General features: G+C 42.1%; 2 protein-coding genes and 1 long non-coding RNA gene across 6 annotated transcripts; 1 reads left to right on the top strand and 2 right to left on the bottom strand.

Moving 5' to 3' along the window:
- Positions 1–28,972: 28,972 nt before the first annotated feature.
- Positions 28,973–50,591, bottom strand: PRDM8 (PR/SET domain 8). Of its 2 annotated transcripts, XM_034772888.1 has the most exons (9): positions 50,223–50,591; positions 48,242–48,442; positions 47,537–47,689; positions 36,409–36,594; positions 35,550–35,684; positions 34,591–34,736; positions 32,244–32,464; positions 31,159–31,390; positions 28,973–30,578 (listed from the first exon to the last, which is right to left on the bottom strand). In XM_034772888.1, exons 7-9 carry the CDS (start codon positions 32,460–32,462, stop codon positions 29,275–29,277), a joined length of 1,755 nt encoding a protein of 584 aa, XP_034628779.1. In that variant the 5' UTR covers positions 32,463–32,464; positions 34,591–34,736; positions 35,550–35,684; positions 36,409–36,594; positions 47,537–47,689; positions 48,242–48,442; positions 50,223–50,591; the 3' UTR covers positions 28,973–29,274. The 2 variants fall into 2 exon arrangements, with proteins under 2 accessions (XP_034628779.1, XP_034628780.1); XM_034772889.1 differs by lacking the exon at positions 35,550–35,684.
- A 40,907-nt stretch (positions 50,592–91,498) lies between these two features.
- On the top strand, positions 91,499–268,297 carry ANTXR2 (ANTXR cell adhesion molecule 2). Of its 2 annotated transcripts, XM_034770866.1 has the most exons (17): positions 91,499–92,055; positions 95,314–95,385; positions 98,264–98,335; positions 105,449–105,530; positions 107,028–107,135; positions 107,241–107,309; positions 108,257–108,337; positions 131,638–131,698; positions 133,523–133,618; positions 138,487–138,556; positions 164,368–164,446; positions 171,664–171,759; positions 181,239–181,280; positions 186,294–186,392; positions 192,358–192,525; positions 196,599–196,679; positions 266,412–268,297. In XM_034770866.1, the coding sequence occupies exons 1-17, from the start codon at positions 91,907–91,909 to the stop codon at positions 266,448–266,450; spliced, it is 1,464 nt and encodes a 487-aa protein (XP_034626757.1). In that variant the 5' UTR covers positions 91,499–91,906; the 3' UTR covers positions 266,451–268,297. The 2 variants fall into 2 exon arrangements, with proteins under 2 accessions (XP_034626757.1, XP_034626758.1); XM_034770867.1 differs by lacking the exon at positions 171,664–171,759.
- Positions 176,926–190,804, bottom strand: LOC117877624. Of its 2 annotated transcripts, none has more exons than XR_004645775.1 (3): positions 190,518–190,804; positions 190,044–190,259; positions 176,926–177,176 (listed from the first exon to the last, which is right to left on the bottom strand). It is a non-coding gene; the product is annotated as an uncharacterized LOC117877624 (long non-coding RNA). The 2 variants fall into 2 exon arrangements; XR_004645774.1 differs by lacking the exon at positions 176,926–177,176 and adding an exon at positions 183,784–183,862.
- Positions 268,298–288,358: the final 20,061 nt, after the last annotated feature.

Here is a 288,358-nt window from a genome sequence, read left to right as displayed (position 1 = left end):
ATGCCCCGATCCCAACCCCCCGAAATACCGCTGACCCCAAAGAGCCGATTCACAAGCACGCCACGCGCTTCCGAATTCGCATGGCAATGTCTGTCTCGGCCCTGCCTGAGCTGGGAGGTCTTCTGAATCCGGTCCGCCTCTCACGGGAACCGGCCGGTCCAGCCCGACGCTTGGGATCCACCACACTGGCGGCTGCAGCAGCACACCGCCGTGGGCATGAGGGCACCCACCCAGGGGGAGGGGGAATTCTGACACAAAGAGAGGGGGAGCCGAATGCATTGGAAGGAGAGCTAAATCCAGGCTAGAGGCACCCTAGTGAATCTATTCTATTCTATCTATGAATCTAGACAGTATTTGGTCTTGCCATGAGGGCAGGGGACTGGACTCGATGACCTCTCGAGGTCCCTTCCAGTCCTAGAATCTATTAATCTATTGGGGGGGGATTCCCCGTGTGGCCCCCCCACCAGCCAGCCAGCCACGCCGGCCGGTGCCTTGCAGCTTGGGGGGCGGGTTATTTCAGGGAGCGGAGGGGATAATAGTTGGTGCTGGGCCCGTGGGAGGCGTCATGCATTCGGTACCCACGCACACCCAGCCAGAGAGCTGTCACGAAAGCAGACGGGTAACAACACCCCCTCCCATATACCATGAAGGAGCTTTCTGTACATTCACCAGACTACACTTCAAGCACTTTTTAAAGTAGCCACGGAGCCAGATTCTCCCCTGGTGTAAATTAGCTAGTTCCACTTGCTTCAATGGCCGATCTCCGCCGGCTGAGAATTTGGATCAATGTCTCTCATGGCCCAGTAGTAAATGACCATCTAGATTCTTTGGGAGAGGAAAAGGGGGTTATTTTCTGTAGGGGGCGACCTGGAATGATATACATTTTACAAGATGCTCTTGGGTCCATTCAAATAACTGGTGGCTGACAAATACTGATAATGTCTGGATTCACACCACACCCGAGACATGTCCCCATTGGTTAGAAAATGTCTCCGGACTTTTTCACTGTTTCCTTTTCCCAAATCCGTGTTTGTTATCTCTGGAGAAAGACAGTTCGACGCTGCATGTAATGAAACCAGAATATTTTCATTGCCCTCCAGCTAACTTCAAAACCTTCACTCTTAATCCCAGGTAAACTCATTAGTGAAATCCTAGTTCCAAAGTCAATGGGAAATTTGCCATCGACTTGACTGGGACCAGGATGGCAATACCGCCCTACCACACAACTGTGTTGAGCTTTTCCTAATGAGCAGATTTTAGTAAGAGAAAAAATTCTGTGAGTCCCCTCCTACGCTCAGGCACCCTCCGGATTTCTACCGCGCCTTTGAGGAGTCTAATTAAGGCCGCGGTGGTTGACGTGACACAGCTTTTCCCTCATGGGGCCCTTCAACTCCCACTGAAATCAACTGATAGGTTCCTATAGACTTCAGTGGGAACCGGATCGGGGCCACCAAGGTCCCTCGGGTGACTTAAGCCAGAGGTGGTTTGGTCCACTCACAACGATCCGGCTGCCTTTAAAGCTAAAGGCGCAGGATAGAGCCCCCCCATTAGGGTCACGCTGGTCACTGGTTTTATAAACCGTTGGCCTGACATTAGCTCTGCTAGGACCATGGGAAAGTCTTGTCGACAGTGTGATTTCTGACCCCACGCACAGAAAGCTGGGAACACGCTGTCGCTGCGTCCTGGTCGTTTTAAAAAGAAAAAAGTCTCCCGCTCCCCAAATCCCTTTGTTAGATCGGCCTTTTAAAAGGCAGCTATCCAACGATCAGGGAATCTTATCTGCTGAACGGTCCCCACCTTTCAAACCAATGTGCCACAGGATGATTTGTTGGCTATAATTTTCCTGCTTATTTTTTTCCCCTTCCCTCCGCAATATGGATTTCTACAGCCCTTAATTACAGTCATCAGCGCTAGCAAATGCGCTTTGTTTTCCACTGTGGTTCCCTCTCACTTGGCAGGATACACAGGGAAGCACCTGTTGTCTGGTTGTAGAGAGAAACACCTGTCAATGGAAGCACTAAGTAGCGACATGGGGGCTGTCAATTGGCAAATCTTGGGAGACTTCCCTATTGACAGCCGAAAGGAGCAGACACCTGTTCGGGGCTATTGAAGGCTGAATGACAGCTTATTGACTTCTGCCAGAAGATGTCAATAAATGACCCCCTCTGAGACTGGGAGCCCAGAGCTGCAACATCTGGTAATGAGCGCAGGAGTGTCACCAGATTCGAGGCATTCCTTTCGGAAAGAACAGAGCGGAACCGATTGCTGTGAATGTGTTTCGCGGATTATTACCGTTTGTTTTTAGTTCCGTGCGCAGGAGAGGGGATAACGGGGATCCGGGTTAGAAAGATGAATATTTAGTTTAATAGCAACCCTCTCCTCCCTAGGATAATAGCCTGGTTATCACAGATGGTTATTATTGCTTTTGCCATTGTAATGATCCCAGTTCACTAACACTGAGATATTAAAAGAATGATCTCATTGCTGTTCAGCAGGGCTGCATATTACTGAGTTTGTAAGTGCCTAGCACATTGGGGGCCAGCTCCTGGCCGGTCCTTAGGCACTACCGTAAGAAACATGATTAAGAAAATATCAAATAATACTATGCATCAGCCTGCCTTTCTCTCCATCTAATGTCTGTCTGCCTGTTTGTTGATCTAATTTATCTGTCTATCCTTCCTTCTGTCCATCCACCTCTCCCATCCAATCTATTTACTTGCCTCTTTATATACTCTGCCTAGCTGCCTGCTTATCTATCTATCTACCCCCATCTATCTAGATTAATGGAGATTAGAACTGGAAGGAACCTTGAAAGGTCATCAAGTCCAGCCCCCTGCCTTCACTAGCAGGACCAAGTACTGATTTTGCCCCAGATCCCTAAATGGCCCCCTCAAGGATTAAACTCACAACCCTGGGTTTAGCAGGCCAATGCTCATACCACCGAGCTATCCCTCCCCCATCTATCTATCTATCCCCATACACCACCTCTATCTATCTATCTATCCACCCACACGTCTGTTTCTGATAAAAATATAACAATAACCGACACCCCGTGGACAGTACTGCCGAGGAGACCGAGTTATTGACAGGGCTTTGGGGGCAGTTTAGAGCTGACTCCGAACGGCTCTGCCCGCTGGCCAGCCGGCTGCGAACGGTGACATTCTGCTCGCTGGAGAACACCCCTTTGGACCTTTGACTCCGCTGAAGGTCGGACGCGCAGTTATGTCTTTAAAGATGCAAGAAAGTGGATCAAGTTGCACAGCCTGGGAAGCCCACCTTCCCGCCCCCCGCTGCAGCTGCTGCTGCTTTAAGGAAGGGGAGCTGCAAATCCCTCTGTAAATCCCATCTCCGGACAGCCTGCCTTTCCCCCTACCCCTAATCCCTGCCTTGCTCTGCGTAGGACCGGGGAGCCATAACCCATCTCGGGGTGAGGACTGGGCATGGCCAGGCGTTGCCATCAGCCCCGGAGGAGGGAAATGTGCCACACAGAGTCACCCGCACGTTTATGGCAAACTAAGCAGCAATTTGCAGTGTTCGAGGCAGTTTTACAGCGGTACGTGTGTGCATGTCCCCCAATTACAGAAAAACAGAGCAGACGTGGCAAGACGGACATTTATGTCGAGTTACACTTTGTTCCTCAAACAAAACAAGAACCAGGAGCTTCCGAGCCAGAGAGTGCCGGTGAATGCAGATTTCTTTCTCCTGTCAAAATTGCCAGGTAGAGAACAAACTGGCAGCAGTTAAGGAAACCCGATTTGCAAATCATGTTAAGATTCTGGTCCGATCGCATACCTACAGGGATCTCTGGGCCTGGAAGGGGAATCCCAAATCAGATACTATTATTACCTTGAGTTAGTTGTTATCACAAAGGGGTAGGAGAACACAGAAAGAGAGAGCAAGCAAACCCATTTAATGATCAGATCTTACTGCCCTTAGGCAGGGAAAAGTCCCGTGGATTGGAACGGGTCAAGTGGAAATTTAGCCTGCCTAAAAGGAGCAGGATCGGGTCCCTAAGGGAAGACATGCTTTGAAATGCCAGACCCAGGTTTGCATTATCAACTGTTTTCTCCAACCAAGTGATTCTTGTCATTGCTGAGAGTATTTAAAGACATCAGGAGTGTCATCTTCTCTGACTCGAAAAGTCCTGCAACAGGTGCTGGGGCTTTCAGGGTGTATAAATCTGGAGAATTAACTTGTCCCATCCCTTTGAAACAAATTAGCTGTGTCTTGGCTTCAGGTTACCATTGCAAACTACCTTTTTATTGGCCTTACTGCTGCTGTCGCATTAGGAACTATTTGGTCTTAACTACAACCAGGACTCTGTAGATCCTAAACAAAACATTTAGCAGAGGAGGGAGATATTGTATTGCATATCTATAGGCTATGGGGAAGTGAGCTTCTGGAAGAGATGACAGCCAGCAGCTGCAAAAGGAGTTTGCTCCCTTTCCCGTCATAATTCACCAAGGTACACTGGGCTGGGCAAGAGGAAAATGGTTATTTCAGTGCCAGTATGGGAGGAAAAAAAGATATCCCTTTAAATATAAAATGTCTCTTTTACCTGAGAATCAAGGACCTGATCCAAATCCCAGTCAATGGAAAGATTCCCATTCATTTGAATGGGTTTTGGACTGGCCCCCAAATCTCTCTAGGGACAGCTACAGGCCCAGCCATAAATTAACAGAGGTGATTGCCTCCGCTGACACGTGGGGAAGTGACAGGTCTTGTCTGAACACAATGGCGCTGAAGTTCTGCAGGCTCTGACATAATGATCACCCTTGTCCTCCCATTACTGGAGTAATAACCCTCAGACACTCACACCATGTGCTTCACCAGTGATAGCAGCCATATTTCTCCCAGATAACAAAGGCAACTGTCATGTAATGCTACGGTGCAGAAGGAGACCTCGGAGTGACAACCCATTCATCAACCTGGTAGAGCATAAAACATATTCTTCCCCTTCTAGGGCTGTTTGCTGGTCCTTTCACAGCTGCTAAAGCCTAATGGGAAAGTTGCTCTCACACTAGGAAATCCTAAACTAGAACACCTCAGTCACAAGCAGCAGTTCCTTATAATAACTCATCTCAAACTCTCCCTGTTTCCCCAGCAGGCACCAGCCCTTATATACAGACTGTGCACAGCCTTGCTCTTGCTACCGTTGTGCTGTGGTCTGTACCTAAGGGCTGGTGTGGAATTTAAAGATGAAGAATCATGCCAGATATAATGAAGAGCCGAGCTTTGATTTAAGAGGTTTTGTGTCTTTGATGGATTGAATGTATATCTTTATTGTTTCTCTCACCCTCATCTTTTGTGGCCTGATCCAAAGCCAAGATTCTTTGTCTTTAACAAGGCCCTTTGATGAATTGCCCCCTGAGTTTTCAGAATGCTGCCTAATTTCTAGGTAAGATGTCTCAGAGGTACTGTACATTGACCATGAATTATTTCAACAGTAAGACCACAGAGTGTGTCATCTTGGACTATAATTATGGTTTAAACAGGAAGTTGAAAGCCAAACGCATGAGAAGTGGCAGCCACCTGACAAGTGACAATATCCAAGTACGGGGTTACATTCTGAAGTGTGTTGTGATTAAAATGCTCTCCATGCATATATATGTAGATGAGTCTTTTTGTATATAAGCAGATATATGTATGCATGCACACGTATATGTAAATATATACATATATATACACACATACACATAACTGTGGTCGAATGTCTTTTTAATGGTGTTTGAATATTGATCAGTGAACAAACACTAATTGAAATAGTTATGTGACATCAATGGTGTAAAATAAGTAGGAAAGAGATTAGAATCAGGCCCAGAACACTTGGTGAGAATCTTTTCTATTGAGCGAGCCTATGAAGGATATCAGCTTAAAAGGAGTCTTTGAGTGGGAATTCTTTGCTCTTTTTCCATGTTCAAGGGGGAATTGTTTAACTCAACTTCCACAAGCGCTGAGTTAAAAATTTGCAAAGCCACAATCACTTGTAGTAACACAACTGCAAGTTACAACACAACAGTCAAGATGGAACATTTGCAAGGCAAGCCGTCAACCCTGCACAAGCAACCAACCTAAGCTGGCATCCTGTTTTCAGAATATCAACACAAAGAGCCAAATTCTGCTCTAAGCTATGAATCCATAATTCCCATTGACTTCAAATGGACTTGCGTGGATGTATCTTGGGGCCAAATTCTGCACTCAAAGTCCAAAGAAATGTGGATGAATGTGTTTCCCAAAAGAGGCCCTGAAAAACTGAATTCCCACAGATTGAGGATTTTTGTAACTAATGTTTAAAGGAAGATGGTTGAAGCAGATCTGAAGCCATTCTCCTGCGCAGGAGAAGATGGTGTATCCAGCTGTTCAGTGCTCTGGAATCACTCTCAGATACACTCCAGAAGTTTTTCATACAGTGATTCCTGACGTGTGAAAACAGTGTGATGTGAAGGCTGAATGATTTTGCCAAGGACTCTATTTTACTTATTGCTGATATGTGGATCCATTCCAATTCAGGATAAAATAATTACTCATTCTTAACTGCTCACTTGATTAGCAAGTTTCCTAGAAGAGCTAGTTTTATTGTCGTGTGAGGATTTTGACAGCAAGCCCAGAGGAGCAACCATCTCTGAGACTTTTTTTAAAATAATCAAGAACTGGCAGATTGGCATAGATCTTTGCATATTCTTTGAGATAACACCATATACATTTATAAAACTTTCTGAGGTTGCTGTGTTCACAGGTTGCATTGCACACATACCTGCAGTGGTGGACTAATAATGATTTATTAAAAGACAACAATCCACTGATGAAATTATTATATAGGACATACTGGAAGCCAGCCATCTATTTTAAGGACTCATCCTCCACCCTCTCCATATTCCACAGTTACAAAGAGATTCAGGCATGCCTGTAACTGAGCTAGTTTAAGATGTCACAAGACACAACTCAAGTTATTAAAATGAGCCATCAAAAATGAGTGACTTCCCCCTCCCCCCAGCAGTTAAATGGTACCTTGTGGTCTCCATCAGAACGGGATATTTCAGAAATCAAGTGGGAGTTATGAAAAGAATTTGAATAGTTAACAAAAGCAGTAAACCATAATACAACCTGCATTCTATTGTTCTGTCCGCCATGCACATTTTTAAGGACTCTGGGCTAAGGAGATCAGTCTTGCAACCCTTATTCATGCATGAAGCTCTGACTCTTACCAGTAATTCCATTGACTCCAATGAGCACAGTACGATTTCATGGAGACTTCTTGTATGAGTTAGGGTTGCAAGAGGAGAAATCATGGATGTCCCAGATTTAGGACCTGATTCTGCAAAGATTTAAACATGTGCTTAACCTTACTGTGAATAATCCCTCTCAGATCTTTGTAGGATTGGGGCCTATAAGATCAGAATTATGACAGCAAAAATATCAAATGCTAGTTCTTCATGCTTCAGCCAAAGTAAATCAGAACAAAGGATGCCTTATTGATGTGAGAGGGTCTAATATTATTTTTAGAACAATATTATATATTGATGTATATCCCTTCTCTATGCTTTAAATTGTGCCCTCTAAATTGAGCTGCAATATCCAGTGGTTTGATGCCAAAGGCCAACAATATTCAAAGTTAAGTGTTTAAAGTGACTAGTATCAGGGGGTTGCCGTGTTAGTCTGAATCTGTAAAAAGCAACAGAGGGTCCTGTGGCACCTTTAAGACTAGCAGAAGTATTGGGAGCATAAGCTTTCCAGGGTAAGAACCTCACTTCTTGCATGCAAGACATCTGAAGAAGTGAGATTCTGACCCATGAAAGCTTATGCTCCCAATACTTCTGTTAGTCTTAAAGGTGCCACAGGATCCTCTGTTGCTGTTTAAAGTGAGACTCCTAAATCAATATTTAAAAGCGACCTGCTTTTCAAAGTCGCTGATCATCAACTTCAATAGAAGTTGTAAGCTCTCAGCATCTCTGAAAAATAGGCCACTTTTATTAGGGAACCTAAATATGGATTTAGGACCTTCATTTTAGGCACCCAGATTTGAAAATTTTGATCCAAGATTTTATTCTAAATCTTTATGAATAAATCCAACAAAAAAATGGAAATACTGAGCCTGATCCTCAGTTGGTTTAAATCAGGCTAGCCCCACTGACTTCAATCTTCATACGCTGAAAAAAAAAACCCAGCCGAGAAAACCCCCCACAGAAAAACAAAGGAAGAGATGTTAAGTGCTCCATCAAGAATTCCTTCCTGGTCCATGAAAGTTTCTGGAGCTGCTTGGATGAAATTGTAATGGAACTTTGATCCATGGTTCCTCAGCGTCTATGCATGTGCGAACTGAGATCTATCGAAGTAACTTTTTGTCAGGTCCATGAACATTGAGGAATGGAGGAAGCAGAATACAAACAGGCTCTGAAAATCTTGCATTGATCAGGAAGGTGTTACTTGGAGTTCTACCAACCAGCATTCCAGTAGAATGGCTGTTCAGTTCTGCTGAAGATATAGTTGTCACAGAGCATTATTGCAGACTTCTTCTGGATAATACAGAGGTGCTAGTTTTTCTAAAATGCAATTTGCCTGTAATTAAGAACAAGTACTGTGGGTGTAATCTGTATTATCTGCAGACTGAATGCTTTTTATTATTAGTCATAAAAATAATCACTGTCACATCACAAAATGTATTAATCCATTTGAATTTGCATGGCAAGCCGCACACTTTTGAATCAAATTGTATTCTTTACATATTAGAAGAATGTATGTTAAGCTTAGTGCATCTGTAAAGAAGATTCATATGTTTAATTATTGTTGCTATAGAAATGCTGTAAATTATTATTTTTATCAGAAATTGATTTTATACCAGTACTACAGTATATTTTAAAACAAATGTACACAACACCATTGTTTTCTCTCATTTTTCATATTCATCCTGCTCACATTTATATCAAGTACTTGACAAAACCTAGAAAGAGATTGATGCCCAGAAACGTAGTGGCCCAAGTGGTACGCTCTAGGCCAAATTTCCTGCCTTCCAACTAACTCTCAAAATGGGAAGACACAAAAGCTCAGCCCATCATCCGGGATAAATCAGCATAGCTCCATTGATGCCATTGATACCATTGCTGTCAATGGGACTACACCAATTTACACCCACTGAAGGGCTGGCCCATATTTTTTTCTTACATGCCCCAAAGGAAAGGAAAGAAGGGGAACAACCAAACAGTAAGAGGACATCTCAAAACAGAGCATGCACCATCCCACAAGGCCTTTCCTTTTCTCTGCCGATGATGGTATGAGATCAGTTAAGACCTGCCAGTGATGGAAGACTGGGCCACCAGGTCACTTCTTTAGAAAACGGAAGAATGCCACCAGATCAATAAATAAGCATGAAGGTTGTTGTCAGTCCCTCCACTAGGGCTCGATCCAGTGTCCCTATCGGAGCTAACCATCTAAAGATAGGTGAGAAGAGGCAGGATAAGGGTGGAGATGGGAACCCGTCCATCTGGGTCACAGAGCTGTCTGAGCACAGAGTGGAGAGCTCGCCGCACATTCTCCAAGGGTGGTAGAGCTAGTAATTGTCAACCCACATGCCTCCAGCAGGAATGCTGGCTGATTAAGGTTTCAACCTCAGTGGGATCCTCTTCACTCCTCCTGGGGCAGAATCTGGCCCTGAATAAATACATCATAATCATTTTCAAGGCAACAGACAGTAATGTCATGAGCACAAGCTCCTGACTTCATGACAGGATCAGCAGAAGGGAAGGTTAGGTTCTGAGGGAGACAGAACTTACATTCAAACACATATAATAGTAAAGGCAAGACAATAATACTGGGGTATATTTGATTTAGGGGATTTGTGGTGAAAATCCTCCTGTTAAGAAAAATAACATAACTGAGCTTTTCCATACAACATCTTCTATTATTTTCCATTATAAAATCTTTTAGTCTCTTCGTTTTCTTTGCACCTGAGCTTTTCAACAATATTTATTCAGAACTTTTCTTTTCTGGTTGTTCTGACCTTTGGAGAGAATGCAGGGGGACCCAATTCAGGAAAGCATCCCTATTCTGGAAGGGCACTTTAGCATGTGCTAATATGATTTTCTGAATAGGATCCTATTGAGAGAGAAATCACTGAGTTCTAAAATATAGCCACTTCTGGAGCAGATGGCAGCAACGGCATCACAAGGAGATACTATGCAATAGTTTAGGGCAATAAGTGGACAAGAATAATATATCTAGCTGAAACTGCAGAGAGAATTTAGATGGGCAGATTTTAGTTACCTCAATTAGACTTTATACAGGACACATGAGTTAACTTCCCTGTTCTTGATCAAAATGCCATGGAATCTTTCAGGGTCAAAAGTGGTTAGGGTCTTAGCTTTACATGTCATTTAGAAGATGGCCCCTTTACCACCACAGAGTAGCCCAACAACCTGCTGGGGTATTTTCTCAGTACCGTCTCAGAGGAACGAATGCCATCTACTGACTCAGGAAGACCACTTTCTATAGCACTCAAGGTTTCCCTTGAAGGTCATCCCTCTCTGTGGGGCCATGTCCCAAACCTGCTGAACTTAGACAACATGACCAAATTGTAGCCAAGGTGCACTACATGTGTTCACCTTCACAATGAAATGTTAATGAAATACATTTTTAAAGTGTCATTCGGACAATAAAACTACACTCTATATTTGTTTTCATTTGAATTCATCAGCTCCTCCAGTATTTCAACTTAACTTAAAACCTTTCAGATGCACATATGATGGAACACACTGTAGAAAAAAACAGAGCCTAAATTAGTAAATAACACTTAATGGTTAGCTTGATTAAATGGACTTACAAATTATCTTTAGAAGTAGCTCCAGCTAATGTGAGGCAACTTCTGAAACCCAAATGTTGGTTTATATTATTTAAAACTGTTAAAAACTTGGCTATGGTGGAAGCTTCTACCAAACTGGGGAGAGAAGTTCAATTTAGAGGGCTAATATTCATAAATTTAATAGATCTTAAGAACAGAAGGATCCATTATGATCATCTAGTCTGACCTCCTGCATAACACAGGGCATAGAACTTCATTCTTGCACTGGAGGGATTTATTTTCCCCTGCTCTGTAAGTAAATATTACCTGTGTTGCACCTGAGCTTTTCAACATTTATTCAGCACTTTCCTTTTCTGAATGTTCTGAACTCTAGAGCAAATGTGGCATTTTCTAATAGGTGTCTTATTACAGATGTATACAGGCAACACTACGTACTGTACACATTATCAAATAGCAGGGCTGCCCAGAAGTGGGGGCAAGTGGGACAATTTGCCCAGGCCCCGGGCCCCGCAGGGGCCCCCACGAGAATATAGTATTCTATAGTATTGCAACTTTTTTTATGGAAGGGGCCCCCGAAATTGCTTTGCCCCAGGCCCCCTGAATCCTCTGGGCGGTCCTGTCAAATAGCAACTCTCGTTAACATCACCCGACTCTATCTTAACTGTCCTTTAAAAATAGAAAATGCAAAATGTCACAAGACACAAATGATCCAGTTAATAATCAAAATAAAAAAACCACACAGCTCCATTCCAACAGTGTTAGTGAAATGTTGTAGACTTTAATTTGTATCAGCCACCATGCACTCATTGTACAATTTCTGCTTATAGCAAAAACAACTGGATCCTAGTATATGTGCTTATGATGTTATAATGGGCCTCAGTTCAAATGGAAGCCAGGATACGGTAATCTTATAACAGATGGTCTTGCAGAGAAGGTACGCTGCATTTTAAATGTTACTTATTCCTTTATTTTTTTATGTACAACTAGATTTATCTTACGATATAAACAATGCAATAGCATGCTTGTGAACATATTTATACCAGTCAAAACCACAGGGGAGAAGGAAAAATGACAAAATGTCCTTCTGTTTGAGTACATGCAAAATCCATCAGCGGTTAGTATTTAAAAGGTATCGCTTTGTAAGACAATGTTCAAAACCTCGCACTAACAGTTCACCAGGGAAATCAAACCATGAGTAATGAATTCCTGAGGCTTCACTCAACAGGTGTCGGGGTTGGTAACTGTCTAGAATTACTGGCATTTGGGACAGAGTGGAGAAAGAGTTTTGGATTAAACGTGGATTTTGAACTGACACAGCACTAACCATTGGCATTTAAAGGAATTATTACATACTGGAATATTCATTCCAGTTGCAAAACTGCCTCAGCACACTTGTACAACCCTGTAACACACTTAATATTAATAAATATAAAATCAATGTTAAATTACCTAATTCTGTAGATTAGTAATAGCATACTAAAAATCCTGTTACAAGGATAGCACTATACTGAAATGTTACAAAATCTATGTCCTGCTTTACCACCTGATATCTTGATCAGAGATACATATCTTTCATAAAAGTGAGAACACAGCAGGTCATAAAAAGAACATAAACATAAAAATCCCAAACAACTCAATCTCTATAGCACAACAAAGAACCAGGCAGCCAATGAAATCCAACAAAAATACGTGCTCTGTTCCAAAGCCCAACTACCTCATTCACTCATTCTACCACTCAGTCTTCCCCAAATGCGCAAGAATATCAACATTGTCAACCCCACATTAAAAAATCATGAGCTAAGCCCCCCCCAAAATCATAAGAATGGCTTAAAAATCATGTTTTTTTTAAAAAAAGGAGTTCATTTTATTTGTCTTCTGTTTTTTGAGCCTATGCAATTTACATTTTTTAGCTTTTCTTTGCAAACATGAGGGATAGAAACTTACTTTTTTTTAACGTGATAACCGAAGTGTTCAGGTAATCACATGACTCCAGGAGCTGGGACTTTAAGGCAAATGGAAAATATTGTGAGACTTGCAACATATTACAGGAGTTGGCAACTAGAGAAACAGATGTGCCCTGCAGCATGCCTTAAAGGTCAAATGACTGTGGCTATTTTGAACCAAGATACAAAGAGTTCCAACATTTAGAGGCCATCGTGGAGAATACCCAGCCAACCTCCCTTTTAAATCCAGGTGGCTCTAGCTTGAGCTCTTGCACTTATTGTAATGGAGACAGTGTCATACAGGGAGACAGGAGTCACAGAGGCAAAAGTCAACTTGGGCCCGATCCAATGCCAACTGAAGTTAATGGGAGTCCTTCCATTTTGTGATTTGGGGCATTATGTTCCTCTGAAGATCACAATTTTAATACTCGAGGCCATTTCACACTACAAATGTCAACTCTAGTTAATATAAAATACATGTATACGTTTTAAATATCCAGTTCCCAAATGCCATGATTTGGTAAGGAGTATAAATGCCATGTTAGCATGGGGACTGACAAACATCTAGACAAGAATTCATTAGGGTTGACCAAAGCAACTATGGTTCTAACTGAGCGTTCTGGTTGACTGTTTTTATGATTTTTATATGCACATTTTCCTCTTTCTGTTCCCCACAGCAATTGTGCCTGGTGGGACACGTGTATTGGCTGGCTGCCGTTCTGCTAAAGGAAGATCCAGAGCATATATCTATACATTAAACTCTTACATTTCTGAAAGCAAATACAAGCAGAAGGAGCCCGTCCCCTTTGAAATGGAACAGCATATGTCTTTGGGATCTACTCTATGTCTACAGATTAACAAACCACAATATTTTGTAACATCTTTGTTATTTGGCACACAAGATGATACAGGAAAGGAAGAATTGTTGAACTATTTCAATAGCTAAATAGAGCTTTTTAGTGATCTTAACATACACTTTTTATTAAGGAAAGGTACAAGAACGTTGCCATTATAAACCTCTTTGCTTTACAAAGAATAGAGATGGTTTAAGCTTTTCAGATGAGAGGAAGGCTATTGTTGTAGTTAAGGCACTAGATTGGAGTTCTAGATTCATTTCTCACCTCTGTCATAGACTTCTGGTGCGACCTTGGGAAAGTCACTTGATCTCTCTGTGCCTCAGTTATCCATCTGTAAAATGGAGACAATTTTCCTTCCCTTCCTGCAAACTGTGTCCCCATCTTGTCTAGTTAGATTGTAAGTTCTTCAAGATAGAGGCTCTCTCTTTCTAGCACAATGGGACTTCAATCTCAGTTGGACCCTCTACGGGCTACTGTGATATGAATAAATGATAATCATTTCTCCTTCAGAGGCATATGCATTATTACCATTACCATTAAAGGAAGTTACACTTTAAAATGGACAAAAATGTGCCCTTTAATGTGCAATGTGGACTTTACAAGCTGTTCAGCCACAAAGAAGTATTTTCTGCATGGAGTGGACTGTGCAGAAGTGAGCAGTGCATGGATAATGCCTGGATTGTTTGGAAACGAGTGAAATAACTGTCAGCAAAGTCTTTCTGTGTTGATGATTTCGGTTACCTCCTCTTCATCCTCTGTTGCTTTTTTTATTGCATATCCTTTTCATATTGAACAGGGGCAATGGATAGTCACAGGTTCAAGGGTGGATCATCCCAATCCGTCTTGCACAGGAAAACGGAGCTTCTGTTAGAGACGATCAGTGAGTGATATCACAGCTGTTTTATGACACTAAGACTCTGAAGTAGAATCACGAAAAAAAGTTCTAAATGGGGATCAAGATGTTGTAGTCTATCATTCCTATCACTAGACAGATTCTGGTTAATACAATGGGAAATCTGGTCAAGGACTGTTTAGTTGTATGAAAAATGTAACCCATGTATTGCTACTGATCTCAATGATGCCTAAAGCAGTCTATTGACTAAACCAGGGATCATGTTCTTTTCAGTAAGGGAAAAGCCCAGCTCCAAACTTCCAATTTTAAGGTCTTTCTCAGCTGACTGGACATCAGAGGACATCTAGAGGATTCCTAACCATGTCCCAGGTCGTTCTCAAGAGCCCAACTTGTCATCTATTAATTGCACTCAAACAGGTGAAGCCAGAGACTATGCTCCAGAGAAGGAGGCAATGTGGAATGCATAATCAGGCATTCTGCAGCCAACCAGCCATAAAACAGGGGATTTACTTAGAAGAAACACAAAACAATTAGCCTAGTGGAGCTTCCATGGGCCAGCAGCTGTTGAAGCTATTTTCTGCTGCATGGAACCCTTAATAGTTGAAGACATTGGATCTGATTATCATCTTACATTGGCATAAATAAGAAGTAACTTCATTGATGCCAGTGATGTAGACTGGTGTAAAACCAATGTAAGAAAGATCAGAATCAGGCCAACTGCCTGCAATACCTAGGAATAATGGAAAGGTATAAGAATGGAATTTGTGCTGTAACTTTAATTTTCTTGCTTGTATTTTTTGCTCTGTTTGGTTTCAGGTTAGGTCATCAACATCACTTTTTCTGCTGTAAATTCCTCTCAATAAAAAGAATAAAAAGGGGAAAGTTTAAAGAACCCTCTTGGACTATTTAAGTGCTTACTCGATAGCCCCTCAGAAGAGACTGAGGGCCCTGGATCTCAGAAACTTTCTCATTGATAACTTTGTTGAAATTGGTACATCTCCATGAAACATTTTGGCTTTGACACAACAGCATTTTTCAACAAAAATACATTTAATCAAATGTATTCTGAACAGCGCTAGTCCCCAGTAGGACACGGCGGAGGAGTTGTGGGTAGAGCTGTGCAAATAACTGATTTTTCACTTTGTTGACTGTTCTGAAAAATCATAATAAAAAAATCATTTCAAGTCAACTTAAAATTAACATTTTTTAAAATTTCAGCAAACCAAAAAGTACACACACACACACACACACGCACACACACGCAAATGTTTCAGGGTGAACAAAATGTTTCATTTGGATTTCAAGCTTTTTATACCATTTTGAAAATGAAATGGAAGGAAATTTCAAAACAAAAAGCTGGTTTGAATTGCAAAAAATCAAAATGTTTCATCTATAAACTGTTAAAATGAAATGTTTTGATTTGAGGAGAATTTTTTTTTTGGTACCCCCTTCTTGATTCCTTGATGACCTCTCAAGGTCCCTTCCAGACCTACATTTCTATGATTCTATGGTGTGGTTTCTTCAATAATGTGCTTCTGTTTTCCCTCCTTTGATGATGCTGTTCACCCTGGCTTTGTTTCTGGTCCTGCACTGCTGCCCTGGTTATATTACAGAGCTATCAGCTAGGAACCTTTGTCATAGGCCACATTGCTCATTCAATCTCCCCAGCTATCGGTCAAGTGGATTGAATTTGGAAGGCACTACATATTGTCAGTACTTTCCCCAGAGTGATCAAGGAGGAGAAGACTTCATTCCTGGGCAGAGGATTGAAAGATTCCATGTGACTTACAGGTCATCCCTGGGGGAGTGGTTCCCACACAACATATGGGGAAGCCTCCTGGCTGAGGAAATCAGCCAAGCAGTGCTACTTTGAGGTGTTCATATACCACAGTGATGAGCACAGGATGAATGGATAGATGGATCAAACTTTGATAAACTGTATGCCACTGGTGGATCAAGGTCCAGCATCAAGCTCTTAGAATATTTAGAAGTTTCTCTTTCTTTCTTTCTTTCTTTCTTTCTTTCTTTCTTTCTTATATTCCATATCAATTCCTGCAAATCACTTAGATTTTCTTGTATATATTATTAGCCTCTTTTTAAAGTTAATTTTTTGCCTGAAGAATGGCTGTATTATATGGTCCTTTGACATGATCTCTCAAAACATATCAGTCTTTAACTGTGAGCTCTTGCAGTGGTAATACATATATGCATTATGAACAAAGTTACTGTGAATGCACAATGGCTGATTTTCAAATATTAATAACATGACTGTTTAAAATATAACTAGTAATGTATTTTTTGAAAAGCATAGTCCAGAGTATGGACAACTGATATGAATGGTAAGTTTAATCACCAAGCAAATTTTTACAGTCAGAATAAAAAATCCTATGAAGATGGGGTTTTATTATGGAAATGCTCAGAGATCTTTTACTGTAGTGAGGCTAGAGGGCACTGGCACCTTGCATTTTACCCCTGATTTGTAACAACTACTCAGCATGCAAGCAAGATGCTTACCATCTTGTAGACAGAACTAAGTCAAGTTATCAGATTTTTAGAAAAAATATACATTGCTTTTAATGGATAAGTCTTTGTTTCCTCATGCATCTGGTATATTCGCATCTACAATAAGCTGTGATGACGTAAAGCAAGGATGGCATGAATGAATATGTTAGTGTGAATGGTTGACATGAATGTAGGTTAGAAATAAAGACTCCATAAAACCAAGTCTGGCAAATCTGTTTAATTCTACTATATTCACTTTAGATTCTTTACGCAGTCAGGGAGTTAGAGGTTTTTATTCAAATGGAAGTTAACTAATGAAGGTCTGAACTTGTGAAGCCAAAGGCAAAACCCCTATTGATTTCAATGGTGGTAAGACTGAGCCCAAAGACAAGCATCTGGTTCTCACTTGAACACAAATATCTGCCAGCTGTTTGACTGTTTGCTGTATGTTGTAAAAATAGAGTTTTGCCCATGCACACCATCAACGCACATTTAAAATGAACTTATTTGGGTTTGCCTTAAAATACTAACCAATAAGGGCTCAGTTCTCTGCTGCATCTAAGGTCCACTTGATTCAGTTATTTATGAATTAATTATTATAATTATTTGTATTGCAGTAGCATCTAGGAGCCCCAGGAATGGCCCGTAGGGCCAGCACTGTAGAAACACAAGACAAAACCGGCAGAAGTGGCTGGTGCCATCCAGAAGCCAGTCATGGCTCCTTTATCCTGTGCTGATCTGGTCCCTGTGCATTTAGAGCAGTCTATGGGCAGCTCTACGTTACTCCACTGGCACAAAGTCATAGAATTTATGCCAGTGGAATATCAATGTAGCTCTCCAGGGTGAGCCAGAGAGGTACAGCCAGGACAGGATTGCTGGATTTACACCAATGAAGTTCCCCTCCACAAGGAGTGTTCTCCACAGTGTATTTACAGCCAGAATTCAGAGCATAAACAAGAAACTGGCCCTAAGTCTTTTTTCTCTATATTGCATATTGCAGTGGTTCTCAGCCTTTCCAGACAACCATAGCCCTTTCAGGAGTCTGATTTGTCTTGCGTACCCCCAAGTTTCACCTCACTTAAAACCTACTTGCTTACAAAATCAGACTTAAAAATACAAAAGTGTCACAGCGCGCTATGACTGAAAAATTGCTGACTTTTTCATTTTCCCCATATAATTACAAAATAAATCACTTTGAATATAAATACTGTACTTACATTTCAGGGTATAGTAGTATATAGGGCAGTATAAACAAGTCATCGTTTGTATGAAATTTTAGTTTGCACTGACTTGCTAGTGTTTTTTACGTAGCCTGTAGTAAAACTAGGCAAGTGTCTAGATGAGTTGATATACCCCCTGGAAGACCTCTGCGAACCCCCACGTGTACACGTACCCCTGGTTGAGAACCAGTGGCATATAGTATATGTTCAAGTAACACATATATTATTAATATAATATACCTTATATGTATGTATGGGGGGAAGTTTTGTTAACTGAATGTACTATGCTCTTCCAACAATTCTGTTCATCCATGTCAAGTACCCCACAACATTTTGTAAAGTCCAAGTCAGCATTGTCATTAGAAAATAGGAAGCCTGTCAAAGCCAAGATACCTGACTCGTGTGTCCCAGCACGCGTTGGGATCTATTTCTACTCCCAGCTGGCTTGGAATGTAGTATCCAAAACAGAGATAAGAAAAGGACCAAACAAAACAACAAATTAAGGGACTGTTACAAACTGGTGAGTCAGATTTTAATGATGCGTAAAGATTCTGTAATTTGTGAAATCATATTATAAAGACTACTACCTGAAATGCTGAATTTTGAAGCACACATTCTGTGTAAAGGGAATAAGCTGCAAGATAAGAATTGCTTCCCAGAAGGAGGGTGTATGTCTCCTTTTTGTACTTGTCTTTAGATAATCCATTTGGCAAAGTTTGGTTATTTGGTCTCTTGAACATTTTTAAGAACAAACCTCCAGTGTAGTCAAACAATTGGCTACACCTTTAATCAATAGCTAGTGAGTAATTTTAAAGAACCTTTGAACAATAAGGCTTAATAGAATTTTGCAACCAGCAGCAATTTCTCTGTGTATAGGACAGTGGGTGAGATAGATAAAAATTCTTCATACACTTTCCTTATAAGTAAAGGCTTCAAAAATATTTGCATATAATAACGTTAATTAAATGTATGCTTAGGCAATGGGTATACACCCAATCAGAATCTGCACTCTGCAATAACCATGCTGTATTTAAAATCAAATCAGAGTACATCCAACCCAGGCAATAGGCAAGGAAGACCAAGCATTTCCACTCTCTTTCCAGCTTACATACCTGTCAGTTACAATTTTGTCAGCAGCAGTGGCCACTGTGCTGTGTACATGGCATGTCCAGAAGAAGAAAATGGAACTATTGGACCAAACAAGAGTCAGTGCGAGATTTGAGTTATTTTGACAATTTTGCACAGGTTAGAAAATTTTGAAGAGCATGCACAGTCCCCAAAACTCACTGCTGGTTGTGTTACTGTACTTCTCTTAGGGACTAGGAACTATTATTATTATTTGTAGTATTGTTGTATTCTAGGAGGTCCAAGTTGTGTTCTGGGTGCTGTAAAAACATGGAACAAAAAGAGAATCCCTGCCATGGGTGCTGGAACTAGGGGTGCTGGGGGTGTGGCAGCACCCCCTGGCTTGAAGTGGTTTCCATCATATACAGGGTTTACAGTTTTGTTCAATGACTTTCAGTACCGCCACTATAAAAATTGTTCCAATGCACTGATCCCTGCCCCAAAGAGCTTACAGTCTAAGTACTCTATCGTGTGTGAAGTTAAGCTCCTGTATAAGTCTTTGCAGAACCAGAGCCTAACTTAGACAAAGTGCTATCTATCGAATCACCAGTATCACTTGCTACAATGCCCTGAGTTTTCCTTGAAGGGCTCCCATTCAAAGTACTCACCTGGCCTAATTCTACTTAGTATCTTAAGTCTGACGTAATCACAGCCTGTGGTGGCAAGGTTTATGGCAACAAAGAGCATGTGTTATTTAGTAAAGAAAATGCTATTTTTAACCTTATAAAATGCTTCACTTGTCTTTTTAAAGTTTTTGATAAATGTGAATTACAACCATATTTATTGCAGAGGACTAGAAAGAAATGCTGGATGTTTTCCACTAGGTGGCACTACATAGTTTTCTTTACAAATTGAGTTATTTGTTGATTGGTCTGCTTTCCCTGTGAAACTTATTTAGACAGAATGGAGGCTATGGGAAATTGGAAAATTTCCTGGTTCTTTTCTGGTGTATTTTTGTTTGTTTTCAGTGTGTGGCATTTAAGAATGAAAAGTGTATTTTTATAATGATACAATGACATAATGATTCTGTTTATTTTTATTAGATAGCATTTAGTGCTATTATAGAGTTGAACATAATCAAAGAGCAGTACACGCATTCCCTAATTAATTCTCAGAACAGCTCTCTGTGGATAAGTATGGCCCCAATCACGCAGTTGACTCCATACAGGAGGACTTATGCAGAGCTCCTTGATTTCAAGGAATTTAGTGTTGCCAACTCTTGCGATTATATCCTACCTCTTGAAATATTTGGTATTTTTCCTCAAGCCTCTAGAGCTAAGTGATATGGCCACAGCCACGCAGAAATCAGTAGCAGAGAACAGAGGTCATAATCCTAAACAGACCAAGCTGGTATCCTTATAGATAGGGATGTATGATGGTAACCATTTATTGTATCATAGATAGATAGATAGATAGATAGATCATATATATATATCTATCATATATACATATATATGTACAATATACAATATGTATATATACAATATGTACAATATTGTATATATACAATAGGACCTGATTTTATATATATGAATGACCTGGCAGCTTCCCCAGGTGTCCCTCTTCCCAGTCACCGGCATGGAGTGTATTACAACTTGAATGGGGGAGGGGAGGCTGTGATTTCCAGGTTGATCTTTTGGGGTAGGCGGTGGGTGGCTGATCTGACTTGGAACTAAAGTCGTGCGTGGTGCCCCCAGATTCTCCTTCATCGCCCAAGCGGAATCTCTGGCACTTTTCCTATCACCCAGAATTGCTCGGGGCTCTGCAAAAGCCCTCTCGAGGCAGGCAGGTTGAGCCAAGCAGCCCATTGAGTTGCTCGTTCATTGAAAGGAAAGATCCGGGTTGAGCGTGCAGGTGAGTTCGTTACACACAAGGTGTCTATGTCGCCCCTGTTTGGAGGCAGTGTTCAAAACTCAGCCGTGGTCTCCAGCCCTGCCCTTTCCATTTGTCTCCCCCGCTCCCCTCCAGGCAGAGCGCCACAACCAGGAGGATTTCCCCATCTGGGTGATTTACACAGGTCTCTGTGCTGGGTGTCGCTGTTTGGCTATTTTTGGCTTTCCCGATCTCCTCTGTTTTCTGCTTCAAGCCAAACAAGCTCAGGGTTTCTTTCGCTTTAGGTGATGAGGGGAGGGGAGAGGAGACTAGAGTTCCACATACTGACAAGAAATTAACCAGGAAAGGTCATTCCAATTTAAGCAAATTGAGGCCAGTGCCTGTCACCACTAGATCGAGGGCCAGATCCTGCTCTCGGTTACACTGGGGTAAATCTGGAGTAACGTCCCTGACCTTAACAGAATTAATTCGGATGTACTCCCCTCCCCACTCTTTGAGGAGCAGGATCTCACCTCTGGTGACCAAGGATCATATCGAAAAACAAATGCCATATTAAAGTCTTGACGAACCCCCACACGGGTAGAAAGGCATTTAAAATTGACACTGAGATTCCAGTGTGGTATATGTTCCCTCTGCCCAGCTATTTCAGTCCATCTAGATGATGTTATATGTGGGATGCCGTCCCTTTCCGACCCCTCTGCAAATACACACAGCAAAAAGACTGGAGCGCCCTAGGTCCAGGCTGGAAACAGACAGGCTTCCATGCCTGCATGTCTCTTTGACCCAGCGAGCACCACTGAAGGGTCAGGAAGAGTTTCCATCGGGGACCCGCTGCATCCAGTGAAGTTTCTGTGATTCCCAGGCCAGAGGGGTGGATGGTCAGAGGTGGAAGCTTGCTTTAATAGTCATCCGTGGAATTGTATATGCGTATGTTTACGTCTATGTATGTCCTCCTCATCTTCTTCTTCTTATTCGCCTCTGCAACCTGTAAGTTCTTCCCATCCCCATCCCTGCTATAAAAGCATCCCTTCGATCCCCTGAGAGGCATTGGCTGATTTAGGCTCTAGAAAAAAAGTAATTTCTCAGTCAGGGCAGGTGGCTAGCTGTGGACTGTGATGCTAGATGTTTGATAGGGAACAACTAAAAGGGAATAAATATGGCCAGGCCAATGAAAAAAAGAAGTAACTGTACCTTGACAGTAACCACTGTTCAGAAGGTAAAATCGTGGTGTTTTTTGTTTTGTTTTGCTTTTTAAACTTTGAATATATTTCATGGATTGGCAGCCTGGCAAATATCATTTTGAACTAACAGGATAGATAGATAGATAGATAGATAGATAGATAGATAGATAGATAGATNACTAACAGGATAGATAGATAGATAGATAGATAGATAGATAGATAGATAGATAGATAGATAGATAGATAGATAGATAGATAGATAGATAGATACTCATGAACCTTTGCTTTCCTCTGTGGGGGGTTTATTTGATTGATTTCTTTATATTCGGGTTAATTGGTCAGATCTGATTTTTTTTAAATATTATTTCTAAATTTTCCAGTTTCATTTTAACTTTTAATAACAGTACTGGCCATGGGAAGTTTGACACGTAAGTAGTAACAGGTCCCTTTATAATAAATCGAAGGCCCTCGTTCTGCTGTAATACAGTGACTTTGCGAACTACAAGACATCGATGCTCTCAGGTCACAAAGGTTCCAGGGTACTGTACGATCCTGCTTTCACTCGGTGGGAATTTTGCCATTGATTTCAATGAACGCAAGATCAAACCCCAGAGTCCACTTGTCTTCATCAGGGGAGCAGTCCCATTCAGGCGACAGGTAAATAAGGGAGCGGGATTTGATTTCTAGGTCCCCAGGCTGTAAACAAGCAAAAAATCGTCTATGGTTTTAAAATCTTCTCCCCACTGTATGCCTTTGAACTTTCCCCCTCTGAAATCAATTCGGCGTTCTCCCTAAATATTGAGGTCACTCGAATATTTTTTTTAAATGTACTTCTGCAGAGTGAATGGATTTTACCATTCTGAAAAATGTTCGAAGGCCAGCTAGAAATGAGCGGAAAATAGTGACCAAGGAAGAAAAGAACAAAGTCTCCTTTCCATTATGAAAACGGAGCAAATAAGCCCAGTACTAAAAGTCAATGTGTGTGCGAAGTCGATGCTCACACCGTTGCCCTGCAATCCCTGGATTTTAACATCAGAAATCTACCTTAGGGAACGGTCTCAGACATATCCGGCACAAGTGACAGGCGCTACTTAACAGAGGAGGCCTCAAATGAGCATGAGCACAGTGGTACTTGAAAGAAGGATGTGAGGCTGCCTACATGCCCCCCCCCACACACACACACACACACACACTTCGGCTGAGTGTGAGAAACTGAAATCGCAGCGCTGGACAGAGTCGGTTGTACAAAAGGCTTTGCAACATGGCATCGGGAAAAGGAGAGTGGTTAACTTGCCTTCTCTCTCCTTTCATTAGCGAGGTGGGCTGTCTAAACCAACTCAGATCACGTCCGTGTACGCTTCAGAAGCTAGAAACAAAATACATGGAAAGCTATAGAGATTAGAGTGGCATCTTCCCTATTTTATTAACCTACGTGTTTTCCCTGACCCTCAACGACTTTTTCTATTTAATGCATTTTATTCTATATCCATTCAGTTTCATTCCCATTCATCCTTTATTTACATTAAACGTTTTGTTTTAAATGTTTTTCATGCTATACGGAGAGAGTTGTCATTTTCAACAGCACGAGGCCACTAAAGAATAGAAGTTTATTCATTTTTCTTTGGTGCCCTAGACCTTGAAAGCGTCAGACTATTGCCTACACATATATCTTTTCATAATGACCTGTATTTGAAGGGAGGTATCATCCCATCACTTAAAAAAATATAAGACTTTAGGTGCCCGGTAGAGACCATAGAGTTAAAACAACGCAAGGAGATCTTGAATGGGGCAATAAAGAAACATGCTAATCACAATGTGGCGCCAGGGTAAAGGGATTTTTTTTAAGATCCCTTTAAAGTCTTTTTTTAAGATAAGACTGCCCCAGTTATAACAGGTTTCAGAATAGCAGCCGTGTTAGTCTGTATCCGCAAAAAGAAGAACAGGAGTACTTGTGGCACCTTAGAGACTAACAAATTTATTAGAGCATAAGCTTTCGTGGACTACAGCCCACTTCTTCGGATGCATATGCTTCCACGAAAGCTTATGCTCTAATAAATTTGTTAGTCTCTAAGGTGCCACAAGTACTCCTGTTCTTCCAGTTATAACAGTTAAGCAGAAGCGAATGGATAAATGCAGGTGTTTGGAGATAAAGTTTGGGCTACAATTTGCTGATCTGCCTTCCTTTTTTGCGCGAAATTTTCAAAAGCCTTGCAAAGTAAACTCCCCAAGACGCAAGCTGTCTCGGGCTAGCATTTTGTTCCTGTTTAATTAACATTAATGTTGTGTTGATGCCTTCTGCTTGGCTGCTGCAGCATTCAGAGCTGGAAGTGTCTGCTTGTATTAGCGGGGGCGAAATCTTAGATTCCTCTTTAGATAGGAATGTGCAAAAGGTTGGATCACAAACCAGTGGATATTGCCGGGTTTAACCTGGGAGAAATGGGGGGTAGATTGTTAATATGAAATGAAAAACGCTGAGTGGATTTTTAGAAGGGGGGAAAGATGGCCGTTTCCAGCTCCGGGATTTTCACGTTAGACCTTTTCCTAGTGACTAGTTTCAATTCGACCCTGAATCGTTTATTTCAGGTCATTCAATCCTTCCGTACTGCTGTCTAATTACGGAGAGGAACTCTGTCCTCTGGAAGGAGGGATTCCCCTATTAGGAGTTAAAGGATGCATCAAAGCAAACATTTTACATCTAGTTTCAACAAGTAATCAGATCCCCAGACAAGGCAGGAATTGGGCTCAGTAGAAATGGCTTGTGATAAATCAGTTTCACACAATAACTGCTTTTCTCCCAACAGGGATATGGGCTCAGAGCTGTATTTCGGATTGCTCCGAGGCAAGACCATGGCAGTACAGCGTCAGAGAGTTTGGGAAGGGAGCTGTGACGAGGGGATCTCATTTTGGGGGGAGAGGTAATAACAAAGGGTAATGAAGGGGGTAGTGCTGGACGGAGAAGGAGATCCACTCCTGGGAAATTAGTCTCGGTAAAGGGACCAAGCAGGCAGATTTGTGCTGAGTGCCTGTAATTGCTGAGATAGGTTTAGGGTTAGGGTAGAAAGAAGCTAAGGCCTGGGGAGAAAAGGATCTCCATCGGAGGGTGACATCCTGGTCTCCACTGAATTCAACAGGAATTGTGCCACTGACTACAATTCAGCCAGGTTTCCACCCAAGCTTTTTTCCGGGGCTGGGAACAGGGAGGTGAGAGTTGACGCGGATTATTGCTACGGAGAGAGGCCTGAGGATACTGTTACTGGGCGGAAGAGGGCGCTAAATGCTTCTCCCCGGGAAATGGTGGAATTTAAGGCCCCGCTGTGCAAACCCTGCTCGCCAGCAGTCCAGGCAAAAACCGAGTTTGCAGGCTCGGGTCCTTGCTTTATCATTCCGGGATAAAGAGCTTCCTGACAGCTCCCTAGCGGTGTGGGGACATGCCGATGGGACTGCGATAAATTAAATTAGCAGATAAGAAAGAATGTAGCTAGCCGAAAGTTTCCATTTTGCGTTGTGTTTTCCAGTTTCTAACTGGGGTATAAACTAAAGGAATAACACACAGGGTTGTGTACCCACGGTCATGTGGTATGTCATTTATATTTAATCTGCAGTTCTGAAAAGTATGCAAACTATTGTAGAATCATTCGACTACGTCTGCTTATAAGTGCGTGTGTGTGTAAACCAAATTACACTCGATGCTGACTTTTTCTTATATCAAAGCAAAACACACACAGATTTTGTAACCATTTCACCCACTCAAGCTTTCTGCAGGGGTTTTCTTTTAGTGCTGTTATTTTACCCCTGGCATAGGTTGGAGGCATGGATGGACCCTGCTCACCCGGTTTGGATGATGTCAAGAGTCTCCCTTGCAAAGGTGTCCCTCAAACCTCTGTCTGCACCAGCCCTCGCTTGACTGGCGGACGTCAATGGTGCTTTTGCATCCCTAAATAACAGATGAGGAGCCAAATTCTACCCTCGCTTTCAAAGTGCAACCCGCTCTAACACCATTTACATGACGCCGGAGTAACGGTTGATTCACGTTCCCAAGGATTCCAGCGTGTGATCTTTAGCAGCTCTGCCCACATCTCGGACATCATCTGGTTCAGAGCCCGCTGATGTCAATGGACTAACTTCAGCAGGTTTTGGAGCCCCGGCAGCCGTATATTGACTAGAAAAAAAAATGGCCAACGCTGGGAAGGCAAATTGACATTAATTTAGTGATTTACGTCCACGAGGCTCAAAACAAACGGCAGTTTTCTTTCCACACAAAAGAAGTCAGGCCAAAGTCATAGCCACCGTTGTACACAAAGGGAAATGTCATGCACGAGGGGGGGAAAGAGTTGGTTTTATTATGAAGTAACAGTAGAAGAAAGGGGAAAAGGCACCACAAAACCCTTGGTATGTTACATAAAGTGGTTGGATTCGATCTTAATCTAGTCAATACTCGTGTCAATCAGATCTGTGATGATGATGGCTAGACGTGTCTAGTTATTTTCACTGATTAGACAAGATGTGGAAATTCCACTGAAGGTTTGAGACCTTCCCTAACCGGGGGGAAATGCGTATAGTTCGCCCTTCACCGCTCCATCAGGGATACGGTGTCTGTGTGAGTGGCCGCCGGTATTTAAAAATCAAAGCTACCAGGGATATCATTCCATGGAAGGGGTTTCGCACTGGAAACCATAACCTCCCAATTGTATTACACATCTACCACTTTTCCGGGTTCTATTCCGAACCGCAAGAAGTCCACCGGGACATCATAGGTAGACTAGGAGTGACAATTGGCCGTGTATATTTATATATTCCTAGAAGAACAACATGTTCACATTAAAGTTATTGCAGTATTCCGATTAATCCATTTGATGAATTAGCCTCGTCTTCCTACCTGGGATTTTTCTATCCTTTTTTTTTTTTAATTGTAAAGAATTAATATTGTGCTAACAAGGTTTTAAAGACACGGGTAGTTAGTCTAGTTCGTTTTAGATAGTATTGGAACGCTATCACTACAGTACATTTATGGCGATTTAATATTCTTTTTTTCCAGGAAGTATTAAAAGCACGTCTCTTATGTGACATAACAGTGCGGTGCCTGGGCTGTATTTACCAGGGTGTCATTCAGCATCAGTGGCTTTTTTCAAAATAAGGTGTTGTGCACCGAGATCCCAGCCAAACGCAACCCTAAACCCCCTATGAATTTGGTGCCTTTTAAAAGAAGGATTTCCAACTGGCCTCCTAATAGCTGACAGAGGGACATAAATGTCGCAGTCATTCCTGCACGGGCACACAGGGTGTACAACAAATTTAAACTCTCCTTATAGATCTAGTTATATAAATCTGTCTCCAGCCATTTGTGAAGATGCTAATTACACCGCTACCGAAAAGAAAGCGGACATCGAAGGATCAGCTAAATGGCCGGCATGCTTGTCTAAATGTTTTGTCCTTTGAACATGAACCCCAACACATCAGCACAATGTTTCCAAAGGATAATCAGATGTTGCTTTCTGGAGCTGTGGCTCTCCTCACACAGTGGTGCAACACTGCTGTATCTAACCACTGGTAATTATACTGTGCTCAGAAACAAGGGAGCTATACTACTCTGAATTATTTTTCTTGCCCACTATTTTTAAAGGATGCTATATGCATTTCTCCTTTATAGTATATCATATTAGCATTTTAACCCTGTTAAATAGGCCACTCTTTCTAAATAAGTACTTATCAACATCCAAGTGCTTTGAAGAAAATAAAGTCATTTATTGTCAAAGCATCCAACATACCCAGATAAACTATAAAGTTGAATAAAATCTTTTTTAAGGGAAAAAAAAGAAACACATAACTATGCAGACTTCATTTCACTGGCACAAAATTACACTTTGTATTAAAAGGAAATACATATTTACAGAATTGAGGACATTCTGCACTGAAGTCCATAATCATTTCATGATACATGCACTTCCCCCTTGGAAACTTAAATAGTGTCAAGTCCTTTTTTAATTTTTTTTTTGAAAGAACACAAACTGTCATCAAATGCAGAAAGCATTGCATCCTCCTTCCTTTTTTTTTACTTTATATCTAAAATAAAAATTTACCCTTACATATAATTATTACATCTAAACCATAAGTGCTTAATAATTTAAGTAGAAAGGTATGACAAATGCATCAATATGTTGCAATATATGACATTTTTAAAAATGTACTTTATTAGTTTTAAAGTTCTTTTTTTATTTTTATTTATTTTTTGGGGAAAGTGAAAATGCGTGCATTCAAACAGAAGAAAGAAAAAAAATCCAACCCTTCCCCCTCTTGGTCTGGTATGCTGCAAGGTAAAGGCCTACACTTTCAAAAGTGACTAATGACTTGGGGTGTTTGTTCAAACGGAGACCCCTTCAAGAGGCCTGATTATCAGAAAGTGCAAGGTACCTGCCTTCTGAAAATCAAGGGCGAGATAGATCCTCCGCTGATGTAAATTATCAGAGCTCCATCGAAGACAATGAAGGTAGGCTAATTTTGGCAAGTGGGGATCTGACCTTGGTATCTCAGATCGGTTGCTAAAAACAAAACAACCCCCTCCCCCCCAAAAAAAAAACCTGAAGAAGAGCTCGGGGTAAGCTTAGGGTGACCAGATGTCCCATTTTTTTAGGGACAGTCCCAATATTCGGGGCTTCTTCTTGTATAGGAACCTATTTCCCCCCACCCAGTCTCGATTTTTCACACTTTCTATCTGGTCACCCTAGGTAAGCTCCCCTCTCTCCCCAGCAGATCAAAGATAGCACCTCACCCACCTTGTCTCTGAAACACCCCAAATCAGCTTGGAAAAGGTAGGCCCGCGGGGATCAAATCCCCCCACCCTTGCTGTGACTGCCCTGGAAAAGGCCCCCAGCCATGGGCAGAGGCGGGCCAGGGGGGGACCGTTTGGCTGCTGGGAGGGTGTGTGTGGCCCTGTCACTATACACGGGGGAGCCCCCCACACACGTCCCCATTCAGTTGTGGGAGGTCATGTGCCGGGAGAGGTGGTGGCGCTCGCGGAAGGACTCGTTGCAGATGGGGCACTTGAGCTTCTCCTCGCGGCGGCGCTTGACCAGCGGCTCCATGGCGTACTCCTTCTTGTGGTGCGAGCGCATGTGGTACACCAGGTCGGAAGTCATGCGGAAGGAGGCGTTGCACTTGGCGCACCAGTTCTGGGCCGGCAGGCACAGCGAGGTGAAGGAGGGCGGCAGCAGGGTCAGGGCCGAGGGCAGCTGCAGCTGGAGCGGCCCGGCCGCCGCCGCCGCCACCGAGCTCTTGGGCCAGAAGGCGGTGGCGTAGAGGAAGGGGCTCTGCTTGGGCGCCCCGCCGGCGCCGGGCAGCTCGGCGCCGCCGGGCAGCTTGGCGGCCAGCGGGTCGGGCGGGTAGAGGCGGGCGGCGGCCTCCGGGCAGGGCTCGCCCAGGCTGCCCAGCTTCGGGGCCAGCCCCAGCGGCGCCACGTGCGGCGGGAAGGCGGAGCGGGCGGGCTGGGAGAAGGCGCTTTTCCGCTCCTCCGCCTTGCCGCCCAGCTGCGGCACCGTGGTGAAGGCGCTGCCCCGCGCCGGGCTGCCCCCGGAGAGCGGCCCGCCCGGCCGGGCGCCCAGCAGCGGGTCCCCGGCGCCGGCGGGCGAGGCGCGCTGCTGCTGCTGCTCCGCCGCCTCCTCCGCCGCCGCCGCCTCGGCCTCCAGCCCGCGCGAGGCTTTCTTCACCTCCACGAAGGCGCTGCGCTTGGCCTCGCCCGTCTCCGGGCTGGGCGGCCCGAAGAGGCGGCCGCTCTCCTCCAGGCCGAAGTAGCTGCCCGCGGGCCGGTACTGCTGCTGCGGGGTGCACACCAGGTCCTCCTTGGGGGAGGAGGGCAGGCGCCCCCTGCCGGCCCCCTGGCCCCGCTCCTCGCCCGGCTCCTCCGGGTATTTCCGCTTGGCTTTGCTGCCCGCGCCGGGCGCGGGGTGCGGGCTGCGGCTGGGCGAGCTGCCGCCGGCCCGGGAGTTCTCCAGCTCGCGGGCCAGGTTGTGGAAGTCCGTGGAGGGTTTGGCGTTGCTGCTGTCCTGGGCGGGGCCGGGGTAGTGCGGGTGGAGCGGCCCGCCGGGCTTGCTGTACTTGTTGGGCCCGGGCCCCAGGCTGGCCGCCGGCTCCTTGCCGCTGTCCTTGCCGCGCGGCTCCTCGGCGGGGCTGGGCTCCGAGCTGGGCAGTCTCTTGGGGCAGCGGAACCGCAGGTGGGCCGCGTAGGGGAACTCGAACTGGAAACGCTGGCTGCACTCCAGGCAAGCGTACGGGGGCGACCCTGCACCGAGACACAACACACAACAACACCGATTAGTCACCGCTCCGGGCCGGCCGGCAGCACCAATCCCCTCCGCTAACTCTGGGAAGGGCGCGCATCTTTGCCGGACTGGTAGAGGATGGAGACCGGAGCCCATTCAGTTCTCTGGGGCAGGGCCTGGCTTCTACTCTGTGTGTGGACAGGGCCTGGCAGAATAGGGCTCCGAGCCATCATTAGGGCCGCTAGGCTCTACCAGAATAGTCATATAATAATTAATGACCCTTTATCCGTGTCACTTTTTGCTTTTGAGCCCGTGGAGTCTAAACTAACAGATTGTAGCCCCTAATCTCATCTTGCATTTCCAATATGTTTATAAGTGATGCTCCGGACTACCTAATTAACATCCCTTTAGTCAAGCTAATTTGCTCAGCTCAGTCCGCACCTCGCCTCTCTCTAACGTTGTGGGCTGCATATTCCTCACCGGAATCTTTCTCACTGGCATTAAATGGTTTAGATCGCTTCTTGAAAACAAAACAAAAAGATAACCCAACCCAGCTCTTCCGGGGGAGATACAGACCCCTGGCCTGGAAGCTGCACCTACCATTCATCTTGCTGTGGGATCTGGCGGTGGTGAGCAACAGTAATTCCGTCAGTTCTTTCCCATACCAAACTAATAACTCCTCGTCTTTGGCAATCCTGCGAAGGGACCGATAAAACAATTGTCCGTTTTTGATGTAAGCTTCTAGGTTCTGTTCTTCTTTATCTCTGGCTGACTGGACCAGACGGAGCCACATTAGCCCTTCGGAGGAGCCATTTGCTGCGGAAGTGTCCACCTACATAAGGAAGGGAATGCAAGAAATCAGAGGTGGCCAAGTATTCCCACACTCCTCACCCCCACAGACTTTTCACCGGGCTCCGGAAAGGCCAGGCACTAGCGTTTGTCGGAAGTGTGCAAGTCTTGAAAAATACATGTGACTTTTCTGGGCCACTGAATCCTGCCAGCTACTATTTAAACGTTTTAATTGATTTGTGCTAGCAAAGGACAATGTGAATGCGGCCTGTTCTCTCCCAAACTTTATAAAGGCACAATTACATGACCACATCTGCATAAGGTTTATGTGAAGGAAATCATGTAAATAAACCTTCCAGGACTCCAAATGATCACTTCTCCCTCCTCTTTTGTGGGTGGGGGAAAGATGTACAGGGAGAGCAAGGTTTGCTAAAAGAGCATTAAATCCATTAAAATGTTTTAAAAATTGAAACATCTGTTCAGTCTATCTTAAATGCCACCATAAGCGGCAGCTCTGGAAAGGCATCTACAACCATAATCATCTGGGGTTTTTTTCCCCAAAGGTTTTCGATGCATATGCAAATGACAGCTGATGATGGGTCAATCCTGCTGGCTTTCGTCACAGGAGTAGTCCCTTTGAAGTCAACGGGGTTACGGGTGTGGCGAAGGCGAGCAGAATTTGGCCCGATCTGTATTAATCAATCGGCACAACCAAGCGATTAAAAGGGCAATTTGAGTTCTGTATGGAAAAACCTTGGGGGAAGTGGAAAACGTTAGTGAATTCAGCCCCCACCCTCCAAAAGTGCATCTTGGTGTCCCAGCGGCTCCTTTGCAAAAGCAAAGGACGCGGGGAGAGAATTTAGTGCGGTTATATGTTGGAACCAAACCATCCTTACCCGGAATATATAAGGGACGGTTCTCTTGTCAGTGGATTTAAGCGCTATGAAAGCGATGCTGTCATACAAAGAAGTGTGGCTCAATACACAAGGGCCGAAGATCGCATTTTCCGGGATATCGCAGGTGGTGTAAACACTGGTGAAAATATCCGTCAAACATTGCTGGACTGCCTTGGCGTCTCCATCCCATATACCCCTTTGAACGCCGGTGTCCTCCATCACTACGGGCGGAGAGAACAGGGGAAGGAGACGCGTTACATAACTTGTACTGAGGGCACGGAACACGTCTTGTTTTTTTGCTAATACCAAGTAAGAGTGTCATTGAGTTTAGGGGGAAACGAGGATTAAAAACGTCCCACTTAATCGTGACTCCTAATTAAAATGTTTGGAAAACTGACAGCACAGGCAAGCCGCTCTCATCTGTGCAATAGTTAAAAAATGAAGACGGCGTATTGAAATGAATGAAAGGAGAGGTTCGAGGAAGCTGTCGCGGTGATTCATTTATTAGGAGACCCTAATAACAGGAATACATAATAGGTGGCAGTGTGCATTAGCCATACACGCGGGGGGCGGGGGGGAGATCTGCATATTGACCCTCTAAAGCTAAAGCAACTTCGAGGAGTTTTTATCCGAGCAGGGTTCTGTAGAGCTGATGTGCTGGGTTTTTTCTTCTTCTAAAGAGAGGTCCGGTGCTCTGTTGCACGCTGTGACAGGAGAGCATAGCGAATGGATTTCAAGTGGACTGTCAATGTCACTGATTTCATGTCAGCTAACCTTTCGCTCTACTCTACAAGAGGGAACGTATGTCTGCTCATTATCATAATCCAGCACTTTCCCTCCGAGACTTTAATTAAAAGCCGCAAGCAGAGGTAATTATTTTTTACCTCGACACGCTTATTTATGGATGAGGGTGAATCCCAGTTACCTTGTCATACAAGGGGATAGATTCAGTCAAATGTGACTTGGGAATGTGCAGGTAGGATACAAGCAGCAAAGTCTCTGGCCGTGAATACAATTTGTGAAGCGAGTTGTGAATTCTGACTTTCCCATCTATGACATTCCTGCTGTAAAACGGGACTGTGATATTGGCAGGTGTCTCGCGCTGGGGCTTCCCGTTTTAAATCACCCTCGGCTTAGCTTTTTCCAAAAAGTACCGATCCTCTATACTCCGGTTTTCAAAGCCCAGAGAGAGAGAGGAATAGCGGCACAACGAGTTAGGAATTCGGCCTCCATTTACAAATATCTTAGTTTGTGGCTGCCTTTTTAAGTGGCATCGATCTATATTATTTGTTTTTTTCTTTAAAAAAAATATTCTACCGGCAGACTGTATAAACCCCTTTTAAATGGCTTTCCCCCATATTTTAAGAGAGAACTGTGCCATCAGTAACTTATTTCTTTAGAAGCCAGCGATGGAAGGGCCAGGAAATAGCGGCCCCTAATTATTTATTGAAAACGGGTGATTATAGAATAATATTGTTACTGTCGCTGATTTATCCTCCTGTGATTTATCATCCAATTAAGCACTTCAATTCTAAAACTGATTTTTTTTAAAAAACCAAAACACTAGACCATGCCTCTAAAACTGGCATTTCCAAACTACCGCTGTATTTTGCCCTAATCCGTGTCACATTTGTCTCTCATCCAGAGCGAAATTAAACCCTCAAACGTGCAACTTCATTGATTATTCTACGGTGGCGAAAGACACCCCCACCCCCTTGCCCGTTTCGGAGCAATATAAAAAGAGCATCAAATAACCCACCGCTTCTAGGATTTTTTTTTAAACGTGCCTGTTTTCTCGTCTCCTTTCATTTCCCTGCAGTTCAGTGATATAGCCTCTCCCTCCCCCCGAGCTCCCTCCCTTGTTTGTTTGTTTATTTAATGTTAAATCCCTTTCCCACAAGCTTTTCATTGTAGTGGAGGTGGCAGCGTCATTCAAACGCAATTCTGTGTAACAATACCGGGGAACACTCCTCTGGAGCAGGGGTTTAACACTAAGAATAGTCCCCCCCCCCACGGGGACCACAGAGCTCCCTGCCTCGCTTCCTCCCTGTCGCCCCCCACTCCTTAACAAAAACCAACCCCGTGGTCCTCTCTTTCTCCCTCGATCCCCTTCTCCACAGCCAGACGCGCTCGCCAAAAGCAAAGCCACCTCCAGTCATTGTTTGTTTCCCTGCACCGAGCGGAGCTCAATGTTCAACCCCCGTCTATTTCTGTTGAAAACTCCTTTCCTTTGTATCGATCTGCCCGGCGGCGTGTCTCCCCCGTGCTTTTTACTGCTAGAAAATAAACCCGGGGAGAAGAAAAGAAACCAACCCCGAGCTCCCACCCCGCACGCGTATTTACTTACCAGGAATCAGGTCAGAATATAATCCCAAACGCCAGGAAACCCGAAAGTGGCCAAGGATGGGCTGCTCTCCGTGTTCCCCCCAGTGTCTATTGTATCAGTGTATTTCCATGGCAGTGGGAAAGGGTAGGGCTGCTGTCCTGGGTGCTCTGTGCAAAGAGGTGGAAGGAGAGACAGAAAGAGAAAGAGAGAGAGAGAGGGCGAGTTGTGCAGATGGACCCGATGCAGTGACTGACTGGCACACAGACGCACACTTTTTGTTTGCTGCACATAATCTGCCCAATGACGCGTGACAGCCCACGTCCCCTCCCTTTAACTCTTTAGTAGGCTCGGCGCTTTCCCTGCCTGTCTCCCCTCCCTCTCCCCTTCCTGCTCGCTTCCTGGAGGTGCTGCCCGCCCCCCACCTTTTCCTTGGGATCCCAGAGCCCAATGCTTTGAGAGCATCCTCTCAAAGCGCTTTTTGCGGCCTAAGAATAAAAGAGGAACCTTTTATTTTAAAGGGATGACATGAAAACCTCTTCAGCATGCTTTTTATTATTACGATGATGATTGTGACTTTGGTATGTGTGGGCAGCAAGAATGTCTAGCCCAACTGCAGCCTCGATCTCAGAAGAAGGAGAAACATTCCCAGTATAAGTCTCCTCTTAGAGGCTCTCACCGTGAGACTGCGCTCCCATTACAGATGGTGATCCTGGAGGGGGGAAACTCCTAGATACTTGCTTGGATTAAGGGGAAGAATTTAACCCCTTTCCTTAGTCAGCAAGCATCACTCTGTAGCTGTTAACTAGGCTAGGACGAAGTTTAACAGTAGGTTGGGGGTGGGGGTATTTAGATGCCCCGGTGTTACAGTAGCCATTCTTATTTCATTGCTAAACCGGCTATGTATAACAAATGATCCTGGCCCAATAGCCACCCTTCTAGATACACACAATCCCTTTGCTCGCTCTGAAGATAATCTTCACCTGTTTGCAAGTATCTCGCTGCATTTACAATCCACTCCCTGGCTTTGGGCCCCGTGCAGTTGCAGAATTTGTCCTCCTCTTGTTCATTCAGCAAAGATCCCTTGCTGGGGAGGTATTCTCTGGATGTTTAAAGCCCTGTGTGGAATTGCACAAACTATTAAACTCTGGGATCTAAAACGAGCGAGACAGGACTCGGGCTGTCGGAAATGTTACTGTTCAGCCAACGGGGTTTGGTCTTACAATGCAAGGAAGAGCCTTGGCGCTGACTTTGGCTTGCAAGTGTCTGTCCAGGTCAGAGGCTATTCTGTGGTCTATTGCTGTCGTTTTTCCTTTCATTTTAGAAACCAAAAGATCCTCTTGCCCACAGTAAGATGGGCTTGGCATTCAGTTTCCTCCAGGGTGAATGTACTCAGGGTCCTTCCCCTGGGAGCCCCTCTCTTCTGCAAAGAGACTATGAAAGATACATGTATTTTTTTTCTAAAATGAAATATAATAATATAAAAATAATAAATCCCCTCCACCCATTTCGTCTGGGGTATTTTACTGCTCTCTCGCTGCTCTGAACCTTTCTTCTTTAGCCCTGGAATAAACAAGGGGCTTTCCGCTGAATAAACACGTTTTAGCAGTAAGGAATAGCAAGGAGGGAGTTAGTCCAGGCTCTGCACATCCGGGGGGGAAGATGAAAAGTTATGAGGGGAGGGTAGTGATAGCAGGGCGGAGGGCGGGGGTTTCTCTTTTGGCTGGATAGCAGTGTCGGAAGTTGACACCTTGGGTCACCTCAGGAAGGGGTTCTTGGGGCTGGCAGTGTGGCCGAGAGCGCAGCAAAAGAAGGGACCAGGAGAACTCCTAACCCACTGACCTGCGGCTCCCTGCATCCCTCGCAGATGGGAGGCAGAGCAGGATGGTTCTGATGGGACAGCGCCCTGCTTTGTCGCTGACCTCTCCGCACTGGGGCGAGGAGAATCCCTGAGCTCTCACATGGCTTTGTCCCTTCGGGAAGCCAACTCAGATCCGCTTGGTACACCGCAGCCATAGGTGAAAGCCCCTGGGGGTAGTTAGAGAGAGAGAATGAAATTAAACGGCTTAACATGGACTGCTTTCCCCTCCCCCCTTCTCTCTGCCGCCTCTGGCTTTCCAAAGGCAACGTCTTAAACCCCAGCTCCCTTCAGGTCCCCTTTAGACCATTAGCTTTGGTGATAATGTGCCTCGCCTGGAATAGACTCCCTGGGGGATTCTCGTCCACACATTCTACATCCACTATGTTATGGTTGTGTTTAGCGGCCCCTCTTCCTACTAGTGACACCTAACTCTCCTGCACTGGGTTATTCCCCCCCCCTCCCCAGTACAAAAGAGCCCCAGAGAAGGGGATCCATAAAGCCCCATCAAATAAACCACTTTACAATGAGAAGGGAAAATCCACACACACAAAAAAGGACCAGGCAGAACTAAAGCAAACTTGCAGGGGAACCGCAAGCCCCTTCTCCCTGCGCTAGGATGAGACGGAGAAGGGGGGGTGTTTGAGGCAGGGTTGGCAGCAGCAGCGAGAGGAATGGCCCCTAGGTGTGAGCGCCTCAAGGCTAGATACGGATTCCGCAGGGAACCGCGCTCCATATCAAAGGCACCAGGGGACCGCTTTCAAACTCCGCCGGCCTGTATTGACGCTTAAAGGCGAGGCTAGTACCTTCCCCAGCTGTTATGGAGGCTGGGCCGTCCGGTGCTGCAGCTCGCCCTTTCCCTGCCTAACCACCCTTTTGGTTCACATTATTGCTCTCTTTTTAGAAGCGGGTACAGCCCTTAGCCCGTTAGCGAGCCCGCCTTTCTCAAAGCTTTGGGAAAGTTCCCAATAAGTTTTGCATTTTTATTTGTACAGGAAAAGGTCCTTTTACTTGGCCACTATACGGATGGCACCTTCAGAACAAAGACTGGCTGTTTACCAGTTCCTCACCTATCTCCATCCTTCCCAACACAACGTAGATGAAAAGAAAGAAAGAAAGAAAGAAAGAAAGAAAGAAAGAAAGAAAGAAAGCATTTCACAGAGGCGAATAGAAATAGTTTGCAATCAGGGAGTTGGATAATGGTTGGCTTTCAAATTCACTTATCCTCCCCATAATTACGATTTTTCTGACATTAGGATTAAAGGCTGCATATAATATGCTTTCAACATTTATCTTATTAATTCAACAAAACCCTTCGTCTCCTGGACGAGAGATTGACATAACATTACAGACATGGGAGTAAACACAGTTTAGGCATTAATTCCTGCCTCCACGATTTTTTCCCTGTGTTTTAAATGATGCTGTTCTTGCTTTGTGATATAAATTGTCCAAATGACCCTCATTAATAGGGGAAAGAGAAAATGTACCCGTTATTTTTATTTGCGAGAATTTTAAGGTACCCCACGGTACATAAACTAGTTTGAAATTGCTTCGATAGTATCACTGACCGAAATTCCCTGACACTAAAAAGGACTGTTAAGGTATTTGTGTGCATTTATCCAGCTTCGAATGCTACTATAAAAGTGAACCCCAGTCAACAGCTTCATCTAAGCCTCACAGAATAATAGTTTTATACCCAGAACCGGTCCCTTTTAAAGTTTGTGTTTCCAATGAAAATATTAAGGGAATAGTCACGCTGAAACAAAGCCAGTCCCCTTCCCGAAAAAAAAAAATCCTGTGTCTTTAGTTTTGTACAGTCTTTGGCACATTAGTCCAGAAAGAAAAAGCAAAAAATATGAAAGCTACAATATCTGTTTTTTATTTAAGAGATGGCTGTTTTTCTAAACTAAATGGAAAGAAGCTTCAAGATAACTGATGTGGGGAAGTGCCCGTATGTGTAGTGGGCCCAATCCTGCTCCAAATGAAGTCAATAGCAAAACTCCTAATGACTTCAGGGGAAGCAGGATCGGGCCCAATTGCATAAGTGGGAGAAATTTGATCAACCAAAATCATATTAGAGAATAAATTCCCTCCGCACATCCTGTCATAGGGCATAGCTTCAGTGTTACTATGAAGCTCAGCAAGTGAATTTTCAGTCCTCTTCAGTCATACAAAAGGTGGGAGAGATCCTGCATTATTTACTGTAGCAAGTTTCTCCTACAGTCTAAATATGGACTGCAAAAATTGGGCTGGGAAATTACAGACACCTGCTGTGAAGAATCATCAACATATAAAATGAAACAGGCCTCTCAAGGAACACGCTAGAAAGCTCTCTTTTAAATCAAAGTTTGAATTCAGTATCTCAAATTAAACCGCACACAAGCAAAAACAGGGAAATGCCTCATTTACAGAAAAACTTTTTTAGCGGATATCACCTTGGTCATCAAGCCTTTGTAATTAGCATCAAGCTAGTATGTGTGGCAAAACATACGAGGTGCATAAAAGTAGAAATGCATTTTTGGTCTACAGAAGCAACTTGGTTTTCTTAAAGAAGAGCTCTAAGACGAACAATGCCACTCTGAAAGCTTCATTTAAAGGGGTGGAGTAAAAGTGAATAACATAGATGGTCCCTGCTAGGACAAATTTTCTTCACTTAGTCGAGTAATCCCTGAGAATGAAGGTAGCAGGATTTGGCCTTATGTTTAATAGGCATTAGTGAAATAAGAAGAATTTTGCTGCGACTCAGGATTTTCACAGTACACATGCTCTGCTCTGAATTGTCTTCAAATGTTCTGATTTTAGCAACATTCAAAGCAATCCCGCTCTAGTTTAGCTGCGTGTCCATCAGGTAAACCATTGCTGAGTCTATGTACGGCTCTGACACTAAAAAGGCTACATTCAAGAACCTGTGTTCTAATCTATTGCCACGGAAGAAGAGCTTTTACAGAGTCTGTTAGGGAGAGGGACGGTTCATAAGGCCCTATAGTAAAACCGGGACAGCGAGAATAGGTCAAATCAAAAGTAGTTTTAATGTAAATCTATACTCGTGACTTCAAATGCATGCAACTCGTACTGAATACATGTACGTGTGCAGAGGACATACCTAAATCTGTATGTGCATGTCTGGGTCAGAGTGACTGTTTTATATTCAGGTAATTTGGTGCATTTCAGTAACAGCTGTCAAGGAAATACTCTGAACCGTCCCGTTTATGCTGCGTACTCTACCCCAACAGTTGATTATCTTTGTTTTCGCAGTTAGGTGGTCATGAGAAAATGATCAGGGGAAGGTCATCAATTCAGAACACGGACAAGCAACCCCATTACAACTAATGGTGAGTAAGCATTACTCGTGCTAGAAATTGTTGGCGCTCCTGTGAGTAAGGCTTACTCCTGTTTATAAGGCCCGGCTTGACAAAGCCCTGGCTGGGATGATTTAGTTGGGGTTGGTCCTGCTTTGAGCAGGGGGTTGGACTAGATGACCTCCTGAAGTCTCTTCCAACCCTAGTCTTCTATGATCCTTCTATGATTCTGTAATTCAAACCAGGCCCTTCCCAAATGCCTCATTGTGAAATGGTCCGCTGTGAGGGGCAGATATCGAGGCGGGTGAGGAGAAGCACTAAAGGAGGATGAAATGTTTGAATAAGAAAACTGTAGCATCCATTTTAAATATACAGTATGCTAAGCTTTTTATACTCAGCGTATTCAGATGTAAACTACAGAAGCACTGGCTATTTAAACTGGCGGTTTAGGTTACATGATTGGGAACCCGTGCTTTTTTGTAGTGGACTGGAGCCACAACAATCATTACAAAATATTTACGTGGGGCTGATCCTGTAGTCCCTATACAGATAAAAGTCCCTCTCTTAGGCCTGGTCTATACTACCCGCCTGAATCGGCGGGTAGAAATCGACCTCTCGGGGATCGATTTATCGCGTCCCGTTGGGACGCGACAATCGATCCCCGAATCGGCGCTCTAACTCCACCAGCGGAGGTGGTAGTAAGCGCCGCCGACAAAAAGCGGCAGAAGTCGATTTTGCCGCCGTCCTCACAACGGGGTAAGTCGGCTGTAATACGTCGAATTCAGCTACGCTATTCACGTAGCTGAATTTGCGTATCTTAAATCGACTCCCCGCTGTAGTGTAGATGTACCCTTAAAGAGTAATATCTACTGCACATTTAATCGCATGATCTTGTTTCGGGGCCTTAGAAAGGTAGGTAGGTAGGTAGTATTATCGCCATTTTACAAAGGGGGGAACTGAGTCACGGAGAGACCTCACGGGACTTGAACACTTGCTCGCTCAGCAAGGCAATAACAGTGGCAGAGCAGAAAACCAACTCAAGCCTACTGACTCCCAGTCCCCTGCTTTAACCGTCAAACCACACTGCTCAGAAAAGTTTTCCTTTTCACCGTGTTTTTTCTATGCTCATGCTCACCCAGGGATCTGAGGAATGAAATAAAAGGTGATGTTGGTGTCTAGTTGTGAAAACACATGGTATGCGTTTGCAGTGGAAATTAATTTTGGTTAATTGTAAAGATGACTTTGGGTTCTTGAACGTGCTCTTCTAAGTCCAAGTAGAGATAAGGAAAGACACAGATGACATGGAATCAGTTAAAAACACGTTGGCAAGATTCGTCAAAAATACAAATGAAGAAGATCTGAAAACCACCCCCACAAATAACACAATCTTTGCGAAAGCTAAGAGGAGACAGAGAGGTACATTTGACCCCTGATATTTTAGAAAGAGTCAAGAAACTCCACATTGGCATAGTCTACATTCTAATAAATGAGCTTGGACTGCACATAAACTAGAGTCCCTAGGTATATTTGGGGGATCGGGAATGGCCAGGAGTGGGTACTGGCGAGGTAGTCATTTTGGGTTTGTCTAGACTAATTTGTGGGCCTGTTTACACTTGAATTAATTGAGTGCTAATTAACTCGAATTAACAAACGTCTTAATAATGGTGAGTCAGTTTCATGAACCTACGCTAGTCAAAGAGACCAGTCTACATCAGAATCTGTCCTCCTGCAGTGTGTGCTTTACCTTGGTGCTAACCCACCTACCAAAATATCTGAGTGCCATAAAGATGTGGACACACACACACACACACACACACACTGTGTATTATTCAGATTCGTCAATACGTGGGTTAGAATCAAGATGTGGAATATATATTACTTAATATTGAAATAAATGTATGTGTGTGTGTGTGTGTGAGTGTGTGTGTGTGTGTGTGTGTGTGTGTGTGTGTGTGTGTGTGTGTGNTGTGTGTGTGTGTGTGTGTGTGTGTGTGTGTGTGTGTGTGTGTGTGTGTGTGTGTGTGTTTATATGAACGCTCCTCCTCGGATTGATTTCAGGTTTATGTTATTTCAGTCTGAAGCTAGGGAAAAGAATGGGTGCTCAGCGGGATTAGTTGATAAGTAGCAGTGAGAACAGAGTGCTGGACCAGATACCGCGCTCTTTCACCGTCGTTCTCTGTCGCCACAAATAGGGGATGTACAGAACCAGCGAGACATTTGCACCAAGGGAGAATTTAACCAGGTCTCACTGAGCTTGTTACCCGCAGGGGAATGACTACAGTCTGTGTGTGAGGCGAGGAAGGTGAGACCCTGCTATCTGCAAACATTTGCAATTCAAACCCAGCGTGAAGAACATCCTTGACCCAATCGTATTCTTAGCTACAGTTAGGGAGAAATCAGCGGGTTGTTGCTATTATTGGAAGCCTTAAGCGTGCGTTCACGTTTGCCTTTTTCAGCTAGGTAATCAGTCATGTGACTATTTTTTCACACCACGTGAAAAATGTGCCATTCACAAGAAAGAGGAATTATTTTTTTTTTTACAGTAGCCAATGTTAAATAGCCAGCCCCCTATTCTGATTCGCTGGAATTCAGGGAATGATGGGATTTTGGTAATCTCAGTTCCTAATCAACTCGTTGGCATTAGTGCTTTAGTTCCCACTCCCACTGACTTATTGCCATTTGTCCCTATTAAGCACTAATTGATAGACCCCAGCTTTTAAGGAAACAGGGAAAAGTCCCACGCCACATATTGTCTGAGTTGTTACTGTAATGATCACACATGCCACTTTGCTGGGCAAGCAGTCTCCTGCCTTTTGTCAGATCACGTGTTGTTCCCTATACTGTATGTGCGATTCCCTACCCCTGGTATCGTGACAGCCTGAATGCAAAGCTAAATCCGAATGGAAACTCTAGTCCGCGTTTTCATGATTTGGGGAGTTCTATCTGGCACATTTACTGCGAGAAACTCCCCTCGAAGAGTCTAACAAGTGAAGGATGGTATTCAGATAACCCAGCGAGGCTTTTGATTCTGCTTGTTTGACTCATAATTGACGTTAAATCTTGGGGGAGGGAGGAAGAGAGAGATTCCTAAATCGTGGGGACACTGGGTAGGATATTTAATAATAAATTCAAACGACAACTGGGCAATAAAGTGGAACTAAATGGGACTGATTTGCTAAATAATATAGCTGGGAGCAAAAGAACAGCGACAGGGCACTGGATTGCTGAAATGAGCACGTTATTATTATTGGCTAATTGTCATATGCATTAAACTTTATTCAATATGATATCAGGCACTGGTATGGGAAATGGACAATATGTGTGTAGAGGGAGTAAATACACCCATCCACATAAATACACATAAATGCAGATACACACACATTCATATATGTATATGAGTTAATATACAATAATGAATAGAAAATGAAAACATAATAAAAGGGGGAGCTCTTACTAACAGGAAGAAAAAAGTAGTTGAAATAGGTAAAAGAGGGAATTATAAGGCGTTTCCCTAAGATTTTGCTCTGCCATAGTAAAGGCAGAGCAGAAAATGAAGTCTGTGAAAAGTGAAATGGATTATTTTCTATAATGTAGTTTGCCCACCTAAAAATTACTTACCCTTTTAAAAAGTCACACTCAATTAAAGATTTTTCTTAGATGTAAAGTTACCATGGGGATGAGTATGATAGGCAAGCTAGATAGATAGGCGGGCTAATCCATCCCTATCCATGTCAAATAATGCTTTTCCCCCCACCCACCTCCCGATTCGTTAGAATCAGATCAAATCACAGCATACAGACTTGTCGTAAAAAGATCTTTCTTTGTAGATTAATAGATTTTAAAGTCAGAAGGGACCATTATGATGACCTATTCTGACCTCCTGCGTAACATAGGCTATAGAATTTCACCTATTTATTCCTGCATTCCCAGTTGAGATAGGGCCTATCTTTCAGACCTGGTCCTGAAAGGCCTTCCCTCCTCCATCTATATTTCAGGGAGAAGGGAAACAAGATGCTTTTGATTCCCCACTTCCGAATGGTAGATGCTGCCTCAAATCTTGCTGCTTCTCTTTTCTGTGAGGTGAGAATAATGGAGGCCCAAGGAAGTATCTATCTATTTCTTTTACAAAATATGCACCCATCAATCATGTCTATGCATTTTTATAATGAACTACACTAATTAAACACAAATAACCCCTGGGAAAAGTCTAAACCTAGGGAAGAAACTCACCTCAACCACACCTTTTACTTATGCTAGGCTTGAGGGAACATATAAGCTTTTCAGGCTTTGTTAGAAGTACATAGGAAGGAAGCTCTAGATCCCCGGCCCTGACACTTGATTATGTCCTGCCTCCATCTACTATCATTCAAATCTGGGGACTTCTAGGGAGGGTATCTCAGCTGATCTCCAATACTGCAGTAGTTAAGGAAATAGGTGGTATCTAAAATAACCAGGATACAAACAATACAAGGCTTTATAAAGTAAAATTAAGTGAAGTGAATCCAGAAACAAATTGGTTGCCAGTGCAGTCTATGGAATACAGGTATAATGTGATCCATACATCACATTCCACGGGGGGGGAGGAGGGATAGATCAGTAGTTTGAGCATTGGCCTGCTAAATCCAGGGTTTTGAGTTCAATCCTTGAAGGGGTCACCTGAGGATCTGGGCAAAATCAGTACTTGGTCCTGCTAGTGAAGGCAGAGGGCTGGACTTGATGACCTTTTAAGGTCCCTTCTAGTTCTAGGAGATAGGATATCTCAATTTTTTTATTATTATCACACTCTGCTAAGTAAATGGATTGTTTCTTTCTGCTGCAGCTGAAGTTTCTGAATGCTCCTTGAGGGAATCTCCATGGAGAAGAAATTGCAGCAGCATCTAATTTGGAGGTACAATAGACATGGATAACTTTATTTGGTCACAACCTCTTGGATACATGTGGGAAACAACTCTTCAGGCTGTTGCTCTACCTGAGAAACCCAGGAGCAACCAGAAGTTCAAAAGGCCTCCTAGAGTTTAGAACCACCTACCCCTATAAGAGAGGAAACAGACCTTACATGTTCCTCTTCTTCTGGATGTTTCCCCTCACCCCATTAGCATCACATCCATCTTATTTTGAGTTTTGCCTCAGGCATCTCAGTCTCATCTAAATCCCTGTTTTAGTTAAGCACTGAGTAAGCAAACATGCTTCACTGTCCGGCTTTTATAAAAATGAGATGGAGAGAAGCAGTTCATCAAAATCCTCCTAACACTGTATCCAAACCCTTTCGGTCTGCCCAACAATAGTCTTGTATACACTTCTCTGTTTCATGGGAGTGGGAAGCATGTCTGGGAGATGTAGGTGTCCCACAGACACGAGCAGTGTCCTTAGTGGCTGCATTAATGGGGGTGGTTTAGATTATGGCTAGGACATTGACCTGGCATCCGAGATGTCTGATCAAAGGAAGAGGTCTCTTGTTTAGACTGATGTCTCGCCGTGGCGGAATAGTCTTTCACAAAGGCATGGTCATCACTTGGGGGAATGCATAAAGTTGAGGTAAGTATCTCAGGGACAGATGAGCCCATAAAATGGACGGGTGCATTTTGGAAGAAAGTGACTTGAGACAAAACACCACACACATTTCTCAATGTATTTGTTAAGTACTTATAAGCATGCATCACCTGGGCCTTAGAGAAACATTACCAGTGAGCAAGTGGCTATTTAAATATCCCCCTGTCTATTGATAAGCACTTCACCAACATGTGTGTAGAGGAATTATTTCAATGAACAAACACTTACTGACAGTTCCACGCACCATTATGGAAATGTTTTAAGTAGTCCCTCCAATGCTTTTCTTGAATTGGATGCCTTGCTGAAGGACTAGTCCCACTACACAGTCCCCTCACCCTTTTCTCAACTCACCTCCAAGACAAGTCCCACATTCTCATTCCTTTTATATTTCCCTTCCCCCTAATTGGCCCCCATTCTGCCATACATGTCAATGATATTTGGAAAGATGTCCCAAATTTTCATTTGAAAAACCATGACTCTAAAGCTTACTCTCCACAGACTCAGACTTTTACTAAAACTCACTCCCACAAAGATAAAACAATCTCTGTCCCAACAACAAAAACATGAGGCACCTTAGATCCCTCATACAGGTTTATTAAAGCCCTCTCTAATCCAATGTACAGAAAACTACAGAGTAAGATCCAAACCATGGACACCTTCTCCTTTTCTCTCTGCTATTTCTCCAGCCCCCAACTGCACTTCAACTTCACGTGAAATGCTTCCAGCATGCTTCAGACCTGAGAAAAGCTTAGCAAGTGCTCAGTAATTATTTAGCTCTACAAAAATTTATATTCACCAAAGCATTCAATAAATAATCGAGACATGACTGGAAAATGCATTTACCAAACATTTATTAATTATGACCTTAAAACGATTGGGGGAAAATGTAAGCCTGAGATTTTCAGAAGTGATTCGTTATTTTGGGTGTCCAACAGTTTGAATTTTCAGCAAATGCTGAACATCTGCCTTCTGAAAATCAAGTACCTTTAAGATGTGTCAAAAATGGCTACCAACATTTAAGGAATCCAAAATCACTAGTTTTCTTTTGAAAATCTGTTCCTACAATGTTTGCCTGGTAGAAATACTAAGGACAGTTTGAGAAATGTGAAAAAAAATCACTGGTTTGTTAACTGCTTAAAAAATGCTAACCAAGAATTTATATGTTGATATGGGGAACGTCTCCCCAATGGTGGAGAAGTATGTGAGATATTGAATGTGGGAGGAATTGAAGGGGAAGTGCCTCTAAGGCCAGAGTCTATGCTAAATCCTGCTGTGTCTAAAGGTCCATCTGCCCTAGAAATTCAATGACCTCAACTCAAGGGCCCTGGTTACATTACCTCCAATCATTGTTAAAAGCATGTAATATAGATGGGACCTTTACCATGACCAAGGACCATGTTCCTTGACTGTCTTTGGTGCAATTTGGGGACACAGGTAATGTCTTCAGTGCTTAGATACAAAGTGATGAGCATGTAGAAACAGAAAAAAACATAGATAGATAGATAGATAGATAGATAGAAATTGAGTCATGCTTTAAGGATGTAAGTGCCTAGCTGTGTGTAATCAGAACACTGACAGAGCTGTGTTGGTCAGAAGCACTGGGCCTTGGTCTAAATTTAGTCCTATTGAAGATGACAGTAAAACTCCCATTGACTCCAACGGGAGCAGAGTGAGGCCAATGCTGAGTCCTTTTGAAAATCTCACTCATAGTATAGATGTGCCCTAAAGCCAGTGAGGGGAGGCCACCAGCAGCCTGACCCAAACATCTCCTTGAGCAAAGCCTGGTGGCCACCCTGCATTGCGTGGCTTATTAGAATGCCACCATCAGAATCTCCCAGCCCGGATTTATAACCGTGTAATCTTCAGTCCTTGCACAGGTCCGCATCCCAGCCCACCTAGGGGATCACCTTGATTTCTGAACATATTTTGATCCTACATGATGACACCGCAGCCTGTGAACTAGCAATTAACTTCCCTTCCCACCACAGCCTTAAGGGCTGAGAAATCTGATGCAGCTGCTTCAGCGAGTGAGAATTCCTAAAGTTTTCAGACGTTTGCTAAACTTTGGGAGAAAAGAAGGGGGGAGGGGAAAGATGCGGGGTTTTCCAGCTCTGGCTTTGCCAGAGCAAGTTGACACAGGGGGTGAAACTTAAAGAGATTTATTTTCTCTAGTCATAAATCTCATCCCGTTGTGCCTCTGACCAACCAAGCATGATAAAGTCCTTTTCCATAAAGTATTCAGTATTAAAGCCACAAAGCTCACCCAATCAGTAGCCATCTGCTTCTACCATAACTGCTGCTCCAGAAGCAGGGAAAAGCATCCAGGAAAGAAAAGGCACCACTGTTAGGGCTCCGGGACAAATGAGGAGGCGCTGAATAGCGGTTGAAACCTTTAGTTTGCCTTGTATATCTGTATCTATAGAGACAGAGGAAGAAAGGAAGCATTATATTGATACAACAATTGTAAAACAAAAAAAGGAAGAGGCATCTAAAGGGCAATATAGCATGCATCAGAGGGCCCCACATAAAAGGGGTGCTAACAGATTTATAGAAACCTTTAATTGGTTTTCAATTGAAACATACAGAGGGTGAGGCAAAACTGTGAAGAGTGGCGAAATGTCCTGCATTAGTCTTCTGTGTACGGGAACGATTTCATGTGGCCAAATAATTTTAACTGGTTACCCCCCCACGCCCCCACCCCCAAAAAGCGTCTCTGCCTGATTGAGAGCGCTTTTCCTCCTTGATCGTCCAAAAGAACCAAACTCCAGCAGAAACGCCGCTTTCAATTTGATCACCAGCTGATTTAGAATGAAGATTTTTTTTAAGGAATTTTAATCAGGGTTCAGAGAATTGCTAAGTGGCTTCATGTATTTTGCCTCGACCAATGCACACTGCGTTACAGCGATCCAGTGGCAATTGTCAAAAAGGAGAGGGGAACAATAAGCACTTCCCTGCGCTGCACACTCACCCTGGTTGGTTTAGTAATGCGACCCCGGCACAGTATTAATCTGCTGCCAACAATTAACGGTGACAATGTTGTTTTAACCCATTTCTGCTCTTCCTAGCAAGCAAGCACATGAGACTCCCTAGTTTCTTGCAGAATTCTGGATGCTAGTTCGTTCCATCGAGTCATTCATTATTTCGACCCTTCGTTATCTTCCTTGGTACCCTAATTAATAAAATCAAAGGCAATGGTGCATATTACGATTATGAGAGAATAGAAGACGGGTTTGAATAAAGCCGTAAAAGTGTGTATGTGTGTTAATTTAACTACACAATGGAGAAATCTCAAGCAGTGCGATAACCAACCCTTCGTTGGGCAAATCCCAACTCCACGGAGTAGTTTGTTTCACCTACTGGGCAACCCAGAATTGCCCATGCAACCATCTAGCCAAACACCGTATCCAGCTCCGAATTAGGTCACTTCACTCAGAAGGCTTTGAAAATGATCAGTTAAATGAAAACAAGCATGATATCGGCACCATGTCTACTTAGGAGTAGCCTACCCCTCCCCAACACATATCCACCACTCCCAGGTAATTATAGGATGAATGATTGTGTTATTTGATTCCATAACAGAAATTTGTTTGGTTGAAATACACATCATATTACGTTAATGGTCTCTCACCGCGCTCCCCCCGCCCGCCCCGTTTGCATCTGAACATTTCTCTAACGAGGCTAAAATCAGACTGAAAAGACCCCAGTCACATAAAATGTAGTAGGTCAGAAATGGCATTTGTTCGTGTAAGGGATTAATAGAGGCATTGTATAATGCTGCTTTCCAGAATTACTCTCGGGATTAAGAGGCAGATATGGCAAGGGGACATATTTTGTATTCACTATCCATCTTGATTAATGTTTACTGGAGGATTTGGGGGTGAATACTTAGTGAACCGGCTCTGACACTTGGGTGAAAGCAGTGGAAGGGAAGAATTATTATTTTTAGCTGAGCCCTGTTAAGGAAGCACAATAAGTGGAGTGGGAATCCGGGGAATAACAGGAGAAAGAATAATCTCGCTGGTCTGATCGGCGATGCTCTCGGACTTTCCAAAAGTTGCATTCAAACACTGGGATGGAGAATGAAAGGGGGAAGCGTTCACTTTAAATATGAGAGACACACGGAAAGTCAACTTCTTCGGGAGTGCGGATTTGTGCATGTGTGTGTATGTATTGTCATCATCTCAGGTTGCCCTCCATAACAAACCCGTTATGCCCAAATCTCTTGCCCCCATGGTTTTCGCCCAGGGGCTGGCAAGCCTATTTTCAGCAGAGGATCTCCATTGCCTTTCGGAATTTGGCTCCACACCCAAAGCAATAACAGCAACAAACCTAAGCCGGGCCTAATAGAAAGCATCCCCTGTAACCTCATCCCCTCTGGTTCTCAGTACCGGTCTCGTCCTCACTTAGGTTCGGATGAAACGGACTGAGTCCAGTTGCGAAGGAGAGCGGTGTCCATGGCACACGTGCCTTCATCCTCAGCCCCATTGTGGCTGGAAGCCCAAGTCCCTCCCCGTTAGGAGGAGAGAGGAGGGGTGGGGGGAGGGTGCTCCTCCTATTAGGTCATCCGGTCCATCCCCCTGCCAAGGCAGGAGTGTTGTCTCCTCGATAATGTCTAAAGAAGGCTGGAGGAATAAAATGAAAGAGGGTGTGCGTGTGTGTGTGTGTGTGTAAGACAGCTAAAGGAAGGAAGGAAGGAAGGAAGGGGAATGCGAGTAATAAAGCAAAGAGAGGGAAAGGAAGGAGGGAGCGGAGGAGGAGGAGAGCCACCCTGGTGCTGCAGGGGGAGCCGGGGAGCCAGGGACCCCAGCCTCTCCCGGGACGCTCTGAAGGGAGGAGGGAAGCGGATCCCGCGGCCGCCTGCCGGTCCCTGGAGCGGGCAGAGGCGTCAGCCCGCAGCGCCGCGAGCACTTCAGCCACCGCCGCCCTCCCCCGCAGATGTCCCCGCTTACCTCGCGCGCCGGGCAGGGTGATCGGGGGCCGGAGCTGCGGGTGGAGCCGCCATCCGGGAGCCGCCTCGTCCGCACGGAAGGACGGGCCGGGCAGGAGCCGGGGCGAGAGGCAGCGGCGGACAAAGAGCCGGGGCTTGGGTGGGAGGAGGAGACGCGCCCAGGTCCCCTCCACGGTGTGAGCTGGGGGAGCTCAGGGAGCGGATGGCAAAAGGGGAACCGGGGGAGCTGGAGGGACAAGCCTCGGCCCGGAACACTGCCCGGCGTGGGGCCAGTTTTCTCCCCCTCGAGGAGCAGGAGAAAAGCAAAACAGAGCGAGGCTCTGCAGAGGGAAACAGAGAGGCACAAAAAGTTGGATGCTGGTGCTTTTCAGTTGCCTCTTGTCTGCCCGTTATTCCTACATCGACCCCCCCTTTCTCCTCCCCCAACAGTAACACACACCGTCCACAACAGTCAAAGCGTCTGGGAGCAAAACCAGACTCTTCGGGGCAATGCAATGTTCCCCTCGTTTAGCCCCGGCAGCATAAATGTTCCCTGTTTCCGATGGAGGGCAGAAGAGGAAAGACCAAACAGAAAAGGCTGCCAAGGGGGATGAGTTATGTAGAGCAGCACAGTTGGCTTCCAGTGTATTTTGGAAATTTCTTCTCTAGTTCCACACGCAATGATTTTGCTAATTTTCTTTTGTTTAGACTTAAAACTGAGCCCTACCTGATTAACGTGGGAACCTATACATTAAGCAGAGCCAGTGGTAGTGCTAAAGCATTTGAAGAACCAGCTGGCGTTAGTACTGGAGCTTAAAAGAAAAAATAAAGGCTTCTCCGTTGGCATAAGAGTGAAATTGACACCAAAATGATTTAGTCACAGATTTGATCTATGGGCATGGGAAGGAGAAGACACCACTTTATTACCCTCCACTGCACCATTTTTGTTTCTCCTGCAGAAATGTGAGCTAGATGGAATTTTATACTAAAGGCAACACAATGATGCCATGGTTTTCCCAAGCAGTATTGTGTCCAGCAGCGCTGTATTATGTAAAAGATCTGGCATAATACTTAGTGGCACATCTGCTAGGTGTGAATGGCATTCACTAGCCAAGGTTTTCTACTAAATGACATGCCAAAGTCCTGACAGTAATGCCCAATGCCAATCTGCTGCCAGTCCAAATGCAAGCCCAATTCAAGGATGTCTTCTTTCCACAATGGCACCAGAAATATAGGAAACAATGGCTTTAGATGTGAGAGATGAAAGTGAAGCTGCACATGTGAAGCACCAAACAGATGTATCAGAAAAGGAGATAAAGTTGCTAAGAGTCATTTAGTAACGCAGCATATGGGGGCTATAAGGACTGTCCATGGTTGGGAAAGGAAAGAGTTAACACCCTTCATAGTCCCAGTACAAATATGTTAGTAGATAGTTTTGATGTCAGACAACAGTAACAATAATCCAGATACTGGGTCTCATTCTCCATGAAGTCTGTACCCTGACAAACAGCATTAAATATAAGTGCTGAAATTGACTACTTCAGTCACATTGATATCTCCTTGTCACACCTCTGTTTCTGACATGGGTATCCAGCATGTTTCCCAGCGTTTGCTGGTTGTTGTTGTTGTTGTTGAAAGGTAAGGAATTCATTGAAGGAATACAGATGGTTACAGACTTCATTACAACATAGTTGTACACTAAGTGACATTTGCAGGGCGCAGTCCTGAGATTGTCCATGTGGCTAGATCTACTGGAATCAGATTAAATAAAATTGTTTAAAAAAATCTTTTTTGTTTGTTTGTTTGTTTGGTAACTGCAATGGCTCAGACATCTAAACGTGGATTAGTGTCCACTTTACTATCAGAGGCAGTCTATTTTCCTCTTCTTTCAGAGACTGACTTAAAACTCATTGATAGCAACATGAGTTTTCCTATTGACTTTAGTGGGCTTAGAACCAGTCCTCTTGATCACTCACATTCCTTCTAGTTGTGGCAAATGACACTGATGTGAGGGGTAAGATGAGCGGCTTCCTGTCCATATTCCTTCTTGGGTGGGGTTTGAACAAACATTAGTACTTGTTCTTGCTTACAGGATGGTTCTTCATAGTTTGGAAATAAAAGCCAAGTGGGATTAAAGGAAGATGTTTTGTCTGTGAGCCTTCCTGACCACTCTGTCCAAAAGCTACATGAGGGCCAACCCTAGTAGACCTCACAAATCCAGCATGGAAAATAAAAGTTTTGGAGAAGGACCTGGGTCAGACTACAGGTCCATAGATTCATAGATTCTAGGACTGGAAGGGACCTCGAGAGGTCATCGAGTCCAGTCCCCTGCCCACATGGCAGGACCAAATACTGTCTAGACCATCCCTGATAGACATTTATCTAACCTACTCTTAAATATCTCCAGAGATGGAGATTCCACAACCTCCCTAGGCAATTTATTCCAGTGTTTAACCACCCTGACAGTTAGGAACTTTTTCCTAATGTCCAACCTAGACCTCCCTTGCTGCAGTTTAAACCCATTGCTTCTGGTTCTATCCTTAGAGGCTAAGGTGAACAAGTTTTCTCCCTCTTCCTTATGACACCCTTTTAGATACCATCTAATCTAGCATCCTGTCTCCAACAGTGGCCAGTGCCAGCTACTTCAGAAACCCTGCCATCAGGTGCAAGAAACCCTGCAATCAGCAATTATGACATAACTTACTCATAGAGAAAGTTCCTTTCTATCCTCCATCAGTTAGTGGTTGCCTTAGGGCATGGCTACACTGGACACTTCAAAGCGCTCCCAGGGGAACGCTCCCACAGCAGCACTTTGCAGTGCGAGTGTGGTTGCTCTCCCAGTGAGCATGGAGCTCTCCCAGTGCTCCTGGTAATCCACCTCCACCAGGTTTACACTAGCGCTGTAAAGCGCTCAGGGGAGCTCTATAAAATGTAAGTGTAGACAAGCCCTAAAGCAGAAGAGGGTTATATCCCTTCCAATATCTTTTTTTAATTCCTTGCTAATTAATGTAATTCTAGATGTTCCTGATATCCATAGGTCTGTCCAATTCTTTTTGGAATCCTGCTGAACTATTGACTTCTACGATATCTTGATGTTCTCAGTGAGATCTCCAGAACCCTTGTTTGCATTCTGCAGGACTGAGTGGGCATGTAGTCTGAACTCTCATCTCACATCTAGTGACTGTCAGTTGCGTGGGATGGAGATGGGGGTAAAGTAGGCCGCTCTCGGGCAAAGGATGCTACTGACACACAGGCTTTTCCCAGGGGTGAAAGTAACTTACAGGACTTACCTGTGCCGGAGTCCTGAGGGGGCGTGGCCTTGCCGGGAAGAGGTGTGGCCTCAACCGGAAGAGGCGGGGCCTCTCAAGATTTAAAGGCCCTGGGGCACCGGCTGTGGCTGGGAGCCCCAGGGCCTTTAAATCAACCCAGGGCTCCCAGCTGCAGAGGTGGCTGGGAGCCCCTGGGGCTCAGGGGCAAATTAAAGGGCACGGGGCTCTGGACGCTGCGGAGCTCCGGGCCCTTTAAATCCCCACCGCAGCTCTGGCAGGGAGATCTGAGCCCTTTACATCCCAGCCTCAGCCCAGCTGCTGGAGCTGCGGGGGGGTGGGCATTTAAAGGGCTCTGGGCCCTTTAAATCCTCGTCATGGAAGCCGATGCGGTCCGGCACGGCGTACTGGCTCTTGCCAGTACGCTGTACCGGACTGTACCAGCTTACTTTTACCTCTGGCTTTTCCTGTTCTGTGAGTAGAGACAGTCTCCGGGGCTATCAATATGGAAACTTTCAGAAGCGCTACATCCACTAAAAAGAATTCAGATAGCCTACCGCCAACTTATTTAAACAAGACGTTGAAAACCTTCCCCAATGGCAGCCTCACAGCAGATGTGATGAGCAACATGGGACTTGATATAGTAAGGTTGGCGCCTAGGTGAAGGACACAAGGTCTCTTCCTATTGATGGTATTTGGACATTACAGTGACATCCACTTTAAGAGCCCTGTACACTGACAGAACTGCATAAAGTGGCTTTAGTGTAAGTGAGAACCTACAGAACAACGGTGGCTTGCTGTGCCAAGAGACTGTGACTTTAAGGATGGTGACTTTTCCTATCAAATGTAGGCCTTGCTACACTTATCCTTGCCTTTGTCGTCTCCCATCTGGATCACCATATGCATCTCACCGGGGGTAGTGTGCATGAGGACACACAATCCTCTCTTGTCACGGAGATGAAGTAGCATAGGTTTCATGGTGCTTTTTTGGCTTGCTTCCATGAAATGATGTTCACTAAACCAGGTCTGAACTTCGTTCTACTTCCTTTTCACTTAAACAAGAGTATGCTGTTATTTTGCTTTCTCACTATCTAACCACGATATGGCCTTGGCAGGAGTGAATCAGTTGAGACCAAACATACAATCAATAGATGTGAGGCTGTTGCATCAGAGGATGCACCAAGGGGAAAGAGAGGAATTGTGCCTGCACTTACAAATATATATTTTGTGAATTTTTTCCTCATTCTTCTACTTTTTCCTTAAAATAATAGTGTGTACAATGTGCCAGGTGTTGCCTGTATACACAAGTCTATACCGTTCTTGCCTCAAAATGTTCACAATCTAGCCTGGTTTGCAGCCTTAGGAGCTTGCTAGATCTTTCTCTGCTTCTGGATATAGCTACAGAGAACAACGGTGGCTTGCTGTGCCAAGAGACTGTGACTTTAAGGATGGTGATTTTTCCTATCAAATGTAGGCCTTGCTCCAGTTATCCTTGCCTTTGTCATCTCCCATCTGGATCACCCTATGCAACTTCCTGGGGGTAGAGGATGTGAGGACATTCAACCTGTGCCCTGCACACTTTATGGGTTAACTTCCATTCGAGGTGCAATTCAAGGTGTTAATGACTAACTCTGAAGTCCTACATGCCCTACAACACGTTTATTTAAGAAACCACTTTGTTTCCTTGTCCTATTGTTACAGTCGTGATCCTCCCCAGTGACTTCGCTGACTGTTCCTGGAACTCGGCTCTCTGAGCCCATCAGTGCAGTGTTCTCAGTTGCAGACCCCAGTCCTTGGAGTCTGCTGCTCTGACTGGCCTTTTCGGATTTCTTGTCTAACCCAGATTCGCACTGAGCACGCTTTCGTTTCTGTTTCTGTTGTTTTGGTCTTTGTTCTGGTTAGCTGGTTGTCCTAGATCAGGTAAGATTTTATAAATTGCAGGATACGTTATGAGTTAATTTTTAGCTCTTTGTGCTGTTTTCAATAATTATTGTGCTGCACTTAGGTATTTTCGTTATAGGTGATATAAAATCAGCAAATAAAAAAGTACAAAGGCAATAGGGCCTATGACAGTTTAAGGACAGGAAATAAATGAAATAATAGGCAGAGAGAGACTTAGGGTAGGTCTAAACTGGAAAAAAGATGACAGGGTCAGCTGATTTGGGCTCATGGAGCTCAGACAGTGGGGCTAAAAATTGCTGTGTAGACATTCATGCTTGGGCTGGACCCTGGGCTTTAGGACTATCCCCCCTTGGAGGGTCCAAAGCTCAGGCTCCAGCCGGCGCCTAAATGTCTATACAGCAATTTTATATCCTCACAGCCTGAGCCCTGCAAGCCCAAGTCAGCTAACCCTAGGCCAGCCGGGGGTGTTTAATTGCTGGGTAGACATACCCTTATTGTTATAACCCCAAACCTGTAATCCCTTATGTACATACTTAACGTTAATATGTGAGATGTCCCATTGGCTTCAATGGACCTACTGTTGTGCTTAAAGTTAAGCAAGTGTGCAGGGTTGGAGAAGAAAGATGGATAAATCAGAAGACTTGGGAAAGAAACTAGGGTGACGTTCTTTGGACCGGAAGTTTCATTCCTCCCTATAAGATAATCAGTGATGAAAACCAGCTTATTTCTCTCCTCTTCCTAAGGGCAACAATCTCTTCTCGGATGCTCATGGTAATATATAGCTTTGGTGTTCCGCTCTCTGTATGTGTGTGGCGCTCCCAGAGACATTCAGTGATGGAAATTATATTATAAATGGAGTTCTGTGCTTGTAATGAGAGCACCATGCCAAAGTTGAGAACTTCTTATGAGGGTCTAAGAGGTGAATTTTGCCAATAATTATCTTATTTCTCTCTGGGACTGATTCTGCAACCTGAGCCTAAAACTGCTATTGGGAATTTTGTATAAAGACAACTTTTGGGAAAAAAAATGGATGAACATTTTCAATGTCCATGCCTGAATTGAGGTACTCTGATCCTTATTTAGACTCCTAAATATAAGTGGCTTGATTTTAAAAAGTGCTGAATACTCCTTTATCATAAGCGGTAGTGAACCCATGAGCAGGGAAAGTCAGGATGATATTATTAATTACTCTTATCATCATCTTCCATTTTTAAAAGGCCACCATGACCCTTAAGCATAAACCTGTGTGTTTTGGCCAGAGATTTTAGGGACCTATATAACTATAAAGACTTTTTTTGCCATCATAGTATATTTTTCCATTATGATGAAAATGTGATCCATTGAAGTGAAAGGGAGTTTTGCCAATGACTTCAATAAGAGCAGGAGCAGGTCCTATAACAGCCTTGTAGCAATGATAATTATTCTTTTCTCGTATAGGGTCTGATGCAAAGCCCTTTGAAGTCAGTGGAAAGATTTCAATTGACTTTGATGGTTTGGACCTGGCCCTTACAGCAGAGTAATTGCTCTTGCCCATTTCTAGGTAATTTATCACTGTCTATTTTTCCATTTTTCTATTTCTTTTTTTTTTTGAACGATTAAATGAATGACTATTTTTGTAATAGTCCGGGGCAGTCTTCTTTTTAACTCACTTCTCTTAAGAATGGGCACCACTTGTGGAGATAATGAAAATAGGCTTGGGAGGGTATGATTGGGGAAAAATTGGCGGGAAAAGACAACAAAGAAATTTGAGATTCTTCAGTGAGAAGGCTTGGTTCTTTAGGGCATAGTGTGAAGGGATGCAATGTTTTTATTTGTTTTGACCCTGATTCAGCTAGGTACTTAAGCCCATGCCCAACATTAAGCAAGTGAGCACTCCCATCGAATTTAATGATTCAGAACCAAAAGAACTACTTGACTCAAGTCAATGAGGCTACTCACATGCTTAAAGTACCTTATTGAATTGGGGTGAATCTCCCTAGTGAACTCTGTGCCTACTGAATATCTGATAGAATTTCCATTATTGTTAATGGGAGTCCCATGTATCAATGAGGAAATAGATTTCTTGAGCTCTGATTCTACGGACACTTACACATGTGAGTGATGTTATGCACCTGAGTTGGCCGACTGAGCTCAGAGGCCATTCATGCACATAAAGATCCTGATGTACATAACTCTTTGCAGGATTGGGGCCTAAATTTGTGAACTATTTTGAAACATCAGCTTTCCTTTAAAACAGAGGTGGGCAAACTTTTTGGCCTGAGGACCTCATCGGGTTTCATAAATTGTATGGAGGGCCGGTTAGGGGAGGCGGTCGTGGCCCAGCCCCCACCTCCTATCTGCCCTGCCCAGGACCCCTGCCCCATCCAACCACCCCTTCTCCCTGTCCCCTGACTGCCCCTGAAACCCCTGCCCCTGACTGTCCCCTGCCGCTCCATCCAACCCCCCATCCTTCCTGACTGCCCCCCCCGGGACCCCTGCCCCCGTTCAACCCCCCTGTTCCCCGCCCTCTGACCACCACCCTGAACTCCCCTGCCCTCTATCCAACCCCCCCTGCTCCCTGCCCCCTTACCACGCTGCCTGGAGCACCGGTGGCTGGCGGCGCTACGGCCACGCTGCCCGGCTGGAGCCAGCCATGCCACCACTGTCACCACCGCGCAGCACAGAGACCAGGTCAGGCCAGGCTCTGCAGCTGCGCTGCCCCAGGAGCTCACAGCCCCACTGCCCAGAGCATTGCGCCAGCGGTGCAGTGAGCTGAGGCTGCAGGGGAGGGAGGACAGCAGGGGAGGGTCTGGGGGTAGCGTCCCGGGCCAGAGGCTCTGGGGCCGGGCAGTGTGTCTCAGTGTTATAAAATAGATCAAGTGTGATTTAAATCCATTTGGTAAATGTTGTATAGTATGTATCTTAATGCTCATTTAAACACAAACTTTCATCTGAAGATCTCAAAGCACTTTATGTACACTAATTAAATCTCATAGCATTTCTGTAAAATGAGTATTATTATCCCCATTTTTAGGGTAGGTAAACTGAGGGATTGAGAGAGTTGAGAGATATAGCAATGTTCCTAGAGTGAGGTCTCAATTCAGGACTTAAGCCCATCTTTAAGTTAAGATTAAGTGCTTTCCTGAAAGGGATGTTTTTCTCAATTGTGGCTTGAGTCCAAAGCAGAGTTGGGAATAGTACATCCATGGAGTCCTTTGTCCTAACCTCCTGCTCTAAGTGCAAGATAACATTCCCACCCAGCTCCTGGTCATCAAGAAAAACATCGTTTTGCTGTTTGATATAATAATTGGTGTGAATGCCTCCTAATTCATAAAACTAGAATTTTATTCTTTTTAATTTGCTTTCTTTGAATGCAGTTTATTACTTTGCTACATATTGCTTGCACAATGTTTTGTGTGATCTAACATTCTTTGTTCAAAACTGCAAAAAATCTAAATAAAGACTATAGTATGTTGCAGCCGTATAGGCATCAGCTAACATTTTCTATGGCATATGGTACTTCAGAAGCCATATGTATCACTGTTTAGTGATTCTGGCAAAGAGGCACAGAATGGTGAAATCCAACTGCCAGAATTTCTGAAAACAAATATGTAAATGCTTCAGTGCTTTTGTTATTCATAACATACCTCTAACACAGCACATACAATATGCTGTTCATTCTGTAACTAGTACAAGTTCTCATTTTTAAAGATTTTTCATAATCTGTGTGTTCCCTCCCCCCATTACTTTACTCTCTTCTCCATAGCAATTAATTTTAAAAAGCAGTTTTAAAAAGAAGTTATTTAAACAGATTTTGCCTATTTTGGGGGCTGTGACACTGTACCCCATATTTTTCATAGTGATATTATGGTTATAGCATAATATGATGCATTTTATGCAAGATAAGTCATGTGAGGTGTCATTGGAAAAGTTATGATTTGCTGAATATGATTACCCTATTTGTATGCATGTATCATGTTTGTATCTGAAGTTATGAATATTGGCTATGAATCTGGATTTCAAATGTAGTTACACTTGGGTAACGCCCACTAGACAATCAGTCTAGATAGCTGGTTGGGAAGGGCCTATTCAGGGCAATGGGCCATTAGGAAAAAACAATAGGCTTTAGGAGAAGCTTATCTCCCTGGTGAACCTTCCTGTGAATGCTCCAAACAGCCTGTAAGTAATGGCTGCTATGACACTACAAGGACATGTGACCAGGTCACATGATGCTGGACTCCGTCTTGGGATGTCAGTATTTTTCCACAGACTGGTCTGGGAACCAAGCTTTGGACCAAAGGGTTCCCGCCATATGCAAAAGCTATATAAGGCAGGGAGTGACATCTGTGGTTCTTCACTCCCCACACAAGAAGACTCTGAGGTACAAAGACTGAACTGGGGGAAATGCTGGATGGGGGGATTTGCAGCTTGTCACAGCAGTACAGTATGAGAGGGACCCCAGGCTGGTGGGTCAGGGGGCTCAGTGGTACCCCAGTTCCAGGTAGCACCCTGGGGGGAACCCGTCATGGGGACATCTACATTTTTTATTTGAATTGTATGTCTTCATGTTAGTCTAATTGTGGAACAAAGGAGATGGTGTTGCAATGGTGGTTAAAGGACACCCATTTTCACTAGGAATAATGGAAGGAAATCAAGAAAAGAAAATTATGTGTTTACTATGATGAAAAATTCTGCACAGTGACCTCGGTTAATCTCGAACTAGTCATTCAAGAAAAAACGTTTCATCACTTGATTCATTTAAAACTACTAGGCTTGCAAAGCCCTTGAGAATATATTCTAGGGAACAATCACTGCAGGGAACCCTAGGCCCTGAAAGGTCTTTTCAAGAAGTGGTTCAGAGGTGCAAAATTCCTATCAGAATCTGGAATCCCTCCCCCCCCAAAAAATCTGATTTTTGCATTTTGGTCATTTATAGAGAAACAATAGAGGTGCAGCCAGAGATAATGCACCTCTTTGAAAGAAGAGTTGGATTGACATCATTTTTACAAAATTAGGAGCAGTCTGTGTATGGACTTTAGATGTACTACACAGCTGCTGTAATTATTTAGCACCATGTTGTGTGCTGTTTACTTGTATGGGTATAACTTGTAGGCAGCAGCTGTACCTAAGAAAATAATTCAACCAGAGAGAGAAACTCACATCAGCCAGAATTTATCTAGTTTACTTGAGATTTTGCTCTAACTAAATATTTAAGAACTTTGCTATTTAACTCCAAACCGGAAAGGCTTCCTGCTGAACAATGTTATGTGCCTGAAAACAGATCTCCTTAAAGCATAATCAGAATCAATAGGATTAGAATTAATTCCCTGCAATTTGAGCCAATGTCTATGTTTACGTCTAAACATTCCTTCATTGGCTGTCTGTACTGAACAGGATTTTAGTATGTGTCATTTGGCTGTGATGGTACTAAGCCAAAACAGCATATCCTTAGTCCTATGCTTCTCTGCCCTTATGTGTCCAGAATGAACGATTTCTGCCATTTCCAATCTCAGTGACTGTAGAACCGCAAGTACTTCACCTTTAAAAATCAAATCATCCTCCAGAACTCTGTCTCTCGTGCTAGACAAAAATATTTTTCTTATGGCCAACCAACAATGATAGTTTCCACCAGTGTGGAAAACTGGGGGTCCTATTTTATTGCAACTGTAATGTATAGGAATTGGGTAGTACCCTTTTAAATGGTTTGGGAACTGTCACAGCTGACTGTCCCTTTTAAAGGGAGATGGGCACAGCCCCACCTGTGATGCATCAGTCGCCTCCCAGTTGATGCTGTGTGGCTAGTGGAACGGGTGATAGTCTGAAGAGCACTTGGTCCTTATCAAGACCAGGAAAAGTTCACTTATGCTGTAGAATGTCGGGGTGCAGAAAGTTCCTAGCAGAAGTTCTTGTGTTAGGGTAAGGCTCTGGAGGGGGCTGATGGAGGAAAGGGGAAAGGCTTCTGGGGATTACTGCCTGCTTTGGTCAGGGGCACTGTTCTGGGTTACTTTATGAGCTGTGTTTGAATAATAAATTGGGCCCTGAGGCAAAGGCCTGAAATACACTTGGGTGTGGCATATGTTGCTCCTTTCTGGACTGGTGAGACAGCCCAAGAACTTTCCAGTGCGCCTTCTGTCTTCCTTTGAAGAAGCTAACAGAGCAGCTGTATATATGTAACTGGCTTTGTACTTGTGTGTGTATATATTTATATTTGGAACCCACCTGTGTCTGCGTGGCTTCCTCATTCATAATGTTGTGTAGAGAGCAAAGATACACCAGCAACCCTTTTAGCTCTGTCAGGTTCTTGTCAGACACAAGTAAACTAGACATAACCAGAGGTAGCTGAAAAGTGGGGAAATATTTTGCAAAAAGCTTCTGAAAAATGTGTCCTTTCTATGACAGATTTCTGAAACTTAACGTTTAAAAAAACAGGAGGAATTTTTCACAAACTTTCACTTTGACTGACACTGTTTGAAACTCGAAGGGTTTTTTGAACATCTCCAGGCCTAATGAAATAACGTGAAACCTCAGTTCACTTGCCCTTGTTGTTAGAACTCCCAGGAAGAACTTGTTCAAGATAACAGGCCCTGCTCTACCTCTCTGTAGTTGTACTTCACCACAGTATCATATTTCTATAGGCATGAAACCATGCATTGTAGTTTCACTAGTGCTGCTGCACGGTGGCTTCCGTCCCTCCCCCCCGGATTACTTCCATATTTTTATGGTCCAACCCACTGTAACTCTTCTATATGAATTGTTGGTAGTGCTTACAGCCGAAGGTTATTGCATACAACTGCGTTCATCTGTACCTAGCTCATTACTATGAGGTGCAAGAGATCTGAATGCACAAACCACTGGCTCCTTTTTATGGCAGTGTAAATAAGGACTCTGTTTAACTACTAAAATCAATGGAATTACATCAGTATAAAACTGGAATGAGGGAAAGAGAGATCCAGTGTGAATAAAGGAAAATACTGAGTCTTAGTTACTAATATCTTTTCCAACAAGGAACCAGCCCTCAGAACGAAAAATTCCCCAATGCGCCTGGAGCTCAGCGGGGGGGAAGGGCAAGAATATTGTTTGGGACAAGTTGTGGAAGCCTCTTTCATATGAGTGAGCATTTACTCATGCAAGTAGTCCCAGTCACTTCAGAGTCATTCTGCCAGCATTAGCAAGGAAGTCATTTATTCAGGAACCGGTTGCTGTTTCTAATTTATTCTGACAGCTCCATAGTGAGGTGTTCAAGGGACCTGGGGAGTTGGGTAGGGAGTAGTAAGGAAATTGAGCATGAGGTGAAAACAAGCCAAAACTCAGCGTAAAGCAAACAAAAAATACCCACAAACAAACCAGCAGAGAAAGGCATGTTCAGTTCCCCTAGCACTACACAGAAAATAGGTTTTAAACAGTGACAAGAAACATGAAAAACAAGGGGAAAGTCCAACGCACTAGCAAAAAGTAAACCTTGCTCATAATGATGAAAGAATTAAGACTAGTAAGTAAATACTTCACCTTCCAAAAGGTGCATGGTGCCAAAGCAATATCAGAAAATGAAAGGGGGCGGGGGGAAGTAAGGTGGATGACACAGTGCAGCTACCTGATAGAACATGTTGTGCAAAGAGAAGAGAGCAATCCAAGGAGTTCATTTTAAAGGAATCACTTCTTGAATGGGGGTGAATGCTGTAAAATCAGGGCTCCATCCTTTATTATTCATTATTATTTATTATTATTCCATCACCTGAGCTGTCCTGGTGCCTTGGTGGAACAAGAACATGGGCTTATTCACAGAATAAGGGTTGCAGGCAAATGATCACTGATTTGCATAGAGTATATGTTTTACAGGTGGTGTAGAGGTAGCCAAAGTTGTTAGGGTGGCCAGATGTCCTGATTTTATAGGGACAGTCCTGATTTTTGGGTCTTTTCCTTATATAGGCTCCTATTACCCCCCACCCCCTGTCCCGATTTTTCACATTTGCTGTCTGGTCATCCTAAGTTGCCTGCTTATCAGAAAGCAAAGCTGAACTTGTCCCAACGAATTAATTGGTGTGTATTATACTGAGCAATTCTCTTTAAACAGCAGCAGATGGTGCAAGAGCAAGTTTGAAAGTAGCCACCATACTTCTTACTGGCTGGGCTGATTTCATCACAGACATGGAGGATTGTGAAAGAAGATTGTTAGAACTACGGGTGCAGCTGGGTAATAGTGGTACCATTTGCACTGTGATTACAGGATCAACAGATTAAAAACAAATACACACAGCATTTTATGGAAGTGATGGACAAACAATAATGGCTCATCTATGTTAGGGGGAAAGAGTCCCTTAAGTTTGAGATGTATCTCATTGAAATGTCTTGTTCTTCCTTGATTACAATGGGGACTTGTGCTTAAAGACTAATGGTACATCTGACCCTTTTTAACACATACACTGTAAAGAAAAAGAATCAAGGACATATTCTCTCTCAAAGTATTTTTTGGATCAGAGGCGATTACCAGACTTTTCATGTTGGGGCCTGTCTTAGCTCAGCACCTCCAGCCCTCAATCTGAACATTTCCCCTAGCTGCTTTGTACATGAATCAGTGGGATTTTTTTCTTTTTTTTTCCAGGAGCTATTTGTGATTCCTACTGCATTCAGTGCTTACTGGTTCTACAAATCCGAGATCAGACTTGAATCCCAGTCTCCTGCATTTCCATAGGAACAGGTAAGAATCCTGTGAGTCTGTATTTTATTTTTACACCTAAGGTTTTAGCACACTTCACAGTTTTCTTCTTTACTAGTTTTTGTTGCAAATGCACCCCTCTTGGTCTTGTAGTTAAGGTGCTGGGCTAAAATGCGGGCGATCTAGGTTCTGTTCTTTGCTCCATGTGTGATCCTGGGTAAATCACATCATCTCTCTGTGCCTCAGTTCCCCCTCTGTACTTCCTACCTCACAAGGATATTGTGAGGATAAACCTATCAATCTGTGTGGGGCCCTTATATACGAAGGTCCTGGGAACTTTGAAAGAACCTAGAGAGAAACCCCTAATGTTACTTTCTTGCAAAGTGAATGAATTCATTCCATAGCTGATATCAGTGCTTGACCTTGGCCAAGTTGCAGACAGTATTCTTCTTTTTTTCTGAGAAATGCTTAAGGTCTGCCTGGCCTTCAGGTCTTGCCTTCCTTCTAGTGGAGGTATTTGTCAAAAGGAATGGAGGGAATATTTCGAAACTACAGAGCATTTGCTGTGTTATGGGAGTGGAGAAGTAAGAAAAAAAATCTCTCTTGTGGATGTTCTTTATGATGAGAGTAACAGTGCTTGGTACTTCTCTTTGCCTTACCTGAGAATTCCCATGGGAGCACGCAAGGTCATCATGACAGCGAAATTTTAAACAAACATAAATTAAAAAAAAAAAAAACTTCTGATTATAATATCCGAGCCCTCCAAAGCTCAGCCACTTGTATGTATGGCTTTGGTACCTTATTTGCATAGTATTTGTATTCGTTGGTATTTGCATTTGTGGGAGAATACATATAGTAGGAAGCTGAAATTATAGCTGTTTTACAGGAGCATGTAGGAGCTCAAACTCGGATCAGAGCTGCACTGTGTGGAAGGGAGAGTCCCTGCCCTAATGAATTTGCAATCTAAATAGTCAAGACATAAACTCAGAGAGGTGATGTGACCAGCCTAAGGTCACAGAGTAGGTCAGTAGCAAAACTGAGATTAGAACCCAGGTCTTCCAAATGCTAATATACAGTCTTAGTCACTAAGCCAAACTGCCTTTATAGGCTAATCTTTAAGCACATGGAACAAGGCATGAGGACGTTAGTAAGGCTTTTGACAGTCCCATGTGACATTCTCATAAACAAACTAGGGAAATGCAATCTAGATGAAATTATTATAAGGTGGGTGCACAACTGGTTGAAAGACCGTACTCAAAGAATAATTTTCAATGGTTCTCTGTCAAACTGGGAGGACACATCTAGTGGGGGCCTGCAGGGGGTTAGTCTTGGGTCTATATTAGTCAATATTTTCATTAATGGCTTGAATGGAGAGTATGCTTATAATATTATAGATGACACAAAACTGGGCGGGGTTGCCAGCACTTTGAAGGACAAAAATTAGAATTCAAAACAACCTTGACAAATTAGAGAATTGGTCTGAAGATGAAATTCAATAAGGATAAATGCAAAGCACTACACGCACCTGCACCAGGAAATTGTCCCCTACACTCTCCAAAAACTTCCCGGATTGTCTGTGCACCGCTATATTGCTCTCCCAGCAGATTTCAGGTGATTAAAGTCTCCCATGAGAACCATGGCCTGCGAACTAGCAACTTCTGTTAGTTGCCGGAAGAAAGCCTCGTCCATCTCATCCCCCTGGTCTGGTGGGCTATAGCAGACTCCCACCACGACATCGCCCTTGTTGCTCACACTTCTAAACTTAATCCAGAGATTCTCAGGTTTTTCTGCAGTTTCATACCGGAGCTCTGAGCAGTCATGCTGCTCTCTTACATACAATGCAACTTCCCCACCTTTGAGAACCACTGGGTTAGACAAGTACCTGTCTGGGATGGTCTAGATATAATTGGTCATGCCTTATCACAGGGGTATGGACTTTATGACTGCTCCAGGTCCCTTCCAGCCCTACATTTCTATGATTCTGGGAGAGCTGAGTTCTCTTACTGCCTTGGCCACTAACCTACTGCATGACGTTGGGGGTTGTTGGGGGAGTCTTACATTTCCCAAAGTGCCACTAATTTGTGTTGCCTCACATTTCGAGTGTCCACCTAGATACTCAGCTGTCTCTAATGGGGGCACCGACAATGCGAGACAATCCAAATTAGTGGGCATTTTTGGAAATGTTGGCCTTCATCCACTTTGCCTCCATTTGTAAAATAGGAATAATAAAATGCCTCTTCACAGGGGTGTGTTGAGGCTAAGTCAGAAGCCCCAGATCTTCAATAGGAGCCTGAATAACATCAAGAATCTGGGCTTTCATGTTTGTAAAACACATTGAAAGTCTCAGAGGAGTAGTGCTCCACGAATAGAAAGTATATTTTTGGTTCTCACAGTAGGACGCTGGGATGATAACACTTCCACACAACAGGCACCAGATCATTGGTGCCCACTTTGTGCCACTCTGGCAGTGCAAAGCACCCACCTCGGGAGATTCTGGCTAGTTGTATGTCCAGTGTAGATGTATCCTCAGAGAGAGCCTGGAATCTGGGCCCATACAGTCAGTCATGGCTAAAACAATCGACTTCTTTCAGTCAGTGGCATGCTTTCTACAAGAGACCTCTCACCACTACAGAGGGGCTTCTCACACACAGACAAACAATTTCCCTTCAAATATCGAACCACTGTTTCCATGGGAGATGTTGGCTGCAGTTTACAAATATAGCGCCTGATTCTGCCACCTTCACATTGAGTAGTACCAAACTTTGAGAGCCGTTTCCCTGAAAACTGCTCATGTAGTGACCTACTATGCCACTCTTACGCGCACTGAGTTGTAGAGCCAGCCTCTCAGAGCTTGCTAAAATGACATGGGGCCTTATCATGTGTTCCTGGGAGTTTGGTATGTGCAGTGATGGCAGATTTGGACCCCTGGAGAAAAACTGATGAGTTTGATTTAACCTGCTAAGAGAAAACAGCTAGTGCATATGCCTTTCCAATGAAACCTATTGCACTACATTATTTTTGTTGTGCATATTCCCACTGTACGGTAACAAATCCAAATCCTGTTATGTTGCCTTCTATTGTTTAAAAAAGAAAAGTACCACTTTAAAATATATGCTTCTACAATTCAGAAAGCAAAAGCAGTCATTAGATGTCAGTACTGTAAAAGGAAGCTGTAGTAATTCATCGTGAGCTAACTCCTGAAATGCAGAGAGTAATAATACCAGAATTTGGCCCCTATACGATGATGCACCATTTGGGAAATGTATAAAATGAGGAAACAGCACATGTTTTCAGACTTGGATTTTAATGACTTCATTCTTACCACACAGTAACTGGTAAAGTTACAACATTTCTGATTGTCATGAGTTTTTCCTCTTAAAAATCCAGAACTTGTACTTAAATTGTGGCTAAATTTTCATCCTGTGTTGCTATAACGTGTATGGTGTATCTTCCCCATTGTAAAGTCCTCTATGGCTATCTCATCTCATTGCAGGGCCCAATTTTCTACTGTTTTCCACTGGTATATTTCCATTGAGCTACAGAAGTGTAAAACTGGTGTGAGGGAGTGGAGATTTAGGCCCAGTACATTTTGCTAGATATTACCCTGGAGTTATTTCTCTGTAATTAAGGATACAAATATTCAAAGGCACTGAAGTGACTCAGACGCTTTAGGCCTACACTATGGGCCTATAGTAGCAGAGTTATGGTGTCCTAGCTATGCTGGCATAACCCTGTAGTGTAGACACAGCCTACAGTAATGGAAAGGGTTTTTCCATCACTGTAGAAACACCACCTCTCTGAGTGACAGTAACTAGGTTGACAGAAACATTCTTCCAGTGACATAGATGCACCTACAATTGGGGATAGGTCGGCATAGCTACAGTGCTCAGGGATGTGGATTTTTCACGCCCCTGAGTGCAATAGTTATGTCAACCTAAGTTCTAAGTGTAGACCAGCCCTTAATGCAGTTTTCAAAAATTGACCTACAGTGGGGCTTAGGCGCTTTGGTCACTCAGATGGTTTGGAAAATTGTATTTGTTTATGCATATTTTTCAAAATAAATTCTTTGTGGCAGATAGCGTCCTGATTTTAAGAGAATTGCAGCCCTGTAATTCACACTCTTATCAGCCTCTATCACTATGATTGTAATCTCTAATGCTTTTTTAAATGCCATCAAGGTGCTCTGTATTGATCCGATACATTCAATAACTAAGTGTCTGATCCTGTGAGATGCTGAACACTCCCTGCGAGGGGCGGAGCAGGCTCAAATCTCAGAGGAGGAAAAATAGGAAGCATGGACACTCATTTCAAAGAAATGGTGGGATATCAGGGAGAGATTTGAGTCTGCTCAGAGTGACAGAAGTCAGGAATGGTGACTTAGATTTGAAAGCCATTATCACAGTAATGGTAACAGAGACCAAAAGAGTGGATAAGTTTACTGATGATGGGTGTAGCAAGAAAAGAGAAGGGACCAAGGAAAAACCTTTGGATAACAGCAGAGAAGTGGCCCACTGAGGTAAGAGGCAAACAAGGAGAGGACAATTACAGAAGTGCCTATTAATTTCTGTCTTGTCCTGCTTTATTTATTTCTGTCATTGTATTATGTATCTGTATAAAGGATTTTAGCATACAATTTGTATTACAGACTGTGATGGATGTTAGGTTCTAAGACCCTACATGAAGATACAGAGAGATTCTACTGACCCATGATGACAAAGAGACCAGCAGGGTCTCATCAGCTTCAGTCCAGTGTTTGCATGTCTCTCTCGAGTCCTGGGGGGAAACAGAAACTCTTGCATGGAAAAACATTAGAAACAGCAAGCTCAGCGATAAGCTCAGGCTAAGATTTGTATCTTATTTGTAAGAATAAAGGGAGAACCCAGGTAAAGGGATGAGTTTTGGACACTAACCTAGTATGTGTGTAGAGCAGGTGGGAACTCAGCCTGCTCACACAGACCCTACACAAAATAAAGTTCCATTGTATTCTGCGATCATATATTTCCTCTAATGAATGTATTGAAAGACTTAGATGTTGATTAAAGTAAATGATTAAGTACCAGACAAAGTCAGCTAGAGTGATGAGCTTCATCATGCAGTTCTTCAAATGCACATCAACCTCGGTTTGCAATTTACTCCCTGCACTGGCACCCAGAGTAAGCTTCCTTATAAGGGCATGGCTACATTTGCAGATGTAGAGCGCTGTGAGTTAAACCAGCCTTCAGAGAGCACAGTAGGGAAAGCGCTGCAGTCTGTCCACTTGGCCAGCTGACAGCGCACTGGCATGGCCACATTTGCAACACTTGCAGCGGCATTGGGAGTGGTGCATTATGGGCAGCTATCCCAGCGTGCAAGTGACTGCAACGTGCTTTTCAAATGTGGGGAGGGTGGAGTGTGACAGGGACTGTGTTGTGTGTATGTGGGGGGAGAGAGAGTGGGTTTTTGGGGGACCGAGAGCATGTCAGCATCCTGTCTTGTAAGTTCAGACAGCAGCAGACCTTCCCCTTCCCCCCGCCTCGCTCTCTCACACACAGCATTCCTGGTTGTCAGAAATGGAGCTTTCAAAGGGCATATCTGCATTCCTACAGTGATTCAAAACAATGACAAGAGTGGCCACTTGATTTAAGGGGATTATGGGATGTTTCCGGAGGCTGATCAGAGCGCAGTAATGCAACACCTCCCAATGCTCCAGCGGGGCGCAGCAAACGTTATTCCACCCGCCGAGGTGGAGTACCAGGAGCGCTCTAGCTGTGGAGTCAGAGCGCTTTACGTGCCTTGCCAGTGTGGACAGGTAGTGAGCTAGGGCACCCGGGGCTCCTGTATTGCGCTGTAACTCACAAGTGATTTCAGAGAGCTGGAGAGGAAAGTAACAGACTTGATAGTCAGGATTTTGAGTCTTCTTCTACTTTCACAGTCCATGTTTCACAGTCCATTTTCTCTTTCTCACACTGTCTCTCTGGCGACTGTATCCCTGCTAAAACGTTATCACAACACACACACACAGATTCACCCACACACGCCTGTCACACTTTCTCTGCCCAGATGGATGTAACAAAATGAAGTTGGGAGCCCTTGAACGCTCAGCACCTGTCTCAGATAAACGAGGATGAAAGAACAACATTTTTGTGAGAGGGTTCACAAAAAGCATTTCAGGTGATTGGCAACAAGGTGAAAGCTCTTAGCTGGTGACTCAGCTCTGTGTTTCACTTGCGGTCATTAAGGATGACATGGCTTAAAAGAGTAGGGTGTTACATAATCGATTTGTAGTAGGTAATTGCCACTAGGTATTCTTCACTTCCTGTAGTAAGGATGTGCAGTGTTGATGTCTGATCTCAGATAGTTGCCACATTTCACTCCAGAGGTGGCTGCATTTCAGTGGTGAATGAAGTGCTTCTTGCATCCAGGCTGCATTTCAGTTTGTCTGCACAGTTATTTAGAATCCTTCCCGATGAAATGTGCTATACAGAGTATGCATACAAGGAATTACCATTGTCACTGTGTCACTCATATAATAAGGCTACGGTAATAGAAGGTGCAGGCTGGCTTTGTGGACATCTGTATTCAATTCTTGGCTCTGTCATAGATGCCTTGTGAGACCTTGGGCAAGTAATATAATCTCTCTGTGTCTCAGTTCCCTGTCTGTAATTTGGGGACAATAATACTTCTAATCTCCCACCCTCTGTCTGCCTTGTCCCACAGAGCTTATAGGCTAAATAGACAGTGATTGTCTTTTAGTGTATTTTTGTACAGGGCCTTGTACAATGGGGCCCCAATCATGGTGCTGTAATTATAATAACAGTGACAAAGACTCCCATATGTTCCTTGCAGGTGAAGCCTTATGCCTTAGTTTAGCTGGTAAATGGGAGGCCAAGGACATTACATTTTTAAGGACACCACTGGAATATTATTGGGACAACATTGGTTACTGTCATAAACATACAGCTAAGAGTAGCATAAAATCCCTCTTTACCTGTAAAGGACTAAGAAGCTCAGATAACCTGGTTGGCACCTGACCAGAAGGACCAATGGGGGAAGAAGATAATTTCAAATCTGGGCCGGGGGGAGGGGCAGGAAAGGCTTTGTTTTGTTTTGTGCTGTGTGGGTGTTCTCTCCGGAGACAAAGGGAGAGACCAAGCAAGTAATCCAGCTCCCACTGAAATGATGCATCTAATATCACAGAAATAGTAAGTAATAGCAAGGAAATGCTTTAGAGTATCTTTTGTTTTAGCTTGTGAATTTTCCCGGTGCTAAGAGGAAGGTTTATTCCTGTCTTTTTTTTTTTTTTTTTTTTTTTTCTTTGTAACTTTAAAGTTTTGCCTAGAGGGGAAATCCTCTGTGTTTTGAATCTTTTGTTACCCTGTAAAGTTATCTTCCATCCTGATTTTACAGAGGTGATTCTTTTATCTTTAAATAAATTCTTCTTTTAAGAACCTGATTGATTTTTCATTGTTCTTAAGATCCAAGGGTTTGGGTCTGTGTTCACCTGTACCAATTGGTGAGGATATTATTCTCAAGCCTTCCCCAGGAAAGGGGGTGTAGGGCTTGGGGGAATATTTGGGGGGAATAGGAATCCAAGTGGTCCTTTCCCTGATTCTTTGTCTAAATCACTTGGTGGTGGCGGCATACTGTTCAAGGACAAGGTGAAATTTGTGCCTTGGAAAAGTTTTTAACCTAAGTTGGTAAAAATAAGCTTAGGGAGTCTTTCATGCAGGTCCCCACATCTGTACTCCAGAGTTTAGACTGGGGAAGGAACCCTGACAGTTACTCATCAATAGGTTAGTCCCAAGCTACTCTATTTTCGCTGCAGAACTTCTGTCCTTTCTCGAGGAAGGGGTATCTGCATTGCTTCAGTTGTTTACAGCAAGTACCTTTAGGTCTCAGATACGTCTCTGTCTCTGAATTCTTTATGCTGGTGACCATAGAACTGCTCCTGAAATACAGTCGCAGCTGTTTCAAAGGGTTCTTGGGTACATTTAGGAATTGGAAGATCTAACTACACAGAAAAAGAGCCAGGGCTGGGTGGCTCAGTGAAAGCAGGGAACATCTGAGAGGTGCAGGTACCAGAACCTGTCTGATCCAGCCTTGCTTACCTCTAGTTGAGTGTCGAAAAGCTCTCCAGGTGACTGCAGCTTTATTTAATCTATTTCTGATTCAGAGGGTGGAGCTGCCAATTTCTTATTTTGTTCAGTTTCAGCAGTGGTAGTGCCAAGCACACCTGCTGAGACACATGGATCTTCTGAGAAACGTGATCACCCACATTTGAAATAACTATAGATGTCAAATTTTACTGTGGTGATAGTCTTGAAAAGAACAACAACAAAAAGCTGCTTCGGCAGAGAGAGTGGCACAAACCTCTGACTGTAGTGAGTGGCCAATTGGTGGAGAGAAGCTGCAACTGAGTGCACCTTCGCCGCCATTGATTTAAATGGGGCACCGCATGGATGCAGGAATCTTCCAGCATGGATCTGAGTGCAGGATTGGCTGGGTCTGATGTCAGCAGATGAGTTTTTTCCTTCTAAGATGCAGCAGCAGAAGCACTAAAATGGCAGTACACATTCCATCCAGGATGTGTGAAACTGGGACCAAAGATTCTGATGCATGTAGGAGATGCTGAGCCCACAGCGGAGGTCTCTGGCTGGGTCTACACTACAAACGTAGGTTGACTGAAGCCGCGTTAAGTCTGTGTAATAATGTATGTGTCTACCGAGTCCCTTCCACTGACCTAAGTCGCCTGTAAAGTTGACTCTGTACTCCACCTCCGTGGGAGGCGTAGCACTTGATTCGACACCCACAGGTCGACATGGGGATAGTGTAGACACTGCGTTGTGTAATTTGAATGAATTGGCCTCCAGGAGGTGTCCCACAGTGCTCTGCTCTGACCACTCCTGAGAGCACTTTCAACTCCACTGCACAGCAGCCAGGTACACAGGAAATAGCCCCGGGAACTTAGAATTTTCATTTCCTGTTTGATTAACATGGAGAGCTCGGCAGCACAGCTGATCATGGAGACTCAAGGCCGCAAACACACTCCAGCATGGAGTACACAGGAAGTGGTGGATCTCATCGCTGTGTGGGGAGAAGAGTCTATGCAGGCAGAGCTCCGATCCAGCAGAAGAAATGCTGACATCTATGTCAAAATCGCATGGGGGAGAAGGGCTACACCAGGGATACGCAGCAGTGCAATGTGAAAATAAAGGAGCTTTGGCAAGCGTACCAGAAGACAAGGGAGGCGAACAGTCGTTCTGGTTCTGCCCCGCAGCCATGCCGCTTTTACAAGGAGCTGCATGAGAGTCTCGGCGGCGACCCCACCACTTCCCCAAAACACTCTATGGATACCTCCCAGGCGTCCTGGGCCACCTTGGGCAACAAAGAGGAGGATGTTGTTGACAAGAAAGAGGAAGTGGAGGAGGAGAATGGGAGGCAAGCGGAGGATCCTTCTCCCCAGCAGCAAAGAACTATTTTTAACCCTGGAGCCCATCCCTTCACAGGACCAGGTGGTGGCCAAGCATTTGCCCTAGTAAGAAGATTGTCATTTGGCCCAGTATTTGGTCTTGCCATGAGGGCAGGGGACATGGCCAAGCATGGTGCTGAGGAAGGCACCTTTCCAATCAGACCGTAGGGGTTACATGCTATTATTTTTTTATGTTTAATCTGAACAAAAAAGGAGGTGTAGTGAGGATCTGCTTCCCCGTGACCACTCCAGCTACGCAGAGGGTGCTCTCAGAAAAAGACTGTTTATGTGTCTGGGGATGGCCTGGGAATCTCGACCCTGGAGATCTCTACAAAGCTTTCATGGAGGTACTCTGCAATCCTTTGCAGAAGGTTTCTGGGAAGGGCTGCCTTATTTCTTCCACCACGGTAGGACACTTTCTCACGCCACTCCGATATTAACTCTGCCTGCATTATATGCTGCAACGCTGTGTGCTGCAAAGTCTGTACCCAGACGCTTGCAGCAGTTGCTCCCATGCTGTCGTTGTTACCCTCAGGAGACTGATATTGCATAGGGTCACCTAGGGGAAATGGGGGAAGTTTTCAGTGCAAGCCCTTGAACCACAAACAATAGAACAAGTAATCCGCCCCCCTTTGGTGAAATCTGGGTCACACAGCCAAGCTTTCCCTAATGTATCATAGCTGTGGTTGTAAAGGATCACTGGGTATTGCAAGCGGCATTGAAAAAAGTGGGAGCACAGCTTCCTGTGTGTCTCCCTCCTCCCCAACCCAGTGCCACTTTTGTAAAAAAACAAACCATTTGGGGAGCTGTACACTGGTGCCTGTCCTCAAGCCCCATCCAGGTTGCTAGGGGGAAGGGGGCATTTCTCAAGTTCCCAATTGTGCTCCCAATGATGTCATTACAAAAGTAGCAGCACAAGACCTGTCGCACATGCCTCATGGCCATACTTACTATGACTGGAGCAGCAAACCGACTCTTGCAAGAGCCAGCGGTTATGATTACATTGTGGCTTGCAGTGAAGTGTATTAAGGGGTGTATCTTTAATAAAAATAATCAACCCTGCATCAGAAACAATGTAGGCATTGTCAATGGATCCCTTGTGCTTTGCATTCCTTGCAGCTGAAACCTAGTCCATTGTGTATGGTCTAATGTGGGAGCAGGTGGCCATGCCCCACCACACCTGTGAGAGTTGTCCGAATTGGAGGGAGGAGTTTAAAAGGGAGAAACCCAGTTCAGCTGGGGGCAGGCCAATGAAGAGTGCAGGTCTCCAGTCCTCAGCTCCTGGAGCAAGGGCTGGCTAAAAGCAAGAACTCCTCAGATGACTGGTGAGCCCCCGCCCTCAGACGGACTGTTACAGATACCCTTGTGACAGGACGGTGCCTTTACACTAGCCGGTGAGCCTAGTTGGGCCCACAGCTTTACAGAAGCCTTCTGAGGGAAGAGAGCTTTACCATATCTCTGGGATGACTGGTTTGCATTTGCTTCTTTTGTGTTTATTGATAACCCCCTAGAAGGGATGGACTGTTCAGGGCTCAGCTGAGGGGCTGAGCCTCTTAAGACTGGGCTGGTGTGGTGGAACATCCAGACGTGGCACAGGAGAGGCCTGGGACCCAGGCGAGAGCTGAGGGGGTGCCTTGGTGTGGGAATTTGGGTGACTGTGACCCCATAGTGCTGCGCACTGTATTTGAGTAGTGCCTAGAAAGATGCCCCAATGGAGACAGCCCCATAGTGCTGGGTCCTTTACAAACAGAGCAAGAGACAGCATCTGCCACTAAGAAGTTATAGTCTATAGGCAAGACATGCAAAAGGCAGGAAGAATTACCTCCATTTCATAGATAGAGAGCTGGAGCACAGAGCGATTAAATGACTTGCTTGATATCATGCAGGAACCCAAATCTCTTCAGTCCAAATTTAGCGCCTTAACCACAAAAATGATTGTCCTCTTATAAGTAGCCATAAGGGGCATCCTGGGAGGATCATTCTTGATACCATGATTTACTTGTTTTCCTGTCCATCTGCATTAAGTGAGTTGTTTTGCTCTATTTATATGAAACCAGAGATTATCAGAGAATTTTAATAATAAAATGTCATCTTCCTGAAATGACAATGGTAATGCCCAAGGTCTTCTGCTTTGGGTATTACTGAGCAGTTAATTTTTCTGTCCCAAAGGCAAGATCTGTCAATATCTTGTATTTTATTTCCTGAAATCTTTATCCCTATATATGTGTATAAGGCCGTCCAGCATCTGCTTTTGTGATCTACTCTCTGACGTCCAAGGCACTAATGCAAAGTATAAATGGGTCATAGTGCTGCTTCAGCCGATCATCTCTGTATAAAGTCACCACCATTCCTGTCTGTGTCTTAGAATTGTATTTACTCACCGGCTTGCAGCACTAAAGAAACCAGATTGTGGAACCATGCTTAATACCATTCAGCACCCTTTTCTAGAGCCACCTGGTCATAGAAAGAACAGATTTGTATATGCCAGGACATGCCAGCATCACTTGCTTTATAACATACACTAGATTCTTTTAAACATGGGGACCATTTGAAGAAAGGGTCATGAACATTTGTAGGTTAGTCTATTGAAATGTGTAATAACTATGTGGCTAATTGTTTTTCTGGGGGCTAACACAAATACAATAATTGCACAAAATCCGGCTCCTCTCATTCAGGGTTATTGGAACTGCTCACCTGAATGTGGCATGATTTGGCCCATACTATATATATTAAATGTCTGAACTTGTTCTGTACTATGTCTGGAAAGAACCAAAGAGGTATATTAGTACATTTATGACATGGTTTACTGTTGTCATGTACTCTCTTGATAAGTGGTGGTGTAGCAAACAATGAAAAGGAAGACTGGTTGTGGTAAGAATCACTATACATTATGTAAACCTAAGTCTTCTCCTAACAAAAGCACTTTAAAGTTTGATGGGGTTTGCAGCACCAGTTGCTAAGAGACAGTTGGATCCATTTGGAACAAATGCATAACACGTTGTGAATTAGGATTGTCTACATATGCAAATTCATCTGGAATAAGGTAAAGCAGTGGTTTTCAAACTGCGGGTCACGACCCAGCACTGGGTCGCAAAATGGAAGGCACTGGGTTGCGACAGCTCTGATCAGCACTGGCGACCGGGCCATTAAAAGTCCCCTCAGGGGCGCTGCCTGGCTAAGGTAGGCTAGTCCCTACCTGTTCTGACACTGCGCTGCGCCTTGGAAGTCGCCAGCAGCAGGTCCGGCTCCTAGGCGGGGGGACCACAGGGCTCCTCATGCTGCTCCTGCCCCGAGCACTGGCTCCACACTCCCATTGGCCAGTTCCTAGCCAATGGGAGCTGGGGACGGGGGGCGGTGCCTGCAGGTGAGAGCAGCGCGGAGCCACTTGCGCGCACCTTCGCCTAGGAGCCAGACCTGCTGCTGGCCGCTTCCGGGGCGCAACACTGTCCGCGGTGCCAGGACAGGCTGGAAGCCTGCCTTAGCACCCCCACTGCGCCGCTGACCGGGAGTCACCCGAGGTAACCCTGTGCCCCAATATCCTGACCCCTCCAAACCCAGAGCCCCTTCCTGCACCCCAAACCCCTCAGCCCCACCCCAGAGCCTGCACCCCCAGCTGAGATCCCTGACCCCCTCTGGCAGTCCAACCCCCTGCCCCAGCCCAGAGCCCCCTCCCTCACCCTGAACCCCTCATTCCTGGCTCCACCCCACAGCCCTCACCCCTGTACCCCAACCCTCTGCCCCAGCCCTGAGCCCCTCCCACACCCCAAACCCTTCATCATCAGCTACATTGGGTCGTGGGCATCAACTATTTTCTTCAAGTGGGTCACCAGAAAAAAGTTTGAAAACCACTGAGGTAAGGTATATATTTTAAAAGAATTAACTATTCCTGACTAACATCCTGTGTAGATGCTCTTGGACGTGGATTAAACTAATTCAGAATAAGGCATCCATTCCAGAACAAGAGTGAATCAAGAATCGCTATTCTGGGACAAATCCCGACATAGACAAGTCCTAAATAACAGAGGGGCAGATCCAAATTCTATTGAACTCAGTACAAGTGTTTCCATTGACTTCAATGGACTTTGGATCAGGCCTTAAAATTTGAGCCACATTTGGTAAAATCATGGCCACTGAAAAAATTCTGCTGATATTATTATGTTGTAAAACGGAACCTTGGGTAATTAAATGTAAGTGAAATTCACCTCGGTGCAAAGGGCATATACACAATGTAGATCCCACTAAGCCACATTTTGAGGGTTTAAGTGGAATGTAAGGCCTGGTCTACACTAGAATCCCTTACTTCGCGTCCTTGCGGCGCGGGATCAATGGCTGCCACTCCCCTGTCGACTTTGCGTCCGCCTCTAACAGAGCTGGAGTTCAGCAGTCGATGGGAGAGCGATCGGGGATCGATTTATCGCGTCTACACTACACATGATAAATTGATCCACGATAGATGGAGCGCTATCCGGTGGGTAGTGTAGACGTACCCTAAGTGGTGTATGTGCCTTGTGCTGGCCCATTGTACAGAGTGAATTTCACACTGTAAACATAACTGTAACCTTGTTGGGATCTGTGTGGTTTATGTGTATTATTGTATTCTACACTGTCAATGAAAAGAGTGCTCACAAATTGCATCAGCAGCAGCCCTCGTTTAGTATTCTTGTTAAGCTTTAACTTCTTTGTAGTTATTTTGTAGCTGTAACTTCAGTGATTGCACACCGGAAACAGGTTGCACAGCTGACATCCAAAACAAAATTAAGAGTCATACGAAGATAGGACATTGCCACAGCTCTGGCGTAATTAGGATTCATCATAATCCAATACAGGAAATTGGCACATCTGCTTTTCAGGCTGTTGATCCAACTGTGTTGCTGAATGTACGCACTGGCAACGGGAGTTCTGATGCATCTTGCTGTGTTCTGCAAAGCTGTCTTTGCATAAATATTTACAAAATTTCCTCCAAACATTGGTGTAAGCAGTTGTTTTTAACACTTTTCCTCCCATCTGTAATGCTCGGTTTTTCTTCCCTGATCCTGAGAAAGAAGTGTTGACTTTGTTACAATGCGTCTCATTCTGAATCAGGTTAAATAAACAGTGGTAAATTTTTAACCAATATACTCACAAGTAGAGCAAAGGTTCACATCTGGCTTTTTGATAGCGATAACATGGGCCTGATCCTCCTTCTGTTGAGGTCAATGACTAAACCATCAATGAAGTCAGTGGATGCAAAATCAAGGGCTGCTTTGTATTTGAGCCCACCTCTGTTTCCTCTTTCAGATCCCTCTTCCTTGATTTCAGGAAGGCGTTGCCTTTTTTATGAAGTAGATTATTCCTCTGGCTATGGAGAGTTAATGTCTATTGTTCAAGGTTGGCATAGCCAACTGTCTGCTGGGGAAGGCAGAAATGGTCATCACAACAATATTGTTGCAATTAAAAAAATTTTTTTTTTACAACTGGATTGTCCCTTCACAATCTGCTCTGGGTCATGAGTGGTTCCAGGAGCAGCAGACCGGGGATGGAGTTGATATTCTCAGTCACAGTTCTTTCCCTGGTTCTCCCAATGGGCACAGGTCAGAAGCAAGTTACTTCCTGCTCTGTGCTAGCCAGCACCGGTGTCGGCACCTTGGCTCTTTCCTTTCCCTGCCTCTGCCCAAACATTCCCACCTCACCTGTGCAGAGTGGAGAGTAGCAGCCCCACTGAAGTGGCTTTCCCCCTGTGCTGTGAGTCATGACCTGCAGTACAGGTAGCCCGTGTAGGAAAACAAGTGGGGCCTTCTGCCTTCTGATGCTTCTATATGACATTGTAAGGACCTATCATAATGTGGCCCTTGCCGATTTTGACCATCAATGGTCCCATATATAATAAGGATAGCATAGCTGCCTAGCACAATATTAGTGTGCTCAGAATTTTCAAATCTGCAGGGTCTCTGTTTGGGTGATTTCAGAAGCTTCTCTACTTGTCCAAAAATATTGCTAATATTTGCATTCTCTTGTGCACATCTTGCTTTTAGTTAAGATCTCTTCTCCCCCCCCCCCCCGCCCCCATTTTCAAGGAGTAGTACAGACTGCAATACACAATGGCACCACTTTAATTATTCCTGAAAGGAATGATTACTGAGGAATTTTGAGTTTGCATAAGTACTCAGCTTTGTCTAGACAGATCATTTCTATCTGGATGATACATGCAATGCACACAAATAATTATTTTAAAGTTCCTGTATTGCCTAACTCTACCCTCTTTATTTTGGTTTGGTAAAGAATAACCGTAGGCAACATCTATAACTGAAAAACAAAAAGTTTCTATTACTAATCATCCTGTCAGCTATTACACTTTTATAATTCGTGCCATTTACTTAGTTTCTGTTCTCCCATTGCAGATGAGACTCTGACTTTCATCATTGTTACTCATATCCCGTGCTGGGACGAGACGGGTATTCGGTACAAGGTGCCTGGAAACAGGTTCTGTTTTGGCTGCTAAAGGGGTCCTTTATGTGGCAGAATTGGCCTCCAGTGGCTACCCCCAAGGGCAGCATAGAGCTGCTAGAACAGCTCTCCAATGCCCACCCCACACGCCCTGCAGCTTCTGTGTCTGGGGAAATGGGGGGGGGTGGCTCTGGCTATACTTGCTAGAATGGTCCCCTCAGGTACTGCTGCAGCTCAGCATGGGTTAGAGCAGCCCTAAGGCTCCTCTAACTTACATCAAGGGCTGAGCAGGCTCCAGGAAGCCCCAGTATATGGGAAGGACCAAAAGTGTTGGAAAGCCCCCTGCCTCTTGCCCTATTCCCATACCAAACAGGGCTCAGGAAGAATGGAGAATCTGGCCCATGTGTATATAGTTAGTTACAATTATGATTTCATTCAGAAGCCAAATTTCCCTCAAAAAAACCTTTTGGCTTTATTTAAGTATCCTACAGAGAGTGAGTTGTCTCACTGTTTAAAGTCCTCTTGGAAAACAAATAGCAAAAAACCAACCTTCCAACATCTTGGCTAGTTTATATGCTATAATTAAAAATTTGTTTTGCACTCGCTTGATTTTGGATGACCACGTTAAACTCCGCTCTGTTGAACCAGCCTAGTAGCTGTGACAAAAGGGTGTCTTGCCTCGTTAAATAGTGTCCTACTGAGCCGTTTAAGGAGTTGTGTTGACATGTATCTAAGGATGGGTCCTTGCTTAGGATTGGGACACATGAACGCTCTCAGGATGTTAAAATGTAAGGGGCATCTTAGGGATGAATATTTCTCTCTAATTGCTTTAGTTTTGGGGTATGTCCACTTCAGTCTCTCACAGAGTGCTGTTTGTCCAAAGGTCTGGCCAGCTATCACCACTCATCCCCTCTGGGCCAAAAGGAAGTTAGGTGTTTGATGTGGGCCAGGGAGAATCAAAATTAGGTAACAGATTGTGGTGGTGGGTGCTAGCAGGGAAACTCCGGGAGGTGTATCTCTCTGTGGTGTTAAATGTTATACAAGGAGAAAAGATGTTTCAAATGGTTCTATTTGCCACTTCCTGTGAGGTAAATTTTGATCTTGATCTTGTGATTGTTTATGCATTAATCTTACGTCTGAAAGCTTTTGCTGCTGCTGTTGGGTTATTTTTCTTAATGTCATTTTGAAAAGCCCTATTTTAAAAGAACATTGGTTTCCCTGTTCTCCTAGATCCAAACAACATCCCCTGCATGCAGTAATAAAGAGCTGTTACGAATACTTTTCTCTTAGATTATTAATTTACCATTGGCAAAATGTGATTCATTTGCACTGAAGTAAAAAGATGCCTGATCATTTCTTCCTCCATTCAGCAATTCAATTCGTGTTTAAATTCATTAAACATGTGCCTAACTTTAAGCACGTGAGCAGCCCCATTGCCTTCCATGCAACTACTCATGTGCTTAAGTGTCTGGCTGAATCAGGGCCATACTCTATAAAGTGTACAGCGGCAGTGATTATATAGAGATGTTCAAATCTGTATTGTCAAACCCCACTAGCTAACAGATACACCTCATCCTGGTCCTGGGACTGTCAGGAAAAGGACAGGAGCTGGTGCGTGTCACTGATGCTCTCCCCACTTGTTGACAAACCGCTTCATCTACATCTTGGCTGATTGTGATTATTCCATTCTCCTGGCAGTAGAATGACTATGAAACATGCAAATGCACATTGCAGGAGAGAAGTGGCTCATGAATAGAGAAAAGTGAATCAAGTCTGGATAAAACCTCAATGAACCCCAATCTCCTTTGCCCAGATTTAAAAAAAACACAATATTTTGAAGATTTGAAAAAGTTCAGTTCTCACAAGATATCCAGCCCTGTTGTGTGGACATATGGCGTGAAACCCTGCCCATATTTAGGTCAGGGAGTTTTGCCATTGATTTCAGTAGCACCAGGTTTTCACTCATAAGGCTTAGATACTTGAAAAAGGGTTAGGTAAACATCCACATTTTTGGGTCCTTATCTGAATGGAACCTCCAAACCTTTTGAGTTTCACCCCTTCACTACTCACAAGTGGAAATTAAACTGGCAGTTTGGTGGTCTCTTGCTAGTTATAAGAACATAAGAATGGCCCTGCTGGGCACTTGTATTTCCAAATAACCCACATCTCTTTGCAGTTCCACTCAAGCCTACTACTACTCTTGCTGTAGGCCAAGAGTCAAGGCTGAGAAGTAAAGGGCAGGCAGCATCGTCCCACACTATCCCCAGTTCTATTTGTCTTTCAATGTCATCCATAATTTTTTTTTTAAAAGATTAAGCTTTTCATCTTGCCTATAAGGAACCAAGGGGAAGAATGACATTTTAAGATGCTTTGTTAAATCACAGTAATTTCAGATTAAATCCCTGAGTGCTTAATAACCTGGGGCCATACTCAGAAGAGATGTGGAAGGTGGTATAAGTTGGAATCTCATATACTAATTAAGGTTCTTTTACACTCACTTAGTCTCCCTTAGATTAATTTGTAATCTCTCTGCTGATGTCTAAATGAGTTTAACTTACATGTTGAGGATCAGGAAGAAAGTGTATATTTATTATTTATTACAGTTATTTATTTGTTTATGCTTGAAGGCACAACAGACATCAGGGCTCCATTGTGATAGGCTCTCTACAAACAGTAAGAGAAAGTCCCTACCCCAAAGAGTTTACATTCTCAATAGATAAGAGGGTGGGGGAAAGGAAGTAGTATTATCCCCATTTTACAGATGTGGAACCAAGGCACAAAGAGACTGGGTGACTTGTCCAAGGTCACACATGAAGTCTGTGGCAGAACTAGGCCCTGAGTTTCAGTCAAATACCTTAACCATCCGCCTTCTTCACTTTAACATGTACCTTTTTCAAGCTCCTTGGCTTGTAAGTTGCACAACTTAAGACTCATTGAGTCTTCAGTAAACTGGGTATAGGTCCCTATAAGGAAGTATACCTTACATCATCTTTTGTACCACTCCTGAATTTGGCCCCACACATATATTTATTGTGATGACTATGTGTTAAAAGCCAGTGAGGCCAGCAACATTTACTTCAATTGCATGGAACAGTATGGTATTCCAAGAGATAGATAAATTTAACTTTGAAAGCATGAATATATTTGTGAACTTCTAGGTAATTTCTAGAAGGGGGGGGGACTTCTTAATAAATTCTGGGAACTAATAAAGAAGTTGCTGGTCATTGTGTGGGCTGTAAAAAGAACCAGAAGAATAACCCTGTGTTTTTCTTGTTTGCAAAGTAACCAGCCATATGCTTTTCTTATGTACTTAAGTGGTCATCTTTATGTCATCTAACCACTTCAACAAAACTTGTTTGACTCATCTGCCACTTCAGCAAAAGAGTAAAAAGGAATTCCCACACTTGGAAACAAGAAAACAGCATGGGTTTAATAAATATTCACTTGGCAGGCAAAGTCAGTATAAAAATATGGATAGTCAAATGCATTTGAAATAAGGTTTCCTGGCAGACTGGATTCATAGACTCATAGACTCATAGACTTTAAGGTCAGAAGGGACCATTATGATCATCTGGTCTGACCCCCTGCATGCTGCAGGCCATAAAACCGTCCCTACCCCTTCCCTGGACTCTGCTGTTGAAGTCCCCAATCCTGTTTTAGGTGACTTCAATCGGCAGAAACCCTCCTGCTAGAGATCCCTGCCCTATGCTGCGGAGGAAGGCGAAAAACCTCCAGAGGCTCAGCCAATCTGCCCTGGAGGAAAATTCCTTCCCGACCCCAAATATGGCGATCAGTAAGACCCCGAGCATATAGGCAAGAGTCTCCAGCCTGACCCCGTCAGCCATTATACAATTTACCTACCATTTCTTGGTTTTCCTTGACTACTATGTTATACCATTAAACCATTCCCGCCATAAATTTATCTAACTTAATTTTAAAACCAGACAGGTCCGTCGCCCCCACCGTTTCCCTCGGAAGGCCGTTCCAATATTTCACCCCTCTGACGGTCAGAAACCTTCGTCTAATTTCAAGCCTGAACCTCCCCACGGCCAGTTTATATCCATTCGTTCTCGTATCCACATTAGTACTAAGCTGGAATAATTCTTCTCCCTCCCTCGTATTAATCCCTCTAATATATTTAAAGATAGCAATCATATCCCCCCTCAGCCTTCGCTTTGTCAGACTAAACAACCCAAGCTCCTCTAGTCTCTTTTCATACGACAGGTTTTCCATTCCTCTGATCATCCTAGTGGCCCTTCTCTGCACCCGTTCCAGTTTGAGTTCATCTTTTTTAAACATGGGAGACCAGAACTGCACACAGTACTCCAAATGAGGTCTCACCAGCGCCTTGTACAACGGAAGCAGGACCTCCTTATCCCTACTAGATATACCTCGCCTAATGCATCCCAAGACAGCATTGGCTTTTTTCACCGCCACGTCGCATTGTCGACTCATAGTCATCCTGCGGTCTACTAGGACCCCTAGGTCCTTCTCCTCTTCCGTTACTTCTAACCAATGCGTCCCCATCTTGTAACTAAAATTTTTATTAGTCATCCCCAAATGCATCACCTTACACTTTTTACTATTAAATTTCATCCTATTCCTGATACTCCAATTCACAAGCTCGTTCAAGTCTCCCTGCAGGATATCCCTATCCTCCTCCGAATTTACAACGCCTCCCACCTTCGTATCATCCGCAAACTTTATCAGCCCACTCCTGCAGTCGGTTCCGAGGTCAGTTATAAATAGATTAAATAAAATGGGTCCCAAAACCGAACCTTGAGGCACTCCACTAGTAACCTCCCTCCAACCTGACAGTTCACCCTTTAATACGACCCGCTGCATTCTCCCCATTAACCAATTCCTTATCCACCTCTGGATTTTCATATCAATCCCCATGTTTGTCAGTTTAACCAATAATTCCTCATGGGGTACAGTATCAAACGCTTTACTGAAATCCAGGTATATTAGGTCCACCGCATTTCCCTTATCTAATAAATCCGTTACTTTCTCAAAGAAGGAGATCAGATTCGTTTGGCACGATCTGCCCTTCGTAAAACCATGTTGTAATTTATCGCAATTGCCACTAACCTCCAGGTCCTCAACTAGTTTCTCTTTCAGAATTTTCTCTAACACCTTGCACACTACAGATGTTAAACTAACAGGCCTGTAGTTACCCGGATCACTTTTTTTCCCTTTCTTGAAAATAGGAACCACATTAGCTATTCTCCAGTCTAACGGGACCACCCCCGAGTTTACAGATTCATTAAATATTATCGCTAATGGGCCTGCTATTTCCCGTGCCAATTCCTTCAATATTCTCGGATGAAGATCGTCCGGTCCTCCCGACTTAGCCCCATTAAGGCATTCAAGTTTTGTTTCTACCTCGGATACGGTAATCCCCCATCCTGAATGCCCCTCTGTAGTGGTGCTAGTATCCCTAATACCTTCATTGGCCTCATTAAACACCGATGCAAAATATTCATTGAGATATTGCGCCATGCCTCGATTGTCTTTAATCTCCTCTCCGGCAATAGTCTTCAGCGGTCCCACTTCTTCTTTCTTTGCTTTCTTCCTATTTATATGGCTGTAAAACCTCTTACTATTGCTTTTAATTCCCCTCGCTAGGTCCAACTCTACACGGCCTTTGGCCTTTCTCACTCTATCTCTACATTCTCTGGATAATATGACAGACATACTACAGGCCAGACCAAAATTCCTGGGGCTCCAGGCTGGGTTCTATAGTACTAACGACTGTTTTTTCAGCATTGACACTCGTCCTCTGGTACATCAAATGCTAGTTCATAATGCAGCTGGAAAGACAAAGGCCAGCCTTGCCTCAGCGTTTCTTAAATTGAATTGATTATAAAGCAGATAAGCATCCCTGCTTATCTAAAACTTGTCTTAGTTTTGTTGGTTATTTGATAAAGCATAGGTTAGTCATTCCTTAATCCTTTTTAATGTTCTTGTGTGTCTATGGGAAATGAGCAATAGAGTTTATTTGCTCTTTGTCTGGCTAGCTCAAAAGCCCTATAAACTTTATGCGGCGGATCCTGAGGGAGGAGACTAAAGAGGGGGAAATCACCATCAGGCTGCCTTCACGCAGTGCTGTCCCTTATTGTTTAAGAGGAGAGGGATTTACTTTCTTCTGTGCAACAGGCTGCATGTCTGGTCCTGCGATCTATGCAGACCCTGCAAGATCCACACCAATCCTGAGGGATCAGCAGTAAGCCTTGTTGCCTTCATGCCAGGTGGTCCTTCCCCACCGTGGCTCCAGCGGGTATACTGTCATTCCCGTGGAATTGAGATGGGATTGTGTGTGTTTGTGTGCATTCCACTGGCCTTCAGCGCTGCCCCGTTGGCTACACATGGAAGATCCTTTGTGGGGCCAGCAACAGCAGTGGAGACAGGTCAACTTGGGGAGGGGTCGCTCCATGCCTGGATTCAGGGGGCCATGATTGGGCCAATTAGCACTATCTTTATTTTTTAATGGGCTCTGATAAGTTGCTAGTGGCTCTTGGATCTACTTCTGAAGTCAATGGGAGTTGTGCATGTTTATGGGAAGAGGGTATTGTGATACTAAGGCTCTATTCTATAATACTTGTGCAACCCAAACCCTTTTTAAGTCAATGGCAGTTTAGGGTATATGAGTATGGCAGGACTGGGCCCAGAGTGTGTGTGTGTGTGTGTGTGTCTATATATAATATATAATACTATTTTTCATTATTCTATTTTTTAATTCTTGTCTGATACAGGCACTTCATAATGTTGGTACGTATTTTTCAGGGCTAGTTTTGATATTGACCTATGCCATATAATGACATACAAGGAATGGTGATAATAACTTGCAAAACTCGCTCTTTTAATAAGAAATAACATTTGTTAAAATGTCTGTAGTTCATAATTTCTGTTTTCCCTGATGCCATCTTATTTGTCTGATCTCACAAGAGTGGAATTGTGTTGTGATCCCCAACAAGAACACAGTTTAAAATTCCGTGTGAAGTCCCACTGTTTTGACTATCAGTTCAGTGGGGGAAACCGTTGTGTTAGAAGTGTCAAGGAAATGATGGATGTTAAAGACATCCACTTTGCCAGCTTATGGTTGGTGTGATTCTTTTTGTATTTTACCCTGTATGAACAAGAAAGATGTTAATTAAAAGACCAAAGATTCAAGGAAGATAAAAATATCCATTGATAATACAGTATATTTATCTCAAATACACCTCAGTGACATTTATCTAAAGACTCATGATGTCAGGATTCTCTTGAGTTCCATCTCCGTGTTTATGCACACAGCACACCGGAGGTCCCATTGTGAAAGTGTGCAGTAAGCAGCCCTTTTGTAAAGCCACATCTAGACTCATGAGAGAGAGGTGTAAAAGATGAGGGTTTTTTTCTTTGAACATTTTTCAGGATTACAAACAATACGCAATTGTTCTTGAACCAAAGATGTACAATGTTTTTTGCAGGCTAGGATGAAAGTCTATTTATCTTAAGGGTGGCCCCGTGGTATAGCAGCTAGGACATTGGCCTGGTTGCCGGGAAACCTGGGCGTGAGGTTGTATGCTGTGTCTATCGTAGCACAGCACACACAAGATCAGCCTAGGTGGAGGCAGCGCTTTAAGCCACATTTTTGGCTTTGGCATCTTGGGTTGATCTGGGGCTGAAACAACTTTAAATTCCAGCAACCCTGCCTGGGCTCTCTGTGGACAGCTCTGCAATCTGGAACAGCCACAGCAGGGCTTGCAAGGGGTCCAGTATAGGGCACTCTGTGTTAAGAGCATAGCCAGCTATGAGGTTTCTATAGCCCTTGTATAGCAGGGCAGTAGCAGAGGGAAGAATTCCTATCCTGGTTCTATTCCTGGCTCTGCCCCTGATCTATTGGGTCATTTAACTGCCTTGTGCTTCAGTTTCTCCATCTGTAAAATGAACATAACCATACCTCTCTCTCTTTGTAAAGTGCTTTGAGACCTACAGCTGAAAAGTGCTGTATAAGAGATAAATACAATTAAATGCAAATCATGGGTTAAAATCTGCCACCATTGAGACCTCCCTAGTCCCATTGAAGGCAATGGTGTTACATGGGTTCAAATTAAGCCAGAATTTCCTCCAGTGGTTCTTAATCAAAGAGAATCTTTTGAGTTTTAAAGGATGGAAAGTATAAAACACCACAGGGAAAAGTTACAGGTGAAGATGGATTATAATGGGGAAATTAGGTGATATTACTAATTCTGGACTAGTAATTGTAGCCTAGAGACAAATGAAAGCCTCCTGAAAACCCAAATGGAACAAATATCATAGAAATGGAAACAAAAGGGTCAGGCTTAGAAATTCAAGCATCAAATATTTTAAGTGTTAAATGTTTTAGGATCTTGGGAACAAATGGAGCTTTTAGATCACCAGTAATGTCCTATCAATATGTATACTTCCCAGTGTGTACAAATGTTTCATACAAATTCAATTTCATAATAGCCACAAGGCACGACAGAGTACGGTTCATCGAAGACAGAGGTTTATTCACAAATGACTTATTTGACAATGGATGGAAACAAAATTAGTGTGGTAAACTGCTCCCAAATAACATCTGACATTCTCCAGCAGGCCATTCATTTCACAGCAATTGTCAGGTGGTTAAAATCATTGGGCTTTGGTCTTCCATCATATATTACCATTGAGGTGTACTATATTCTTCTACAGCTGCACAGTATAGCTTATTGACTGAATATTCTTGTATATGGAATTTAAACTGAAGATGGGATTTTGGTCAGTTTATTAAGCAGTTATAGCAAATATGGTATTAAAAATCAGTATTATAGTGACCATGCTTTGTTGGGAAACCATAATTTAATATTTTAAGAGGGAATCCTAATTTTGGGTCTCATCTAAGGGCCACAGAGGTGAATGGGTTTGGGATCAGCCCCTTTTAGGTCTGGTCCACACTAACCCCCCACTTCGAACTAAGATAAGCAACTTCAGCTACGTGAATAATGTAGCTGAAGTCGAAGTACCTTAGTCTGAACTTACCGCAGGTCCAGAAGTGGCAGGCAGGCTCCCCCGTCGACTCCGCGTACTCCTCTCGCGGAGCAGGAGTACCGGCGTCGATGGGAAGCACTTGCGGGATCGATTTATCGCGTAAATAAGACAAGACGCGATAAATCGAACCCAGAAGATTGATTGCTTACCGCCAGACCCGGAGGTAAGTATAGACGTACCCTAAGTCTACAGCAGGGCTAGATTTAATGTAGTAAATCTGTATGACTTCATTGACGTCAGCAGCATTGCATCTGCATGCACCATGGTTGAATTTGGCCTCCTTCCTGCATTAAAACAAGTCTGTTAAAATGAATTTGGAGATGCATTAAGGCAGTGGTGTTCCCGAGAAAATGGAAGCTGTAATTTTTTGACCCCTTACCCTTAGTGGTCATAAGGGGCTGTGGCAGAATCTCACAAAAATGAAACAAAAATTAGTGGTTAGATTAATTTATTTTTAACTTTTGCAATAACTTTGATTTACACAATCCTACTTGTGATTTGGTATTGTCACATGCACAGAATTTTCCATCCAGTTACACTTAGTAACTCACATGTAATGTATGCATGATAGCCTTTAGATGATATTTTAGGACTATTAATCATGTTTGAACTTCTGTAAAACTCTGAAACCCCAGATGGAAAAATCTAAAAGGTAACATTCTTGTGGTACAAAATGATGCTTTTTACAATACTTCATGTTTGCTCTGAATCTTTTAGCTTATGGTCCAAACCAAATGTTTGTTCCGCATTTAGCAGTGCAAGGTCCATCTACTTTTTAAATTTTTAATTACTTTGTTATTTCAACTACACATTAGCTAGAGTAGATTGAAACTGTTTCGGATCCAAAGAAGTGGGCAGTAGCCCACGAAAGCTTATGCTCTAATAAATTTGTTAGTCTCAAAGGTGCCACAAGTACTCCTGTATCAGGGGGTAGCCGTGTTAGTCTGTATCTACAAAAACAACAAAGAGTCTGGTGGCACCAGTGAGGTTTTTACTCACGAAAGCTTATGCCCAAATAAATCTGTTAGTCTTTAAGGTGCCACCAGACTCTTTGTTGTTTTTACAAGTACTCCTGTTCTTTTTGCGGATACAGACTAACACGGCTGCTACTCTGAAACCTGTCTGTCGACAGTGGTCTATGCCAGGTGCCCCAGAGGGAGTGAACCTAACAGGTAATGATCAAGTGATCTCTCTCCTGCCATCCATCTCCACCCTCTGACAAACAGAGGTTAGAGACACCATTCCTTACCCATCCTGGTTAATAGCCATTAATGGACTTAACCTCCATGAATTTATCTAGTTCTCTTTTAAACCCTGTTATAGTCCTAGCCTTCACAACCTCCTCAAGCAAGGAGTTCCACAGGTTGACTGTCTTCTTCACACTGCGCAAGGTCAACCTGTGGAACTCCTTGCATTGTGGAATTCCAGTCTTGCACTAGTTAAATCTGATCTTGGCAAGTAGCTCTGATACGTTATTTAAAGTCATGAGTCTTTTTGCTGAATGGGCTTAGATTTTGTGCTGCCAGGACACCATCCCTTCCATGAATGTAATTTCTACCCTTCTAAAAGGCAACACTATTTTAAAATGCCTGAAAAAAACAAGGTTTTCTTTTAATTAGAGGTTTCATAATTAGCATGGGTTTAAAATATTTCCAAAATATAACTAGTATTGCCTTCTCCTGCAATTTTAGCATGGGTCTCATGGTATTCTCTCCTTTAGTCATTGCAGAACAGGATAATCTTGCCTTTCATTTTTGAAAAATAAGTTCCTTAGCCTCATGGCTGCAGAGAAGAATTTGAAAATGTGACTCCTACAGGCTCAGAAGCCAAAAAGAAAAAGAAAATCAGTTTAGAAAAACAACTCCTCCATGATTTTTGAATGCGTGGGCTTGTCAACTCCTCTAGTGTTTTGTTCAAAATGTATGTCAGGAGTGTCCAAAGCCTTGTTATTATATTAGATGCCCTTTGTTATTAGAATAGAAATAAAAATAAATAAATAAATCTCCAACTGTTGCACTCTTGATTTGAATTTTTGACAGCATGAAATTGCACCGAAAACCCCAGATCGTTTCTGTGCAGTGCCACTTACCAACTGCAGCTCCCATTACAGTTAAGCTCTGCTTTTAGGCCTGGGTCTTGGAAGGTACTGTCCATTCCAGGACCTGCCCTAGCCAGGTACTTAAGCACTCCCTTGCTTCAATTTGAACACTGGTTTAAATGCTTTGCAGGATCAGGGCCACAGTGCTCAGCACCTAGCAGGATGGAGCCCTTAAAAAAAATTGTTCTCTGAGGGGTGGAAAAAAACCGACTTTTGTCAGGCTTCTGCTTTATTTATGCCACCGCTTTCAAAAGAAAACCAAGTAAACCAACCCCTGACTCTGGGCTCTTGTGAGGTCAAGTTTCAGCCTGATGTGACTGATAAAAGCAGAGTCAAGCTTTTTTTTTTTTTTTTTTTTTTTGCAGTCCGTGGTTTTATATATTTTTGAAATCTGGCAACTGAATCAAAGCCAGGCGCCTCTGGGATGGTCCTGGAATTACTCCCTTGTAAGTACATGCGTGTGTGTGTGAGAGAGAGAGAGGCTCAGTCACCCTCTCTCCCCACCCCTTTCAAAGAGACACTCCGGGAGGAGTTGGCTGCAGTGTTTTGTTTTCTCTTCCTTTCTTCCGAGGTGATCACTGCCCTGGGGGGTGCGGAGCGAACGGGACCAGCGCTAGTGCACATGAGTCACATCCTGAGGCCACAAAAGGCGGCTGTTGCCTAAAAAAAAAAAACCACCCCCGAAAAGTTTCAGCGCGGTTTGTTGTGGGGAGGCGCTTCGCTCTGACTCCGGCGTGGGGTCGCCATTGCGGGAGCGTGTGGCCAGGAACGCTGCCGAGCCGAGCCGAGCGCAGAGGGATCCTGCCTCCGCCGGGATCCGCCAAGAGTTTTCTGCAACTCCCTTTGTCCGCGGCGCGCCCCTCGCTGCCTGCCGCGGCCGGACCCAGCTGCGCTGCGCGGGGCGATGGGGCCGAGCGGGGACAGGACGGGGCCCCGCCGGGCGGCCCCGCGGCTGCTCTGGTGGCTGCTGTTGCTGCTGGTGGCGGCGGCGGTTCGAGCCCAGGAGGAGCCTTCCTGCCACGGCGCCTTCGACTTGTACTTCGTGCTGGACAAGTGAGTGGGGCCCGCGGGGGGCGGCCGGGCGGCCCCCCCCCCGGCACTGGGTCTGGGGAGAGTGCGTGGGTGTGTGTGTGTGTGTGTGTGCGCGCACGTGGAGGTGTAGGTGTGCGTCTCTGAGTGGGGGTGTCTCTGAGTGGGGGTGTAGGGATGCATTGGTGTGTGTGTGTGTCTGCATGAGTGTGTGTGTGGGGGGGGGGGTTAGGGGTGTGTGTGTCTCTCTTTCTTGGTTGGGGTTCTGGGACAAATTGCATAGTGGGGATACTGAGAGCTACTGAACCAATCTGTAAATCCTGGATATGATGAAATCACTTCAAGCCAGGGGGTGCTGCTGCACCCTGAGTACCCCTAATTTCAGCACCTATTGGTGTAGGGGAGAGGGGTGTGTGTGTGTCTGCATGGGGGTGTAGTTGGTGTGTATGTAGGTAGGGTATGGGTGTCTGTATGGGGTGTAGTTGGAAGGCTTGTGGCTACATGGGATGTCTCTCTATGAGGATGTAGGTGGTGTGAGTCTCTGTATGGGGGTGTAATCGGGGCATGTGTCTCTTTATGGAGGTGTAGTGGGGGGGGGTCTCTCTTTGTAGGGCGTGTTGTGTGAGTTTAGGTGGGGTGATGATGTGGAGGTTGGGTTTGGGCTGTGTGTGTGGAGAATAGATGGGATGGTGGGGTTGTAGCTGTGTGGAGTATAGATGGTCAGTGGAAGTCTCTTTGCGGTTGGTGTGTGTCTGTCTGTCTGGGGTGTGGGTATCCGTATGGAGGTGTAGTTGGGGTGTGTGTGTGTGTCTGTATGGGGGGTGTAGTTGGGGTGTGCATGTAGAGGTTGGGTTTTTGCCTGCCTCTGTGTGTGGAGTATAGGTGAGATGTTGGGGTTGTATCTGTGTTTGGAGCGTAAGCGGGGTTTGTGTGTATGTATCTGCTTGGGATTGTGTTGTTAGGCATAGTTTGTGTCTGTGGGTTGTTGTAGGTGAGATGTGTGAGTGGTGTTGTGTCTCTGTGTGGGTGAACAGGTGTTTGGTGAGGTTATGTTCCATGTTGTGTGTCAGTGGGTTATAGCAAAATGTGGTGAAAGAGGGGTTCTGTGTTTAGTTCTCTTGAGATTACTACAGGGTGCATGGGGAAGTGGCTGTAGATGGTTAATTAATTCAGTTTGGCATTGTCTTTGGAGGTTTGAATTTCCCTGTGCTGGAAGGCGGTGAGGATATCTGCCTTGTGGCCTTCGGTGAAAGAGAGGAGGATTCTCTTTTGCCAAGAGCAGGCTGACCCTTACTGGAAAATGGCTATCTGTAGAGCTGATCAAAGAATGGAATGTCTGTTCCTTGGAAAATTCTGATATTCTAACATTTGTTTTCAGTCCAAACTAGAACAAAAAGCCAAAATTTCCCACAAAATAAAAATTCTGAAAAAATCTGATTCAGAGCCATTGAAATGTTCCATTTCAACAATGTCAAAATACTTCATTTTATAGAGTAAACATTTTTTGTTTCAATAATGTCAAAACATTACAATATAATACAATATTAAATACCACACACAAATATAATATTGAATTAATATTTTAATACCATATAAAAGCATCTGTGTTTGAAGATCATGGTTTGAAATTAAACACAAAACAGTCAGAAATTATTCAAGTAGAGAAAGAGGAAGAAGACCCGTCGATTGAAGTTTCGGGAGAGATATCCCTATCTCATAGAACTGGAAGGGACCTTGAAAAGTCATCGAGTCCAGTCCCCTGCCTTCACTAACAGGACCAAGTATTGATTTTGCCCCAGATGGCCCCCTCAAGGATTGAACTCACAACACTGGGTTTAGTAGGCCAGTGCTCAAACCACCTATTATTTATATTATATTAATTTGGGAGAGAAGCTGAATCATAAGAAAGAATTTGTCTACTTGGGAGAAGTACATTTGGTGCCATTAAAGAGAGATCTGGAGAACTGAAAAGAGGAATCCAATGTGCATGGGCGGCAGGAATACTGTAAAACTGACAACTGAGTAACAAACAATGGAAAAGTGCGTGCCACATGTGTTTGGTTTGGAAACAGTGGGCCTTACAGAAATGGAAGATAAGAAGATACAGGTAGTAGAAAATAATGTACTGAGGAGAATGGCAGGCACGCGGCGGGTAGATGGAGTGTGCATGGAAGAAATGAGAGGGAAGATGCATTTGGGATTCTCAGTGATCAATAGGCTGGAGAGTGCAAGGTTGAGGTGGGCTGGACATGTGATGAGAATGAGGACCAGCAGAGCGCGGGAGGATGAAGACAGCAAGAAAGGTTGTGGAAGACCAAGGATGGGATGAAAAGACTCTGTCAAGAGAAGTTTGAAGAGAAAACGACTGGAACTCCAAGACCTATCAACTTGTGCCAGGGACTGGAGGAAGTGGCAAAGAAAGAACTCCTCTGACCTACCTGGGAAAAGGAGTTGACATGTGTGAGAGAAGTGAAGTGATAACAGTATAAAAGAAACGAAACAATAAAGTCAAAATGAAACATTCTTACTGTATTGAAACATCTCAACGTTGTAAGTTCTCTGGGACAGGGAGAAGCCTTTTTGTTCTGTTTGTCCAGTGCCCAGCACAAGGGGCCTGGTCCATCACTAAGCGCTATAGTAACATAAATAATAATGATTATCAAAACAAAATGAGAAGATCGAAGTGAATCATTTCAACTTTTCCCATTGAAAATTTAATTGAAACTGACACGTTCCCACAAAATGTTTTGATTTTTAACTCCCGGTAATTGCGTTTTCTGACAGAGAACTGTGCCATAAACTATTTTTTTTTTTTTTGGACCAGCTCTAGTTAACAGCATCTCCTGCCATCCCCTTTTGGGGGCGGGGGGGGGGGGGGATAAAGTTTGTTCATAGTGTGCCGCAGGCATACCATAGTGGTAAGGTAGAAAGGCCCTCAATTTGCGAGAGTGAACGTCTCTGTTTTAATCTGTGGACCTGGGAATCACAGAGAAGCACATTATTGCAAAACTGACGTGCAGCTTCCTGTATTGTGCTGTATGCTAAATGCATCATGCTATGCAGTAGATTGACAAATTGTCACAGGAAGATGATGTGGCAAAACTACAATGAACCTGCTGGAGATCATTTGAAATAATGTAGTAATGCATTATGGCAGTACCTATTCCTGTCTCCCTCCCCCTGAAAAAATTAAATGGATGGAAGTATTTAAGTTGTAATCTTTATTGTCTGCTTTCCCTGAACTAAAACATACTCATCTGTTTTGTTTTCTTTCCTTTTCAGATCTGGGAGTGTAGCACAGAACTGGGTTGAGATCTATGATTTTGTAAAACAACTCACAGACAGATTTGTGAGGTATGTTTTCCCTTTGGTAGCTTCTGCTTTTAATTGATATTGGGGTATGTTACAAAACAAATCCTTCTGGAAGGTTATCGGCTGTAAACCTGTCATAAGCATATAAAGCATTTGAACTCTAGTATTCAGAGAAACTGGACAATAAACTCTCACTTTATGATGTCACCATGTTTGCAACTTAGTAAAATGTTAATCTGGAAGGATCTTTAAATATTAGATTCTTAATTTGATTTTATATTTGATTTGATTATTTTTTTTAACATTGCTTCTCCCAGAAAAAACATCAGTGGATTCTGATATATTATTTCTTTGCATCTATTGTTTAGCATTATCCTAATTTTAGAGGTCATGATAAAGAGATCAGGAAATTTAAAGTGAATATGTAATCCAGCCTAAAAGTAAGGGAACGCTTTTGCTTCTCAAGTGCAGGCATGTGTTTAAAGTTTGCGGCAGTTTAATATATGCATTGTATATCTGCAACCAACTTTATTTATAAACAACAATTCTTCCCCTCTGACAAATGTTGCTGTTACAATTTGGCTTGTTATATTTTTGTTTAAATTAAGAATGAGTGTAATGAAACACCTTCCTTTAAAAAAAAATAACCACCCACAGAATACAGGATGTTATGGGAGTTAATTTTTTCCTGTGGAAAATGAAATACAGTAGGCAATTGTAAGCTTGGCCAGCTAATGAAGAGGACATGAATAAGGGTTGCATAATTAAATATTGCTTCCATCCATCTTGCTAAGGTCAAATTGTATGTAAAAGAAGCCTGGGTGACAAAGTTGAAAGTTTGAGAGACTCTGAAGAGGCTTTGGCCATTCTTCCTTTCAGTTAGTGGCGAAAAAAGGGTGTATTTGTTCATTACAAAGCCACTGGTGCATCCTCTTCTGCAGCCAAGTGACACTCCCTTTTGCAACAGCTGGATTAGAGTGTTGGTCTGGCACGATCAGCTGAAGAACACAGAATGTATGAGCCTGATTTTCTAAATGACTTACACCCATATTAAGGCTCTTTTATGCTGCCTGAGTAGTGTATAGTGCCCTTATTATACATGACAATCAGACACCCCCCCCCTTTTTTTTTAATTTAAAAATATTAGTTGTGGAAAGAACAGCAGAGAATTGTTTAGTAGTTGTCTGAGGCTGTTCAGTTCAGCCTGCAGTGAAAACACTGAACAGGGTCATTCTAAAAATTAGATGATACCAGTGTATCTGTACATCTGCTTTCCATTTTGATTGGTTGGCAGGATGTAGGCCTGCAGCAGTAATATCACACATTTATTTCCTGTGCTACATGCCTATGACTGTGTATGTATGTAGGTATATTGCCCCCACACATCACTCTAGAGTCTGAATGCTCGGATAGTGAAATGAAATAAAGGATGTTTGATGAAGAGGATATTTTATGTATTTCTTAATGACCAATTCAGATAGTCAAATCCATTCATAACTCTGAGGTAACTCAAAGGACTCACATCTCAAATGAAAAGATCCCTCTTGGGATCTTCATTAGCTGCTTATGTTATCCAAAGTATTTCAGACTGAAAGCATTGTGTTGTCTCTTTGACAACTGCTTGTGACAACTAAATGGACTTTTTGTCTTTTCTCAAGTAAAACCTCAGTGGAAGGACTAGGACAGTGCCTTAAATCAAAGTAACATGCTGCAGATCTGTCACATATACACATTATAATTTCTCTGATACTTATGATCAGACAAAAAGTTTTAAAAATTAACACACATGAACTAAAATATAATAATTCAAATTATACTGATGTTTATCCTTATTAATGTTAACCTAATACATTCACATAGCCACACAAATATTATTAATCTTATAATAATTTTCAGTGTATATTTCTCTGATACATTTATAAATGTTATGATTTCAAAAAGGAGAGGTGAGATGCTGTTAGAACCCATTTTACAAATGTCACTGTCTTGGCCATCAAAAGCATCAATCAGTCTTGGGGGGGGACTAGTCTTCAACTGATGTCTGTTGTATAATTCCTCTTAACATGAGAGGAGTTAAGAATCTACATCAAGGGAAAAGATTGCTCCCTTACTAAATGTGTGTTTAGGTCATATTGCTGATTATGGCATACATTTGCCCAATAATCCTTTTGAGAGAATTGCTTTTATCTATTACAAATATCTTTGAAGAACATTGGAACCTGCTCATTGAGAAACTGCAGATAATTAAACTTTGTTTTAAATGAAATAGCCAAATTCAGACCTGGAATAAGTGGGTGCTGCTACTTTAATATTACTAGTATTGTGCCTTCTCACACCCGATATGAATTTGGTCCAAAGTCTTAAATTGTGTCAGGCCCAAACTTTTAAAATGTAAGCTCGCTTTTGCACAGGTCCCAAAATGCCCATAACAACCAGTGCATGTGCATAAATTAGAATTGCACATGTGCAAAAATGGGTGTTTGCAAATCCCCAAGTTGCATACGCACCCATAGTTGGGTGAGTACAAAAATGTACATGCATGCCTTAAAAATGTGAAGCCTCATTCTATTGCAATATGCAAACTGCAGTTCTGTGTGCATGAATTTTTGAGGTTAAATACCTCAGTTTAACTTGTGTTTATCTACCGCCTATGATAAAGCAAGAAAGAAAACAATAATTTTGCTTCTGCATTTTGCAGAACACGAGGGCAAGAGAGGTATGAGCTCAAGAAGTAAACCAGCTTATTAATTCCCTTTTTCTTCTGCACATTCTTGATTTGTAGTTTGAAAGTGTATGCTTTGGAAATAAGATGATGAGAATAACGCTAATAAAGGCAGGCAAAAAGATGATGGATGGATATACTGTACAAGGTTTTCTTTTCATTTGTCTAAAATGTATGTATTTTTCTTTTCTTTAAAAGCCCTCGGATGAGATTATCCTTCATAGTGTTTTCCACCCAAGCACAAGCCATTATGCCATTAACTGGAGACAGGTTAGTTCATTATTCCTTTTTTTTTAGGGCTTTTACTAGATCAGATGATGTTAGCAAAATGATTGATACTTTCAAGGGGCAGCCAGTATGGAAACCTCAGAATCATAAGGCAACAGTTCATGTCTGGGTTTATTTTTGTGAACATCCCAATGCATGGACCACTAAGTCAGAATGAGCGAGGGAGTTAAATGATCTAGGTTCTTTGTCTCAACTCTGTCACTATCTTGATCACAGGCAAGCCACTTCACCTCCGTATGCTTCAGTTTCTTCATTTGCAAAATGGAGATAATGATGCTTGCTCGTCTTTGTAAACTGAAATCCAGGGATGCAGAAGCTCTGTGTAAATGCTGCGTTCAAGACAAACCTTGTTACATTAAATTAATATCTCCGATAAATGTTACATTTGATATGGAAAAGGTACATAAAACCAGGATTTTTTAAAATAAAAATTCTGAAAACAATTTTATTGATTTCCAAATAGGCATTAGAAGATGTGCTGGTATCTGGGACCAGCCTGAATCAGTGGAGGTCTGATGGACCTTGTAGTTGCTGTTTATTGCCTTGAGTTGAAGAGAGGGTTGAGGAGTTGTTTGCTGCACCTCTTGTCATTTGATTTGCATATCCATGCTGGCATAAGAAGAGACTGCTTGCTTTGTTTTCAAAGGGAAGAAAAAAATGACCACCTCTGGGAAAGTCAGGGAGAGGTTGGAGGGAAAGCTAGGAAGGAAAAATAGGAAACAGAAGAGAAAAATACACCGTTAGAAGGGGAGACTGTTGCAAAGTGAACTAGTAGAAAAAGTCACATCAGAAACAACAGGAAATCTACATTACAGAACATTGCTTCCTGCAGAGAGTCATTGCAGTGTTTTCAAGGTCACCATTTTAGATTGATCTCATGTCAAACTACTGAAAACTCTGATATTTTTCCCACACGTGCCTTTTGAACCATGTCAAAACAGCAAGGAAAGCCCCAAAACAGAGCAGTTAAGTAGTTTGAGAAAATGCTGATGGGTAGCTCATTTCAAATCATATAAGGAACAATTCTTGGATTATGAACAATTTGTGAAGTAATTAAGCCACATAAACAACTTGTGAGGGACTGAAGTGAGGCGTTCCTCTCTCTCTGGCTTCTTGCAGTTGAGTAACACTAAGGCATGTTTTATTATGTTCAGTTTGTTTATTGGTTTTTATAATAAATAAGCAAGTCAAGAAAACAGTATTATTACCAGAGGTATAAGGCAAGATTTGCGGAACTGGGTGTCTCAATTATTCGTCTAAATCCATACTTTGGCAGCTGAAAAAGTGGTCTGACTTGAAAAATTGACTTGACTTGAATTTTTGGTCTACGCTATGGGCAGATGTAGAGAGGGGTGAGGTTATAGATCACAACTCTAAATTACTTCAGAGAGTGCAGGATAAGGCGTTTTAGACCTGCTGCAGCACCTGTTGAAGTCAATGGGAGTCTCTTTCTCTTGATTTCAATGGACGCTTGATTCTTTTCAATGCCATATTCCTTCCTGAACGCTGACAGTCACGATTGATACAGTAGTTCACACTATTTTGAATGCCTAGGCAGAATTTTGGCATCCCTCCACAGAAGCACAGGTGCTGTTTCAGTGAGTCGGTGTAGTATGTTCTCAGTCGTGTGAAGGAGTTAAAACATATTTTTCTATGAAAATCAATTCTAGAAAGGAGAGTTCTGGAGGAGCATATTTTGTTATAAGTGAGTTCCTCTTCCTTTCCTTTCTGTCATCCAATATTTCCTGAGGCATCGGTGCACGCAAATACTGAAAAAAAATTACCCTTTTGTGATTCATTGGGGGTTGTGAAAGAAGATGGGAAGTAATCACAGTAACTGTATGTACATGACTGAGGGTACGTCTATACTTACCTCTGGGTTCGGCGGTAAGCAATCGATCTTCTGGGATTGATTTATCGCGTCTTGTCTAGACACGATAAATCAATCCCGCAAGTGCTCGCCGTCGACACCGGTACTCCTGCTCCGCGAGAGGAGTATGCGGAGTCGACGGGGGAGCCTGCCTGCCGCGAATGGACCCGCGGTAAGTACCTTGTAGTTCGAACTACGATACTTCGACTTCAGCTACGTTATTCACTTAGCTGAAGTTGCGTATCTTAGTTCGAACTGGGGGGTTAATGTGGACCAGCCCTGAGTAGAGATATTTTTAATGCAGATACGCTTTGAAAAACTTTGATTCTAAATATTAAGGAGTCCAACAGCTGAGAACAACTCAGCATCTTTGACTCTCATTGGCTCCAGCAGGAGATGAGGGGCTCAGCACATTGCAGTATTAGGGACTTAGTACCTTTGAGTGACGCAGTATCTTTGATTTGTTATGAATTGTGTTTTGTTACTTGCTAATTCACAAATCTCAGTAAACCACAATGAATTTCCAGTCATTTGTTCAAGTCAGTGAAGTTTTATTGTATTTTAATTAATTGAATGCTAGTCCTTTACAAAGTACAGTTCATACTGATTTTTACAACATATTTCAACTATATTGACACATATGGTATGAACACACCCTAGAAGTAAAAACCTAAAGTTAAAGGGAACTTTGTGTTAGTGAGAAGTGCCATATTGACAGCCCTGGAGACTAAAATCCTCTTTAGCCACAGAACAGTATAGTTTTATCAAAAACCGGTGGCCAGGAAAAGCACATGATACAGGCATCACAATATACTTTGTATACTCCCCTGGCTGCCTGTGTGCTGGCAGATATAACTGTAGTTTCCATATCCTAGCTTCCGCCAACTATAATTAGTGTTTGACTCAGACCTTTGGCCATATGTACGGGGTGTGATCCTGCTGCCTTCACTTAGGCAGAACTCCATTTGATGTTACTGAATACTTTGCATGAGTGAGGACCACAGGATCAGGCCCACAGTCTTTATGTATGATGCTTGTATGGTATGTGGCTTCTCTCCGTATTCTGTTGCACATGCATATCATGAATACACGCAAGAACCAACCCAGCAAAGCATTTCTACAAGCTTAACTTTACACTCATTTATTTTAGCGTGGAAGGTCTGCCAGAATGTAGCCAGCCAGAGCGGTATACAGACTGTTGTGCTGCACATGTAACATTCAGAAGATGCACCTAATTTTCCAGTTACCCACCTTTTTCATACTGAGACGACAAATGAGCCCCAAATATTGTAGTAGAAGCGCATAGTATCACATCAATGAAAATTTGCCAGTTACCTCTGGAAGGGAGTTTTGTGGGAAGTTTGCATTTATTAACTGAGCTAAGATGTGTGAAAAGCACATGTAGGTAGAGAGCTTCTCATTAATTTATGTGATTCAGCTGAGGAGGGGGATGTGCAGAGGTTATTCTAGGTAGCGCGTGGAGCATATTGTGCACAGATTTGGGATGAAACTTCCCTGTTTTTGTCAAATGACATATTTTCCCCTTCAACAAGTATGTGTGTGCTTCCTAATACACCTGTTGGATTATAGCAATTTTGTGGTACAGCTGCATTTTGTTGGAGAAGACATTGACAATCCCTCATACATGTTTTTGGGGGATGTACTTACTGGGAATCAGAGTGTACTCTCAAAGGCCAGTTGATGGTGATGTACTCAAGCTATCCTGACTAATAATGCGAGATGCCAGAGTGGGATGGTAAATAAATAAGAAATTGGAACTGGCCTAAAAGAACTTAGAGCCCCAATTCGAAAAACTCGGGTTCACAAATCAGAGTAATCCTCTGTCGAATTTAACTTGTGTGACCTGAGGCTTATGTAGCAGACAATTCCAGCCAACACTGACCTCAGCAGTATTAATTTCCAAGGGCAAAGCCTTTCGCTAGCAAGAACTGGCATTCAGCAGTGTCTTCAGCATATTTTTTCAGACGTGCTCTCCATCACTATCAAGTAACATTTTGTTCCCTCTCTTTGTGCCTGTCAGAAATACATTTGTTCACACTAATGCAAAGGAAGTTGGTCTCTGCTACGAAGTCAGTCTGTTTCTTTTTATGTGACGTATCCTTGTAAGGGCTTGATCCAGTTGATGGAAGTCTGTAATATCCATTGTCTTTAATGGACATTCGATCAGGCCATGTATCTTGACAGAGAGTACCATCTATGGTCTTGTCTTCATTAGCAAGACTTTTAAAATTGCTAACATGTTAGCAGCATTCAGAGCCCTAGTGTAGACAGGCCACTGGCTGCTGACACCATTTTCAGTGCTATATCAAGGCAGGGTTACATGACACAGTGTCAAAAACAGTGTCAGTAGCTGTTGGGTTGTCTGGACTAGGGCTTCCAGTGTTGTCAGCATCTGTTCAGCTGATAAATGCCATGTAATAATTCAGTCCGCATGAAGAATTGCAGAGCTACACTAGACCAACTAAAGAGGGAAAGTCAAGGTGTGTGCTCAGCCAATGGCAGATGCTGGTATGTTGTAGTTTATTTTACGTTGGGTCTCAGTGCTTAGTACTATTGCATCCTTAGACTGTCTAGACCAAATTCTGAATTGAGTCGTGCACCACGCAGTCCAGTGACGGCAGTGCAATCAGTGCAGAGTGAACAGTATTCTTTAAGTCTTATGTCAGACCTGAGTCAGCCACCCTTACTCATATTAAATAGCACCTGACTTCATGAATAGACCCGCTGAAATAAATGGGTGTACTCCTGGGAGGGTACTATTCACTGTGAGAAAGGGAAGCAGAACTGGGACCATAGAGAGGAAAGACATGGGGTGAATGGCAGAACTCCCATTGAATTCAGTAGGGCCAGGATTTCACCGATGGTCCTTGACCTTAGGAGTTTACAATCTAGGTTAGACAAGACATGATGGAAGCCTTGTAAGAAGGGTGTTACTTGCTTTATGCTGCTTGTGGAGATATTATCTAAGTAATTACGAAGCGCAGAAGAAAGAACAGACAGGGTAGCTATTATAGATTAAATATGCCTTTTCTAAAAGACAGAGGTGTGATGCAGCACATATGTTGAATTGAGAAGAGATGTTATATTTGTAATCATTCAGCCCAAACACAGACAGGCTGCAAGTTACAGACTGTAATGAACGGATTGATTTCCCCCCCCGCCCGCTCCCTCCACCTTTTGTGTGACTTAAATCATAAGAGAGCCCTGCAGAGCTCTAGAATTCATTATTATGATGATTATTTATTTGTACTGCAGCAGGGCCTAGGGACCCCAACCAGCAATCCTAGCCCCATTATGGTAGGCACTGTACAAACACATAGAAAGACACTCCCTGCCCTGAACAATTTACAATCTGGTGGCTTCAGCAACAGGTACAGAACTGGGGAGAGCCGCAGAGTCCTGGATAGTTCTGGGAGTGGGCGGAGGTGGGGTGGGGGTGATGGTAGCATGAACCCCCTTGTTACAATGCCTGCTTTGGTACTGGAAGATAGATAGTGACCTGCTCCCTGCTGCTGCAGAAGGGACAATTTTTGTTGCCAAAGATTTCACCAGAACCAACTGCAAAAAGAGGCCTGGAGGTGCCAGTGTGTCCTGTGAGGCCTGGTCATGAGACATACTGGATAAAACGGAGCTGATTGTACAAGAGCTATTTTTGCAATGTGAAATCTGTTTCAGAAACTGGAACTTCAGTTGCTGTTTGTTTCTTGGCAAGCAGAACATTAATGCCTGTGGACATGCTGCCACTCATTTCTGGCAAGCACTAAGTATGTGGCTTATAATCTGCATTCATACATAATCAGTTTCAAGTTGTTTCTATAGCTGCTGAATGTAAAATATTTGGATCAAACAGATTGTATTGCCTTACGTAACTTGTTCTCTTCCGTCTATTTAACACAGAATCTCTTCCTTTGCAATTGCAACTGTCAATATGGATATCAGTTGCTGAATGCAAATTGAAATTTACATCTACATATTGTACTTCTGGAGTAAAGCTTCTAAACGTAGAGAAACTTAATCAGTGGAACAAATGACTTGTGCATGGCATTCGGGCTGGGTGGCGTTCCAATTCCTTCTTTCTTTGTCTGCCCTGAGGAAGGGTTTCATGCAGTCTGGAAATACTTTCCTAGCCAATCCCTCACTCTCCCTCATTGTCATCTGTATTTGTTGTGTTCTGTGCATTCTGGGCCAAATGACAATCTCCTTACTAGGGCAAATGCCCATTGACTTCATTAGAAGTTTGCCCAAGTGAAAACTGACTGAGAATCTGAGGCTGTGGCCCTCTTAATGTAATCCTTTTATTTTTGCTACTACTGACTGCATTCAAAATATTTCCTTTACTTCTACCTACTTGCTTCCACAGCCCCGTCCCCATAGTATCTGAGCACCTCACAGTCATTTGTGGATTTATTCTTTGGGTTTTCCAGTAAAACAGAGAAACAGTGTTGTCTCCTTTTTACAAACGAGGAACTGCAACCCATAAAGGTTAAATGACTTCCCTGAGGTCACACACAGGGTCTGTGGCAAAGCCAGGACCTCCTGAATTCAGCTCTCCTGAATCCCAGTTCATTGCTTTAACCACAAGAACATCCTACAAATGCTGAAAGAATGAACAGATTTTTTTTTATTTAGAAAACGGACTTTAATTATTGTAATACTGTTTTAGCACCCTCCAGCTCATGAATTACCTCCTGTCAGTACGTATGAAGGTGTATCATTCCATTATGCTGCTTGCAGAAATAAAGTTGTGGATCTTGGTAGAATTCTTCTTTAATTTGCATGTGCCTGGAAGCTAAGTAAATGCAGGCGAGCAAGCTAAGTAAACTTCAAAAAGTATGACACAATTTCCAGTGAACTGTTCTAGAGTTGGTACATGGACCTTTGTTTGCAGTATAAGCTCCATCTGAAACATTCCTCTTGAATCTGACTCTTTCTGAGTCCCCAAAGCATAGCGTCACTTAGGCATACCATATTGGTTACCAAAGCACAGCTTTCGTTGTGATTTTAAATTTGTCTCTGCACAATGTTTATGAGCGGAAATGATTTTTTTTTTTTTCATGTTTTAATTTCAGGGTCATACTGTAGCCCTTTTATACAATGGGACATACAGAACATCAAAACCTATTAGTTTTACCAATTGTCAATGTGATTTTTAGCATCATTTATTGATTGAACAACCTTTGGTCTTGTTTTCTAATTATTCGCAGAAGTGTAATCAATCAGGGCCTTCAAGATTTACGTAGTGTGAAGCCAGCTGGTGATACATACATGCACGAAGGATTAAAACTAGTAAGTTTTAATAGTCTTATAATTGAAATAAAAGTCTGTTCTCCCATGACTTGAATGCCCTGTTGAAGTAACAACAAAACAATATGCATTTAAAACATTTTGCATGCATTTTTTTGTTACTGGATCTTACATCCAATAGTCTTTAAGAGCCAAATCTCAAGGTCCTTACTCAAGCAAAGATTGTTCTGGTAGGAGGAAAAACCCATGTAGGGGCTTGGAAATCCTGTGAGGTTTGCCTTATGGAGTTTCTTTTGTATTGTTTCCTAGGCCTGGTCTACACTAGGCGGGGGGGGATCGATCTGAGATACGCAACTTCAGCTACGAGAATAGCATAGCTGAAGTCGATGTATCTTAGATCGAATTAGAATTACTTACTTCATGTCCTCGCGGCACGGGATCGACGGCCGTGGATCCTCCGTCGACTTTGCTTCTGCCTCTCGCACTGCTGGAGTTCAGCAGTCGACAGGAGAGCGATCGAGGATTGACTTATCGTGTCTACATTACACGCGATAAATCGATCCCCGATAGATCGATCACTACCCGCCGATCGGGGTAGTGTAGACATACCCCTAGAGTCAAGAGGTGGACCTTAGTTTTCCCATATGGAATAAGTAACTAACACTGTATAACAGTTAAAGAATTGGTATAGTAAATAACCACAGCTTTATAGTGTTGCTATTATTATTACAGAACATTTAATAGAGCATCTAAAATGTTCATGTTTGTTTACAAACATAGATAAAGACATGGGCCAAAATATTTCATAGGGACTAGTGATTTTAGCTCCCTTAATTTTTGGGTATCCAATTCGCAGTCTTGTTGACTCTTGTAATTTTATTGAAAGTCTCACAATATTTGATGTTTAATTTAAAGGCCCAGGTCCTGGGGACCAGGGACTCTGTGAGAATCTAACTTTTCATCACAAAGAAAAAGTAAGTTTCTAGCCATCACGGTTGTGGAGAAAAGTTTGACACTGTGACGTAAAGGGCTGAAAAATTAGAAGACAAATAAAAAGAGCCCCAAATTTGTTGTTTAAAAAAAACCTTATTCTTTTTAATCTGATTTCATTATATTTTGGGGCCTGTCTAATGATTTTTTAAGGTTTGGGGTTGGCAATATTGAAAGTGAGACCCCTTAAAGGGACATGATCATCAAAAATTGCAGAGTATGACAATTGTACCGCTTTAAATGTGTGTCAGTTTGTGGACCCAAACGCTGGGGCTCTTAAAGTCACTAGTAACTTTGGAAAATGTTGGTCATGTTCCTTAGCCTAAACAAATTACAATCCAAGGCTGTGATCCAACTATGGTTTAAATTAATGAAAGGATGATAGGTAGAGGGGAGATGGGGGATTGCTTGAAGAGGTGAATTCTAGGGATGGATTTGATCATTCAGTCTTATTTGGATTATTTCAGATGGCTGCATTCATTTAGTAGAAGTACCTTGGTTATAAGTTCGGATATGACTGCAAACTGGATAATTATTGTTCATTTTCAGGCAAATCAACAAATTGAGGGTGCAGGAGGCTCAAAGTTCTCCAGTATAATCATTGCTTTGACAGATGGTAAATTGGATGGTCAGATCCCCTTGTATGCAGAAAAAGAGGTGAGTACCGAACTGCAACTGTCTGTTACATTTTGCTGTGTTTTTGTGTGTGTATAGCCTGGTGTGTAAATAGTGTATTTCTTTCTTCTTTCTATTTTGGAACAGGCAAATAAGGCCCGAACTTTAGGGGCTAGAGTTTACTGTGTTGGGGTCCTTGATTTTAAACAAGAACAAGTAAGTGCATTGTTGTTATTATTACTAATTATGTCATAATTCAAGTTTTTATAAGGCAGCCATCACTGTGGTAGATGAATGTACTTTACTTATGTTGGAACAGTCCAATATCTTCTCCAGAGCAGGAAGTAGATACTTAGGCATTTGCTTATTAATAGACGTAAAAAGAATGAGTGGATGCCACTGTTCTATTACATAAAAGATCTCTCAGAAATGAATTACACTTATTGATAGCCGCCTGAACCAGATCATTTAGGTAAACTTTCCATTCAAATGTTAACCAGCTTAGACCACAGCTTGCATGAGTACAGTGGCTATAGATAAGCTTTGAGTTGACAGGGGACAATAGTCTTTGTTTTGGAAAACAAAAGAAGGACTATTTTTTTTTTCATCAACTGAAGATGTATCTATAGGTCCTGTGCTCATATAAGCTGATCATTTGCAGAATTAGCACTATAGAGCGGATGGAAATGGAGTAGGAAGACTTGAACTTTAAATGGAAAAGTGTACAGAAGGAACCTTAAAGAAAGGGTATGAGGAAAGACTTTGTAAAGTAAGATGAAGCAAACGGGGAAGCAGAAAATTTGCACCACCTATCTCTCTCTCAGTTTTAGTGTTGATTTTTAACTCCACTCCAAGAAGAGAAGTAAAATGATTGTCTGAAACGGTCTGTATTTAGGGATCCTCTTACTCTGGTTTTATTTGAATTTGAGTGATTACCATACAGTGGGATTAGCTGTATATCAGGTTGCAGCAAGTACTCCTGCTCAGAAAAAACATAACTGCTCTCTTTAACTGTGGGCCAGAATGTCCATGGGATCCAGGATTTCCATTCTCTTGCTAAATGGTAGAGCCTGTTGCTTTTAGACCGATGTTTAGATTTTCAGGCTGAAAAATATTGTGCAACGTGTTTGGTCTGCCAAGTTATTTGTGTTTGTTTTTCAAAGCTTGAAAGAATTGCTGATACAAAAGAACAAGTCTTCCCTGTCACTGGAGGATTCCAAGCGCTTAAAGGAATAATTAATTCTGTGAGTATTATTAAACACTCATTCTCAGAACTTTTGATGGATTTTAGAAGCAATTTCTTGATTTCGGTGGAGGCTTGGTTTTTGCCAGGAAGGCAATTGCATTATAATTAGCTAGGTTTAGTCTAAAGGCCTGCAAGGAGCTGATTGCCTTCTGAGAGGTGCTGAGAGCCCTCCATTTCCATTGATTTCATTGAGCCGAATTGGGCCCTAAATTCATAGTTCCCATCTGCAATACATTTACCCTTCTTACCTTAGTGATGCATTTCCATACATTGCTGTTGCCTGCCATCCACTGAATTGCATGTGGTCTGGCTCAGTATAGAGTTAGCAAAATGCAAGCTTAGGTGAGTTTTCCTAAATGAAGGGGACAAGGTGGAAACTTTTACAGTTAAGGGCTTAGTCTGGTGATGTGGTACAGCTATTCAAAAGAGTTTGCTAACAACTGGCTTTAAAGTATTCCATAAGCTAGTTATGGTACTAACCAGAAATTAGTAAGAATATGGAAGTATTCTGGAAGCATCACTTTGGCCTCTGCTTTTACCCGCTTTTTTTCCCTGTAAGAACACAGTCTTTTAGTTTGGTTTGTTACTCCTACATTTTATGCGTTTCACCAAAGGGTCCCATTAATGAGTGTGGGTGAATGAACTGATTTGCAGTGATTTGTTTGAAAGGGATATGAAGGGATGAAACCAAGAGACACGGTTCATGCTTTTGATGTGGTCAGTGACGAGGCTATATTTTAGTTGGTTCACTCAAGTAGGCATCTTCAGTTGTAAGGACCATAACTTATGTATTTGGTTTTAGAGGAAATTCGGTGTCGTTTGGATAATCGTCAGAGCACCAGTGCCTTAAAAGATGATGTTTGTTATTGTTGTTAATGATTTGTGTTGCGGTAGGTGCATAAGAGCTCTGGCCACAGACAAGGACCGCACTGTGCTGGATGCTGTACAAACCCAGAACAAAAAGGCTGTCCCTGCCCCAAAGAGTTTGCTATCGAAGTATAAGGCAAAAGACAACAGATGGATGCAGACAGACAGAGGAGTAGAAGGAAACAATGCAACTGTTGGTCAGCGTGATAGGCAGTGAGCTCAAGCTGGTTTAAGCTCCATATGTTGTTCAATACCGCTTTTATTCATAAAGGAAAATAGTGCAAACTGAATGTCAAATGTAAGGCTATAATATAATAATGAATGAAGCTCTCTTCCCAAGACAGACCCCACTGCTGTTCCCCCTCCATCCGCCCCTTTTTTTTTTTTTTAAACAAAGGACACTACTTATAACTAAGTCATGAAATCATGAACTTGTCACTACTTTTCCATTGAATAATGTGTTTTTTCTCTAGAAGTTACTGGTATAGATTAAACTATTTTTTCTTCTCTTTGCTGATATATTGTTTCAGAAGATTCTTCGTCCAGTCTAAAGAGATGCAATCAATCTGTTCAGGCTCTTACTTCATCTCCCTTAAGAGATAGTAAATCCATGTGGCAAATGCTGGGAATGCTTGTTTGTCAGTATTTTGAAGACTTTAAGGGCCAGTTCCTTTGCTGCTGTACATCGGCCCGGCACAGTTAATAGAGCTAAACTGATTTACACCAACTGAGTATTTGGCCTTAATTGTTTAATGTCCTTGGAAACCCCATGACCTAAACATTTATAATGTTTTTCAACTATATATGGCAAGAGTCAAACTCATAAATACAAGGAGTATCAGTTTGCACCTCCTAGTTCTAGCAAGGGCTGCTGTTTCCTTGTTAGAGGCTAAGCGGTGGTTCCATCATGCTCCTCTCTCAGGTTTTGAAGGATAGGGGAAGTATAGTTTCTCATAGGCTTTCCTTAGGAGCCCAACTTGTGGAAGGTACAATTAGGATGTGTAGAGTCATTGCATCCCCTAGCTGGTTTGGTCACCCACTTTAGCTGGTCAGTGACACCCATTTTTGAGGCTGCATTTGTTGTCTGTCAGACCCCTGGCAGAGATGGCTGAGAAGAGGGTCTGCGTACCTGCATTATTTCACCCCAAGAACTATGAGCCACCATGGGCCCTGTGCCCTGGCAGAAACTGATGTACACTGGGGTGAATTGAATCTTTAGTTTTTCAGGGTGGGATTTCAAAAGCTCTTAAAGAGTTCAGCACCAAACTCCCATTGAAATTCAATTCCCTTTGGTGCTTGTGAATGTACTCCCCATGCTGCCACCAGTGGTGTGCAGTGCAATATAGACATAACCTTTGAAAAATTCTAGCCCAAATCCTGAAGTTCTTTCTTAGTTTTTACTTGCTCCAATTCCCAATGAAGTCAGCAAGGATTTACCCATCTACGTATTGTGCCACATTTCTTTTGAATAATATCCCCATATACTGTATTTGAACAATTTATTTTATTTATGCATACTTCTGTGCGGCGATAACTCACATGAAGTTCTGTAAGCTTTTCTGGCATTGTTAATATCCAGCTTTACAAAGTATCAAATGAACAAAGTTGTCAGAGTAAATAAATCTACACAGAAAGTCTAGTAGCTTAAAAGAAAAATGCTGAAGGCAAGTTGGTTACCCTATCAGGAATGGTTTACTGATTTAGTTTGGCTGATAATTATGTGGAAGTATGGCTTCATGAGCAAACGGAAGAAATACAGTGGCAATGTGAGATTTAAGAGCTTAGGAGTGCACAGTTGCTTTCACAGTGTGATATTTTGGTACCATATGAGGAGCTCAAATGTTTTCTAATATGGACGGGATTTAAATAAGATATTTCTTCTCTATTAAAGCACCATTCAGGAATGGCTATTTGGAGTGTAATAACCACATCAGTGTTCTAGGGACCAGTGTTGTAAGCGGCTGACCATCTTGAACACCTATGGTCTTTGTTGGGAGTTAAAGGATTGTGAGCACGTTTCGAGGAGATGGCCTAGTACATTGGAGGATCCATGTCCTGATTCAGGAAGCATCTAACTTAGAACACTTCAATGGGACTTCAGCATGTGCTTGAGAAGTAGTCCAGGTCCTTAAAAAAATAACCCCAAGCTGAGATTTTCAAAGTTTCCTAGGAGATCCCGGCGCCCAGTTTCCATTAATATGAATCGGAATTGAGTATCCAAATCCCTTAGATGCAGCTTTGAAAAATCTCAACCACAAGTGGAAATGTTCTTCTTCATGAAGTCGCATAAGAATCAAGCTTGTTCTAAAAAAAGTTGTATTGGAAACATTCCTATTTATACACATCTGGAAATTTTACCGCTTTAGCTCTATTTTCTTAATGGTTTCAATTGATTCTGAAATGAACATTGTTGTGGAAGCGTTCTACTGAGAAAAAGCAGCAGCCTCTAGTGATTAAAACACAGAGCTGGGAGCCAGATGCGGCCTACATTTTAATCTCTTTCCCTCCCTTCCTCCACCCACACTCCTCCCCCCCAAATCCTAGTTTTCCTAACGAAGCTCTTATGCTGGAGCGCCACAGGGTTGGGGTTCTGCAGGCTTATGGGGTGAGCAGGGGAACGAACAGGCACTCACTGAGATGTCCTTCCTGGTTGAGCCTCTGTTGTTCTAGTAGATATCCAGTTGTAAATCAAATCGATTTGAAAACAGAATTCACTTTGCTAGGACCATCTTCCCTGCTGCTGTTGTACTGACTGGGAACTCCACTCCACTGCTGTACTGCTCTTCCAGTGGGGATAGGTGACAGGGATCTCAAAGGAAGGGGGCCAGCAAGGAGGCAGCAGTCCTTGGACATCTTGGCCCGCATGGGAGTGGGTCTCTTCCTGCTGCTTGTTCCTCAGGGTCCACATGATTAGGAGGCTGCATTCCAAATCTTAAATCAATCTGACCTGATCTAGACTTTTCTCCGGCTTGCAGAAAGGTTCACATTTTGAGTTTCGCCTGCGTTTGTGGAATGTTCAATTATGGACACTGTGTACAGTTGAACATGTGGTCTTGAGATCTAAATTGCTTGAATAAACCTGGTTCTGAAAAACAAAATAAACGAAAGGATCCTGATTCTATCTTCACATGTGCATGCAGAATTCCCACGGATTTGGGTGCAGGGAGTGGAAGTTGCATGGCTGTTTCTGAGAGCAGAACTGGAACAGAGTACACCTTTAAAAGTAACATTCGTTTTAAAATATGGATTTCTCTTTAGTAACTTCATTAAAGTATGTGACCGGCTATAATTAGACATCACTTAGCTTTCATATTACGAGTTGACAGTGCATAATGTGGGAAGTAAAATATTCTCTCATATTTAAAACAACCCCAAACACTTATCAGATAAGGCTGCAGGAACTTGATGCTTAACAGACACTAAAAGGGAAACAGCTTAAAAAAATACAACCTCCCTCTGAACATTTTTCTGCTGTAACAGGTTGTACCTAAGATTATTACAACTGATTATAATTATAATATGAGATTAGAGAGAGAAATATTTGTCTCTGTTGTTTTAATTGATTATTTTGTGTCTAGTCAATTTTACTGTTTCCCTTGTAGAGTAAGTTCAGGGCTTTCATAGAGGAAGAAGGGAGAGAAAAACACCATTTTAAAAACAGTCCAACATGATTGTCAAACCATATACATTACATCTCTACCTCGATATAACGCTGTCCTCGGGAGCCAAAAAAATCTTACCGCGTTATAGGTGAAACCGCGTTATATCGAACTTGCTTTGATCCACGAGTGCGCAGCCCCCCCTCCCCCCGGAGCACTGCTTTACCACGTTATATCCAAATTCATGTTATATCGGGTCGCGTTATATAGGGGTAGAGATGTAGTTATAAATATAAACAACTTTTAACTGAATCTTTTAAAACTGAGTGGATTCCAAATGGACTGGGTCCATTTAGCATGGGATGAAACCCACTCCCATTAAGAGAAAATTGTAGCTTTCTCAGAAAACATAAAAATTAGGTTGGACATTCAAAATTAAGATTACAAGATACATATGAAATCCAAAGTTCGTCATTTAGCATGGAGAGGCGGCATGCCATGAGGCAGAATGGTAATAGTCTGTCTATATACTGCTCTAGTGGAGCTGTGCCTTGAGTCTTGCCATCGGTTCTGCACACCTCACTACTGAAATGATATTGACAAATTGGAAGAAGTTCAGCAAAGAGCAACAAACTTGGGAATGGGAGGGCCTGGCGGGATTGATTTATGGGGTGTTACTAATAGAGTGAAATAATGTGGGCCAGATTCCCAGATTCTCATTGGGTGGTATTTTACTCTGCCAGTGGTCCCTTTGAAATTAGTGGGGCTGTTTGTTGGGTAGTAGGTAACTCTATATGTGCCACAGTATCAGCATCTGGTCCTTAAGCACTTCTTGACTAAGTGGTGACTTGGGGAAGATGGGGCATGATAACAGTTTAAGACAAAAGTTGGAGAGGAATTATTTAGGGTGATAAAAGGGGCATAACAAGGAGTCCTAGAACTAAATTAAGGGACCACATTCCCAGGTGGAGTAGTTTTATTCATCCATCAAAAAAACAAAACAAACCTTTAGTGTTGGGTTTTTGTTTTTGTTTTTGAATCAGTAACAATGGAAAAAGGCTTAAGAATAGATCTTCTGCCTGGACTGGTAAAATTTCCTTGCAATTTTGAAGGCTCATATATACAGATACACACAATACTGTATTTAAAGCATCTTTATTATGATTTCAAACGTACGAATGCTCCCTGTGGCAGAGATCTTGTTTGCCAACTTTCTTGTTGGAGCAAAATTTTATAGGCAGGTTATAATCCTTTGAAAAACTGGGTTCATAATGGACATGCTGACAGCCCTTAGCTAAAGTGGTGTTAGCCGGCACTGCTATAAAAGCTTATGGCTTAATTGTAGAAGCTCTTTCCGGTAAAACTCTCATTTATTATGGGAATAAAGCCTGATCTGACTGCAACGATCAGTCAATAAAACCCCCCTTTATAATTCACATTCACTTAAATAGCAGAAAAAGGATATCTAATTAAGGCTTTTTCTTTCAGTCAAGCTCTTCCTCATCTTATATCAATACATGATTGTGTAACAATACATTTTTACCATTAAGGTATAAGATAGATTAGTGAGAGGATCTGAAAGAAAACAGCTGTGTAAGATACTGCTTGAGCAGCCAAATTATATAACGCCTCTAAATATGTGCCTTGAACACTTCTTTCCTTACACATAACCACAGTTGTTGTTTTTATTATTACAGTAGAACATAGAAGTGCCAGTCAAGATCGGGGCCCCCATTGGCACGGTATTGAACTCACTGTGAGAGTTCCTGTCCCAAAGAGCTTACAGTCTAGATAGACAAAGGATGGGAGGAGAAACAGAGGCACAGAGAGGTATGGTTAGTGCTCAAAGATAGACATCGTCAGTGGCAGAGATGGAAATAGAACTCAGGTATCCTGACTCCCAGTTCTTAAGGTTTGTGTACCATGGAGACATTTGCCATTCCAAGAACAACTCTCCCCAGAGCACTTGTGAAACACCTCATGTTCATGTACAAAAGTGTTCCCACGAGTTCCAAGGACCATTTTGACCAGACTTGCTTTCAGCCTTACTAAGAACTGTTTCTATCTAAACCATTTCAATCTGAATTGTTTTGGTGCCAACGTAATTGTAGATTAGTGAATTTCCACTGTTGTCCCACAATCACGTTGCCAGATCTGCTCAGAATCTGCTGATGTGGGGGGGGAGGATGTGCTATGATCAATAGCAGTGTTTCCCAAACTTGGGACGCCGCTTGTGCAGGGAAAGCCCCTGGCGGGCCGGGCCGGTTTGTGTACCTGCCGTGTCTGCAGGTCTGGCCGATCGCGGCTCCCAGTGGCCGCAGTTCGCCGCTCCAGGCCAATGGGAGCTGCTGGAAGCGGTGACCAGTAAGTCCCTCAGCCCGGGCCGCTTCCAGCAGCTCCCATTGGCCTGCAGCAGCGAACCGCGGCCAGTGGGAGCCGCGATCGGCCGAACCTGCGGCCCGACAGGGGCTTTCCCTACACAAGCAGCGTCCCAAATTTGGGGAACACTGATCTATAGGATGGGTAGCCTGTGAACATTTCAGCTGAAAATGAGTGGTTTAGCATAGCCTTGGTGGAAACACAAGTAGTGTTAAACTGAATCCGTATGGCTAGTGTGAATGCATTGAACCATTTGTAGATAAATGGTTTCTAAGCCAACTGGTTCGGTTATATGCAGTTCAGTTCTGTAGTACAGCCACAGTGATTAGAGACAAGGTTGTTTCAAGGTAGTTGTCACTTGAGACCAAAGCCATCTCACCCCAATACAGGTGAAAAGCCAGTGCCCTTACTAACCTGTCCACCTAGCTCCTGACTCCAGCATTTATTTAAATAATTGCCTTGTTTTTCCTACCTGCCTTAGTTGCAGAAAAGTAGAAAGCACAAGTTTTGAAAGAGGTCAGTGAAGTGCATGCCACTAAGGATACCGTTGACGTTTCATAGGCCTGAGACATTTTTCAAGAGCAAAATCAACTTAAAGAAACAGCTGATTACCAATTACAAATCTTCCTAATTGGAACATTTCCTGTAGGAGGAAAATATGCTTGGTTTCTGTACTGGGAAGCCAGGAAGCGAGCAATTAAATGTTTAAACTTTAAGGGGGAGGGTGAAGAAAGAAAAGCAACAAGTTGTCATTAAAAAAATTATTCCGATTAGATCAGTCTCTTCCTTAATCCACATGGATGGTCTAATACTCTAGCTGCACTTGGTGCAAGCTTTAGAACTAACATTGTGCTATGTTTTTCCATGTGATTGAGACGACGAGTAGATAGTTTGGGGAATTATTGCATGTAGTTGTTAAAGAGACTCAATGGCCTGGAATAGAATGCTTTCTGCTCTACCCTTCAGGATTGTACAGCCCTTAATTTGACATTCTCTGACATATTACAAATCATATAATGTTCTCCTGTAGAACACTGAGCTTGATAAGCCAGCAACATAACTGACAAGGTTCCAGGTTTTTTTTTTTTTTTTTTGGTGTATGCTCGTTGTGTGCCTTATGATTTGGATTTGACTTGTCAGATATCCCTAAACTGTTCTCAGTTACATTACATAACGGATACCGTAAACTGTTTTAACAAAATGAAGCATTCAGAAGTCCAGCTGACGTATAGTTAGCGTTTCCTTAGTGATGAGTTGTTTTTTAAGGTTAGACGTTCCTTAACAATGTGTTTTAAGTTCCCTTCTGCTATTGAAGCTAACAATTTGTCATGGCCTTTGTAATAAGTAATGTTTCAGAAACAAGGTTGTTGTTTTAATTTGGGGGAAAAGACTGATTCTGTTTAAAATATGTATCCCTTATGACCTGCTGTTTTGTAATCTGTATCTGCTCTACTGAGTAACTGCAAAATGAGGCATTGCTTAGACAATGTATAATTAGAATAACCTCACTAATATTATGATATTACATCACTGATTGTTTTATGCAGTCCATATGTCCCATGCATTTTCATTTTTTTTCATTTAGGCGGGGGAGGGGATGGTAACTCTTCCCTCCCCCACCTTTTTAAACTTCCTCTTGGTTTACACGCTACACTCATGTAACCTCAGGAAATAGCTGTAATGGTATTGAGTATTTGGTGCCCTTTGAGAGTGCAGATGTTTGGCAGAAGATTAAAAAGTAGGTCCCACAATGATTGTGACTTCTGCTGTTGCTTTTCTACAGATTCACTTGAGTGCAATGTCAAAATGGTGTTTCACCATGAATACACTTGATAAGTTTCAAATTAATTTGGATTGAGTGTCTAACATTTAGTGTAGCGTGGCCATGTTGCCGGATTGCTTTCCACACCATATTTGCACAGTAGGTAATAAGTGGCAAAGACACATCCCTGGGCAGAAATGGGAGATGCTGGGGCTTGTTTTAGCACTATGCTGACATCTGAGCATTGACTAGCCCACAGAAGTTATACAGAATTTCATCTTGCACGGGCTGCAGTGCTTGTCTGGCTCGTGCATTTTTAAAAACGATTTTTTACTAGAGCTAAATTCAGAGTGCTAGGCTCTTGGCTTTGCAAAATGCTACACTGAAGAACCAAGTCAGATCTTTGGAGTCAGATCTTTTGTTTTCAAGTGATTAACAATTATTTGGAGTGGGGAAGAGCCCTGCCTGGCCAGAAACAAGATCTGCTGTAAAACTTAAGGCACGTACATACACTTACAGGTTCTAAGTGTGAATGTGTACGGTGGACCATGGTAAATTAGGTCACGTAATCCACTGTACTCATTTACTTTTATGATCTGCAATGAATTTTTATCTTTGAAGCCAAATTTGGCCATGGCAAGAGAGGGTATAACTCCCGTTAAAGTCGAGAAAGCAAAGAAATTTAGAATTAAATGTTTATCTTCCCTTTGGAGCTCTAGGGATAAATTTAGAGGTGCACCTGCTTATACCAGGGCTGAATTCAGCACTAGGGCCCTGATCCTGTGAAGATTAACTTTACACATCGTGAGTAATCCCACCAAAGTCAATATGTAAAAACCCATAAATCTCTGTGGATTCAGGGCCAAAGTCTCCAGAGGTGAAAGGCTAGTATATTAACCCATTGCTGTATGTTGCACCTCTTCCCCCTTATATTTAATTCTCTGTTCTTTTCACCACCTTACAATGGTGAAAATATTATTTCAACTAAGCTGAAAAAAAGTCTGCCAGTGAGACATTCTGTGACTCACGTGAAAGCCACGTGGAGACCTGGGTTAGACATAGTCCCAGTTCAACCAGTCAGTGAGAATGAGGCTGAACCATTTTAGAACCTGGATTAAGCACATTTGTAAACTTGGTTCGAACATGGTTTGGCTCAACCCAGTCTGGCTTGTCAGACGCGGCGAGGGAAAACAGTGTAGCTGGAAATGAATTTCACCCACACTAATTTTGTATAGTTGGGATGAAGCTCAGAGGATTTGAATTTAACAGCCTTACTGTTGCCTGATGTTTCAGCGTGGGACGAGATGCTGAGAGAGACTTGCAGCCGTTAAACATTACATTTTTGGATTGCAGGGCAGGTTCTTGCAACACCGTGGCGGCTTTGTGCTGCACTGCTGGAAAAAGCAGGCAGATCATTGAATCAATGTAACCTGCCATAGGAGGGTCCCCTCAAGTAGTAGGGATGCTCCAGTCTTCTAGAATCAACACAATGCCTCCTAGGCCAACCTCCTCAAGGCTGCCAGTGTAGGGGGCATGGTTGGAGGGAAGGAGGTGCGCTAAGGCTGCTCTGACTGTCATTTCACTCTGTTGGGAGCTGATGTGCTTAAAGCAGCCAGTACTTGCAGCGGAATGCCAAGGTTCACTTTTGTGCCACCTTTGCCTTGTGCTGTTGGCAGCTTGGTTGTAGCCATGGATCAGGGCCCCTTCCCTGCCTATGTTTTATTCTCTCCTTTATAGATATTTTCTCTGTAATAAGGATGTGCGATGTACCCTGAAACATGTTATCATGGAGTCAATCAATAGACACATCATTGTATGGATGAATGCTTTGTACAATGTGGGCTAAGGACGGGAAGCTAGGAAGAGGGGTCCAGTTTAAATTCTAAATGTCTTGGCTTTTGTGCAAATGCCATACTATGGACATGACCGAAGCACTTCTCATAGTTTAGTTTGGTTTGTATTTTGTCATGGTTCATGGTGCTTCTTTCAGTATGGACCCACTCATACTGTGTTTTGCTCACTGTTTGTGTGCATAGCATTCCTACAGAACATCATAAACTCTGCTTTAGTGGGTTGAAATTTTCTTATATTGGTCACTCTTGGGAATAGTGTACATTGGTAAACTGGCATTTACCGTATTCCTTGTGCTTTTTTGTTTGGGCTCAGAATTGTGCAGGGTATGTTTTGCAGTGAACGTACACAGGGGCATGGTGGGCAGCACTCTAGGCTCCCAAAACTGCAAGTGCAGTGAACAGGAGTTAATAGTACTGTAAATATGTTTTTGCACAGAGATTGCTGGGCATGACTTTAGTGAAAGTTGTTATACTGCAATGTCAACATAACTTTCACAGTCATGTTTAGGTTATTTGTAACAAGTGGTCATTTTTTTTTCTTTCGAAAATTGATTGCGAATGTACAGCAGGAATATAATTGTACTTAAGATGCATTAGTTATGTTGTTGTACACACAGTTTCGCCTATCAAGCTGTTGGCTTCCTGTGAAAACAGTAATGGCCAGTCTCCCTGGGGAACTGCTTCCATTTTCCAATGAGCAATAATAGAAACAAATGGAGGTGTATATTAGAAATAAATCTGTAGTGAATAACACCCACTCACCAGGAATCTTGAAAAGCTTGCATTGTTCAAAATATTGATGTGCTGAGTGCGACTAAAATCTCTCCGAGCTCTTCCTCCAATAATCTGTGGTATACTAATCTCTTCATTTAGGGAAACACATCTCTTGTATGCTCGTCCCATTTATTGTTTTCATAACATTAAATAGACTTGAAAATTGATATGGTTGCTCTGAAAAGACTTCAGCTGTGCTTGATGACCTGCCCAGAATCCTGAACTCAGTGTGTAGTTTTATGGGAGGAACAGATGCCAGGAGCGTTATGATTTATGGTGCTAGCTGCTGCCAAAACTTTTGAACTGCAGACTGGGGCTAAGCAAAATCCAATGATGCCGTGAAATGAATTGACACTTAACGTATTTTGTTAATTGTCAATGTACAGTTATGTTGATCACAAGTACTGTTTTCTTAAGGGCCCCTGAACATGAAATGTGTTGAGACAGTGACAGGAAAAGATATTTTTAGCAGGGTTTGTGTAATACCATGCAGTACAATAACATTATGTAGCCCCTTGCATAAGAATTGTACCTGAAATACTTCACAGTTTTACTGCGAACTATATAATTGCTCTGGTACATGTACAACAGCAGCAGAGGGAGAGAACATGAAGAGGGACTAGCAAAAGGGAAAATAGTGTGTTTAGCTAGGATTTGAAAAGAGAGAAGCCTCAGTTCTCATATCACTTATACCAATATACATTGATGTCAGTGCAATTATTCGTGATTTACACTGGACTGAGCAGAAGCGATAGTAGCAGCTTGTTGCAGACAACAGGGGATCCAGAGGAGAAGGTGCTTGCACAAGCAGTGTCAAGGCAGTAAATGAAAAAAAGGAAAAAGCATAGGTGGGTTAAAAAGAGGTGGCTGGGAGGGGAGTTCCTAAAGACTAGAGGCAATGGTGATCTCTCTTTTACTTTGTGACGTGGGCTTCCTTTTCATAATTTGTCAGTTCAGCTTCTGTTTTTATGCAACTGCTAATGTGATGATTGGCGTAGGTGTTTTTCCTCCCCCCCAGCTGAAATATTTTTAACCAAACATGATACTGTTTTTAATTTACTCAGCTTTAGGCTTCTATGGGTTCAGTGTACAGGGTCAAGAACTGACCCTGTTTCTGTAAAATGCCTCTAATTGAATTAAATCCTATATGAATAAAGTAGAATTGCTAACCCCTATGCTGCTTTATAACGTGTACAGTGAAATAAACACGAGGCTGCAGAACAGGAAGCGTTAGAGCAGAAATTGTGTAGGGCTATACACTGCAAACATCCAGTCTAACTATTGTACTTATAAACAGCTTATTCAGAAACTAGTTCAATAGAAAGGACTTGCCCCCAAATTCAGGGGCTGACATAGCCGTTGGGCTTTTTTTCCCCAGAGGCTTTAAGTAAGGTTTAGTTGTGAACTTGCACTGAGCTTCAGATATCCCTGAAGGAGCTGAACCACTCCTGCACATCCACCCTCCTATGTCTTGGCTGCAGCTGAAATTACTTGAGAACAAGATGTGCTAAACTACAGACTGTGGAACTTTCAACTTATCAACTTTCCAGAACAGAAAGAGTTGTTTAAAAAGAGAGCGAAAAAACTAAGCAGTTGGTCACAGTCCAAAAGAGCCTGATTACCAAACGCCTATGTATTAACGAGTTAGTAAACCCAGAACAGACAAGCTTGTAATAATATTAGATGGATTAGGTAGTGGCCATACAAAGGACAGTGTTTCTTAAAAGTGATGTGACAAAGTTCCTCCTCTATCTTGGTGGGTCCTGCGCTTATTGGCAGATTTTCTTGCCTCAGAGATTCACCATGTGTTGGGGAACAGCCCAGAGACCTTCCCCTCTGGAAGAACCCACAGTCCAGGTCAATTGGGAGGTTTGGAGGGAACCCAGGCCCGCCCTCTATTCCTGGGTTCCAGCCCAGGGCCCTGTGGCCTGCAGCTGTCTATAGTGCCTCCTATAACAGCTGCATGACAGCTACAACTCCCTGGGCTACTTCCCCAGGGCCTCCTCCAAGCACTTTCCTTATTTTCACCACAGGACCTTCCTCCTGGTGTCTGATAATGCTTGTGCTCCTCAGTCCTCCAGCAGCACACCCTCCCAGCTCCTTGCGCCTCTTGCTCCCAGCTCCTCACACTCACACCACAAAGTGAAGTGAGCGCCTTTTTAAAACCCAGGTGCCCTGATTAGCCTGCCTTAATTGATTCTAGCAGCTTCTTAATTGGCTCCAGGTGTCCTAATTAGCCTGCCTGCCTTAACTGGTTCTAGCAGGTTCCTGATTACTCTAGTGCAGCCCCTGCTCTGGTCACTCAGGGAACAGAAAACTGCTCATCCAGTGACCAGTATATTTGCCCTCTACCAGACTCCTGTACCCCCACTGGTCTGGGTCTGTCACAGTGAGCACATCCCAAGTCCTGCACTTCTATGACAGAATTGGGTGTGCACCTTAGTCTTGGCATATGACTTTAAAACCCTGATCCAGCAAGGCACCCGAGCATGTGCTTGACTTTAAACCAGTGTTTAAAGTGGATTTGTTTACACTCTTAAGTATGTGGTTAAGTGTTTTATTAGATCAGGGCCTAAACTCCCAACCTCCTGGCTGAGAGGCAAAATTGGACTGAACCATAATAGCACAACTGAGGCCTGGTCTACAATCCACATCCCTGAATGACGCAGCTAAACCAACCTAACCCATGGTGCAGACAGCACAAGGCCGATGGGAGAATTCCCATCATTCAGTCCTGATGTAATGTTATTAAGTCAGTGGAGTTACAGCAAAGATGAATATGTGCTCATGTGCCCATTATCTTGCATATCTTTACTCTGATAAACTGTATGGACTAAGAAGTGCTTAGCCCCTTATTACCAATAAACACTTCTGACTGTGAAAACTATTTGTAGATTATCCATTCACTTAATGGCCATATGTGACTTCATGAAAGTTCCAGTTTTGTTGCCTTGAACTGTCTCTTGAGATCTCTGCGGCATGTCTCTCTTGACACTGAACATGTGATGTGTTGATTCTGTTTGCTTTTAAGATAGCAGTTATAACACGCTATTCTTTAAAATGCATCCTCTGGCTGCTGGAAAGGACAAGGAATTTGCTGTTCACCTGCTGAGCCTACTAAATTGTGTGTGTGTTTGGGAGAAGGGCGAGAATGTTCTTACTACGGTACTCCCAGCTTCCTGGCTTCTGCCAGATGTGTCTCTGGGCAGGGTTCTTTGATACACAACCTCTCTTCCATGTTTTGGGTCCTTTTCTCCCATGAATAGTTCCTGTTGCTGGTTGTGCTGAGGCTCATTCAGCAGCAGAGGGACACTGATGTGAGTCTTTGTTCTGACTTACAACTCTGAATAGCAGTGTGAAACTGACCACATTCTGTTAATCTCACTCTGCTTCTCTTTTTGCGAGGTCGGAGCACTGTTATAGTTTGCAGATTCAGGAAGACGTCTCTGCATTGGCTGACATTGGAAGGTTATCTTCCGGCAATCGAGGTTAGAAAAGGAATTGTTTTCAACAATGAAGATACAATTCTGCAGAAGTAGATGGTGTAGGCTGCCCACTTGTCATGGCACATTTATTACTCGCTGCTAGAGCATTGGCGAGTGAATTTTTAAAGCCCTGATAATTTTCATGGAGGACCCAATTCTCATTATAACTAAGGGCATGATTTCTAAAGTGCGCTAACATGTTGCATGTTAATTGGGCCATGCAGACCCTGCTGGTGTGCACTAAAGGTTCCTTACTGCTGTTGCAAACAGCACTATGTTAAAGCACACCAGCAGGGTCTACACAGACCAGTTAATGCTCAATATGTTAGTGTGCTTTCGAAATCACACCCTTTTAGAGCATATCACACCCCCCAGCTTGTAGATAATGCCCAAGGCCGCTTAAAGTGGGTGTAAACTACATTTACCCTCAGTTTAAAACCCCTTCACATTTACAGAATGGTGCAACTCGTCTAAATGAGGATCAGGCCCTTTAAGTACAATTGTTTTGTTGCCCTGCACAATCAGATAGCTGATCAGACCTGGCGATGTATTTCCTGTCCTCAACTAGTGAATGCATGTGATGTCACCATGAGTGGTGGTGTTTATATTGAGGCAGCATCCAAAGACTCCAGTCAGTATCAAGGCCCTAGTGTGCGATAATCTGTATGGACATGCATAGGGTGGGGGGAGGTATAGCTCAGTGGTTTGAGCATTGGCCTGTTAATTCCCAGGGTTGTGAGTTCAATTCTTGAGGGGGCCATTTAGGGATCTGGGGCAACAACAACAGTCAGGGACAATACTTGGTGCTGCTAGTGAAGGCAGGGGACTGGACTCAATGACCTTTCAAGATCCCTTCCAGTTCTATGAGATACATAATAATATACAGGTGACATGATCTCTGCACTCAAGAACTTACCATTTAAAAAGAGATGGGGGCCAGAATGGTGATGGGCACAGGTCTTGTTAGCTCCATTTCTTTTTATTTTCTTAAAATTGTACATAATGCAACATTTTCTTTTCCGTTATGTGCAGGAAAAATGAAGAAGTTAGTTTGCTGAGGCATGGAAATTCCCTAATTTTCTGAAATTTTATCTTATGTATAAAGTTTGTGGCATAAGCTCCCAGGTCTGATATTTATAGCCCCTACCATCCTCTCCACTTCAATGGGAGCCTGTGGCCCTGTATTCAGGCTGGGGTACATGAGCTGCGTGTATGTCTATGGAGTACCCTGGAGGTACTCCTCCAGATCCTAGAAGATTTCCATGAGTGGGGACAGGGCTGGAGGGAATGAGGCTAAAGGGAATAGTCAGTCTCTACTTGCTTCTACACTCTGGGCTATGGGAAAATATATGTTTGTGGGGCAGCTGGCAATCAGGGAATTCCCTGGAAGCAAGGCCTTTATGTTCTGGGGAAAATAGGGCTCTGTATTTGGCATGAAACTCTGGAAATAGAAAAGATGACATCAGCTCCTTGAATCTCTCTCCTGCATGCAACTATATCAAGGAAGTTTACAGTTGTTTGAAATACTTGTATGTCAGCAGAGTACTTATTCAAACACAGTCCTATTCAAGGATGGCCTTTATATAGTAATTATTTCAGCTTTACTTGTGTGCAGTGAGTTTGTAAATAATGAATTTGCAGCACAAAATCATTCGGCTTCATCGTCCGGAGCCAGGAAAGAATGGAATTCAAAGTTACCGATCGTCTTTTGACAGTAGCATCGCAGTGTTGCTGACCTATTGCACTTTATATTGTGCCCGAGTTTTCCACAACAAGTCTGTTTAAGAATAGATTTTTCAAAAAGGGGAATGGAACTATTGATCGGTTCATTTGCACGTTACACTTTTTCAGGTAAATTGGAGCAGTGGGCAAAAATGCAAAAACACAGTTCAAGTAATTCGCTATGGGGCAAATCCTGTCCATCCTCCTTGGTCCGAGAGAATCCCAGATGGAGCAAAACCATTGTGGTTCAGCTGTGGGAGGAATTTTTAATAAGCACTCTGTGTTGGCCAAACTCCGCTCCCTGTGAAGTCTATGGTAAAACTCCCATTGACTTGAATAGGAGTAAAGTAGGCCAATGCTGAGTGCTTTGGAAAATCCTACCCTATGGGAGGTGGGAGGAAGATTATTTGGGTGGACTGCCCAAGGCCTGTCTTGGGGTTCCCTGTGTGGGGAGGTGCAGGAGTGTTTAGTTGTGGGAGAAGAGAGGGCCAGTAAAGGTGTGGGAGCTCTGTCAGTGGGTCTACTGCTGGCAGATCCTCTGTCCATTGATATTCCATATGGCTGGGGGCTACTACAGGCTCTGGCCTTCAGTGAGTGCCCTGCAGGGAGCTCCGCAGCCTGGCGTGTGTGGGAGGATGTATTTCTCAAGGGGCTGAGGCAAAGCCCATTGAAACCATTGGGAGTAATTGGGATTAGGTCCCCAGTGCATACCTAACAATGGATGGGGCACCAAGGAGGCAAATGATCAAACTTAGGCCTGGTCTACACTGAAGGGGAGGGAAGGGGATCGACTGAAGATATGCAACTGCAGCTACGAGAATAGCATAGCTGAAGTCGACGTATCTTAGGTCGACTTACCTCGTGTCCTCATGGCGCGGGGTCGATGGCCCCCCCCCCCATCGACTCTGCTTCCGCCTCTTGCCACGGTGGCGTATAGGAGTCGACGGCAGAGCAATCGGGGATCGATTTATTGTGTCTACACTAGATGCGATAAACCGATCCCCGATAGATTGATCACTACCCGCCGATCCGGCGGGTAGTGTAGATGTACCCATAGTTTGGATCAAAGAGCTTGACAGTATTTAGATTTTTTTTAAAAAAAAGAAAGGTATGAGCATTTTAGTGAAATATAGGTGCGCTTTGTTGACTTCTATGAAATAACATTGCAGAAGGAAGAAGAAGAGAGTTAACCAGAAAAAAAGAGTGGGGGCCAGAGAGAGAAGGGGAAAAGAAAGGATAAGATATTCCCGTACATCCTTTTAAGGTACAAAAATATCTCTCCCCCGAGTGTGACAGAATTAGTGTAGCTTGCCTATCTTTGAAGACATTTTCTTTTTTCCCATTATGATGGCTAGGTCCAGTTGTCTTATTCTTAGTTGAGCAGCCCAATGAAGTCAATGGCACTGCTCATGTTCATGGGTATGACTAACGGGATTTGCCCCATTACCTGGATGATACTTCTGACTTCCACTCTGTGGAAGATGGAGATCTGGCCCTGTGTGTAAGTATTGCTGTGAAGGAATGTCCAGATTTCTGGTCAAATGGGAGAATTGAAGCAGGAAGGGAAAACTTATTTTTGAGGAAAGACTATAGGGTGATGTATCTGTTTCCAGTGAGGTCCCATATGTTTCTAATATCAGATGATTACAGGATGGGTTTTTTTTTTTTTTTTAAATTTTGCTCCTGTGAAGTGATTGTTGCTCCACAGAAGGAATTTCAGGGATGATAAGATTTCTGTAATGCTGTTACTTCTTTTAGTACAGGCCATTAGGGACTGAAGATTTTTGAAGGTGAGGAGCAGCCTAGTTTGAATGTCATAGAGACAGCAAGGTTAAGGACCTTTACATTGCAAGTCAAAGCAAGCCATGCAGGTTTTATCCTTTAGGAAACCACTTGGCCTTCATATCGAGAGTTAAGAAATACAGTTGAGGAATCATGCACACTCAGACCCTGGTCTTTGCCAAGAACTTTTGAAGCTCTTGTGGAAGAATTGGGGCTTTCTCAAGTCAAGTGAAAGAAAAGAATAGTTTAAGTTATGGAAATTTTGTGTCAAGGCAACTGTTTATTTTTAATGACAGTATTTAAAAAAAAAAAAAAATCTTTTCACACTTGGAATCAGATTGTCCCAGCAGGACATCTACTGTTGGAATTGTGAAATAACTGGTGCCAAGGGGATGAATATAGCCTGAACTCCTCATTTATACTCATTTTTTGTGCCTCAGAGCTGATAAATCTCTCTAAGCCGTATCTTATCCATATCCGCTTTTGTGCTTTTCGGTTTTAAGAAAAAAGGGAAATTGGCACATGCAAATATGTTGTAATTGTTCCTGCTCAGTACTGGATCTGGAGATGCAGCAATAGAAACCACCAGCAAACAGGGTGGAGTAATAAAAACAAAACCTAAAGGGAGGAAAAGGAGATGTGAGAGAGGGAATTATTCTACCTTAAAGATGCCACACACACAAACAGAATCTTGACAAATTGCTGTAGGCTGGGATTTTCAAAAGTGCAATGTGTTTACCTGGTCTGTTCATTCCCTCTGGGGCACCTGGCATTGGCCATTGTCGGAAGACAGGATACTGGGCTTGATGGACGTTTGGTCTGACCCAGTAGGGCTGTTCTTATGTGTTGGCCTAACTCTTCTCCCACTGAAGTTTCTGGTAACAATCCCATTGACTCTTATGAGAGCAGAGGTAGGCCAATACTGAGCACTTTCGAAGATCCCACCTTTAGTAGCCAAGGCCCCAATCCTGCAAACAGTTACACATGTGTTTAACTTTAAGCGGCTGAATAGTCCAATTAACTTAAATTGGCCTACTCATGAGAGTAAGTTTCCTTATTAGAAAAAACAGTGCTTTTATTGTGAATTTTTAACTGAAGGAATACCATGCTGTATTTAATTTCCTCACATTTTTTTAAAAGAAAAAGGGGAAAATGCCCATACTTAATAATATTCCCATTTAAATGGTCTCCGCCCACACCTGGGTGAGGTGAGCAGAGTTAGTAGGAGGCAGAATGGAGTTGGAAGCGTTCACACACTTGCTGCTGCTATTGTGGGACCAAATATGTTTTTAATTTGATGGCTCTGTATTGGAACAAGAAAAAGAGACCCAGATTCTTCCCTGTGCAATAGTCAATTTACACTGCATCACCATTGCAAAGCCTGAAAGCCAGGGCAGCCAGCATAGAGGGATCACCGGTGGTGAGACTCTTCTGATGGTGTAGAGCCAGTGTTGCAGTTCCTGCGTCATTCTGTCTGGCTGCAGCCAGTTTAGTGGGTGTGGCTGGGGCTTTGGTGTGCTCTGACAATCCTTGGCTGTTGTAACAGGTCTCTTAGGACCCCTGGCAGCTGGCGTAAGCTAGATCAGTTTTTTGGCTGCTGTAATGAATATTAATCATTGAACAAAACTGGAGGTCTTCCTTGCCAAATTTACTGCTACACAACTGTGAAACCCAATTAAAATGTATATTGGATTTAAGAGGATGAGATTAACTGGCTACACACTGAGAAAATTGCTACATAGTATGGCTGAGTGAAGATGGCACCAGACTGGGATTCAGAAAGGCTGGGTTCAATTCCTAGTCAGGTAGAACTTGGGCAGGTTATTTAATCTACCCTGTGCCTCCATTGCTTCTCTGGTACGTGGGGATGATACCTCCCTACCTCACAGGGCTGTTGTGAGGATAATAAAATTGATTATTGGTTGTGAGGTGCTTAGATACTGTAGTAACGAGGGCCAAGTGTGTAGATTGATTTATTCCTTGCAACATATGAACGTGTTGGGGGCTCAGTATGTCGCTCCCCTTCCATGACTGTAATCCTGCATAGCCTGGCGGAACCAGCTTGTACTTCTGACTGACTTACTCTTGCTGTTTCCACTTAATCTACCATTGAGTGGTCAAAAAAAAATTGGGTGTTGAGAAGACTGTCTCTGAATGATGTCCACCTGACTCACGCAATGTAGTTGTGTTGGATATTAGCGAGACAAGGTGGGTGAGGTAATGTCTTTTATTGGCCCAACTTCTGTTGGTGAGAGAGACAAGCCTTCATGCTTACATAGAGCTCTTGTTCAGGTCAAGAAGAGCTCTGTATAAGCTTGTCTCTCTCACCAACAGAAGGTGGTCCAATAAAAGATATTACCAAATCCACGTGACTTGGCAGGCTTGTATGCTGTCACAAAACCTCCCCTTTAAAGTTGGACCCATGTCAGAGCTAGATTTATGATTCTGTTAACCATAGGGTCAAAGACTCAATACCTAAGATGCTTTTGTGATCTTTTGGCTGCCTATGGATAGATGGGCACGGTGCCTGCTCATGAGTTGGCTGGGGCTTTGTCTCATGGAATAAGAACTAGGGGCTGGTCTACACTGAAAAGTTACATTGGCATAGATACCTTTCTCTGGGGTGTGAGACCTAGCCCTCTGTAGAGACAGCACTAGGCAGATGGAAGAATTCACATCTCAGGGAGGTGCACTACCTTCAGCAAAGGTATTATTATTTTATTTTATTATAGTAAGTGTCTACTCCTGTTATAGTAAGTGTCTACAGTGCTGTAGCATTTTAAGTGTAGATAGACGTAGACTAGGCAACAGTGGGTTTATATGGCTGGACTGTAAAGAACTTCCAGGACCATCTCCTGCAAAAGAAATATCTGTGGCTGCGATAGATACTGGAATAGAGTCTCATGCTCCTTGACACGGGAGCACAGCGGTTGATACCACTGGGAAGTGAACTTTTCAAGCTCTCGCCATGTGGTCAAGAATGGTTGGTTGTGATGCTGCCAAAAGAGAGAGAGAAAATAGTTTGTCATTCCTGAGATAAAACCCTGTGTGTGGCAAATAGCCAGGAAGGTGGGTTAGGTGTGTCCTTTTCACAAACAGGCAAAAGGAACTGTTGATCTGTCATGATACACAGCCTTTGAATGATGATATTTGGAGCTCAGGCAGACATAAGGAGTAAAAATGTTGAAATTTGTCTCAATGTGGCTGTTATCCACTGATAACTTTTTCTCCAGTAGGGATGAATGTTCTCTTTGAACATGCTCACTTGGGTGATTTTTTGTCATCCTTTCAGGGCATGTTGGAAAACCTGTGTTTCCATATCTGTCAACCTTTAAGCCTGCCTGTTTGTGACAAAAGCAATCAAAATGTGTGACAATGACCAGCATGCATAATACCTGTGTTTTGTTTGCATGTCATGCCAGAATTGCCAGAACATCCTGGTTTTTATAAAACCTGTTTTAAGGATGCTTTTTTCATGGTATGAATTAAATAAACATTTAAAAAAAAGAAGACTGGAAAATCATTCCATCATGTACAACTAGAAGGACCTCTGTTCATGGGTCAGCAGTAGTGTTTGAACCTGTATACGTCACACGCTAGCACTGATCTCTACCACCTGAATTAAAGGAGAACAATTGCCCTGTTGTGGACCAGCTACAAACATGTTGACCGCATCTTACACAAGTATTTGCTAGACATTAGTGGAATGCTGGAGATTGGGAATCTTGGGTTCTGAGCTTGACTCTGGTAGGAGGAGTATGGTTTAATGGTTAACATGGTAGTTGCAAACAGCCTTGTAACAGGATAGCCAGACCCCCTATAGATATGTTATGTGGCTCACTTGGGTAAGACTGGGGCCTGCCATAGTAGAGACCTGGGTTCTAGTCCTTGCTCTGCTTTAATGATCTTGTTTAGCCTGGTCAGTCAACTTATTTGTAAAATGGGGAATGATCCTTATCCTAGAAGCGAGTCGCACACAAAGCATTAGTTAATAAAAAGGACTCTGAGATGCACAGAAATATGAACAGCAGTCAGTAGAGGTGAGATCAGAAACTTTGGTCTTCTGGCTGCCAGCTGAGTGCACCTTCCCCTAGGTTCAGAGCATTCTGTAGGGGAATCATTCTCTCCCTCATCTCTGGCTGAGCATTGGTTGATGTGCTGGTGTAGCAGAAAAGGCTGCCTGGTTTAGCTGAAATGCAAAATGTCCCATACAATCCAATACACTTGAGAGCTCTGGGCATTCCTGTTCTGCTCTACATGGGGACTAATGCCAAAACCTGGTATATGTGCTTTGACACTGCCCCAAAGCCCATTGAAAGACTCCCATTGACTTCACTGGGGTTTGGATCATGCACTTTTGGATTGTACATTAGGATGAGGATCCATGGGAAATAAATTTAGGAAGCTACACAGAAATTCCAAGGCCAAAACCAGACATTAATATTTGTTCTGAATAGAGTCCAAAGTTAACATATTAGTCCCTGTGGCACAACGCTTAGGAAATAGTACAGAATAAACAGGTGTGTAAGAATTTGCAAGATCAGGTCCTTATTTTTATTGCAGAAACATCCATTGTGTTCTCACAGCGCACATACACGTGAAATCTGTATATTTTTTTAAATATATGCATGTGACCGGGGACCCACTGCTCCCATCCTCAAAGGTGGGGGAAGAAAAGGCGTCTCTTCCCAGTGAACTCCCTTTTGCCTGGGCCTATCAGACTTTTTCTCTCTTCCACTTCTTCCCCCACTGCACTTTCTTCCTTTGATCCAGTCTCCTTGTTAATGGGCCAGTTAGCTCATTAGCTACCCAGTCAGGATCTGATACGGTAATCAGGAACTCCTCTCCTTAATCAGGCCCTCCCTGTGGCCTAATTGGTTTAAACAGTGACCAGAGTGCTGGTTGAGTTGCTGATTCCCAGCACTCTGTCCCCTTGCATTTGTGAAAAAACATGTGCATTGTTCATTCTTGTCTCACTGTTTGGTGTGATCTCAGTTTCTGATGTTGTATTTAGAAATCTTATTCATATTTTGATATTATCTCCTCTCCCCAATTTCTCCTCTCCCCCCCAACAGATACTGAAGCAGTCATGCACAGAGATTTTATATTTGGAACCATCAAGTGTCTGCGTGGGAGGTAAGTTATTAGAAATGGAAAATAATATACAAATAATCATGATAGTGCTGTTTTCTGCATTGTGTAAAATGTGTAGTTAAAACTCCACTAGACAGAAAAGGAATTAAGGAAAGATTGGATTCTTCCTTCTCCCTCCCCGTTAGGAGGGTTGTTCTCTAACTCCTCCTCTTGTAGCCTACGATAAATGCAGTGGAAGAATTTTGAGGGATGGACAGACAGCTCCCACTCTCAATCCTGTGTCTGGCAACTCCATGTTGTCCAGTGAATGACAAACTGAGCAATGTTGTTGTTACCATTATTAGTAGTTATTTGTATTGAGATAGCATCTAGGAGTCCAGTCATGGGCTAGACTCTGTACACAGCACTGTACAAACACACTATAGTCATAGTCCAAAAACTCATGTGGCAATACATTGCACATTCTCTAAACCGCCATGCTGGTCTCAAAGCCATGCATTTTACTACCCAATTTTCCACTTTAAAGGTATATGCAATTTTCCATATTCAATTAAATGGATCAAGTTACATTTCAAGTCACAGAAATATGTTACGGTAAACACATACTGTAACTTTCTACTGAGAGAGTTATTTTTTCAGAAGTTAAAAATAGTCACAAAACTATTTGTTTATCTGATATTCACTATGTATGGTGAATGAAGTTGAATTAGAGATGGGCTTATAAGTTCTGTGAAACCTTGCAATTAGTCAAACGAAATCAGAATTACAGTAAATAAGTTTCCTTTACTAAGGGACTAGCAGAATCTGTCATGGAAGCTATACTGTTGCTCTTGCACTCACGGTAATGATATATTCACATGTAACTTCATGTACAGCTGCTATGATCATTTTGATTTTTAAAGTCCTGATAAGTGTAATCACATACATTCATAATAATTTTTATCATGCCATGGACATGGACTTTCAACTTTTGTCCATATGATTCTGAAAACAGCGATTTGCTGATATAGAGTCATAGACTTTAGGTCAGAAGGGACCATTATGATGTATTACTAGAAGAAGTATATGTTAAAATGCTAGAGAATAATTACACAAAATTGCAGACCAGACTTGAAAGGCAGTGCAAGTGTTAATTTCCCCTGAGTTTGACCTGTTCCGAATTTTTTTCTTCGCCTCTTTCTGATTTCACAATCCACACATGCTTTGCATTCATGAAAAATAAGGTTATTGCAAAATCTTTTTATTCTGTTGTTTTGTTTAAAAAAAAAAAAAGAAAAAAAAGATTACAAAAGTTCCTGGATTATTTGATTCAGAGCAATGGTTTAAACAAATAAAGATTCTTTAATCACACAAAGAAAACTTCAGGATCACCATCCAGTTTTCGGAAGAAATTCAAGCCAGCCAATATCTGATGCTCTCAAAGGGCCTGATGCAAAGTGCACTGAAGTCAACAGGAGTCTTTCCGCTGACTCCAAAGAGTTTTGTATCAGGCCCATATACCATATATTGTAGTAGCTTAATAAGACCTTGTAGGCTTGCAAAGATCTCGTTTGTGGGGCTGAGACCCATGAAGTTGACCTTTCCATTGCAGAGCAGAAGGATATGGCCTAGCCTTAGTTGCTAGGTGGGAGTATGCATTTCAAAATCCTATAAAAAGCATCGAAACAAAACTACTCTGTCACTGCAGATGACTCTCTCTAGGTGAAATGTGAGGCACATTGGGGCAGTGTGGCAAGGTGGCATGAGTAGGTTTGCAGTGTTATTGCCTGTGCTGTCCCTGTTTTGTAGCTAGATGACTTGAGACTTGACTGGTATAAACCTGGCTCCTGCCACACCCACTAAAAGCTGATCATTTTGTGTTTTCAGAGGAGTTTCATGTTGTCCTCAGAGGAAGTGGCTTCACACTGGGCAGAAGACAAGATGGTGTTACTTGCACCTACCATATAAATGGCACAACCATTAGTAAGTATCAAAGTCTAAGGTAAACTGCAGTGAATCCAGGATAAATCACCACAAGTGTCTGCCATATACGTTTATATTTACTGTTGTCAATGTGTTCTGTCACTTCTCTATTTTATGCAAATCGAAAGGGAGGAGGGATGAAGTGAAATAGTAAAGGAGGGAACTGGGATGGCTCAGAGGACTGGTAATGGGATATAAGTGTTTTTGCCTCTTATCAGTGATTTGAATCCCGTCCAGGTTGGTATTAACCGCAGGCTGTCGTTAATGTCTGGCCGTCCAGCAGCCCAGAGGAAATACGTTGGTGGTGTCAGTCTAGCTCCTAATAGGCAGGTGTCCACATAGGAAAAACATCACCACAACTTGCACTAATTGGCAATCCTCTCAGCAGAGAGGCCAAGGAATGGGCCCACATTCTCAGCCCAAGAGATGGTTGTTCCAGGTCACCTTTGAGTTACATTGGTGGCTTGTGGTGTCATTGTCAAAGTGTCACCTGTTTGAGGTACACAGAAGCAAATACAGTTCCCTATAAAAACACTGGACATCCCTGCCTGGCAGTGGAACTGCTGTGGTTCTGCTCAAGGAGATGGCGAAGCTGCATGGATCATGCAGGAAATGCGTGCCCCTTTTGGCGTGGGGTCCAGCATAAAAGTATTAGCTTTATTAGTATAAGCACTAGTATAAAAGTACTTATTCCAGTTCAGGAAGCGGACTAAGGACTGGTCTTCACTGGGGGGGATTGATCTAAAATACGCAACTTCAGCTACGTGAGTAGCGTAGCTGAAGTCGACGTATCTTAGATCGATTTACCTCGGGTCCTCACGGCGTGGGATCGACGGCCGTGGCTCCCCCGTCAACTCCGCTACTGCCTCTCGCTCTGGTGGAGTTCCGGAGTCGACGGGAGCGCGTTCGGGGATCGATTTATCGCGGCTAGATGAGACGCGATAAATCGATCCCCGATAGATCAATCGCTACCTGCCAATTTGGCGGGTAGTGAAGACGTACCCTAAACTATACCAGAGTAAGGCACCTTTACGCTGATTGTAACAGCGTTCACACTAGGGCTTTTACTGCTATAACTATTTTGATTATAACCAAAAAAAAATAAATCACACTCAACTGAAATAATGATGCTGGTAAAATTTTTAAGTGTAGACCAGGCCTAAGAAAAGCAAAAAGAGAGAGAGAAAAAAGGGTTTTGCAAAATGTATTAGTGCATACAAGTTTTAACTGAGTGTACATCAGGATAGGCCTACATGGGTTACATAATAATTATTTCACTTTTGATGGTAAGACGTAATGTAGCATTGTAGTGCAAATATTATGCACACATGAAAGTACATAATAAGATTAACAGAATGGTATGAAAATTATTTTAACATTGCAATAATTTGTGTAAAAATAATTGACATAAGTGACCTGCTGGAGCCCTTCTGTGAAATTCCCAATAATTATAGCAAATAATTAGATCGGTGCATGAAAGTTCTGCGTAGTAATTTGAAAAATGAACTCCACACAGCCATAGGGTGTGGATAGCTGTGGCTTATTGCGCTAGTTTCACCTCTAGGATTCCTGTATAAATAGGTGATTGCAAATAAAAACACCTTTCTGTGTACCCTTTTCAGTTCCAAGGGAACAGTTTTCTACATTATATTTTTTGCTTTTATTAATATTTGTAATTGGCCAGATCCTACAGTGTTTAGTTCTTACTCAGGCAAAACTCCAGTTGACTTCAGTGGGCGTAATGCCTGAGTGAAGGACTGCAGGAGCTGATCCATGGTCAGAAAAGCTCTTAATGAGGGAGAGAGCAGATTTTATTCTACACAGCTCTTAGAAACTTCAGTTAAACAAATATTATAAGGGAAAGAGAATGTAAATTTTCAGGAAAACACTTAGGGCCTAATTCTTTGTTGCCCTTCATCGTGTGCGGTCACTTGCACCAGTGCAAAGGAAATGTAAAAGGCTTCTGTTTTGATTCAGTAATGTTTTACACCCACTTTGTACTGGTACAAATGACTACAAGTTGGACCCTCCTAGTAAACATCTGCTATTTTTGATGTTCGGGAACCAAAGTGAATAGCTAATGGATTTTGCATCTGAAGAAGTGTCTTTTTTACCCATGAAAGCTTATGCCCAAATAGATCTGTTAGTCTTTAAGGTGCCACCGGACTCCTTGTTGTTTTTGCGGATACAGACTAACACGGCTACCCCCTGATACTTGCCTTAAGAAGTAAATATCCTTAAAAATAAACCGTGATTGCAAAATGAGTGAAGAGTAGGCGTATAAAATAAAACACAAGGATTTTGAGTAGTTTCTAATTTATACAGTGCACTCACTTTTCCCCAGATTCCTATCTTACTGTACACAAATGTGGTTCCATCACATTTGTTCCACTCTTCAGGATATGAGGTCCTGATCACATGTGTTTGTTAAAGATCTCAGAACAATTTGTATGAGTAAATGTGCTAGCCCAGGTGGTCTGCCTAAAGTCAAATTGTGTAATTACATTCTGTCTATATAAATTGTCCTTCAATTTCCACTGAATGTGACATTCTGACTTCCTGTCATAAACTTGTGCTGATTTGCTCTGACTGTACAGTATAAATAAGTTGCTGTGATCTAGGTCAGAAGTGGCTACAATTCGGAGGAGGGTGGAGTAATTCTTGCACATGTGGCTACAGTATTCTGGTAAAACTCAATTATCCAGATGGCTTGGGGAACATTTGAAACATTCAGATCATTGTAGTTGCAGAGGAAGAAAATTGACTTTATTTATTCTTTATACACATTTCAGATTTGGGAGAAATATCTGAAGGTTTTGGAAATATGAGTACTTTGGATGTGAATATTGGCATCTACATGTAGACCAGCTGCCTAGTGGTTAGGACCCCGGTGTTCTATTCCTGTCTCTGTCACTGACTTGTTCTGTGACCACAGGCAATTCACCTAACCTCTCCATGTCTCTGTTTATCCATTTAAAATAGCAATAATATTGTAGACTTTCCTCCGTTTTAGCATGTATTACTAATAATGCTACTATCAACATGCAATGGCAGAAGTGCTACTGACGCATAACATCAGATGCTGTTAGTTTTTCTAGAATTATAGGCCAGTAACATTAGGCACTAGGGGCCTGATTCTGTGATGCACTGCACCTTGTTCGGTCATTTACACTAGTGCAAAGTGGATGCAAAACACTACTAAAGCAGAATGATAGTATTTTACACCAACTTTGCCTTGGTGTAAGTAACACCACCAGATACTGGAGTGGCTTGGTGGTGTGCTGCATGGTGCTGCCACGTTGCCAGGGGCAGGGTAGTTTTATATCAGAACACAAGCAGAAGAGAATGACAAAAACCTAACATGGGCTGAAGATGCTTTGAACATGAGCAGCAAGAAGAGGAGGAAGGCAGCCCTGTGAAGGGTACTGAGGCAGCCCTGTGAAGGGTACTGAGTGGGTTTCCTCCTCCCAGTAAACTCCCGCTACTCATACGCCTAATGAAAGGGGATGAGACTATACACTTGAGTGTTGATCAGGGTGAATAGTCGTGGTAGATTGAGCCCTGTTTGTGTGGCACACACACCGTCTTCCTACTTCGAGGTTGCCTGTAGGACTGCCCTTGGGGCAAACAACAATTTTGTAGGTTCGTTTGATTTTAGATGTTAGATTTGGCGGGTTTGTTTTCTAACATTTGTAGATAATTATTACCAAATGCTGAAAATAAGTGTAGTTGAAATACTACTACTACTGAACTATAAAATGTAACCTTAAGACAAAAGTGTATGGCCATGTGCTAAGCCCGCCTCCCCTTTGCAGCTAGCACCAGTTTCGGCATGAGCAGTTGGTGCAGAATGTACCACATCCAGATGTAATGTGCATCTCCCACGACCTAGCAACAACTTCCTCAACTATCTCTAAGCCATTTGCATATCTGGCTTTATTTATGTACAGGATGGAGTTGCCTCAGAGCTTACTCCCGCAGATAGGTGATTTCCTGATTGTGTGCTGAGTTGTGTCTTTAAGGCCCAGTCCCAGAACAGCCCAGCCCAGGGTGAGTTATGAGAGGGACTTTGCCTCCAGGTGTCAGACCTCCTCCCAGAGCCCTGTGGTACACATGATGGTAGAGCTCCTTTTGCCCTTTAGAGAGTAGCATAGGCCAGTGTGTACGGGGATGGGTGGGACAATGGCCTTCCTCTCTGACCCCTTCCACCTCTTTTGGGGTGTCTTGTACCCCAGGGGATGGGTGGAAGGACTGCAGTCATTTCCTGCTGCTGTGCAGGGGCTTCTTGTGTCCTCCCACCTTTCACACCTGCAGAGCGGCAGGGTAAAGCCTGACGCTATGGTAGTTAACCTTGACCTATCGATAAAAATGCATGCTTTGTAAAGCAGCCATGCTTTGGAGAGAGCTTTGGGATCCTTCAGAATGAGAAATGCTACAGAATTGTAAGTTATTGTAATAATGGTCGTTGGCTATAATGGATAGAAATTAGCAGTACAGGCCTGCTTATAAGAACCTGCCCTTCATCTTCTAATTAGTAGTGAGTCTGTCAATATTATTAAAAACACTTTTCTCACTAAACTCCAGTTCAAGAAAGTGTCCTTATCCTGGACTGCACTAAAGCTCACACTTAACTTTAAGCAGTCAGTGGCACTTAAAGTTAAGCCTGGGCGTAAGTGGTGTCCTGTGGATTTAAACATAAGTGCTTTCCTCAATTGGGGCCTTAATAACTTACAAGTCAGGGCAGCTTTGAATCAAATCAATATCCAAAATTCATTGAAGAAAACTAGATTGCATCATATTCAGACATGTCAGCTTCCCATGTGACTATAGTGCAGTATGTTGAGCTCATGTGATGCTTTCTTTTTCAGACGAAAAACCTGTAACAGTGGAATCCACTTTTATGCTCTGTCCAGCACCCGTCCTACATAAAAGTGGCCAGTAAGTATTTGGTGAAAGCTTTGTTCTGTATCTTGTATATTCACGGATGCTGAATTTAATTGTGTGGGGTTTTGGCTAAAGGCAGTTCTATTTTTCTATCTTGTGTTATTTCCCTGGTGTATTTTCCAGCTTTGGAATGGGCTTTAAATAGTCATCTGCGTCCAAACTGATTTGGACGGTGCTTTAAAAATGAATATTCAGCTAGTTTATTAAACCCTGAAAAAGTCTGGCTTGTCATAAATGTTATGCAGATTAGCTACTCTTTAATAGGATATAAGATGCTTTCTTCTGGATAATCTTTGAGCTCATTGTTAAACCTCTTACATTATCAGTGACACTTACAAGCTATTATTAAAATTATGTGTCAGGATATGTACCACTGCTCAACATGTAATGATAAAAGGAGGCACTAATTTAACAACGGCAGCAGGCTTCTAACAACATCATGGCTAAACTAGCCTTATTCTAGATGTCACTGGCTGGATGTTATTTCTTCAGCCTTGAGATCTCCACCTCCCAAATTCAGAGATGCCCTAGGCTTTTAAGATCACTTTCACTTAAACTTAATTTCCTGTACTTAGGTTTCCTGTTTAATGCTACCATGCTCATCAGGAATCAGAACTGTGGAGATTATAATTAGCTGTCAGGTCTTTACACTGTAAGAGGGGGAAGACTCTCAGACCATTAACCCTTGGAGGAGAACAACTCCTACCGTAGGAAAGAGGAGTTTGCGATGAGCTTTCTGTTACTAAGCCAGTACTCAGCACGGTAGTTTACTGCTTAGGAGGCTTCACTGGCACTGAAGCATGTGCTTAAAATGTTTCCCTGAATCAGGATGTGTAAGGTGCTGGCTTATCTGCAACCCATGAAGGATCCAGTGTCACACCCAGAGGCTCTTTCTAGGCTCGGTTTTACTTTGCAAACGCAAAAACACCCTGGGTTACAGCTCTCAGGGGATTTTCCCTTTTGCCTTTCCCAGTCTCTCCTGTTTCAGGACCTTTGTAGGATTCTTCTGTGCTCTTTTAACGGAGCACTGCCTGCCAGAGCTTTCTCCTTTTTTCCTGCATTACTCCAGCTTCCCACTGCCTCCCCTCCCACGGGACTTTGGCAGCCTCTCCCAGGGAACTTCTGCCGTTCCTGCATCTGGCAGCTCTCCCCTGCTTACTGATAGCCTGGCTCCTTTTAGCCCCAGGTACTGCCCTTCCCTACTAATAACTGACCATTGGATACACATCTGTTTTGTGTATTGAATGGTGGTTTGGAGGAGAAAAGTTGCAAATGAATAGACTAAAATACTTTCAGGGGATGAACTGCAGTGGAGGGGTGAGAGGGAGCTTGCATTATTTTATAATGATGGAGAAATGTCGAGAATTAGGTTTTGCGGAGAGGGGATGAGTTTGTAATCCAGTTATTATGAAGTCCTGATAATAAAATTTGCTTTTTCATAACTGTATGTGATGTTGATTTGTCGTAACCGAGATGTCAGTTTGTTAGAGCTGTTCTGCTTGGATATGACTCCAGTGTAATTCCCATTGATTTCAGTGGAGTTTTTTGCTGGCGTATCACTGGTGTAATGCGGCAGCCAATAAGGCCCTGAATCTGCAGCCATAGCAGATCTCATCAAATTTTGATCTCAGCTAAGATGAATTGACACCACGCAGAGCTATGAGAGAACCAATTTTATCACCAGGAAGGCATAAATTAATCGGGTTGAAAAATTTATCCCCTCCTCACCAGGCATGCGTTAACTAGCTTAAAACTGGAGTAATGCACTGGTAACTCAGGCCCACAATGTGGCCTAAACACAGGAAATTCTGAACTTGTACCTAATCACCACCGTATCTAGTACTAGCCTGACACTATGCCAGTTGAACATGAAATGCACAGTGTAAAGTATTTGAACATGCTGTAATTTTGTTGTTCAGGGAAGGGCTTGTTGGGCTGTGAAGTGTCACATGCCATATTGTAATTGCAAGGCAAACAAAGTACCTAACTGCAGGGCAGTTCTTTCCAGCAGCGTTCAGAGGAAATACAAGCTGTAGATTAAAATATGTACAGATTCTATGTAGCACCACTTTGGAAAAGTTATCCAGCTATAACATGTACATCCAAAACACTGCATGGAAGAAAAAGTCACAGGTTTTGGCCTAAAGATAAGCAGTACACGGCAAGTCAGAAGACTGACAGCTATGAAAGAAATGTACATATTTGAACTCTTGACTTTCCATTGGCACAGCTCAGACTGTTGCTGGATACCTCCCAGTAATTCCTTATGTAGTGGATCTAATATTACTTCCTAATGTAGCAGCAGTCTGCGTGCTCTCTTCTGGAGTTCTTTTTAATGGAATTAGAAACGTTATATAGATTAAGTACAACAAAATATCAGACTAAGTTCATTTTGCAATTTAACTTGCCTTGAGTTGTTTCCTATGTGGATGGGGGGAATACAGTCATTTCCCCTTCATTTTTGCTATTTGGTACTTACACAATTCTTAATTTTTGTAGGCCGATGAATTAAAAACTTTTATAAGTATGGGAACATCTATATGGAGCTTGAGAGCCGCAAAGAATTCTTAAAATAAATCCATTTGGTTGGCAAACCACTGGTTTTATTGGATTAATGCCAGAACATATTTTAGTTCTCTCTATATCTGGCTGCTGGGTGTAGTTTGTTAGATACCCACAAAATACTGCCTGTAGATTTATAGTGTGGCGTTTCTTACAAAGTGGTATGTTTTTAGATAGCAGCATGAAGCAGGCCGATGTGGCAGTGTGAGCTGATGTGGCAGTGTAGTGATACAACTTACTGCATACAGAATACCTGTTCGTCACAGTATTGATGGTATGCAAAATGATGTTTGTACCCAGACTAACTTTTTTTGGTGGGCTAAAAGGAGCTGTGACTTGGGATTTTTATATCTGTAAATACGAAGCACTGTGTTATGCGTAACTAAGAGCTCAGGATGAAATTCACATCTGTGCAGAAGGCATGAGGCCTCCGCACCACTTAAGCCACCATGAAAACAGCTACATTGGGACTTCAATTCAGTGGGGGTGAAATTCATCGCTGAGCAGAGGAGGTCAGCAGACTAGCGATGAGTTTTACCTGAGTGTTTCTATTTGATGATTCTTGTTTCTTTTTAATTTAAAGGTGAGTTGAGTTGAAACCAAAAACTGATCAATAACTCAGAGCAGTTACAGACTCTGCATTTAGGGCCAAGCTCATCCCTGGTGTAAACTAGTGGCGTTGAACCATTCATTCCAGATTCACCAAATGGGCACAAGGAGGTGTAAATTGCCATTTGCCCTACATTTTCTTCTGCCCATAAGGGACAGTTTTAATTCCTGTTGAGGGATCCATAGGAGCCCATCTGGTGGCGTGCACTGAACCCCATCTGTCCTGACCATGCTTCCTTCCCAGCCACTGTTATCCATGTTTTGCACTGTGCTGGTCCCTAGTGAGCCTCCTGGTGGGGATGGAGGTTGCATTGTGACACAGATAAATGTAATGTGGATAAATGTAAAGTAATGCACATTGGAAAAAATAACCCCAACTATACATACACTATGATGGGGGCTAATTTAGCTACAACAAGTCAGGAAAAAGATCTTGGAGTCATCGTGGATAGTTCTCTGAAGATGTCCGCGCAGTGTGCCAAGGCGGTCAAAAAAGCAAACAGGATGTTAGGGATCATTAAAAAGGGGATAGAGAACAAGACTGAGAATATATTGTTGCCCTTATATAAATCGATGGTACGCCCACATCTCGAATACTGCGTACAGATGTGGTCTCCTTATCTAAACAAAGATATACTGGCACTAGAAAAGGTTCAGAAAAGGTGGTTAAGTCCATTAATGGCTATTAGCCAGGATGGGTAAGGAATGGTGTCCCTAGCCTCTGTTTGTCAGAGGATGGAGATGGATGGCAGGAGAGAGATCACTTGATCATTGCCTGTTGGTCCACTCCCTCTGGGGCACCTGGCATTGGCCACTATCGGTAGACAGGATACTGGGCTAGATGGACCTTTGGTCTTACCCGGTATGGCTGTTCTTATGTACTTATGTTCTAACCTTCCCTTTCCCCCAGCAGATTTGGGGCTCGCAGGGACCTGTGCCTGGTTTTATATCAGCTGATGCTAATATAAACCCTGGCTGCTTCTGCCCAAATGTCTGACCCTTAGAGTTTTTAAAAAAATGATACCCAATTACATTTTTAAATAAAATATTTGAAAACCATCTCCTCTTCTTTTTACCTGCCACAGCCTGCACTTAATTTTCCATGATTCTCCTTCTGTAGCTGCAGGATATCATAAGCAGCTAAAGCAGAGCAGAGATTTCCCCTTCCTTCCTTCCTTCCTTGCTGCAGATATTTCTGATGTCATCAATCCTTGCAGAGAAAACCCAGAGCCTTTGACTCAGCTTTTCGTAGCTTGTACAGGAGGAACAGATGTCTGTATTAAAATAAATGATTGTTATTAATATCTCTTTTTATTTCTACTCCTTTAATAGGCAGTTTTTCAAATGCAGGCTTTGAAATGATATTTGTAGTTGTATCCAGCACAAACAAAGGGTTCCCATCCTTTTAAGTCAGTGGCACAATTCCCTTTGACTTCAATGGGACCAGAATCAAGACCATATTTTTCTACCTTTTTAGCATCTTAAACCGATTTGGAATTCATCTCAACTCAGTTTCCGCATTTCAGCTGATGTGTAGGCAGAGTAGATGGCAATAATAAGATCAAATAACTTTGAAATTGAAGCAGTGCTCTCACTCAGTACAGTATTTGATTGAAATTAAACAATCTGAGTAAATATCTACTGACATAAAAGTTCCATTTCCTGGTTTACATGAGTTATGTCTACTCTAGTTTCTCACTGAACGATTACAGTAATAGATTTTGGATGTGCAAGCTCTTCAGGCTAAAATCCTGCTTGGTTTACTCATGCAAGTATTGCTGTAAATAGGACAAACAGGATTTGGCCTGTGCAGCGAATCCCAGACTTTTGTTTAAATGGAAGTAATTGAGAGGTTGTGGAGTAAGCTTTGCAATCAAAATAGACTGGCAGAGAAGTACAGGGCTTCCCATAATGTAGCTGCAGCACCATTGGCGTGCTTCCAAAACGGATACTGTGCTTTACATATTCTGCATTTAAACTGACACAGCGTGTTTGTACTTAGCTCATTCCATAATGTGAAATAAGAATTTAGGTCTCAGTTCAGCAAGGTATTTAAGCGTATGCCTAACTTTAAACACATTGAATAGTTCTGTTGAAGGCATGGTGTTGCTCACATATTTAAAATTGGTTATGTGTTTAAGTACCTTGCTGAATAGCTAGTAAGCGTGTGTGTGTGTGTGTGTGTGGGTAATAGTGACAAAAATAAAAGAAGGGATCTCTGAAAGGCCTGATCTTATTTAATAATTTTATTAATGATCTTGAAGTGAGGCTTATTAATGTAATTTTCAAATAACTCTAAACAGGAAGGTTTTGTATATGAAGACAGAAAAATGTTACAGTGGCATTTAAAGACTTTAGAAACAGTAGCAAAAATAAGAAAATCAAATTCAATTTGGGAAAATGCAAGCTAATGTGTCTGGGATGAGAGCAAGCAAAATACAGATGTTCAGATGGTGGGAGAAACCTAAAAAAGCAGCAATATTGAAGAGACTTAGAGTGATGGAAGATGGCAAATTATATCTGAAATTACCTGGCAGCCCAAAAGGTCAATGCCATTTTGAGTTGCAGGCCCAGAGGCGCATCAGATTATGGAGAGGTGAAATGATAATTCCTTTTTATACAGTCTACATCTGGAGATGTTGCATTCAGTTGTGGGAACTTCATTATGAGAAAGCTACTGACAAACTAGACCGATTTCAGGGACGAGGAAAGGGATTGACCTGTGAAGAAAGGGGATGTACCTAGGAGTAATGGGCCAAAATTAAGAAAGGAGAGGTTTATGATGAATATCAGGATAATCTTGCTGGCAGCCAGAGTTATCAGACTGGCATTGGCTAAGGGAACTGGTGGAAGCTGCATTACTTGGGACAAACCACTGGTAAATGTACAGAAGGGAACAAACTTGAGTTTTCAGGGAGATACGTTGGCAGAGGTACTAGGTGTTTTCCATCTTTAAATTATTTGGGCCAGATTCTGCCACACCCTTCCATTGCGTTTCCTTTACTTGGCATATTCCCATTGATTTCAGTGGGATTTCTTGTGCGGCGTTAAGTACTGTTCAGCATAAGTAAAAGTAGCAGAATCTGTTTGCTTTTATGAACAAAGCAGAGCACCCAAATGAATAGATAAATTCAGACGTAGACCGGTTTGTCCGAGTGCAGGGGCAGCCTTAGTACTCTTGCTCCCTGGAGCTTACGGAGACCTAGTTGCAGTAACATGCTCTGACTGTGCTGTAGGCTGTGGTTATAATGACCTGACTTGTTCCATCTTCAAGTGGTGTTGGCTTCATTTTTAGGGTCTATCGCTTACTATGTCCTGAACAAAATGAATTGCTATAGTGGTCTAAGACAAAGGGAAAGGAAAATCCAAGTAAAGTGGTGTTGTTTTGGTGGGCTAGGAAGATAAAAGTTCTACTGTATGGATCCCCCAGATTCTACTTCAGTTCCAGTTTTGGAACATCTTTCTTACATTTCAGGCTTTAGTTTGCAAAACATTTACACACAGAGGCATGTAGGAGAGGGAGGCTTTAAATTGTTACAGCTGATCAGTTTGTTTTTAACATATAGTGAACAGTTTGAAGATCCTGGGAAGGAGCACAAGATAGTATAGTTTTTTGGTAAATAATTTTAAAGGTATGTTGTACACACGTTACCCCAGTAATTAGCTAGGGAAAATGAAACAAATTAGCAAGTACGTCATGTAGAACACAGGAGGTCATTGAAATATTGCTTGGGCTCTTTTAAAAAACTTTTATAAGAGTGAATTGTCCCCAAAGGGTAACAAACGTAGTGGAAAATGATCTTGCATGCTGCTAAGATTGCATGAACCCACTAGTGCTGAGCACTTGGCTTGATATTTTTGAACTGCAAGTACCAATGCTGAACATGCTTTTAGTTGGATATTAACCAGACTCCCCAACAAGAGGAGCTTGTGTCATTGAAATCTTTGTTCTTCCTGTTGACAACAGCTGCTTCATTTGTTTTTCACTCACTTGTGAATGCTCGGGAAGCTCAGAAGGACCTATAAAACAAAAACAGCATTGTGCGGCCATAGGCTACCATTCCTCAGGTCCTTAATTTTAATGTTTCTCTCTTTTGGGCTGTCTCTCTTCTTTCCCTTGACCATTTCTTTGTAATTCAGTTATGTCTCAACCCTTTCATATAGAAAAATCACAGAAAAGAGTAAGGAAAAAAATCTGAGTTAAATAATACAGACAAAAATCCTGTATGTTAGTTATAGAGGATTTCATAACATAGCCTATTTAGGGCTTCGAAGTCTAATTTTTTTCCTATTCCCAGTGTACAATATCTTACAAATTTCTAAAACTGTTTTCTAGGATGAAAAACAAATATTCTACTGTCATTTTCCCTTGAGAAATCCAATTATTTCTCCTAATTTCTGTTGAATTTAGTAGAAAATAAGTCCTACATAGTTTTATTAGGTCCTTGCTGGTTAAGGACCATCTTGCTTTTCCTTTTTGCAGGTTCGTCCCTTTCTCTTGATCCTTGTTATTCTCCTTTATTTAAACAGTTTATCCTCAAACCTGGACCGACTCACTTATTTTCTTTTCTGTTTTTTGGTGGCATGTGACAACACAGACAGGCATATATATTTTCTCACCCTGTGGTCTGTAGTGAAAGTTTGTGGGAACGTGCTACTTGCATCCCTGAAACACAGATTTAAGAAAGAATTAACTGCTCTCAGCAAAAGGTTTACTGGCTTTTTGCTCTGAGTCACATATGTATAAAGCCTTTCATTTCTTGCTTTTATTTTGTTTAAAATTTCTCTGAAATTTATTAGTGTTTATTACAAAAATTAAAAAATAACTTCACAGTTTGGGGACAGGAGACCAGAACAAAAACCAACAAATAGAGAAAAATTAAAAATATTGAAAGTAAAAGCAGTTTGAGCCTTTATTTTATATTTTCTTTTAAAATTAGTTTACTGTTACGCTTGATATAAGGGGCTTCAGTATAAATTCCAAAAGATAATAAAGTATCTGACTTTGCTGCACCCAACAAGAAAGTGAGAACTGTGTTTTTCTCCGACAGTACTGTAGACTCACAGCAGTTTTTTTCAAATTGTCTCTTCTAAGGCTGGGTCTACACTACCCGCCTGAATCGGTGGGTAGAAATCGACCTCTCGGGGATCGATTTATGGGAGGCAACAATCGATCCCCGAATCGACGCTCTTACTCCACCAGCGGAGGTGGGAGTAAGCGCCGTCGACGGGAAGCTGCAGAGGTCGATTTTGCCGCCGTCCCTACAGCGGGGTAAGTGGGCTGCGATACTTCGAATTCAGCTACGCTATTTGTGTAGCTGAATTTGCGTATCTTAAATCGACCCCCCCTGTAGTGTAGATGTAGCCTAAGGCTCTCTCTCCTGCAGTCCTAAAAAATAGTCTCTCCACATCAGCCAGGCGGGACACTGAAGATGCAGGAAGCAGCACAGTTCATAAACACATCTACCTAATGTGCTTTCGTGGTCCAAAACTTGGGTGAAAACTGGGTTAAAAACAATTAAGGATAGCTTTTGTAAAACATGGGAATGTTCTCGTAAAAATCGGTAAAAACTGAAAACGAAGGGCCTTGCCTATCTAGCACTTTAAAAAAATGCAAATTTAGTAATTATGGAAGGAGCCAAATTAATAAACCAAGTTATTCATGTTGTTATTTTGTATTGACTGAACGTCTAGAGACCTCAACTTAGTTGATTATCACTACAAAAGTTTTTTTTTTTTTTCTCCAGCTGATAATAGCTCATCTTAATGAATTAGTCTCTTGCAGTGGGTATGGTAACTTCCACCTTTTCATGTTCTCTGTATGTATATATATATTTTCTTACTATATGTTCCATTCTATTCATCTGATGAAGTGGGCTGTAGCCCACGAAAGCTTATGCTCAAATAAATTTGTTAGTCTCTAAGGTGCCACAAGTACTCCTATTTAAAATGAATTTATTTATTGCCATCTACAATACCTGTCTGCTACACTGAGCACCTTTGGCATTTATTTAAAGAAACAATGCAAGAAAAGCAAAACCAGCAGAAAAACTCCAGCAAGATTCCACCCCAAACCCACTCCAGTAACTGGGGCTGTCTCCACCAAACCTCTGTGCCCAGTAAATGAGCATTACGTAAGTGGAAGCATACAACTCTCACCCCACCATTGCTTTACACTTCCCTTTCTTTGTATAGTTCCTTGAAGCCTATCAGTGAAAAGTGTCAGGTAAAAAGCTGAGTGTTGGTATTTTGAGCCCTGCTTTCTGATTTTGAAATCTAGTTTCTGGGGTTGGCATGCAGCACCAGATTTAAGAGAAAGAGTAGGTTAACGTGTGCTGCAAAGCCAGACACGGCTGAGATGTATGCATTGAGGTACTTGATACTGTGATGGCTCCAATCTGGTTTACAGACAACTGTCCTCATTGTCCGGCTATGCTGGAAGAAGGACAGGAGACTGGATGTGGTTTAATTACGCTGCACTTTGTTCCTAAATGTCTGGGCAGATAAAACTGTACAGTGGAGATAATTCCATAATCATTTGCCTATACCCGGGGGGCTGCTGGCAGCCCTTGCCTTATTCATCCTGGTCCCCAGCGTACCCACTGCTGGGACCTCGCCAATCCTCCCTTTGAATGAGAGTTAAGGGGGGACTATAAAAAGAGGGGGAGATTGCTCATAGGGGGACACCCTCCCACCCATGCCGTTTTTGGTCCTTTAAAGAATCCTGCCTTTAAATCCTTTCCCAGTCCATTCTGTCTGATCACCGTATCCATTCCCGATGGAGTACCTGCACTGGATAGCTACCCCAAGCTTACCTAATGAGTTGCGATATCATAACCTAACTCCCCATTATACCCCCAACCCACTGCGGGGAAGGTGAAAAACCCCCACCTCACATTGGCCCATCTGGTGGTGAGGGGAAAAACTTCTTTCTCAGCCTCCTGAGGAAGGAGCAACTAGTATAATGGCCACAACTGTTCATGATGAAACCTGGTATTTCAATTATTTCCGTGGTGGGGAGGGGTGGGTACTGTTCAGCTTGGTCCAGGTGAACAAAAGCAGGTTTTTGCTGCACTGATGTGGGCATAAATAGCCCCTTTCTCTCCCTGTCACTTGGGAGGGACACCTAGGTCAGTGTCCCCATGCTGACCTGGTATGGAGCTGCTTCCATGTAGCAGGTAGCTCTCTGGTTTCCTCCTCCTTAAAGGGGACCACACCTTTTCTGACAACCCAGACAAAAGGGTGCCGCCTGCTTAATGTGCGGTGAGGTCATTCGCTGTCAGCTGAAAGGTGTTCCATCAGATAGCTGGCAGGGATAGTTGCTGCTGAAGGATACTGGCTTCCCTTTTCCATCCCCTTGGACTCTTCTTGGAAATGAAGCATGTCATATCTGTGCCCCATTCCTGCTTTCAGTGACACTAGTCTGGGAGCCAGAATTTTAAAATTGCTTCTGAATTTAATCTCCTGCATAACAACAGCATGTTACATTGGCCAGTCACATTTGTGGTAAGTTCATTACGCAGGCAGACTGCCATAGCAGTGCTTGTATCTTCTGGGATATGTATAATATATGCTGAACCAGAGCAATCATCCTTTCTAAAGTTTCTGACTTGGCTCTGCTAAGTAAAACTTTACCTCCCAATTACTTCAGATTACTCGAGTAGTAGACACTTTTTAACAGTTACCTGTAGATGTAAACCTTCCCTTTCTTCCTCCACATATTAGTGTATTATTTAAAGTGTAGTTGTAGCCATGTTGGTCCCAGGATATTATAGAGCCGAGGTGCGTGAGGTAATACCTTTTACTGGACCAACATCTCTTGGTGAAGGAGAGAAGGTTTGAAGCTCACACAGAGTTCTTTCTCAGGTCTGGGACAGGTACTTGTCTCTGTATTATTTAAAGCATTCGAGAGACAGCTTCTTTTGTGTCCTTAAAAAATCACCTGGTGTATTGCTGTTTTCATGGGATGTTAACATATGGCAACCATTTTATATGTGTAAGTATTCAGTATATCACTGTCACTTCATTGTCTGGTGGTTTTGCTTTGTTTTCCTTTTTTTTTTTTCCACCCGTGTGGGTGTTAAGACCTCCTATGAAAACTGATTAAAGTTTAAAAAAAAAAAAAGTCCTGCCGCGTAAGGTGACTGATGTTTAATATGTTTGCCTAATTAACTTTTGGCTAAGGATTCTAACCCATTAAATAGCTAGTTAGTATATGTTTCAAATAAACACATCTGGTCCTGCAATGAGTGAAGGTTCTGCCTGTGTGTGGGTGACAGATGTGGCGGTCGTTTCCCCAGTTCTCTCTTTTAAATAATTAACACCACACTGGTGAAGTAGCCCTAGACAGACAGCCTCGAAGCCAGCTGTTTAGTCTCAGAGCTGTATCTATGGACATGTGCCTCATCTCATTAGTCTGCTCTGTCTGTTGCGTTCCCTCTTCGTTGGCATTTCAACAAACATGTTTAGTCCTAAGAAACATTTTAAAAAAAACAACAACTTTGGATGCTTGGATTTTGGTCTGAAAGGCAGCAGGGAAGGAGGGAATATATATCAGGCCACCCATGGGGCAGATAGGCCTGGACACTCAAGCTTTGGAGATTGTTTGGCATCTCCAAACAAAGGGCATTTGAACTAGTCCCGCCCAGATGTTTCATTATTTGAAGTTGCTGAGATGGGTTTGGAAACAACCTTCTTTGAAAGACACAATGTCTTGTGTTAGTGTATTTCTTTGTTTGATATATGACTTCACAGCCTGGAACAGCTGGAAATTCTTATCAATTGCAGCAAAGAGAAAAACTAACATTATCTGTATACATACGGGATTGGACTTCCCGGTCAAATGTTCTTTGATTTTTCATATGTTCATGTTGGTTGTTTTAAAGTTCTTTTTCAGTAAAGGGTGGGAGGAAAAAGGGTCACTTGCTGGTTTGAATTTATGTATATATTTTGGAACAGGCTAATTTGCACAAAAATAACTTCTTAAAATGAGATTTAAATTCATGTTATCCAAAGGGCATGGTAAGATTTATTCTTACTTTCAGAGGTCCATGAACCCTGATCATTGCATGGCCATACCATAATGGTTAACATGCAGCTGTCATTTGTTCTAGTGATATGGGCTCAGTCTGTGACCTCTGTTTTGTAAGACATCAACAATAGCACAGCTGCCCCTGCATAGTTGAGATCTCAAACCTGCAATTTGGCAAGAAGAACAGAACAAATTGGATAAATATATATAAACCCATTGAGAAAGAAGGAAAAACAGAACAGAATGAACCAGTGCATTATTCTACAACTTGTTTGATAGGGATCATTTATGTAGGCATATGGTATAGTTAAATGTGCTTTCAAAAACATTGGCCCGATTCTTCACGCAAATATGTAATAAATATCTAAATAAAAAGAGAGCTGATACAGTATCAGTAGTTCTCTTGAAGGAAGTAATAAGTTAAGGCAACGATCACACCCAACTTGATACCCATTTCCAAGCTTTAGTAGCCAATTGTTATTGCAATGCTAGACCACAACCACCTTAAAACAATCGTTAACCTACACACTTTTTCAATTCAACCATACTGTCACTTTAACGCATACATTAAAGAACTGAAAATCACACAGCAATGCACATCCTCAATTTTAACCTTCTAACACTACATTATTTAGTAACTTAATGACAATTGTAAGTTAAAATTAGTCTTCAGATTTCAGCATTCCAGATGGAGAGCGAATTCAAAGCAGATTACATACTCAACCTTTTTTAGCTTATTAAAAAAGCACTAATATATATTTAAATTGTGATACTTAAGATATCAAATCAGCTAATCATTGCACAGTGCCTCACAAAACTATACAAGAATACTATTCAAATTTTATATATATATATATATATATATAAAAATAACATTTCTATATGCATTTGCTAAACACATTAGATAATTATGCATCAAATTCTAGCGCTGCACCAGTTAACACTCGCAGAGCATTTGACCCTGTGCATTTAAGAGGCTGGAGTTAAATGTTGTGTGTGTGGTTTTTTTTTTTTTTATTACATGTAACATATAAACAAGAAGTCTGAGGATGTGAGGCTGGAGATAATTAGTGTTCTTTAGTGGGCTTATTTCTGGAGTGACCATTTTAAATGACAATATTCTGAATACCCCCCAATTTTTTGCCTTGTTGCAAAAATTAGAATTATGAAGAGCACACGTCAAATATGAAAGATGAACCTCAAGGAAGTTGGATGGAATGTGTTGTTTTGGTTCAAGGACCTTTTTGAGTCCTATAGGAACAAATAACTGAGTGCTTCCTGGGAAGTGCTGAGCATGAACTCCTACTTTCTGCTTTGCTGGATTAGTAGTGGTCATGTACCCTCAGTGCTTTTTACTTTCTGAGTCCACTTTTGCCCACAGAACAAAACCCCCCTCCCCGAGCCACATAGTTCATGCAGGTATGAACAATCATCTCCAAAAGGGAACATGAAAATTTCTCATATTAAGAAAAAACTCTTCTCTGTCATTGACAGTCCAGCAGCTGGAGAAATTCCTCCTCCTACTAGAGGGGGGAGGGATAGCTCAGTGGTTTGAGCATTGGCCTGCTAAACCCAGTATTGTAAGTTCAATCCTTGAGGGGGCCACTTAAGGATCTGGGGCAAAATCAGTACTTGGTCCTGCTAGTGAAGGCAGGGGGCTGGATTCAATGACCTTTCAAGGTCCCTTCCAGTTCTAGGAGATAGGATTTCTTTATTTATTTAAGCTATGGTGCAGGTGCCGAATGCCTTGAGCACACCTGCAGCATATAACTTCAAAAACCCTTTTATTCTGGAATCGGTCATACTTGGCACATGACTTCGGTCACTAGGGCTTTAGCTGCTTTTTCTTTCAAAGGCTTGTACCATGAATGTTGAGGACAAAAATCTGGAAGAGGATGTTTGTGTCAGCAGGCACTCAAGTTGTGCAAACCTCCCCAAAAGCAATTTGGGAGATGAATTTGAGCTGGAAGCCAATGGGGAGTTTTTTCTGAGAGCTGCAGGATAGGACCTAATATCTATTATAAATATTAACTTCTGAAATATTTTTAAAAGGACATTTAGTTTGACAAGATTAGATTATAATGGGAAATATTCACAGATGGAAACATCTTCAGTGAATTGTATAGGCATGCTGGCTGTTAAGACACGTGGATCTTATGTTAAGATCACTAGTAATTTCTAATGCAGTCCTTCACTGTCCTCACTAGGGCACACAGTGTTCCCAATGCATTAGGAAAGACTGCATGAGCAGAACTAAGTGCTTAATATTATGCAGTGGCCATAGAATCCTGAGCTGAATTAATAGACTGATTTAACATAATAATGACCCTTTATAGCATGGCACTGCAATTTCCCATGATTCCATGAGATCAGAGCTATTGCATTGCTGTCCTCCAATTCCCTGTCTTAAACTCACAAGTGCTGCCAAGCGGCGAAGTGTTTAAGGACCTTTGAACTTCTACCAGTTCCACCAGTATATCAAACAGTCTGTAGTGGAAGCTTGCTATTGTTGGGGTTCCAATGGGGACTGGTAAGACAAGTTAGGTTTTGGTAGTGTCTTATGCTCAGCTCAACTAAGGGTGTGTGTGAAAAGACTGCATTTTGTTTTTAATTCTTTAAACGTTCCAAAATTAAAATAACTGGCTTTGCATATGGGGTAGGTCCTGTTGTTTTGGGAAAAATACAATATTAATTTTTACACCCTCAGCAAGTGTCAAGAATCTGAGCAAAAATATCACAATTGTAGAATATTAACCATCTGCAGCACTGTCTGTGCTCACTATTGAGTAAAGTCTGTCCCATGCTTCTCAGACACAGGTGCTGCTGGACACATTAGAAACATATCAAGGTTTGAAGCATAGCTCTGTGGGGGGAGGGATAGCTCAGTGGTTTGAGCATTGGCTTGCTAAACCCAGCGTTGTGAGTTCACTCTTGAGGGGGCCATTTGGGGATTTAGTTGGGGATTGGTCCTTCTTTGAGCAGGGGGCTGGACTAGCTGACCTCCTGAGGTCTCTTCCAACCCTGATATTCTATGATACTAGCTCACTGTGCCCCACTGCACCTGCAACTTGGGGAGCTGCACCAATCACTCCTCCTCCTTGTGGCAGGGAGGTGAGACAGCAGAAGCTTCTGCATCGAGAAGGAGCAGATCTGCAGCCATTAGAGAGCTTGCAGAACAGAGGAGTATGCTGTTACCTCACAAGCCTGTAGATCTCCTAATTGTGCAACCTGCCACCCAGATACACTGTTTTTCAAGTATTGCTTTAACTTTTGTGTCCGCTGGAAACATTGCTGTTTATTTCCTGCATCGTGTGTTTATGCAATACCTCCTTGCACTGGGACCATGATTTGTCCCTAGCTTCATAAATAGTTCTCTGAACCACTGTAGATTATGGTCAGATTTTCAAACGGACACCCAAATCCATACTAGTATTTATGACACAAACATTGAGCAAGTAGCAACTCTTAGTTGTACTGCTCCAGGGCAGACAAGGGACCACAGTATGACTCAAGGAATCAGAATGTGGCCCCTGATTCCTTACTTGTTCCAGGAAGTAATCTGCTCCATCCTATAGCTGACACTGATTTCCTTTCTCTAGGTGTCAGGCACCCACATATTGCAAAGACTTCAGTAGAAGGTATGGGTGGTCAGCTCTTCTGAAAAGCAAGCCACTAATTCAAGTGCCTAAGCATAGGTTTAGATACCTAATTAAGCTACTCAGATTTGAAAATTATGGTCTATAACAGATTCGTGGAGCTGGTTTTACGCACAGATATATGACACCATATTTTCTCTGTAAGAAAGTGGCCTTTAACCAGTTGGAGTGTGTCAGACTGAAACAAACAGGGTAGTACTGGTGAGAAGTGAAATCTTCCAAACTCTGATCCATAAAATATATGTTCATTTAGAAACAGTTGTGGGGTTTTTTGTGGGGGTGTGAGATTTTTGTGTGTGTGAGAAGGACAGATGTATTCATAGATTTAAATGTCAATGGAAGGAAGTGAACTGAAGGAGACAACTACCACGCAACTGATGTTTTCCTTTATAATGGGACCATTTTGTGTGTGTGCGTGTGCACATTAAACAAAAACATTTGACATAAGTCCTCATCCTGTGATTGGATCCACCCATGTGGCCTCTTGCACTATCAGGAATCTGATTGTGGGACTGGGGCCATAGTACTGAACAAGATTATTTGTCAGTCCTAGCTATGTGATGTCTGTATACAGATAGAAGTATGCAGGCTTATTCTCTTCACATTAAGTCCATTTACACCCCTCTGGGAACGTGCACAGGCCTTAAAGTGAGGTTGACATTGCCAGAATGATGTAAACGAGAACCAGGCCTTGTGCATTCAGTGATAGTAGTAAGGGCTTACCTACACTTACGGGGGATCAACGCATGGCGATCGATGCATCGGCGGTCGATTTAGCGGGTCCTAGACCTGCTAAATCGACCGCAGATTGCTCTCCCGTCGAGTCCTGTACCGGATCAAGGAGAGTAAGGGGAGACGATGGGAGAGTGTAGCGTGGACCCTGCGGTAAGTAGATCTAAGCTATGTTGACTTGAGTTATGCTATTCATGTAACTCAAATTGTGTAGCTTAGATCGACTTGTCCCTGTAGTGTAGACAAGCCTACGAGAAATAATAACATGCCGTCATTTAGTTCAGCCAAACTCTTCCTCCATCCCAGTGCCTGGTTATGAATGTGACACTTTCTCTCTGTGTCGTGACTTCTACTATCAAATATAAGCTAGAACTACATGCAGTTTTCTGAGGTAGCTGCCTTAACAAAATCCCCCCTTTTTAATGCATAAATCTATTTTCCCCCCTAAAACTATGTGCAGCATTTTAGCTATTTTAATGCTGGCACTTGATTCCAAAATATCTTTAGTCACCATAATTTTAATAACTTTTTGAACAGTTGCCAGTTTAATTTTCAGTGTGTGAAAATTGGAGGTAAATTATTTATTACTTCCAGCAAATGTCTTTCATGATTTTATTTAATTTTTTCATCTTTTTTAATGGATTGTAAAATGGCAGTCTTTTATTGGATACTCAAAGTAAGGAGCAAATGAATACTTTGCAAATAGGTTACTGTGGATTGAAATGTCAGCAGTATTTCACAGGGTATGAAATTCCTCAGACCAGAGCTGAACTGACATATGGCAATGGGCCATATTCCTCCTGTGTAACAATAAACCATAGCCGGACACACAGAAAAAAAAAGTTGTGACTTTTAGGACTTTTCAAGTTGAATTTTTTGCTCATTATTATAGTGACCAGTGGTTATGACTGTTGCAGTTGAAGTTGTAAAACACTTTCCATGGTAAAATCATGTTTACCCTGAACTACCTGAAAAAGGAAAAAAATGCCTTTTTGGCTGAAGTTTTCCACGTTTGGTATCTGGAAAAGTTCTGCTAAATCCTCATTGGCTATTTTTGAGCATGCGGGTGAAAAAATATGCCTTTTCCCATTGTAAAAGAAGCTCAGAAATGTGAACTATTGGGAAATTGCATCCTGGACGTACGTAGCAAAAAACATGGTTTAACCTGTGAAGACGTGCACATCTAGCTAATTGTACATCCTTATTGGTTCCGAGCTTACAAGCTCTCAGGCCCATCTCCTTGGGCATGTGGCTGGAGGAGGAGACCATTAGACAGGAGAATCAGCTGTTGTTTTTTCTTGGCCTACACATAGTAGCTCCCCAGGAGCAGAGCCTGAGGGAGCCCAGCAGCTCCTCCACCAGCCTCTGGAGGCTCACTCCAGCAACCCCACTGAGCAGGCTGAGTATGGGGAAGCCAGCTGGCTCACAGTCGTCCAGAGGAAATGGCAAGCAGGGCTTGAGGTCCATGGTTGGGGCCAGTGGACCTCCATTTCTGAATCTCTGGTTATTGTCCGTTGGGACTGCTGAGATAAAGTTGCTGTGGTAACCTTATCATCTACAGTGCCTGACTTTTTGTGGTTTCTAACTAGAGCAGACTGGAGCAACTTCTAAGGTTTTCAAAGTTTGTTTTTGTTCCCCATTAGAATGAAAACAAAACCTTCCAAATGTTGTTGCAAAAATGGAATCCGGTCCAAATGTCCACTTTCAATTCAGGAGGAAGTGTCGTGCAGGCTGGTAGTTAAGGGCCAGGTTCAAGTCCTTGCTCTTCCAAATTCAGAGCAGAGTTTTCCATCCCAGATCACTCTGAATCGGGAAGAGCAGGGACTGGAATGTGGGTGTCGTACCACCCCAGGCCAATGCATTATCTTCTGGGCTATTGAATGTGAGAGTCTCTTGCTCTCTTTCAGCCCTGGACCCACAAAAAGATTTTCCATTCAATGTTTCAGCTTCAATGAAACCACATAGTTTGACACCAAATTTCATTTATTCAAAAACGTTCCAAACGGCTTTTTATTTTAACTTCAGATCATTGTAGTTTTTTCCACTGTTTCCATAGTTGCTTGTAAAGATTGTGGGACAGATCCTCCGTTGGTGTAAATTGGGTTACATCGTTGACGTCAACGGAGTTATGCTGATTTACGCTGTCGGAGGATCTGATTCTGTTTCGTTTCCTTTTTTAAAAATTTAACAAATCCTACTTGTTTTGATACTACTTTTGTCATCAGTATGTTATTTCTTCCATTGGTTTGTTAGGGAGCTTCTTGTCCGTTTTGTCTGTGTTTATGTTTGGTAAATGTGTGTATGTTACCTGAGTGGTGTTTGGCAGCTGTGAGATTCCAAATGTCTAGGAAGAAATTCTAAACAGTACTAAAGTAAGGAGCTGAGCATATTGGGCTAAATATAATTGTGTATGTCAGAAATAAACTTTCAAAGGATGTAACTGTCATGAGTTGATATTTGAATATATAGCTAGTTACTTGGGCGCACTTAGATATCCTTAGATTGTGAAGACACAGAAGCAGAGACAGCCCTTTAGTGTTTGGAAAGCAGCTAGCACACTGTAGGTGCTTCCATAAATAGACTGATCTTCAAGTAAATATTTATTTATCTGTTCAGATTTACAAAACCACTTGTTCTAGCAGTCAGGCATTTGCAGAAATATTACCAGGCAGGCTAAGTCATGTGCTCCCTGGGACGAAACCATTAGTCAAGGTCTAAATTCTATAGCCAAGATTTTCAATAATGCAATAATGATGTAGGGTGCCTCAGCTTTGGGTGCCCAACCTGAGACACCTTTAAAATAGTTAATATATCATGTTAATATATGCAAATCTTTTCTCTTGGGTGTTTGGGGAGGGGGTTGACGGTATAGGTGGATGTATTGTGAGATTATCATCACCACCACAGTGGGCTGGCACGGTGTGTTTATGGCCAAGCATGTCAGTAATGTTTTCTGGATTTTAGTTGTGAAGTTTTTTTTTAGTTAATGTGAAGTGCATAGGTAGATACCCAAAATCAAAACAAATAAAACATTGCTCATATCCCTCAAACATGACAACTGCAGGAAAGAAATTATTTTGTATCTTGACATGTTGATATTTTTGAGGATGAGACAGTTCTGTCTGAGTTCACTCTGTAGCTTCAAGAACTGAAAGAATATGATCAACTCCTCTGAGAATCTTGGATGGCTGGCCCCTGCAGCTGTATATCAAGAAGTAAGCTAATACAGAAACTGGTTCTTCTGAGTTGGTTAAATCTGAGTTGATAGCTGATGTGTTCAGTGAGCCTGTTGCTTGAGATTTTTGTCAGAACATTTGACAGCTAAAGGTTGGTGGAACATGCAGCCTGGCAAATGGCACTAGGAACCTGATCCTGCTCAGATTGAAATCCGTGGGGATTTTATCTTTGGGCCTGACATAAATGTAATCTATGCCTGTTGAAAGGACACTACGTTGCCCTGTAAAGAGGCTTTATTGTAAGTGGAAATCAGATCCTTTGTCTTCAGTGTGGGAGAAGGATTAAGTTGTAGACCGTGTCAGTAGCAGCCTTATCAGCAGTGTCCATACAAGAATATGGGGTGCTCTTAATTTTAATTACTGACTTTTTTGTATTGTTTTGTTCTGAGTAATGTAGGCCATGGCAGGATACTTAGAGTATGCTCCCATTCACGTCAGTGGAAAATTGTGTCTTTGACTTCATTTATCCCACTTCTGAGATCCTGTTTCCAAATCACATTTAATATTAAGTATTTATTCATGTACAGTGTCAGTTATGTGTGGTGCAGTCCTCTGAAACCAGCTTGGGAGTCTGAAACTCCAGGGTTCTACCCTTGATACCGGCTGTTCACCACAAAACCGGCGTGGCCTGGGGCAAATCATTTAGGATTACAATTTGCAAAACTGGGTGCTTTGAGTTAGGCTCCTAAATCCCTATTTAGGCAATTCAGGGATCTTATTTAGGTAACTAACGTTGGCACCCAAGTGTGATGATTTTGGCCATAACCTTTGCCTTAGTTTCCTGGTTTATAAAGTGGTGGATAATAATCAGGCATGTAGGCAGGAGTAAGTAGTTAGGCTCAACTGCGTGGGTTCCCTCATCTTCTCTCAGCGAATGGCAGTCTTTGTGCCTCTAGTGGTAGTAAGCCTGCTTGGAGCAGGTACACAGAAGGTCACAATATGTTTACTGCTAGGCGTCTTGACCCTGCTGACACGGGTCACAAAAGGAGTGGGTGGAGCCAGAACACTCCAGAGTTGTGCTAATTCACACATTCCCTGAGCAGCCTCCACTGGCAGGGCTGGAGTTTAAAACTGCCATTCCTGGTAAAAAGCAGTAATTGTATTGCTGCCCGTTCTTACTCTGAGGTATGAATCCCTGCTTGAGCTCAGCTGGCCCAATAGGCACGAATGGATGCCCTGTGCCCCTAATATAAAAGTATTAGCGATTATGTCAGATTTTTTCGTATGTCCTGTTCGGTTAAAAGGAGTTTCTTGATCCACAGCGTGTTACTTGTAATAATTGAAGAAGCTTCTGTACTCTTCTAAAGTATTTCTGCCACCTTCACATTTCCTGTGGTGTTCAAAGTACCGACTAAAGTAACCAGAACAGAGCTTCACCTATTCGTAACAACACTGTGTGAACCTACCATGTTTCAGCAGATCTCACGAAGCTCCCAGCTAGGAAAAAATGCCTCAGGAATCATAAAAACGTGGAAGCTGCAAAAGCTACCTCCTGGGAAAAAATGTTAAAAGGCTCCATAAGAAATCTAGGGAAAGAACTGGCCCCTCCAATTGCTTGTAGATTAGAGGCTGGTTAAAAAAATCCAACACCAACCACATGCATTTCCCCACAATGCAGAGAAGGGGAAAAAGACTAAATGACTTAATGTTGCTTCAAACACTAAGTTAGGGCAAAGTTTAAGGGGCTTGATTATAGTCTTTAAGGTTGGGATTTTCAAAGAAACCTCATAGAATAGAATTAGGTACCCAACTCCCAATTCAGTGTGTTCATGAGACTGTCTCTCTCCCCGTGTATTACTACAACAACTTAGCTCATCTGAGGTGTTTGAGCTAACAATACCTTCCTTCAAGTTGTTCTGCAAGCTACATCTGTTTGCTCTTGAGGAGAAGGGAATGTTTGCGTGTTTGTGTGAGGGTCTGGGAACGGAATAGGGGAGATTGGTGTCGGAAGGGTGCCTTGGAGCTGGGAAAAGGTTGAGGGAGGTGCTTTTCTGGTTTGATATTTACAGGTGTTGCCCATGTCTAGGAGCCTTGTTTTGTGATGATTCTAATAAAATAATTAAATATTTATGTCTTTGTAATGAGTTAAGAGTTTTTAAGGTAGGTGTAATTCTAAAAGTGAATAAATAAAGAAATAAACATTACCAAACATCATAGATACACATGCAAAGAAGAATACATCTCTAAAAATTCAGTTGCTTGCATAGTTTAATTTCTGATGTGTGTTTTATTTTCCAGTAGCACAGCTGAAAAAATTAGAACCTGAATATATTACTGAACTTTCAGTTACTAGGGTTGAAGATGGCATTCTGTCATTGAGGCATTTTTTTCCTCTTACTGTCATGTATGTCTTGGACTGCCAGTAACCTATTGAACAAATCAGCTAACTTCCAGAAAGTACAGAATATGATGAAATACCGTTAGAAAGTTTTACTGCCATAAGGAAACACACAAGAGTTTGGTAGGAAGGAAAAAGTTGGCAGAAGGGGAAGACCCAGAAGGGGCGAAAAAAAGAATCAAGAGGTATTCCAGGCTCACATTCAAATTTTAAAAATAAAGTACATAGGAAAATCAAGCAACTGAAAACAGTTTGAATCTTTCACCCAAAAATCTGTAGGATGCAGTAAAATTTATAATCGCAGGCATCTTGTCTACTTGCCAAATCCAGGAGCTCTCAAACCTTGCTTAGTCAAAACTCCTGTTGATCTCAGTGGGAATTTTGCGCATGAAAGGACTGCAGGTTTTGTCTTTAAAAATTATAAACAAAGAGTTGAGAGAGCTAAAAAAGTAACTTACATTTCTAACATCACTGGAGATTAAAAAAAATATTTTAGTGGGTATATTATAGCACAGGTTCTCAAACTTTAAAAACCTAGCGTGTTATCTTTAAAACTCAGAAGCATTTTGGAGGACCATCTTCGGAACTTTGATCATTGTAGTTGCATGCTAATACTTTATTGTGTTGCTGTATTTTAAACCAACCTGCATATCTCCGGTGCGTGGTCCCTACTGAGACATGCTTCACAGTTTGAGAACTGCTGCTATAGTGTTCTGGTCTATGGGTGAATCCCTGGCCCCAGTGAAGTCAATGGAAGTTTTGTTAATGACTTCAGTAGAGCCAGGATGTCACCTTATATTAGAGTATTAAACCAGTCCAATAGCTTGACTACTTGAAGATTCCTGGACCCATTCTATTCTGTTGTGGATGTCTATTATATTTAAAAACCAACCAATCAAAATTTCACAACAGGCCTAACATAAACTTCTCATTTAGATATGTCACTATTTGAAATAGATGGTGAACACTTCAAACATTAGTGTGGGCATCAAGTTCACCTCATAATATTATAGCCCAATGTCTTAGCTAGTCAGAAGTCAGCCACCATCTCATTTCAATAGAAGTCCCCTCAGTTTTGTAAATGTCTGTGTAAGAAGCCAAAGTCAATCTTAGGGTGATGAGTGAAACAGATTGACTCACTCCTGAAGACTGGGGATGTTGACTTGATCTCTGCTAACTGGACTCTGATCCTGAGTTAGGTTGATTGGGCTCCCTCTTATTAAAATATTGTCATTGATAAACACTGTCACTAGAGACTCAGCTGATGTGCCAAAATAAATTAAGATGTACTTCATTCCGCCCCCCCCCTCCAAAAATAGTAAGACTAACAGTACTTATATAGTGCTATATGTAATCAAAATGCTGAACGAAAATGAACTAATTAATCTGCACAACCTCCCCGGTGAGGTAGGTATGGTAACTGTTGTTATCCCTGTTTTATTGCTGGTGGATAAACTGATGCTGAAAGGTGAAAATGGCTCACCCAAGGTCACACACCACAGCTTTGAGTAGAATTTAGGGCATTGTGAGATTTACTTCATTAATGCTTGGGAAATGCTTTGAGACCAACGGACGGTATACACTGTAAAAGGGAAAAGCATTCATGAATTAGTAATTATTTTAATTACTACTACCAAAAAGTTCAGTAAATGTTGAAGAGGCAAATTGTCTGTCTGTTACACTCATGAAACATAACAGTAATTAATGCCGTTTCATGGGTGTGTAAATAAGCAAAATTTGGCTTGGAGTCTGTATGTTTTATAGCACGTCACTGCGTAACTTGTGCTTTAAATAGGCAAACAAAGCAAAAGGGAAAAAATGAAACACGGTGTTATGGACGGATAATCTTTTCTCTTTGCGTTTGTGCTCAGTTAAAAATTCACAAGTCAAAAAGGGCTTCCCTGTGCTGAGGGTACATATGAGCACTTATAGGTTGAATTCTTCTCTCAGTTACATCTGTGCAACCCCACTAGGATTACAAGGCCGTAAAAGGACCTGATCCAAGTCATTGACGTCAACGGAAAGACTCACATTAACTTCAAGTGGGCTTTGGATCAGCGTAGTGGAGAGCAAAATTTGGCCTTGTATTTGAATGTCATAGCTGGCATTTAGGATGGGCAAACTTCAAAAGGTTCAGGGGGTTAGTTCAGATAAACATCCGGATCATCTCTGATCACCTGTCAGGAATGTGGGCCAGTTTCAACAAAGCACTAAACAAATGCTTAACTTTAAGCATATGCCTACTCAGCAGAATGCTTAGGGTGATATCGTGTCCCACTGAGGTCTATGGATGTTTTGCTGTTTACTTCAGGGAGCCAGGATTTCACTTTTGTGCTTAAATTTAATCACATGCTTAACTGATAAGTCAGGGTTTTGGCTCTATACATTTATCCAAATCTTAACCAAATTCATATGTGATATTGAAATCCTCAAAGGCTCTCTCATGAAACTCCTAGTGTTTTCTCTGGTTTGGATCAGAAATACTATAAGAATTGAGTATTTCAGTAGTTTTTCCCCCTAGACTTGTCTAGAACTCTGATGTATAGGGGCAAAGTGCAGAACTATTATTATTTATTTATTTAATTAATTTTATTTATAACTAAAAGTGTAGAAAATTGGAAGGGGACAAGAACAAAAATTATGCAGACTTTTCACTCCCATCTATTTAGAATGATGCATAATATAAAGAAAGATATTGGGGATTTTTCTTTCACAGCACAGACCATTTAAAAAAAAAAAAATTGAGCGGTAGAAGCAACTTAATACCTTTTTACTAAAATCTGAAACAGAAACCAGCTGAGACAAATTAGTTAAGAGTTTCAAATTTAATATTGACTAAAATGCTTGTGCCAGAATAAAAAATTATGATATCTATGAAGAGCGGTATAAATGATTAATCATTTTAATTCAAGGAGATCTATATTTCAAAACATACCCTGCATATTGTGAGCTTTCTGAATCATGAAACAAAGACAGAGAAGTTTGAGTCTTTTCTGTTTAATATTCACCATATATCTTTTTCTTCTAGGATTAATTTGAAAAATGTAAACTACTTAATATTTGTATAACTTTCATATTGATGTGCTATTATAGACAGTCTTGGCCACTTATAAACAGCCAGCATTGTTAGCCTGCTGGTTGCATATTACTAGATATATTTTTATTGAACAGGGTTTACAGTATTATTTTTATTACTATTTGTAAAAATAAAACCCTAAAAAAGTATGATCGAGGATGAGTTAATATTTTATAATTAGATAGGTCTTTTTACCAAGGATATCAAACTTGTCTTCAAATATTAACTCCTGTGAGGTAGCTAACTATTAATATGCCCATTTTACTGTTGGGTAAACTGAGACACAAAAGTTGAAGTGCCAGTTACCAAACTTTGATTACTAGAGTTAGACAGCTAAATCTATATCCTAATTGAATGGCTAAAAATACTGGCAAATTGTAAGGGATCAGGACTGTCTATAAACAGTAATACAACATGTAAGCTTTAGAGATGTCCACCTCTTGTTTCCCATTCTCCTGGTCTACCATGCTTCCTGCTCTATTTTAACGGAATCTGACTGGTGCAAGATTCCTACTTAATGTGTATATGCTCATGTATATTTGTTTGCCTTTTTTTTAATTTCCAGGACACTAGAAGTTTTGGTGAGTTTGAATGAAGGACAGTCTTTGATCTCCAGCTCATTAATAATTACAGCTTCGGAATGTGTAAGTCAATGATTGACATCATTTCATGTAGACGTTGAAATTGTGAGACTTACCGTTTTATGCTTGCGTAACTTTTTGGGTGGGAGACTCTCTAATCAGAGCAGAGCTGCATTAACCTATTAATAATGTGTGAAAAGGAATAGCTGTGAAACCGTACCTAAGCACAGGTGCATATATCTTCTAAATCATTAACTGTTGCGAAACGCATGTTTATGTTCTTTGTTTAATTTCTGTGCACGCAGGCAAGCTTTGCTGATTGGATGTGCTTAATGAAAGGATTGGTATTTGGCAGATTTTTCTGCAGTTATAGTATGTGAAATGGCTCATTTATTATTTCCCAGTAACGTGGCAGACAACTATACTAGTTAGCATTCCAATCTACATAGGGTTGTCAACTTTCTAATTGCTGAAAACCGGACACCCCTGCCTTGCCTCTTCCCCTAGGCCACGCCCCTGCCCCACCTCTTCCAGGAGTCCATGCCCCCTGATCCCTGCTCTTTCCCCAAGGCCCCAACTCCTGTCCCGCCTCTTCCCTTCGAGGCCCTGCCCTCTGCTCACTCTCCGCTCCTAGGAAGCTGGTGTGATTGAGCAAGATAGTTCTGATTCTTAGATGAGACTTAGAACAGCATGAGAGGTTTAAAAGAAGTGTTTGTTCTTTGTCTTTTGGAAAACGTTTTTCTCATACTTGATTTCTTTCTACAACAAAACTCCAGAGAAAAATCATGTGGAGAAACCCTCTAGCCTTAGGAGCATTCATTAAATGTCTCACCTGTTCTGTAGGTAGGCTTTCCACGCACACACCTGCTTAGGGACTTTTTTATTTTTAAAAGAGAACTGATTGCACGCTCAAATGAAGCAAACCTAGCCCTGGTCTACACTGGGGGAGGAACCAATCTAAGTTACGCAACTTCAGCTATGTGAATAACGTAGCTGAAGTTGACATACTTAGATCAACTTACCATGGTGTCTTCACCGCAGTGAGTTGACTGCTGCTGCTCCCCCGTCGACTCTGCCTGCGCCGCTCGCGGCGGTGGAGTACAGGAGTCAACGGGACAGCGCTCGGGGATCGATTTATCGCGTCTAGACTAGAGGCGATAAATTGATCCCCGCTGGATCGATCTCTGCCCGCCAATCCGGCGGGTAGTGAAGACGTACTCCAATGAACAGATTCAGTGTAGTATTGTACAAATAAATATTGACATTTGCCCAATATGCAGTTGTGTCCTAATACTTAGGGCTTGTCTATATTAGAAAAGTTGTACAGTCTTAACTAAATTAATTTGAAGTCTGTATAGTTAAATAGGTGATACCCCCCCAATGTAGGTGCACTTAAACCCATTTAATCCTTGTTTAGCATGTATTAGTAAATTACTAAATTAAACTAAGCTAATTTAAGTGAGAGTTAAACAGGTTTAAGTGCATCTACATTAAGTGAGAAGTACCACCACTACTAATATAAAAAACAAAGTTTAAAAATGTTCTTATAACTTGGTTAAAACCCCATCCCACCTCTTTTCTATGAGTTATTAGATACCAAATGGTACAGAAATGTGAGTTTTTTCTTGTGGTGAGGGTGAATGAGAAGTTCCACAAACTTAGAAAAGGAAAGTTTCAGCTGTATAAACAAGAATGCCTTGCTAAAACATATCCCAAGATAATGCCAAACAAACCTGGCAGCATTTGTAATTCTGCTATAAAATGCAGCAAACCATTTGCCAAGCTGCTGCTAGCTAGCTGCCCCATTTTCCAAAGTCCTAATCAACTTGTTTCTGTTTTAGAATCTCTAAATTTGGTACCTTTTTTTTGGCTTCTGGCATATTATGCACAGTAAGATTTGTTTTGTAGAAATTAAGTCTTTTTAGGTATCTAAATAGTTCTTTGAAAAGCTGGCAAGTGACTTTTGGCTGGTTAAGACAGTATTTTATTTTAAATCCGACTTATTTTTAAAATTGCCACTAGAATAAGCATCTGGGAATATTGTTTGAATAGAAATGTACTAATTCACACTCTTGAGAACTCACAAAAATGTAGCCTTGCCCAAAGATGTGAGTGGGCAGTAACTGGCAGTGAGGGGTTCGGGGATTGTAGAGGCACTAACTTGCATGGAGGGGGAATGAGGTGGGGGGGGCACTAGGGTTTTGGGAGAGCAGTAAGTGTCATTGAGGAGGTGTGGGGGGTACGGAGGGAGCAGTAACTGGCATTGATGGGGCATGGGGGGAGGACTAACTGGAACTGATGGGGCATGCTGTGCTAGGACACTAAATGGCAGAGAGGGGGCGCTAGAGTTGGGGGACCACTAACTGGCAGCAGCGGGGTGCGTGGTGGGGAGAGGCAGTAAGAGGCATTGGGGGGGCATGCTCTGTGTGTGTGTGTGAGGCAGTAACGGGCAGCAGAGGGGCAGTAATGGGTGGGGGTCAGTCCCCGGAGTGGGAAAATTGGGGCACAGTGGGGTGGAGGGTGGGGCAGACAGGATCCGCCCCCCTCCTCCCGCCCCTGGAGAGGCTGGAGCTAGGTCTGGGAGCCAGCCAGTTTTCTCCATCATCATCAGCAGCTGAGTAGCTGCTGCTCTTCCTGCCCTCTCAGCAGGGAGGCTGATCATGGTTACTCTGGTAACTGGACTTTTAGTGTCCGGTCAGCTGTGATGACTGGATACTGCCAAGTCCCCTTTTTGACCGGACTTTCCGGTCGAAAACGGGACACCTGGCAACACTAAGTCTCTGCAGGATTCCGTGCAAAAGGAATGTTACCAGATGCATTATGCTCAATTTCCAGATAACATACAAAACATCTTTTACACTAATGCATGATTAACTGGTTATCCTCAACACCCAACATAGACTGTCTATAAAGAGCTTCCCTCCTTTTCCATCACCATTGCTTCTGGTTTGCTAACTACTTCAGAAACTGCTGAAGACAGACCCAGTCAGAGAGCTATTTGTAGAGGGGAAAGCCGGGGAAATCTTCCTTCCCCTCTGGACAGTCTCTTTGCTACCTCTCAGCATTCCCTAGCTTGTCAGCTAAGGAATGTATGTTTTCAATATGTACGTTGCATATGTTTTTCCTATAGCTATGCATTATTATATGCTAAACGTATTACAACATATTATTTACTACGGTCTGCTGCTGCAACTCTGAGGCCTTTGGATGACTTTCCTCACCCTTTAGGGACCTGCCTTCACTACAAGTATAGTTGTATCAGAGGAGTTAGTTAGGATACAATTGTCCACTGACCCAGTTACAACTTGGTTCCATTTTACAGTGTAGATGGGTCCATAGTGGTGATGTAAAGCCTGAGGTTGTATAGATGGAACTCAAGACTTTAGCCCAGTTATGGAAGATTGGTTATGGACCTGGTCTCATCTACACTACAAATTATAACAATGTTATAATTAGGTCAGGGGCAAACCAAGCTGGAACCAGATCTCCTGATATAGTGGTATTTATATTGTAGATAGCTTTCATATAGAATAGGGGGTTTCGGAGGCTTTTGTGAAAGGATCAAATACTTGCACGAAATGTTTGCCCTTTTTAAAGCATGCCTGTACTGTGGCTTTACTTTCAGGTTGGTAAATATGAGACCATGCATTCTGCTGTTCATTGTGTGTGGACATGCCCAGTTCCTATTGAAATCTGTAGGAGTTGTGAGCACATAAAGGGCAGAATTGACCATTTGTGTTTATTAAAGGGAGAGAAAAGGAATATAAATAATATTCGTGTCGTGCAAAATATAGATGAGTTCCCCAGGAACTCGGTCACTCTGTACTTCCAATCACCCCCCTTTTTAACCTATCATTTTGCGTGGTTTTCCACCAACAGATTGTTGTTCACAGGGAGTTAACCTGTAGAACTCAAGCTTATTTTTTTCAACCCTTTTAAAATTGCGAATATGGATAATTTTGCGGGGTTGATGTCAGCACCAACTCAGGTTTTAGGATTTGGTGGAAGGAGTCTGAATGACGCTAGAATTGAGGCAGCTCACCAAACCTAAATCACACTGAGACACTTAGATGAATCCATTATAAGGTTTGTAGCCTATTTCCACCTGATGTCATGATGATGTATCAATGGATGATGATGCAACATCTTGAATTAATGACATAAGGATACAGGAGGATGCTTTGTCATGACACCGGATATACTTCTCTTCCCTTTTTCTTCATCCTTTCAGAGGGGCGAGTGGGCCACTATATGCTGAAACTATGAATTTACCATGACCACATATAAATCTACATGCTGACAGTGCAAACAAACTTAAAAAAATACAGCATCAACACAAAACAAATCCTACTAAATCATTTTATTCCTCTGTTCCGTTCCTGGCAAAACCGTAACCCATTTTGTTTCTCTGTGGTTAAAAGTTTTCAAGCAGCAGGAAGCAGAATGACTACAGACGTGAACTGACAGGAAATCCAGCACTACTTCTGCTCATCTTTTTTCTTTGTAAACCCTCATGTCATGCATTGTGCAGTGAAGGAAGGGCCATACAAGGAGAACTGTTGTTTCCATAGTAGCAGATGGGCAACTGCATAGAAATGGGTCACTGCTCGAACACTGAGCTAATTCTAATGGCAGAGCAGCTGATGGCTAACCTGGTACAAAAGTTACAGCCTTCAACAGCAAACTGAAGTTGCGGCAGAGAAAACAAACAAAAAAGGTGTTGCAGCGAGGCATGGCCATTATTTACTTATGATACCATCTTAAATGGTCACCTAACATTTACACATTATTAGTCATCATTTGAGTAGGGCTTGATTCTCCTCTTATTTACACCAGCATGACTTCAATACAATACTCCTACTCTACTCTGGCGTGAGAGGAGAATCAAGCTGAATCCTTTGCCTTTTTTTTTTTTTGGTCCCCCTATGAAATGTGAACAGGTCTCATTCACACAAAGCACATCACTGATTTCCCCTTAATGTTGTTCCAAATCAGCATGCTGTGGAGCACACTATACCCAGGATTTAGAAAAAGAGCACGCAGAGGATGTGGGTTTGGGGCTTTTAGCCACTTCTGTTCTCCACGTCCTCCCTTAAAAATAAGGTTAGAGGTGCAGTCTAAGACTTTTTGAGAGTCATCCTTCACACACTGACAAAAGCGGCAAAATGGGCTGACAGCTAACTTGAAATAGGCTAAGCGTAATCCCTCTCTGTGTGCCTCTGAGAGTGTGGCTCTTTAAGAGCCTCATGGCCCAATTAGCCTAGGCCTAAGTGGCACCATTTAGCCTTCGGCCATCTTTGCTGCATGCATGAGCCAAAGCAGTGACTTTGTGTGACTTGTATGACCTTGTGAGACTATCTGAGTTTAAAGGTCTCCGTGGAGTATCTGTCTGTTGAGAGAGACAAGGGGGTGAGGTAGTACCTTTTATTGAACCAACAGTCATGGCTCCTTAAAATTCCACATGTCCCGTTGGGTTAGACGGAAACTTCTTGTTATCTCATAACTGTCTACGCTAGGTTCCTTTGCATCTTCCTCTGCAGCAACTGGTATTTGCCACTGTCGGAGACATGATACTGAACTTGATAGACCACCGGTTACATCCAGTCCGGTAGTTCTTATGTTTTTTTTCCCTGCAGGGCAAGATGAGCATTCAGACTTCAGGACTATAATTAAATCTTTATTTTTAGAATACCAAACACCATGGTATAGGAGCCGTATACATAGGGCCCTACCAAATTCACGGGCATGAAAAACATGTCATGGACCATGAAATCTGGTCTCCCCCTGTGAAATCTGGTCTTTTCTGTGCTTTTACCCTATACTAGACAGATTTCACAGGGGGAGACCAGCATTTCTCAAACTGGGGATCCTGACCCAAAAGGGAGTTGCAAGGGGGTTGCAAGGTTATTTTAGGGGGTTTGCAATATTGCCACCCTTACTTCTGTGCTGCCATCAAATCTGGGTGGCCAGAGAGCAGTATCTGTTGGCTGGGTACCCAGCTGTGAAGTCAGCACCCTGCCAGCAGCAGCGCAGAAGTAAGGGTGGCAACACCATACCATATCACCCTCACTTCTGCACTGCTGCTGGCGGTGGCTCTGCCTTCAGAGCTGGGCTCCCAGCCAGCAGCCGCCGCTGTCCAGCTTCCCAGCTCTGAAGGCAGCACTGCCTCCAGTACCAGTGCAGAAGTAAGGGTAGCAGTACCACAAACCTCCGTACAATAACTTTGTGAGCCCCCACAGCTCCTTTTTGGGTCAGGACCCCTACAATCACAACCCTGCGAAATTTCAGATTTAAATAGCTAAAGTCATGAAATGTATGATTTTTAAGATCCTATGACCATGAAATTGGCCAAAATGGACCGTGAATTTGGTAGGGCCCTACCTATACACCCCTCCTGGGACTCTACTTCCTATTCTCTTTCCTATCAACGGTTGCAGACTGAATTGATGATCTGGCAAACAGCTTTCCTTAGGCAGCTCTTAATGTAATCCTTTAAAGTCATTAGCCACTGGATGCCTGGTGTACCTGTGCCAGTGACTTTTTCCCCCTCCATATTAAGCCTGATTCTCCTCTCACTTGTGCCAGTTTCACATCAGTATAACTCCATTGACTTTGTGGAGTTACTCCTGACTTACACTGGAGTAAATGAGAGGAGAATTGGGCCCATTATTTTCCAAGTGTGATTTGTGCAGTGATGGCACACACTGGTCTGGAACACAGGTCCATAAAATGGCACAGGTACATGAGTTTCAATGTTCTTTGTTTTACAGTTCAAAGTTTTGTGCCCTGTCATATTCTATATTGATGCTGTGTCCAGTCCTTTAAAATAGCCTATGCCTCTGAGTTTCTCCAAAACCAAGAATACATAAGGCACTGGAGAACATATACATTACCTTTTAATCTCCCTTCTGCTCTGTTTTGTAGTTGATACACATCATTCATTTTATCATACAGCTTCTTTAAAGCATCCTGGTTTACCAGGTACATTCCTCGGTTCCCGGAAGGGGAGGGAACTAAACATACAAGGTGTCAGAGGAGCTAACTAGGGGTGAATGTGGCCCAGAGCGGGCCTGATACTAAAGGCTTCATAAAGAGTTTTTTCTGAGTAAGATCCGCAGAAAGAGGGTCCGGCAAGTAGGAACCCTCTGTATGTGAATCAAGATGTAACTGGTTTGGGGGGGGGGGGGGGGGGGGGGGAAGAGACGAAAAACATTTATTAATGAGATAGAAATTGTTAACATCATCCAGTGACTCTCTTTTCCCTTCTTGTTTCTCCATAGTCGAATGGTATAGCTGCCCTTATTGCCATTCTTGTGCTGTTACTTTTGGTGGCTATTGGTCTTTTATGGTGGTTCTGGCCTCTTTGTTGCAAAGTGGTAAGTAAAAAAACGTAAATGGCTAATTTGGACGTATGACCTATAACTGTCACCAAACTCTTGTTGGGAAATATAGATTATTTTTCATATATGTTTCTTGAAAGCAAGTAGTAGAGCAGCACAGTTGCTGTATAGAATGGATTAAGTACAAGAGTTTATATACTAGATGAGACGTAGGTTTGGGATATCTTTATCAGTGGTATATTGTAAGCCACAGAAAAGGTCTGTTTAATAACGGTGAAGTAACTGTGTTCTTTAAAGCAGTTGCTGCTTTGACAGAAACCTAAGCACAGATGAACCAGGATAGGAAGACTGGTGTCTCTCGTTTTGGCTCTTACCCGAATGCCATATTTCTGTAAAATCTTTCATAAAAGCTTTTCCTCTATTATTTGAAAGTTGAGGCTATAATGGTGTGCAGATGTTTTTCTGAAATCAAGGACTATTTTAAAAGCACTAGCACTAAAATTGATATTTGTAGTCCATTATGGACTCTCAAGTTGCAAATCCTTTATTCTCTTATTAATCCCTTGCAAAAAATGAAATTGTCAGCCTGTCTATATTACATCTACTTTCATCTGAATAATGAACATTCTTTATCCTTCAAAACAGCAGTCAGCAATGGTGCTTCAATTCCCCTCCCCTCCTCTCCGCCCTCCCACACACATGCATGGCAGGAGTTTGAGATTGGTGGATTTTGATGAGGTGGCAATTTCTTCCAACCTGGCACTGTATTCCGTCTACCCAGATTTGTCACAGGGGAGGTCTCCTTGGGGTTGGGGCAGTGAAATATCATCCCTCTTCCCAAATGCTCCAAGGCTGTTACTGAAGCACTGAGGTTGCAGTTATTCCCACTGCTAACTGGAAGCAGGTTGTGAGGACGAGAGGGCCTCAAAACTGGCATAGAGGTACTGGACCTCAGCCTTCTGCGGATCTCCCATGTTCTACTCTTTCCAAGAGCAGAGCCAATGGCCCTTCTCTAATGGGAAAAATCCTTCCCCTGTCCCACCCTTCACAGGATTGTCCCAAGACATCTCCAGGAGGATATCTTTGGGTCATGTTCTTTAGACTCATAGATGTTAAGGTCAGAAGGGACCAACGTGGTCATCTACTCTGACCTCCTGCACATTGCAGGCCACAGAACCTTACCTACCCACTCCTATAATAGACCCCTACCCTCTGGCTGAGTTACTGAAAACCTCAAATCATGGTTTAAGGACTTCAAGTTACAGAGAATTCACCATTTACACTAGTTTAAAGCTGCAGAGGAAGGTGAAATACCCCCAGGGTCTCTGCCAGTCTGACCAGGGTGTGGTTTTAGGGCCTAGTGCTACAATAGCACTGAGTTCTGAACACTCAGTGAACTTTCTTATCAAATACTGACACTTCAATAGTTTTTGGTTTGACAGCCATGTCCTTACATTAGAGAGACAAGGTGGGTGAGGTAATATCTTTTATTGGCCCAGCTTCTGTCCTGAAAGACAAGCTTTCAAGCTTACACAGAACTCTACTTCAGGTCTGGGAAATGTACTCAAAGTGTCACAGCTAAACACTAGGTGGATAGTTTAGCATAGGTAGTTAATGCATATTTCGAGGGGCCATTCAAGGTGAGGTGTCCCATTAATACCTCTTCAGTCCTGGGGGGCGGGGAAGGAGAAAAAAAGATGTGTGTTTGTGTGGGAGGGTGGTTAAGTGGGTTATAGATTGTTGTAATAAGCCATAAATTCAGTGTTTCTGTTCAGTCTTATTGAGCTCCAAGGTTCATTTTTTGAAGATGTTGTACAGGTTTCCTTTGAGAATGAGGAAAAAGAGGTCAGATACAGAGTGATCTCTTTATGAAAAGTGTTCACCCACAGGTGATATGGTGTTTTTATCTTTTATCATTTTTCTGTGTGATTGTAGTGATTGTCTGGCTTCACCTACATAGTGGTCATTAGGGCATTTAGTGCACGAGATGAGGTATGCCACATGACAGGCATGTATCTTGAAAGGTGTTGTGGGGGGTATTGATCATTATAGCAGTGGACATATGTGTACAGGTTTTACATCTGTTGGTCTGGCAGGGTCTGGTGCAGCTCTGAGTTGGTGTGTCCTGGTCTATGGGAAGCTTGCTTCTGATAATGAGATTGGAGAGGTTGGGAGGGGCTGTTTCAAGTCCAGAATAGGGGGTTCAGGGAAGATTTCTTTCAGGATCTAGTCTCCATTTGGTATGGGTTTTAGTTGTTTGATACCTCACATGGATTCCCGTGTGGAGTGGTAGGGGACAATTAGGGGTGTGCAGTTGGAGGGAGTTTTATTTCTGTATTCTGTATTGAAGTTATGGTGAAAATCTATGATGGAGTCTGGAGAATGTCTGTTGTAGCTCAGGTATATCATTGGTTTCGTGGTGCATTTGTCCAGAAATTCTTTTTCAAGGTGGCCCATGAAGCGGTTGGCATAATGAGGAGCCATCCTAATACTCATGGCTGTTCCCATGGTTTGGACTAAGTGTTTGCTGTTGAATATAAAATTGTGATGAGTGAGGATTAAATGGATGAGTTTGATGATGTGTTTTGGGTGGATATCTGTAGGTTGTCCATTGTCTTGTAAATATTTGAGGCAGACAGCAATGCTGTCATTGTGAGGGATGTTGGTGTATAGTGAAGTGGTAGCCATGTGGCAAAGATGATGTTCTGAGGAAGGTTGTTAATGTTGCAGAGATTCTGGAGGAAGCTGGCCCTTTGTATGATGAGTGGTTTGAGGATGGTTTCTATGAGACCATCCTCAAACCACTTCGGTAAGAGTGCCATGGGCAGATATGTTGGGTCTGCCTGAGTTCCCTTGTTTGTATACCTTGGGAAGCATGTAGAACAGGGGTGGGCAAACTAGGCCCGCAGGCCACATCTGGCCCGCCAGCCATTTTAAGCCAGCCTTCGAGCTCGTGCTGGGGAGCGGGGTCTGAGGCTAGGGTGACCAGACAGCAAATGTGAAAAATCAGGACACGGGATGGGGAGCAATAGAAGCCTATACAAGAAAAAGACCCCAAAATCGGGACTGTCCCTATAAAATCGGGACAGGGCTTGGCCCACTCCAGCTGGGGAGCAGGGTCGGGGGCCGCGCCACACAGCTCCCAGAAGCAGCAGCATGGCCCTGCTCCGGCTCCTATGCGTAGGCGCAGCCAGGGGGCTCTGCTCTGCACGCTGCCCCCGCAGCTCCCATTGGCCGGGAACTGCAGCCAATGGGAGCTGCAGGGGCAGTTCCTGCGAGCAGGGCAGAGTGCTGAGTCCCCTGGCCGTGCCTCCACATAGGAGTCAGAGAAGGGACATGCCTCTGCTTCTAGGAGCCGTTCTCCATGCCCCAACCCCCTGCCCCAGCCCTGATCCCCCTCCCACCCTCCAAACCCCTCAATCCCAGCCCAGAGCACTCTCCTGCACCCCAAACCCCTCATCTCCAGCCCCACCCCAGAGCCTGCACCCCCAGCCAGCGCCTGCACCCCAACCCTGATCCCCCTCCCACCCTTCAAATCCCTTGGTCCCAGCGCAGAGCACCCTCCTACACCCCAAACTCCTCATACCCAGCCCCACCCAAGAGCCTGCACCCCCAGCCGGAGCCCTCACTCTACCCCTGCCCCAGCCCGGAGCCCTCTCCCGCACTCTGAACTCATTTCTGGCCCCACTCCAGAGCCCTCACCGCCCTCCCACACCCCAACCCCAATTTTGGGAACATTCATGGCCCGCCATACAATTTCTATTCCCAGATGCGGCCCTCGGACCAAAAAGTTTGTCCACCCCTGATGTAAAACCCTGGGTTGGTTTTGTGGGGGATGAAGTTGTAGAGTTTCTCTTTGGAGTTGTTTAAGGAAGAATTTTGATATCCTTAAATTCCTGGGTAAATTGTGGTGTGGGGTATGTTTTGAGTTCTTTATAGTGGGTGGTGAGAAACAGTTGTCTACTGGCCTTGTGAACATAGTCATCATGGTTGAAGACTACGATTGTGTCCCCTTGAACTGTCACAGAAAAATAAGACAAACACCAGATCAACTCTGGGTAAACACGTTTCATAAAGTGATCACTCTATAACTGACCTCTCAGTCCTCATCCTCAAAGAAGACCTGCACAACACCATCAAAAGATGAGCCTGGGAGCTTAAATTCTTAACTTTGCTAGATACTAAAAATCATGGACTGAATAGAGACACTGGATATAGAGTTTATTACAACAACATATAACCCACTTAACCCCCTCCCACAGCTTTCCTCCCTTTTCCTCTTCTCTCCCCATGTCTAGAGAGGTGTTAATGGGACACTTAATTTTGAATGGTCTTTGAAATACGTTTCAGAGTAGCAGCCGTGGTAGTCTGTATCCGTAAAAAGAACAGGAGTACTTGTGGCACCTTAGAGACTAACAGATTTATTAGAGCATAAGCTTTCCACGAAAGCTTATGCTCTAATAAATTTGTTAGTCTCTAAGGTGCCACAAGTACTCCTGTTCTTTTTTGAAATACGTGTCAAGAAGTTATGCTAAACAATCTGATCCACCTTGTGACATTCTGAGTATATTTTCCAGACCTGAAGAAGAGCTCTGTGTAAGCGTGAAAGCTTGTCTCTCTCACCAACAGAAGTTGGATTAATTAAAGATGTTACCTCACCCATCTTGTATCTATAATATCCTGGTACCAATGCAGCTACAACAACACTGCAAATCCTTAGATTATGATAATGTTCTCTTATTCCTTCCTTCTATTCCACATCCAGCATGTTAACATTATTCATTATCCCAGTTAGTTGCCTATTACTGTCTTCAATGTAAATATCCTTGACTATTGATCACTCCTTCAAGAACATTAGAGAAACGGTGGATGAAACCATAGACATGTTGTCTTGCTGATGGAAGTATTTAGTTTCATGGGACAGGAAGAGAGCAGCAGCTCCCAAACCTAAAAACTGTTATATCACCAGAATCAAAACAAAAAGGAATAAAGTTGTTACAGACTTTGAACAAAAACAAATGAGAACTGCAGAAGTTCCTGCCTTCTATTATCTGCAGGCAGTTGGTGGACTACACTTTAGATGACTTAGGTATTCTGCTTAATCATTGGCAGGAGTCAGTTCTCGAGATGTTAGTTGATCTGCAGTCTATGTACAGTACCAGGGGTTTTTTTTGCCTTTTATTTTTTATTTTTTTAAAAGGGAGTTCACTGTTGACAGTTCTTTCACTCCTCCTTGAATATCAGAACATATGATTGTATCAAACTGGCTTCAGGCTCTAGTGCTGACATTTCCTAATGCCCACATCACTGGAACATTTGAAAAGTGTTAATGAGTGGATCAAAAGGACTGTTGCCTGAAGCAACTAACTTTTTTTTTTATATAAAGAAAATCGGCTCTCCTCCAAACTCAAGTCTTCATTCTTTGTAACTAAGTAAATGAGATGCAGTCCTCCCTGATGATAAAACCAAACAAAAAAAAATTGGAGACAAATCAAATTGTACATATGGTTAAGACAGAGAAGTGCTCTTCAGAACCGTCAGTACTGCATTTTACTAATGTGAATGAAGAAAAAAATTCAGGCAATCTTGCAATATTATGTCTTTTAATATCTGCAAATTCTCATACTGCATTTGAATAATTTACTACAAAAAATGCCTAAATTCCCTAGACTGTTTTTTAAAATTGCATTTAATAATGGCTTCCCAGTGAACTTTGCTTTAAAAATCAAATTGGAATAAGTACTGACTGTGTGTGTGTGTGTGTGTGTGTGTCTCCTCTTGAAACATAAGGGTGGGAGCATTTTCATACCATTTCTCTCAACAGGGCCAAATATCTGCTACTCAAAGCAGATTATTTTCTCACACCAGTGTCACTTCATGGAGGGGTACATTTTCAAACAAGGTTCATCTTCTGAAGCTGTTAGTAACTGCAGCTGATTAATGCATTAGCTCATTTTAAATCTAGTTTATCCTACAACTCCAGTGAGTTTAGCAGCACCATTTTAGGGCTTGATCTCATGTCCGGTATGTCAGTGGAAAGGCTTCCACTGACTTACAAAGCCTATTGAAGTTGTCACGAGTCTTTTCCTTGATTTCAGTGGAGTTTAGATCAGGCCCTTAATGGGTTTTGGATTAGATTTTTTTTTTTGTGGTTCAAATCTTGGTCCCATTGAAATTAATAGGTATTTGGTGCTAATGAGCATTAGCCCACATCATAAAATTAATACGTATTTTGGCACACTTAGTTGTCTCTGCTTAGGAGAGTCTCAAGGGCGTAAGAAAGAAATGACAGTTATGAATTATTGATAAATAGTTATATAGGGTGTAGAGGGGCAGACTCACCCCTGCGGCACCTCCTGCTGGTGGTCTCTTGGAATTAGCTCGTTTCAGCATTGGAGCACCCCCTGCAGGCCAGTGGTCTGCCTGTCCTCCAGCCCCCGTGTCCCTCTTTCAGACCCCAGTACCCTTTTATCTGAGGTGCTACCCCTTGGCAGTACACCCCTCAGTACTAGGGTCTCCCCTCCCCAGGGAACCCCCACTCACTATCCCTACCTCACCTCAGAATAAGGCTACTGCCAGTCACCAACTAGCCCCCGCTCCTTGGGGCAAGACTGCAGTATAGGCCACTCATCACAGGCAAGGTTGGGTTTGCACCTGCTGTCTTGGCCTACCCCTGGGCTGCCCTCTGCAACCCCCAGTACTCCTTAGCCTCCTACTAGGCCACAGCCGGGGGCTTTCCAGGCTGGAGTTCCCTAGCCTGTCCCCAGCCCTGCTCCACTCAGGTACTCTGTCTCTAGCTCACTGCAGCCAGGCCCTTCTCCCTCTGAAGGCAGAGAGACTGCTTGGCCTTTATTTGGGCATAAGCTTTCGTGAGTAAAAACCTTCGGTGCATCCGAAGAAGTGAGGTTTTTACTCACGAAAGCTTATGCCCAAATAAATCTGTTAGTCTTTAAGGTGCCACCAGACTCCTTGTTGTTTTTGTAGATACAGACTAACACGGCTACCCCCTGATGCTTGGCCTTTGGTTACCAGCGTTTTTATATAGGACCAGCTGAGGCCTGATTGGGGTGTGGCCCAGCTGCAGTTGCTTCCCAATCAGCCCAGTTTAGCCGCTCCCAGCCACAACCCTCCTCCAGGGCTGTTTTAAGCCCTTCAGGGCAGGAGCGGGGTAACCACCCTGCTACAAGGGCCATAACGTTTTGTGGCATTTTACTGACAGAAAGGTGTGGTGTTTAGATGTTGCTTGTAATTGTTAGAACTGGGAGCACTGGCTGCTGGGAGTCTGAAAGGACAGGAAACAGGAAGGAGGGGAGAGGAGTTGAAGAGGCTGAGTGAGAGTTACAGAGGGTGCAGCAGCAGCTTGGTAAAGAGGTTTCCACTGTAAAAATAAAGTCCTGTTGAAGTTTGATAGTACCTTGCTGGTTGATACAACAAAAAGCCTCAGCTCTGAAAAGGCCTCAGACAAATAGCGAAATTTAAGATAATAGATAAAGAAAGTGGAAGGAAAAAGGGATGGGAGTTGAAACAAGATAATGTGAGTTTTATAATATTGAGAGAATCTTATAGGTGTTGATCTTTGGATAAACTTCAATGTTTCTTGGTGCCTATGCACATCTTCAGGTGCCTAAATACCTTTGCAAATCTGGTCCGTATCCCCTCTGCTTCAAGTTTCCCATCTATAAAGTGGGCATAATAGTGCTGATCCACTTCACAGGGATGTTATGTGGATTAACTAGTTAATGTTTGTAAAGTCCTCTGAGATCCGGTGCTGGAATGCACTACAGAAACATTATTTATTCATCCTTAAGTTAAAAAGTATAGGAGGAAAAATCATGTTCTAACACACTTTTGCAAGCATGAAACAAACATCCTTCCGTTGAAAGTCCATAATTTGTTCTCCTACCTGTTGAAGGTTCTAAGAACTAATGAACCAGTTTAATATTTTAATTCTGAAGTATTTGGTAATATGTTTCCAGTTATATCATGCATTTACTTTTAACTGTATTCGTTTTAATATCATACCTCTATGTGATGCCCACATTTATTTTGGAAGTAAACTATTTTGGTGGCATTATTATCTGAGATGTCAGTGGTGACATCCAAGTTACTTTTATCAAGATTTAAAAAAACATTTCTTCTACATATGATGCCATGAGTCCATTTATTTACTTGATATTCAGAGGCACTGGTGAAGGTAATTAAAGTACTGGAATTAATGGCAGGGATAGGGATAAAATAACATAACGAGTATTTCAATACAAATATAATTTTGGGAGCTTTTTATGTAGCAGTCATTTTATATATTTTAATCAAATCTGTATTGTACCAATGCACAAAATAATCATGAGTCCTAGTATAGGTGGAGTATTTCTTTTTTCATATCTGAACAATACTGAGGCACAGAAAATCATGACTGTTTGTATAGATAAAGTATTTCTTTACTGTTAGCTTGGCCACAGAGCGAGCCCACCTGTAGTCTGCTAAGTGCAGCTTGTTTCTGTTTTGCAGAAAACTGTTTCTGACTTTAATTTTTGCTATCATCTTAATAAATACATTGGTGCATTTTTTCTGTTTAATGGCTTGTTGGAAATTTTGAAGTGAGTAGCCGGGGAACATGCGCTGCATGTGTGTAAGAGAGCAGAAAGAAAGTGGAAGGGGTTTAAGTGGCGTAAGTCTATTTTTTATGCTATATTGCATATTAAATTAAAGACTAAGACTAAGCTAAATAAGATTAGGAGCACTTCATGTAGAGCGAATAGTGGGCTTTTATTACTAACATGAAAGCTCCCTGGCATGCGCTCGCCTTCCTGTTTTCCACTCTGTTGACAAATTGTTAATATTTATGTGCCAGAAACCCCGTGGATGGCTATAAATTAGAAATGAACCTCCTTAACAGGAGGGATTATTTTCCAGTAGCAATTTAAGAATGCTTGTGAATGTAGCAACACCGCACTGTAGGCATTCCACACTGAGCACCACAAAGGAGAGCCATTTTGAAATTATAGATCTGAAATGTGAAAGCTGCAGAAATAATTTGGGTGGATAGTTTAAAGGCCTAGAGTTGATCTTGAGTTTCCGGAAGGCATTTCACACTTGTCACTGGGCCAGAAATTCTCCACATGACATGAGAAAGCTGGTTTATAGTTAAGCAAGTCCTGAGATAGACTTTTGGGCTGCCTTTTGCTGATACTGACTAATTAACAACATAGGACTTCATCACTGGCTCTTACTTAGAATGACTGAACCTTATCCAATTAGTAAGTAAATGGGCAGTCATGTCCCAAAGAGTGCCTGTCAACAAGTTGATTTTATTTTATATTAGAGGGATGGTGTTCATCCCCACACACGTTTGGTAATCAGGAGTCCAGGGAGTTGCAACAGCAGTTGCCAGTTTGTGAAGAAACATTGGGGATTCATAGCGGAATGGTTAACAACTAAGGTACTCTATCAGATTTTGAAGGTCATTTGCAGTCGCTGACTGCTGTCACTCATGCTTCTCTTTGTATTGTTTTTAGGTCATCAAGGATCCTCCACCACCACCTCCAGCTCCAAAAGAGGTACAGTATGAGGATGTTTGTTGACCCTTACAAGAAGACATCATCCTAGCAAACCACCAGTTACATTAATTACATTACACCATCCTATTAAATATTGCTGTATATTACAAACCAGCTCTTTTCCCCCAGTTGCTGGAGAGAAAAGATGTCACAGTGGTTAGGGTATTTTCCTGGCACGTGAGAGACCAAAGTTCAGGTCCCAGATCTGTCCACAGACGACTTCTGTGACCTTGGGGAAGCTGCTTTTTTTGTGCCTCCATCTGTGAAATGGAGGTAATAGCACTTCCCTATCTCACAGAGAGGTTTGGAGGATAAATACATCGAAAAGATATGAGGTCCTCAGATATTACATTGGTGGGGACCATGTAAGTACCACAGATAACTAGCTACTCTAGCCACAATTCCTCCTTAACTAGCGCCATCCCCTCTTTGGGCTGCATCTGTCCCACCTTGTTAAAAACAAAATAAAATAATCAAAGGTACTATATTTTTGATGCTGATAATAATGATACTTGGTGCTTATCATATGTGATGCCCAGTTTTATTTATTTAAAATAACAGTAAAACCCACCATAACAAGAAACTCGAAGCTTCCTAACAGCGAACGATCTTAAAATAACAGTTCATGACATACACTGAATTAACTCAGCCAGACAGTAAATTAAAGCACCAATAAAACCCTTTAATCATCCCCTGCCCCCTTGTTCTCCTCCAGGTACATATTCTAAACTTCCTCCCAAAATTCTTTCAAATAAATGGCTTTGTGTTGCATGTGTGCTCTTGCACAGGCCAGACTGCTAGAATTCTGGGTGGCATCTGACCCACCTTTTTAAAACAAAATAATCCAAGATACTGTATTTTTGTTGCTGGTAATCATGATACTTGGTGCTTATCATATGTACAGAGTTCTGTACAAATAACCAACTACAAATATTGCTTTGTTTTATTATTGAATATTAAGCTTGTAGTGATCAATGGCTCCATGTCTAGTTGGCAGCTGGTTTCAAGTGGAGTGCCCCAGGGGTTGGTCCTGGGGCCGGTTTTGTTCAATATCTTCATTAATGATCTGGAGGATGGCATGGACTGCACTCTCAGCAAGTTTGCAGATGACACTAAACCGGGAGGAGTGGTAGATACGTTGGAGGGTAGGGACAGGATACAGAGGGACCTAGACAAATTAGAGGATTGGGCCAAAAGAAACCTGATGAGGTTCAACAAGGACAAGTGCAGAGTCCTGCACTTAGGACGGAAGAATCCCATGTACTGTTACAGACTAGGGACCGAATGGCTAGGAAGCAGTTCTGCAGAAAAGGACCTAGGGGTTACAGTGGACGAGAAGCTGGATATGAGTCAACAGTGTTCCCTTGTTGCCAAGAAGGCTAACGGCATTGTGGGCTGTATAAGTAGGGGCATTGCCAGCAGATCGAGGGACGTGATCATTCCCCTCTATTCGACATTGGTGAGGCCTCATCTGGAGTACTGTGTCCAGTTTTGGGCCCCACACTGCAAGAAGGATGTGGAAAAATTGGAAAGAGTCCAGCGGAGGGCAACAAAACTGATTAGGGGGCTGGAGCACATGATTTATGAGGAGAGGCTGAGGGAACTGGGATTGTTTAGTCTGCAGAAGAGAAGAATGAGGGGGGATTTGATAGCTGCTTTCAACTACGTGAAAGGGGGTTCCAAAGAGTATGTATCTAGACTGTTCTCAGTGGTACCTGATGACAGAACAAGGAGTAATGGTCTCAAGTTGCAGTCGAGGAGGTTTAGGTTGGATATTAGGAAAAACTTTTTCACTAGGAGGGTGGTGAAGCACTGGAATGGGTTACCTAGGGAGGTGGTGGAATCTCCTTCCTTAGAGGTTTTTAAGGTCAGGCTTGACAAAGCCCTGGCTGGGATGATTTAGTTGGGAATTGGTCCTGCTTTGAGCAGGGGGTTGTTGCCGGCACAGGGGCCCGAGGACAGCAACAGTGAGGTTCGTTGCCCGGAGTGCTTCGCGCCAATAAACATACCGGGGTGGAGAAACAATCAAAGTTTATTTGAGATCTCAAAGTGGTGCAAGGAGACAGGCAAGTCTCAAATCGAGCACACCAGCAAAAACAGTTTCTCTCTTTATACATTTTACAACTAAGCCCCCCCCCCCTCCCCCTTCCTACCACCCCCCTACTCCCCCTCCCCTCTCTACCGAAGGCCTGTTTATACATTTAAGCAACTAAATCATTCTAGGGCTATAAATCTAGCTTGTTAGTAACTTCTCTCTAAACAGTTATTTGGTCCTGTTTACCCTTAGTTTATTACCCCTTCCCCAACTACAAACATGCAAACCTCATCATTATTGTTTGGTACCTGAAATGAGCAAGGTCGTAATTGCTAACTAGCTGTTTACACATTCCAATTCCTGTCCTTGGCTGTTGAGGTCGATCAGAGTTAAACATGGAAGGACAGAGTTAAAACATGGAAGAACTCTGGCTTAGGCAGGCCTAGTAACCCCAACAGGGTTGGACTAGATGACCTCCTGAGGTCCCTTCCAACCCTGATATTCTATGATTCTGTGAGATGGAGGGCACATGGTAATCCAACTTTGCCTGAGAAAACACAAAAAGACTTCATTAAGGTAAAATTAGGGTTGCAGGCACATACCAGTGTTTTGAATTTATATCACCTTTGAGGAACATTACAATTAACACCCCCACCTTCACCCAAAAGCCCTAAATATTAGAAATCCAGGAAATTCAGAGCTAAGGTTACCACTTTCACAAAACCACACAGTCACACACAAATGACAATTAAGGCCCTGATCCTGCAAAGACTTAGAGGCATATGCTAAACTTTCTGTAGCGTGAGCCAGCAGGCCTGATTCTCATTTATACAGAGGCCCCTTTTTACCATTCTGGCATTGTAAAAGGGCCTTAAACTAAGCAAAATTGCAGTTAACAAAAGGTAAAATCAATTCGTAGTTATCACACGAGTTAGGTCAAGTTAAAAACTGTTTCATTTTGAAAAACTTTGTTTCAAATTTTTAGGCTTTTCCCCGCCCGTTCTCTCACTTCTTTTTCCCATCTTCTTCTAGTGGGGGGAAAAAAAGTAGGATTTCCCCCCCCCACCTTGTTTAAAAAAAAAAAGTGCACACAGATACATCGTATATCTGGATAGAAATGGATTAGGGTGTGATTCCTCTTCTCGTTACATGTTAAAAATTGCAGATGTTCAAAATTAAAGGCTATAGGCTTTATTATACTTGTATACACCAGCAGAAAACAGTGCCAAATAATTGTTGGGGCCAGATGTTCTTGAAAATATTGGACAGCTAGTCCAGGATTTGAGCCATCACTTTCACCATCACTCCTTTATCTGAGCTCTCTGATTTAGAGAGATTCAGCTGAACAAACAAATTTCTTAAGATGAACTGTAAAGAGAGCAATATGCATTACTTCCAAAATCGATCCGAGAACCCTACATTGCCTTGGGGGCAGAGTTAAGATTGGGATTGTAATTTGAGAATGACTGTCACTTGTGAAAGGGAAACCTTACCTCTGAAATTCCTGGGGTTCTAATTTTTTTTTTCCTCTTAACTTGTAAGTCTGATAGTGACGAAAGTCACTTAAGCCACTGACAAATGCTTGCAACTTTGACTTCCCTTAACAAAATGCTTTGGTGTTAGAAGTTCCTTCTGTTTGGAAATCGTCCGAACATGGGACTGGGGAGGGATGAAACCTTGGGTTGGTGTCAGATTGGGGTGGGGACATTCTCCCCTTCCAGATGGTTTGCTGAGATGTGCAGGAGAAGAGCCTGTCGTTTGTGCACTTCCCACTCTGGTAAAATCTCCTTTCCTGCAGATATTAGGAATTCCTTTCTGAGGACCTCATGAGATCTATGGAAGTGGGATGGAAAAGGGGAGAGCAGAGGGGAACCACGCTGCGGGATTAGCCTTCTATTCCTGTGGAGCAAAATCCACTCCTGGGGTATAGAGAAATAGGTCTTGTCTTGGTGAGCACCTTAGGGAATATCCAACAGAATGTCCTTGAGCTGGTATCTGGATTGGAGATGTGAGCAGTAGAGCAAGGAGGGCTGCCCCTGAAACTGACTGGATGAATCCAATCATTTTAATCATCTACAGTCTGTTCTCAAGCTATGATCTGCCAAAAAAAAAAAAAAAGGTGCTACAAGACTCTTCTATCTGTGGAGCCCGCCGCTGTTCACAGTGTGGCTTAGTGTCCAAGAAGCTTTGGAGAATCTTTGTAGGCTGATTCTGCAACCTTCTGTGCTCTGGATAGCAGACCAGGTCACTCAGTCCTGGGCAAGTGGGTGTTCTAGGAGTATCACGGGTGGGTCTGCACATGGGCCTTGATTCAGATTTAAGTGTACGTTCAAGCAGGTCCTTAAGTCAAGTGTGTGCGGCCACAGCTCAGGATCACTTGGTCCAAACGTCACATGGGAGACCAGCGGAATATGTCTGCTACCCACCCTTGGCCCTCCACTAAGAGCTGCAGATCTGTTGCGATCAGTCTACTGCAGGCTGTTGATGATTCTGCCCCTCTGTCCTTTGGCTATTGCCCTGGGTTTTGTACAGAGAGCAAAGCCATTTTACTGGAGCAGGCCTCTGGTTGGGAATCTGGCTCTTTAAGCACACAACGTTTTTAAAAGAGGGAAACAATGTTAATGATTTTTCTCTCTCAGTGTTTTGTTTGTTCTCATTACTGGAAAGGAGGATAATGGGGTGAATGAGCTCTGATTAGTGGAAAGTCCAGTTTATTAAATGGCTTGAGAACACTGGTCATAGTTTGGGACACTTCTGATGGTTGCCAGCGATGTTCTCCCATGTGCAAAAAACATTTCCAAGCGTGCCCAGATAGCATGTGAAATAATGAAAACTGCTAGCCATGTGAGTGCCTTTAAAATCTGCTGCTGTCACACTAGAGTTATATTTAAGTCTGGAAAACTCTGTTTGTGAACACTAATAAAAGCATGTGCTAGAAAAGAACTTGGTGCAAAAAATGTTTTTGACTTTATGGACAGGAAGAAGAAGAAGAAGACCCATTGCCTAACAAAAAATGGCCGACAGTGGATGCTTCCTACTACGGAGGACGAGGAGTGGGAGGAATTAAAAGAATGGAGGTTTGTACTCTGGAAAGAAAGAGAAACACTGATGCTTGAAAATACAAGTTTTCTGAGGCTCAAGTTGATGGCAACAAAGTGTGGTGGAAATATAATTGTATCATGTTTGCTTGCTTCCCACCGACATCAGCCTCCTAAAATGTTTACCCTCTGAAAGAATCCTAAGCGTATCTCAGCAGATTATGGAAGAACTGATTTCATTAGTTCCATTTGATCTGAACTCTAAATAGATGCTGAAAGGCATGCTGATTCCATCAAGCTAATGAGGAGGAGAGTGAGAGCCTTTTTGAGTGTTTTGGAAGAAATTGCAGCGTAACATAAGTACTCCAACTGTGGGCCAGCCAAACGCACTGACAATAGTGACATTAAGGAGAGGCTTGATCCGTAAGGAACGCACAGCTACAACAGTGCCTGTCTTTGAAGAGACATGATAGCACCATGTTAATTAAAACAGAATGAAAAATGTGCATCCTTATGGGTATGTCCTTATGTCACATTTTATAGTTAAGTCAGCCTGTATGGAATTTGCAAGGCAATTTTCTTGTGCATTTTAACTTGATTTAAAAAAAAAAAACCCTGTCAGTATCCAAGGTATCAAAACCACAACTAAACATAACGGGGCCCACTCCTCCTTGAGCGCTCCTGAAATCTGCTTCTGTAAGTGAGGGCAGAATTAGGGCCTTTGGCAGTTCTAAATGATTAGTTTAGAGGAATGTAGATGGAAAAAATGTTTTATGCAGCACCTTTCAAATCCAAGCGATCCCAGAGGGTTTTAGAAAGTACACTCGGGCCTCAATTTACACGGTGGTTACGTTCTTGAAAAAATATTGTTCAAATAGAAATCGTGTAAAAAGATATCAAAGGCCTATGGGAAATAAGGGTTTAGGTTCCATGCTCACATGATGACCTCCCTAATTTATCCAATACAAGTTTTATTAAAATCTTTTAATGAAATTTAAATTTGCTACCAGCCTTTACTGATGTTGAGGATGAACTTGAAATTATTGATAATGCTGATGTTGTTGAAGTCAGAACTCTGAGGATTCACCTGGGGTGTCTGGGGCGGCTGGGGAGTGTGGAGCGTGGAGCAGTGGGGTGGGCCCTGACTTTGGGTGGGTGGGCAATGGTGGGGGAGGAGAGGCAGGAGGGATTGGGCAGGAGGGATCGCCTCCCCTCACCCCTTCCAGCCGGCCTTGCGGAGGGCCATGGACATTCTGGCCAGGCCCCCGCCCCAGCCCCAGGTGTGCACCTGGGGAGCGGGGTCGGGGCATGGGGGCTTGCCCCGCTCCATCCGCCTGGCATTCTAGCCGGGGAGTGGGCAAGCTCCCGCGCCCCAACCGCGCTCCCCAGCTGGAGTGGCGGGTGGGTGGAGCGCGCCTGGGGCAGTGGTCCCCTGGCCAGAGTGTCTAACTCCCCTCCAGCCAGCCTTGCAGGTGGTGAATGAGGAGGCAGCCCCGATCCCTCCTGCCCCATTCCTCCTGCCTCCTCTCCCCCGTCATTGCCCAACCACCCGAAGCTGGAGCCCACCCAAGTGTCCAGTCTTGGTTATGCCACTGATCTGCGCATCTTGGTTACCGTGCTGCACCGTGTAAAAGTGAATCCAAACTGTGTACAAAAACAAAGGGTCACATTAATGGACTGTGCATAACTGAGACAGTGTTTAAAAAAAAAAATGCCGTGTAAATCGAGGCCCGACTATAATGAATTGGACTCCAGAGTATGGGTCTGGATTCCCACCTGGGGTCATGGTGAGTCTTCAAAGAAGGTTGCAGAGTTTAAATGGTAATATTTTTGAAAATGGGGCATGTTCCTATTAAACAGGAACCTAACACCTAATTTAACATAAATACACCCTTGTTGCAATTAAAAAGTTTACATTTACCACATAGCCATATTTACTATTCTAAGTATAGAGGAAAAAACAGTTGCATCTCAGATACCCATGTGTGCAACTACAAGCAGATGTTACCTTATAAGCACTGTGGACCAGATTTTTAAAGGTATGTAGGTTCCTATCTGTAAAATGGAGATGATAATGCTTCTCTATTCTCTCTGAGGCTATGGTCATTATCTGACGTTTGTAAGACACTGAGGTGCTATGGTGTTTGGGCTTATATAAGAATCTAGCTCAATAGATGATAGGACAACTTTGAGAAATCTTCAGGTTAGACAATAATAGGGCAGTGGTTGTGCTGGTAACAAGAGAGTTGCACCTGTGATTTTTAAACTGATGCAAAAGGCTGTATGAACATTCTTAATTCAGTTTTAACCAGGCTTATTTCAGTTTAGCTTGAGTCAGTTCAGAATCATCTTAAATTAAACAGAAGTAAGCCACTTTTACTACTACCGCAATAAGAGTGCCATGCATCGTTTCCACCAGTTTAACTAAATTGGTTTAAAAGCTGATTTTAAGTTAAAGGAGTGCAACTTGCTCATGTGGACAAAGTAGATTGCAAGCCCTTCAGAGCTGGGATCCTGTTCTCTGCTTTGTCTGTGAGTCGTGTAGTGCACTTCTGGCACTAAATTGCATGCATAATAAATTACAGTGAGTATTAGCTCAAACACAGCATTATTTACAAGACATGTTTTAATTTATCGCTGGAATTTTGGCCAGGACAAAGGGCTAAAAGCTGAAACCATTTTGAAATTATTGTTGAAAACACAAACATGGTACAGTCATAGCCAAGACCCTTTTAAGGCCTCTCCTACGTGGTACTCAGCCCCTCTTGCCCTCTGTGGGAGTTGAGAGTACTCAGCACCTTGCAGAATTGCCCTCTGATCTTTCAGTTACCTTCCGCCTGCATAGCCATGTATGGCAGTGGAGTGTGAGACTTCACCTCTGATTGGTAATACGGGATTCAGTGGCCACTATTAATGGAACAAAGTGGCACAGAATATAGGGGAGGGGAGTTCCTGACTTTCAAATTATATTAATCGCCCCTTTCTAGTCCATCTGGGTGAGGAGATATCAGCCCTTAAACCTTTCACTGGATCAGGACTGAATGTTGTCTGTCTGGTGACTCAGGCAGGTATAATTGTGGAGGTAGGGGGCAAAAGGAAAGATTTCTAGGAAAAGTGAAGGTGAGCTGGTCCTGGTGACTCCAGGGAACATTAGGAAGGAGGCTTCTTTTTTACTTGACGTTAAACGTGGACACAGAGTTTTCTAGAAACTTGGGTAAATTAAGGAAAAATAGGCAAGTTTTTTAATTTAAAAATTGAAAAAAAAAACCCCACAGAAACCCTAGAGCTTTCTAAAAAGCTTTGTTTCTCCTACTTGATTTACTCCTGTGACATCAGCCCCTACTGACTCTTCTTTACTGTCACTTCTCTTCTTAGCCACTGTTCTTTCTCTGCCCAGTTTCCTGCTGAATCTTTCTAAAATAAAGTTGATACTGTATGGAAGGGCTCTACCCCTTCATTGTTTCCCCATAGCCTGGTTTACCCTCTTCTCCATCATTCTGATCTCTGACTCCAGTGTTTCCTTTTTGCTACTGAATGTGCTACTGCCTCTAACTCTCAGTCTATCTTCTCAGCTCTATCCCCCTTTCCTATCCTCTCTTGCTCCTTGTTTCATCCCCTACTTCTCTCTTGTTTCTTCTGCTTATAAGCATGATTTTTTATCTTTGTCGAAAAACTCACTCCTGAACCTACCTTCACCAATGTCCTGACCGCCTCCTCCTTCACCAAGGTCCTCCTTCACCATAGCCTTCTCTCTGCTATGTCATAGAGTCAAGTCTGTGTTCTATTCCTCTGAGTTTCTGTGCTGTTTTCAGTGCATATGGTCATTCAGTCTTCTTCCACTTCCTCTTGTTCCTCTGTGCTTTCCTGATTCTCTTGCAGTCCTGTAGGCAGTGCCTTTACTGTTTCCTTAGATGGGGAAGAAAAGATAAGAAGGCAACAATCTTATAGTGACCCACAGTGTCTCTCCTTTCCTCTCCTCTCCTCTTTCTATACTCTCTCATTAGGTAACTTTCATTCACTTCAGCAGTTTCAGGTACAACCTCTCAGCTCATGACTCTAAAATTTACTTCTGTAGCCTTGACTTCCACCCCTCCAGCCAGTCTCAGACATCTCAGATGTTCTGACACCATCTTGAATTTAATCTCTCCCAAACAAACTTCTTACCTTTGCTCCAAATCCCTTTCCATCACCATAGACATTCCCCCCGTTCTTCCCATCTTCCAGGGGGTTATCGTCTGTGTCACCATTGGGCCCTTTTTTGCATTCCTTTTTTCTACCATGTCCATTTCTCTCTTTGCCACCAACTCCTTTCCTCTGTTAGGAAGGTCAGATAAGAAGTTGCCTTCCCAGGCAATGCTATTGCTCTTCCATGCTAGTCCAGCATAGTTTAGCCACCGTTAGCTAACTCTGAGCAGTTCTTCCCAGCTCTGTGTTTTAGAATTGCCTGAAAGTTTTCTGTTGCTGCGTTGACAGGCCCAGCCCACAACAGACGTAAGTTTTCATATCAAATTTGGGTTGTCAAACTCCACAAGTTTCAATTTCTTCTTAGTGAAGCTATTTTAAGCTGAAGGGGAAGGTCATTTCTTCTATAAGGAATACACCATCTAGCACTAAATGGTTTTAACAGTGTTTAAAACACGTTTTAACAACTTCATAAAAAACACTGTAAAAGTACTGAAAGATACAGAAACATTTGTACGACTTATTGGGCTTTCATTTCCAAGTAGACCCTGTCTAATATTTCAGTAAGAAGATTCCCTGTTTTTTTTTTTTTTTTTTTTTAAGTCCTTAAGTAACCTAGCAGAAAGGTTCAAATTAATCCTCTGCCCAAGAAATAGCAGCCTGTATTTTACCAGGTGAGTTATTAGAGTACGCTTGGACTACCTTATTCACTGCAGTGGGGTTGCACTAATGTAAGTGATAGAAGACTTTGGCTCAATGTTTAAATCATGTTTTTTTCTCCAAGACATTTTTCTTTCTTTGATGGGCCAGTGTTTCTTCTGTTCTGTATCCTTACAGCTTATTGAGTGCACCTTTATATCACAATGCAAATATGTGCCTTTCTGACCATGAGCGGTAATAAAGATTTTCGTTCCATTTGAAATATTCACATATATATTATGTTCTATGCGATGGAGATAACCATGTCATTCGCATTTGGCCACTTCATCTGCATCCTGCCCGCTATCTCTCTCCCACAGAACTACTTCTAATATTCCAAACCTCTGAGCAGCTCCAATCAGCTTCCATTTAAAAAAAATACTGTTGAAGAAATAGTTCTTTCTTGTCCATAAAAACTACTCTGGTCTGAGGTACAGGACAGGTAATAGCCAGTTCTGCACTGACAGGTTTAAAGTAGATCTCCGAATTTATCTGAACTAGAAAAGTCAAGTTATTAGAACTAGAGTAGGTTTGTACCTTTTAGCAAGGAAAGGTTTCCCAAATTTCCAGTGGCACAGCCTTCTTTCGATATATGGTACAACAGTGGTGAGCAACCCGCCGCTAGACAGTTTGTTTACGTTTGCATGGCCGCCTGCAGCTCCCAGTGGTTGCGGTTCGCTGTTCCCACCCAATGGGAGCTGCGGGAAGTGACGTGGGCCGCAGGGACATGCTGGCCGCAGCTTCCCGCAGTTTCCATTGGCCGGGAATAGCGAACCACGGGCACTGGGAGCTGCGAGCAGCTGTGCAAATGCAAACAAACTGTCTCGCGGCCCGCCAGCGGATTTCCCTGATGGGCCACAGGTTGTCCACCACTGTGGTACAACCTTCATTTAATATTTTGTTTTAGTTTTCCAGTATTGAGAATTAGCAAGTTATGTTTCAAGACACATCTAGGAGAGCTGGTTACAAATCACGAGAAATGTTAGTGAAAATGTTCATGAATTTTTTTCCTTTTTTTTTTTTTCCCTCCCCATAAAAAACTTGAAATTAACTTTTTTTACCCAGTCCTATTATCTAGTACACATATGCCCACATTAATACCATATATTCTCATTTTATTTAGGTTCGTTGGGGTGATAAGGGATCTACAGAAGAAGGAGCTAGGTTAGAAAAAGCCAAAAATGCTGTGGTGAAACTCCCAGAAGAACCAGAAGAGCCCTTTCAACCAAAACCTCCTAAACCCAAGGCTACCTCACAAGCTGCTCAGGAAAAGTGGTATACTCCAATTAAGGTAATCTTTTAATCTTTAAATGAATGTAACTTTGCTGTGTCTTTATATTAAAGGCCAGATTTTGCAGCCCTTACTCATACCGAGTAGTACTTTACTCCTCAAGTAATTCCATTCAAGTAAATTGAACTATTTTTGGAGTAAGGGACAACTCAGAGGGAGTAGGGGTGGCAGTATGTGGCCCTTAATTTTAGACTTCATTATTCTGCACCAGATTCTGATACCCTTATTCACAATGAATTATACCTTACACCATGAGTAAGGCTAAGATTTAGTCATGGGTAGGCCCATCGACAGAAATTCTGGGCCCTAGGGCCAGGGCCTGGGGCAGAAAGTGCCGAATCCGTCACTTCCGGGAACGCTTGCGGGGCCCCCCAAAGCGCGGGGCCCAGAGCGCGCATGCCTGGGAGTCCTGCGGCCTGCCCTTCTAAATTGCCTGGGCCCCTGGGCAATTGCCCTGTTTCTCCCACCCTGTCGGCAGGCCTGGTCATGGGTATTTTTAGTAAAAATCCTGGACGTGTCACAGGCAATAAACAAAAATTCAGGGCCTGACCAAATTTTAGCTGCCCTGAGGCCTCACTGCTCTGGCAGGCCACCAGGGTGCTGCAGCTCTGGGGTGCCCCAGGACCAACCCCACCAGTCGCTGCTGCTCGGGCGGTCCTCGGGGCCAGCCGCACCAGCCGCTGCTCGGGCGGTCCTCGGGGTGCTTGGCTCTGAGGCCTCCTGAAAAGCTGGCCCTGGGGCTGTTGCTCGGGCAGGCCTGGGGTCAGCCACACTGGCTACTGCAGTTGTGGAATTTCACGGAGGTCAGAGAAAGTCACGGAATCCATGACTTCCGTGACAGACTCGCAGCCTGAACCATGAGTAAATCAATGGGACAACTCTTAGAGTAAGGTACTACCAACAGAAGAGTATCAGATCATCCCCTTTTATTGATGTTTGCTCTGTTTATTTCACCATTCATCTGTCATCTGATTGATTAAAAATCTAAAGCTGTTTGTTTACAGCTTGTAATAGTTTTTCTAAATAATTTGCTGGGTCCAAGATATTCTTGCGAAAAAAAGTAAAAAATAAATATAGGCACAGAGTCAACAAGAGCAAGAGTCAAGTACAGAAACCTGACTAAAATAAAGAAAGTAAAATAAATGGTTAATGCTAGTAATATTATTGAATAAAGAGATTTCCCTTTGGAGACTGTATGGGCCACCTCCAGCCCAACAGTAAGCTGCTTCTTCTGAAAAACTGGATAGGAGTCCTTGGACATCTTTCATTAAAGTGTGTATAGGCAAATGTCCAGTCAGAAAGCATCCAGGTCACATGGTGATTTAATTGAGATGCTCTGGTTTACATAGTAACATGCTTTGGTTGTAAAATAAACAGAACTTTTCACCAATGCTAACCCCGTGGCACTGGCACTCAGAGCTTTCTTGATATTATACTTAATTACAGCCCCAAAGGGTTCTCAGCATGTTTAGTTTCAGTACCACATTCTCCTAGGATTAAATAGACTGAAAAGCATATTCTGTAAAATCTGCACAACTTAAATATTTTAAAACATAAATGCTCAAGAAATATAATGGGTTGGATTCATTTGAATCATGAGTAATGTAAAGGGCAGAAAAACAATGCAATGCAAAACAATCAATAGTTTCTTTTTAATACACTATTAAAATTACCTTTCAGGAAAAAAAATTGAAGTACGCAAACCTACTGTATTATGTAAGAGAGAATTCATGGGCAAGTCAGGCAGGTTGATAGCTAGCCATTTTGTTGCTGAGCATCAGACTTAAAACCTTTCTTTCATTTTGAAAGACTCATCTGACTTTCCAGCTATTGCCAGTACTCAAACGGGGAATAGCTTTGAAACTGGTAATTTCACTTGAAACAGAAGATACTTTTTAAATGGGTCAGCAGCAGTTGGCAAACAGAGAAATAAACCATACAAATGGCTAGTCAGTCCTGCAAAATATCTTCTGACCAGTCATGTAACCTGGTGAATAATAATAATAATAAAAATAAAAATTAATAATTTATAATAGCAAATAGACATGGGAAGGGTTCAGGTACCATGAAGTCAACAATGCAGCTGGAGCTCAAACCAGCAAGGAGCTGGGCAATAAGAGTTGAGGGTGCTCAGTGCCTTGCAGGATTGGGCCACTGAAGAGCAGGAATAGCTCTGGAAGGACCTGGTGAACGGCCTGTTTAGCGTCACTCTCAGTTAAGTAAAAAGCTGTTTAATAAAGAAGACTGAAAAAAAGTCATCGGAATAAAATAATCCATAAAAATACATGAACAAAAAGCAGTTTATCTTTGTTTGATCATCATGTTTTTTCGTTCGAACAGAAGTGGCATGGGTTTACCTTAAATCGGTTTATAATCCCATCTTTAGTTAAACTAGTGCAACTCTGTGTATTGATGAGCTCACAGGCTTAGGGCTTGTTTTAGCTAAATTATATCAGTATAGTTAAGCTGCTATGGTTATACTGGTATAACTCACCGTGTAGGCACTCTTAGGGTACATCTTCACAACCCGCTGGATCGGTGGGTAGCAATCGATCTATTGGGGATCGATTTATCACGTCTCATCTAGACGCGATAAATCGATCCCCGAACGCACTCCCCGTCGACTCCGGAACTCCACCAGGGCGAGAGGCAGAAGCGGAGTCGACGGGGAAGCTGCGGCCATCGATCCCGCACCATGAGGACCATCTAAGATACGTCGACTTCAGCTACACTATTCTCGTAGCTGAAGTTGCGTATCTTAGATCGACCCCCCCCCCCCCAAACCCTCCAGTGTAGACCAGCCCTTATTCTGGAATAATAGTAGTTTTTTCTGGTTTAGTTTAAACTACTTCCAAAGTGACATAAACTAAACTGGAAATAGGCACTCTTATTATGGAATAAAAGTGTCCATATGGTGAGTGATACCAGTATAATGCGTTAAATTCATACCTTACCTCATGCCAGTATAACTTCCCATGTAGGGCAGGTCTTCACTACGGGGGGGGGGGGGGCGATTTAAGATACGCAAATTCAGCTACGCAAATAGCGTAGCTGAATTCGACGTATCGGAGCCGACTTACCCCGCTGTGAGGATGGCGGCAAAATCGACCTCCACGGCTCCCCGTCGACGGTGCTTACTCCCACCTCTGCTGGTGGAGTAAGAGCGTCGATTCGGGGATCGATTGTCGCGTCCCGACGAGATGCGATAATTCGATCGCCGAGAGATCGATTTCTACCCGCCGATTCAGGCGGGTAGTGTCGACCTAGCCGTAGACAAGCCCTTATATTGGAAAAGCCCATAGCTTAGGGCTTGTCTACATTTAAAGCGCTGTGAAGCTGTAGCACTTCAGTGAAGACGCTACCTACACCAACGGGAGGGAGTTCTCCTGTCAGCATAGGTAATCCACCTCCCAGAGAGGCAGTAGCTATGTTGATGGCTCCCATCAATCTAGTGCTGTCTACACTGGAGGTTAGGTCGGTTTAACTGCATCACTCAGGGGTGAGGATTTTTTGCACCCCTGAGCGATATAGTTATAGCAACCGAATTTTCTAGTGTAGACCAGGCCTTAGAATTTCCCACTCATTTAACACTTTGTGGAGCCATCACTTAATCATTTGTCCATGGCTCTGTTTGTTCCCATTAATTAGGATTTATGCTTATACAGTCCCAATTAAGCAGCACTTGTCATTCACTGTTATTAGGGGATTGTCTGCACACAGACTTGCACCAGTGTCATTAGACCGAAGCAAATTCTAGGTGGACAATTTTATTTTGGTTTAAGGGGGCTTATTTCAGTTTAGCTTAAATCTGTTCCTAGTTGGTTCATCTAAACTGAACTAATCATGGTTTTAAACCAAAATAAAAGTGTCCGCACAGATTGCTGCAGCCGCTTAACTACACCTGTTTAAACTCATCCTTTCAGTTAAACCTGAACAACTCTGCATGTAGAAACGTCTGTGGCTAAATCAGCTCCCTGGAAGACGACACAGGACAGCAGCTGTCTCGATTTAAATACATCCCTGTTAATTACATACACTGTAATGCTCAAAATCAACCTGCTCTATTGTTACAGGGTCGACTTGACGCACTGTGGGCTCTGTTGCGACGGCAGTATGACAGGGTGTCTTTGATGCGACCACAGCAAGGAGATGAGGTTTGTGTGTGTGTGTGTGTGTGCATTTAGTGGGGTGGAGGGAGAGAGGAAGTTGGTTCTATTTCACAACACCCTCTGGTTTATTTATTAAATTAAGCCTCTAGGTATAAATAAGAATGAACATTGATAATGCACTCCTCTTAGCTAAACCAAGTTGTACAATTGCTTTACAGTATTAGTTTCTTCATTTTAAGGATGGAAACGATAAGGTTTGTAATTCAGGAAGTCAGATCATGACAGGGGCTGCTCACGGCACCCTCCAGAAAACTCCTACTGAGGCGACAGGATATTCTTAATAAAGTGCTTTGGTATTTCATATATTGTGTCTTTGTAGACTGGTTAGGGGAACAGTCTTCATGTTCTTAACTCTTTGATTCTAAAGCCAAAACACAATGATGAACAGAGAAACAAACAATCATTTAAAAGTAGTGCCATTAAAAAGATGCATCACCAGCCAAAAAATGCTACAGATCCTTGGTGTCCCGAAGCAGTTAATTAAAATGAAGAATGCTGTAAGTCTTTTTTTCTGTCCCAAATGAGGTAGTGGTGGGGAGAGATCGTGCAACTCCGTCAAGAGCAACACTCCCCAAACTTGTTGTGTGGGTGATTGATTTCTGATCTCCATGTCTTAAAGAGAGTGTCACAAATCCACCTGATGTCCTTTTATGCTGGGATCTGTGACTTATCTTTAAGATATTTACTATCTCATAGAGCCTTATTGGCTACAAATCCGAGGAGGAGACTTAGAACAGGTTATTCCAGCTAAATGCAACAATACCTTATTCTCAATAAACTCGCTCCAGCGCACCTGTTAGCGGATACTCTGTGCATGTTTTTTGCAAAATCTGCCCATTATTGGCCAAAGCACACCCCTCTTGGAGCTCTGCTAGCACAAATGCAGATTTGCTGATCCCTTGAAATCTGTGGACCCACTCATTCAGACATGGGCAGAATTTGGCATGGAAACGCTATACTCTAGAAATATTCTTCCTTTCAAGAAAATAAATATCCTTTTCTCACGTAAGCAGCCGTACAAGCTGACAGTACAAGTATGCTGTTCACCATTAAAAACAGCTTATCTGTTAACTTTCTTCCTCAGTGCTTCACTGACTTAGTAGAACTCTCATTCAGAAGTTGATTTTATATATAACAAAAGTAGGACTTTTTGGAAACTTATGTAAAACTTTTTAAATACATGTCCTTGATGCAGAGTACAAATGTGCAACCTGCCTGTTTAATACAAACCTGTTTAGGGTGCATTGTTATCGGTAGGTACTATTACTGATATTATTAGATACTGTTCCTCCAGGTACTTTGGGGATGCATCACTGTCCTTGAGTAAGGAGTAGTGTGCATTGATACTGTTCCAGAAGCAGACCATGGGAATAATCTGCTCCAGGCCTTAACCAGCAGCAGATGATCAGACAGCAAGTGTGAAAAATTGGGATGGGTTGGGGGTAATAAGTGCCTATATAAGAGAGAGCCCCATATACCAGGACTGTCCCTATAAAATCGGGACATCTGGTCACCCTAGCCACATTGTTCTGTCTTAGTGCACTGACTGGCGCAAAGTGGGAGTGGAATGGCGTCAAGGCTCTGCCCACACCCTACCCCTGCCTGCCTCTCTGAATGTGACAGGAAGCAGGAGCCCCAAGAAGGTTGCTCTCTTCCCTGCACTGCCACTTGTAAGGCAGGTCATTCTCACAGGGGAGAAAAGGGGAGACACTTATGTCCTCTTACTTTTTGTGCAGGCAAGGCAAAGACAAGACTTGCTCTAATTCAATGAGCACCTTAGAAACGTCTCTACATAAAAAAAATTGTACAGGGGCATGGATGCGTGACACTTTATGGGGAAATAAAGCTGAGACGTCCTCATGCCGGGACTTTGCAGTCTAAATTACTCATTCCAGTAAAGGTTGACTATGAACCTGGTGTAATTTCTGCACCAGCCAAGGATCTGCTCCAAGGTGTAGGGCCACAGATCTGCAATGCATTGAACGTGAGGATGAATGTGGTAGAGAAGGAAGTTGAGAGCCAGTGCAGGGCCTGATGGAGACAGTGATGCTGGAGGTGATATATTTGAAACCGTGGGGTCTGGAAGATGGTTTTGGCAGCAGCATATAGGTACACTAGAAGGGTGCAATGTGAAATGTAGGAAGGTCAGCAGCAAGAGGTTGCTGCATTCAAAGGCCAGGGCATGGACCAGTTTTTTTTTTTTTTTTTTTTTTTTGCTCATGGGGTGGATGGTATAGGATGGATTTTGGAACTATTCTAAAGGAAAAAATGGCAAGATTTAGCTGGAATGGAGGCAGAGAGTGGTGGTGGAAGGAATAAAATGTGAGAGGAGAGTAGCAGGTAAGGGATATCCTTTTTGTAACAATGTACAGCTTTGTACATTAACATTTTCAATAGATTTATTGTGGTTGCAAGATTGTTATTGTTAGTGTGTTGGAAATCCAGTTAGGCATAGTAGATCCACTTGGTAAACATATGTGCCATATACAAAACCGGACAGTTTGACAGGTAAATGCAATATGTGAGTAGAGGCACTGATAAAATAGTACCCGAACAGGCTGAAAACTATGTGCAATTTTGCTACCAAAGTTGGTTGTGGTTTTGCAGCTGTAAAAATGGGACTTTTGTAAACCACTGCTGCCATAGAAATAAGCAAACAATTTTAGAACCAGCAGGAAACGAGACTTCTATTTTATATGAACCTGAGAAGGCAGTGACCAGTGTCTTGTTTTACGAGAGAGAGAGAGAGCGAGAGAGGGGAAAAGATCTGGCTGAATTTCAATTGACTCAGAGAGGGGTAGAATTTATAATGCTGGATGAAGCATAAAATACAGTCATTGTCCTTAGGGTGTGACCCGTGGCAACATAAGAACACAACTTCTGTCTGGCTAACAGCATGTTTTATACCCCAGAAAAAAAAATCCTTTTATTTATTCATAGATTGTTCAGTGCAGATCTGCTGCTATACCTCTTGTGAGTTCATGTCAGTAAACAAACCAACTCTCTCTCACACACATACTGGAAGCACTGTCATGCTAAATAGCAGGCCAAACAAATGTTTTCCTTTTATTGCTTAGAAACCTGGTAGTTCTCATTTGCAGGAGAATTCACTGCTGAATTCAAGTCCTTGATCAAGTAATTAAAGTTTAGGCATGAAGTATCAAAGCAGAGAGAGCTTTCTCCTCCTCCCCTTTACGCCCCTGGTCTTTCCTACAAGCCAGCTAATGCCGAGGGTGGCCCAGTTTGAGGGCCGCACACAGTCGAGTCGAGAGGCTTTGATTTGTGGATGGAACTCCTTAGAGTCATAAATTTTTCAGCTGGCAATCCACAAGGTTAGGGAAGCTTGTCCAGGTGTGAGCTAGCAGGTTGTCGCCGACATCTGTTTAGAGCACAGACACAGGTCCTCACCAGCCTGCAGTGAGGCTGCTGGATTGTCAGCAGATGTAGTTAAGAGTGGCAGAACAGTTTTGGTCTCACATTTGCCGCCTGGGGGGCTGAAACACTAAAGGTAGAGTGGGGGTGGACACAGCTGCGCTCCCAAACATGCCTCAGGCACAAATAAAGAGATCTAATATAGTTTGACTCTGTTGTGGTGGGGAGACGAGGACAGAGAGCCACTTCAGAGACAACTTAACGCAGCAACATCTGCCGCCAAGTTTCCAGGGAGTGACAGGGGACAGCAGGTACAGATCGAAGTCCCCACGTAAACAGCCTTCATTAAGCCATGAACTCTTTTGATGGGGTTCCATCAAACAGGCTAGAGTCCGCAGCAGGAGTTGGGTTATTTTTCAAAGCCCTGTTTTGTTTTGTGCGCTAACAAGGTAATTTATAAATGATGCATTACCATGCATTCATACTTCTTTTTTTAAAGAAAAAGAAGTAAAGAACCACAATACTTTTGGGGTTGCTCCATAAACCAGTTAACTGTCAGAAGAGCATCTTGGCTTTAATTGAGTTTGTTAACCCTCAGACCACATCTCCACACTCTCAGCCACACAGCAGAGCCGAGTTTGTATACTGTACCAGTGACGCCTCGTAGCATCATTGTAGAGGAGGTTTGTCTGCCATTGTCTCTGTTGTGAAACTCCTGTTTTGTGGGGGTTCTTTATTGCATCTGACAAGAAACTCAGCACAGGTTTGCAATATGGCTAAACAGGGTCTAAACTGTTCTAAGTTTAAAAAAAAAAAAAAAGGGCAAAATAAAATTGTTGTTTTCAAATGCTCCAAGTGACCTTGCTGATTTGCAAAATTAGATACTCATTTTGCTTCTGAGCGAGCAAACACTTCTTATGCTCATGAATAACTCTAAGTATGTGAATAGTTCCATTGAACTCGATGGGTTTACTCATGTGCTTATGATTGAGCAACCATATGCATAATGTTTGCAGGATCAAGGCATAAAAATGCATGTAAAATAAATAAAAAATACTATTCGTGGGCTTGATGATACCCTTACTTTTACTGGGGAATTCTTAAAAACAATGGTACAATATGTCCTAGAATATGAGATACTTTCACCCTCTTTAAAAAGTGATTTTTTTTATAATAAAAGGTAATGTGCATGCAAATTGCATAGAACCAGAATCCATGATACAAGCTAAAGAATTAATACCAATATGGCTGCTAATGTATTTTTTTCATGATAACATTATTTGTAACCAACTATCCTAGCAAATAAATCATATTTATTGTTAAAGTAACATAGCTTACTGCTATGAGCAGTTCCACTGAAACACTTTTTAGAGTATATGCTCCCTGGGGCAGGGACTTTACCTCCTTTTGCACCTGTTCATCACATAGCAAATTGTGGGTGTTACAGGAAGCAAACTCTGAGTAATAATTAGTCAGAAGATTGTGCCATCAATTTTTGAGCAGAAATCCCCTTTGGTATTTATAAAGATTTCTGCTTAAAAACTGATAGTAGGGTAGCTAGTGTTAGTAATATTGGGCTATATGTGTATCTATATAAGAGAAACCCCATGATTTTGAGTCAGACTAATCACAGTTTTCTGCCGGCAATATACATCACTGTTCGCCGCCCCCCTCTCCCCCCCTTCAATCTCTTATTGAAACATGAGAGGCAGAGAAAGTTAGCAAGATGATTCATTTTAAAATAAATTTGAAATGTCAGATGATTACATTTACCAGTTATATTTGCACATATAAAAATTGTATTTAGCTGGATGGATCATTTCTTCTGATGCAGCCGATTACCATAACGTTATAGTATCTTTGGAAGCTGCATGCCACAGTCTACTTGAGTCCTACATTAAACCTGCCTTAAAATGTGTGTCTGTTTTGACCAGGACTTTTAGTTTCTGCAGAGTTTTAAGATAAATTGGAGAGTATTATTTTGAGTAAACTTGCTGTAGAGAGAGGTTTGTGTTTGCATTTGCATTTGGAATTCTTTAAGGGTCATCATATTTCATTATGGGATATTTGTGTATTATGGGTCAGAGCCTGGCCCTGGTGTATTCATGGCATGGAGCTTAGATAGACCTGTGTAGTCAAGCTGGACTTTATGGTCTCAGAGGCCTTTTCGTATCCTGAGGGGTTGTCCTTACTCAAAGGTGGACTTGTAAAGGTTTTGTGAGCTTCTTACTCTCTCCCAACCCCAGAAAGGACTTCACAAGGACAAATCCAGAGGTGGCATAAGTGACCATATAAGTTGCACATTGGTTGGTATGAGCCAGTGGAGATAATTGAAGTAAATAGACCAACTTATTCTTAGCTCTGCCAATTGACCAATAGGCACCTTCTGTGCCACTTATGTCACCTCCGAATTTGGTCCCCAGAAGCTACCCCCAGAGGGATAGCTCAGTGGTTTGAGCATTGGCCTGCTAAACCCAGGGTTGTGAGTTCAATCCTTGAGGGGGCCATTTAGGGAACTGGGGTAAAAATCTGTCTGGGGATTGGGCCTGCTTTGAGCAGGGGGTTGGACTGGATCACTTCCTGAGGTCCCTTCCAACCCTGATATTCTAAGCTAACCACTAGGCTGTGGCAGATGCTGCGTGTTTGTGTGGTGCCTCCCTGAAGCCTGGGAGCTTCACAGTAAGTGGTGGTGTGGAAACTTAGAAAGACTGTGCACCCTATGGCAATTCCCTGCTAACAACTCTGACGTGGAACTATTAGCCAGGTGAGGGTAGTGGCCGAGAAATCAATTATTCCTCTTCAAAGGTGGTCAGGGTGTTAGGGGAAGCAGTTCCTCCCCAAGAAACTTGTCTCCAGGCCAGTAAAAAAAGAATCCTTTCTTCCACTCAACTCACCGTAACTCCACAAGGTAACAGCAACTGCCTGCACATTATTACTCTTGTGTATGGCTGTGTGTGTGTGTATACATGTACTTGCATTGGCGTTCCACTATATTCACATTCACCAAATATCAGGATGTTTTTTCCTCTATATGGTGTAGTGAGCTTCATGCTCTTGTCTAGACTCTGATTAGTCCTAGATGCACTAATTTTAGTAACTCATTAATGAATATTCAGTCCCTACCAGTATCAGAACGTATTGTTCCACATGATGCTGTAACTTCATGTGTCTAGAGCCAGTTCATCATCATACATTATTACAGTGGTGCCACTTAGTCTGCCTTCGTTCCCATTACAAGCCTAGTTTTTCAGGGAAGAGGGTATTTTCCTGATTCACTCATGAATATTTGTGAGGGTATTGAGGGATTCAAACCAGGAACAAGGTTTGGAAGCAGCAAGGTTTGTTAGTTTATTCTTGTCTTTTAAGAAAATTAAGCACCTTGACTCTTTTTATGAAATAAGTATACAAAACAAGAGTTTGGCTGTTTGGGTTTGGCTTGTATTATTTTTACATTGTTACAATTGAAAATGATATCAATCATGTGGATTAGTTCATAAAGATTAAAAAAAAACAGAATAATCATAGTTAGAAAATTGTTTTCTTAGTAATTTAAAAAATAATTTGCACAAATGATTTTTTTTCTTCTAAATCCAACCAAACCCAGCAGCATTTTCAGATGTGATACTGACATAGAGTCAGATCCTGCCCCATTGAATTCAATGGGCATTTTGAAGCCCAGGATGGGCTCTGCCACTGTGACTTTTACTTAAGGTGGAGATCTGATTTGATTTTGTGAAACATAGAAAGGATTATGTTAAAAAATGAGATTTTTAAAAAGAATGTTAAATATTCCTTTATGTATTTATCAAAGTCTATATGTATTTTGAATTTCTGGAATCTCTGTACTGGTATAGAAGTACAAAAAAAAAAGAGATGTGTGGGGTTAAAAGGCATCGCTTTCCTGTACCTGTTTTCTGTCAATTTGTGGAACCTCTGGCAAAATATCTCAGTTTAAGGCTCTAATATTTTTTAGTGGGAGCTGTGCACGCAGACTGAAGAGCAAAATTTGAGCCTAAGCTTTTTCTGAAATTTCAGCAGACCGGCAGTTCATCTAAAAATCTCTAGGTGCTCCTGTTCAGTTCTCAGGAAAGTGGAAGGAAATGTTTCAAGAAAGTGGAAGTAAAACTAGTTTAGTGCATTCTTCTGAAACTCCCCTAGTATTTCCGATTAAATTCTGAAGTTGTGGTCAAATCTAAAATAGTGTGTAAGGCACACTAGATTCAGGAGACCTGCGTTCTTTTCCAGGGCCATGTCTTTAGACAAATCACTTCACCTCCTTGTACGTCAGCCCCCATCTGTAAAGTGGAAATAACAATACTTCCCTCCTTTGCAAAGCACTGCGCGAACTATAGATTGAAAATGCTAACTATGAGCGAGGTGTCATTAGGGATTATTGTTGACATTTCTCGTCTGTTTAGGGTTATGTTTTATTCCCGGGGAGGCAACATTCAGTGAGAGGTGCATCTAAACAGTAACAGTTTCTCAAGAGAGAACTCTGCAGCAGTGTAAACCATATCGCCCCATAGCAGTTTTTAAAAATATTTTAGCCTGGAGGCTCCTGTCCTACCAGGTGCTGAGTGTCCACCTCTCCCACTAAGATCAGCATCAGGAAAAAGGACCCTAGTAAGATTGGCCTATAATATATAAATCATTCTGGGAATATAAGGATCATAATTTCTCAGTGTCAGTCAATGAAGGATGTGATAGGTGCTTTTAATGCGGTGGTCTCCATTAAAAACCCACATTTGTAAACGAACACTAGTTATTTCTTTAACTTGCAGGAAACAGAGTCATTTCAAACACACCTACATGATAACTATTGGCACATCCTGCCATTTTATGATGATTACTAGCTGTGCTTAAAATCAGCATTTAGAAGTCATCTGGAAGAGTAGGCTGAAAAATTGACCTGAAATAAAGAGACACGTACATTTTGATGGTCACTACAGTTTTGAAATATTTGTCTGGTGAGCCCATACCATAAAAATGGGGAATCCTGCTGGAACAGGCCTTCGAAATCAGAGTGGCCTTTTAAATGTAACCACCATAGATGGGCTTTTCTGAAGAGTACAGCGGGTTACATCTTAAAACACAAAAAGGTCACAGCAAAGGTGCTTTCCTCCCACAGCATGAGATGCATCCTCTGCGTGCGTGACGTTTTTTATTTTTAATTGGCCTAGAGTTGCCATGCTACCACAAGGGGTGGAGCCAGAGCCGGTCTTACTGTCGTCATTAGTTTACAAAACACTATGAGGGAGCTGAGCATTTTAGGCCATTTACCACATAGAGCTTGATGAGTATCAGGGCCATGCTTGCTGTGCGGAATGCTTGGGGAATAATGCCTATTAAGGAAGATAAAGTCAATCTTTTCTGGGTGCAGTGTGAATTGGTTACAGTTACAGCTGTCACATGCTATCTCCGCTGCCATGAAGAGCATTACCGTGTTTTTTACAAGGTTGAGCTATATGAAGAAATGAACATTTTATTTTCAATTTGGTTTTGCCAATAATTTTGTTTCAGAGTGAATTACTGTTTGTTTTTTAAAAAATTCACATTTGCTTATTTGATTTCTTTAAAACACCTTTGTATTGAAGTAGATGGCAACAGAACAGTTCTGTTTAATCAGTCTTCCAGGATTGAAGAGCATGCAGTACATCTCTAACCAAGCTCAATCATAAAATGCAAACCCCAACTCCGGCACAGCTATTATGTACTGTGGGGGCTGAGGTGGTTTATGTTAATGCTGAGTATCTCATTAGTCCAGTTTACGGAAAGGCTGACTACCCTCAAGAAACAGCAAGTAGAAAGCTGACAGTTTAATTCAGTTGCTACTCTCCAGAAGAGACGTGACAGCTTTAACTGTCTTGTGCGCCCAGATTTATGAACTAGTCCTACGCTCTTAACCAGATTAGTTCCTTTCCCATTAACTGCTGAAAGTAGGGCAGCTGTCCAAGCGGCTGGTTGTAAATTCGATAATGGCGGCTGTGTTAAGCTGTAGGCTTTTCAGATGGAGAAGGCAGCAGATAACAGGATTAAAGTTTCACGACCCGGGGTTTTCACAGCCCGAGATGGGGGCATAGGGGGATAGAGAGTGACTTCTGTCATTAATCTTAATTGATTGCCAAAACGTTTTAATCGAGGTTATTAATTAGGAAGAGCCTTAACACACTGTCTACACCTGAGCATTAGATGCTCCCATGTGAAATATGGCTATATTGCGCATATACATACACACATGCACACATACACACGTACATATATATCGTATTTCTGTATGAAATATGCACATTTGTGTGTATATGTGTGTGTGTCTATATATATATATAGAGAGAGAAATGTATTTGTCTGTAAATATATAAGCATCAGGAGTTTCTTGTGAAATATGATATTGATACGCAAACCCATATTTCTGTGTGATATATGTATATCTATATATATATGTACCTGTACATACGTCTGTGAGCCTCTGTTGCTCTTTTATGAAGTATGGGGGTTTATATAAATATCTATCTTATCTTTTATGTGTAGATATATAAATCCCTGTATTTCACCAAAGAGCAGCTCATGTCCATCTGTATCTGTGGTAAACAGACACCCATCCATATTTCAAACAGAAATGTTTTCATTTGCATCTTTCTTAATGTCTTTGAGCTAATATTCACCGGTTCTGTTAATTCCTTCTGAAACACCTGGCATTGGCCACTGTCAGAAAACAGGATACTGGGCTAGATGGACCTTTGGCCTGACCCAGTATGGCCATTCTTATGTTCCTAATATTCAATCCTAATTTTTTTTAACAAGTTACTGTAGGACAGTTAGGATGGATAGACAAATAACAGTACATCCTGGTACAGCCCTGGTTAGGGCAACAGTAATAAATTCCAGTAATGTTGTTTTCATCTTTACCAAAGTACTGTATACCAGAGGAAATATTAAATTAGGGATTGAGCATATAAATTAGGCAAGAGGAGAAAATGCTGTTACAAAGTCTCAGCATTTGTATTTTATTTAGATTCAGACCATGTTAGAGATGTCTCCAGGCTGAAGGTCCTTCGTGTCCAAACTGAGCTGTGAACTGATGCGGCCTTCTTCTGGTGAACCATGTTACCCTCCTTGTGTACTTCCGGCATTGGCAAGCTAGGAGAATCCCTGTTTGTTGATGAGCATGCCAGGCGGTCTTATCATGCCATCATCTAGTTGCAGTGCCATTGGTGATCTACATCTACTTTTGCTAGTGAGCCCAGGAATCCTCTTCACTGGTTGATGGAAGGTGAGATTGGGAGTGCAGATGACTCACATTTTGATCTCAGAGTGGGACATAATTTGTTTCACTTTATCACTACCTTGGATGAAAAGGCTGTAGTGCCTGTACCCCTTGCATACAGCTTGTCTCTTCCCCAGAGTTGCAAAGTGAAGACAATATTCATGGGCCAGACATGACATAGAAGATGAAAACCTTTGCAGTGATGCTGTAAGAAAAGTAGACACCAGAACTCAATGATGTTTTTTACAAGCATTCACTCAGATTTAAAAATGCTTTGGCCATGATCTCACCCCTTTTGTGTTCACTTTCTGTGAACATTTTAATGATCTATCTTTACTTGATGGAATTAACACAGAAAGCAGTTTTCATGCTCAAATAATTGCACTGGAAGTAGTATTTTTTTATATGGGATGGGATATTTTTCAACACACGTGGAGGAGGAGGTTCCCCAAACTCCTAGCACAGGGACAATTAAGAGAATCAGATGATCTGACGGCACCTTAGCAACTAGGACTGCATAGGCATCCACAAGTACTTTGTGCTAACAAGCAACAGGATGCTAGACATTTGTTGGTCAGCAAATGCAGTGTATTTGGGATGGGGCATCGTTTGACAAAGCAGTGGGAGAGGAAAGGGTGTGGTTCAAGTTTCCCTTATTAATTGGGCATTGCGTCAGACCCCAGTGCCCTGGGAAAAAAAGAGAGAGAGTCAATTAAGGCACCAATTCAGCAAAATTATTCACGTTTTTAACTTTAAGCAGGTGGTTAGGCCCATCAACTTCAATGAATGTAGCAGGAGAAAATTACATTTAAACTCTGCACCAAGCCCATCAGCTTTAGCTACCATTCTTCCTGCTAGGATAAGACCTGTATGGGACAGAAAATAGAAATTTTTAAATGTCAGAAATGTCCTTAATAAAATGTATTTTATCAGTTGCCAACAGTGCGATAAAATGTTTGGTGAGACTTGGCATATGAGATCTTCATCTGGAAATGCTGTGTTTATGTGTGCATACCTTTTAAAAGTATTATTACTGTTAATAATAAATAATATTACGGTTCCTTACATTGGGACTGTGCTGAGCACTGTGTAAACACAGAAGAGATGACATTCCCTCCCCTGAAAAGCTTATAGTCTACAGACCCAGTCCTGCAGAGAGTTGCAGATCAGTAATTTTAGGCACATGAATAGTCTCACTGGGCTTAAGCCTGAACCATTAAAATTAATGGGGGCGGGGGGAGGGGGAAGGTTCATTGTCTTGAATGGGAGCAGGACCAAGCTCATTGAGTTCAATAGATTATGCACAATTCTTTTCAGGATCAGGGTGTTAAAGGCACAAATGGACAAACAGTTGGGGATGGGAGGTAACCTTCAAACAAATGTACATGATGGTTGTATGCAGGGCCAGCTCCAGGCACCAGCTTGTCAAGCAGGTGCTTGGGGCGGCCGCTCCGGAGAAGGGCGGCACATCCAGGTATTTGGCGGCAATTCGGCAGACGGTCCCTCACTCCGCTTCAGAGCGAAGGACCTCCTGCCGAATTGCCGCTGCAGATCGCGATCGCGGCTGTTTTTTTTTTTTTTTTTTTGGCTGCTTGGGGCGGCCAAAACCCTGGAGCCGGCCCTGGTTGTATGTTGCAGGTGGACAGTTTAAATTAAAAAAAAAAAAACAAAAACGAAAGTGAAATTCATCACTTTTTTTATTCGGCTACTGTGATTCAAAATGCTGTCGTTATTTTTACAAATTAATGTTTGCATGCCTATAGTCCATAATGAGCTATGGATTCATTGAGAATTAGCAAAAAATTAAACAGGTGATTTATTAGCACTCTGTACTAACAGCTTAAGAATTCATTTTTGGGACTCCCTCAGAAAATCTCTCTCAAATCTGCCAGGGATGGTAAGGGCTTTTTGGCTTAGTTTGTTTGTTTTTGTGAAAAGGGAAATGACTATATACTAAAAGAAATGATTGTGGCATAAAATGCCAAAACCCAATAGGGTTTGACGTTCTAGCTGTCATTCCATAACTCAGAATGTTGTGCTATTTTTTATTGGTTTTGCCCAACAGTGTGACACAATGGAGTGTTGTCAGCCTAAACATTTCAACACTGAATGTGCTGCCTTTTGACGTTTGTGTCATAACCTTCATGCAATTTAAACATAAGTTTAAAAATTAATTCAATTACAACTAATAGAGTATTAATGCTGCTTTCTGTCACTAAATATATATGGATATATATGACTCTACTCCTGTTGGGTCATTCTGAAATGAATTTTGCAACTTCCACTAACTGTAGTGGACAATGCTAAATGAAAATCAATCACTTTAATTTAAAATAGCTAAGCACACTGTCTTTATTAAATAGCTTTTGTCGGACAACTAACCAGATGATAAGTAACAGTTTGACTGACCTCTAGCCTTTAAATGTTTTTAACATAATGCTCTGAGGACAGTGGTTTCATTATTATAGTATTCCTTTTATTCTAGGATTCAATATTTCTGGTTCACACATTGGAATCATTTTCCTTTTGATCCACACAGATGTAGATTTCTCTTCCCTAATGTTATCATATTTTTATTACTTACTTTACTAACACAAGGCCTGTAATTTAAATCAATTTGACTATTATTTAAGAGGGTTAGAATTTTTAGCTATTTCTTGAGATCTGCTAATACAGTTCCCTCCACTGGAAACAACAGAATATCTTTTAACCTTTTTAAATATAAAATTCCTTGCTAGATGCAAATATTACTGAACGATCAAAAAAGGGTAAGTGCAGGTGGGAAATACAAGGTAGCAATAGATAATTTTATATCATTCTGTGCCAAAGGAGATGAGAGTATTTTATGTTGTGTTATAGTACAACATAAAACCTGCTAAAAGTTGGAAGGGTTGTAAAATGATGGGCAGATATCTTTTAGGAACTTTTAGAAAATGATCCCAAAGGAATGTTGGTTGATGTTTTAAGGCTGAGGTTTTCATAAGAACCTGATGGCGTTAGGGACCCATTGAAATTCAGTGTGGAGTTGAAAGCCAGGCTGTCTCCCTTAACCTTCATTGGAAATCCCAGCATCAGTGCCTCAGCTAGTGGATATGGCATCATCGTCTTTGTGAAGTTGCAACAAAGGACAGTTAGATCCTGATCTACAGAAAACCAAAACACATGGTCAGGTGAACATATGCTGTGTTCAGAATCAGTATCCAAGTATTTTCATTACTTACTACTATACACATTCTTATTCCCGTGATGGTTCAGAAGACACTTGAATACGTGCTTAAGACCATCCTTATTCAGCTCCAGTGGGACTTATGAGGGAGTTAAAAAATGTGTTCAAGTGATTTCCTGAATTGGTATGCTTCCCTGTTCAGGGCCTGTATTCTTAGTCGGTCAAAACCAGTTAAGTCAATGGAGTTTTGCCTGAGTAAGGACTGAGTCCAGCTTACATCTCAGTGTTTCTAATGTCCGAAAGATCAAATTATGACTGTAATGCACTGAGAAGTGGTACTGGCTGGAGACCTGTGGTCGTGGCCTCAGTGAGTTTGTGTAGCATGAGAAGAATCATCTTCACGGGGGCTTGCTGGTAGCGGGTCTCTGGTTAACCGTCCTCCGCAGAGGGTTTGTGTGCCTCTGATAGTGCCCTTCCAGCTGCCTGGGAGTGGGACAGAGCTTAGCTCAGCACATCTCTCTCCCGTCCCCCCAATGCAATCCATACGCAATGGGTAAGAGAAGGACACAGAGGTCCTTCTCTCCTGACTTCCCAGCTATCCCTACTTACAAAGGCCTGTGATATTAGTAGTTCTGAGGTACTTAGCTTTCTCCTGCTGCAGCATCTCTGTGGGGAAGGGAAAAGGGCAGAAATACATGGATAGTTGCATGGGGAAAGGAGTGATGGTGGCAGGAATTCCATTTGTATGTGCTCCTGAGTGGATCCATGGGCCACTAAGCTCTTCCGCATCCCCTTCTGCCCTGGCTCCAACCATCTCTTCAAGATCATAGAGCTGGCACATGGATGAATTAGATGTTAACAAAATGTGCTTCTTAGTCCCATATGAGAATTTAGTCCTGACAGTTTGTCTTTCCTAGTAGACCCAGACCTACGTCAACATAACACATTATAACAGGTCTCTAAACCAAAGTATCCTGTGCCTCAAAGCTAAAAACCAAAACATACAAAAATAAAGGGACTCTGCACTTTGGGGCACATCATAATTTCAGTGACACTTGCTTTTATCTCCTGGTGACTTCCTTCTTATCCCTCACACTCAGTTTCCACCCTGCCCATCAGTAATTCAGAGGGCAGGAGTTATTATCATGATAGTATTGAGTTCATTGGCCAACTTGAGTCTCTGACTAATATTTTGGTCCCTCTTTAGCCAGAAATACTTGCAGGTTATTTTACTTGATTCCATAGATAAATGTTTCTGTTTGCTAGTAGCCACTTCAAATCTCAGGCAGTTAATGGAAATGACCTTCTATTTGTGCAACTATTTTCATATTGATATTCAGAGTTGTGTCTAGTAGCCAAACCTCAGTCATTAGTAGACATCATTGCTTTTGATAATGTGACATGAATGCACCTAAGCAGATGGACAGAGATCGTATGTGACTAATGAACTTGATGGTGCATTTTATTAAGGGTCTGATGGCAACTAAATATGTTGTGTCCCCCTCGCCCTCATATAAAAATGAATAACGAACATTGCAATGGAAGATTTTAAAGAAGCAGTAAGCTATTGATTTATGGTTACGTGAAGGCTGTTGAATCTCAGAATCTTTTGATCTCATAGCTTTTCTTTAAAAGGAACCCCTGAACACAATGGGAGAAATACTTTCTCACATTTAAATTGCAAAGGAACCATTCAGGGAGTAAGGTACTACTCAAAAAGAGTAAAGGTGATAGAGTTTGGTTCAGTGCTGATACTGTGGTTCTATCCTCTGATCCCCACACCCTTGACATTAAAAAAAGAAATGCCTGATTTTCATCAAGTTTGTAACACACGTTCATGCAAATACATGCATGTTTAGCAAGAACAAATCCATGATTTGCATGCACATATGGCTAGATAGCCACCTGTTTATCAGATGCACCTGCACAATACTAACATGCCACACAATTGTGTACACATACAGCCTGCACAAAGGGAGTGTAGTTCAGTGTTTCCTTCTAGTGGCTGATCCACATTACAGATGAACGAGTCAGCTGCAGCTGCCAGGTGTGGGACTTAGTCCGTGAGCTCAAGTATTAAAGGCTCATGGTTTTAACCCTGAAAATCCTGGGTTGATACACCTCCGTTGGCCCCAGTGGGGTTGGTTATACACACATGAAAGGCAAGGAAAACAAAATCCCAGGTTTTGATTTTTTTCCCCCCTGCAACTCATTTGTATGTTTTCATGTCCAGCTTTCACCGTGAAGTTTTATAGTTCTGCATCGATTCTCCAGGGGCCTAACTCAGAGGATCAAGGGAATTGCAGCTCCTCAGGACTTTTTAGGGTCAGCCCCAAATCACTGAACAGCATAAAGCCACGAAATATGAAATAATGTTATTTTCTGTATTACAATTTAAGATCCTGCCAATTGAAAATTTAGCAGCTGAATAAAAGCAAAACTGATCAGTTTTTGCCTGAGAGGTAAATACTGGGTGGATGGGTGGGTGCGGGGGAACGACTCTGTAAACCTCCCATCTCTTTGGTTTGATTGTGGCCGGTAAAGTTTGTAAGTGGTTTTTTTTTTTTTTTTGGGTGGTGGTGGGGAGGGGTTAAATGAAATTGTGGAGTGGATGCCACGGGCAAATGAGTGTTTAGGGCGAGGCAGGCCCATTAAGAGAAGTCTGGTAAGTGTGTTGGTAAAGCTTGTATATTTTTAAATTGTGTGGGAACTTAGAGTTGATAAATATAGTTAAAAGCTTGATTTTTTTCAAAGAAGGCAGCTCCCACTGAATTGGGGCACTTAGCTCTCTTAGACTCCCAGCCGAAATAGAGAATTAAACCAACCCTACTTAAAATATCATCCAGTTATTTGTATCTACTAAAGAACTGGCAGCTTTTATAAGACACTCGGGTAAGCAGGCATAACTAAGTGATTTACTGCATATATTTTCACTTAAAATTCTGTTTCCAAAATTGTTCTCATCATCACATTTTAGGTATCAGTGAGATATATCTGAAGTTTGCCATGTCTCCTGTCTTACTTGAGCTGTTGCAATGAGCTATGAAGCAACTGATTCTGTCTGTCAGCCTTCCTCCTAGATCCAACAAAACAAACGTGACTTGAGGCAGTCTTCAAACAAACAGAAAGATCTATTTTAGTTTACAGCACCTGCTTAGCGGTGCTAATTAGAACTGAGATGGTAGGTGGGGAGGATGTGGGGTATGGAAGACAAGGAAACTAAGCAGGAGAATAAGAGTAAGGGTCCATTCCTATGTTCTCCTACGACTGCAGGATTGTGTCCTTAATTTTTAAAGACCAGGATTACATACTCTCTTTTTGCAATCAACAATAATTATGGCTTAGTGAAATTTTGTGACTACTGCACTGAAGGGTACCTAAAATTCAGCTTTAATATGTTTAAATAGCATCTTAAAGAAAATGAACTGAAAGAAATAGCTACAATTCCTAGTTGTCTAATTTTCATGGTCTATGTTGTTATACATTAAAAACCTAATCTAGGGAAGAATTAGGCATGTGCCTAAAGTTCTAGGTGGTGAGGAGTGCTCCAGGCCACTCACTGTATAAATAGTTGAACTCATGCATAATTCGGGACAAGACTGGGCACTCTAGGTCAAACACTGATGTTTTTATTCATGCAAAACCCCCATTGACTATAAGACTATTTTGTCTGGATAAAATCTGGGGAAAATTAGAATCATAGACTATCAGGGTTGGAAGGGACCTCAGGAGGTCATCTAGTCCAACCCTCTGCTCAAAGCAGGACCAATCCCCAACTAAATTATCCCAGCCAGGGCTTTGTCAAGCCTGACCTTAAAACCTCTAAGGAAGGAGATTCCACCACCTCCCTAGGTAACCCATTCCAGGGTTTCACCACCCTCCTACTGAAATTAAGGAAAGATTTCAGGATTTGGCTCTAAAGAGAAAAGCTATAATGTAACAGGATAAAACAGGGTTGAAAGAGCACTGCTTCCATGATTTAGCATTTGAAAGATTGCTCTTTATCGCCACACGTAGTCTATAAATTTTTGGGGGCAGAACCGGTCTTTTTGTTTTGTGTTTGTACACCACATACCACGGGGGATCCTGGCCCATGACTGTGGCTTCTAGGTGCTGTGATAATACAAATAAGTATTAATAATAATATTAGTACTTTTCCACAAACATAACTAAAAGTACAGGTATTTGGCCTGAATCTGCAACTCTTACTCATACAAGTAGTTCTTACACATGGGAGTGGGCCATGTGAAATTTTTGGGACTGTTCTGGTGAGTGAAGATTGCTGTCTTGAGCCAGGGTTGCAGGACTGGGTCCCTTATTTTAACATTTGAGCTGTATTTTGGACCATTACTTCAGAATGGCAGTTTTGTTTATAAGGGCAAATGACCATGAACATTGGAGTGATTTAGCTCATTACTATAGAGCATTGTGGGTTTTTAAAAATGTCTTTTAACATTTCATCTCTTAATGGTGGCGCCTCATTCCTCAAGTCATGAAATGAGCGTCATTAAAAGTATTTATGACTAAAGGAAAAGATGAGCAGGCAAACCATTCCACGTGATGTCATAATGCACCGCATACAATGACAGAACATGTGTGAAGGCCAGTATTCTTTATCCGTTGCTAAGCAAGAAAGAACAGTGCTGCTTGCTGCAGGCACATGTCATTGTGTTATGGTGGACTCCACTTAAAGTCACCTACAGTATCCTGGACCAGCCTGCCACACGTGGTAATTACTGTAAGCAGTGACTACTGTAGTGGAATATGTGGGGGTAGATCCTGAGCTAGTGTAAATTGTCATGTCTCCACAGTGGTGCTGAGGGTCAGCCCTCCTGTCCTGTTTCTTTCTGCGTATGTTGCTTGGGTTTTGACCCCTCTTTAGTATGCGATACATACTTTCCAGTATATTGTCTCCTTTAATAACATGAAACAGATCTACACTCTGCCGACTACAGAAGGGGAATATGATTATATACATCTGAGCGAGTGTGTGTGTGTGTGGTGTGTGTGTGTATGGGGAATATGAGAAATGGAAGGAACGGCTTTGAACCGTGCGTCTAATGGCTATTTTTAGCTTGCCATTCCGCACTTTCCAACAGCTGGACCAATGCTGCAGATCCAAGTTGCAGGTTCAGTAAATGCTGCATGTCTCGTCCTATCGAAGCAGTAGGGCTTTCCGAAAGTGACAGTGGTAGTAATTAAGACACAAGAGAGAGGGGGCAGCAGGTTTCTAAGGGTTACATTGTCTGAAGAAGAGGGAGTGATAAAGAATGAAGTCAATGATGGATCTGACGTTTTCGGAGGGATGATGCAAACAACAACTAATGAAGGCTAAACAGCTTAGGAAGGGATGTTAGCTCCCTCCCGCCTCCCTCCCCCTGTGCTTTCGTATGCTCTGTGAACAACAGCTAGGGACAGAAGGTTATTAGTTCACACAGGAGACTTTGGATTCCCGTATTATTGAGAGAATGTGAGAAAACAAATCTATTACAGCTGAGGCAGAGTGTCTCAATACAAAAGTGCCATGCTATCAATGGACACGTTTTCAGAGCTCTGTTGTGTGCAGCTAATTGATACAATTTGTAATTGAATGACAGTGTTGGCATTACCAGTTATTGGCTCATTTTCCATATCAGTGATGTATATTTTAATACTAGTATTAGTTGTTAATCTGGAGGAAAAGTAGTTGGCATTTTTAAATGGTGTTGTTAAAAGCCCTGCTAGAGAGCCCAGGTGTTCAAGCACTATGGTGACGAGCGTTATGGAAGTGCCTAATTAATAAGTAAAACTATACTTGCCATTAAATTCATCACGATTTCATCTGGTGCAAAAAGAAAAGTGTCTGATCTTGCCCCAGACTAGATAGGACTGTGTAGAGTCATACGTATTTAAAAGAGATGCGTGCTGCTCAGTGGCAGATTTTGAAGGCATGCAGGGTTTATGTCTACGTTGCTCTAAACAACAATTAATATTATTCATGTCTTTCTTACCTGCAAAATGCGGCCTGCGCTGTACCCAGTTAGGCCTCCTTGGAGACTAGAATATGGCAAACTGGGGTCAGCCCACCTGGGAGGGAGACAGCTGTTACAGCTGACTCCGGTCCTTGTCAGCATTAATGACCTGTATTTGACACCTCATCCCAGCCGTCCTTGTTTTAGTGTACGATGTATTGTATTAGAATAATTACTACCTGTCATCCTCTATTTAACAAACACACTCCTCTTAGTCAGCCCAGACATATGAGCGATATGTGATCGTACGCTAAACCAGTGTTGCCTGCTGATCTATCTGTGTGCGCTTGTGTGTGTATGTGTGTCATGTGTGAGTGCACTGGTCAGTATATAAACATGCTGTGTTAAAGTAACATGGATTTGTTATGTTAAATTAAGAAGAGTGAGGTTGCTCCACTCCCCTTAATTCACCCTGTGGGGTGTAAATAGTGCAGAACAGATAATGGGCCCAATTCTGCTGCCGTTGAAAATCAGTTCTACCACGACCAGACTCTTTACAAGATCACACGGTGCTGTAAGACTCATTTGCACCCATCAGTGTGGGCCACACAGGAGGAAAATACAAAGGATTTCCGCATGGAGTTTTACTCAGATAGTTCTGTCAGAGGAGAGGATGAAGTTGCTTCTTGGTTTTAATGTAATCCTGTGCCCAGGACATATGGGAGACTCAGAGAGCTTCACCGACTCTGGAGGATCCACAAGGCCATCCATATGAAGACTTTGTGCCTCTATAGGAGCTCAGGGGAGCCTTGTCCACCTCTAACTCCCAGGCAGTCCCATGCTGCGGTGGATTTTCCTAGCCCCCCTCTCCCACTTTAGTGTGGGGTATGGGGACCACACAAAAGATAATGCTGCTGATTTTTTGGTTGTTGAGTGGGGGGATTGCATTGCAGTGTGAAAGACAGCATGTACATCCACCCTCATCCCGCCTCCTCCTCCTGCGGCATCCCATGTTCATATCCCTGAACCCATTCAGTGCTCTCCACAGCAAAGGTTCTGTGGAGGTGGCTGGGAAGGAGAAAGTCTGCCTGTTGAGGCGGCTCTCAGTGTGCAGGTCCTGAAGGAACATCCCCTTTGCCTCTTCCCCTTGTAGTCTAGGTTTTGCCACAGAATAAATACTTCATTGAGCTATAGACATTTGAAAGCGGTGCTCTGTAATGGAGACGGCGACATAGCCTTAACTACAGCAGCCCTGTAGCTGCTTTTGTCCGTTACAGCCCCCAGGCACGTTTAATATAAAATCTTTATTTTCAGCAGTGGCTTGTATGCAGAGCGCCATAGATCTTTGGACAGAACGATTAAGGGCAGAGGTAGAAAGGACACCAATTGAGCTCTTACACACTCTAGTGGCTGGTCTGTGGAGAATGTTTGGTTATATCTATGAATGATGCTAATTGTCTGGCTGCGGGACCAGCAAGATCGGTGTTGTGGAGACATACGTTCATGGATGGAGAAATAGAATATTATGTTGGGCAGTCTCTGCAAAAGGCCAGTCTAGATCTCTTATTTGCTAACCCCTCAAACAGGTAATGTCTTACTCCTGACTCTGACATGTTTTACATCTTTCCCAAATAGGATCTTATAAGCTCAGGACTTTGTCCACTTTGAGTTCAGAATTTGTGCAGGCAGCCACAACAACTGAGACTTCTGTGGTTCTCTGGGCTTGATCCTGCTTTCACTGACGTCAGTGGCAAGTCTCCCCTTAGTTTAGTAGATTCAGGATTGGAGCAAACGATTGTAACTTCAGCAGCAAAACAGCAAAGCTTTGGATTGTTTTAAATAGTCTGATCCTATCTCTATGTCCCTGGGTGCAACTTTTTGTGTTACCCTCAACCATCACTTTCACAGGAGATTATCTGATCAGGAAGTTACCTTGGCATTATAAGCTAAACACTAGTAGAAGACACAGTGATTGTGACAGTGAATCAGATTCTGTATTCAGTGGGCCTTTCAGCTTAGGATACATAACTCCCATTGTGGTTCATTATTTATCCTGTAGAGCCTGCAATTGAGGGAAATTTTACTTAATAATACTGCTTCCCTAGTACTATAACTATAGAACTTGTATCTTAGTACTGAAAAAGAGAGGGGAAGTGAATATTCCCAGCTGTCCATTCATAATATTTATAGGTGATTGAATTATTTGAATTTTGGATTAACTTTGTATCATATAAGTAATAAAATGGCAGTGGGGCTGGGGAGAAGGGCCAGACTGGCTTTTGGCATAAGTGGATGCAACGCCATTGACTGCAGTGGTGAATTTGGCTCCAGGTGTGAGCCTGATTCTTTCCAGCTGTACTATTCAAATTTCTTGTATGGAAATTTCAAGCCATCATTTTGAAAAGAGCCTTTATTTAGAGTTTTAAAACATTGCTCCGGAGGTAATTACCAGTGGATATTAATTATTGATACGCCACTACATTCTGGAAAAGTTGTATAGTCACTGGAAAGTGACCTTGTTAGAAGAGGGAGAGGGAAAGAGACGTACAGTGCCTCTTGAGATCAAGTGGAGTGATGCGTATCAAGAGAAGACACTAAAGATTTATTGTCTGTGGCAAAAGAAACACAGATCTCTGCTTGTGCAGTAAGTGTTTTTGACATCATACACAGTAAAGGATGATTGGATACTGTAGCTTAGAAAGTGTTTCACTGAAGGAAAATAATAGACATTTTCACATTGCTGTTTATATTAGGAGTGTGATTGTCTTGCTGTTTAGCTTTGCTTGTCCTGAGAATTTTATGATGTCCATATTAAGCCAGCTTTGTGTTAAAAGGCAGTTTTACACCACTTAAGATTTCAGCTATTAAAATGAATGTTCAAAATGTATCCACTTTAAGTAAAAATAAGTTTAGGTTACGAGCAAAATCTGTATTCTTATTTTGCCCGCCTTTTTTTTTTTTTGACTGGGGCATAACGTTAATGAACAACAACCGTATTACTGTTGGGCATTTCACAGCAGGTATTTAAAATATATGTTGAGTAACATGATAAATTGGCACATTATTGATTTCTTTCATTTAAGTGCAGGGCAGAGTACCTGAATGTAAAGCCTATTCTGCTGTTGATGTTATATATGGGGTCAGCTGGATTCCTAGTACACTGGCAGACTAAAAAAGAGAAACTTCTGTATGGTATAAGTAATAGCTCAGTTCCCTGCTGTTGTATCTGCTTTGTGAAGGATTTTGAAGGCAGTGCTGGCTTTGGGGATGGTGATGGCTTGCTTGGCTGAAGATCCTGGCCATTTCAGAGCCCCATCTCCTTTCGAAAGCACAGTTACGGGTATCGCCCTGGATAAGTTATGTTCCACCTTCCATGTATTTGCGCATGGGGCCTGACATGGCATACATTAAAGTCAGTGGCAAATCTCTCATTGACTTCAGTGGTGCAGGATCAGGCCCATGCTGGGGGTCTGCCACTGACAGATCAGTGAAGTATTAATTGTGTTTATGTTTTTAAATGAGAATCGTTCCATTTACAGCCCCAATGTAGCACCTATTGTCGTAAATGGAAAGACTCCCATTGACTTTAATAGGTGCTAGAACAGGCTCCATATTGTGTGACACTTAGCCCTGTGAAGGGGCCAGTACAAAATATATTCACACTGAAGTCCTACTTGGGGGCCTTAAATGGCATATAGTCCTTGTACTGGCCCCCTGCGCAGGGGTGAGTTTCAGCCCCCCCTGTGAAGAGTGGTTGGCCTCTGGTATTTATACTGGATTCTGCTTGGTTTTATGGAATATCGCGCTTTGGAATGTTCCCATTTTCCCAGCCAGCTCTGCTCTTTAATTTGGTAAAAGCTGAATGGCCAATTAAATTAAAATAAAAATTAAGCAAAAGACTCTAGATGGTTAAACTCGGAGCTCTCCTTTGGTAACACTGGAAAACTAAACAATACAACCAGAGCTCTTAAATAAACCGTAATTACTTACACGTGCAAATACATCAACTAAGCAGAGGCGCACAATTAGGCACCTAATTATGTTGAAAATGCAATTGCACACTGAGCTAAATAACCCCCACCTTCCCCTCCCTCGCCTATCCATTGTTACAGTACTCGCGTTTAACCATGCAGTGATGTCTTTGCCCTTAAGCGCCACCTGTTGAAAATGCTTCAGTGCGTACAATGTGTATCCAATTGGGCATGCAGTTGCTGACCTTACTTACTTCCAAGCATATCTTTTGGAAAATATAATCCTAGGCGGGGTGGGGGGCTGTTAAAGCCATTTTAAAACAGAAACTGCTGGTGGGGCCGGGGTTTTCAATAACCATTTACTGGGCATCATGTCATATTTAACTCCCATTTTTAGTTTATAAGGAAACAGGTGTGGAGCATCCACAGAGGTACCCACAATGCCAGTGCAAACTAGCAGGACTTGTCAGTGCTCAGCATCTCTGAAACTCAGGCCATCACTGGTCTTGATTTAGCTCATTTTTTGATAACAAGGAAAAGAAAAAAACAACAACTAGTGATTTGTGATGCAACGGACAGATAAAGTGTAACTGAAATGGTGTCTGTGTTGACTCCTGAAGAAAAATACAGTTTTAAAATAAAATTGCAGTATTCGGTGACAACGCTGCTGTTAGCTTAAAGAATTTATTTTAAAAGCTAAATCAAAATCATTACACATGGGGATCTTATCCTTCTCCCTCTGGATCAATTTCCCGGTGATTTCTGTGAGAGTCAGATCAGGTCCAAGATGTAGGGTTGTAAAACTAAAAAGCAACAATTAGAAGGGGTAGGGAGACAATGGATGAAAAACTATGTTAAAAATCTTGTCTTGGCTAATGCTGGGAAGGAAGTTGCTTGCCTGTTTGTGTGCATTCTTGTGTATTTGAGAGAAAACATTTAAACTTGGATACCTAAACTTAGGTGCCTAAATAAGTAGTCTGATTCTCAGCTGTGCACGTTTCCTACAATTTCAGTTGAAGTCAGCACCTTTGAAAATGCAGCCAAGAAAAAGAACGCAATCGCTTGGTCAGTGGTAGATGAAGAAAGGTGTTTCTGGGAGTCCAGTCACAGAGAGGAAATGTGGTTATCTCTAGCTGAATTCTCCCTTCCTGCCCCAAGTATTTAGTTGTTGTTTGTTGCTTCGGTGTTGGCATAGAATTCAATGTGATTCAAATCTGTTGAATTTCTAATTCATTACAGGTGTAGAGCTCCTTTTTTGTAGATTTTTGCTACATGTAGGTTGAGTTTAAAGTCTGTTTTAATGGCATATGTAAGCTGACTAAAGAAGGTGGCACATTAAAATTCATTTGTGCTGTGGTGTTCTGCCAGGTAAAGGGAAGGGATTTGTTTCAGTCTGCATGGAGGGGCCTTTAGCCTGTTCCCTGGTAATTTCATCCAACTTTATTTTTTCCAGTTTCAGCTTGTTGATATTAGTTCGTAACTTCATACAAAGCAGTTCATGAGAAACTATTACAGCATCCTAGTGGAAATGAGATACATTTTATAGGGGGTTGTGTTTCCTGTGATTATTCCTACAGGTGCAAAAAAAAGTAGCTTTGGCATATTTGATAATGCTCTTCCTTCCTCTAATTTTCAATGGGCTGCCTTGATGGTATAGATCTCAATCTTAGATACAGCTGTGAGAGGTAAACCAGATTTAACCTAACTTTCCTCTTGACCCACATTTGAATAGATTCTGCAGGGGGCAAAGGTACTCCAATGATTAATTATTGCTGACTTGCATTTTTGTGCTATAGTGGACGTATTCGTAACAGGCAAAAACATCAAAACGTAATGGTCCATTTTCCTCATGCCTGTTAATCTTCAAAATAATATGAAACATGTCCAACTCCTGTCTGTTGATTTTTTTAGCCTTCTCCTGCCTTTTTGCTTTCCTTTGCTCCCCTCACCATAGTGGAGAGGAGCATTAGATCCTAAATGTGGCTTCCTTACTGGTGCTCCAGAAGTCTGCTTTGAGAACAGACATACAACAGGGGGGCCCCAGTTTGCTAACCTTACCATCTCCAGAGCCATGTGCAGAAATGGAAAAGGATCGGGCTTTGTGATACAATAGGGGATCTAAGAAATAGTTTAAATATCTGCGAAGGTTGGAAACATGAGAGGGCTGCCAGACAGCTGTAATTGATAATCAGCAAAACAGTAGTGTAGAACCCTGTCGTGGAAACAGATGATGAGACACCATCGGGAAGAGAAAAAATAAGAGACGTATGGGAGTGATGGTGAAGCAGCATAGGTGTCAATAATGCAATGTCTAAACCACAGCTTTTAGTCTGGCTTTTCAGATAGCTGGGAGAAGACAGCAAGAAAAAGCAGAGTTTTAAGGCGCTTCTTTAAAAATTGAAAAGTTTAAATGAAAAAAAGACAGTCAGAAATGGCAATACATAAAAATGTATAAAATAAAAACATGAAAACACCTTTCCCCTGGAGGAAAAGAACTACTGTATATTCAGGCTGGTGTGAGTGAATTGCAGTATGACTGCAAGTAATACTTCCCAGTGGGGCCTCAAATCTGGGGAGAGAGCAGCATGCACTAAGTGGTAGAATCAAAGACATGAAAGATTCTGCCAGCAGTGGTAGCTATGCTTAATGTGTTTAAGAGCTTAACGGCCTATTGAAATTAAACTGCAAATGTATCCCATATTGTGCTAAAGTCTTATGTACGTACCATAGTCATGTGTGATGCTTTTTCAAACTATTAGTTCTCTTGCCTTTGTGACATTCGTAGAAGTGCAAATTGTTTTTTATCTCCTTGACCAAAATGTTTTAAATTTGTCACTTCTGGGGAGAAGATATAATTTTGTGCAATACTTAGTCACATCAAGTCTCTATTTTAACAGGACCGTTCATCTTTTTTTTTTCTTCTCCCCTTTTCTTTCTTTTTTTTTTTTTTTTTTTTGACTAGCCTTGAAGTGCAATATTGTAAAACTCTGAACTTTTTCTCCTACGGCAGCATTTTTTTTAATGTTCATGTGATTTAATAATTTTTTATGATTGTAATAGGAGTAATTATTCCTGTATAGTGCTCAATATATTAAGCACCCTGAATAACAAAGAAGTAACACTTAGGCTAAAGCAGCCACTTTCTCTCCTTTTTTAACACTGTTAATTCATCTGTAGGATCACTCAGGATCTGTTGCTGAGAGCTTTCTGTGGAAGTTGTGCTGTGTATGTGGAGAATGGCTTGCTTGATAAACTTCTCTTAGGGTGAAGAGTGAAGATACATTCTTTTTTCATACTGTCAATTTCCAGTACTGTGTTTTTCTATTTTTTAGACCTTTTCTGAAGTAAAATGTCTGATGATTTGTACAAGCAGCCCTGCTAAGGAAGTTAGATTTGTGCAAAGCCTCTGGCAGGTGTTAATTAGCTTGATCCAAAAGCAGAAATGAGAGGGACGCTGTTTCCTCTTAGACCCCACAACAGAAGTTTCCTTATTTCATTTCTACTTATTTCTACCCTACTTCCATCTTACTAAGCCATGCAGCTGGGAAAGAAAATGTTATTTGGTTTAGATTTAATAGTTGCTTTCATAACTCGTACTAATTGCTAAGGAAAGGTTAGTTTGCTTGGATAAAATAAGAATCCACTAGAACTTCACAGTTGCCTCTTGCAGGGCTGGCTCTAACTTTTTTGCTGCCCCAAGCAGCAAAAAAAAGTGCCCCCCCTGCCGAGCGCCGCGCCGCCGGAACCCCCCGCCGAGCGCCGCGCCCCCCCCCCCCACGCTCCCTCCGCCATCCGCGCCGCGCCCCCCCGCCCCCACTGAGCGCCGCGCCGCTAGAGCGACTCCCCCCCCGGTGGAATGCCACGCCACGCTGCCCCCCCGCCACCCCAAGATTGGCCGCCCCTTATCAGGTGCCGCCCCAAGCATGTGCTTGGTTGCCTGGAGCCGGCCCTGGCCTCCTGGCTCATTTCAACAGAACGTTTGTACGTCAAAAAATTGGTTATTGATTCAAAATTGTTTTTCAGTTTCATGCAACTTTTCGTTTCTGGGTTTTGGCTGGGACTGGAAATATCATGAGAGAGTCTGTTCTTGTGAGATTTCCAATTTGAATTTAATAGACCAGAGCCAGAGGTTTGGATAGCTCAAATAAGCATCGTGAAACTTGGGGGCTGTTTCTCCAAAATATATATCCAAACTTTTTTGCTTTGGGGTGGATAATGCTGGTGGAGTTCAAGGTTTTGCAAGCTTCACAGTCGTTTTGGGTTTCATGCAATGTGTAAGTCTGGGTAGAGTTACTGGTCTATTGAAGAATGACTGGCAGGAAAGAACAGGTGTCCCAGCACCTGTCTTCTTTGTCTTTAGAAGGAAATGAGGAACACAAGTGCACAACCCTAAAAGCAGTAGTGGCCCAAGTGGATGCACTTATTAAGGGTTGGCTTGTGCCCTGCTGCCCCATGGGTGTGCCAGGGTGAAGAGAGAGAGAGAGAGAGAGAGCATAAGGAGGGCCTGAACCCATTCTGTGCAGGGGTAGGAACAATTGCAGTCCTGTGCTCCCCGGGTGCAGCAAATACTCACTCTGTGCAACACCAGACATGGACACGCATAAGGCAGACTTGACCAGCGTAGGAAGGCGTGTGCTGTACTTCCCAAGGAGTGTAACAGCAGGGTCACTCCTCTTTTGCAGTGGGGAGTGCCAGGAATAATTCTAAGTTCCTCCAGGATTTCTCCCTTGGGTGTGGCACCTCTGCGTTTCGCCCGATGAGGCCTTAGAGCTAGTCTGTGCTAGGATTATTTTTTCCTAAAATGTTGTGGTGAGGCTGGACTGGCAGCTGCAACAGTGGACAGTTTTAAGGGAAATTTCCTAGACAGCCTGAATGAGCAAACCTCTAACTTGCCAGTCGCAGCTCTTTGGCACAGCTAGTAGGTGGCCAGTAGCAAATTGAAGCTCTTGAAGCCTTTTCCAAAACTTTCAAAAGCACAGACACGTGATTGCCCCATTTTCTAATATCTTGTGTTGGTCCTTTACAGCAGCTGCAACACAGGACACCAAGGATGGCAGGACACTCTGAGCAGTGACAAAGCGAGCATCTTCTATTCGATGTCTGTGTGTCTGTGCACATGACTGACATTTACAGAACTCCTGTCGTTAGTAAAGAATTTGTTATCCACTGTTCTCCTTATCAAGCTCACAGACATACATCCTGGGGTAAATTGACATAGCTGTGTTGAAGTCAGCAGGGCTAGGTTGATTTACACCAGCTGAACAATCTCTGTTTGTTTAATAACGGACTTTTCTCCCCCTCTCTGCTCCTTTTCCAGCACCTCTTGGCTTAGGAAAGGGTTTTTCTCTCCTTGATTCTACACGTGCCCTTTCACTCCATTATTTCTCCCTCCTCCTCTTCCTCCTCCATTCCTGCTACAGCCAACACAGCCAGCTTGGCAGCCGCCGGTTCATATCAGGGAAGTGTCTTTGGAGTTCTTACTCCACTTCAGACCAAGAAGTAAAAGCAGTTTTCAGCCTGGAACTTGGAGCCTGGAGTGCTGCAGCCCAATTGCAAACTTCTGATGCTTGAGTGAGTTCAAAATTAGGCAAGATACTTTTACCCATTTCGCCTCTTGAGGTTCACTCATCAGTCGTAATTATCTCTATTACAGAGGAGGAACAGAAGCTGTATTTTCTTAATCTCACTACCGACTCTGCAGTGATTGATTCTCAGACTTGGTTACTGAATTAAAATCTTAATTAAGATTATGCCACTTTTTAATTAGGTGTAGCCAAATCAGGTGTCTGTAGGAGGAAGGAAAAGGAAGGCAGAGACAAGAAGCATTCTTTCCTGATCTGTAATGCCAGTTGAAATGAGAATATTGTGAAGCTTAAATGAGAATATTTCCTATTTATGCCTCTTAGACATATATAAATATTTGTCTATAATGTTGAGAATCTATTCCTTCTACAAAAATGTTAGTTTATTATCCGACCTTACAGCTATTTTATTCAACGTAGGTTCTTATACCACATTCACCACTGTAATAGCTGAGAACCTTCCAGTTGTGCAGTAAGCTATGTGACTAGCATCAGAACAAACAAAACGTGACATTCATCCTCTCCCCAGAGGAAAAGGTTTGTGCAGTGGAGTGTCCTGTTTAGGTAGGGTGTTTTTTTGTTTTGTTGGGGTTTTCGGGGGCGCGAGGCAGGAGTTAATACGCATGTCGCTGTGTGTTCATCTCAGAAAAGGCAAAGTCAAAGAAGTGTGACTTTCACTTGGAGTAGTAAGGTTTGTGAGGGTCCTCTACTCCCTGGGGAAAGTTCATTTCACAATCTCAGACCAAACCCTGGGAAAGTTGTCTTCCTCACGGACAAGCTTTACCCTTATTGTAGACTAGAGGATTTCATTGTGCCAGAGGAATGAAATTGTCGAACACGGTCTTTACCCCAGAGCATTAGGTGGTCTTTTAGCTATCCTGGGCTCAGGCCAGGGAACACCAGCTGTATGCTGAGGAGTTAGAATTCTCAATAAAGGTTCCAACCTCACCCACAGACTCTGACAATCACGGTCAGTGACCCTCATCTTAGATGCAGGAGAAACAGATGATAAAGTTGTAGAAAGGACAACTCCGTTTAACAGACAGTGTAAAATTGAGTTTAAAATAAACAAACATGGGTGAGCACAGCTCAGGAAAAATGCTTCATAAGACACAGGAGATGGTCTCTGAACAGCTACTCAGCTGCTCTCTCAGTCCCAGCTGTGGTTGGGCATGCCCAGAAAGGAGTGCTGAAGAGACAGGGGCCATATAAGGACAGAAATGCTACATAGTAGCACTAGTCAAATTCTTCACATACAGACCATAGAGCTTCCTCCCTCCCCCCGCCCCAGGACATTTTTGGAACCCCACTATATACTCCCAGTATACTATATACTTCCCTTTTACTGTCCAACCAGTTTCTTTTTTGAATGCTGTCAAAAACTGGAAAACTTTGGCCAGGATTTTAGAAAAGTGGTTGCCTGAAGTTAGATTCCTAAATCCATATTTAACAAGCAACCTGATAGTTACTGATCGCTGTAGGAGCTGCTGGGTGCTCAGTAGTTTTGAAAATCAAACTACTTACTTAGGGGCCTAATCATGGAGTCTAACTATGGGCCCCAGGTTTGGAAAGTCTTGTCTTTGTTTACTGAACATTAAGATTGTAGTTCAAAAACTAGGCCATACAGAGTGAAGGCTGACACTCAAGGCCAAATTCGACCCTGGTTGAAATGAGCACAACCCCAGTGAAGCCAATGAGGTCAGTCCCACTTACAACATGAGTGCTCATGTGGGGAAACCAACTTTCTTTTAAAGTGATTGAATTATTAATGGCTCTTTCTGAAAAGAATCACAAATTCATAACCGCTTATACATTCCTAGTTTGCACAGGTCAGTTTTGTGACTGTGTGGAATTTATAAAGTTTTTCCATGCATAAGGCACTCTAGATTTCTTTAGTAATTCATAAGTACATTTTCCATTATTTTAATTAGTAGTTGGGATAATAAAATATATGTTAAAAACTGTCTTAATCAATGTATTAGAATGAACAATGAGGACCTGATTTTAGAAAAATGCATGTGCATAATTTCACATCTGGTATTACATTACTGCACTTTAGGGCAAAAAATACACATGTGCAATCGTAGTAATTGTGCATTCTGAGGCAAAAAAATATGCATGAGTAAAGCACTGGAGCAGGTAGCAAAGAGACATTTTGTTAGACTCCTGAATTCTAGACTCCTGAATTCACAATTCAGCTTTGCAGCAGCACCCAGAATATTTACTAAGGTCAAGGAAACCACCAACTTCTAAAGAAGGGAAGGAATAGACGATGTCCACTTCTGTACAGCATCCTTATGAGGGATGTTGACTACGAGAGGGCAAAGACTCCCACAGGGTTCGCATCGGGCATGCTTGGGGCACATGGTTTTGTTGTCAATTACCAGAAGTGCAACTTGACACTTGGAATAATAATCAGTTTTGAGAAAGGAATAACATACCTGAGTCCCAATTCCCTACTGGTTCTAGAAATCCCAATTCACTATAGACAACATCTGCCCATTAATATGGAACTTGCTGACCCAGGAGGCTCTGTTTCACTAGGATTTCCTGGCCAAGGGTCCAACAGCACACAGAGATCCTAACAGCCTAGGGTGAGCAGCATGTCTGCTGAATAGTCAGAAGTAAGGAAAGCGGATTATTCCAGCATGGTAATCTTGATCCTGTTCTTGTTTCACAGAAATAATCTCCATCTAGAGTCACGTATGTGTCATGAATGTTTTATAGCCAGTCACTTGTCATAAAATAGTTCATGCTACTTCCCTTCAACCAGTGTTTACAAGGAAAATAATCTACATTAGACCGCAGTGGTGATGTTGGATTCTGCAGAGTGAGAAGCGGCTAGCTGAAAAACAGCTCCAGCCTTTCCAACCTTGAACACCTGCCCACAAAACAACTGGGCCCTCAACCCAAGAGCACTAACTTGAAAGAGAGCGTCTATTGGCAGCCATAAAATAACTTTGCATTCTAGCTTAGTACATTTTCATTGTTTTTCTAGAGGTAACCTCATAAGAACTGGTCTGATCCAGTATGGCCAAAAGTACATCTAGCCCAGTCTTCTGTCTTCCGACAGTGACTGGTGGCAGATGCTGCAGAGGGAATGAACAGAACAAGGCAATTTGTCGAGTGATCCATTCCCTGTTGTCCTGTTCCAGCTTCTGGTAGTCAGAGGTTTAGAGACACCCAGAGCATAGGTTATGTCCCTGACCATCATGGCTAATAGCTATTGATGGAACTATTCTCCATCCTCTGCAATGAAGACTGATGCAAAGAATTCATTTAACTTCTCCGCAATGGCTTTGTCTTCCTTGAGTGCTCCTTTAGTGCCTCAATTGTCCAGTGGCCCCACTGATTATTTGGCAGGCTTCCTGCTTCTGATGTGCTTAAAAATAATTTTCCTGTTAGGTTTTTTTTTTTTTTTTGGTCTTTTACTAGTTGCTCTTCATATGCTTTTTTGGCCTGCCTAATTATATTTTTACACTTGACTTGACAGGGTTTAAGTTCCTTCCTCTTTTCCTCAGTAGGATTTGATTTCCAATTTTTAAAAGATGTCTTTTTGTCTCTAACTGCCTCTTTTACTCTGTTGTTTAGCTACAGTGGCATTTTTTTAATCCTCTTACTGGTTTTTTTTAATGTGGGGTATATCTGTAGTTTGAGCCTCTATTATGATGTTTTAAAAAAGTCTCCATGCAGCTTGAACCTCTATAGCTTTTTAGATTTACTCGTCCCCACAGCCAGCTTTCCCTCCAGCTCCTCCTCTCTCTCCAGAGCACTAGAAATACCCAGGTCCAATATGTACTTACAAAACGTCCAATAAACCACACCTTAGTTGCCCTATTGAGAAAACTGTTTTTCTCGAAACAGTAAAGCATTTAAAATACACAGAAACCTGCATTTCTAATAGGCAAGCCCTGTCTTAAGCCACCATTGTAAAGTGTGATTTTCGCTACAATTTTATTTTATGGCGGTGGTTGCTTAAGGCTGGCATATGTTTAATTCGATAATCTGCTATCTTAAATACCTTAATGGCATATCCAGACTTGAGTGGTTTTGGTTGAGCAGTGACTCCATGCAGTAGGAGTTTTGAACCAATCCCTCCAAAATAAGAGACAGGCAACACAAACACAATAGATTTGATAAACAGAAAAATGCTTTCCTTTGCTTTCACTGCATCACATTTGAAATGAGAGAATTTTATAATTGCTCATAGTGAAAGCCAGTTACGGGGCGATTCCTTCCTCTTGAGAGAAGGTTGGCGCACATACAAGACTTTGACGTCCAAACAGCTAATGTTTGAAATATTTACTGATTAAGTAATAATTACAAGATGTTTGAGTTTTGATCATGATGGAACTTTTTTCCATAAAACCCAAACGTAACAACAGAGATTCTGTGGATTTGCTTTGTGATTTATGAAATATTAAACCCTTTTACTTTTGAAACATCCTTGCAATGTTTTTTTCATTGACTATGCCTCAAATTAGTCATTATTGTCAAAACATGTACTTGCAAGAAAATTAAAATATTTTGGACACCTCAACACATTTTGTTGAAGAATTTATATCAAATGTGTTGTCAAAAAGTCTTAAGCACATGTCTCCAGTGATTCATTCACTTTGTTGCTGAAAGAGATGAAGTACGACACCAGTTTGATGACACAGCTGAGATTGAGATAAATAGTGCATTTGTCATGTGTAGTGTATTTTTTCCTGTCAAGGCATCAACCCACCTGTTAAACCAAACAAGATGCTTTAACTCAGTGGTCTATAGCAAATTCATTCATGGTCTTCCAAAGACATTACTGGCCTGCGCTGAAGGGTGAGTGTACTCTTTTTTGCTGCAACTCAGAGTAAATCCACTCCCACCTTTTACCCCTGTAAACTGTTCATAGTAATAACACATTCAAGTACGTGTGAGTGCAGAGGAAACCTCAATACTTCAGAAAAATATTCTAGTCACTTGTTATCATAATCATTGTTGCTATTATTATTTACCATAGGTAAGAAACCTCAAAATGGCACATTACATACAGCAATGGAGTTATTAATGCCAGAAATAATCCCCAAATAAGCACCTCTGCCACATAGAGCAATGAATCATAATGACATTTTGGAGAGCAAATTGGGGTGTTTTGGCCCAGGTTGTTCTACAAAGGTCTGACGTGGCTATACAGAGTATGTAAGAGTATGAGATCAGCAGGATCTCCCCCAATGCTTTCTCCAAACATTTTCCATCTTTTCCTGCTTGCTGACATTTCAGCCACACCAAATGTTGCTCAGATTATAGAAGGTTTTCTCCAAGTAAATTAGGAGGTTGTACTAAGCTATCCAAAAATATCAAATGCTGCCATCAATAAAGTGTGTAAGTCCATGTTTTCCATAAAGAAAAGTGGGTTTGGTTTGGTTTTCTTCCACTGTTACCCATTAATTTCACTTCTGACTGTATTTATCCTTTGCCACCAAAGGCTGTATTTTCGTGGAAGAAATTCAAGCCAGTTCTTTTTTGGGATCTGATGGCGATGTGGATACACTCAGCAAAAGTATAGCATTTCTCTTAGCAAAAGTAACACTGACTTGGATTCAGCTAAAGCTTTTGATCAGTCTTGGTTTGGGGGAAAGGGGTCAGGATGTGTCTCTTAAGAAGGATTTTAAATGCGCTGAAGTTGAAATTCAGACTTTCCATCGTGATGCAATTCTCTTGCATCCCCACTTCTCACAGAATTCAATTTTTTGTCAATATTTTTTATAGTAAGTGCCTATTAATGAATCCTGTGTTTATGCCCCCTCAGATGTTATGCAGAAATTGCCAAAACCCATAGTGTGGCCTTTATAATGGAAAAATGAGAGAGCTCTTTTTTTTTTTTTTTTTTTTTTTGCTAAAGTCAGGTGTTTATTGTGAGACCTTTTCTAAACAGCCTGTCTCTTGTAGTCATCACCAAAAACATTTCTTTCCACATTAACCTCATGATTTGAGTTTAATCTGTGCTACCCTTTGGGAGAATAGGAGTTCTGGCAGGTGATGGTTTTAATGTCCAAGTGGCAGACTTTCAAGCATGCAGGCACATCTCTGTTTGGACAGCTTACTCCAATTAAGGCTGACACTCTGTCCTTAACTCATCCCCGTGTGCATAGGTATTGCAGCACATATGGTATGTAACATCGTGTGCTGATCTCACCTAGAGAGAAGCAAAGTAAGTACTGTGGGGGTGATTCTGATCTGATTTATGCTTATTTTACACCAGAGTAATTTCACTGGCTTGAGTGGAGTTACTCCTGGCTTACACAGTTGTGAGCGAGAGAGAAGAATCAATCTTTGTAAGTTTGGTCTAGCACTGCAGAAGAATATACTTGCTCACAACACAACTGGCTATTTTAGTTCAGTAAAATCTAGGCCGGGATTAAAGAAGTTAGGCTCCCAACGCTCATTTCATTTAACTCCTTGAAGCTCCTTTGAAAATCTGTGGCTTCACATTTATTGATGTTTCTAGTTAGTGTCTCTGTAGGCTTCTCATACACTTAGCATGAATCTGCAGTATTTGGGTTGCAAACACTGCACAGGAATTATTAAAAGTCCTTAATTTTGCCAAATTTCACCCTTGGATATCATAGCAAAGAAATTGACCACCTAGTCTCTCTCTAGCAACTTTACTTCTCTCTCATTTGCTTTATTTACTTGTTCTTCTAGATTTACCGCATCGAAGGGTATTTTCTAACTGGATGTATCTGTGAGCTTTGCACCTCATTAATTTCAGCAAGTCTTACTGAGTCCAACTCTCACTGAAGCCAACATTCATTCTATTGACTGAAAGGTTTTGCCGCTGTTATTCTCTCAGTTTACACCTTTGTTGAATAATTAGGGTTTCAGTAGACAGAACCAAAATCTTGAATCAGGACAAGCAGGACGTGGCCCCTTGACATTTGTATTATTATTTAACAAAGTCCTCGCACACAACGGTTTTAAGTTGTGTATGTCCTGATCCCGTATGCCATTCAGTGCATATCACTCCCAATTTGAAAGGGCATCAGGATTAGAGCTAGAGTAAATTACATTTTGGATACTACTTCAAAGATTTTGAACAAAACTTGAAGGGTTATAGACAAAACTTTCTGAATTTAAATTGTTACCTTGTTGTTAAGTCAGTTGGGCAAATGACATAAATTGAGGAGAATAAATAGACAGAGTACATTGAAATACAAAATGAAGCAAGTGGAGCATAGACCAGTTGGTGGAACATGGGTCTGGGACTCAGGAGAATTGGATTGTATTTCCAGCTCTTTCATGGCTCCAGATGTGATCATGGGCAAGTTTTTGGTGCTTCACTTTGGGCTGGTCTACACTGGAGGTGGGGGGGAATCGATCCAAGATACACAACTTCAGCTACGTGAATAGCGTAGCTGAAGTCAAAGTATCTTGGATCGAATTACCTGGGATCGACGGTCGCGGCTCCCCCGTCGACTGCGCTACCGCCGCTCGCTCTGGTGGAATTCCGGAGTCGACGGTGAGCGCGTTCGGGGATTGATATATCGCGTCTTAATGAGACGCGATATATCGATCCCTGATAAATGGATTGCTACCCGCCGATACGGTGGGTAGTGAAGACATACCCTTCGTCTGTCAAAAAGAATGATGATGATCAGCTTTGTGATGTACTTTAAAAATCAATTGGTGAAAAGAGTTTTGCTAAGTATTATAATTATAATTTGACCCATGTATCATGTCTGCAGGTGTGTTTTTATAGTCATGTTTGTTTTAAAAAATTAAACTTCAATTTTATTATTGTGTCAGTTGAAAATAGCTTTCATCCCCAGCAGCAGTGTGTAACTGATGTTTCTAAAAGTCACCAATCTACCTGGATTAGAATTAAATTAATGCTTAAGTGTGTATGTGTCTCCAGCTTTAGAAGATAATTGTGCACACCTCATTGCTTTTTACTTCTAAACGTTGCTGTGATAATTTGTCGGCTAATTTCAGAGGACAAGTTCTAAATTACTAGTCATTTCATAAAAAATAAAATATTGATACATCCTTAATGGGTAAAGGGATGTTCCCCTCAAACATGCAAAATTTAAATACTCAGGAAAAACATCTAAAAACAATTAAAACAAGGAGCATATGTACTTTGAAGTCCATTGAGGCTGTAAAGTTTCACAGTTTACAGTGGTGTACAACAAACAAGTGGTTGCCATAGCCGTGGCCAGAACACTTGGTGTTTACATTATAAACTACAAACTGCTTCCTTACCTACATTTACCAAATTCAATTTAGCACACTTTTTTTAAAAAATCTTTTCTGTTTTAAGATACTAGGACATTTTGTGATAGGGACACCATCAACCTGTTCCTCTTTCAGTTTCTTTATTAATAAACATTCCTGTTTCTCAGACAGCTCTCTTTAAACAGAATGCCCTGATCGTTACTATTACTTTAAACACTATTACTATTATTTTAAACACTTTTATAAGGATTTTTCTCTTCCCTACTGATGTTTATCATAGTCTTTTTTAGCAAGGGAGAAACCAGATAACTAAGGCCCTACTCCTGCTTTGGAAACTGCTAATCCAGACTCCTTCACCAGTGTAGAATCCTATTCATGTCCGTGGGACTAGTTGCATAAATATATATATATCAGTCTGCAAGTGTCTGCAGGATCTGGCCCTTAGTGAACCACACAATACAGACAGCCGCCTTCCATAGATTTAAATAATATTTATAAGAGTAAGAAATTGTCAAAAGCCAAGAATGTTAAAGTTAAAGAATCCACATTAACTCCATCCATGATTCATGCAGCAGAGGCGCTCAGAAACCAGAATGATGGGCACAGTATAGAAACCTAGAGATACATAAACAGATTGTGTAAGAAAGAGGTTTGGAGGGAGGGGGAAAAGGCAGCATTCATTCCATGTGTGCAGCTTCTTTTGTTGCTATTGACAGTGCCATGCACAGCTCGAAGGCAGGATATGGATGCTTGATATCCGAAGCTCCATATTAGTTAAATACAGGGTCCTGGGTTTTGAATTTCTCTTTCAAACACCTGAAGAATTAACACTTGACTCCATCCTAGCAGCCTGTGCTCCATCCCTTTAAGGGTTGATACTTAGGGTTGGGGTGGGTCTTCTCTCATGGCTCGTAAGATCAATGGAAGAGTTATAGGGTCTGTTGCTGTTTGAGATTAACTTTTTTTAATGAGGTGACCGGGCACCTGCTCCCTTTAATTGAGTGGTGGTTAGATTCCTGCTCAAGAAGCCATGTGCCTCATTTCCCAGTACCTGGCCCTTTGTGCAGTTATTTACACTTCTGCAAAGTGGGTGTAAAATGCTACACTATCAGAATGAGCTTTTCACCCATTTTGCGCAGCAGTAAATGATTGCACAAGGTGAAAGGCAGTGGAGAATTAATCCCATGCAGTACCTTGATATTCATGATCTTGCCAGCTATCATCTGGTTGCTACACTCCCTTTTTTTGGAAAAAGCTATTGAAGTTGCAAACCTTCTTAATATCTGGAGTCTTCAGATTTTCTTGACTCTTTTCAGTATAATAAAGAAATATTTAGCGCCTTACATAGCACTTTTCATCAGTGGCAGGCTGAGTCTGTTTTAGTAAGGCATGCAACAACTCACTTGCATTCCTTGGGCAGTCCAAAATGGGGTCCTCCATGTGGCATGACCTCACACGTATGGTGCGTGTGAGGTCAGACTGTGCAGAGGATGGACAAAATTCTCCCATGGGCGAGATCCGACCTGTGGGCCCCAGATGGACAACACACAGCCAATCAGGCATACAGGCATGCATACATAGACGGCATGCACTGCTTTTCATCCAGAGATATCAAAGTGCCAATGCTTGGTGTTTGGCCTGGGTGTGTCAAACACTATTATCCAGCAGCTTAAGATACAGATGGGCCACAAAGTTGTGTGTGGCAGGGCATGAGTGGAAGTATATGGAATTATGTCTGAGCGGTCCCACTCTTTTTCTTCTCTGAGAGATCTCAGATGGTGATTTGGGTCACTTGCTCATCAGCCGCTAGTGGTTTCTCACATGTAAGAGCCTGTAGAGTTCTGACTCACTCTAGTTCAGTGATCAGTTGAGGCTTCTTGGGACTGAGATGGTTTGGGTTGTGATGTCATCAGTGTCTGGATGACGTGCAGCTTTGTATCTCTTTTTCTTGTAAACTGAGACACAGTTGGTGGCTGCTGAGTACCTGACTGAATTAGAGTCTTAGGTGAAAATGAGACATTTGAGTTCAGTCCAGACAAGACAAAAGTCATTCTGGTAAGCAGCTGCGGATGGTCCCTACACCTATTGTTCAAGGGTTTGCTCCCCACCTCTTTCCCAAGAGGTTCACAATTCAGGAGTGCTTTTGCATCCGGGTTCCCCTGGATTACTAGGTGACTAACAGCAACTTTCTTATCCCCATCTTGTAAAGCATTTCAAACCAATTCTCTCTCACCAAAATTATCAATGCCCATTCACTTTTAGGGCCTGCTTCTGGTCTCACTTTCCCCAGTGTAAACCAGGAGTAACTTTACACATGGTAGTAAAGCCAGTGTAAATGAGATCAGAGCTGGATTATTGCCGTATGGATTACCCCCGCTGGTAGTATCTCTGCAGTGCTGTCTTTGAAGACTGTTCAGAAGCTCTCCTGGTACAAAATGTGCTGCCCCGTAGTTGGAGGTGTTAGTCACAAGAATCATATTGCATAAGTCCCCCAACAATTGTACTGGTTTCCTGGAGTTGACATTGAAAGTCCTACATGTGTTGGGTCCTTGCTCTCCAAAATACTGCCTTTCTCAATAGGAATCATTGCCACAAGTGAGGTCTGCTGAGATACTCACAGTCCTTAGGTTTGAAGTGGACAGGTCATTCTTGGTGGAGAGCCTTCTTCTCTGGAATTAGCTTCTCTCACTGATCTGATACAGTCTGGTTCCGTTGACCTTCAGGCTGCTGTATAAGGACAATTAGTGTGTTTTGGTAAAGGGAGAGCCCCTCTTTCTCTTTTTCTTTTTGACATTGATCAATATGATATGTGTAAAGTTTTTTTTCAGTATTGTACATATGCCCAGAGACCTTGGTATTAGGTGCATTTTATAAATTAATAAATAAATATGCTCATTTGTTTTAGAATGTCTATTGTTGATTTGGGAACAGTAAGCTCTTGCAAATCTCAGTTTTAACCTTGCCAATCACTGTATTCCTGTAAGTGCACTACAGCTATTTGGAACCTTTTCTGGGTTGGCGTTGGCATCCTTTTGCTAGATTACATTTATGCATTAGTACCATCTGTGCCTGCTGTACCTTCTGTGAGTCAGCTCTAGCCAAATGACTGGCATTTATCTGGAAGTGCACTCAAAAAGAAAAAAATAAAAAAAGAGCGAGAGAGTAAAGATGGTACCCAGAGCTTTTTGCTTGCTGCTGACACTAATGGAACTCAGGGAAGAAGGTGCACCGGTGAGCACAGAACATCTGCAGCTGGTGTCCCGCACTTCAACTGCTGATCAAATCAACTGTACTCTTTAGCCTTTATCTGGAGAAAAGAATCTATTTATTTTTAACATGCAATGTAAGCAAATTCCCCATCCCCATATTTGAAAGAAGGAATATATTGGCAAGGACTTAAATAAAACAAACTGCAGTTTAAGGTATAAGTATTTATGTCATGGGGTTCGCTCACTTAGGGCTTCTCCTGGTGGCTGTGTTTGGAGAATCAGCTCTCGTCCAGTCTGGCACCCCCTTCTGCCCTTCACTTGTCCCACGGCCTCTCTCTCGATCTGTGATTCTGGATGCTCTTTCTCTTCGTGCCTCAGCCGCCCACCTAGGTCACTATATAGTGCCCTGCTTCCGGGATATCAAAGACCTTCATACCAGCTGTTCAGTTGACATTTCCCACAGTCCTGTGCCACTTCCCAGTGGCCGGTGTGGAAACCCGAGCCTGCACACTACTCGGGCTTCCAACCCAGGAGATCTACCATCAGCTGCCAAGGTCTCTACAATCTCTAACCTCACTGCTCTTTCCCTGGGCTGCTTCCCACTCCTCTCGCATGCTTTCTTCTCCACCCTTCTGGGTAAACCCTTTCCTCGGGGCCAGGATCCTTTGGGCTTCTATCTCTCCCTGGATTTACTCTTTTCCCCAAGACCAGAGAGTGGCTTCCAGTTTCCACACTGCATGCTCTTTCTGCTGCAAACTTCCTGGCTTTATACCTTAGCCAGCTTCTCCCCACAGCTGGACTTTATCAGCCATTGGTCATTTTCAATCAAGCCAGGTGTGGCCTATAAGCTTAATTAGCCCTCTCTGCTCTCCCATAACTCCATCAGGGCTGATGTGGATTGACCATCCCTACCACAATTTATTTTATACATTCTTGATGCATTGCCTTCAATTTGACGTAACAGATAACTTGGACTCTGTTGTGCTTTAAATTGGTCAGTTAATATCTAAAGATATTTTCAATATTTGAATGCTTAGAGGAGCACAGATGTCATGGTGTTTTGCCACTTCATTTCTCCTTTCAGAGTAAATATGTGAATTAAAAAATTAAGTGGAAGATAGGCCGGTTATTTCATTTTGGGAGAGAGGGGAAAGAATTTTATTCTGTTGTTATTTAAAATATTATAAAAATTGTTGCCTTCTACTATGCTGTCAAATAGCTGGTCAAAACTGTAGCTTCATTTCCAGTTTAAAAGCTAAAGCATAATAATAGTAATTAAATCATCTTTCTCCAGGATTCCTGAGAGACTGGAGAATTTTGCATAATCCGAAGCTATATTACTAGCCCCACCCATGTAATATATCGCTACCACGCAATATGGTAAAAATCTTAAGACCATCACTCTGGCCAAATAGAGCCTGCCTCTACCCTTTCCCCCATCCTGCCACCACTTTCCCTGTCCATGTTACTGCATAGGGAGCTCCAACAGAGCCAAACTGTGTCTTGCTAAGGATTTATGTATCCACTGCCCAGCCCTGCAAAATCCTACCTGTCTTCCCTTTTACAGCAAAACCACATAGTTCCTTTTCAAGGAGACCTTATATATCTATTGTCATTTTAACAGGAACTCAATGTAATTCAGTGGAACTTACCCTGCAGTGAAGGAAATACCAAGTATGGCTGGTGGAATTTTAAGGCTGTCTCTCTCTCTATTTTTCATTCTCCCGAGTTTCATTTTTTCCTGATATTTAGGTGATGGTGACATTTTTCCAAAAGCAAATGACTGATACAGAGAAATTTGCAATTTAAGATTAAATGCTCCTAGTCCTCGGGTTCCCTTTTCCAGGTAAATACAGTCCATTCATTTAAGGGCTTGTCTTCAGGGACGGATTCGCCAGTTTAACTAAAGTTTGCAGTTTAGGTAAACTGGTGTCAGAGACCATGGAGATATTCTTAGATTGATATAAACTTGATTTATATCAGTTTAGCTTAAGAAGATTAGGAACAGGTTTATGCTAAATCAAAATAAACCACTTTTAAAACAAAATAAGAGTGTCTACACCAAATTTTAAACTGGTTTAACTAAATTGGTTTAAAAAATTGTTACATTAAGTCAGTGCAACTTCTGCAAAACCTGGAGAACTTGGACTTTCCCACCTCCCTAAAATGAAATACATTAAAATTAAAGAGAGAAAACAACTGGCAGATGAGCTCAGAAATCATCTCTGAATCAAATAGCATTCCTATGGAGACCAATCAATTAAGTTCTCCACTCTGCAGTGGGACACATTCTTGAGGTTTCCAGACAGTGCTAGTATTGACGAGGATATCTCTGTTTCTCATAAGTTAATCATTTCCTTCCCTTGCCTCTCCAAAACTAAGACAATCTTACAGCAGTCCCTCCTGGCAAGAAATGTTGTTGGATTACGGATTGTATTGCAACATATCCATCACTATACACTCCACCCCCATGTTTTTACTGAAAACCTGGCATCTTTATGTAGAATAGTTCCTAGTTTATACGTTGCGTCTTATCCCTGGATCCTTTTATCTCCATCCCCAAGAGTGATGTGCTTTTCACTATTCACTTGTTTGCTTCCAGACAGCAAACGTTGCATGACAGGAACACTCAGTAGCATTCACTTCAGGTCAGCTAAGCTACTGTTTGTTACCAGGCTATTTAAAATTAAATTAAAAACCATAACCTCCGTTTGTTTAATTACTAGCTCTTCTTGGCCTGCAATGGGTTGGCCAGCCCTTCAGGAATGCTACTGGCAATATGCAGAAGGGTTTAATCAGCTCCCTTCTTGGTAACAGAAGTGTGGTCAAGGTCTTGGCCTATTCCACCCACTGAGCCTCTAATCAAAGGGACTGTCATTCTTTAATCTTGCCCACCTCTGGAAAACCCCTTGAGAGGCCAGGGTAAAGCTAAAGGAGTTTCCGTTAGCAGAGTTTCTAAGACATCACTGAGACAGGGTTCGTAGCCCCATAGAATGGGTAGTGGGGAGTTGTCTTCCAGTCTATGGATTGTGATCCACATGGAAATCCCTGAATAGGATGGTGCTTCTTTGCTGTTCCCTAGGCCCGTCTCCCTACTATCCTCATGGAAAATGGTCTGAAACTAGGCTGTCAGTGTCTTCCTGCCTTTACCAGGTACCTATGGCCTGCATTTGAGAGAGGTTGAAAGTATGTAATAGGAATTAATTTTGTCAGGGTGAGTTTGCTGGCAGACAGTACCATTAGATGAGCAGCACATCTTCAAACCAGCAGAACCTCAGACATGGGTATTTGTTCAGAGGGCTTTTGGTATGGATGGATGAGGGGGGGTGAGTGATTCCCCTGTCTTCATCAGATATCAGGCCATTTTAATAGGTTCTCTGCTATGTTCATTCTCTCCATGTCAAAGAGCCCTTTTATTCAGATGTCCCTTATTTACCCACCAAAAGTACTAGACCTGATTCTAGTCTGATTTACACCAATTTTACACGGCTGTAACTCCATTAACTTCAGGGGAAATACTGCAGATTTGCACCAGGGTAAGTGAAAGGAGGATCAAGCCCTTTTTAATATTTAATTCTCCATTTCCAGTGATCACATTCATTTTTAAATTATCTTCTACTGCCACTTCCACACAGTGGTAGCTTTTGTACCAAGGGTATTTTACCGAGAATTCAAGACTGACTTTTTCTTATTTCCATATGCTCTGTGTTAAACATATGCTAAACTTTATATTTAAAACTAGCACCACTCTCTCTCTCTCTCTCTCTCTATATATATATATATATATATATATAACATCTTCATTATCAAAAGCTTCTGTGTCCTCGTTGTAAGGGGTGGGGAGAAAGAAACTTGAAGATAACTTAAAGATGTAAAACTAACTTTTAATAGCTCTGGAGAAAACAAACATCTGGTTTTTGTTTTGCAACATATATCAGACTTGTCAGAAAAGCCTAAAAATGACTGGTGATCCAGTTGTCCATCTTTGGAGAGGAGCAGGGGAAATTGTCTGGTTATTTTATGATTTCAACCTTTGAATGTTTAGTTAAGACTTGAACCTGGCTTTGCTGAAAAAATTGCAGTGATATGAATTTAAAATGACCAACCTCTGACATATGAGTGCAGAAACATGCACTACACTGAGAAGATTATCTATCAGGGATGTCATTTGAAGGCGAAGAGACTGCATTTAACTGTCTTTTCAGATAAATTCTGTAACTGTCTATACTGATAAGACCACAGGTCGGAGTGATGGGTCAGCTCAGTAGTTCTAATGCCATTGTGCTGTGTCCATGGTTCAGTTGACAAGGTGATGAGATGCAGTAGGTTTTTGAATTAGGACATGCCAGAGAAAGAGTGACTTGATATAGAGAGAGATGTTACCTATCTCCCTTCTGTGCTACCGCAGGGAAAATTTTCTCCTCTATGATCCACACTCTGGATCTTTGTTGCCTGTTCTGCTCTCTGCATGCTTCCTATTCTTCACAATGGAAGTTCCAGCCAACTTGAGACCTGATGTAATTGAGGGCAAATGCACACCAGGAATAAATTTAGCCTAGTGACTTCAGGATGGGCAAGAAAGAGATCCATCTTGCAGAGTGGAGATGTGTAACAAAGTATTAACACGTAACATTTTTTGTATTTAAGTCCAACCCAATATTGTGGGGGGAGCGGGGGGTTAAGGGCAAAATTTGGCATTTGGATGTACATGCAACTCTCACTAAAACCATACTCTTTCCATGGGACCTGCCAATGTGTTTCGAAAAACAGATTTCAGACTTAGATTTTGTGAAAGATCATGAAAGATGCTAGTCACTAATCTGATGTACCATCCTTTCTGTTCCTCCTGTTCACAGTATTTTGTCTATGTACGTTCCCGTTGATTGGTTTTGGGTCACTTGGCTGTTTCTTCACGAAGCACCAAAGATTCCCCTCAGACCTGTGATAGCCCATTACAGTCCGAGGTGTTTCATAGTGTACGTGAAGTCCAGCTGTGGCCTGTGATTATTTTTTGATGTAATATATGTTCAGGTTGCGTAGCTAAGCCCCGCAGAGGTCAGGAAATGCCAATAGTAAGGTGGCACGTGCGACCCCTTTCTGTGTATCATTACAAGGTAATCCTCATTCCAAAATCACATTACAGTTCTCAATTAATACAACACATCAGACGGTATTTTCTACAACCTCATATTCACAGTTTGTTACTGGGTAGTTCTCTGTTTGTGCCGCGCTGAGACCATGCAAGTCTTTTGTACACGAGGGTCACAATACTTGGCTGCTGCTGAGGACCATATGGTACAGCTTATTTCGGAGGGCAGGGGTGTGAAAAGGTCACCTTTACATTTCCCTGATCCTGTGCTGGCTGTGCGCTGATCCTGGTCTTCAAAGTCTGCTTTGATTTGTGCTAATGGTCCTAATTGGCTGTTACAGCAGCCAGGGATCATCAAAGTGCAGTAAAACCCTGGGTATGTCTCCCTTTTCTGGCCCTGTCCCCTAAATCGTGCAGCTGAGGTAGCCTGATAACTTGAACACAAAGTGCCAAATCCTGCATTGCTTGGGGGAGGTGGTGCTAGTGGATAAATGTTCCATCCGTTCAACTCAATTCAAATCCTAGATCCCAGTCAAAAGTGCAAATGGGTTCAGTAATTTCATCTTTGTCTCGATTTGTCAGCATCACAAAACCAACGTATTTACTTAGATCATAAGCCGTTTGGAGAAGGGACCATCTTTGTGTTCTGTGTTTCTCCGGCACAGTGGGATCCTGGTCCATGGCCGAGGCACCTGTGTGCTGGGGTAACACAAATAATTTCTAATAATAATTTAGCACAGTTAGAAACAGGGCCGGCTCCAGGCACCAGCTTACCAAGCAGGTGCTTGGGGCGGCCACTTCGAAGAGGGGCGGCACGTCCAGCTGTTCAGCGGCAATTCGGCGGATGGTCCCTCACTCCTGCTCGGAGCGAAGGACCTCCCGCCGAATTGCCGCTGCAGATCACGATTGCAATTGCAGCTTTTTGTTTGTTTGTTTTGGCTGGTTGGGGCGGCCAAAACCCTGGAGCCGGCCCTGGTTAGAAATAGGGCCAGGATTGGACTAACAGAGAGATTTGCAGGTCAGGAATAAGGTAAATTGGCAGAGACGTGTATGACTTAAGGACTTAAGGCTTTGGCCCAAGCAAAAAGGTTTTAGAGTTGCCACTTTCAGCACAGTTCTGAGCAGAGAGGATATTTTTTGTCAAATATCTGTACTTCAGATATAGAAGTTTGTGATTACTAATCCACTTGGGTTAAAACACATGCCTAATTATGCATCATGGGTTTTGTCTGCAGTTATCCTAGGAGGGAATGTTGAATCTTTGACATGTGTTCATTGTACCAGAAAAGCCCACACTGGTTAAGCAGGGGGAGGGAAATAGCTTGGCATTCAGATTCTTTACTGGACCCAGTGGTCAATGTCATTAACTCTGAATTCATTATAACTGCAAGGGATCCAGCTATCAGATATCACTGTAAAAGCATTGGTTGGTGAAGGGACAGCTGGATCACAGTGGCATCTAGAGGGCTGTTATATACAGTATGTGTTCATGGGTTTGTGCGGCAGAGCAAGGTTTCTGCTGAGACTGCCTTTCCAGCCACAAAGCAATCCAAGTCTAAGCTGTTTAGAATCATGTTATAGCTGTGTCTTACCTGCTATGCCAGTGGGCTTATAAATCACACTCACAAATAGGAATTCATTGAGATCTTGTGACCATTTTGCAGTAGATTCCCATTTCCCCACCAGTTCCTAAAGTTATTTTTTCATAATACTCATTACAGAATTTATTAAAAATCACCTGCTTAACATTATAAATGAGCATGCCTCTTTACAAGTATATAATGAGAAGCTTTCTCTGCTTACAAAGCCTTATCATCTAAGGGCCAGATTCTGTAAAACTTTGTGGACCAGATTTTCAATGAAGCCTACACCATTTTACACCAACTGAGAATAGACCAGGGGTCGGCAACGTTTGGCACGCGGCTCACCATGGTAAGCACCCTAGCGGGCCGGGCCAGTTTATTTACCCGCTGACATGGCAGGTTCGGCCAATCATGGCCCCCACTTGCCGCGGTTCGCAGTCCCGGGCCAATGGGGGCGGCGGGAAGTGGCGCAGGCGAGGGATGTGCTGGCCGCGGCTTCCCGCCACCCCCATTGGCTCGGGATGGCGAACCACGGCCAGTGGGGGCCGCGTCAGCAGGTAAATAAACTGGCCCAGCACGCTTGGGTGCTTACCCTGGCGAGCCGCATGCCAAAAGTTGCCGACTCCTGGAATAGAGTTAGTCTGGAAAAGAAAAGACTGAGAGAGGACATGGTAACAGTTTTCAAGTATGTAAAAGGTTGTTACAAGGAGGAGGAAGGAAAATGTTTTTTCTTACCTCTGAGGATAGGACAAGAAGCAATGGGCTTAAATTATAGCAAGGGAGGTTTAGGTTGGACATTAGAAAAAACTTCCTAACTGTGAGAGTGGTTAAACACTGGAATAAATTGCCTAGGGAGGTTGTGGAATCTCCATCACTGGAGATTTTTAAGAGCAGGTTAGACAAACACCTGTCAGGAATGGTCTAGATGATACTTAGTCCTGTCTTGAGTGCAGGGGACTGGACTATATGACCTCTCAAGGTCCCTTCCAGTTCTATGAATCTATGAATATAGCCCTGTGACAGTCAATGGGATTATTTCTCTGAGTAAGGGTTTGTAGGATCTGGCTCTTAGACATGTAAGCCAAACAAAGGTATAAAGGTTCAGGAATGGTAGGGTGCGCAGAGAGAAATGAGGAGGAAGAGACTGTGGTAAATATTCCTGGAAGAAGTGGGATTTGAAAGATTAGAGAATAAGAGCGTGTTTCTGTAGGAGAGGGGAACTGTTCCAGGGTTAGGGATCAGTATGAAGAAAAGTGTGAAAGCAAGAGTGGGAGATAGATAATGAAGAGAGCAGTAGTAATAACAATTATATCTAGCTTTTATATAGCACTTTTCATTAGTAGATCTCCAGGCACTTTACAAAGGAGGCAAGTAACATTATCCCCATTTTTAGATGGGAAGACAGAGGTACAAAGAGGTAAAAGTTTGGGAGATGCACAAGAAGCAGAGGGCAAAAGAACAGACACGTTAGTTATGCTCTAGAGATGTTTGCTCCAGGAACATTATCACCATGAGATTGACTTGCCATTTTCCACTTGTACAAAAGAACAGAGGGGGCCTGATCCAAAGCCCAATGAAATCCATGAAAAGATTCCCCATTGACTTCACTGGGCTTTGGCCTGGGCTCATGTTCCACTTCTACAAGGCACAGAATTTTATGAGCGTGAGAACATGTTAGTTTGCCTCAAAATGTACTGGGATTGTTTTTTAAGTTAGCTTCGGAAGCTAATGTAAAAAGATTGCTTTGCACGAAAGAGCTGTTGGCACTATTTCTTTCTTCCTTTTTGGCAAAAAATGGAAGTATGTAATATTATGGAGGGGTGAGCAATCTACTTTGTGAAGATGTTTTTTACAGCTTCCGTTATGGCTTTTCAGAGCTCACGTTATCCAGTACCGTATTCTCACACTTTCCAACGTTCAGCCTTTGCAGATATGATTGTAATACACTCCACAAAGAGCTGCAAAAAGAAAATAATCAAATTATAGCCATAAAGGTGAAGTAGGACCCTTTTTTTCATCTGCAGATTGGTTCCAACAGGGAGCCATCCCTACACTGAATGGGACCTCCAGTTGTTGACATTCTGCTGCCCTTCCCAGCACAGGGGCTGTGAGTGGGTGTGACTCCAAAGGTCCTTAAATGACAATGGGAAATGAGCAGATAGACTCTGTTTCTCCTGCCGATAGTTGCTCCTCAGCCTACTTAGCCTTAGCCCTCACAGAGAGCAAGAGTAATTGGGTCTGAGAGAGCTCTTCTTCCTGCCAAGGAAACCCTCCCAGAAAATTTTAGAGGAGGTCGGGAAGGAAGACTTCATCTATGAGAAAACAACTAGAATTCTCAGATATTTTCAACTAGAAATCCTCAGAAGATGTGTAAATTCCACCGAAAGAATGCAAGGAAGAGTCCAGGAAATGAATTCCTCTGCAGAATTCTACTCTTCCACTTCCCCAATGAAGGACGGGGAACTTCCCAAATCACAGCCCCAAATATCAGATTGTGAATCACAGGGGAGAGAATTTGGCGCAAGCTATTTGACCCTATGCCCTCCGAGACTAGACACTTTCCCTCTGGCAGAGAGAAGGAACTTGGTCTCGCCCGCCAAGGGCATAATTAAATCTGAATGGGAAGAACCCTCCATTAGTAGTCATTTGAAGTGGTGATAAAGTCCTGTATATTTCAGAAGGGTCAAACTGTGTCAGAGTATTGAGCATTCTCGTGGAGGCAAAGTGTTCCCAAGTGACGGAGCCTTTCTGCCAAGGGATCAGGTGCATAGGAAAACGGAGAAACTGGTGAGACAGAAACATGGCCTCCTCATCTTTCCCCTTTGCATCAGCCATACGTGCCTGGTATAAGGAAATCAGCAAACTCCTGCCCTCTAGAGATAGGAGACCTCCAGCTCTGATGAATAAAATATTCACCACATCCTCCTTTTGAAGCAGATGCTACAAATGGATAGAGTTTGATTCTCCCCTAGGAACCAGACAACCAACTCAGCAGCTTGTCGGTGCATCATCCTCTAGACCCGGAAGGCCGATTCACAGGAGAAGCAGCTTGTCACAACCATTTCCTTCTAATGCAGCAGATTATTTGGAGAACTGCTGAATAAAGCAGTTGCAGAAAACTTAGCAGAGGATAAGAAATTCCTCCCCTCTCCATCACCAAAATCTTTTACAGGCAATTCAACAAAAGCAGGCTGAGCTGTGCCTATCGTGCTGACCAATACCATCTCATTGTTTCCTTGTGCTCCCCCTGTATCCGCCTGCCTCCCTTCTTATACTTCAATTGAAAGCTCCTTAGGAACCCTCTCTTTGTCATATGTCTAGCAGGGTGGCTTCTAGGTGCAAACAAAGACAAATAATAATAATAAACAAGCTGGAGTTCCTTTCATTCAGTAGATTAAGCAACGCTTACTCATATTGGTGAGCATTTACACACACAAGAAGTCCCACTGATTGCAGTGGGACTGGTCATGACTCTTGGGTGATGGCACTACTTGTATGAGCTCACCAGTCTCAGTAAGGGTTGTTGGTGTCTTACTCATACTAACTTTGTAAATGCGATTTGAGGCTGGAAACAGTTTAGCAGATTTTTCTGCACTGTGTGTGTGTGTGTGTCTGTGTGTATGAAATTTTAGGGGGGGGGGGGTGGAAATAATTTTGAAAATATATCCATGAATTGTGGCCTCTTAATTATCAGAAATCTTGGCAAAGGCTGTAACTTTGGTGCTGTGTGATATATCAAACTATAAAGCCTGTTCTGTCCTGATGTTCACAAGGTTAAACCACTGATCAGTGTGTACATGAGGGTTTTATACAGTGCAGCAACAGTGTTGGAATGTCCATATGTCCAGTTACAAAATTAGCATTATTAGTGGTGCGGAAATGCTGTTAATAGCATTTTCCAAAAGCTGCCAGTGTACTGAAAACACTGGAGATAATGCTCCTGGTTCCCCACTGCCTTGCACCAAATTTGGTCCTTTACATCTGTGCAAAGTGGGCATAAAATACTACCGGATCGGAATGCTGTGATTTTACCCCCACCACTCACTTTGTACAGCATATGAGCACATGCTTAACTTTCGACACATCAGTATGTCACACTGATTTCAGTGGAACTTAAGCACGTGTTTAAGATCTGTGCTGAACTGCTGAATCAGGGCCTAAATGACTTTACAAGGTGCAAGGCAGCAGAAAATCAAGTCCAACAGTGCTATTCTCCGCAACAGCTGTTAAGTAACATCATAACATAGGAACGGCCATACTGGGTCACACCAATGGTTCATCTCACCCAATATCCTGTCTTCCAACACTGCCCAGTACCAGATGCTTCAAAATTTGGCATCATATTAGCTATCTGCCAGTCATCTGATACATAGGCTTGTTTAAGTGATAGGTTACATACCACAGTTAGTAGTTCTGCAATTTCATATTTGAGTTCCTCCAGAACTCTTGGGTGAATACTATCTGTTCCTTGTGACTTACTACTGTTTAATTTATCAATTTGTTCCAAAACCTCCTTTACTGGCATCTCAATCTGGGACAGTTCCTCCGCTTTGTCCCCTAAAAAGAATGGCTCGGGTGTGGGACTCTTTCTCACATCCTCTGCAGAGAATACCAATGCAAAGACTTCATTTAGCTTTTCTGCAACTTCCTTTTGTCTTCCTTGATTGCTCCTTTGGCACTTTGATCATCCAGTGGTCCCACTGAATTTTTGGCAGGCTTTCTGTTCTGCTAAAAAAAAATAATAATTCCTGTTAGTTTTTGTGTCTTCTGCTAGTTGCTCTTCAAATTATTTTTTGGCCTACCTATTTATACTTTTACACTTGCCAGAGTTTATGTTCCTTCCTGTTTTCCTCAGTAGCCTCTCTTCCGCAGTTACCATTAAAATTATTTTGATCTTATCTTATTTTGCTTGATGACATTTCAGCCAATAATTAATTGTTAAAGAAAGGGATAGTTTAAAAAGAAATGTTATCAATAGTTTCTTTAGTACATATGCAGCTTCAGAAAATAGTACTCATGCCAACTTTCTATAGCAGCAATAATACCGGGAACTCATTGCTGTGTTAGTCTGAAAATACTGCAGAATACTGCAATCCACCGTTTCCCAGGTACTAAATATCCACCAGAGTATAATGGTTCATGCACTCTGAATGTCATTCAGGGTCTGATCAGGTCTTCAGATTAGTCTTTCTTTCTTTCTTTCTTGTAAGTTACATTAGTGCCTAATTAGAGTATATCTATAGTCAGAAATAACAGCTGGCAGGTATAGAACTGAATGAATGTATGGTGGATTATCTTGTGTGTAATAATAAAACATATACAGGGATTGGAAACTGAATATTACAATGTATGTTAAACAGTTGAGCTTCAGCTATAACAGATATTTGCAGCAATATGCATCTGCAAGAGTGGTAATGTTAACACTAAAATCTTGGTAGTGCATTATATTGTTTTTTATCAACAAAACTACAAAACAGGATTATTTGATGTTCCCACTTTGTCAGCCCTTGACACGGGGGATTATTTGAACCTCTTTATTAGCTAGAGAGTGCATAAGACAGTGAGAGATACAGAAAGGAATGCCAATTTAAAACTTTAAACGCTGTTTACAACTGTACAGAACATGGATGTTCAGTAACCCCCTCTCCAAAGTAAATGTATAAATCAGCTATCTGTATTTTTAAAAAACTATAAACTGAACTCCAGTTGTATGCTCCAGCTTGTCAACAGATATTTATGAGGTGAGTGTAATATTATAACATTTATAGCGGTGAAATACATCCAGTGCAGGGAGCTAGTACAGAGCACAAGAATGTTAATGCCAGTAGAATTTTAATGCCCTGTAGACCAGGCTCTAACTGGTGTTGCTTTTGTTGGCTACAGTGAGAGAGGAAATCAGTGATGTCAGTTTCTAAATGCTGCAAAATATTTGGGGTCTGGTACTTAACCTGAAACAGATACGTCAGCACTCACTGTTGTCCTGTTATCAGTCTGGCGCTTGATCTGCACCACAGAGTTAGGTCGATATAAGGCAGCCTATGTCAACCTAACTATGTCAGTGTCTACACAACAGCCTTGCTCCCACCGATGTAAGTGCCCTACTACACCGACGTAATAACTCCACCTACACGAGAGGCGTAGGGCTTATATCAGTGTAGTTAGAGCGATGCAGTATCTGTGTAGACACTTTTCAGAGTGGTAGCCATGTCAGTCTGTATCAGCAAAAACAACGAGGAGTCCTTGTGGAACCTTAGAGACTAACAAATTTATTTGGGTATAAGCTTTCATGGGCTAAAACCCACTTCATCAGATGCATGGAGTGGCAAATACAGTAGGCAGGTATAAATACACAGCATATGAAAAGATGGGAGTTGCCTTACCAAGTGTGTGGGGGGGGTCAGTGCTAACGAGCCAATTCAATTAAGGTGGAAGTGGGCTATTCTCAACGGTTGACAAGAAGGGGTGGAAATCACTTTTGTAGTGCTAATGAGGCCAATGTAAACAAGGTGGCCCATTTCAAACAGTTGACAAGAAGATGTGAGTATCAGCAGGGGGGGATTAGAGTTTTTGTAGTGACCCATCCACTCCCAGTCTTTATTCAGGCCTAATTTGATGGTGTCCAGTTTGCAAATTAACTCCAGTTCTGCAGTTTCTTGTTGGCATGTAAACAGAAAGCTTATGCCCAAATACATTTGTTAGTCTCTAAGTTGCCACAGGGACTCCTCGTTGTTTTTGTGTAGACACTGTGTTCCTTACATGGGCTGTTGGCTGTCTCGGCTGGAGTCCTGAAATTAACAAGAAAGCTGGCTTCCAGCTCCCCATCCAGGCTGCTACTGGGTCTCCTTTCCAAGCAGGGCTGCCACCAAGCCTCCCAGTTTGGGCTGCCACCCGGGGTCTCCACAGGGAGCCCTGCTGCCCACCGGGTCCCAGCTCCCTGCTCCCCACTGGGAGCACAGCAACTGACTGGACTCCCACTGTGGATCTCCCTGCCAGAGGCAAGAAGCTCTCCAGCCATTGTATTCCAAGTCTTTCCCCCAAGAAAAGACCCCAGACCCTCTTGAAAAGAGCTAGATTTTTGAAGTGGCTAACATGGATTTGACCTTCCCAATTGTGACACCTGCCAGAAAGTGAAAGTAAGTCCAAGTGCTGTTTGTTTGATGTGGACGATTCAAAAAAATTCAAAAATTTGGGAGATCCAGATTCTCAGCTGCTGAACATCAGCATTGCCCCAGTGATCCCAAGGGACCTATGGAAGAGCTATAGAGAGAGACCGCTTTTTCAGGTTTTGAAACTCAGGCTTAACAGAGAGGCTAGTAGATGAAGAACTACAATAACATTGTGAGAATTGGGTTTATATAAGAGACAAATCTAAAAAGCTAATTTAAAAGAGTAATATTCCAAAATATTTTCTTCTATTTTTACTGACATTTCTCATGGTTAGATGGTCTTTGAGGAATTGGCTTGGCGAGCTCACGTGGGTAATGGGTATCAGCAGCTGTGCTTTACTCCACAGATCCTAGCATAGTGTACTCCAGGTGTGATCCTCCCAGGTTCCAAATGCCTCCTACAAAATGCCCAGCGTCCTCAGCTCCCACTGAACTGGGCAAGAAGGTTGACTTTGGACTCGGGAGTTTACGAGTCTTATCTTGCTCCCACTGAAACCAGTTAGGGTTTGGACATTGACGTCAGCAGGAGGAGGGTCAGGACCTAAGTGAGCCAGGCTGATAGAAAACAGCTGACATATTGTATGGCATAGTAATAATTTTAAAAAACCCCAACGAAATCTATTGTGGAAAACAACAGTAACAAAGAATTCAATAAGTGAAGCTGCTTGAAGAATGAAATTGTTCACATAAGGTATAAACTGCATGCTGAACCATTCAGTAATGAACAGGGAACATTTTCGTAGGCTGACTGATAGTAGCTCAAGGTATTAAAGCAGCAAAATCAGATGCACAAAGGACAATGTTCAGTTGTGTGACAAAGTGCTTGAGAATATACAGTTCAGCACTGGAAGAGGGATGGATAACAATCTATTCCATCCCCATTTTCCATGATTCTCCAGATTTATGCCCACGTCCCCACCCCTCCTTTTGAATTACTGGAGAATATTGCAAGTGAAGCGAAACATAGAGAAGAAAAAATATTCAGAGATGGTGGGTAGGGAGTATTTCTTAAGACAATATGACTAGGCAGGAGAGTCCAGCTATGTAAATATAAGAGAATGATTTAAAGCCCTATTCAGAGTTGAGTGTAATTGCTGCATTCAACTTTCTGTGGTGCTAAAAAGGAGTATGGGGCTGTCAGCACAACTGCACTTGTAGGATGGTAGTGTTATAAAGGGATAACAGACTAAAAAATATTATTGGAACCCTTGTAACAACATTAAACAGCCAGCTGTGGGTGCAGGGTTTTGTATAAAGAGATTCTTGCTTGTTTTTACTAATGCAACCACATTGTAGATACCTTTTAAAATATTTCTGAAACACCCAATAAAGAAAAGCAACACAGAAAACTTAAGGTATTTGGTATTCCCAAGTTAAATAATGATTGATTTCAGGATACTGTTCCTTTCTTTCATTTCCATTCAGTAAAGTCCTTCATAGGGGAAGGTGTTAAATGAAAAAGTCTCTTGCGGGTACTAAAAGCATTTCTTGGAGGGGGAAAAAAAGTCCATCTACTCGGATTTAAGCTTAGTAGTTTTTATTGTGAGGTTTATTGTAAATATGACAAAAGCAAGCACAAGGGGAAATGAGAAAAGATAGGAAAGGGGAAACATCTGTCTCCTTGGTGCTTGCTTGATTTGTGTGTAGCAGGCAAGATACAGGGCACCGCCTGGTCAGTTACGGTCAGGTGTGTTTTAACCTCCGGACCCCGCTGGTTTCCTGATCTGGAAGGACATCTGGCTGACATGCTGAAGCCATTCCCACTAACCCTCCTTCTAGGGAGAGGTGAGTACTCTCTGCCTTAGCTGTCATGCTGGTTATAGCAATGGTCTCAAATCATGGAGTTCATTCACTTCCAAAGATGGTCAGGCTTGAAATTGATTAGACAGAAGCTAACAAATAAGAATAAGAAAGGGAGGAAAAAATAGGGAAAGGAAATCACACGAGGGAGGGGGATATAGCAGGAATCCTCAATCTCACATCTCCGATGGTAATGAGCTGACATCCACATTGGTCTATTTGTGGCCTGGATAAATCAAGGGATTCCCCCAAAGTCCAGAGGGTAAGGTGCTGTCACTTGAATGAGATTGAGATTCCCCAAATCTGAGGATTTCAGAGTCCCCCGAAGACACTGACCCTGTGTCTCTCTCAGAGACATCCAGACAAGATGTTTTGTCAACCATACCATCGTCTCAGTTTGACCAATCAAAAACATTGATTGACATTTCTTTCAATCAAAGTTAGACATTTCTTTCTGTTTCAATAAATTCTTAGTGTCCTTCTCCCCCCCCCCCCGTTTGTTTCGCATGATACATATGTACATAAATCAAGAGTGCCTAGAGTTTATGGATAGACATCTTTTCAATGTTTTGCATAAATGCAAATATATATCAAAGTTAGTTAATGTACAGCGTTTTGGGCTGATAGGGCCTAATGCACCAATGATGTATGTGGCCACAACTCAACTGAAGGCACTGGAGTTGCACCATGTTCCTCCACTGTGAATTTGGCCTGAGAAGTCTTGTATAAATGCTAAATATGATTGTTATGAGTCTTTGAGATCAAAGAACATTTGTCCACTACACACACACACATACACAAAAGCGATTTTGATCCCTTTGTCGTTAGAGTCAACAGATTAGTTGAGTTCCAGGCTTCTAAAACAGAGCACTCCACAAGGCATTCCTCCCCAGTATACTGATCGCATTGTTCCAGTGTAGCAGCTGTTCTGTAGGTCACGCAGGAAAAGGAACATAGCCATTTCAACAATAGACATTCTTTTACCTTTTTTGCATTGGTACCTCGTGCCCTATTGTGCACTTTGACACGTTCGTCCGTTACCTTTGAAAGCAATGTGTGCCAAGGACATGTACCCTTATTGCCCAGTCAGCTAAGAAGAAACATTATTGTAAGATATTCAAATATACCGAATGATCTCGAAGTGACATAAAATGATCATTACCTTACTGCTGTCTGCATGAAACTGTTCCTGGATATCTCTCTCTCTCCCTCCTCCCCCCCCCTTTTTTTTTTTTAAATGTTCAGCATATTCTGATCCTGCAGTTCCTACAGGAATTACAATTCACCCACAAAACAGTTCTCGTTCTTTTTTTAAACCGTCGAACCCAGTGCATCCAAGCGACTCCCATCTCCTGTTGGAAAATCATGGAGTGCTTGCATAACTCACTTTTTAATTACTGTAGCCCTAAGACACTCATTTAGTTCAGTTTTATACTGACTACATGTTGGTATTGTTAAGGTTTATGACCCAATGATTTACAAGGCATGATACATCTGAATTCAAATTGGTTGTATTGATTGTTTAATTGAGTACGGGGACATGAGTGAAACATTAAGCCACCACATGGGCTGGCAGTGGTAACATGGCTGTGATGATAATTCATCTATGTTATTAGGTTCGTCGTGCAAGCAGGCTTTAATACTGGATGCCAAAAATAACTTACGTTTGATACACTTTAACCAAAGTTCAAATTGGTCAGAACAATAATTTAATATTCTGATGTCTTATTTTAATTATCTAATAAATATCACCATCCTGTTACATGAGGGAGCGTGTCTGCTGATTTAGAGCAGGAGCTGGGAACTGCAACCAAGACTCCTGGGTTCTTTTCAGAGAACCAGCTCACACTCGTTGTGTGACATTGGGTAAATAATTTAAGACCTGAATTTCAGAGCTGGTGAGCACCTGCAGCTCCCCATTTGATTCCATTTGGAGTTACAGGTGCTCAGCATCTCTGAAAATCAGATTATTACCTTCTGTATGCTTCAGTTTGCCCATCTATAGGACATTGTTCTTTTTATGATTTATTAATATTTAATATTGGCAGCACAGGGCTGTTTTGATAGTTAATATTTATAGGGTGTTTTGTGACCTCTGATGCAAATAGTCAATCCAATCCCCAGTGCCCTACCTAAATATCTAGCTGAGAGCTGGGATCTGCATATGAGAACATGGGAGGAACTTTCCTCCAAAGACAACTTCGTCTTTAATCTACTGGCCCTGGCCCATTTTGGGCACTGAGGGGCAACCCCTCAGCTAGAAAAAATTCATTGCTACCACATGTTAGACAGATCTCTGGTAGTCACCACTAGAGTGGATGGAGATGCTGGAAGTGGTGTAGTTTTTCTATATCATGTAATGTTTAAACATTATCAGGCACCCAATCAAAAAAAAAATCATAAAATCACAAAAAGGGCCATAACTCGTAGAAACATAGTTTAATTTTGACCAAAATTGGTAGAAAATTTCTAAATGCAATTGATAATCTTAGAATCATAGAATATCAGGGGTGGAAAGGACCTCAGGAGATCATCTAGTCCACCCCCCTGCTCAAAGCAGGACCAATCCCCAACTAAATCATCCCAGGCAGGGCTTTGTCAAACCTGATCTTAAAAACCTCTAAGGAAGGAGATTCTACCACCTTCCCAGGTAACCCATTCCAGTGCTTCACCACCCTCCTAGTGAAATAGTTTTTCCTAATATCTAACCTAAACCTCCCACACTACAACTTGACACCATTGCTCCTTGTTCTGTCATCTGGCACCACTGAGAACAGCCTAAATCCATAATGCAACTGTGTACTCAAAATAGTACTGTTCTGGAAAGTTTAGGAAATATTTAGCCCCAGGTTTATATATATATATATAAATGTGTAAGATTTGTAAGCAATATATATATATTTACTGCTTACAAATCTGGGGCTAATATATATATGCACTATCTGGTTGGCCAAAGACATAAGTATAACCATGTGCTCTTATGTAACTTCTACCTATACATATGAGCTGCTGAATGTCTAATGCAGCACCCTTATGAGCTATATTAGTCACAAAAGTAGTCACAGTAATTTGCAGATGGTTGAAACATTTCTACTGCTCCCCCCTCAGAATCTGTATCTGACGTGTTCAATTCTCTGTTGCTACAGTCTTCACTGTCACAGTTGCATGCATTGGAGCACACCAAACTTCTTGCATTTGGACATTCCCTCTGCAGGCCCTCTCACCATACTTGATTGATTCTTCATTATATAATTGTCACCATTAACAGCAGTGTATTGACATTTTAGTCATAAGAACATTAAAATGGCCATGCTGGGTCAGACCAATGGTCCATTCAGCCCAGTATCCTGTCTTCTGACAGTGGCCAGTCCCAGATGCTATAGAGGGAATGAACAGAATAGGGCAATTTCAAGTGATCAATCCCCTGTCTTCAAGTCCCAGCTTCTGGCAGTCAGAGGTTTAAGGGACACTCAGAGAATGAATTGCATCCATGACCACCTTGGCTAATAGCTATTGATGGACATATCCTCCATGAATTTATCCAATTCTTTATTTTAACCCAGTTATACTTCTGGCCTTCATGACGCCCCCTGGTAATGAGTTCCACAGGTTGATTGTGTGTTGTGTGAAGAAATACTTCCTTAAGCTTGTTTTAAACCTGCTGCCTATTCATTTCATTGGGTGACCCCTGGTTCTTGTGTTATCTGATGGGGTACATAACACTTCTCGAGTCACTTTTTCCACACAATTCATGATTTTACAGACCTCTGTTATACCCCGCCCTAGTTATCTCTTTTGTGAGCCAAACAATCCCAGTCTTTTTAATCTTTCCTCATATGGAAGCTGTTCCATACTCCTAGTCATTTTTGTTACCTTTCTCTGTATCTTTTCCATTTCTAATGTATCTTTCTGATATGGAGCAACCAGAATCACATGCAGTATTTGAGGTGTGGGCGTAATCCAAGATAGTCCAAGGATAAATGTTCATCAGCTGATCAAGCAGCTCCCCAAAAGTTTTGTACTTGGCAGTATCAGTGCACACCATCTGCAGAAGCACCATGAGGTCAATAATAGCTAATGTTGGCTCCTCAGATGCTGATAGCTCAACTATTGACAGATTTTTCTCCAGCCAAGACAGTGTGTTGCTCTTTTGGGTCTTTCTTAGAGATCCATCCAAGCTGAAGTGGGACAGGTGCCAGTTTATACTTCATCAAACCCTGGATATCAGCATCTCTGGACTAGCCAATACTTGTCTGCCTGCTGAATATGTGATGATCAATAGTTATTGCTTGTGCTGTGTGCGTCTTTTGTTTGATTGTTCTGTTGAGATTTCCAAATGATTTGAGATTATGTTCTTTTTGGGGGATCAAAGAGGTCTACCTCACTCCTTTGCAGTCTACTGCTTACAAACTGCTTTGCTTCTTGTGTGCCATTCTATCTCATAATGCACAAACTTCCTGCAGTTTCAGGTGGGTCCACAGTAGACGTTACATTGTTCACAAGTGACTGTTTGTTGTCTGAGCTTGTTCCAGGTTCAATGCTAAAAGGATTCGTCATACTTTACATCTCAACTTTTATAATATCTTGGACAGCACTTTCATCTGCTGCCATATACTTTGTGGTAGCTTCTTTGTGGAGATCTGTTGCTGAATGCTGCATTCCACACATTTGTTTTGTTAGCTGTTACAGCTGCCTTAAAATGTGCAGGCAGATACTTGATCAGAGCTTTATCTTTTATGCAAAGATGATGGTGCTTCCCACAGTCCTTGTTGAGAGATTGCTTGATGGTCATGTCATACTGTACACCATGGAAGGGTCTGGCAGTCCAGTACACTGCTCCCTATCAATGAGGGCATAATAGATATCTGGCTTCTGCTCCTCTGGAAGTCTGGCTTTTGCTATGTTTATACAACCCCATCTAGCATAATTCACGTGGCCACACGGGAAGTCAAATGGAATCATCTCTGCAAAATATCTCAAGCTCCATGGACTTGTAATTGTCCCTCTTTACTGCTACATAATCCATCAGTAGTTGGGTGGAAGAAATCCATTACGTAGTTTTCCCAGAACAGAAATGTATCTGAACAATTCTTTCCTTAGGTAACACAAGTGTCCATGGGCTGGTGGAGTGATTGAGTGCTGTCATGAAGTCTGCCCAAGCATTCTGTGCTTCCACTCTGTTTTCTCTGTGTGCACATCTTCAAATACTTCAGTGTATGTTCAAGCTTTCTGCAAGCTGCATCTCTACTCATCTTTTGGGAGCACATCATTGTTTATGGAATCGCCTAGTGCCATCTATTTCAAGCGAGTCATTGCCTCATTCCTAAGCTTGTGGGTTCTAAGGCCATGCTTATATGCTTTCCCTTTTAGAGCATGGCTGATGAATGAAATGCCATAGATATTGCCTTCTACAAGGATGTCTTCAAACCCATTTTCCTGCATCACGCTGCCTATATATCCATGAAATTCATTACACAATGCATGCCTCCCAGCTCAGGGTGGTCATTGTCAAATTTGTATTGAATCAACTGGGCTTTTCAGTAAATTATTTCATCATGCACGACATAGGTCCAGTATTGGCCCAGAGAGTGGAATGTATCCTGAAAACATTTCATCATGGTGTACACCAGGGGTCGGCAATCTTTCAGAAGTGGTGTGCCGCGTCTTCATTTATTCATTCTAATTTAAGGTTTCGCGTGCCAGTAATACATTTTAATGTTTTTAGAAGGTCTCTTTCTATAAGTCTATAATATATCGCTAAACTATTGTTGTGTGTAAAGTAAATAAGGTTTTTAAAATGTTTTAGAAGCTTCATTTAAAATTAAATTAAAATGCAGAGCCCCCTGGACCAGTGGCCAGGACCTGGGCAGTCTGAGTGCCACTGAAAATCAGCTCGCGTGCCGCCTTTGGCAGGCGTGCCGTAGGTTGCCTACCCCGGTGTACAATATACTAAACATCAGTTGCCGGTGCAGGGATCATTGAACAGTAGCCAATATTCATAAAATATAAAATAGACAGAAAAACATTTCTCAAGTCAGTCCATTCTACAAATGACAAATATTTTGATGTATTACATGGTACAAACACACTCATACAGTCATGTTACTACAGAACTTTGCTTTAACTGAAGGCAAAAAAGTATGGGAAAATGCATAAAATATATCACCTGGGGCTAAATAGTTCCCAAACGTCCCAAAACAATACTATTCTGAGTACATAGTGGCATTAGCAATTGTATTTAGAAGCTTTCTGCCATTTTTGGTCAAGATTAGAGTGTTTCTTCGAGTTAGGTTTCTTTTTTTATGATTTTTTTTCAGATTGGATACCTGATAACGTTTAAATATTGCATGATATATGTACCTATCATATGGTAGCAATGACATTTTTCTAGCTGATGGGTTACCCTAACTCATTAATAAGACCCCTTTTTAAATCTGGCTACTACATCCTGGAAGTTACTACAGTCTGCCTGGCCCTAGAACCTCAGAAGGGTGAAGGACAACTAAAACTGAAGGATACAAGGCCATAATAAATAATAGGGCAGATCCCTTCATCCACCCCAAAGCTCCTTGCTCAGCTTCTGAGGAAGCCACTACAGAACCGGGCACCTTGCCATGCTCCCCAAATCCCACCAATCCTAGTACAGTGGAACAGAACTAGTCCCACTCCCAGCGGAATCTCCATGCTGGTGAAGGCAGGGCAAGATTTGTAAACTATACACCGAGTACTGCAAACCTGCAAGTTAAAGTGCTTGCTTGAGTATGGGTTTGAAGGATTCCATCACCCTTAAAAAAAGCACACGGTAATACATGTATTCAAAATCTAGCTTTTAATTGAGTGTGTTTACATGAGTGATCTGTTTACTCTTAGGTCATTTCCTTTTAACTCCTTGCTTCCCTTGCAACTATAAGAATTATCTAAATGATTGAGCCTCTTTTTTTGTATGTTTTCCTTTTGTGATTTAAAATTATAAAGTCAAAATGGCTTATATTTTCCTGTAAAAATCAAAAATACATTTCAGCCATTTAAGTAGTAATTTCAACTTGCCTAAATAGGAAAAAAGTAATAGAAGATTATTGTGGTACCTGTTAACATAATGAAGTGCTAGCCGTGGGCCTGGATATCCTGGTAGCAGAATAAAGGGGGAGAAGTTGTTTGCTAGCCAAGTGGAAAAAAGAAAGAAGGGAAAATTGTTTTCAGAAAACTAGCCTTTCGGGTGTGGCCTTGATTGCAGGCACACCGATCAGGTGACCCTTGGTGGCCTAATCCCTCAACTGATAGTTCTGCATTCTTATCGGGGACAATGCCATTGTCCATCTTCCCTGTCTGATGAAGAGGGCTGACGTGTAAAGGAGAGGAATAAAATATAGCCCCAATCCCTGCTATTCACTGTGCACGGAACACCACTGATGTCAGAAGGGCTCTGTGTGGGTGCAGCAAACTGCAGGATTGCAGCCCAGGATTAGTATCAATTTTTTAAACATCTTTGGAAGCTAAGACTATTCCACAGATGTTTTGGGCATTTCTGTGGCAATTTTAACATATCTAAATAGCGGGGAAAGTCATGATAATCTGCATGTTGCAGTTACTTTTAAGAATTTGCTTCCCTCTCCTCCTCCTCTGTATTAGATATAAGGCAGCATTCAGTGGAAACAATTATGTAAATGTATTAAACTTGCAAACAAGATCAAGAAAAAGCTCTGCTAGCATTCCTATTTTATTGACAAATAGCAGTAATCTATAACGTATGTACAGTATAACACTACATGTTAAACTGTTTAATTACAACATGCCATTTACATTGGCTTCATATAGTACCTTTTAATGTGCCCTTAGTGTGTGGGCATTATAAAGATGCACTCCTTGTCACATTCTATTACCTAGACATGAAACTTGTTCTGTACAATGTTGGCATGGAGTACTTGTAGTTACATTAATGGCAGTACAACATTCCTGACCTTCAAAGTAATTAGCACTTTCACTGTGTTTTCAACATCCTGATTTCAGCTGTCTTATGTGAGCATCAGACTGTTCTCCAAAGATTGCTTATTATAGATTTTTTTGCATTTAAGATCTGTCATCTGCCACTTTTTCTATACGAAAAGAAGAATAAACATGCAGGCAAATAAATAATGGAAGTTACAACTCCAGGTGCAAGTACCTGACAATACATAAAATACACCCGCTAGCATGGTGGCATGGTGATAGTCTAAGGTACTACCAGATGTGGGTTCATAGATAAAGACTGAGAATCAGCTCGTGCGTTAACTCCAGGGATAGCTTGGCTGTATAGGCAGAGACCAAACTTTTCAAAAGTTAGGCACTAAAATCCATAACTTTCAATACCCTCATGAGAAAATATTGGCCAGAGTTCTCAGCCCCATAAGAAGGGGAGTACTTGAGCACTTTCTAAAGGGAGCACTTTTGGCTAACTCAGGAGCTGGGTTGGTTGGCTCTGGAGGGAGTTGCATTCAGTACTCCGTAGCCTCCAAGATGCTTCAAGGTGGAGACTTGAGCCTGAGAAGCTAAGGGGGATCTCAGTACTCTTAAGAAGAGCTTGGAAGCCCTTTCCTGCACCTAGATCCCATGTCCTTTCCTGCAATCTGCAAAGTTCCTGTGGGCCAGAAACAATGCAGGGATTTCAAGTCTGATCTCATTCTAGTTGTTACATACTGCTTCCTTCTGCGCTATGTGACAGAGGGGAATATGTGACTCTCTGTCTTCTTAGGACACTTTCTCTCTCTACAGCCATTCTTTCACTGTAAGTCTGTGACACTGTAAACAAATAGTTACTTAAGCCCATCTTATTTCCTTTGATAGATTTTGTTAGAAAATATTTGAAAATAACTTTGGGGGAAATGTTCTGGTTGAACCATATGCATCCAAAATTCCCTGGTTTCTAATTCTGGAAGTCTGAGATAAATTAAAAAGTAACATTTTTTTTTTTTATAAATCTTAGCAATGGGCTTTTCAAACAATATTTTAGCCATTTTTTAAAGGCAGTTGGCAAGAAGTTTGCATAGATTGTGTTGTTAAAAACCAAACAAATGCTTAATTTTTTTTCTTAATTTCAGTAAAATTAAAAAAGCTTTGATGAAACCAGTGTTTTGCCTTAAAAGGTCATGAAAATAAACCCCAATTAAAAGTAATGTGACCTTAATTATAATAAAATAAAATGTTTGTAGTGTTCTAGGAGAAAAAAGTTTCATAGCCATTGTTATGGCAGTATCCTTTGTACTGCGTTAGTGAACGTTGTAATTGCTGTGTTTGTAGTTGGAACATTGTTCCCATTATAAACACCTATTTACAAGAAATTTGTCCATATAAAATTATTTGACCAAATCACACCAGTTATTATTTTGTTCTTGCTGTCTAGCCCACAGTAAGAATTTAAGACATTGCCATGTTTTTTTTTTAATTACAAAATTAGCTCTGTTTCAACACTGTTTTGCTTTCATAATAATCTGAAATATTTTTTAATCAAATAAGAAACCAAGCAAACCTCTAGTAGGATATAAAAAGTGGCAGTGGGTGGCCAACAGTAGATCAGGTTGCAAAGCTGCCACAACTCCACTTACCTGGGGATAGGTAGGGTGGGGGATCAGAAGTCTCAGCAGCCACTTTTCTGCTGGGATACCAGTGAGAACAGAGATGGAAACACAAGTTGCCCTCTGCCAAAATTACTCCTCATAGTATCCTATGATTTTGGCTGGTGCAGGAGGATGTAGTTTACCAGATTTGCTGAATGTGGTCCGCATTTTGTAGTCTCTTATATAGCTAGATAGTGTCTCTTTCCCTAGAACTAAGGAGTTATTTTGTATTTAGAAGTGTTAAAGCTCATGAATGCCAGGTTTTTTTTTAGTGTTCACAAGGTCTCATTTCAGAGTAGCAGCCGTGTTAGTCTGTATCCGCAAAAAGAACAGGAGTCTCTAAGGTGCCACAAGTACTCCTGTTCTTTTTACAAGGTCTCATTGACTCTGTGCAAGAAGACCTAGAGTAGCATATTTTACTGGTAGTCATTTTAGTCCTTAAGTAAAATGTTGGTGCACTAAAACACATTTTAAAGACTGACCAAGAATTGTCCCTTCCTGACTACATTCAAATCTGCACGCTAAAGGGAAAATAATCTAAGTATTTATCCAAAATTCATATAAATTCATGCACCAGTAAATATATCTAAAGAACTATAAGGCTATGACACAAAACAATCAAAAGCAAGAATTTTGAGGTGAAGGGTAAATTCTAACATGCTTCTCTTCACCTAAGGTACACTGGGGCTTGCCTAAGAATTAATTTCTGCAAATGTTTTATGGTGTCTATTTTTCACATACCATATTGCACTTTGGGTGTGAATTTCCTTGCTTTTATTGTTTCTTTAGGGGTAGCTTTATTATGGGAATTTGCATAGAGCTTTTGAGCTTTATGCTCAAGAAATGCTTTGCCCTTTTACTACAGCACGCATTTTGTTATACTTAATTTTTTTTAAATTGTGGCACAAGATGTGAAAATGTCTGGTGCCTTTTATCTGCTACCTTCAATGGAATATTTTAACGCTCGCACACTTTATCTTCTCTCCATCTTCTCTGCATTTATAATCAACATTGTAGCAGCAAGGAAACACCGCAGTTAATCCAACCCTGCATTCACTTTGTTATATTTATCACAAGAAAAATAGGACATAGACTCATTAGAAAAGCATTATGAAAAAAAGATTCCCTTGGTCTATGCTGCACTGTATATTTATTCTTCCAGTTGATCTGGAGAACACTGCCTCCTCACATACCACTCAAAGTCTGACATCTGTTTATGCTTGCTTGAATGGTGCCAAATAATACTAGCGGTAAGTTACTGTACATAGTACCCAGGTACCCTTATTGTTAGAAGTATTTTAATCAAAAAAGTTATTAAATAAATGAATTAAACATGGAGCTTTGGCCTGATTTTCCTGAGGACCCAGTGCATACTGTTAAAAAAAATTAAATAAAATGAAACCGTAATAGTGCCAACAAATCATTAAAAAAAAAAAAAGGGAAAACACTGGTATATCTGTTTACTCAAAAACTAGCTCATTTTACCTATGATTTACTTTTAAATGTCTGTTTTAAATTAATTCAAATACAATTCCTAATAATAAATGATGCATTGTAGGAATTTAGAGAGCTCTAAAATGTGCTGAGTGACAAAGACAGTTAAGAAGACAAGGTCCCTGATTTCCCCCCCCCCCCCCAAAAAAGCTTAAAAGCATCTATTAACTGAAAGGCCTAAGGGATTTAGGAGCACAAGTCAATGAAACTCAGTGAAACTTGTGCTCCTAATTACTTTGACACTTTTGAAAATCTCCCTCTGAGTGTGCAAATATCCTTTTATACAAGATCATTATAAAAATAAAGTTGTAGTTAATCTGTAAGAGAGATGGGGGGAGTTTGCTCAGCACTCTAAAATGAAAAGGGGTATCCAATCTGGGTGCTTTATGGCAAAGGAGACGCTCTATGGCAAACACATAAGTACTGGTGCCTGCTGGAAAGCCACATACTGCGTTGACTTCTGATTAGGGCAACAAAAATGATTAGGGGGCTGGAGCACATGACTTATGAGGAGAGGCTGAGGGAATTGGGATTATTTAGTCTGCAGAAGAGAAGAATGAGGGGAGATTTGATAGCTGCTTTCAACTACCTGAAAGGAGGTTCTAAAGAGGATGTATCTAGACTGTTCTCAGTGGTGGCAGATGACAGAACAAGAAGCAATGGTCTCAAGTTGCAGTGGGGGAGGTTTAGGTTGGATATTAGGAAAAACTTTTTCACTAGGAGGGTGGCGAAGCACTGGAATGGGTTACCTAGGGAGGTGGTGGAATCTCCTTCCTTAGAGGTTTTTAAGGTCAGGCTTGACAAAGCCCTGGCTGGGATGATTTAGTTGGGGTTGGTCCTGCTTTTATCAGGGGGTTGGACTAGATGACCTCTTGAGGTCTCTTCCAACCCTAATCTTCTATGATTCTATGATTGAGGAACCAGACCATGATTTTATATTGCACAGCCGCACCCAATAGTATCGGGGGGGGGGGGGGGTGAGATCTTTTCACTAGTGGAGGACCTTGAGATGAAATATTCAACCAATGCTGTGACTTAGGCTATGTCTACACATACAGTGCTGCAGCTATACCATCGCAGCTACACTCCTGCAGCACATCTGGTGAAGACGCTCTATTCCAACGGGAACAGCAGAAGCTATGTTGACGGCTGACATAGCGCTGTGCGCACGAGCGCTTACATTGGCGTAACTTACCTCACTCGGGGGGTGGTTTATTCACCCCCCCCCGAGTGACATATACGTTATGCCGAAATAGGCTGTAATATGGGCATACCCTAACTAGCAGATGTTAATGACACTGTATCCATTTTGGGAGAATACTAGGACTGTCCATAACAGAATTCTGAACTAAGCTTCAGTATAACTTTCACTTTTCCATCCTGGAAAAGGAAGGTGTTGCTTCTTTGCAAGTGAGACATCTTTAAAGGGAGCTCCTTCTGGGAAGAGTACAACACAGCTGACGAGTGGCCATCAATACGCTCTCTGGCCAGGGCTTTAAGTAAAAATTGTTTTCTATTTCAAGCTTGTGGAAATAACTAGTCTCTTCTCAGTGCTCACCTCCCAATAGGATGAATGACTTTTGGACCAAATTCATCCCTAATTTAACCCCCCCCCCCTAAAGTCAGTAGAGCTACACCAAGAATGATTTTGGCCATTGTGTCTAAGTATGATATTCTCAGATCCAGATAAACCGGACAGTATGGGGAACAGTTTCAGTTTGGTACAAAAGCCTGTGTGTAGATGTGCGGCTCTGGTTATTTTTAATAAAATTACCGGACCTGCATCAGCCACACAACATCAATGCTTTACTGGCAGTCATGTTTATTTGGAGCAAGTTTAATGGGAAATATGTTATCGGTTACAGGGAAAATCTCCAACTTTGAACATCATCTAATTTTATTGTGTTTAAAACAGAACAACAAAGTTGAGTTTGTTTGTGTGTCTAGCAATTATTCAGAACTTGAAGACTTGTTAAATCTTCCTTAACAATGACCTCTGGAGGATCCAAAACATGGCACTTATCTTCTCATTGCTCTTAATAAGGAAAGTATATAATAAATCTGTACACCAAATGTGATGGCGTGCTCTGGATGATTTCCATCTTAAGTTTTAACATATTTGTTTATGCATGTTATTTCCAAAAGCATACACATTTAAGTAATTGTTCGTATGTGACACGTTAGCACTGGTATTCAAGGATCCTTACTTTGTATTTATTACTTCACTCACCAATTAAAATTATTGTCTCTTTGTTTTTTCCTTCAGGGCCGATGTGTTAACTTTAGCCGCGTTCAGACTCAGTAAAGGAGGCTAAGAGGATACGAGGATGAAAAACTTCCACGCTGCCATTCTTTAAGCAACCAAAGACAACTGAGCACGTTCCCGAATTTCTTCAATCCGCTTGAGCCTCGTAGCTCCGAAGAGTTTTCCGTTCCACTCTTCCCCAAGCCAGTGTTATTGCACCAAACTCTTGTGTTCTACTACATTACAACCGTACTCCATGATTTGCAACAGTGACAAAAAGAGAAGCGTTGACCTGCATGCTTAGGCTTTGATAGAAAATCCAGTACGCATGTGCGGGCGGAGGAAAAAAAACCGACCAAAGATCATTTTGCTTTGTTTTGATTTTAAAAGGACTGCAAATTCTCAGGACGCAGTGTGCTTTTAGTAGAGATGCAAAGTCTCTCAGATGCAAAGATGGCACTTGTTATTTAAATAGGGACTATTAGCCAGAGGCGGAGGGTAAAAATTCCCACTAGGCTAAGCAAATGCAAAAGTTCAGTGCCTTACAGCTATGTCAGATCACAAAATCCTTCTGAGTCCCCCATCGCATTGTGCCTTACGGGAACCTTCTGACTGGAAATCTTGTCATTCTAGCACTGAAAAGTGCACACGCATGACAAAATGTAGACAGGGTGCCTCAAGGTATTGGTAGCCAGCAAGACTTTGCCCTTTAGTTTTTGAAGACACCTTTCTTTCATTATGCACCCAGGACAGGAAGAAAATTAATAGAGCGTTATTCTACAGGAAGACAGCCTGTAACCAGAGATCTTGAGCAGAGTTTGAGGGACTGATGCGTCAAGACCTTGACACTTAGGCTGGTGGTTTTTCCCCTTTCCTACATTCAGAGTTCAGTAGCGCATAAAACATCATCATCTATAAACATGCCTAGCAGTTCTAGGCTTATGTATATTTTTTTTTTAAATTAAAAAAAATTTGTGGCCACAACGCTGGTATCTCAGGGGGTTTCCCCCCCCCCCCCCAATCTCCAAGGGCTCTTCAGCGTCACAAGCCAGCAACTCTCTTTGCATGAGAATTTCAAAGTTTAATTAATATAATTAAAAGCAACAGCAAGCAGCAGCCTGTGAAGATTTTGCTCATCTTTTTTATGCCTTTTGACATTGAATGACCTATTACTGTATGCGCATTACTCGGTTTTCAAGGGGGCTCTGTGCATTGGCTACGATTCAGCAGTGGAAAAAGACCTCCTTTCATCAATTTACAAATTAAATTTACAGGAGCGCTGGCCATCACAAAACATTGACAATGTATGTATTGTAATTTTTTAGAAAAACCAGCGTCGTGTCACGTCGCCAATGCCAAATTATGTTAGCGTGAGCGGAAACACTGTGGGGGAGGAAGGAGGCAGCAGCTGAAGAAAAAGGCTCAAATGATCCAGTCACTTTCGATACTGTACTTCAGATGCAAAATGGATATTCGAGTCGAAACCTGACAAAGCGCGCCTGCTTTGATGTGAACTGGTATAGACAATGACCAGTGGCTGGGTCAGTGGGATGTCTCTCTGCGAGCAGGGAGGCTTATCAAATGACACTAAAAATAAGTTCAACAACCATCACATTTGAGGGGAAAAGGCGAACATTTCACATTTGGTGGGCATGCATGTGCGCAAGATGGAAAGAGCGATGCGAAGCGTCCTGGTCTAATTATCCCCTTTGTGCTCTTCATCGAAATCGCAAGGGACAAAATAATTCTCTTGGTCGATGTCCAAATTTGCGGCACTGCCCAAAGAAGCCTTTACATGTATCCACTTGCTTACATCTTTTGCTTGAGTTTATTTATGTCACTGGTTGCATTATCAGCATCAGCCATGTGTGCACAAAGATTATAAATAAAATTCTTAGATAAGTTTCTGTGATCCCTTCTTTTTTTACTCCCTCTGCAGTTAAAGCATTATTTTGCTGGCTCTAAAGTCTCCCTAGCTACCAGCTTAAAACGATAGACCCACCTTCCTGTGGCATCACATGTGTTCCCAAAAAGGCATGTCACAGGCTAACTCAAATGGCTACTGTCTATCCCACAACTATTTCAAATTTGTCAGATGCTCCCATATGTATGATAGGTAGCATTAGTCATATAAATAGAACAATAACATGCCAAAAGAGCTTTCTGTCGACTGTAGCATTCACAGAATTCTAGCTCTGATACCAGTGTCACGGTGGACTTTTTTTTTTCTTTTGAAGGGGAGGAGTAATGACTTGCTGTGTTTATGTACAAAAGAGTGATTTGTTTTTCACATAGACCAACCACAAGCAAATCTTCACTTGATTTCAAGCCATTGGTTAAATCGATGCACTTTTATCCCTTAATTCAAGATGATAATCAAACTCAATAGGTTTGCCAAAACACAGGTGCAGTCCCACACGCACCTCTGCCTGTTCTGCCTCAACATTCCAGAAGTTCTTGGGCCAATCAGGCAGAAAGTTAAAATAAACCCTTGTTTTCCATTTTTAATGAAATCCCACGTCTATTTTGAGGTACATGGAAAATGGTCTTTATTTACCAACAACAGTGCACATAAAAAGCCAGTTTTTCTGGATGAAATAGTCTGTATTTCAAACTAAAACAAATAATTTAAGAAGATTTCTTGTCCAACATATCTTCTGTGTATAAAACATTTTTTCTAACATATCCACATAAATGTAAATTCCATGATAATGTCTTCTTCTCTATGGTTGTCTATCCAGGATTATTTTTAAAAAACACCGAAATTTTGAATTTTTCATAGAGCAGTTGATGCTGAGCAGAATTTTTTTTCAGATATCTGCACTGGTTTCCCCTTCTAAATGCTGTTATATTATGATATGTTACACTTTTGACTCATTTGAAGAGCAAATCTTAAGATCTTCATTATTCTATAAGATGGAATATCTGTCATTAATACATTTTGGGGGAAGAAATTGATAGCACAAGTTTAAACCCATTGATGTAAAATGACACAAAGTGAGATTTACTTGACATGATAGGCAAATGTATACACACTAACTTCAATCAAAAGAATTTGAATAAAACTAAAATAATTGATTTAATGCAATTTGTGGCTTAATACAAATTTCACTTTGTGAAATAACCATGTTCTGTTACCAAAGTCTTAATATTTATTTTAGACTGCACAACAGAGGAACTAGTACTTTGGGAAAATAATCAAATTAAAATGGAGTCCGGAGAACTGTACAGCTAGAAGTAGATCTTTAAAAAAAATAATGAAAAAAGTTGTGTGGGAAGATGCACACTATTACTTTAATATCATATTTCTAAAGCATGAAAGAGGAAAATATAGATGACAGCACATCTAGAGGCATTAGGAGATGTAACCATTTACATGTGAAATTATTTTAGGTCACCCACTCCTGTGAGAGTTCTCATCAAATTATAGAAGAGGGAGTGTAAATAAATATATTTTCCCCTTGAAGAAAATACACTATTATCCATGAACATGTGCTACAGTTTCCATATTATGTAAAATAAGCAGCTAGTTATAAAGGGCTCAGTTGGTTATATTCTTACATATGTAGGAAAATAGACCATAGGAATACCATTCCAGTGCAAGTTCTAAAATGAATCCAGGCTTTTGTGTATTATACATTATGGTTTGGATACTGTAATCAGCTTTTGGGACAATATTTTGGTCTTGAAGGAGGACAGAGAGTATACTAAAAACATGTAGTTATGCATTTTTGTATAATACTCAGTTACCATATGTTGCAAAACATAAAAATCAGTATAAAACAAAGATTTTAAACAAAAGAATAATAGGTTTTAAAAATCTGTTTCCAGTTGTATTACAATTTAAAAAATACTTGAGATGGTATTAATAATTCATATTGAGATTGTATGTTACTTCGCTTACCTATAGCCTCATGCAGCACAGACCTTTAACATCCATTTTGCTTCATTATAAATCTAATTACTAGTTCTGCATCAATACCAGCTTTGTAAATGAGCTCCATTTTCATCACAAAGACTGTGTTTACAACATACTGTGGATGTATAACAATGCAAATTAATTATGGAGTGGAATGACCAGTTCCAGGGGACAGGAAATAAAATGAAATGTTTTTTTACACAGATGCTACCGGTTAAATTAAAATAGGTTTCAGATAGACAATCAGATGTGTTGTAACAGCTCAAGAAACAATTCAAATGTTAGGAAAATGGAAATCTGGGGTCAGTGTCTTTATGTTGGATTCCATAATAATCTAATATGTCCACAAATCCTATTCCTCTGTAGGAAGCTACTTCACATTCTAAAGTGCAAGCTATTTAAACAGAACTAGGTTTAGAAGATTCATATACTGCACTCTGTAGTCAGTTTGTTTAATTTGAAAAAGGATCAAAATTCACTGATGCTCCAAATCCTGAGAAAGGTAGGAAGCATTACTGTATCACACATGAGAATAACACCAAGAAGAAGGGTGCATCAGAGAAATATCTTTTAAAGGGAATAATGTACAGAACACGTAGAAATGCTACCAGCCTGTCCTGTAGGGGCTTATTTTTTTAAATCACCAAGAAGAATAAACAATTATGGCATCTATATCATAGAAAGAAACATATTTTAAACAAATAAGGCATCCTAAACATGGTACATTTGCTTTTATTGTAAATGTTTTGATAATATGTGGATGTAATTGGCCAGAAATAATCGGAGATACGACAAAACGGAATTTTGTAAGTATTCCATTTCAGTCCGTTTTCTATTTAACAAGAACTATGCCTTTTATCAAATATTAATCCGTGAGGCTTAAAGAAAGAGAGCGTTCAGGCTGATCTTTGTGAAGTAAAAGGTAAGGGAATTTTTTGCAATGCCACAACTCAAGTGCATTCTTGGTCACAAATATTGTGTGAAAACCAAGGCTGACTGGTAGTAAGTCCATGATAATCTTTTATACTCTTGTGAACAATTGTAACTTATTTCTTTTGTTCTAATCATCCTTAATTCAGCACCACAATAATATATTTTCTTGATGATATTAGTTTACTTAATGCTGCTGTATTTGTTTAAAAAAGAGATTATATTGTAAACACAATTTTCAATTTTTTAAACAAAATATGAAATAATTTTTCAAAATAAAATTATGGAAGAATTAAGACTTCCTGAACAACTGTTCTGAGTCAGGTTTACATATCCTTCCTGTAATTTTGATAGACTACCATTGCTCACCTGTATTAATAATCAGTGGAACTACAAAATTGTACTGTGTGCTGTTTTCACTTTTTAACACATCTTTGTAATTAAAATCATATTCATATATTTTTTTAAAAAGTGAAAGCCACCAAGTAGGTTGTGTTTTGCCCTCTACTGCCTCCTTCATGTGCTTCTAGAGGAAATGCAGTTCTTAAGAGAGAGCTTGCAGTCATTTCAGCCATAGTATAATTTTCCAGCAGCTGGAGAAATGCACATTCCGTTGTGGCCTGTACTTCATTGCTGCTTTGACGTCAGAGAAATATAGACTTAATGGACAATACTGATTATTTTTTACAGGTGGAAAGGCACAATATGTTTTCTACCATTGCTTTGAAGGGTCTCTCATTATTAAAATGACAATGATAATACTACTCTTGTCTTCCACAGAATTGTTTTATTTTTCTAGCCCATTGGAAAGCACTGATGCTAAAAACCACCACCTGGCTTTATATTTTTCTCTTGGAATTTTATACTGCAGTAGAACCTGGCGCTAATGCTGTGAAATATTACAATTTAGTGATATAGGGCCCGATTTTGAGAGGTACTCAATGTCTCTTGTGCAGTACCGAATGCTCTCAATTTCCATTGCAACTTCCACACAACTTTAAAACACGTGCTTGAGTGCTTCGCTGAACTGGGACATCAGTACCCAGCTGGATTGTGCCCTGAGGTACAGAGCATCTATAAGTCCCATTGAACATAACAAAAGATAAGAGAGGTCAGAGCACCATCTAAAACTCAAACATCACACGAAAATACTTTCAGCTTTTATTTTGGCACATGTAATTCACTTCAAATTGTTTATGGCAGTGGTTCTCAAACTTTTGTACTGGTGACCCCTTTCACATAGCAAGCCTCAGAGTGCGACCCCTCCCGCCATATAAATTAAAAACACTTGTTTATATATTTAACACCATTATAAATGCTGGAGGCAAAGCTGGGTTTGGGGTGGAGGCTGACAGCTCACGACCCCACCCCATGTAATAGCCGCATGACCCCCGAGGGGTACCAACCCCCAGTTTGAGAACCCCTGGTTTATGGTAACTTCATAGAATTAGAAGTACTAGAGTTCTCCCTCAGTCTAGGAGTACAACCCTAGTCAGGGTAGCATTTAAGCATATTTTAAGTTCCATTGAAGTCAATGGGATTGAAGAATATCTGAACTGTGCTTAACATATGCCTGAGTGCCGTCCTCAATAGGGTTAAGCACATGCTTAATTTGTCTCATGAATTGGGGCCTCAGTTTGCAGCAGTAATTAAGATTTACTAATACAAGACCACACTAAAGCACCCAGCTATTAAATCCTTCAGGTTTTTTGATGAGACTGATCAGTTTTGGAGGTTAGCCAAGCTAGACTTTGCGAGGCTCTGCTGTAAATCAGTTCTCAATATGAAAAGCTCTGAAAAGGGAAGATACAATCCATTGCAGGCTGCTATTGATTTTAAAAGTCAAACCCCTTGCCCTTAAACCTCATATAATCTGACCTTGAGGTAATAATTATGAAAAGTAGAGAATGGTTCAAGCCACACAATTCAAATCTGGATTTTGAACATCCCTAACTTGATAGGGGTTTTAGATTTAAAATTTTGGATAGGACCCATCTCTAATAAAAAGAACATCTTTCACTTGTTACAGTTATTTATTACATGCAATATGGAAAGCCAAAAATATAGAGACAGTTTAGCAATGTCACTTTATAGACATGTATAAAGACAAGGGGCAAGATTTACTGTGGTGTAAATTCAGAATAACTCTACTACCTAAAAGGGAGTGATTCTGAATTTACAGTGGTGTAACGAAGGCCAGATTAGGGCCTTTAAATATACAAATATTTCTACAGTCCCATAGATTTTTCCTGCCCCAAATGCATATATGGTCTGGCGCTAAGAGAAGAAAAGCCCAAGGTCCCTGCAACAAAGAATCTAATGTAACATAAAAGCAAAATGTTTTATCAGGTGGTGGCCAAAAAGTATGATATGCCTTTTATTAGAGCCATATTTTATTTATGAACATCCCTCAAGATTTTTTTACTAACTCAAATACAAATTTTGCCTGCAAAAAAGCTCCCATTGATCTCAATGGCACCACCAGTGGGCATTTCACCAGGATGAAGACTACAAGATCAGGACCTAAGAGCCTTGTCTGCAACGGGAGCAGAGTTTGGCCAACACTCAGCACTTTTGAAATTCCCACCCTAAATATCTCTACTTGTTGGGGATTTGCAGCAGCAGAATGTATGTTCCTCTTATGCCGTACATCTTAACCCTGCCCTGTGCTATTTGAACAGGAGCAAATAGTGAAATGAATTTCTATGAAACCCACTCATATGCTTTATCCCAACTGGTGGGTCCCTTTAAAGTAAATGGGAATTTTTGCTATTTGACTTCAGCAAAGAGAATCAAAGAGCTGAATTTGAAAATGCTATGATCAAAATGACATCAAATGTCAAAACAAAGCGAGAATAATGATACCAACCAGAGAAAAATTAAATCAGGTAGAAACGTATGTATCAAGAATGTAAAGAAATTACACTAAACAAGTAGAGAAGTAAATGTTATATTTGCTAATGAATGTCTTCTAAATATCTCTCATGCTGTTGTAGAATGACATTGTCATAATTTCTAGTAAGAGCCTTATTAGACCTGGCATGGACTATTTTATTTCACAAATCTGTTTTGTGTTGGCTCAATTAAAATTGTTATATATTTTTGGGTCTTGAGTAGGTGCCATCTGTTTAATGGTACTAGTGGGTCCTGTGATGCACTTGTCAATTTCCTGCTGTAATAATTATTTAAATATAATGGGAGGCTTTGAATACAAGAGGCCCAGTATATTCTGCAATTTATTTTTTGGCAGGAAATTTGTAATAATTCTTACCATGTAACATGGATGGCTCCAAAGCCTGTGCAAAAGCAAACAGTTGATCTACATTCTACATGTTTTCAACGTATTGATGTTATTTAATTCTGACTTGCTTTTTCACTTGTATGTTCTGCACCGTTTTCCACAGAAACTTTTTCATAAATGGAATCCTGGGGACTCATTCTAATCTCACTTATAGTTTTATATAGCTGTAACTAGACTGGCTTCAGTGGAATTACTCATAATTTACATCTGCATAAAGTTAAGTACATGAGTGTTTCCAGGATCGGAGCCTACTTTATAGAGTATCAGGCATCTGATGTTTGTTTCAAGAAAATTGATCGTTTGTACCATTGTTCAGTGTTCTGGTCAAAGAAAATATGGCAGTCAAGAACCATGACCAGTTGGTTCCACTCTAAGCTCATAAAAAGTCCATGTCTGCTAAATTGTTCCTTAATCCACAAGTATTAACACAGAAGTCAGCTTGGTATGGTATTACTCAATATGAGTATTTGTGCCAGAATTAGACACAAAGATCTCCTTCTAGTTCACATAACAGAACAACTACACAATGTTTCACCATTGGCAGTTCCTGCTCTGGAGACTGATGGTACAGGTCACAACCAAGGTGCATTGGGAGAATCTGGATCTCAGATACTGCAGTGATGGATGACCTTATGAAAACAGAGCAAGATTAGACAGGGGACGCTCACATAGCAAAGTATCTACCCGCACTACTCATTGCTGGTTGGAAAAAAGGGACACATTTTTCATGAAAATTTTTGTGAGAAATTTGTCCCTTATTCCTTGAAAAAAATTGAAACTCAATTTTTTTCATCTAGCAACTGTTCATGAAAAAGTTACCTTTTTTTATAATTTTTCTGTAATTTGAAGGGGTTTTGAACAGCTGTTGCTGTTACTCACCAGCATTAAAATTTGTTCCCAAAATGCTAAAAAGAAATTATAGTAAAACTAGAAACAGAAGGAACTTTTATTTGTTTTGTGTTTTAAATTCTACTCTCGAAGCGCTCATGTAGAAGCAACTTTTTGTGTTGCTCCAGAAGTGGTATTTCCAGTAGCATGGAGCTGTTGGCTTTCATACAAACTTGTTCCTTTTTTGTACCAGAATCTGGATCAAACTCTTGAGTGCAGATATCAGATTCACACAGATTGAATTTTTCCTCTTTTGCAGACCACTTAGGACTGTGTAAGATAATCATGTTGCTCAAACACTATATATGGTATTCAGCAAGATAGTCTCTCCTAGGGTGAGGTTCCAGTAACAAGTATGGCTGCTTTCAGAACTGGCTCTACACGGATTATTTATGTGTGGGATTATACTTGCTATTTTTGGTGTCAATACACTTCCTCTGCCCTTCCTTATTTAGAGGAGATAACCAAGGAAATACACTGAATTTCACATACCTACATGTGAAAAATTAGTTTCCCTTCACAAGAGAAGAAACTAGGAGTTGTGGAAATCATAATGAATATTTACTGTAAATACAAATTCCAACAACTTCTATAAAGTCTTAAAATCTGACCCTCCAAATAAAAGTCTGGAAGGAAGAAACAGTTATAGATAAGGTCATGCTTTGTATATTTTTTTCAAGGCACTGGCAGAGAGATGGGCATACTTGAAATATGCTGTCATCTATTTCTTTATTTTACTTGGAAAACTGAGCCTTGTGATGAAAGATTTTTTCATGATTAAGTCAGTGGCATGTAATTTATTTTAGATAATACAAACTAAGCAACATATTTTCCAGTGACAGGCTAACAGGGCAGTAAGATGTAGTCTGTTTCTGTTCTTAGGCTTCATATATGGTACAGGGGGACATTTGGGGCTATTTTGATTGCAATTTTATAACAAAAGACTTTTTAAAGGGTAGCTTCCATTTCACAAGATTTCAATCTATGAGGTAAAAAACAAGCATATGCCATGAACACACATTGATGCCTTACTTATTTTATTGTGTTAATATGCAGCATTCTGTAATGGTTTCCCTCGTTCAGCAATCCTATTCACATTTTCCACATTCTTCCCCATTATTTGATGTTTTGGACAGCTGCACAGGTACTGTCAAAGCCCTAGATATAGGATCTATTGACAGCACTGTAAGATGCTAGTTAAATGATGTGCTTTAGCCAACATAAGTGTGCAAGGATAACAAGTTGAACTAGCAAACTGCTGGGCTCAGTGCTACCCTGTTAGAATGGGGAGGTTGGGCTCTTCTAACGTAATGCTGATTTTATTTGATTAGGCAAATTATGAAACAACAGTGTGAAATGTGTTATTGTACTAATATGATGTCCCAAATGTACATCTCATTGCAACTTTGGCCTGCTTTTTATTTTGATTGTGTGAGCTGCACAAGCTTAAGTTGGCCAGAAATAATTTTTTTTAAAGAATACTCTAGTAAAATTATGCCATAATAAACACTGTATTAAACACAGTTTCCAGTCACTGTGACCTCTACCTATCACATATGTCTGCAAGCGTCTGTAGAAATTAATGCTAGTTGAATTGGAGGTGAGATGGGAGATGCTGGGGGTGTGGCAGAGAGGCAGAGTTTGTCATCTATTGGTGTAAGGTCCTTTATTGGGATAAGCCAGAACAGATGCTCAGCTGCTGTCATTTATATCAGAGCCAGGCAGCACAGGACCAGAGAAAGACAACTGGCTTCCTGCTGCCACTCCCTTCTCCTGGGTTCCAGGAAAGCAGGGCTCAGACACAATGGAGAACTGAGCCCTACTTCTTTAATCCAGGTCACCAAAAAGTTCCCTTTAGCCCACTGTGAAGGCTCTAGTGATACCTGAAAGTATTTTACTGTGACATGCTTCCTTCCTAGGGTATGTGTGGCTTCAAGGTCAGTTCACAGCGCTTGATGAGAACGAACATATGGTATAAAAGTAGAACAACACCAGGATTCTATCTGAAGAAGTGTTTTACATGAAGATCCAGTTGTTCAGATAAGTTGGTAAAGGGTCACTTCACAATATAGTCCTTTCAAATTGCAGTCCAAACGCAGAATTAATTATCCTTTAACTGTCTGGGGTTTTCTTTTCTTCTTTGCTCAACATTAACTGCAGCTGAAATTATTTTAAAGCAATGATCTTGAACATCATGTCCTTCAGCTGGCCCTGAAAACCCATTTTCCACGGAAAGCCTCCTTTCTCTTCCAAGATTTCTGTTAGCCTATAAAGCTCATCAAGGCTCAGGTTCTCTAGGGGTGCGAAATGCTGGAATCACACCCAGGTGTCTGCTGGCTGGACCAATTCCAAAGTACTCTATTACAGAGAATAGGCCAACTTGAAAATAGGTTAACCCCTTTGGATTTCTCAGTTGTGCAGTGTGTCCAGTGACAGCGGAACTCCGATATCTATTAACGTAGGGGTCATATCTTGCCCTGGCCAGCACGGCACCCAGTGCATCTTCTGTTGAGGAATCCTGCTAGCTGGTGCAGAGTTCCACACGGCAGATCTGGGGGTCCAGACGTGGGTTGCACTTTGCTACTGTTCTAAAATGGAGCAGTATTTGCATGCTGCTGACTGCAACATGTGTGGAAGTTGGAAATGCCCCAAAGCTGGCAGACCATAGCGCATGGCCAGTCATGATAACTTATCCACCTTCCTCGTGCGTTCCCGTGGGCTAAATAGAGATCCTGCCTTGCTGCTCTTAGGGTAAGAAGGAAAGGGAACACCCGGAGTGTAGAGGGCCAGGATCTGCAACTTAAGGTTTATGGATGAGATTTTCACAAATGCTCAGCATTGGCTGAGCTCCAATTTTCACCCTTGATTTCAGTGGGAACTGAGTTAGGGCAACACTGCATGTGTTTGCAGATCCCAACTTACATGTCCTGCCATCACATGCATTTTCTTGGATCTTCTTACAAGCTAAGGGTTTGACATTGGCTGTGCCAATGTTAAGTGAGGACTGGATGACTTGATACTGATGGAAGGCTATCCAAGAGTTAACATCATTACTTCAGGAGAGAGGTGTGGCCATTTTCTTCTGAGAACATGAAGTTCCCATGGTTAAATCTAAACTGTTAAATTCATAAGGAGAACATCCACTGGCATTAATGGCAGTCTTCCATGGTCTCCAGTTAGAAACTGGGGTCCCAGGTATTAAAACCAGTCCCACTAGAGATTTCTCTTCCTTCATTTCCTGGTCTCAGTCTGATTATTAGGTGAGGAGGGCCGATCACAATCCACATTATCTGTTCTATCCAATGGAATCTTTTCTCTCTTTAAACAATGGATAATTGGGCATGCAACTCTTAGCACATCAGAACAAGACTGAACACACCAATTTTCTTCTAGGTTTTAAAGTGCAAGCAAAGGTTTCAACAGGTTTTGGAGGCAGCGAATGGGAAAAAAAACATACTTTTCCTGTGGTAACTAAGAGTTTTGGCATCTTACTCGTTGTTTCTGTAGTTCAGGGAAAGTGCTAATGTCAATGGAGCCTTCGGAGCTAATAGTTTATCAGAATTTTTGCCAACAAACTACCAAAGGGAAGGGATTGTTAACCTCAAGTTAGCCCCACGTCACGTGTTGCTGTTGGGATGTTGCTCTCTTTTGCTTGGCTTCTTAGGGAGAGACTGGCAGCTCCAGGCTTGAAAGAGGGCTCCTTCTTCCAGAGACCAATGGCAGCTGTGTTATGCTGACCACCAGGAACTTCTGAGTAGTTTTTCATTCTGGCATTGGCATCAGCTGGAGGTTAAAAATCTTTGGCAGCTAGTGGTGGTAGTTTGACTCACGGTGCTGCTTCCTTTGGTCAAGACTTTGGGTGTTATCTTTTTCCCCCCACTTTGCTCTTATGCTGGCTTGGAGGCGCTGTAGAAAGCTGTTAAGTTGATAATAGGGAAAAATTAAAGTAAACTCAGGAGAGTCACGATTGAAAAATTTCCAATCTATAGGAAAAAAAAGGGGGCAGAAATGAGGGTGCAAAGCAAAATATGGCGGAAGGGACTCCCATGTCAGGACAAGCCCTCCGGCCTTTATAAATATATTGCTGAAAGGGCACAAAGTTTGCACTTGTACAGCATCTTCCATCCAAGGGCCAGAAAGCTCTTTATGGACCCTGAAAGGTCATCGAGTCCAGCCCCTTGCCTTCACTAGCAGGACCAAGTACTGATTTTGCCCCAGATCCCTGAGTGCCCCCCTCAGGGATTGAACTCACAACCCTGGGTTTAACAGGCCAATGCTCAAACCAATTGCAAAAAAATAGTAAACATTGTGCACTTGTTGGAACACAGATTCAAAAGAAAGGAATCCTACATAGAACTGAGAACATGGGAAATCCCTTGCGCAATTATAATATAAGGATCCTTGATTTACTAACTGGTGCTGCATATAAAGTTTCAGGGTCCATCTGTATCTAATCTGTCTTCTGCCAGCCAACAAACCCAGTGTATTTCTAAGACACCAATCAATTTAGCATCATACTTACAGCTTCTGCTTCGTACAAAAACTGTGAATCTTGCTAAGCATTAATTGGATTAATGATGCATAACTGATGCATTGTTAGCATCGCATCCTTAAAACTTGGTTACAGCAGATTATAACACTATTACTTCTCAGTAACTAGAATGATACCTCACTGTCTTCAAAATCTTCACAGCAATTTTCCTGTGCACTAGCACAGGCATCTGGCTACACTTCGCTTGCAAAGATGCTAGGTTATAAGAATCCTGAATTATACATCAGATGGACTTTCTAATACCCAATCAAACTGCTATGTAATTGGCCATTAGTTCCTATTCAAAGTGAAAAATCCTAAAACAATTAGAGAATAGTTTATAAATTATGGTACAAAAATATACAGTTGGTTGAAAATTTTCACATTAAAGCTTTTCCCACTGAAAAATGGCTGCTTTTTTTTTTTTTTTTAAACAAATTTTTACAGAAAACTTTCACTTTGTCATTTCTGCTTTTTTGATAAACCTTCCCCCTAATTGTTTTTAAAAACTAACTTTAATGGAAAATGTTGAACTTTTCCAAAAAAACTGAACATTTTTCCATTTTCAGTTTTCAAAAAACTGCATTTTCTTTGTGTTTCTTTGGGGGGGAAAAATCACATTCCACAAAAAAAAAAATAGAAAAGAAGAATATTGTATGTGTTTAGAAAATTTTATCGAAAAACGTTTACATTTTTGTAGAGCTGGTCAGGAAAAGATATCTTTAAAGGTACCCTGTCAATCAGGCATCTTCTTAAGTTCTGTTACCACCTCTCTCACTGGCATAGCTGCAACTCAGCATGAGCAAGGGTGTATGAATTGGGCTTTTATTTAGCAATTCTATACACAGTGGGCACTTAAAACGTTAATTCTGGTCTGGAGATATAGCTGGTTTCAGAGATATTGCCATTTTCATTTTCAGGGGTATGTCCTAATGGATAGAGCAGGGATCTAGGAGATGAGCCTCCTCTGTTGTATTCCCAGTTTTGCCACTGACTTGCTATCTAGGTATGTTGGTTAGCCAACATTTTCAAACTTTGAAGTTGGGCAACTAAATTCATAGCTAGGCTCCTAAATCAAAGTGGATTGATATCCAGAGGTGCTGAATTGTTGCTGGGAGATGGTAGTGCTCAGAACCACTGTCAGTAAAGCCATTTCTGGGCCTACTTCTAGCTTGACTATATTGGACCCAACCCTTGTGAACCTCCATTTTTTTCTGTCTCTAACAATAATAATGGGCAGTATCCTCAGCTGGTATAAATCAGCATAGCACTATTGATTTGAATTTCTGGCTCCTTTATTCCTATTAAGCATTTCTATTGCAGAAGTGCCAGAGGTTCTAGTCAGGAATGGAACCCAATTTTGTTGGGTACTGTACAAACGTGTGAGGTTGGCTTAAAAATTATGAGATTTAAAAAAAAAAAAAAAGAATACATTTGGGGGTTCATTTATTTGCCTTCTGGTCTGAGAGTCCTTATGGTTCATATTTTCACATAATCATATGACTCCAGGTGCTGGAGCTTTAAGAAGGAACACCACATTTTCCGACCCTTGTGATAAACCCACAAGACAACAGAACAACAAATTGCTTCAGTCCGTGTTCCTCCCACAAATCCCCCCTACCCAGCACCAAACTAAGAACTGTGTTCCTTTACAAATGATTGGTCTACTCAATCTGCATCACCTGGAATCACTGGCAGATGTACTCTCCCGACTAAATGAGTGCACTTTAGTAAATCAGTCCCGGTTACTCACAACAGCAAGACAGACCCTGCCAGGGACACCATGGAGGAAGCAGCTCCACTCAGCATCTGGACTTGGCTACTCAAGGCAGGGAGAGGCCCCATCATGAGCCCAATACCCCGCCCTGGCATCTCTCCTGCCTAGACTCCGTTCCCCTTGTGCTCCCATTAGCAGTTTTTGCCCTACCGGCCTCCATAGAGGCATAAGACTCTGAAATCTTTGTGCAGTGACGTGGCCAGGAGTGGTGCCCCTAAGATGCAAGGGCCTGGGCTATAAAGCCATGCATTCCTTCTGTTGGTGTATTTGGACTCATGAACTCCCATTAAAAACATCCCTGCCTATAATATAACTGTACCTCAACCCTTTCTTCTCTCCAGATTCAGTCCTGGTCACTAGGGGGAGGATCGATCTAAGCTACGCAACTTCAGCTATGTGAATAATATAGCTGAAGTCGACGTACTTAGATCGACTTACCGTGGTGTCTTCACTGCGGTAAGGCGATGGCTGATGCTCCCCCGTTGACTCTGCCTGCACCTCTTGCCGAGCTGGAGTACGGAAGTCGACGGGAGAGTGCTCGGGGATTGATTTATCTAGACTAGATGCGATAAATCGATCCCCGCTGGATCGATCACTGCCTGCAGGTGTTAGTGCACTTTCTGTTTGGTATTCCTCCGAAAGTTGTCTACATAGCCTTTAAGAGAAAATAAATGATCAGATATCAGAATTAAAATCCAGGATGAAATTCTAAATCGAATAAATTTAGTGATCTCAGCTTAGTGCTCAATGAACTACAGTGGGGCATCAAACAATCACCGAACCTGTCTTTTATGTTGGGGGGAGGGATAGCTCAGTGGTTTGAGCATTGGCCTGCTAAACTCAGGGTTGTGAGTTCAATCCTTTAGGGGGCCATTTAGGGATCTGGGGCAAAATCAGTACTTGGTCCTGCTAGTGAAGGCAGGGGGCTGGACTCAACTCAATGACCTTTCAAGGTCCCTTCCAGTTCTAGGAGATGGGACATCTCCATTAATTATTATTAACTAACAAATCCATGCAAGATTAGTATAGAATAGGGAAGTTAGCTCTGCTTCAACCTCCCTATGGCTTGGGTTGTTTTATAAAGTGGGGGTTTCGTTTACTAGATTATAACCTCGTTTCCTGACAATGAGGGACATGAGCGATTTGGTCTGGGTTTTAAGAGCTGGTGGGAAGTAATTACTATAACACAATTTCCTACAGAAACACAAGATCTTGTTCACCAGTACATGTGTTAGTGAGTCAGTTGAAAACCACTTTCCTCCCCTGAACTTGGAGCAGGGTAGGTGGTGCTCCACTACGCATGTGCTAGGCTGTGAAACAGATTATTAGACAATCAGTCCTTTGCTTTTGAGTTTCCAAAGCAGCTTGCTGGAACGCTAATGAAGGGGCTGAAAAGTTCAGCAGGTATGTACGCTCACTGTTATTTTAAGTGAGCGATGATAGGCAATGTTCACACCCTCAAGTCCACAGCTGATGATTTTTCTTTTTGATCACTGACGCATTCTCAAATAGCTCTTTGCAAAACATTCCCTGTTCATTCTACCCTCCCATCCCCCAGCCCTTTACTTTTTCAGCTGGTGAGATGGGCAGTCTATCAATCTACCCATGTGTCTACTTGGCCTGCACCTGTTACAATGCCTCTCATACCAGGAGCATCGGCTGCTTGTTAACAAGCAAAAGCAACCTATGTCAAGTTACTGGGTTACAAGTCACTTCCTCTTCTGTCAAGCCGAACTATTTCAGCTCTTCTAAATAAATCATCCATCCATCCATATCTGCCTTGCAGCCAAGACAGAGATGGTGAACTTGTGGCAACAGGCATCTTGGGCAAGGAGTGAAGGAATTCGTTTTCCCCTGAACTAAGCATTGCTAGGGTGTTCTTTCTCCTCTTCCTGCCTTTTGGGGTTAAAAAAAATAACATCACATAGTTTGGGCCCAAACTACATAGATGGGCCCAGACCAAACCCTGCATCTGAACACCTCTGAGTTCTGGGGAAGTTTGGCGTCAGATCTGTACTTTATGGGTTCTGCTACATCTCTGCTTTATTTACATCAGTGGAGTGACACTAGGAATGAATTTACGCCGTTGCAAAGACCGAGCCTGTTCTTCAGTCCCGAAGATATTTCAAGAGTGGTCTGAGCAAACAGACGCCTCATAGCACTGAGGCTCTGTGTCGTTCGTTTAGAAAAAAATCTAGTATGCTGCAAAAGCTGCACGTGCAGGATGTTGAAGTCATGGGGCTCTGTCTGGGACGCTCGGCCCTGAATGGTGCAATCCTCAACACCAAGCCAAACTTTAGTAACAATAAACGCTTAGACCCCAACATTAATGTAACACACAATTACAAATACTTATAACCAGCTAATAACTAACCTTGCTAACCCTCTTTGAGGTGTCCGGTGCTGTCACTTGGACCAATGGGGCTCCCACACTGTCAGGAGGCAGCAAGTCCACTTACTCTGGTTGTTCCATATCTTGGGTCTCTGTTGTCTCAATCTGCTGTGGTTGTTGACTGTATGAGGCTGTCTCTGAAGAAATGGCAGAGTTGCTGTCCCATATCTCCCTTTTTTCCATGTCAGGTCCCGCTCGGGTTCCCCCTCATGGTAGGAAGGTGCCATGCAGGCACCCAGCCTCAGTTTCTCCCCTTCTCAGGGTCACTGCAAACACTCCTCAAACATTTTCTTGTGCTGAGAACCCCTCTGCCTGGAGTACTTTATTATTACACATCTCACAGATATAAACTAAAGCCCCATATTGTAACTCAGAAAACTTCCAGCTCAACCACCTTCTTTCACTCTTGGCTCTTTTTCGGTCTCCAGTCTTTCTTCAAACAAAGCAATAGCCTCCTACCCCGGGCTTAATGAAAGTCTCATGTCCCTCCCGGGTTCTTTCTCTGCTCCCTGGCCCCTGTACTTCTTTCATCCCAGTACTCACAGAGATGAACAGGAAATATCCCCTCTGCCAGGCCATGGCTCTCTTCAAGCTCAGTTCTCTCCCACTTCTCTGCCCCGTATACGAGAGAGTGGCCAGAGGACCGCTCCCTGGGGCCTTCCTTCCTGAAGTCTTCCCTGATTCAGGGTCTACTGCAGAAGACTGTCCCTTCCTGCAGCTTCTGTCTGCAGATGCGACACCAACGCCTCCCCCGCTCCCTTCTGCTGCTTCTTGCAGCTCTTCATAAAGAACACTGTCCCCTGCTAAACTGGATCTGATTAATGAACTGGGCTGGCCAGCCCAAAGCCTCTGGCCCTTAAAGGAACATGTTACACCTGCCCTTCTGGGAGTGGGAGATGATGTTGCCTATTCCTCTGTGGTATGTGTTTGTCTTGGATGGCAATCTCATATGACTGTGGAGCAACTGCTTGTGACACCACTGCTGTTTGCAACCATTGTATCCCATCACAGAGACAGAGTGTCATTTTCATGAACTGGTGGCAGGTCAAATCATGCTGAGTTCTGTGACTGGCTTTTTGGCTTTTATACCTCTGCACGTCCCCAGTGATTCTGGCATCAATTTCTAACAACGTTCAGTGATCACTCACTGCTTAAGGTGCTTACAGGAGATTTGCTTTATTCTGTGTCCAGTTCCAATTGGCTGTGCATTACAATAAAACAGTGCCTCGCCTGGATGCTCTGTCTGGGAAATGCCTCCCTTAAAGACACAGCCCCTAATGCCGCCATTTAAAAGTCAACATTTACCTCCAGATACCACGTGGTACTATGCAATTTTTTCCTAGTCTTTACCACTGAGGAAACTGGTAGCTTAGTGGCCACTTTGCTACTGTAGGCCATATGCCCTCTTCTAGTTCAGATGAGGGCTATGTGAGATCTCCAAGCCAATTTTGTAGACCGTATGGGCCAAATTCAGAGGGGATGTAAAAGATGTAAGCTGCACATCAATAAGCCAAAGGTAAATGGTATGGTGAGGGAGCAGAAAGGCAGGATGGTAGCATGGAAATGGGAACCAATGGGAAAGCGTGAGATAAAGAAGACATTGCAGAGTTTACATCAGACAGCTGAGGTGAGCCAGTCTTTGGTAGGAGTTCTGAGTCTGAGAAAGGGTCTTTTGGAATCCAGTCCCAGACTCAGCTGTGTCCAAATGAGCTGGTGGATAGCTCTCATTAAGACAGATAAAATGGAGACTGGAAAGAATGTTAAAGACAACCGGAGATCTGGCAAGGTTATACGTAATGAGAGATTGCAGCAACTACATTTATGGAAAGGAAAAACACTAGAAAGGTCTTGACTAAGATCTTTTATATTGGGCAGCATGGGGAAAACCAATTAGTCTGTGTTATAGGGACAGCTGATGAAATGGAAGGTCAATAAAATATAGAGACAACAAAAGGAAATACTAAAAGGGCTTTTTACTAGCTCCCAGAATACGGTAAATTTCATAGTCAAGAGCCTTCAGGCCCCACCTCTGTTGGAACACCAGACCACCCCGTGCATGGTTCCTAAATCCCGACCTTCTTGCCTCTTCTGCTACAGAACCACGGCAGTTTCACTGGCCCAGGTCCTCTGGGGCCATTTAGCCATTCAAGCGGGAAGCACTGATCTTGTGATACAATTCTGCTAAAAGGAGCCTTTCTGTTACATGAAATGATTACTGTAGTATTCTTTTCTAGAGCACATGTAGTTGTCTTTACAAGATTACAGGGCGGGGAGGTGTCACCGTAAACCAAGCTTTTCTGGTAGTTCTGTCTTCAGCCAGAAACATATGGACTGAAGGACTTTTCTGAAAGTGGCTGCTAAAGTTTCTGTATCTGTAACCAAATCAAACCAGCCAATGGAAAGTCTCTACTCCATCAAATGATTTCCTCTGAACAGGCCATATGGTGATTACCAAAGTCCTATTTTTTAATTTAATAGGGTAGTGGTATTTTATGATGTTGCACTTTTGGGGCCTGATCCAAAACCCATCCAAGTTAGTGGAAAGACTTCCACTGACTTCATGGAGCATTGGATCAGGTACTTAAAGCTTTAAATGTGCTAGATTTTAAAAGGGGGAAATATATTTGACTATTTTTGCTTCTTTATGATGTATAAAGATGGTCTGAATACTTATGTTTTCCCCAAAAAAATTATTTTAGAAATTCAGGCCTTGTTCTACTCTGCTTTTTCCCAGGAAGACTGGACAACTGGAGAAACAATTAAGCTTATGACATCACAAGTAACGAGAGTAAAATCTGAACAGTTGACAAGGGAAGAGAGTTTTGGTCGGACTGCTTAACACTTTGTTCTTTGTTTTTAACACCTAAAAATGACTGACAAATTGACAAACAGTTGGGAACAAAGATGATAGTTGGAATTTAGTGACAATTAAGGACTTCTCCACCCTGCCCTTTCAATTAAGGGGTAAAACTGTTCCCCCTGCAGTTTTTTGACCCTTCACAGTGTACCTCAGCAAAAGTAGGGAAGTAGCTACTCTAACATCTGCACTGTAGTTGTAACCATATAGGTCCCAGGATATTAGAGAGAAAAGTTGGGTGAGGTAATCTCTTTATTGGACCACCTTCTGTTGGTGAGAGAGACAAGCTTTCAAGCCACACAGCGCTTTAGGTCACTGTTCAACCTGAAAAAGGGCTGTGTGTGGTTTGAAAGTTCGTCTCTCTCACCAGCCAGAGGGCAAGATTCTCTGTTCTTCCTCTCCTGAGTTTGCTCAAGAAAGTTGGGGGAGGAAGAGATGGGCACATCTGGCTTTTAGCTATCATTGTATTTCCTTAATTATGGTTCTGTTCATCATAATTTATAGCAGCCCTCTTTGGGTCGTTGTGTGAGCACAGAATAACTAGAACAGGAGTACTTGTGGCACCTTGGAGACTAACAAATTTATTAGAGCATAAGCTTTCGTGGACTACAGCCCACTTCTTCGGATGCATATGACTAGAATAACTAGAGCACAGTGCACTCCCAACACAATTCCTCCCTCCTCCAGCATGTTCTCAGTATGTCAGGAGCCAGGAATTGGGCTGGCATAGAGCATTACCTCGCTGTGTGCTGGCCACAGAACCATGATCTAATAGAGGTATTCAGAAGAGGTCATCTAGTCCCTGTTTAACACTTCTGAAGCAGTGCAAAGAGGCTACAACAAAAGGAAGAATAGGGGCTAGCCAGAAAGGCTCAGGCTATGTCTACACTTAAAGCACCACAGCAGCTGTGCCACTGCAGCGCTTCAGCGTGGTCACTCACTACAGCGACAGGAGGGGTAGTTACTGTAGTTAATCCACCTCCCCGAGAGGTGGCAGCTAGGTCAACAGAAGAATTCTTCCATTTGCCTAGTGCTGTCTACTCAGGAATTTAGGTGGGCTTAGCTGTGTCGCTCAGGGGGATGGGTTTTTCACATCCCTGAGTGACATAGCTGGGTCAGTTTAATTTTCTACTGTGGACTAGCCCTCAAACAGCACAGAATTCGCTAGTGATATATTCAGTGTTTAGAAAGACCTGTATCACAATTGACATTGAGCATTCCTTTCTCCCATTCTTTGGATCTCTGGTTTGTTTACATTGTAAGTCCTTTGGGGAAAGAACTGTTTTTTACTATATGTTTATACAGTACTTTGCATAATGGGAGTTCTGCTCTCCAGTAGGCCCTCTAGAAACTATTGCGAGATTGATAAAAAA

Source organism: Trachemys scripta, chromosome 5 (assembly GCF_013100865.1).
Source record: "Trachemys scripta elegans isolate TJP31775 chromosome 5, CAS_Tse_1.0, whole genome shotgun sequence".
Lineage (NCBI taxonomy): Eukaryota > Metazoa > Chordata > Testudines > Emydidae > Trachemys > Trachemys scripta.
The sequence above is the reverse complement of the archived record's forward strand: the minus strand, read 5'-3'. Positions and strand labels throughout refer to the sequence as shown.

Coding starts and splice junctions, on each gene's coding strand:
- PRDM8 (XM_034772888.1), bottom strand. CDS start 32,462: ATGGAGGACACCGGCGTTCAAAGGGGTATATGGGATGGAGACGCCAAG. Junction 31,391..32,243: donor CCGTCCCTTATATATTCCGG/GTAAGGATGGTT, acceptor TTCCTTATGTAG/GTGGACACTTCCGCAGCAAA. Junction 30,579..31,158: donor ATCCCACAGCAAGATGAATG/GTAGGTGCAGCT, acceptor GTCTCGGTGCAG/GGTCGCCCCCGTACGCTTGC.
- ANTXR2 (XM_034770866.1), top strand. CDS start 91,907: ATGGGGCCGAGCGGGGACAGGACGGGGCCCCGCCGGGCGGCCCCGCGG. Junction 95,386..98,263: donor CTCACAGACAGATTTGTGAG/GTATGTTTTCCC, acceptor TTTCTTTAAAAG/CCCTCGGATGAGATTATCCT. Junction 98,336..105,448: donor ATGCCATTAACTGGAGACAG/GTTAGTTCATTA, acceptor AATTATTCGCAG/AAGTGTAATCAATCAGGGCC.